The sequence below is a fragment of the Rousettus aegyptiacus genome, unplaced genomic scaffold, assembly GCF_014176215.1.
Source record: "Rousettus aegyptiacus isolate mRouAeg1 unplaced genomic scaffold, mRouAeg1.p scaffold_m13_p_7, whole genome shotgun sequence".
NCBI lineage: Eukaryota > Metazoa > Chordata > Mammalia > Chiroptera > Pteropodidae > Rousettus > Rousettus aegyptiacus.
In genome coordinates, this window is record NW_023416310.1 from 56,338,154 (window position 1) to 56,607,279 (window position 269,126).

General features: G+C 45.1%; 6 protein-coding genes, 1 long non-coding RNA gene and 1 other non-coding gene across 19 annotated transcripts; 5 read left to right on the plus strand and 3 right to left on the minus strand.

Annotated features, from left to right (window-relative positions):
• Window positions 1-1,527: 1,527 nt before the first annotated feature.
• On the plus strand, window positions 1,528-147,190 carry TCF7L1 (transcription factor 7 like 1). Its single transcript, XM_016136956.2, has 12 exons — window positions 1,528-1,761; window positions 1,844-1,907; window positions 2,097-2,224; window positions 124,428-124,511; window positions 140,147-140,279; window positions 141,348-141,450; window positions 141,731-141,814; window positions 142,542-142,685; window positions 143,394-143,553; window positions 143,640-143,747; window positions 144,438-144,513; window positions 145,756-147,190. Exons 1-12 carry the CDS (start codon window positions 1,543-1,545, stop codon window positions 146,187-146,189), a joined length of 1,737 nt encoding a protein of 578 aa, XP_015992442.2. The 5' UTR covers window positions 1,528-1,542; the 3' UTR covers window positions 146,190-147,190.
• On the minus strand, window positions 52,201-52,319 carry LOC118606257. The gene has a single exon (XR_004952319.1). It is a non-coding gene; the product is annotated as a 5S ribosomal RNA (ribosomal RNA).
• A 7,605-nt stretch (window positions 147,191-154,795) lies between the features above and the next one.
• TGOLN2 (trans-golgi network protein 2) lies at window positions 154,796-162,367 on the plus strand. Its single transcript, XM_036224012.1, has 4 exons — window positions 154,796-154,907; window positions 155,132-155,886; window positions 157,044-157,127; window positions 158,354-162,367. The coding sequence occupies exons 1-4, from the start codon at window positions 154,796-154,798 to the stop codon at window positions 158,357-158,359; spliced, it is 957 nt and encodes a 318-aa protein (XP_036079905.1). The 3' UTR covers window positions 158,360-162,367.
• Window positions 162,208-173,123, minus strand: RETSAT (retinol saturase). Of its 2 annotated transcripts, none has more exons than XM_016136837.2 (11): window positions 172,811-173,123; window positions 170,530-170,712; window positions 169,945-170,186; window positions 169,239-169,440; window positions 168,623-168,820; window positions 166,717-166,836; window positions 164,746-164,884; window positions 164,337-164,446; window positions 164,091-164,257; window positions 163,720-163,879; window positions 162,208-163,464 (listed from the first exon to the last, which is right to left on the minus strand). In XM_016136837.2, exons 1-11 carry the CDS (start codon window positions 172,890-172,892, stop codon window positions 163,328-163,330), a joined length of 1,740 nt encoding a protein of 579 aa, XP_015992323.2. In that variant the 5' UTR covers window positions 172,893-173,123; the 3' UTR covers window positions 162,208-163,327. The 2 variants fall into 2 exon arrangements, with proteins under 2 accessions (XP_015992323.2, XP_015992312.2); XM_016136826.2 differs by lacking the exon at window positions 172,811-173,123 and adding an exon at window positions 172,464-172,804.
• Window positions 173,124-175,184: 2,061 nt separating this feature from the next.
• On the plus strand, window positions 175,185-192,305 carry ELMOD3 (ELMO domain containing 3). Of its 3 annotated transcripts, XM_036224007.1 has the most exons (12): window positions 175,185-175,468; window positions 175,906-176,005; window positions 177,932-178,009; window positions 178,501-178,570; window positions 178,755-178,823; window positions 179,769-179,860; window positions 181,038-181,161; window positions 181,428-181,550; window positions 183,957-184,087; window positions 190,959-191,035; window positions 191,313-191,440; window positions 191,882-192,305. In XM_036224007.1, the coding sequence occupies exons 3-12, from the start codon at window positions 177,941-177,943 to the stop codon at window positions 192,082-192,084; spliced, it is 1,086 nt and encodes a 361-aa protein (XP_036079900.1). In that variant the 5' UTR covers window positions 175,185-175,468; window positions 175,906-176,005; window positions 177,932-177,940; the 3' UTR covers window positions 192,085-192,305. The 3 variants fall into 3 exon arrangements, with proteins under 3 accessions (XP_036079900.1, XP_015992337.1, XP_015992370.1); XM_016136851.2 differs by lacking the exon at window positions 175,906-176,005; XM_016136884.2 differs by lacking the exons at window positions 175,185-175,468; window positions 175,906-176,005; window positions 178,501-178,570.
• A 1,405-nt stretch (window positions 192,306-193,710) lies between these two features.
• Window positions 193,711-208,488, minus strand: CAPG (capping actin protein, gelsolin like). 8 transcript variants are annotated; one of them, XM_036224008.1, is made up of 11 exons: window positions 208,125-208,146; window positions 207,525-207,580; window positions 201,743-201,778; window positions 201,397-201,569; window positions 201,154-201,308; window positions 200,805-200,972; window positions 198,459-198,608; window positions 198,169-198,261; window positions 197,088-197,220; window positions 194,446-194,534; window positions 193,711-193,890 (listed from the first exon to the last, which is right to left on the minus strand). In XM_036224008.1, the coding sequence occupies exons 3-11, from the start codon at window positions 201,763-201,765 to the stop codon at window positions 193,825-193,827; spliced, it is 1,050 nt and encodes a 349-aa protein (XP_036079901.1). In that variant the 5' UTR covers window positions 201,766-201,778; window positions 207,525-207,580; window positions 208,125-208,146; the 3' UTR covers window positions 193,711-193,824. The 8 variants fall into 8 exon arrangements, with proteins under 8 accessions (XP_036079901.1, XP_015992405.1, XP_015992411.1 ...); XM_016136919.2 differs by lacking the exon at window positions 208,125-208,146 and adding an exon at window positions 207,943-208,034; XM_016136904.2 differs by lacking the exon at window positions 208,125-208,146 and adding an exon at window positions 208,388-208,461 and having other exon boundaries at window positions 193,712-193,890.
• A 67-nt stretch (window positions 208,489-208,555) lies between these two features.
• Window positions 208,556-212,460, plus strand: LOC118605006. The gene is made up of 2 exons (XR_004951836.1): window positions 208,556-208,693; window positions 210,172-212,460. It is a non-coding gene; the product is annotated as an uncharacterized LOC118605006 (long non-coding RNA).
• A 10,485-nt stretch (window positions 212,461-222,945) lies between these two features.
• SH2D6 (SH2 domain containing 6) lies at window positions 222,946-235,043 on the plus strand. 2 transcript variants are annotated; one of them, XM_016136819.2, is made up of 8 exons: window positions 222,946-223,051; window positions 223,803-223,903; window positions 225,879-225,939; window positions 226,300-226,378; window positions 226,624-226,654; window positions 227,564-227,647; window positions 227,821-227,979; window positions 228,645-228,814. In XM_016136819.2, exons 2-8 carry the CDS (start codon window positions 223,856-223,858, stop codon window positions 228,759-228,761), a joined length of 579 nt encoding a protein of 192 aa, XP_015992305.2. In that variant the 5' UTR covers window positions 222,946-223,051; window positions 223,803-223,855; the 3' UTR covers window positions 228,762-228,814. The 2 variants fall into 2 exon arrangements, with proteins under 2 accessions (XP_015992305.2, XP_036080748.1); XM_036224855.1 differs by lacking the exons at window positions 222,946-223,051; window positions 223,803-223,903; window positions 225,879-225,939; ... (1 more) ...; window positions 226,624-226,654; window positions 228,645-228,814 and adding exons at window positions 226,708-226,798; window positions 234,228-235,043.
• Window positions 235,044-269,126: the final 34,083 nt, after the last annotated feature.

Below are 269,126 nucleotides of genomic sequence, written 5' to 3' on the forward strand. Positions count from 1 at the left end.
AATTTCGTGTGCATCTTCTCAGACTTTCTATGCAGAAATAAATATATCTAATTTTTAAAAATGAAAGTGTTATGTATACTGTTTTTAAGGGTGTTTCTCCAAAATCATTCCAAATCCATATGTGCAGGGGCCTTATTCTGTTGAGCTGGTAAGACCCCAAACTCATTTTACAGACCTCCCTGCTGCTTTGAACTTTCTTGTATCTGTGACTTTGTCCGTATGTGGGGCGACAGCTGTGGAAAACTACCCTGTCAGTTATATTTAAAATAGTTTTAGATATTTCCATAGTGCCTTACAGTTTGCTTTAAAACGTATGCTCTCAACAGTAGTTCCCCACTGTGGATGACACAAGATTCACTTTTTCAAACTTTCCCAAACCGGTTCGAGAAGGATGTTATCTTAGTGTTATTACAACAGACATTTAAGTATGAGGCTGGTTGGGCATTTTTCATATATTCATTGGCTACGGAGACAGATTTGTGAATAGGCATTCTGGGCAGAGAATTTTCCTTCCAACGAACCAAATCCGAATTCTTTTTGAACCCAGGGCCGTGAGTCATTTGGTTAAAGACCTAGTGCGGAACCATGGGGCGAAAGTGGTCTTCGGGATTTCAGGTGACTCTGGACACCTGAACAGTCAAAACCCTGGACTTAGGGCATGGGGCACGTTGGAACCCCACAGGACAGAGGATCAGAGGGATTCCCAGCATATTCCAGGGTGCCGTAAATTTCCCTTATTCTCTGCCTTATGTATCCAGCGAATGCGACCAGGCTGGGCGGGATCCCGCGCTCTGAGCAACTCCAGGCAGTGAGCGTCGCCCGCCTGTCTGTGTCCGAAGTTTTCCCACAGGGGGCAGTACCGCCCGCCAGCGCGCCGCTATGGTGGGAAGGGGTATGGGATCGGTGCAGAGTTCTGGGGGTTCTTTGGAAGAAAGTTAGGGGCTGCCTAAGGGTGTGGGCGGGACTCCAGCGGTTCGCGGGCGGGTGGGGGAGGGCCGCCAGGGGTGTGAGGTGGGGCACAGGGGAGGGGGGCCAGGGCGAGTCTGGAGGTGAGGGCGGGGCGCGCTGTGGGGAGATGCAGCCCCCGGAAGGTGTGAGCGAGCGGTGTGCGAGTGTAAATGCGAGTGAGTGTGTGCGCGCCGGAGCTGGCAGGGCTCCGCGGGGCGCGCGGGTGTCAGTTTGCAGCCGGGCTCCTCCCTCCGGCCCCCCTGCCCAGCCCGGCGGGCCCTCCTTCCTGCCCCACTCGCCCCTCCCCGGCGGGCCAGGCGCTGGGACGCCCCGGCGGAGCAGGCGGCGGCGGCGAGTTGGGGAGCCCTGGGCTCGACGCTGCCGGAGGGGCCCCAGCCGAGCCGACCCCGCTCGGCCCGGCTGCGCCGACCCCGCTTCCCGCCGGGCCACGCCCTGTCAAACTTTGTTGCTGCGGCCGCCGCGGCCGCGAGCAGAGCAGCGGGGCGAGCGGGAGGGAGGGGCGCCGGGCCGGGCCCGGCCGGGCGCGGGCGGCGCGGGGCTCGGAGAGCGGCGGCCCCGGCCCGCGGCCCCACCATGCCCCAGCTCGGCGGCGGCGGCGGCGGCTCGGGCGCCGGAACGGCCGGAGGAGGGGACGACCTCGGGGCGAACGACGAGCTGATCCCCTTCCAGGACGAAGGGGGCGAGGAGCAGGAGCCGAGCAGCGACAGCGTCTCGGCGCAGCGGGACCTGGACGAGGTCAAGTCGTCCCTGGTCAACGAGTCGGAGAACCAGAGCAGCAGCTCGGACTCGGAGGTAAGGAGGCTCCGGCAGCCGACCCCGAGGACCCCGGCTCGGCGCCCGCTCACCCGCCCTCGCCTTTGTGTCTCCTCTGCAGGCGGAGAGGCGCCCGCAGCCTGCTCGGGACGCCTTCCAGAAGCCGCGGGACTATTTCGCCGAAGGTACGTGCCGGCCGGGACAGCCTCCGTTCCCGGTTCCCCCAGGCCGTGCCCCGGCCCTTTGCCGCTCTCGCCGGCAGCCGTCCTGGGGCGCGCGTGGGGGGCGCTCGGGTCCTGGGGCCCCTCCGGGGACCCCTGCAGCGGCGCCGTCGCGGGGGCCGGGTCTCACCTCAGCCTTGGTCTTGCCTGCAGTGAGAAGGCCCCAGGACGGCGCGTTCTTTAAGGGCCCTCCGTACCCAGGGTACCCCTTTCTGATGATCCCGGACCTGAGCAGCCCTTACCTCCCCAACGGACCCCTGTCTCCTGGAGGAGCGCGCACGGTGAGCGCCTGGCCGACCGCGCCGGGGCGAGTGGGAGGCCGGGCTGGCGTGTTGTGCCCCCGGGCTCGGTGACGGGGTGGGGGATGGGGCCGTCCCGGGAGGATCCCCGGCAGAACTTGTTTTCAGAGTTGAACGACTGTGTGTTGGCCGAATGTTAGGCTGCGCTGGCCGTTGCCTGGGTGGAAGTAACGTTCCTTTAAATTCTTCCCTTTTGCTGGGGAGAGGCTCTTGGGTCCACGTCTGGAGTCTTTCTTGGCTTCCAAAATTCTTTGCTCGCGCTACAGGAAAACTTGGATTTGTGCCGGCTTTGGGGGGCAGGGAGGGGTCTTGCTTTTCTTCCTGGAAGTGGGTCAACTTTCCCTGGCATTTGGGCAATGGGCCGGGAAATCCGTATTAACGATGTTGCCCCCCGACCTCGGTTTCACTGGGCGGCTGCGAGTGACTTGGTTCCCAAGAAATCCAGTATTTGTGGCGGGTTATCACACACCCCTCTCCCTACCCTCAGCCCTCGCGTGGGGGCCTCAATTTTTCTGTGGAGCTCGGGTTTTTAAACTCGCCGAGATGATTTCAGGGCAACCCGCGGCATTCTTCAAGTTGAGAAACTTGGCTTTTTTCCCCTTTGTTGCCTACTTTTCTCATTTAAAGCGAGCGCTGAGACACTTTAAACCTGTTAATGGTCGCGCATTGTGTGCTGCGCGCTGGCATTTAGAGCCGTGATTAAGCAAATTGACGGGGCCCCAGACGACGTGCAAATGAGGGCGGATTCCATCTTCCCCTCCCTGGCTCTGAACTCCTGCCCCCCGCATGGCAAGGGGCGCAGCCCGCGGCTGGCTAGGCTTTTGTATACCTCGAACCGCCACCCGACCTCAGGGTCCCCTGCCGATGTGCTAGGTCTGGTGGCAGATCTTGGGCGAGCGGCTTTTTACTACATGCCAGGCTGTAGCGTGCTGCCCCTTGGGCGCCGCGCGCACGGTAGTGGTTCTGTGTGCTTCCCGCTCAGCTTCCCAGTGCGGGTCAGTGCGTGCTTGATTCCGGGCGGGAAGTCTGGGCGCCTTAGGAACGGGGTCCGACGAATGCACATTATGCTTAAGCTATCTTTAAATAATGATCACAATTAAATGTATTACCTGAGAAACAGTCGATGCTGAATGGATGATACCCGCTGTCCTGGTCCGTGGAGAGCTGAGGTGCGCTCTTTTGGCTAGTTGAGATGAAGGAGTGGAGGTGGGGGCTCTGACCAACGGAAAGGGGAATGGGACCACACAGCCCTCACTGTTCAAGCTGGGAAGACCTACGGCTTTTGTTAGCCCTGCTTTGGAGCACCCCAGGAACTTCTGAACATAATAAGCTGGATGTGGGCCTCAGGCTGTTGCTTTTTTCTCATTCGTATTAAAGAAAAAAGGTGCAAGGAAAAGTTGATCAGTAAAAGCTGCAGCAACTTCGTTTAGGTTTTTACTGATTCCCTTACATGTCCACAGATATAGCTCAGTTCTGAAAACTTCAGTAGGGTTCCTGTAACCCGTGTGAGAGGGTTATGCTACTGAAGTCTCATTTTCCCATTTCGCATTGGCTGTCTGGAAAGAGAGCAGGCATTAACACTGGTGAGTGAGTACTGATCCAGGGCCTGGTGCAGATAGTCACCAGACATGTCACAAAATGACCAATTATTTCCCTCCAGTGGGGGTATTCCTTCCAGCTAGCCATTTCTCATTAGGGCATTTGGATTCTTCCTCTTTGAATAGTGACTCTGACAACTGTCTTCATCTGCTGCCCCCCCCCCCCCCCGGAAGAGCTCCAGTGGGACAGCTTTTGTTTGTGTAAGCCCCCTCCTCTCTTCCTTCTACCACCTTCTACCACTTTTCCTTCTTTCTACCATCTTACATGTTGTTTTGCTTAAAAACTACCCCAAGGTGGGTTCCTGCTGGTACTGAGGATTCCTATACTAAATGCAGCCCTGCGTGGGTTTCCCAGAGCCCTCCTTGGGCAAGCCGACCTTTCCCCTCTGCATGCCTCTGACTGCCTGCCGGTTCCTGCAGCTGTTCCCTGCCTTGGCCCATGCCACAATCCCTGTTTTAAGACTCTGAAGAACTTACCCTCTTTCTGTTCACACTTTATAAGTGACGAAGTATGTCCTGGCCTGTTTTCGTACCTGAATCTTGTCTCCCTGGTGAATCGCCCTTGCAGAAGTAAGTTCGGTTCCCTCATTGTTTTTGTGCCCCTTAAGAGCCTGCCTGCTTACAAAGTTCATTGATATAGGAGTGACCTTTCCTGCAGTTCAGGCAGCTCAGCTGCTTTTTGACTCTGCCTGTGGGCATCATGGGCTGTTAGGAAAGCAAGTGAGGAAACCCTTAAGTCATTGTCTGAGCTATAGGGTTGAGGTGGTGCTTTTTTCTGGATGTAGTCAACGTGATTTTTACTTTAGGCAAAATATAGGCCCTCTGTTTGTGTCCCGGCCTGGTAAAATGAATATAGATATGGGGCAGAGGGAGAGGGAAGTAGGTGGCTGAAATGGGAGAAGGGTGCCTCAAATATATAATCTGGTCTCTCTTTTGGCATCCTAGGTCTGTTTTCATGTTATCTCTAAATTTCACAGCCTTAGGCTTTGCTGCCCTAAGGCCTATAAGTGGTATAAAATTGGGTGAGCTCAGTTCTCTGCTGCTCTACCACTTTCTGGAAATATCAAGCCAGAAGCAAAAGTGCTGGTCGGCTCGAGTGTTTTCAGGGTGTTAATTGACCCTGGGAATAGCAAGCAGCAGGGCTGCAACACCCTCACCATTGGCATAATTCCTGCTGGGACGAGTGGGGGCTGGCCAGTCCTGCTGTGGGGCCATCTCCTCCTCCGGGCTTTACCTTTGCCCTACACTCTGGTTTGGCTGGAAGGCTGGGGAAGTGGCCTCTTTCTGAGGCTCTTTAGAGAAGAGGTCCCCTTAACCTGGGGTGTGTGCCAAGCCTTTGAGCTGTGAGTCATTCCCATCTGGAGCCCTGGGTACCCTGTGGCCTAGGAAGAGAGGAATAACTGTCACAAGCCATCTTTCACTCCTTCAAATAGTCACCCCAAAATGATACATTTATTCTTGAAAAGGCTTCGCAAGTTTGCTGAACCACCTTAGTGCTGTTGATGAGAATTTTGTTAGGAAAATGTAAGTCAACACTGAAGAAAGTGGATGTCAAGAATAGTTAGAGTAAAAAGAGCCAAAAAGAAAATTTCGACTGTGGTTCCGCGAGCTAGCTACAAAGTGATGGAGAGTAGTTTGACTGTGACCACAATTTGAGCACTAATGCCATTTTGAAAAGAGTACCACTTCTAAGTAGATTGCTGAGGAAATCTATAGTGTTTGTGTCCAGTTTATAAATTTAAGATCTACTCTTGCACAACTCAAGCACCATGGTACTCACACCTTTCTCAGACCATCTCAGCTCTTGTTTCTGTATGAAATTGTTTTGTTCTCCAAACGTGTGCTTGTTTTTATGTCCTTTGTTTCCCATTGCCTCCCACAGGCAGTCTTGCCGATATCCTGGGTGCTCCCGTTTTCTTTCTGACACAAAGAACCCAGGCAGAAATCCTTGTGTCCATGTAGAGAAGTTGTCTGTTTTTAGAGATTGTATGTAAAAGCTAAGTAAAACCTTTTCTTTTGGAAGATCAGTATAAAGATGCTGCTTTTGGTAAAATTCTTTTATGCTATTTCATCTAAATATAACTGCTGTTCCATTTTTTTCTAAATATAACTCAGAGTTTAATGAGGGCTTTTCACATGGAACAAACTTTGAGGGCCCTGCCTGTGTTGTTGAAGTTTTGGCGTTTGGATTGCTGGGGAGACAATTGCTGACAAACCCTGTGGAGGGACTCGAACCCTGACAGTCTTTTTTCTTTGAATGGATGGATCTGGCAGGGAATACCTGCTTGCTTTGTTATAATTTTAGAAAGTTATAGGTGGTCTCATTCTTCGCTGATCTCACTTCTATGGGCTTTCCAGGAGAAAATAGGATGGCATGTACACACACACACACACACACACACACACACACACACAGCCTTTACAGCGTGTGCAAAGTTAACAAAAAAGTTGGCAAAAAAAGAATTTAAATGATTAACTCATTGGAAAATCTATAATGCAAAGATCCTACTTATATTCCAATTTAGAGCTAACTTTTACTTGCTAAACTGGGGATATTTAGATTGGCATCCTTAAGATTAAACTGTAATTCCTCAACTTTATCTTATGTTTATTGAGGACCCATCATGGCCAATGGCTATGAGACTGTGAGAGATGGGTGAATTAGACCCAACTTTGCCCTAAAGGATTTAAAAATTGAGTTAGGAAGTAGTGTCAGCACAAACAACTATAATAGGAAGTCTATGTTAATAGTACATAAAGTCCACAGAAGAATTTTGAGAATAAAGAGAATAGAAAAATTGTTTTGGGCTGACATGTTCAAGGCAGGCAAGTAAAGGAAGTTTTTTTAAAACTAGTTCCTGAAACTCGGTCATTCTTTAATTCAGAGTAATTCTTGTTAATAAGAAGAAAAAATGTAAATAGTACAGAGAGATTTAGAGGGAAAAGTAGATGTTCTTCTTCATCCTCATCTTGAAGTTGAAGCCAGCACAGTAAGAGCAGAGGCATAGAGGGAGGAAGAAAGTTCAGGGCTATTTGGATAATGAAAGTTACTCCATTTACTTGGAAGGATAAGGGACCAGACAGACCTCAAATGCCAGTGAAGGAATCTGGTCTTATTCAGAAAGCAGTAGAGAACCATCGAAAGTTATGCTGGAAAGTGATGTGACTCATACTTATGCTTAGAAGGAGAGTAGTGATTGGAGGGAGAGGAACCTGGAAGGAGCTAAACTGGTAGGAGACTCATAGGAGTCCAGGAGTGATATGAAAAGGGCTTAAGATACTGAAATGGAAAGGATGGGAGAGACTGGAATGGTTGGTTGAATCTGTGCCAGAAGGGGCAGTGCTGGAGGCAGAAAGTGAGGTGACTGATGTCACAGTCAACTCGTGGTGTCTGAGCCCGGGTGACCTGGGGGAATGACTTGTAGGTGTGGCCCTGGCCTGCTGTCTTTGCCTCCCAAGTGCTGGACAGATGGCTCATTGACTACTTTGGCAATAACAAAGTCCATGTAGTCTGTGAGAGGCACTCTAACTTGGAGAAACTGCTAAGTTTCCTTGGAGACACATTGGGTTTGAGGGAATATTGAGGGAATAGTAGAAGCTACACCAACCGGGTGATGTAAGGGAGTAAGAGAAGAAAGGGACAGGATTCCCAGAGCAGAGAAAGAAGTCACTGAAGGAGGATGGAAAGGAGCACTTGCCAAAGCAGGAGGAGAGGTTAGCTACTATGACATCAAGGAAAGTGTAGCAGAATCTTCAGTGTCAGATGCTACAGAGGAGAGGGGAAGAAAAGATGGAGGAGTCAAGAGGAGCTTTGGGAATTCACTAGTTAGGAAGTTATTGGTTCCCACAGAGAGAAGTATTCCAGGCAGGTTGTGGTGATAAAGATATGGAGGCAGAGACACTATCTTAGGGCTTTCTAATCAGGTGCCAAGGCACTATGCCTTGGACTGGTCTTGGGTGTGGCCCATCTCTGACTCCTCAGCCAGAACCCCAGTCCAGACTCCCACAGTGGCAGGCAGCCTCCTCTGCCTTCCCTTGTGTACCTTATACATTTCACTTTCTGTTCGACTGTAACCTGGAAGATGTTGGAAAACCAGACTCGAGACTACCATTTAAGAACATTGGCTGTGGCATGAAGGGGGAAGGTAAGAGCTGCAGGCTTTGGAAAGTATATTTAGGATACTAGAGTGAGACTTGTAGGAGCAGCAGGACAGGGTGGAAGGTGAATCGGGGAGAAGGTAAGAAGAAGAGGAGATGAGACTGAGACTGGGGAAAAAAGCAGTCATCTGCCTTCATTGATGGAGGATGCTTGACAGTAAGTAGTGTTCTTCCAATTTTGTTGACTAGCTCAAGAGTTGAAGATGAGGATGTAGAAAAGTGCAGAGGTGGAGTTGTAGGAAATGAGGGGAGAGTGGACTGGACACCTAGATGGCTTTGAGATTCTCAGTAAAACCAAGAATTTGGAATTTTGCTGGCAGTAGGGAGACTACAGGCCTTTCTCTGTACCCCCATTATAAAGCCGAAAGTGTTGGGACTCTTTTAGCTACGTGTTAAATAATGAAACAATTGTGCATTGATTCAAAGATAGGACGTACTTGGGAGAATTACCTTCTTTTTATTGTCTGGAGCTGGCTAATTTTGCAGGGGGATAAAGATAGGAATCAAAATACAACTCCTTTGCAGTCAGGAAAGGATACTGGGATGTGATAAATACTTGGGGATGGGAAAGGACTGACTGCTCAAAAGCATGAATGTAGAAAACTGCCTCAAAATGGCTATTCTAATTATGGATTTTTGGAGGAGGTTTTTATATGTCCTGTGTTTTATTATCTTCTCTCAGAGTGGATTGAATTTAGGAAACAATGAAATAAATGCAGTGTTCCAAAACCGTGGCATTTGGGAATGTAGGGAACGTGAGGGAATAAGGGGACTTGCCTTTTCTTCTGTACTGTGTGTGCTGCCCAGTGAACACCTTTGGAGTACTTACTGTACAGCTTCGTTCTGAGACTCATAGGTGTTAGAGATGTTCTGAGTTACCTCGACTGGCAGATAACCTTTAAGGTTCTAAGATAAATTTCAGAATCCTAAATCTTTCCTTTTCATTGTCTGTATAGCCTACAGATTTTCGTGGACAAGTGAACATTTAGTTTAGAAATACACCTCAAAGTTTGAAAATTATGAAAAGGGTTTTCTAAACATGGCCTTTTCAAAAGTTTTTGTGAAAGTGATGAGGGGCGATAAACTTAGTTACCTGGAGTCCTCAGGACAGGAAATGAGCTCACAGTCATACTCTCAAACGATTATAGCATTTTAGAAATCTTTTTCATTTAAGAGGAGCAACAAGGCCCCAGGTATTCCCCCTAATTGTGGAAAATAAACAAAATAAATATAAACAAAAAATTCAGAAAAGAAGAAAATACAAATGACCACCAGATACGTGAAACTATGTTCAACCTCCCAGGTAGTCAAAAAACGCTAATAAAGACGAGCCATTTTTGGCCCACCAAATTCAAAATCTTATGAAGATTTTGTCTTCATAAGACTTTTCAGTGTTGGCAAATGTGTGATAAAGTGGGCGCTCTCACTTGCTGTTCCTGAAGGGGGTTAATAGCCCCACTCTGTTTGGAAAGCACTTGACAATGCCTGCTAAAACCTTAATATTTTTCATAGTTTCTGATCTCCTAGGAAGGAGGTGCTCGTTATTCCCATTTCACTGCCTTGCAGACAGACTTGTAGAGGTCAAGCATCTTGTTCAAGATCACACTACTGGTAATTGACAGCACAAAGATTTGCACTTGGTTGTGAGTCCAAAGTCTAGGTCTTACCCTTCCACTCTTGTGACTTTACACAAATGCCTGATAGAAGCAGCTCCTCCTCCTCTCCGGAGAAAGGCAGCTGACCTTTGTTTTCCAGTTTAGAAATCCTGATATGAGTTATCGGTTGGGGCTGGAGGGTGGGTAGATTTGTTCCGACTTTACAGAGTGGACCTGGGAATGTACTTGCCCAAATAAACAGTTGTATGAGTGAGCGAGTGGCTGTGGTTTAAGTCGTTTCTCCAGTACTGTACTCCAGAGGAGTGAAATGACCTTTAGTGGGTGGCCCCAGGAACGTCACCTCCACATTGCCCTCTTTCGGAGGAAAAAGTGGTTATCTACTAACATTTGAACTATTTTGAACTTGCAGACTGTTTTTCCTTGTTGAAATTGATGAGGGTTGGAAAAACACACAAATGTGTCTTTAGTGTGGAAGAAGGCGGGAGCAGTAAACTGGCTCACTACCCCTGCAATTAGGATTACAACATAGTTTGGTTAACAAACCAAGCTCCAGTGGACCAAGTGTGCAAACATTATTTCCTTATTGTTAATTTTACAAAATGATTTATTATTTGGTTGCTTTTTAAAATTTTCTAAGTTAAAAAACAGTCCCAGTCATCTGTAACTATTTCAGTAAATTGACTATTAAATAAATATTAAATGTTTACACAGAAAATTGTAGAGAATGTATGTCTCCCCCCTTTCTCTGTGTGTGTGTGTGTGTGTGTGTGTGTGTACAATGGTTTGAAATTAGGAAAAGAATCAAGTAATTCAGCGCTTTTTCTTTCACTTCCCAAATTTCCAGGTGGTCTCTTTCAGAAAACAGCATGGTGGGAAGATTAATAGGAGGACTTCTGAGTATGATTGAGGGGGTTGGGTTCTTAGCTAAGCCTTCCTGAAAATCTGGATATTGCAAGGCACTAAATGTTAGTGAGAAAAATGTCTTATACCTTATAAAGTAAAGGGGGCCATTATTTGTAGCAATGTCTATAGAAAATGTGTGGAAAAACAGAAAGGAGTAAATATGAGCATCGCTGTGATTAAGAAATAGATGGATCTGATGATAAGGGAGAAAATCAAAAGAAGTAGAAATGAGTGGTATGAAAAGCTGATCAATTTACAAATCCAGATTTGTTGGCAGTAGTGATTTCTGATGTTTGGAACAATACTCTTTTTTTCATAAATTCCAAGAAGAATATATCGTGGTCACTAAAATCAGTTGTATTTATAGCATATATCTTCTGGGGGTGGGTTGGGTGTTCCTTCCTGAGATTCTAATGCAAGGACCCGGTATGGTTCTCCCGTGTCCCCTAGAGCACAAGGGGCACCATCCAGCCCATCTTACTGGTGTGGAGCACAAGCTCAGGGAGATTGTGAACCTGCCCCAGATTGAACGGTCACGAATGATGGGAAGAGGACTAGAACCCAGCTGCACTCCCTGGAGCTTTAACGTCTGCACTACTTAGGGGGCTCCACAGCAAGCCCAGTAGAAAGCAGCGCTACAGAAAAAATACACCTCAACATACTTCCTTATTAAACCATAACACTTGACCCATGATAAGTGATTCATAGACTTTTGGTGAATGTTGACAGCATGAATATTTAAACATCACTATTTTTTAAAAAAACAGCCCTGTAGTCACCTGCAGTATTCCAGGGCATTCTATCACATCATTTATAACTGTTAGCACATTCAACACTTGCACATCTGAGATTATAATTTCTGTTTTATCCATGAGGAAGCTAAGACTAAGAGAGTAAGCGAGGGGCCTAGAGTTACCTCTCCAGAAGGTGGTAAAGCCATTATTCTAGCCGTAATGCTGCAATTTCCCTTCTACTGAAAGTTGACAGCCAAATTAACGTGAAGATGCCTTTTGGAGCAAGATACAAAGAAACGGTGTGTACAAGTGCAGTAAAAAATGAGTAATGAGTAACAGCTCTGTATTCTTTTTTTTTTTTTTGGCGGCATTTCCAGCCCTTTCACTTAGGGGGCACTTTTAATCCTTGCTTCTGCCTGGGGTAGAGTCAGACCCCTAATGGCTGGTCTCTTTACAGTATCAGAGACAGTGACCATTGTAGTTTAAATTTTCTTTGCTTTTCTGTACTCTGTAGCTCCATTTAATCTCCTTTTCCCCTCCAACTTCTCTATGTTTTTCTTCTGATATTAGATGGTAAACTTGGTTCTTTAAACCACCCCCCTTTTTAATTTCCCACCTCCCCCACCCAGCTTCCACCCCTGACCTGTGGATGTTGTCGTTTCCCCTTAAGAACTGGATCTCTAAAGGCGGAGCATCCTACATGCTTGTGGTGTACACCTGGGGCCTGGCACCCCTGGCACACCTGGGGTATGGTCCATGGCTCCACCTGGGGTGTGAACCCAGGACCTTTTGTGTGTAAAGCAGATGTGCTAACCACTACGCTATGGAGCCACTCCCCAGCTTGGTTCTTTAGATGCCATGATGTCTCACGTTGTTATGAGCAGCTGTTGACTTGGCCTGTTGCCTGCTTCCTACACCTGACCAGCTCCACTTTCTTATACGTGTATGAATATTATTTTACATGTAAATTGGATACGGTCATTGTTCATTAATTATCTTTTTATACTGTTTTCTAGGGTGGGATGCATAAAGGAGAGGTACAGGAGGAATATTAGAGATACGTGAGATAAAAACGCTTTATACTTTACAGCATAAGCTTTTCTGTTATAGAAGGTGTGTTAGAGAGACACTTGTGCTGAAGCTTTGGAATGGGAAAGAGGTCACCTTTACAAGGTGTTCCTAGGCCTTCTTAAAGAGTTAATTCAGGAAGGGCCTGGGATGATGAGTCTGGAGTTGTGGGGAGCCCTTAAGAGGTTCCTTTGACCTTGGCTTGAGGGATAGAGGAGCATCCTCCACCGACAACCCACCCCTTTTCCCTTGAGGTGCCAGTATGACTAAGGGGTCTGGGACTTGGGTTTGGGCACAGTCGGCCAGGCCTTGAGTCCGAGCGTAACCATGGTCTGACTCTGTGACCCTGTGCCCCAGGGCCCTCTTCAGCAAAATGGGGATAATGTTAGTATTTAAAGATTGCTGAATTAACATTTTGGCTGAATGGACTACATTTTAAAACCAGGATTTGTCCAAGTCTAAAACTAGATAGCACCATCATAGAACAAATCTCTAGGATATAAAAAGAAATGAGAAGTGTCATCAAAATAATGTACGATATTATTATAACTTTATTAAGGTGTTCAGTGGCCAAAAAAATTAACCAATATTTCAATAAATGGACTTTTTTTTTCAGTGTTTTAAACTATTTGTATAGGAAATGATTGAATGGTATTATATAGTCAGGGAAAACCAGAAATGTTGAACAAAAGTAATTAGTGCATCAACTTTTGTACTTGGTGTAGGTTTTGAATTTATGTGGGTATCAATTCCCTTTGTAAAGACTTACATAAAACTCTAACACATCTGCCAGTTTGTGAAAGTTCTTAATCAAAGGGCTATCAAGAGGATGATATAATATACAATTAATTCATATATGTGGAATTTATATACAGTTGGCCCTTGAACAGCACAGGAGTTAGGGGCGCTGATCCCCGCGCAGTCAAAACTCCAAGTATAACTTTTGACTCCCCACGAATTTACCCTCAGCCAGCCCTTGCAACTGCAGGCCAAAAGGTGAAAATATTGTTTTCAGTCTATAGTTGGTTGACTCCTCAGATGCAAAACCCACGGATACAAAGGGCTGGCTGTATTTATTTTTAAACATCTACCTATAAGTGGACATGTGCAATTCAAGCCCATGTTGTTCAAGGGTCAACTGTATATAAATTAAAATTAACTTCACTTTTTATTTTGGAATAATTTCAGACACAGAAGATGCAAAGTAGTATGAAAGATTCTCATGTAATTTTCTCTAGGCTTTCTAAAACGTTAACATTGACTACATTTCCTTTATCTTTTTGTCCTTCTATAACTTTTTTCTGAGGCATTTGAGAATAAGTTGCAGACACAATACTCTTTATTCGTAGATAACTTCATGTGTGTGTCCTAAAACCAGGGATCTTCACCACAGTATAGTTATCAAAATCAGGGAATTAACACAGACCTCATTCAGATTTTGTCAGTTGTCTTCCTAGTCTTCCTAATGTCTTTCGTAGCAAAAGAAAACATTAAAACTTTTTGGTCTGGGGTTGGTCCAGGGTGAGTCCAAAGTCATGTGTTATACTTAGTCTCCTTCAGTCTAGAACAGTTCTTCAGTCTGTCTGTGTCCCTTGTGTTCTTGACTTTTGAAATTTACAAACCATTTATTTTGTAGAAGGACCTTGAATTCTGCTTTTTTCAAATCTTTCTTCATGAGTAGGTTCAGGTTGTATATTTTGGCCAAGAACACTGCATAGTTGATGTGGTGTTGTGATGTCCTTCCCAGTGCTTCTTGTCAAAAGGCACCATCTATTTTCCCATTATAGGCGATGGGAAATTTCGATCACTTGGTTAAAATTATATGTCAAGTTTCTAAAAGAAAGTTACTATTTTTCTTCCTTTTCGTAATTAATAAGTATCTTGTGAGGAGATACTTTTTGACCATACAACTATCTCATTTCTCATCAGACTTTTACCCACTGGTTTTATTATCTATTGATGTTTCTTGCCAGAATAATTATTTCTGTGGTAGTGGCGAAATTAATGGTCATATTTTTAAAGTTTGACATTATAGCACAGGAACAGTAATGTCTCAGCTCTATAAGTTGCTAGATTGTTTTTCTGTGATGCTCTATTGTATGTTTGTGAATACTAAATGAGATGAAATAAAAATGAACAAGGTATTTTTGGTTCCACATATTTTAAAAAACAGTTTCTTCTCTTCATAGTTTTTATAGTCCTTGTTATGTCTGGGTCAAAGATGGTTTATCAAGAAATTATGGTACATGATTTTGAAATCCTGCTAAATATTGAGGTAGCAAGGTTGACATTCTGCTCTGCATTCTAAATAGGATGTAAAGAACGTCCTAATTAGGTTTTGAGTTTTTTTATCTGATGACTCCTGTGGAGTTTTTCACAGTCTGGGTTTTGTTAAATGCATCCCCATGATGTCTTTTAACATGTTTTCTGACCCCTGTAGTTCTTGAAAATTGTTAGCTGGTTTTAGACTTGATCAAGCTTTAAGGTTCTCTCTTTCTCCCTCCTTTTAATTTATTTTGCAAGATTCTTTTATATATGTTGTCCTTACATCATGAGACACTTAATATCTGGTTGTCTCTGTGACGTTAGCAGCTACTGATGATCATCACCTGCATCCATTACTTAATCAGCAATTTCAAAAATGGTAATAGTCTATTTGTATCACTTTTTTCATCTATCGGCTGTAATATTTTAAAAAAGAGCAACTACCCCTCATCGACTATTAGTTACCTTAGATTAGATGTCAGCAAACTAAGGTCCACAAGCTAAATCCAAACCACTACTTATTTTTGTAAATAAGGTTTTATTAGAACACAGCCATGTTCAGTCATTTGCATATTGTCTGTGGCTGCTTTTGGACTACAAGGCTGAGTTGAGTAGTTGTGACAAGGCCATACTTGGTCTACAGAGCTAAAAAGATCTGGCCGTGTATAGAAAAAAATTTCTGACCTCTACTTTAGACCGTATGGGAAAAGCAATTTAAATGCTTGATTCTTTCCCTTTATTTTCCAGTTTTCAGTTGATTTCCTATTAACCCTGCAAAAACAACCAACAAAGGTATTTTTTTAATATTATGATAAACTCATGGATTTAAATTTATTTGGTGTATTTCAATCCATTTATGATTATTAACCTGATGGATACTCAGATTGCCCTATCTTTTAGGAGCCTCTTCAGGTTGGCTTCTCAGTCCTTTTGACACAGTCCAAGTGGTCTTTGATGCTCCCCTGCTTGCTGGAATGGCTGGCAGGATGTTCCAGGCTCTTCTTGTACATTTCCTGTCTCTGACCTGGAGCCATCCATTTTGAGAAGGAGCTCGGATTCCTTTAATGAAATCTGTTAGTTAGAGACCATAGTCTGAACGCTAAATGTTATTCTGCTTATTGTTATAAGTGCCCCCAAGCAATTCTGTACAGTTTAAAAGTACAGTTGACCCTTGGACCACAACAAGTTTGAACTGCATGGGTCCACTTACATGTGGACCTGTGAATAAGTGGACCCACGCAGTTCAAACCTGTATCGCTCAAGAGAGTCAACTGTAGAATGTAATATACTTACTGTGATTTAAAAACATTTAATAAATCCTTGCTCTAAAAATATGTAATGTCCTTTTAAAGAATGTACTCTTAATATTAGTAACACTGTTAATCCTATTTATTTAATAATTGTAGTTGTATATTGCATTTGCTTTCTATGTAAAATTAATATCTTTCATTCTTATATTTTATTCTTTCAATAAAAATGTACACATATACTTCTGCCAACAGATAGCCTTTTACCAACTAAAGCTCATAAGGAGATTCCCACTTAAGTTAAATGTAAAATGTGTCCTTGTTTTTGAAAGGGCATATTTAGATAATGACAGCAAATCAAACGTGCTTCGTTTCCTTATTTCTCACGGTTACATTAATTAGATATGTCGTGGTCACCTCTGTGACCACATGTCATTGATCAGGCAGATGTTCAGGCCTTCTTCTCAAGATCCAAGCCATAGCTGAGGAACAGTTTTCCACTGAATGCTGAGTGCGAGGCCGTATTTTGATACATTCCTAGGTCCTGCTTCACTGTTGCAAAAGTTAGATAAGGTCGTGCACAAACACACACTAAGTGAGGGCTTTATCAAGGTAAATTCATTAATAGCTTTACTGGTCCTGGGTTTTCTGGACCGCCCTGGCCCCTATAAAATTTAGTCTCTACACTGTACCAACTCCTGGGCACTTACTTATATTCAGTTTTATATTTCTAGTTTTCTAGGATCCATATTTCTAAGAACCTTAGTTGTCATATTTTTCTTTTGCATACTGTCGCCCCTAGCACAGTGCCTTGTACTTAAAAATCTGCACACGTGTCAATACTTATTATTATTTATACACATTCCCCTCTTTTTTATGTGTAGTATGTAATAAACAGTAAAATCCAGTCTTCTTCCTGGACATTTTTAGGCTGACAAGGGAAATCATTTTTCACTTTTGGTATTTTTCAGGACGTAATCTTTCATAAGTTCATCATCGGTGGTTGATCATTTTTATTTTACTTTTTATAAAAGTTTTATCATTTCATTCTGGTATTGAGGCTTGTACGTCCTTTTACAAATAAAGCAAATGTCTGTGTTAAAGGTAGAACTTTCAATCTATCCTACTAGTTTGTAGCCGTGGACTTTATTTCATCTGTGATACTGGGAGATGTGGAAGCCATATGTTTTTATAGGCCTGTGCCAAGGAAAATACTTTAGAGTTACATTAGCAACTCTGAGGTATTTTGGCTGTTCTGAGAGGACACATGATAGTTTTCCAGTTATGTGAACAAGAGCTTTTGTTTTATGCAGAAGTTTCTTATGGGCTATGAGAACAATAGTGCCTCTATCAGCATTTCCCGGAGTAACATCCTTGTGATGTTAATAGGTGGGACATCCCGGGCTTCATTTCTGCATGGCTTCTTGGGCCTTTAACATGCCAGCATGTACCAGGAATCTCTTAGAGGGGAGTCATATTGTGCAAGATTCCTCCGACTCATTTGACCAAGGCTTTCCTTGTGTTTCGAATCCTCTCTCCCCACCCCATGCAGAAGTCTCACTTCACACTCCCTTTCTCCCAGTCTTAGAAACAGTTCTCTGCTGCAAATTCTCAGCTCCCTGTACATGAGCACATTTCACTGATGGTAAATATGTGACCTACTAATGATCTGATACACACTCTGTTCCCTCTGGATCCTGAACTCACTGAAGAAAGCAGGATGGAGGTCTGTTTTGTCCTGTCTTGTACCAGGCATGTAGAGGGTCCTCAACAAATATTTGTTGGGTGAGTGAAGGAACCCTAGAACCCTTTATTTCCAAGTAGCGTCTCCTGGGTTTAATGCTCTACAAATCTGCCTTGGGAACCATAGTTGGGTCTGTGGTACCATCCTATCCCTGGTACTTTGTTTTCGATGTGAATAATAAGAATTCTGTAGGTTTTCATAATTCTGCTTAATTTACTCAGTGCATGCAGCTGGCAGGCAACTGTCACTGTATTAAAGATGAGGCTCAATGCTTGAAATAACTTGTCTTAGAGGTCCACAGTGAATCAGCTGGTTTTAGAACCTTAATTTCCTGATACCTGTCTTAGGGTCATTACCCAGAGGCCCGGCTCTAACCTATTCTACATAAATAGGAACTAGTGTTTGAGACTCTTGGGGGAGGGGGAAATCAGACGCCCCTTTGTACACTCATTAACGCAGGCAGAACGAAAGGCCTGCTTGGTTTTCAAGTTCAAGTTTGGCTCATATGTGGGCCTCAGTGAAGATTATGATCTTGGATAAATGAAAAACAAATGTTAAAGAAGTCATAATGATGTAGAAAGGGAGTTCAGGATTCTTGTTTTTAGAAGCTCGGGGTAAACAGACCTCTTCTTAAAGCAAACATTCATCTCCTTTCCTCCACTTTACCTCTGAGTTCCATCTTTATGATTACTCTCCATTTTTACTTAAATTAGCAAGGTGGTTAGATATGTACCTGTGGTCTCACGACACTGTGCACAAGCCTCATTTGCCAAGCCACTAGCTCTTCCGAACTGGGAAAACAGAAGGTCAGTCAAATCTGCTCACACGTTTGGCAAAATGCCCTCCTCTTAGGAATGACCCCCAGTGGCCTGCTGCCCAAGGCTCTCCCTTTTCCTCGGTGTTTGAGTGCTGGGGAGGGAGCACACAGAACCCCACTGTGTCCTCCCCTGGGCTAAGTTCCCCAGCACATTCTCGAGTAGAGCTGGGAGCCTGGGGCCTGGCAGGTCTAGACACTAAATGGGACTCTGTATGTATAAGCCAAATTAAGTCTGCGGGCAGTCTTTACGAGCACAGTAACCGTTTTACAGATGTAAAGAAGCTCAAAGGTACTGTGCATGTTTGTAGTCTCAATTCCAGCAAAGTTTCCATGAGCACATTGCTGGGGCTCTGTACACAGAATTTTGTTTCTCTGTTCTCTCCCTGCTTACCTCTTCACTCTGTCAAAGTATGCAGCATATTATTTCATGTCTCTCTCTTTTTAAACAAGGGAGCTTAGAGATACTGGTTGGATTTTAGTTACAGTTGAAGAAACTGAGGCCTGGAGAGGTGAAGAGAGTTCCTACCGTCAGAGCTAGTGAGAAACACACCAGAACTGTTACCTGAGCTTCTCTTTTCTCTGAACAGCACCTTTAGCAGTGAAAATTTTATTTCTTTTGAGTGTTTCTCTGTGTCCCAGAGGAGTATTGCAGGCATTAACTCATTTAATCCTCAGAATGGCCCTGCGGGTGGGAACAGTGGTTATTCCTCCTTTATTCCAGAGGAAGTCTAAGTGCTGAGAGGTCAAGATCCTTGCCCGAGGCCACTCAGCAATCCAGGGCAAAGAACAGACATAGAACCCAGATTTGCCCAGCTCCTACCATGTGTGCCACCACCCCGTAGACCACGCTGATGGGTTGTGTGAGCTTGAAGGACATTATCTGTACAGGTGAAGATGCTGAACTGGGTGACCCAGGGGTTTCTTTCAGTGGCTGCATTCTAAGGCTCTATTTTGAAACTGGTTGATTATGCCTGAACTTTGTCTCTAAAAAGCCTAGGACTATAGGACCTACAGAGCTGCGACTCTCACTGCGCTTTGGGGGATCCAGAGGGTCCACAGCACCTTCTGAGGAGGCCTCTGGGTGGAGAATAGGAGCAGTGGTGGCAGATTGGTCTTCATGGACCCAGGGGGAGCTGGGTGGGGCAGGACGGGAGAGACCCTGACTGGCTTTCTTACCTTCCTTACCTACCTTCCTTTCCTACTTACAGGCGGTTTTGGGGTTAGTGAGAGGTGAGGGGCAATTAGTGATAATTACTCATAGTTTGTGCAGACAGCAGGCCTAGCTTCAGAGGTGCCTTCTGGGGCAGAAAGAGGCTGAGCACTCTAGTCAGAATGTCACATGGAGGACCCAGAAGAAAGCAAGGGTTCCATGGGAAGGAGGGAAGGTGCAGTTGTCTGTTAGGGAGGTCAGCTTTGGCTCCTCTCAATAATAAACGGGGAACCATTCGCACAGCTGGCCATGTGAGCAGAAGGCAGGGGCAGCGGCTAGGAGAGCTGGTGGGAAGTGGGGTATAGCCTATGACATCAGCCCAGAACTACTCCCAGCCTAGTCCAGGACTCTGGCTCCTGTGGCCAAACCCTAGGCACTGACCCCTTGCTCCCTCTGGCATAGGGACTTTACAACACAGATGGTCCCATTCCCTTAGTCTGGGACCCCTCTGTCCTTTTGGGTTTGGTGTCCAGGAGACCATTACACGAGTCTGTGTGCAGCCGAAACTTGTCCAGAGCTTTGAGGTCCCAACTTTTCTGTGGTCTGTTTTAGCACCTTTTAGATGTATTTTGTGGTGGGGAGCTAGGAGCCTGTTGAAAAATGTCTGACCAAACCTTTTGCTGAGAGAAGTGGGCAGAGAGAATGCCCATATTACAGGTCCTGAGAAAAATTGTTTGCCAAAACTGCCAAAATCACTATAGTTTAGGCTATATTAGTTTCAGGGGATAATAAAGTTTCCTGTCTTTTTTTGGAAAAAAAAATTCTGGGGTTTTTTACTCTGGTTGTATCTTTCATCTACATGTACTGCTTTGATAAAATGCTATTATGGCTCTCTTTAAGTGGATAATTGAGCAGAATAGCATGTTAATTTATCTCTCCGTCAGGTCAGGCCCTTGGTAAGGCCTACTTCTTTGGAAATGATCCCAAACCAAATAGCCACAGCTCACCTGCAGAAGGGCCTCCTGGCACTGGGCGGGGCCGGGCCGGAACCCCTGCCGTGCTTTTCCGACTGTCCTTAGAATTGGTCCCCACCTTAACAAAGGTCTCCGTTATTGAAGGTCCAGGCCTTCAAATCTGACTGTTTCCATCCCTGGTACAGATTGTCTTCCCTCAGGCAAGCTTCTGTCTCAGAGTTGGCTGTGAGGATATGGAAGCACAATCAGGCTTTGTGGTGCAGGAGGGCTTTGCGGTGCCCTGGAAGGTGGGGTTCAGCCTTGTATAAATAAATAGCAGCAGGCTCTAGCTTCAGGAAAAGGGGATTCCTGGAATGAGAGAGACTGGTGCTCAAGACGGGAAGCTCTTCCTGGCTTTTCTGCAGCCTCTGCAGCTTCTTCTAGCCCCACAGTCCTTTCGCATGGCCTACGGGCAGCCTGCTGTTCTCCTGGAGCTGCCCCGACTCCCAGAGCGCCTGGGACCAACCGCTGGCCCTCAGGAACCCGGCCGGCTCCCCTGCAATCGTCCACAGAGACGCACTTTGCTCCTTGTGAGGCTCATCCTGAGCTCGGTAGCTCTAGCTGTTGGCTGCTCCGGTCACTCAGCAACCAGTCAGGCAGACGCCCACCCCGCTTTGGTGTTTCTCTGCATCTGCGTGGTGATCATTGCTGCCCGGTGGCACCCTCTCCAGAGCAGACCTGGAGACCATGAGGGGCATCTGCAGCTGCCTGCACCCTGGAAGATCTGGCGAGGGGTGAAGGGAGAAGGCTGCGACCATTCCTACTGCTTTCCGTATGCCGCCTGCTCCTGGCTGTTTGGGGGTGTAGGCCTTTTGACATCAGACAGAGATGGGAGCGGCCCTGAAGAAATGAAAGACCAGATTCAGGCATTCTTGGCTCAAGGCCCATGGAAGACTTGATGAAGGGGATACTTAAGGCGAAGTGTGACATATGGTTTTTCAAGGCCCCCTCGTAGCCGGCCTGGTCTTAAACGAGCATCCTGCTGGTCTCACTGCCCTGGCAGTCTCCTCCTGCCGTGCCCGCCAGTTGCCTTCTGCCCCTCACAACGTCCTTCTTTGCTCACTCTCCCCATCTGCTTAGGGGGCCCCGCTTCCTCCCAAAGCTTCTCTGTTGTCTTGGCTCACTCGTCCCCAGCACTTTCACCGATGGTCACTTGGTTCTCTGGGTTTCGGAGCCTGCCGCGGCCAAGGAGAGCTTTGCCAAATGAGCCCGGGTGGAGCCCTGGGACACTGTCACATGAGTGAGGAAGGACGTTAGCCCCATGTCCTGTCTCCAGCCAGCACTTTTCTCCCTCTACCTAAAGACTTTCTTGTTGATTTTTTTCTTTTCAAACCTAAAAAAAAATAGCATACAGAAAAATTGTTGGAGTTCAGTTTTATAAGTTTTAACACAGATTCGTGTAACCACCGCTATAATTCCAAGTCCCTAAAACTCCTTGAGCCACACACCCCCCTGCCGCCGTGGTCATGGCCTACCTCCCACCTCTTTCCCCTGTCAGCCATGGCTCTGTGTCCCGCCGCTCCCCCACGATTTGTTGTCCACATTATGTGCATCTTCCCAGAAGTTTTATTGGTACCTATTAGTGTGAGATAAAAAGATAAAAATCACTCCTGAAAGCCTCCCGCCTTCCTTTGCCCCTTATTTCGTGCTGAGCTCCGACACCTACTTCAGAACCTCTTCACCGGCCGGTCAGCATTAACTCAGCATTCCCCCTCCCACCTCCTCAGCTGTGTGTACAGTTCAGTATTTTTTAATCTATTCTGTCCCTGTTTTCCTGCTCATAGCGAAAATGTTTCTCTCAGTTCAGTGCTTCAAAATTATGTGTTATAGGAAGAAGCAGATGAATTCTAAGTTTCAAGGAATGCTGTCTGTAATAATAACCCTAAGCTGGAGATTGCCCAAGGGAGAGAGAAGAGTTGAAAAATAGTGCGCAGGAAACTCTTGACAATGGATTTGAGCCCATCTTTTATTTTTTAAGCCTCGATTCATCTTTTTTTTTTTTAAGAAAAAAAAAAAGGTCGAGAGACTTAATTTTGTTCCAGAAGATCATTTGCAAACCTCAGTGAGAACGCACAAACCATTCCCGTTTAATTGGAGTAAGACAAGGGATGGTTGTTGAGGTCTGACGAGGCTCCCCTTGCTGATGTGGAAGAATTAGACCTGCAGACATGGGATCCATCAGTCCGCAGACGTATGAATGCCCTTACTGGGCTGGCTTTGGGACATGTGCCAGTGCTTGTCTGGCTAAGGATTTACCATCCACCTTCCCGGCCCACCTCCTCCTGCGTACCGTAACAGCTCAACTCAGGAGAGAAGCTTTTCTCATTTAATGAAGTGTTGACTCCGGAGTCTCCAGAATAAGTTGTAGTTGCCCAATTTCCTGGTAAATTCTCAGATTCTCTTGTGGTCTGAAGGTGTGAGTGAACTCAGGATATTTTTTAGGGTAAATAAGTCTATAAAGTGTGATTTGGGTGCTTGGTTTTCAGTGCCAGAACTTGGTTTTCAGTGATTGGCTCTTATGAGAGGGCAACAGAAGTCAGTCTGAAGGCTATAATTTTCTTGAAGGTGGAAAGCTGAGTTCTGAGCTGTGAGCAAAGGGAGCTGGGCATGGCGTTCTCCCTTGGGCCCAGCCCTTGCCCCTCCTGCCTCCTGGGAACAGATGGTTGACTTAGGAGGAAGGGGATGAAGATGCTGGCTGTGCGCAGAGGATGAATACTTCCCTGTGGTGGTGGTCTTCAGTCTAGGGGGCCAGGGTAATGGGTGAAGCTCGTGGGACATAAAAGAAATCTCTATTTGTACCCTTGTGCCTAGTCAATGCACATGAAAGGGTGAGTGAGAATGATTTTCCACACTGTGGGCTAAGCGTTTGTGATGATTAACTCATGGAGGGGCCTGCACTCTGAAGGCGGCCCTGTGGCCAGGTTGGTGCCAGGACCGTGGCCTGAGAGCAAAAGCCAGAGCTGGAAGGGGAGCTGGGCCTGGCTAGGTCCTTACAGGGAGAACTCATGCTCCTGGTGGTCAGCCTCCTAGGGTGGGAGCCAGGTGAACAGCCCCACATGGGGTGGTGGTGGTGGTGGTGGTGGTGGTGGGGTGGTGGTAATGGAGGCTGAGGGTCTGAGTAGGCCAGCCCAGCGAGGCCAGTCAGTGCTGGACCACAGACCTGGCAAACTGCCCTTAGGAACAGAGGTTTGGAGAGCAAAGCCAGGAGGTGCCCCAAAGGTTGAAAATGACTGGCCCGTGAGAATTCCCTGGACCCATGTGTTTTTTTTTTTAAGTACATATGCCTGACCCTTGTGCCTAGAATCTCTAGGTTGTATATTTATTAAACATATATTCATTAAAAGCTCCCTTTTAAAAGTTGGCACATAGCTAGGATTTAGACCCTCCCCCACTAACCCCCCTCCCCACCTCGGCCGCAGTGGGGTCTGGAGGCCGCATTGCAGATACTGGCAGAAGCCAGCCCCAGCTGGAAGATCAGAGCACCATGTCGGGCACTGCCTTACCCGAACCAGGCCACCCCTTGTTAACTGCCATATTCACAGAGCAGTGGTTCTCATGTTTTCTTCATCTCTACAGATGTATCATCTCCTCTCTTTCTAGCTGAACAAAATCTTTTCCACCTCTCATGGATCAAGCCTTCCCATATTCTTTTTTCACTCGTGGAAAACATTCTTGTTTCTCCTTTAAAATCACCTGAGTCACCTCCTGTTGCTTGTGGGGTGGTGACTTGATTCCCTTTCCTATATGTACCTCGGTTGTGGTACTTCTCACTTTAACAGCTGTCACCTTGTTTCTGGAATGAGACTGAGCTTCTGGAGGTCTAGCTAGTAGGTATTTTTTATGGTTCATCTCTGAGTTCCTGGAGCTTAGGAGCATTGTAATCAAAGCTTAGTGAATTGATGTTTTAATGAAAGGGTGACAGGCATTTTTAACTCTCTCTCCTCTTTGCCACCATCCCCCCCATTCATCGGAATTACTCTTCTGCTCATACCCAACATAGGCCGCTTGTAGCCTGGGCCTGGAAGAAATGAGACTGAGGCTGCGCCCAGCACGCTCCTGAGAACCACTAAGATAAACACAAAATGCACTCTCTCCGAATTCTGAGAAGGCAAGGCCCTCAGAGGTCATAGGGTTCAGTGTCTCTCAACCCTAGCTGTGCATTAGAATTATCTGGGGAGCTTTTAAAAAATGCTCATGCCCAGCCCCCACCTCCAGAGATTTTGATCCAGCTGGTCTGGGGTGGGGCTCAGGCTTGGGCGGAATTTTCTTAAAGCTCCCCAGGGGCTTCTGCATATGCAGCCAAGTTTGTGAACCACTGCTCTAGTCCAGAGCTCCTCATGAGTATTTGACTGAAAGGATTAACAAGATCCCTGCCTAGTGAAGTGATGACCCGCCAGTGGGACCATGGTCTGGTGGTTGAGTCACCAGCCATGCACCCTGGATGCTCTAAGACCCTCCTGCGGCCAGTCCTGTCATCTAACAGAATTGGCCTTTGCTTTACCCATCCCTCCTGCTCAGGAGGCCAGAAGCAGACTGAACAGAATCTAGTTTTAAACTGATTAGTGGCAAACATAAGGAGACAGGATGTGATAGGTTCTGAATTACAATCTTTTTATCAGGCCATATATTTGACTTTGAATATCGTATTAATTCGTTAGAGCTGCTGTAACAAAGTGCCACAAATTGGGTGGCTTAAACAACAGAAATTGTCTCACAGTCTGGAGACTGGAAGTCTGAAACCAAGGTGTCGGCGAGGTTGGTTCCTTCTTAGGGCTGTGAGAGAAGGGCCTGTTCCAGGTTTCTCTCCTTGGTGTGTAGATGCTGTTTTCTCCCTCTGTCCCTTCACATCTGCTTTCCTTTGTGTGCATCTGTGTCCAAGTTTCCCCCTTTTGTAAGGACACCAGTCATTGGATTAGGGCCTACTCTAATGATCTCTCTTAAACTTGATTCCCTCTGTAAAGACCTTATCTTTAAATAAGGTCAAATTTGAGGTACTGGGTGTTAGGACTTTAACTTATCTTTCAGGGGAGTACGCAATTCAGCCTTTTACTAATACCATCTAAGCTTCCCACCTTAACTATAGCTTTTAAAAATATTCTCTTTTTTTTCCTTTACATCTACTCTCACCATCAGATCACTCAGAATCTGGGGCCCAGGGCTGGCTGCTTATAGGCATGCGGCACTAACTTGCCACCAAGGCTGACATCTGTTCCCTGGCTATGGATAAACTTGGAGGATGATGGTTTACATTCAGGCTTCCCCAGAGATGGATATAATTGCCCTAATTTCTTCACAGTAGCAGGAGCAGTTAGTCAAGAGGCTGAAGGAAAAGGGGAGATAGAGATGGGCCTTCCCTGCCCAAAATAAAGGCCCGAGTCAGGTGCTAATGTTAAACATCTATTTGAGTGGATACGTGAAAACTGATGAGAACTGATGAGCGGGCTAGTACTGTGTGACGGCTTTTCTTTGGAATGTATGTAATCATTGGTAAACAGGTGAGGGGGAGACATGCTGTGGAGAGGAAGTGGTGTTTCATTCCTGTGAAGGTTGTGTACCAACTGCTCACTCCAGAGCTGCTTCATGAGTCAACCCACAGGCAGAATTCAGGGGAGAGCCAAAAACTTAGACGGAAAAACATTACATTTAATTTTCACTAACTGAAATTTTGCATGCTTTTGATTGTGAATGTAGACAACAAACCATACTGTATTAGCAATACCTGTGATGGCCACCACTAGGAAATGCTGAAAAAAAAATTTTTTTTTTTAAAATATGATAAGAGTCATAGATATCTCAAAGTATCGTTATCCTCATCACTACTTCAAAATTAAGGTGCTTATACCTCCAGGTCTTATGTAATATGTTAATTATATATTAACCATAGCAAAAATATTTTGATAACAGCATTTTATTGTAATTGGTTTTCTTTGCAATGCTATGTATTTACTTTGTGCATTTACTAGCATTCTGAGGAGGATCCATAAGCTTCCCGAGACTTCGGAGACTCTGGGCACTCAACAGGAGGCTTTGGTTTGTGTTTATAATAACCCCTTTCTGTCCCCATTGGGTGAGTAACTCCTATCAGTAAAGTCTAGATTGCAGTTTTGATAATCACTGACTTAGTTAATATTAGTAACTCATTTTTGGCTCTTTGGGGCTAAACTATGTGCGCGTATGTGTGTGTACATGTGTGTATGTGTTTGTGTATATATAGGTTTATGTGCATGTGCAATGTGTATGTGTATGTATGTCTGTGTGCATTTATGTGTATGCACATGCACTCACCTGGACTTGGACCCATCTTTTTTTCGAAGATGTCTGAGATTAGGTAGACATTTAAAAAGAAACCCAGGCTTAAATTTGCCATTCAGCCAAAGCTGGTCTCCATCTGACCAATCAGTCTCTAGTGAGTGGGGCTTCCAAGAGAGACTTTTGGCAAAATAACCACCTACTTCTCCCAGAGCCAGATGCACTGGGATGTGCTTCTCTTGGTCACTTTGGAAATGTGCAAGCCTGCGCTGGTGCCTGAGCCGCCTGTGTCAGAATTGAAAGCTAGGCTCGAAAGACCAGTTCCAGATGGCCTGAAAAAATGTATAATGCCACCAGCTCACAGGCCTTGGTAGGTATGAAAATGATCTGAATATAGATGATTAGGTTTATGGGTTTGGGTTTTGGGGGTGTTTTTTGGGTTTTGTTTACTTTTTACTTTTCTTTTGAAATAATTACTATCAGGCAGTTGCAAAAATAGTACATAAGAGTCCTGGGAACTCTTCCCACAGTTTCCCACAAGGCGATATGTCATAGAGCTCAAGCTCGCTATCAAAGCCAGGACATTGACACTGGTACATTACTGTTAACTGGATTACAGGCCTTATTCGGTACCCGCTGTTTTTCATATGCCTTCACTGTGCGTGTGTTTGTACACTTCTACACAGTTTTATTCCATACAGAGATTTGTGTGACCACCACCACAATCACAACACAGAACTGTTTACAGAACATATTTTTAAACTTGGTTGTGAGGCATGTAGTACAGTTAATTATTATCAGTTATTCTGTTAAACAGAGCACTGTCTGTCAGCCTCAGGGCTAGAAGAGGTGATTGCACATGTTCAGGGACCTGGGTGGAATTTGGATGTCAGTACTAGGTGTGATTGCCATTGACAAGATCCAGTCTGGACTTGGAGCCCTGCTGCAAGATCTTGTCTTAGGTGGCGATGTTGGTTGTACTCTGCAGGAAAGCATCCTGTGTCCTGGGCTTGGGATCAGAGTGTTTCTCTGGGCTAGGAAAGGAGAGTAAGGCAAGAGAGAGGCAAGAAACAAAGGCAGCAGCCAGCTCGGGTTCAGAGAGGAGCTCAAGGCCTCACAGGAGATGAGGGGACAGGTAGGGAATAGAGACACCTCGGCTGGACCTGAGAAGACATGGTGAGGGCTGTGGTGAAGGATGCCTAGGGGCCTTGCTTATCTCTCTCTGCACCCCTGAACTGAGTACCCACTCTGCTGGGCCTGGCTTCCAGACGCAAGATGGGAACAGTAGCTACCCCCTGCCCATGCTGTTGTGAGGCCCAATCTCCATGGTAGAAGGGAAGAAGATATGTGATACAAATCCCAGAACACACCTAAAACGAAGGTGGTGATTTTCCCCCAACTCCAGTCATGTGCTTACTGTGCCTTTGGCACCTCCTAGTTAGCCAGGACATCGGATTAAGTGGGACACTCCAGTCTACAGCCACAGGATAAGAGTGCTTTACCGTGCCTGGGTTTTATTCATTTGGGGATGTTGGCGCATATGTGTCTATTGTTATTTTTTGTTTGCTGGTTATTCTAGTTTCTTTGGTTAAGGTGTTCAGCAGGGTACTCAACCTTTATAGTCAGAGATAAATCCTTGCTCCATACCTGCAGCCATACCTCCCACTTCCCCCCTTTTTTTTGGACTCATTCCAGCAACATGGGGCTTCCTGGTGGGAAGAGCTAGTACGTGGTACAAGACCAGCTCCCAGGAGCAAGTGCTGGGACATAAGACCCTCTATGAGGAGGCTCCAGGGGGACTCCGTGAACCCAGGTCACAAACGAGGAGGCCCTCACAGTGCCAGAGAATTGGGGGAGCCTAGGTGTTGCCAGGTAGGAGCGCCACCAAATGATTGGCAAAGCTGGGGGTTAGACAGAGTCTAGGAGTTACAACCCTGGACAGGTTATCAGAGGAAAGCCTCGGATCCCTTTGGAAATACAATTTTTGAAACTAAACTTGTGGCAGGGGGCCAAGGCTGCCACCATCCCCAGGCAGAAATCTAATTGAGATAACATCCTGCCTCCGTTTCCTTTACTCAACTTGCCCTGCCCATGGGTATCAGTTCCCTGTTCCCAAAACACCATCGTCTTATAACTTCATTTTTAGGAAAGCAGCCATTGCTCCCTTTCACTTCACACACCAAGTCTAAACTTCCCTACCTACTACTCAAAGCCTCCCACATCTGGCCTCACTCAGCTGGATGGTTCCCATCATTCAGCAGGCTCTCGTCCAACCCCTTCCCCGTGCTAGCATGCGTCTGCTTCCCTCCCAGACTCCATCCCACAACATTCTGTCCCTTTTCTAACAGCACTGGCTTTGATGGCCCGAACTCCAGATTAGCCCGCTGTCACATTTTCTTCTACATACCTCACAATCAAACACAGTTGGTTTGTTATGTCACGGTATTGTCTTATAACTCCTATATGTTACTTCTCTATATGTGATTAATGAACAAGACAAAGCATATTGTGTTGCTCTCTGATTGTTTCTCTATATAGGGCCCCTGTGCTGTATATTTTGTCCACCCTGGGAGCCCAGTGTGGCCATGTTCATGTTCCATTGGTGCTGGCTGAGTGGTAGATTCCACCAACTCCCATCATAAAGTGCCAGACAGCTCTGGTTGGAGTCCTTATTTTGCAGACTCTTCCAAAGCAGATTGGAGTTTAAGCTACAGCCTTCTTGATTAATAGTCATTATCCTGGAATGCAAGAGGCTGGCAATCAAGATGTTTTAGCGAATAGTTAGGTTTTACTTTAGCAAATGGTTAGGTGTGAAGTAGTTAAACTCATTTTGAGATGACTGCGATAGGTCAGAATTAGAAAAAAAGGATAATATTTTCTTGTAATTAAAAGCTGAGGTAGCTGAAGTCTGCTTTTCTAGAGCATGACAAGGTAAGTTTGAAAGTACTATTTCAGAGCGCAGAAGATGAGATCCCAAAGGTCAACAGCATGCTGCCTCTCTGGAGGGGCTCCATCAGGCAGTGTGTGGAGACGTCTACACCACCTTCCCTTTGGTGTGGAGAGGGGAATTGACTTCACCGTCAGTCTTACGGTTGGGGCAGAGACCCTGTGTCCATAGGTAGCTCTCATTTTCAGAAACATCAAGTCTAGCCTTTTTAACAAAGTGAGCAACCTGACTATAAGATTAAGGCAATTGGGGCTGGGGGGAGTCATACATATTCCTCAAAAGAAAATTGAGCAACATAGAAAATTGAGATAGTAAAAAAAAAAAAAAAAAAATTAAGAAGCAGATAACTTCGTTCATGATTTTATTGCCAAATCATGGGTTGCTTCTGGCTGCCGTCAAACCCTGTTGTAAAACAAGCCAGGATTTCCACTAAGAGTCAGTAGCTCCTCCTTGCTCATTTTTGTCCCCGCCTTCCTGCTGCTCTTCAGACTTCCCTTGTAAATGAGAAAGCTCTCTCTGATTCTTCCTTCCTCTGTCTGTAATTGAAGCAGCTTCTCATACATATCTTAGTACTGTCTCTAGAAAGAAAAATGGTACCTGTTGTGGAGCCTTGAAATTTGCTTTTTTTTCCTGCCTGCAGGAAGGCAGCACACGGTAGGTGTGGAGGTAGCTCCTCTTCTGTGGTCGCTTCCCGACTGGAGCCTCAGCAGGGAACGTACGTGCAGGTGGCTTGTGGACAGAGAATTCCTTTGGACTTTTCCGCCTAGGAACACTTCAAAAAATACACACCTTGAAATTAGTTTCCACTTGCCAAAGGAATAGTGAAGGCAGTTAGATTTTCAGACCTTTGGGGCAGGATTGTGTCAGAGTGATGTGGGGGTAGTGGGCGGGCATCCTAGAATGCAGATTGCTGGCCTTCTGATCCAGAAAGGCCAGACTGGGAATCTGTAAGGACTCTTGGGATGGTTCTGACCACAGTTTTGCCAGACTCCGAAACTTTTGTTGTGTGCTCCCAACTCACAGGGCCTGACTTAATGAGAAGTTCTGCCTCCGGGGAGAACCTTCAGAGCATCTTTTGTGGGTAAATATTGAGAGTTTCAAGCCTCTCCATGTGGTCCTGCTGAAGCAGCCATTCTTGTAGTTCAGAAGTAGCTGCTGATCCAACAATTTCATGTGATCAGACCGATAGAAAGACGCATGAAGTGAGGCCAACCTGGGCTTGAAATCAAGCATCATCCATCTGCTAGCTTTATATCTTTAGCCAAGTCACTGGGCCTTTTCAAGTCTCCATCTTGTCACCTGTGGAATGGGAATTGTAACTTTACCTTTGCCAGATTGTCGTAAAACATGGAGATATCACACACATCGGGTGTCTCTGGTACTCGGTAACTGCTGTTTTTATCCTATTGGGGTAACATTTCCATTTCCCCCCACCTCACTCCTCACTCTAAAACATGTTCCTTATTACTACTTGAGTTCCAGTAGTTCTTTGGGGAGAACAGTTTCTCGGTCTTCATTGCTCCGGTGTGTTCTCTCGGACTATTCAGTGAGGTGGGCAGTGCCATCTCTCATAGCCTGCTTAAATCGTTGCCTTACTGTTGCCTCCAGAAGGCAGATGCTAGTCATGTGTCCACAAGGAGCCCCTCATGGTACCTCTTACCTCAGGTCACACTTAGTTGTGTGTCCAGCTAAGTGCACCCAACAGGGTTGCATGGCGGGCACCAGATAGTGATGTCCCAGTAGCAAGGTTACGTTGAAGTACCAATGAGGTAGTCGTCTTCTCACTCAGCGGAGAAGCCAGAGCTCTTCCTACCTGAGCTGACCTCCCCATGAACACTCTGGCCACCACTCTTTCGCCTGCTTTGCTCAATCCAGACCTCTTGTTCTCGGACACACTTGGCAGGCACTCTCTTGTCTTTACACGTGTTCTCTGCTCCCGTCACCTGGAGCATTCACCCCTATACTGCATGGCTTGTTCACGCCCCTCCTTTGGTTTGATTGCCATCTCAGCGAGCCCTTCCCTGACCACTCTATTTAAAATTGTAGTGCCCCTCCCCCAACCTTCTTTGATAACATAGTTGTCTTCTCCCCCTTTTTCTGCTCGGTCTCAGCAGAGGGGCCTCACCCAGGTGCCTGATTGACACAATTCGTTCTGAGCATTGCCACAAGCTCGGGCCTGGACTTGCACAGCTGAGGCGTGGGGGGAGGCAGCATCCCAGTCGCAGGTAGGTGTTGGCTGGCAGCCTGATAGTGAGCACAGGGGACAGAAACAAAAAAGGGGGCGCCATGCAGGGTATTCAGAAGCACTTCAGTGAGGGGCACATTATTTTAATTATAATCGGTGGTGCCCATTGACTGATAATTAAAATGATGACCCTTAATTATTAATATTCAGTTGAAACAGATATACCTTCTATAGGAAGATCGGGGCCTAGCAAACATATTTAGAAAAACTCCCATCAAACTAGTTTTTAAAATAACAGCTTTATTGGGATATAATTCTCATACCACAAAATTTATTCTTTTAAAGGTACAATTCAGTGGTTTTTAGTGTATTCACAGAGTTGTGCAACCATCACCACTATATAATTTGGTACATTTTTATCACCCTATAAGTAATCACTCTCCATTCTCTTCCCCCAGCCATTGGCAACAACTGATCACATTTCTTTCCATGTTCTGGATGTCCCATATAAATGGAATCATGCAACTTTGGTTGTCATGACTGGCTTCTTTCGTGTAATGTTTTCAAGGTTCACTCATGGTGTGATGTGGATCAGTACTTTATTCTTTTTTTTATGGCTGAATAATATTCCATTGTATGGCTATGCCATGATTTGTTTATCCATTCATCTATTGATGAACATTTGTGTTTCTTCTACTTTAGGGCTTCCACTGAGCCATTCTGAAATGTAACAGAAGGCTCAATGCTAATGGGGTTTCCTCCTTCCTGAAATGAAGGCGATGTTGCCACCTCCCAGGTGGGTGTCAGGATCTGCAAAGGTGCAGACATCTCTTCTAGCTGGTCGTTGTTCACTCTGAGAGTGGACCTCCCCATCTCCTGTGGCCTTTCTCCACCGGTGTACAATGTGCGACTTTATCAAAGTGTTCCTTTCCTCTGACCTGTGGGTCAAATCTGAACTTACTAGCCTCTCCCACTTCCCACTGTCTCCGCTCCTGCCCTACTGGTTTCTCCACAGTCTGCTTTAGCACCTCCAGCTTTCCCCAGCTTGATGTCCCTGCTGAGTGTCCTGGACTTCTATAGCCACTGCCAGTCCCTCCCCAAACCCACCTCCTCCTCAGGACCCTTCTGTTAGGGACTTTTGGACATTACAGTCTCAACTGTTACTTGTGTGTAAGTGTACATTTTTGTGCTTATGTGTGTGCTTCTGTTTCTTTGATTTTTTTGCCTTGTGGCCTCAACCAAAGCATACCTGCGACATGGCACAGACAATGTCTTCTTGATGTCCTTGTCCCTTGGCCCGCCCCATGCAGCACACAGTGGGCTCTCTATGACTGCTGCCTGGAGGTGTGTGGGAGTTGTGAGCCCTTTGCCATGTAACTGGAGAGGGTGGAATGTGTGAATGGAGGCACCTGCTCAGCTGTACAATGGTCTTCGGAGGGGGATCGGGTTAAATCATTTCAAATCCTGCTTTAACCTTCTATTGTTAATTCCTGAAAGTGCATAGCTAAACTGGCTGAGTTTTGATCAAAAATTAAACCCTGGATTTTCTTTCTGACTATTCACATCTGTATAAATTCCACAAAATAGCAACCAGTGCCTGGCCGCCTTTCAGTGGGGACCTTTGAGAACTCCCATTCTCTTCCCTACAGACCACAGACTTGAACCTTCTCGGTTAGGATTAGGGGTGGGCTGCGACTTGAGATAACCAAATCAATAGCAGTGAGGTACGCCCCATTCTTTGTTGGCCTGTCTTTCTCTGTCTTCCAGCCGGATCAGGTAATCGACATTAGCAGGTAACTTCGTTGAGTTTTTTCACCGCTTCTGTGTTGTCTGTGTTCATTGTGTGCTGAGATAATAGTGACCAGAGAAAGAAGAAAATTAAAATAGGAAGCTGGGAAAGGCAGGAAGAGAATCTGTAGGCCAGTAAACAAAAGTTGGCTGTAACAGGAGCCAGGATACGGAAGTGTGACCGAGTGCTTTTGACTATCTCAGTGCAGGCCTCTCAGCATTTCCATTTTGCTTGGCTCATCTCCCTGTCTTACTGTTAGCAAGCATGTTTAGGTCGGTCTGTTCTTTATTTTTTGGCTTTTTTGTTCCTGAAGAAAAAGAGATGATCAGATGGATTTCTGAGGTTCAGAGTTAAAGATTGGAAGGCTAGATGGAACAATTCCTATAAAGACAAACTTCCTTCTGATAAAATATTTACTAGCTTTGGTAGGAAGCTGTCTCTTCCTGTTTGCTGCATTGGGAGGCGCTCTCTACCTTTCCCCTTTGTGGCAAGGGTGCAAAATGATGATACCTGTAGGACATACAGGGGTGGGTGCAAGGCTGGAGGCAGCCCCCACAGCAGGCGCTGGGCTAGGGCCTCTGCACTGTCTTGGGCATACCCCAGCCCATTTTGAAGCCAAGAAGCACTGATTGGTTTGGAGACTCAGATGTTGTGGTCCAGGCCCTGGAAGGTCTGGGCTTGAGGCTTCCATTCTCCACTGACCACATGTTTACACTGCAGCCTGTGGTGTTAAGAGGTGAGATCTAGACGCACTTGAGCCCACCAGTTCCTGCAGGTAGATGACTGTTCAGTCCCTCCCTCCCCACACTTCTGCTTAGTCTGGACACTGGGGCTTGGCAGTTACTTCTGATGTTGGACAACTCCACTTGTGGGGAATTTCTTGCTTGTATTCAGCTCTTACCCTCTCTCTCTCTCCCTCTGGAGTCCCCCAGGGTAGGCTGCACTCTCTTCTCTGGTGTCTCAGGATAACTGGTCCTCACATGGCTGTGCCCTTCTTACCCGTCACCATCCTGGCAAAGTAATGGCTTCGGTGAATTACAATTTCCAAAGAAGATCAGTGGATCCTGGAAGCCTGCTATGTTTACTATATATATTTAAAATTTTAAAGTGTAAAGTCACTAATGAAAAATGAAAGATAATAACCCCATCACCTAACCAACCTGTTTTCATTCGCGTATCACCTATGTCTTTATTCTGATGCCTCCACATTATAGAGTTATAATCAAGAGTATATACACAAAATTTTGGTGATTTCTTCATTCACTATAAAACAATCTCTCCCCCAGTTCTAGGCATTATAAGTCGAAGACTAAAGAACACAAATATCTTAGAGCTACAGTAAGCACTGGGATGGCTGTGAACAGTTATAGACTCATTTTTAACTAGTGACACTGACTAGACAGATCAGTGATGTCGTGGTCCCCTACCCCTGAGAGAAACCAGGGAACCTTTGGGGGGAGGGGGAAGGAAGTCGCGTGAGGTTGGGCCACATTCTGTGCTCGTAGGAACATCTCCATATGTAGGACAGTGAGCTCTTCAGAAAAGAAAGGAATTTTTGAACCGTTTTAATCTTTCAGAAGGAAAAAGAAAACAGTATTCTTATATGCTTTTCAGAATTTCCTGTGTGTCACATTAGCTGGTTACTGTTCAGGTTTCCTTTCATGGTAGTAAACACTGTTTTGTTTAGCATTTCCTTCCCCCTCAAATACCATCACTGATCAATTCTGCCTTTGCCTGAGTTGGACATCCACAAGTCTCTCTCCTTTGCCTCTCTCCCCTAATTCACTCCATTTATTCAGCTCCTGCCGTGCACTCAAGATTCCAGAAGGGGATGTGGTCGGAGTTTGAGGGAGAAGGGTGTTAGAGGGCAGAGGGTGCCGGAATCCCAGCATCCAGATGCTTCTACCCCTCTCCCAGAGGATTCATCTTTCCAGGCCAGGAATTGATGACATTTCATGAATGCTTACTAGATAGTTATTTGTCCATTTTGTACATAGGGACATTGAGGCCTAGTTGAGTCGCTGGAATCAGAGGTCACCGTGGCCTCCACAGTCAAAGTCCAGGCTTTACTGTGTTTTCCATCTGTCCTGCCTGAGCTCTGAGAGCCGCGGAGACAGACGGTCGGTCAGTGCTGCGATTTTAAACACTTGTGTTAGGTGTCTTGAGTTAGGGGACACTGTGGGCGTTTGGCCAGCCCTTCTGAGGTTGGGTCTCCTGGCTGCAGCCTGTTGTGCGTGAGTGGAGTGTGGGTGGAGGAGCCAGCAAGATAGGTGGAGGAAGGGGCTGGCAAACCTATGGTTAGATAAAGTGGTCAGCCACTGGAGTGGGGCTTTCAGACCCCCCGCTAGGGAAGGCAGGGGTTGTGGAAGGCTGAGCTGCTAGTCTTCGGACACCTTTGAGCCGCGTTCCCTCCAAAGCCACCCATATGCTGCACGCATTGTCTTCTTTTCCTTCGGAATAGCAAAAAGACAGTAGTTGCCTCTACTGCCATGTTAAAATCAGTAGAGCTACTCACCTTGAACTCAAAATGATGCTGACCTTTCCAATATAATTGGGAACACCTGGAGTTTATTTCCTACCAACTAGGAACAGAACAATTTCTGGTTTTCGTTGGAGTGGAACAGAGCCTCAGTGCTGGAGTGAGTAATGGTTCTCAAATGCACCAGAATCACCTGCAGGGGCCGAGAGCACACTGCGGGGCTCTGAGAACTTGTACTTCTGTTAAGTTCTCAGTGATGCTGATGCTGCTGGTCCAGGGCCACACTTTGAGAACCTTTGTCCTAGGGCATCTTTCAGATTTGAGCCTTTGTTCCCATCTTCATCCCCATATCCAACACATTGAGTGTGGTAAGAAAAAGAAAATCCTCCAAAAGAGGATTTTTTTTTCTTTTAGTGTAGTCAAGAGAGTTTGGCTAAGTCCCAGAGAGGAACTGCCCCAGCCCTGCCACACACCCCCTGCCCCCGCTGGGCCCTTCCATTACCTGCCACCCAGTGTAGGGGTTAGAATGGGGCTGAGTGAGCTGCCCAAGTGCTGAGAGGCCGTGCTGCACTATTGGTTTAGCTCCTTTTCACATGCGGAATTTGACAAGCTAAGCTTTTCCATGGTAAGTGCATAAAAAGATTTCTTATCTTTTTTTGAAAAAGAAATATAACTTTTCTCTTGAATCATAACTATTATTAGATGCTGAATGAAAAAAAGACAGTTACCATTCTGTTCTTCTAAACAATTTTCTCTGACTTTCCTTAGCTCTAGAGGATCTACTGAGTTTGGAAAACTTAACTGGAGACAATAAATGGGCTTTTTAGTTTTGTTTCGATTAAGTATTCCTGGTGCTTGGGGCCCAGGATGCCATTTCGATAGAGGAAATAGAAGCTTCCCAAAGTCTCTCTTGCTCCTGAGAAGAAGAGAAGCCGAAACCAGGACAGAGGGGAGCAGAACTGGATCTGGGAGGGCTGCTGGAGGGGCCTCAGTGTCCTCCTGCCCATCAGATCACCTGGGGGATATTGGGTCAGACTTCAAAAGGGACCTAGACAACGGGAGCTTGTGGGAATGCGAGTGGTCAAGGTGCCATGGGGTCCTAAACCTTACCAGAGGAGATGACAGTTTGCTGAGCTCAGGAGAAAAGAGAGGAAGGGGACAACAGCTGTGCCTCTGATGGTCGAAGGGTGTCACAGAGTGCAGATTCGACTCTTAATAAGGAAGAACAACCCAAAAGTCTGATCTGTCCCAAGGCGGGATAATAACCCTCTGTCAATAATATCAAGCTGGTTTTTTTGTGGGGCACTTTACAGTTCACAAAGCACTTGCTTGGAAGGTGGTGAGCTCTCCTACTCTGGAGGGATTCAAGTTCACGAAGGCACGTTGAGATCGAGGGAGTTCAGGCCCTCTTGAGAATAGCATGGATCCAGATGGGTGTCTTCCAAACGTGTGTCAGAATTACATGCACTGCTTAGAAATACTTGGTGTTTTGGGGGGTTTGCCCAGACCTACTAAATCAGCAGTTCAGGGTCGGGGGGTGGGGGGCGGGGGTCAGGCAGCTGGTTTGCCCAGCACCCCTGGGAGGAACCCTGCCTAGCATGTTCACCACTGAGTCCCGCTGCATGCCACAGAGAGGTAGGAGCTCGACAAGTGTTTGCTGAGTCCACGTGCTGACATTTGCCAGCATAATTTTATGTCCTGATTTACTGCCTTCTTCCATGTCGTCTACAGTGCAGCCAGCCCAGGCTCTCTCCTGCTCTTTAAGCACTACTCCCCCCAGCCTTTGCTCACACTGTTTCCTCAGCCGGACCGCTTCTCTGCTTTTTCTGCTACCGAAGTCCCAAGTTTTTGTTGCACCCTGATGGTGTAGTGAGCTCTGTGCTAGATGCCGTAACCCTACTAGCCAGCCTGCCACATAGGCTGCCTCCTTCGAGGGTCTTCCTCGAAACTCTATCCCCTTTGTCCCCACAAGAGAAAGAAGTCCTCTGAGCTTCTCTCAGACTGTAACATTCTTTAGCATCTCGGTGCCCTTCCTGGTGCTTATCAGTGAAAGATATTTGCAAGCTCGAAAAAATATATGTATGAAAAAGATATGTATACACATACGTGTTTATGTGTATATACCCATGTATACATTTTTAAAAAATTAGTCTTCAAAATTGAAATGAATAAGTAATCACATCTAATGTGTAATTAAATGGCTTCTAACTGTGAAGTCATCATTGCCAGCTTAGTAAATTACCACTCTACCCAATTCCTGGATGAGAGATTCAAAAGGACTGAGCTCTGTCCAGCATCATAATTGTGAAGTTTTCCAGATGTTCTTCCATGGAGGTCAGGGTTCTGGAAGGTTCTGTGGCCATGAGCTCTCCTGTGGCCTTTGTCTTCTGGCCTACAATGGTCTCTCTACTCCTTGTCTTTCACATTCTTCAGAGGTTGGTGACCCCCCTAAAGGGAGGCTTGAGAAGTTAATAACCACAGCAAGAGTAAGAGCTGATCCCTGTGGAGTGTTCCCTGTGCACCAGTCACTGTCCCATGTGTCCGCGTTTACAGCAGCCCTAGGAGGCTAAGGTTTGTTAGTCCCATTTACAGGTGGAGAAACTGAGGTGCTGTGACGTTTTATAATTTGCTCAACAGAACATGGCCTGCAAATAACAAGTATCTAGACTGCAGGTGTGAAGCACATGATCCCCAGCTTGCTGGGGCTCCCAACAGGCGTGCACCTTACGCTGGCGTGCGGAATAGCTGCTCTCTGCTGCCTGACAGGCGGTCGTTGATTTCTCCTGACTGAAGGAGAGAAAGGGGAGGGTGGTGGTTTCAGGTTTCTTAAATCTTTGAGGCAGGCTACCATGTGGTCTCGACTGGCTTGGGGCTTATTTGGGGGGATTGGGGAAGAGATTTGCAAAAGATAGAGGAACAGTGAGGCGAGGCACCAGGTGAGCATACCTGCCTAACAGGAGTGGCCAGCATGCCTGGGGATGGAGGGAATTCGTTCCTTGTCCATTTTGGTGTATGGCCAAGAACCAAGTGTAAGTCAGCCACATCCTTTAAAACTGCTCAGGAGAAGGCCTCGCTTTGGAAGGTAGCGAGTATCGGAGGCTCACAGAGCTATGTGTACTTCTGTGCTGGGCCTGGGCCCTGCTTGCTGGGGACAGTAGCAAAGGGTATAAGTAAATAGCTCATAGGAAAAGGAATATGTGGTGGGGAGAGAGTTCAATACAGCAAGGGAGCCCCGAGTGGCTCTCAGAGCCAAGGGGACTTGTCCCTTTCGTGCTTGGATAATCATAGTGGGGAGCAAGAGCCGGCTGGAGGAGAGGAAAGAGAGCTCTGCTCGGAAGAGAAAGTCTGGGGCCAAAGTACGCCCCCAGGAAAGAAGACTGGTCTGTGTCTTAAATCTCAGTTTACTGGTCCTGCGGGTATATGTACAGTGTCATCAAGGTGCTCACCTGGGTGTTGCTGACCTTCCAAGTCCCTCATTAACCAGTCACTAAGCAAGCATTTAGTGAGCGTCAATTTAATTAGTGCCCTATGTCTGGTGCCAAGGTTAAGGGTATATGGAGGATGTGCAAAACACAGTCCTTAAGAACTATGTTTTAACGGGGAGGCACAGAACTTCATATAAAGCAGTTAACCTGAATGGTGTGGGTCCTGTGATGTCTGAGGCCACACTGAGTCTCAGACATTGAGTGCCTAAGGACACAGGAGAAGGGGGTGGTCAGTGGACTTGTGGGAGAGGCCAGATGTGTACATGTGTGGTGAGGGGTGCTTGAGAGAAAAGTGGGATTTCATTTGGAGAAGAAAGGGAAAGATGGCAAAGAGAGATAAGGCCCTCAAAACCGAACCTGTGTGTCACAGATGGAAAGGAAAGATGGACTTCCAACCCTCTCAGGACAGCCTGGGGCCTGGATTGTTTTGTTGCAGTAACTGCTGGCCTACGGGAGCTGCAGGCACAGGGTCCCTGATACTTTCTGTGACTTAGGGCCCAGATGCGGGTTCTGGACGCCCTTAACTGACAAGCAGGCAGGTGCTGGCCTGGGGTGCCATGAAGCCTGTGGCAAGCAAGAGTGCTGGAGGGAGGCAGGAATGTGTTAACACCAGCAGCTGGCTGCTATCTGATCCTGGCCCTGCAGTGACTTCCGCTTCCCCCATTGTTAACATACCAACCGGACTGTGAACGAATGAATGAGTGGGTAGAAAGGGTTGCTGTGCAGGCTGTCACAGCCAGGATAAAATAACCCCAGCTCACTGCTCTCCAGAGAGCTTGCCCTGCCAGCCTTTGACATTAGGAAACCCCAGGTGGGAAGTGCCCCCAGAGGGTAGAACAGACCTTAAGCCCAGTGTGATTATCCGTGGTTTAGTTGGGGCAGAGCACCTGCTTTACAAAATAACCCCCCAAATGGCTGAACACAGTACGAGTTTATTTCTGTCTCCAGTGTGGGTCTGTAGCACTGCTCCATTCATTTGGGGACCCAGAATTTTCTGTTGGGAGCTCTGCCATCTTCTGGAGCAGTGGGTCCCAGCTTTGAGTAGGTGTCCGAACCACCCAAGGGCTTATTCAAACACAGATCATGGGGCCCCCCTCCCTTAGCAGTGGGCCTGAGAATTTGCATTTCGAACAAGTTCCTGCTGCTGCTGCTGCTGCATCAGGGACCTAAAACCACTGTTCTAGGGCTTTCTCCATAGTTCTCCACAGGGCTTCTGCATCCATACTGGAGATGAGGGATGGCAGAGAGCATGTGTCAGTCACAGTGCAAGGGTACCTGAGAAATGTGGTCCTTTTGTGGGCTCAGGAGGAAAAGGAAGTGGCATTGTCTGTGCCATGATTAAAAAGAGCAGCCCAGATCCTGAGTGCACCTGATATTTGCCTGAAATACTCAATTTCAAAATGCATTTCAAACATGTAGAGCACGTCAACCAAGCATTTACTCATGGCACTAGTGTCTCTCATGAAGGCCGAACCTTGATGGAGCTCATTATTCAATTTCCAACTTGTCCCCCCGTGCTAGTACAGATGTGAGCCATTTGAAACTCATGTTGCTGTGATGGATGGTTTGTGGCATTTCTAGTCCAACGTTTATATCTCAGGGCTAGGGAAGAAGGCTGCAAACAGTAGTCACATAATTATTGTATGTAATGGACTTTGTTATGGATGTTCCCAGTTCCTTCTTGGTGTCTTTCTTTGCCTTTGTTGCCTGATGGCTCTCAGAGCCTATAACCCTGTTTGCTTACAGAGGGCAGGAATTTCAGAATTTAGTCAGAATTTCAGCCATGATGAATAGGCATGTCGTACAGTCAGGCCTGATTTGGGGCAAAAATCAATGGGTAAATGAATCAGCTGATAGTTGTATGCCTGCCAGTGCCCAGCACTCCAGAGGGTGCAGGCGAACATGGTTCGGGCCATTTTCAATGAGCTTATTTAGTCATAGAGATCAAAGCAACCCAAATATGGTAAGTGATGGCTCTAAGTGTATTGGGCAGTGGTTGGATATTAGAGCCCAGCTCAAGGTAGAGAACGGCCCAGACAACTCTGTACTGCTCCGCCCACTTCTGCAGTTTGAGGCTTAGCTCTGGGAGCTGCAGCTTCCACAGGCCTTAGACACATACGACACACGGATGGTAATGAGCAGTCTGTGGAGGGCCCTGGCCTGGAAGAGAGGTAGGTGATGGGGCTCCTTGGCCATCCTTGACCTCAGTGAAGCTGGGCTGTGGCCATGGGAGGAGGGTTGAGGTCATCTGTAATTTGAGACATGGGGGCGGGAGGGTGGTAAGAACTAGAGTTAAGTGGGAGTCAGACATAGTGAGGTGGATCTTTGACTTGGGGTGTGGCAGGAGAACTTTTGAACCGCTGTGGCGTTCTGAAAGCATAGTGCACTACTACTTTGCACAGCACCTGGACTTGGATTCCTTGTTAAGGCAATGTCTTTGGGAGAGAAGTTGGTCTAGAAGTCTCTATGTAGGCTAGAAGTCTGGAAGGACCTTTTCTGTGGAGCAGGTTTTCAGCCAAACTACCGAGGCCTGGTTGGACCTGGGTGGAAAGGAGGAGAGGGTTTCACAATATATACATGCATCAAATCATATAAACTTATTCAATGTTATATATGTCAGGTATAGCTTAGTGTAGCTGGGGGGAATAAAGAAGAAGGCATTCTAGTCAGCAGACAGGCACCGAGGGGTGGAGCACAGAGGAGAGGGCCTGAGGACTGGCCTGAGCACGCCTTGGCGGCCAAGAAGAGGACTAGGCCTGGCAGAGGCAGCGTTCTGGAAAGTGGAGTCTGGCTGAGGATTTTGGGATCTTCCAGGGTAAAGATGACCTGAAGGTGGTTTTAAAAGTTTGGTGGCATGTGCCCAGACTGAGTACTGGAGGAGAATGAATGGACAAGGGGCACATTTAATAGCCAGCTTGCAAGAAAAAAATCCTGCAACCATGAAGTCCTTTGTAGTTCTAGCATCTGTGTGATGATGATTATGAAGAGACCTCCCTGTAACTCCAGCCCTCCGAGTATGAAGATTGGAGGCCAGCTTTTTTACCTTGAGAGCCCAGTGGAAGCTCATCTCATCAGCCCACCCCTTTCTTGACCTGACCTGCTGGGTATAAGGACAAGGCTACAGCACTTGAACTCTCTCCTGGTGGATGCTGCCCTGCCCGGGCTGAAAGGGTGGCCCTGCTCATGTTCCCCGCCCTTGCGGATGGGTTGGGATGGGGTGAGGCAGGCCCAGCGACTGTGCTTGCTTCCGTTTGAATGCCAAGTCCTGTGCCGTTCTACCCAGACTGCCCATGTCAGGAAGCCAGGCCTTTGCTGTTGGATTTGGCCCATGAGTTCCTGTTATGACCTGGAATGCTTAGCTCTCAAGAGTCCTCCCTTCTGATCCTCCTGGCACTCCCGCGAGGTAAAGACTCTTACCATCTCACAGAGGTCAAGGGCCTGCCCCAAGGTGTCGCAGTGAAGTCGAGCGTCAGGTTCTGCCTGTGTCTCAGTTTTCTGACTCCACATCTGGAGCTCGTTCCAGCATACGAGATCTTTCGTAGCTCTGGATGAAGAATTTCACATTCCTTAAGAATGTGACTGCCTGGGTAGGGACTATCAGGAAATCAGTTTTAAGCAAGTGTGCACTGGGAGCGATGCTTGGAATCATAATAACAGCCCGTGCTGAGGGCTTGCTCATGAGTCTGTGTCACTGCATTTTACAGATGAGATGACTGAGGTACAGAAAGGCTCCGTGGGCTGCCCGATCCAAGCAGGAGTCAGGTGTTCGAAGTGCCTTCACACTTAACCTCGGGGTAGCTAGGGCACCCCACAAAAGGTGCGTGACTCAGAGTGGCCTCAGCTCTGGAGAGCACTGTCTTGTCACTGCTTCTAAGTTTTCTCAGGAGGGTGCCTTGAGTGAAAGAATGACTGTGCCTCAGCCTGAGGAGCCACACTGAACTAAGGCCATGGTGAGTTTCTGTGACGAGTTGGTAGAGAGGAAGACTGTGAGAACTGGGAGGGCCCTGTTGTAGGCGCAGCCCACCTTGGTTGAGGCCTTGCATCCTGGTCTCTATGCTCTGCAGCCTCATTTTAACTCTGAGTGGCCAGGCCAGGAGGTGAGGGTTTGGCTTCTAGTGGGGAGAGGATAAAGCAGAAATGTTTTTTAGGGCCCACTGAAAGTAACATGGAAAAGTTGAGGGCTCTCTCTGAGCTGCTGTGGGTCCTCCTTGCCCTTAGGGGACGCCGTGGAGACTTGACGCCTCTTCTGTGAACACTCCCCACTCCGATGAGAAAACCAAGCATAGATCTCATGGGACCACATGGGAACCACTTCCTTGATTTAAAATTCTCCTTCCTGTTGTTTCTAAGATGCTTATTCTTCAGATTATGTGACATAGATTTATGGTTTGGTAAATTTGATCACATGACCATGTGGTTTCCATTGTGCCTTCTGAATTAGCATAGATGAAGAATTCATTTCTGTAGTGTTTTAGGATTGAAAGCACTTGATTGTTTTTGATTCTTTGGGAGTTGGTAATATGCCCAACATACCTGTAACTAGAAGACTCCATTCCTCAACCATGCTGCACACAGAGTTAAAAACAAGTTCCCTGCAAAAAGGAATTTGAGTAGTTACATAAAACATCCACATAAAAGAAATAATAAATCCAGGAAGAAAAATACTAGATGTATAATAAATACATTTTCCTTACTTTTATTCTTTTTGGAACACACATTCTTTGTTTTGAGCTAGATATGGACGATACTAATGAGGAAAAATCAGCAATCTCCCATCTTCTTATACTTGTATACACACTCTACTGTGCACATGAGTTGGTGTACGGCTTGTATGACTGTCTGCTCTTGTTGGGTGTAGTTTGGTGAAACCCCATCACCGCCACCACCGAACCAGGTAGAGATTTTGGAAGAACTGATCTTAGCATTATCAAGTAGGTGGAACTTGTCAGAATGTTATATTTTTCCTCTTACTCCTTTTCACCCTCCTCAATTCTCCAAGTGCTTAGTATCTTTTTCATTTTACTTCCTTTCAGAACCTCCTCTCAGCTCTCAGCTGGAGAGGACTTGATACTCTGATTCACCCCAAGATTTAGAGCTTATATCTTATCTCTCCCAAAGAAATTTTCTGGACAAGACCCTAAGCCAAAGGTATGACTGTCTAATAGTGGAATTTCAGTCATTTGGGACAGACCAGAGGAGATGTGTTTAAAAGCTCTTCCTGATGTTCTGTGAATTGTAGAAGTCAGATATCTTCATATGTCCTATTTTTTTAAAGTTTTATAATTTTATGTTTTACATTTAAGTCTGTGATCCATTTTGACTTTTTGTATAAGGTATGAAATTGAGGTTGATGTTGATTTTTTTTCCTTGTGGTTGTACAGTTGGGTCAGCATTATTTGATCTGTTATCTATTCCTCTACCAATACCATGCTGTCAGAATAACTGTAGCTATATACTACTCTTTAACAATGGAAAGATTCCTTTATTGTTTTTCAAAATTACTTGGGCTCTTTTAGGGCTTTTCTCTAATGTTCACAAAGCAACTTATATATTAATGTTCGTAGCACCGTTACTCAGAATTGCCACAAACTGGAACTAACCAGATGTCCTTCAGCGGTGAATGGCTGAACAAACTGTCGTACGTTCATACCGTGGAATACTACTCAGCAATGAGAAGGAACAAATTATCAACACATGCAACAACACAACATAATAAAATTATAGAGATAGGGAACAGATGAGTAGTTGTCAGGGTTAAGGGGTTGGTGCCTCCATAAAAGGGTAGCATGAAGGAGTCCGGTGGGAAGAATACAGATTAGTATCTCGATTGTGGTGGTTACACAAAGCTACACATATGATAAAAATGCAGAGCCTACCCCCTCCCCCACCCCCACCCCCCCCACACACATAAAACTGGTAAAATCTGAATAAGCTCTGTGTCGAGATCCTAGGTTTTCATACTGTACTCTAGTTATTTCTGCAAAATGTTAACACTGAGGGGGAGGCTGGGTGAAAGCTGCATAGGACCTCCCTGTGCATTTCTCTTCAGTTTCCTGTGAATCTATAATTATTTCAAAATAAAAACTTAAAAAAATACAAAAAAAAAACAATATTATAGTCTGTTTATGTCGCATCAATAATGGCAGACGTATAAAAATACAGATAAGCGGTTGCCTCTGCAGGAGAGCAGTGGTTTCTTCTGGTTCCCTAACATCTTATTTCTTTAAAAAGAACAGGACCTGAAGCAAATATGACAAAATTTTAACATTTGCAAATTTGGGATGATGGATTTATTAGCACTTATATCTTTCTCTGTTCTTTTTTTTTTATATATTTGAATTATCTCATTATTTTAAAAATAAAATAAATGTAAACAAAACTAATAATCGTGCCAGGGTACATCTCTGTCTCCATGTTATCTTGATCTTTTCACAGAATTAGTCTGAACATTTAATATTTTCTTAGTAAGACTGCTACTCAGTCACAGACTTCTCCCCATGAATTACTAACTCTGGGTTGAGAAGCCAAAGAATGTAATCCATCTTTTTTATTATGACAAACTAATTTAATTTTAATTGCTCATTATAGTATTGCATTATGAGGAGGAACTATCTTTAATTATCTTTTGGGGGGTTGTTTCTAAAGTAATGTGATCTTGGAGCTGAGAAGCATCCTTTTCAAAGTAGCCACCTGACTCTGAGCTTGAAATATTTGTATGCAGCAGTGTAAATAGACTTCTCTGCTCTTCTGACCAGCAGAGCCTGCCCTTCCCTCGAAGCAGTTAAAACAATTCCAGGTGGGTGGTTCTCCCCTTCCTGGTTCTATTTAAAAATACAGATGTTTCAGAAAATTTTTTTCTTGGAAAACAGCAAGTGAGTGACATAAGAATGGGACCGTGTCTGCCCAATCCTTATTTAAATATTTGCTGTGTCCTTTCGAGATAATTTTTCTTGGTGACATGTTAAACAATCTCAGGTCAGTTGGAGTCCTTAAAGGTCACCATGGGTGTCAGGAATGTAGCCCTAACCGGGTACAAGTTAGGCACATGGAAGCGCCCATTGGCTCCTCGGCCCGGGGCCCCATCTTGCCATTAAGAAAAAAGGGTGTCTGTTTACGTGTCGTTTGTTGGATTTTAATTTCTGCCTGTAGCCCTCTCAGCCTTGTACATACAGTGCCAGCCTCTGCTGCTGTTACCCTTTGGGGTAGGGGGTGTTATGTAGTTGGCACCCAGAGGATGCCACTGAATATGGAGAGGTCTTCACAGTGTCCGTTCTGGTGGGACAGCCTCCCTTCCCGTGGGCAAACCCCAGGGCTGGAGCCCTCCCCGCTGCCCATTGGCTTTTGTGTGTGTGCAGCTTTCAGCTCCTGTCCATCAGCCTGAATGGGCCCATTCAGGGGCATTCATGCGCCTCGGAGACCCCGGCCGCCTGGACACAATCAGCTGAGAGGGGTGCTGTGGGCCCCGCACATGAGAATGTGCCTGCTCAGCCTGCCTCCAGAAGCCTCCGATTGTTCGACGGAGCCCGGGGCCCAGAAGTGAGCCCAGAGGGGTGACTCTGGATAGCCGTTTGGGGCTCATTCATTCTGTGTGCTTGGGAGCTCTGGAAGGGAGGGGTAGGAATACCTTTCAGGGTGGAAGGAATATGCAAGCTTGGGCCTGCACAAACTTGTCTTTGACTCTGACCTTCAGTTTTTACCTTTGTGTACCACCCATCTTATCCCTCCGCTTAAAAGACTGAGAGATCTTGCCTTTTATCTTCATAGTCCTACATACCTGAGGCACTCAATAAGTGCTCTTGACTGGATGAACTAAGTTGGTGCTCCTTCTGTTTAGGACGAGGGTACACTGATGTACTTTATTGTTCCTTTGAAGAGGCTTTAATGTACTCTGCCCCTCTGAGGGGTTCAGGCAGCCTACTGAAAGAATTGGGATCACCTCGCGTTTGGAAGGAGAGTAGATATGAGACCCTGAAGGGACAGAGGACATTTTCGAGGTGGGAAAAGACCATAAAGAACAAACAGCCTTTCAGAGGCCAGGAACCTACATCTAAGACCTGAAAGGCTGTGTAGGGAGTGCCCGAGGACTCTGCAGGCTCCACCTCCTGCATGCAGGGAGGACCAGTGCCTTGGGCCAACTTGAAACCAGTTGGTGGTAGATGTGGATTTGGGAGCATGGACTTAACCCCTGTGGCTTGTGCCATTTGGCAGCCAATTCCCTGGAAACCTCTGGTTCTCATCTCTGGCTTGTGTCCTCACTGTGGACAGGGACCCAAGGACCATGCTGAGAACGTGGGGAGAATGAGAGCCAGGCCAAAATGCCAAGGAGGCTTTCTGTTCCCCATTTTTACAAAATTGCGATTGACGATCGCAGCAGCAGCAGCAATTGTAGTTCTAGCTGAAGAAATAGTAGAATCTTTCATTTTGGGAACTTACTAGGCTAAATACTTTCAGGGCTGCTACAAGCATTACTCTGGTGCAGTGTTATAAATTCTACCTCAGTTTTAAGTGTTAAGAAAAAAAGAAAAGGAAACATCTTCCTTCTTTGGGGCCACGGCATTCAAAAAGTAGACATCTTAAGTCTTTAAGAGCCTCGCAGTTTAGTTGGAGAAATATAATGCACAAACAGAGAAGCTGTTCCCAAAACCTCCAGCAGCCAGAGTAGCGGCAGCATCTGTGCTGAGGAGAGAAGGCAAGAGCTTTTCCAGTGTCACATAACTTGAGGAGGTGGTCACGAACCTCTTGGGACACATACATGGCCTTTCCTTACGAGGTAGAATTTGATTTGCTCCATGGCTAATGGAGGAATGTGGGTCCGCTTAATGTGATGTTGGCTTCAAAGCATCTGGCCCCCACAGCTTCTCCTAGGGTGCTATATAAGCTGCAGGTGCTATATAAGGTCTCACAGACTTGATCTGGTGCCAGCTTGGCCCAGGGAAGGTCACGGAACCCAGTGGTGAAATGAGATGGCACCCATCAGAGGGTTAGTCAGCACTTGACACGTAGTGTGTGCTCAATACTCTGTAATAGTGCATTAGAGGTTGACTTCTTCACTGACTGTGGCCAACTTCCTACAGAGGACCAGACCATGTATACATCTCCATAGAAAAAAAGCTCTTCGTAAGGTGGGGATAAAAATTCAACTCCAGGCCACCAAAACAAAGTGTTTCACAGCATGAAACTTGGTGTAGTTTTGCTTTCACTGTGATCACAGAATCCATTTCTTCTCTCTACTAAGGAGACTGTGCCGAACATGACCAGAGCGTCCAGGGCCACGCAGCTCTCTGGGCCTTGTGCCTGGTGGCCACTGCAGCCTTAGTGGTCTCTGGAGCTTCTGCTTTCCTCTGATCCAGGGGCCTTATTTCAGCCTAGAGAGGGTTAGCTGGACTGTGAATGACAAGGCGTGTTTTCTACCCTCCTCATTTCTACTCCTGAATTTGAGCATTGGAGAGATTGTGAGCAAATTACATAACCCCTACAAACTCAGTTTCTTCATCTGCAAAATGGGATAATGGTGGAAATGTGAGGATTAGATGAGATGATGCATGTAAAACACATTGGGCTTTGACACCTAGTAATCACACAGTGAAATGAACTTCTCTGTTGCCTGGGGGAAGCTGAAGGTTGCCAGAGCAAGCTGTGACCCCACTGGCTGGTCATCTTCAATATATAGAGCAGTCGGGCTACAATACCCATGGCTTCTCTATCTTTTTATCCTCATGGGGTTGGAAAGTGGAGCCTAAAGAGAAAAGTGACTTGTTCGCTCAGGATGGTGTGTGTAATTGTCTATCCAGGGCTCTTTCCACAGATGGGATCAAAGATTTCAAACACATCTAGAAGGTGGCAAATTCAATCTAAGCAGTGTTCAGCCTGGATTGGATCCTGGGCTATTGGCAACATTTGAATAAAAGCTGTAGACTGGATGATATTATTGTATTAGTGTTAATTTCCTCATTAGATAATTAAACTGGTAATGTAAGAGAATGTCTCTTTTAGGAAATGCATACTGAAGTATTAGAGATAAAGGGGTATCTTGTGTGCAACATAGTCTCAAATGATTCAGAGAATAAAACGAGAGGGAGAGAGAAAAGAGAAGGATAAAGCAAATTAAGTTAAATGTAAATATTGGGGGTATTTAGGTGGAGGGAGTTCATTTTACTATTGCAACTTTTCTGTAGGTCTGAAACTATTTAAAAATAAAAAGACAAAAATCTTTGCGTGGCTAAGACTCATAAAAAAACAGCACTTGGTTGTCAGAGTTATTGCAGAATAAACTGGTAATCAAGGCAGTGTTTCTAGAAAAACTTGCCCCTGTGTGTGGTAGTGGCGGGTGACTATATAAGGATGGGAGTGAGGAGCCTAGGATTGTGGCCCTCAAGAGTAAAGAGATGACCGTCTGGGTAAAGAGAAGAAAGAGGATGAATAAACAGAAGTGGCCCCCGAAAAGCACATGGTACTTTTCTACCAACAAAGGAGGGATTACACTCAGGAAGTGATGTGGGCAGAGAATAGGAGAAACCAAGGTTGCCAGAAGAAATAGCTCTAATTTAGGTCTTGGAGACTGAAAATTGTCAGAGAACTGAGAGAACTAGGCAGGATGGATGGACAGGGCAGTGGATGGATAGATCAAGGCTGTGGCTGGAGCCACATGGTATTTTGAGGCCAAATTGGAGGAGTGTTATATAGAATTGGGGCTCCCAGGTGCCCTTGACCCCAGGGTAAATAATCACTTCTGTGATTTCCACGCCCACCTGTATGTGCCGCATTACAGTAGACACCCCAGGAGTGAATTTTGTCACAGGAGAACCAGGAGGAAACTCCAGGCATGAGCTTGCAGCTGAATCCTCAAGTCTTTCGAGGTGGGTGGAGGGTGGCAGCAGGAAACCAGGACAGGCTCAGTGTAAGGGCCTTTGGTTTGCAACCACTCTGGTCAGGTTTAATCCTACACAAACACAACCTTATCTGAAAGTAGCACATGAATGGTTCTTGTTGCAAACATTCCAAACGATATAGAAGGAACACATCAGAAGCCCCCTGCAGCCGTACCTCACAGTCCCATCCCAGAGATAACTGGTGTGGACAGTCTTCCTACAACCCGTTTTCAAAGTATTTTATTGTCCTATTTACATATAGCTGGGATTGTGAGTTCTGGGTTCATGAACCGTTTCCACTACCTATAGACTTAGTAACTTTGGGCAAATTATTTACCCTTTTCTATGCCTCCGTTTTCTCATCTGTAAAATGAGAATGATAGTACAGACTTAATAGGGTTGTTTTGGAAACTAAATGAGTTGGTACCTGAAAAGAGCTTAGAACAGCTTCTGCACATGTTAAGTGCTCAAGAAATGTTAGCTGTCATTATCTATTGGCATATAAGGGCCTATTTTCTTTTTTAAAAACCGGTCCTACTCTGAATATGTTTATCAGTAGGATTCTTAGTTGTAAGCAGTAGATGTCAACTGACATATCAGCAAAAAAAGAATTTCTCTAAGGGACATCAGGGTGGTTCCCAGACTCTCTTGGAAGGCTGTGTGTGGAAACAACTATGCCACAAGACCCAAATGGTGAGGATACTGCCGCTGTTGAAGTTGCTGGCATTTGCAGCTTCCAAGGTGGAGAGGTGGACTCTGCCTCCCACTAGGCCTCAAAAGAGGGCAGAGATTCCTTAATACGGGGAGTTCAGATGCCCTTGGGCCAAATTCTCTTTGAATAGTATATTACTCATTGGAGCTGGACAGACTATCTCACTCTTTTTCATGGTTGCATAGTCTTCCGAAGATGGACCTCATCTTGTTTAACCATACACCTAATGATGAGCTTTTAGGTTGTTTATGCTGTTTGTGCCATTACAACATGCCCCACTGAACATACTGCACAAATGTAGCATTTCTGTTGGATAGATTCTTAGGAGTGGAAGAGTGTAAACGTGTTCTTTTAATTACTTTTCAAGTTAACATTGTTTCTTATACAGGCATGCCTCCCTTCCTTTGCTTTTCACTTCACTGCTTCACAGATGCTGTGTTTTTTTACAAAGTGAAGGCAAGACCCTCCACTGGCAAAAAGATGACGTTTTGCTTTATGGCAGTACTTGCTTTATTGCTGTGGCTGGAACCAAAGCTGCAATAGCTCTGAGGTATGCCTATATTTTCTGGACATTGAAAGACATCTTGAATATAAGTAAACAGTACTTTAAGAGTTTTTAAAATTTTTATGGTAACATACACACAACACAAAACCTGCCGTTTTAACCATTCTTAAGTGTATACTTCGGTTAAGCACATTCACATGGTTATGTGACTTAACCACTATCCACATCCAGGACTTTACTTTCCTAAACTAAAATTCTGTGCGCATCCGCCTATAACGCTCCCTTCTCCCCTCTCCCCTGGGCAGCTCTCTTTCTACTTTGAGTCTCTATGAATTTGACTGTTCAGCAGATTTTATAGTTTTGTCAAAAGTTGCCTATACAAGAATGATGGTAGAGGGTTAAGAGATGATTTAAAAAAAAAAAAAATGTTTACAGCACCTGGTGTTCCTAGGTGGTCTCCCATCCAAGTACTAACCAGGCCTGACGCTGCTTAGCTTCCGAGATCAGACGGGATCGGGCACGTTCAGGGTGGCATGACCGTAGACTAAGAGATGATTTTGACTGGGGGCTTGAGCATTTTTGGACAGGTGGAAGGAAGGACTAATGGTAACACCTCGCCTTTTTTTTTTTTTTTTTAACATGTCCCTTGTTGCTGACGTTCTGCCCATGTTCTGCGACAGTGGTTGTTGCCACAGCTGGACGTTAGACTAACCTGAGGAGCTTTGACAAGCAGATTCCCAGACCTGGCAGTGAGACCCGCATGTCAGGTCAAGGTCAGGACCCACTGCGTCTAGAGTATCGCTGCGTTTAATCACCACCCCATCTGGGGTAGGGATTATGATTATTCCTAATTTACAGATAGGAAACCAGGTCACAGTGAGTGAGGCATTGTCACAGCCCAGGCCATACCCCTAACTGCAGTGATATCACTGCTGCCTCTCTAGATGTGGAGGGGAAGAAACAAGCCCCTCCAAGAAAGATGTCCCTCTCCCATGCCCCTCGCACTCCCGGCCTCAGCAGCTTGCTTTCAGGTGGCCCAGAGTCCTCCATCTCTGGTTCTCCTGCTTGGGATTTGCTCTGCCTAGAATGTTGTTAGCCTCACTCCTCACTCAGATGATTTCCACTCATTTACCCCACCCTAAATTGGGCTCCCTAATCCTTTTCCTTCCAAATGCTAGAAATAGCATGTGATTATGTGTTTAGCTGCTTTGATTCCCGTTGCTGGCACATAGTAGGCATTTAGTAAATAAGAGACGAATGGGTGGAATGAAAGTAACAATGACCAGAGCACATGTACAGGCAGAAAGTCAAGAGCACTCCCTTTTCTGAGAGTCTCGGCGAGAAAGAACAGACATAAAAGTGGCGTATTTTTCAGGTGCAAATGAGGGGATTGGACCAGCTGAGTACGACCTTGCTCAGAGTCGGGGTTATCTTCTCAAAATGGCGACGACAAATAGAACTAGAACTATAGCCCTCAAGCCTGCTGCACATCAGCCCAGGGAGCTTAAAAACTAGTGCTGCCTGGGTCTTTGGTGGTAGGTCAGAGGGGGCAGGTGTGGGATGCCACAGCAGGAGCCTGTCCCAGCTGTGGGAGCAGCATCCTTGGTCGGACTGGAGAGCCCCAGAAAGTCATTGGGTGATTCTCCACTAGGGGTCCAGGGCTTTGGGGTTTCTCAAATGTCGAACTTGATTTTTCTTTTAATTCTGTTTTTACCATGTAAACATGTGCAACCGAAATAAAACACGTCTGATTAAATATCTCACATTTCGACATACTGGAGACCACCGGTGCGCTAACTGGAGCTGCCAGGGTGGCTCACAGTGAGGAAGTCCCCTGCCTCTTTCTGTCAGTGTTGGAATTTCTTACAAATATGGTATTGGTTAGGAACCTCATTAAATATTCAGGCATGCATAGCTCATCCAGATGCTCATACATGCCCCTGGTGGGCCTGGCTTGGGGGGTCTTCACTGCTTAGTGGCCGGTTTGCTAACGTGTCACTTTGTGGAACTGTGTCACGATGAGTGGTTCCAGGCTTACTGCAAGTCAGGGTGCATCTTGCTTGATTTTTATTTTTGTGATAAGGAAGTGCGCAGTCGTTCAGTAGCGTTCAGCCCTGATTCCCAGCTCTGCCGTGTGTCACGTGTGTGGCCTTGGGCGAGTCATATAACTAACTTCTCTGTGCCTCATTTTCGTTATTAAGTGAGAATACTAATAGTACTGTGAGACTTATACAAGTAAGTAAAAGTAAAATGCTTAGGAAGATGTCTGGCACATAATGATTACTATTTAAGAATTTTCCATTGTTGTTTTTGGTATTATTATTTTAATGATTCTACTTTGAAACCAAACTTTTGTTTCAGTAATTTCAAGCTTTGGATCAATCAAACTCATGCATTCGCAGCTGGAGTGGTGTTGTCCCCAAGTGGGCGAAAACAGTCTAGCGGTGCCAGTCGTGTATAGGGGCCGCTGTGCATATACAGATATGCAGTTTATCTGTGGTATCAAGATTTCACAGACCAGGGAGAGCACAGTAAGGCAGACATGTCTAACAGGGTTCCTAAGGGAGGCAATAATGAAAGAAAGGCCAAGAAACACTGATTTAACTAAAGATCAAAAGGTGGTCTCCTGACAGCCTCTTAGCGTTTGCTACCACTTACCTGCGGAAATCAAGATTTTCTCAGAAATAAATTACCAGATGATGCGGCTGGTATAAGACAACTCTCAACCATAACCAAGGATTTCAGGATGCATGCAGTAAAACACCTTTTTCTTCTCGTCGATTTATCAGACTTTTATGTCAAGGATTTGCATGCCCATTGACAAAAAGGTTTCCTCCACTGAGAGTTTGAGCAGCTTCCTGAGTGCCCCGCCCTGTGACCCCAGGCTGGTTAGGTGGCAGGTATGTTACAGAGCTCTGTGAGGGAGCCTGCCTGTGGTAGGGGCAGCTGGTCACCCTGGCTCTTGCAGAGGCTGCCATTTTGATGAGCATTGCCTTGGGCAAGGTAGTAGCCGTAGGGAGTGCAAGCAGTGGTTCTGGAGCGTGGTGAGGCGGTCTGGCCAGCAGGACTCCTCAGGAAGGTTCAGGCCCATGTTCGCTGTGAAGAAAGACAACAAAGACCCTCCTTTATAGCCACAAAGACAGGTGGCACTGAAGCCCCCAGATGGTATACAAGCTTGAAAACCAAATCAAGTTGACCAACAACCTTAGGTTACAGTTGTCATGTGGCATCTCTGCTACTCCTGAATTTCCCGTGTGGGGTTTTACTAGCTTTTAGTCAAAGGCAACATTGTGAAGAAACCCAGATTAGAATTCAACTTATAAAACAGCTGAGTGAGAGGGAAAGCGGGGTGGAGGAGCCAGGGAACTGCATAGAAAATCTTTGAGAGATTACGCAACTAAACCAGAACCCAAACAACCGTTGTCTGTGTGTGTTCCTTTTAAGTACGGGGGAAGGAGCACTGTGCAGGAGTCAGGGGAAGTGTAGATAGTAAGTAGCTCCCTCGTCCCTGGTCTTTGGGGCCTGGTGTGTCCTCTGATCTGGGAAGAATTTCCCATGGGCAGTGCCTGGGTTGGGGCCCGGACAGCCTCCCACAAATACACTAATGAACAACATGCACTGGCCTTGACTTTACCAATTGGAAGCAGCTTTTGTGCTCCAAAATGAATGTGACTCCTCATGTAGACCCGACGTGGGTTTCACCAGTGTAGGAGAAAGTAGTGAATATCAGACAAGCAGTGTTCTAGATAAGTGACACTTTAGGGTAGCTTACCTGACAAGAGGAGATGAAATCAATGTGGGCTTCCCAGCCCTGTAAGGAAAACGGGCTTGTTATTTGGGGGTGGGAGCAAGTAGAAGGGTGATTCCATTTTACCAAATCAGAAGGTGAAGACAGTAGACGTGAGAGTTTGCAGTTTTCCCAGACTGAGGCTCTATCCAGCCTTTCTGCCTCTTGTGCCAGTAACGGCGCTGCCTGTTCCCACCACTGGTACCGAGTGGATGTTCCTAATGTTTCAACTGGAGTAACTAGAACGAGAAGTGAGTTAGGTTCCCAAGCACTAGATTGTAATTCAATCCTCACCCCAACTCACTCTGGTGACCTCAGGATGTGTCTTAGCCATTTTGTACTAAAGATTCTTTGTCTGCAACCTGCTGATGTTTTTTTAAAAAATGTTGAAGAAACAATAAAATAAAAACCCATATCTAACAACCAGAAACTGTCAGCCATTTAAAATTTTGTTTGTCTCATGTTTACGAGAAAGTATAAAATGACAGATATCTAAATCAACACCAGAGACTCTTTTAAAAGCCCCAGTTCTAGGGCGGCTGTTCTCATTTCTGGCTGCACATTAGCATCAGCTGGGGAACTTTTGAAAAACACGAGTCCCCAAGCCCCACCCCAGGCCAATTAAATCATAACCTCTGGGAAGGAGGTCCAAGCATCTGTGTGTTTTTAAAAATTCCCCGGGTGATTCTCTTGGGCAGCCAGGGTTGGAACCATCGTTCAAGGTATGTGAGTTGGATATCAAGATTCAGGCTTATTTCCAGAGATATTGTACAAGATCTTTTTTTCTTTCATTTTCTTAGTGGCTTAAAATATATCCTATTTATTTTATTGAGATATAATTTACATACCATAAAATTCACCCTTTTATTAATGTGTGAGCAAATCAGTGGTTTTAGTATATTCAGCATTGTGCAACCATCACCACTCTAAGTCATAAACATTTCATCACTCCAGAAAGAAACCCTTACCCATTAGCAGTCACTCCCTCCAACCTCCGGCAACAACTAATCTACTTTCTGTCTCTATGAAGTTGTCTATTCTGGACATTTCATATAAATGCAATCATACAACATATAGCCTTTTGCAACTGGCTGCCTTTACTTAGCATACTGTTTTCAAGGTTTAGTCATTGCACTGTGAATCAGTACACATTGCTTTTTATGGCTGAATAACATAATGTATGGATAAATCACATATTGTTTATCCGTTCATCAGTTGATGGACAATTGGGTTGTTCCCATTCTTTAGCTATCGTGAATAGTGCTGTTATGTACATTCTTACCCGAGTTTTTGTGTGCGCATATGTTTTCTGTTGTCTTGGGTATATAGTGAGGAGTGGAATTGCTGGGTCATGTGGTAACTCTGTGTTCAAATGTTTGAGGAACTGCTAGCCTATTTTCCAAAGTGGGTACACCATTTTACATTGCCACTAGCAGTGTGTGAAGATTCCAGTTTCTCTGCATCTTTGCCAACACTTATTGCCTGTTTTTTTGATTATAGCCATCCTATTGGGTGTGAAGTGGTATCTCCTTGTGGTTTTGATCTGCATTTTCCTGATAGCTAATGATTATCAACATCTTTTAATGTGCTTATTGGCCACTGGAATGTCTTCTTCAGAGAACTGTCCATTTAAATCTTTGACCTTTTAAAACGGGTTATTTATTTTTTATTGTTGAGCTGTAAGAGTTCTTTATGTATTCTGGACAGTGGATTTTTATCAGATCTATAATTTGTAGATATTTTCTCCCTTCCTGTCTTTTTACTTTCTTGATGGTATCCTTTGGTACAAAAATTTTTAATTACCTTTTCTTTTGTCTTTTTTGCTTTAGGTGTCATATCTATGAAACTGTTGCCCAATCTATGCTATAAAAATTTATGATTGTGCTTCCTTCCAAGAGTTTTATTAGTTCTAGTTCTTACATTTTAGATCTTTGGTCAGTTTTGAATTAATTTTTATATGTAGTATGAGGTAGATTTTATCATCTCCAAAAATTAGAGGCCCAACTTCATTCCGTGCAAAGTAATTTGATAATCTTATAATATTAGAGCAGAGACATGGAGGCTCCACCCCTCTTATTGTAATGGTGAGAAACTTGAGGTACTGCATGGTTTCAGTTGAGGGACAAATACTGACCTTAGCCTCTTATAGGAACCTAAACTACTTCTGACTCTTGTGAAAGATTAGAGTATACTCTCCATGGTGTCGGTGACTTTTAATAACATTTCTAATATTTGAAAGCTATAACTTATCTCTGAAGTACTGTGTGTATTTTAACACCAGTTCCACTAAAAGGACCAGAATACTGAATGTCCGTCCCTACCACAGATAAAATGCCAACTCAGTATCATCTCTTTAAAGATATTAAATTTTGAGCAGCTAGGTAGTTAGGAGTACTTGAAATGCAAGTTGAGATTATGCATACATCAGACTCAAACTAAATAGAAAATGATATCATGAAAGAAAATTAATTCCAAATGGACTCAAAAGTTAGGAAGGTAAAAAAATTAAAAGGCACTTTTAAAAGTTTTTTAAAAGATGCAAAAATGTCCTGTAAAACCACAGCGAGGATAACGATGCAGTAATAGACCAAAGGAACATAAGAGAGAATTCAAACAGGTTTAAGCAGAGATAGAGGAAAAGATGGTTTGGGAGAGGGTAATTAGGTCTTTACTTCATACCATATTCAAGTACATTCACTGGATTAAGGATTTTGTTTCACCTCTCATTTTACGCTTAGTAGAGAACTGCATGCTAATCGTAGCCGAACATTCAAACAATACAAGTACAATGAAGTTCTTTCTAGACTCTCCCTTCCCCCTCCCTGCCTAGGTCCACTCTACACTCTTAACTCTTCGGTGTGTGTCCTTCCAGACTGCTTTACATGTGTAAATATACAACTGCTGTGTATTATTTTATGTATTTATAACACAAAGAGGATCATATTATACATATTCTGTAACTCGTGGTTTGTTTGTTTTTTTTCTCCCATTTAATAGCATATTTCAGAAACCTTTCCAGACCAGCACACATGGGTCTACCTTATTCCTCTTGGCTGCTGTGTTGCATTCTGAGGTAGAGATTACCTTGGTAACCATTCTCATATTGATAGACATTTTTTAAAAAAAATCCTCGTACATGTCTCTTCGTGCCCACAAGTTCTTGTTTCTTTAGTGGAGATTCCTAACAGCAGAATAGCTGGGTCTACTAGTACGTGTGCTTTTTAAATTATAATAAGTTCTGTTAAAATAACGTCCCCCCAAAAAAAGGCTTTCTGTAAATGGATGTATAAATAGAAATTACACTTCCATTGACAGTACCCTCATTGACTTTTTTCTATTTAAACCAATCCAGTGGGCAAGATTTTCTTTGTCAGCAGAAAAATATCTTTAAAAAAAGATATTAGGTCTTTTTTTTTCCTCTTTAATCTCTGCAAAGAAAAACTAACTGGCAGTGGAATGGGATTATGAGAACTTTTCATTTCTAGATTTGAATAATGTTTTGAGTTGTTTTAAATTAATAAATATATATTGCTTTTTTAAATTGAAAAATAAAGGTTTTTAAAAAGAAAAACAAAACAAAAATCCCTGAGAGGTAGTTCACTATCTCTATTTCTCTCTCAGTACAGAGCTGACCTAGAGTAAGTTGTGTATTAAAAGCCTGCAGTGGCGACACTACACCTCTGTAGGACCTGTTGTCAACTAAGGGTCGAGTGTTGAAGTGATGGATTCGTGTGTAGATAGGTTGTTGTATACACCCTCACTCTAGGGCAATTAATATATTGATAGAAGACTCTGGGGGCAGCAGACAGGAATGCTTGTCAGCTCTTACCCTTTATTCTAGTTTGCTCATATAGTAATTTCCAAGTGGTTTTCTCCACTCCTGTACATTTCTAAAACAGTGGACATTATGGAAAAATTCAGTGTTATCTCTTTATTGGGTCCTGGGGGATTGATAAGGATTGTCATTTGCTTGGATGTTTTCTTTGGAACCTTATTTACCAAGGTCTGACTGGCAGTTCTTTTCTTGGTGTGGTTCACAGCCAGCCTTTTACCATTGACAAAGATAGTACTGAGACATTAACTCCTTCCTGCTGGGCTCTGCCTGGAGGTGTCACTGTTGGAGCCTATCGGAGTGATCGGAGTCGGTGTCAGAGTGGTGTCAGAGTTTGGTATTGGCCCAGTGTGGGGGAGAGAGAAGGTAATGATGGCACAGATGTGTAGTTAGCATTTGTCCTCGGTTCTTCCTCAAATGACCACAGTGAAGAATCACAGGTCATTGAGATTTAATAGTTTTATTTAATGTATATTTTAGAAAGACAAAGAATGCCCCAAGAAGGCACATGGTCCCAGGGCTGTAACCAACACAAAGGGGTCTAAATGGCTACAAAAGGGCAAAAAGGCCACAAAAGCCCACCAAAAAGAGAGCAGCCAGAAGGGCAAAAGGGGGAAGAGCCCACAAGGGCAAAAGGACCCGGAAGCGGGAATATCTGTCCTATATTTGGGCCGTGATGGGTGGTTCCAAAGGCATTCTTAGGTCATTGGCAAGTGAGGTCATTTTGATTGACACCTGGCTCTCACACAACTTTGTGTAGTGCACATGTGTGTGTACCTAGAATTCTGCTATCATTGGGGTGTTCTTTGGGTCTCTAGGCTGAGCCCCTATTCCTTTGTTCCCCTGTTGCTCATGTCTGACTAGCTACCTAACAGAGGGGCTTGGGGCAGTGGCCATGGTGGAAAATAAGGGCAGGTGGCCTGAGAGCAGTTCCCATGACTTACCTGCTGGGATTCTGTCCACCTTGTGGGGAAGTTGGTGACAGTTCTTCCACCCACACAACACTGACCTTGCCTTGTTACTCTTTATTCCTGAGACCTTTCATGTTGGTTTTTGAGCAGCCAGGCTCTGCAGTCCTCCTTGGCCCCATGGGGCTGTGTGACCACAGAATGGGTCAGTGGGTTAGTGGTTCTGTGCCAAGTTAAGATTCTGATAAAAGACAGTTCAGGTGATAATGCAAAAGCTACATGAATAATCGTGGTTCTGCTTGCATTTTTCGGGACAAAACAGTAATCCCTGCCACTACTGATTGACTGCCAAGTCCCAGGCTTCAGAATGGCTACTCTTCATAAATCACCATTTCATTTAATTTTCTGGAAAGTCAGTTCCAGAGCCTGTAATTCTACAGATAGCACATGGCAGACACTGGATTGAGAGCGGGCCCTGTGCTAAATAAACCAGACTAGCAAAATCTTTAAACTGAAGCCCTTTCATGTCTTTTAACTTGTTCAGAGGGTCTCTTATGGGCCAGGCGCAGCCCTCGGTACTGGGAATCCAGAGACAGTGCTGCTTTTCAAGGAGCTTAGAGTTCAATAAGGAGACCCTGATTGGACTTGAAATTGTTGTCTCTATTGTGATTTTAGAAAATAAATTCTAGGAAACAAACTTATTTATATGAGATAACTTGCTTTAGTAAATTCAGTCTCCTGAGGATTTTTCTCAAGGACGGTGTAAATTAAATACAGCCCCAGAACAGGAGCATGGATTCCACTCTGATCAAAATGTCCTTCTGAACTTCGATGCGAGGGGGGCTGTGTGGTACCCTGACACCAAAAAATGCTTTAGCTACATTTACCCTTACTAAGGTTTTCTCAGACATTTAAGAAACTTGGTACAGAAATAAATAGGGATTTCTACCCATCTTTTAATATTAGTACTCCTTTATAATTGGCGTAGGAGTAAACATTTCAAGTTTGTCTAGTCCTCAAGTCTATAAATCTTATAAACAAAGTTGCTGCTTGATTGTCACTGATTTAGTTCCAGTGTGCCTGCCATGTGCACAGCACCATGGCGAGGCCAGGTGTGGTCTGACTCCTTTTTGTCTGTTGTGCTACTTTCTCCTTCATTCACGACCACCAGGCTCTTCCCATCCTGGACCTTCCTGCTTGTTTCCTGTCCATGCCAGTCTTCATCTGGAAACCCGCTCTCAGCTTCCTGGTCTCAGCTTAAACATCACTTACTCAGATGAACTTCCTTGAGCCCCAAATCTTTAATAAGTCCCACCTTTTCCTTTCTCGGAGCATCTCTTCATTGTCCTTAGGCACTTACCTCAAACATAGCTTTGTATTTTGTGTACATATATCTGCCTGGTGTCTGTCTCTCCAAGAGCAAAAACCGTGTCTCTTGTCTTCCACCCATTTACAGAACATCCATCATGGTGTCTAGGTCATGGTCAGCATTTACTAAATGGTGGATAGATAGTTGGGTGGACAGATGGACTCCTAGACAGATGGGCAGGGAGATGTGTTCCTTCACTGAACAAATGCTTGAGTGCAGTGACATGGCAGGCACGGTACTGGGTATGTGGCCATGAATAAAATGTCAACTCTAAAGTTGCTTACCTTCTGGTTGGGGAGAGATAATGAGCAAATCGACAATGTGTCAGGTGGTAATGAAGAAAATCAATTGGAACAAGGCACGTAGAGAGGAAAGGTCAGGATACCATTGTATGTGGGTGTCAGGAAAGGCCTCATAGTTTGAGCAGAGACCTGAAGGACACAAGGGAGTGAGCCATACCTAATTCATGGCAGAAAAGCTAAATTCTTGACATTCCGTATTTTCAGACTGATATCTAGGTATGTGTTTATCTTGTCATGTATGCAGTTTTCGTTTTTGCCGCACGTCTAGAGCTGAATATTCAAAAGTCTAATGGGCACAGAGCCTCTGGAGTGATAGGAGCTGCCTATTTTTGTGGAAGAAACAATTCTAGGAGGAAAAAAATGATGTTACAGTTCACAGGTTTTCTATCTTCAGTTTTTATTGAGAAAAATAAAAAATCGAAATAATAAAAAATTGAAATTTTTACCAAGAGACACCCATGTCTCCAATGGAGGCCCTTCAAAGAAGGTGATTATAAAAAATTGAAAAAATTTTTTTCAATTTATAGAATTGAAATTTTTTTCTTCTCCTTGGGATTCAGTATGAAATTAATAAGAGCAAAGTTACTTTTCAGAATATTCTGGGCTAGGCAGGGTTAGCCCCCTTTGTATGTCATTGATATCCTTTTCCTCTGTATCTTTTCTAGAATTTTACATGTAGTAGTCATTGAATAACAGGGTCAGATATTTTTTCTGAATCTAAAAAGTGCCACATTAAAACAGGGGAGTACACATCCAGTTCAGATAGCAGACAAGCCACCCACGAAGGACCTACCTAGATCATGAATAAGGAAGTAAATCCCCAGGCAGCAGCCCAAAGGAGGAAATTGGGGATTGCAGTGAAGGGCCCCAGAAACCCAAGTGACATCACTCTCCTTCGCTCAGTGCTGCAAACAAATACAAAATACAATGGCCTCTCAAATGAGGCCATTGGCACTTGTCCTATTTGGGTACATAAATGAAACAGGAGGGCTCAGCTGGATGTTCTACAGCCCCTTCCATCCCCTGCAGTCTGGGGGTGGGGAGGATGCAGTACTAGGAGTTATTGGTAAGCCTGCTGCTTTTCCTGTGGCGGCCTATTGCCTGTGCTCCTAAAAGGAGCTGCTCAAGCCCTAGATGTCCAGAGGGGCTTTGAGTGTCAAAAGAGCGAGTGGGGAACTCCAGGGAGGATGCTTGGAAGCTTCAAACCCGCACAACCGTCAGAGTGGTGATTCTCAAAGAGTGGTCCACGGGACTGTGCTTCAGAATCTTCCCATGTGCTGTGAAAGTGCAGGTTCCTGGGTCATCCCAAGGAGCAGAAGATACAGCATTGAGACTGCAGGGCTGGCTCGCAGGGCCGGTTCCCAGGGCTGACACAGGGAGTGGGCCCAGCTAATGGGGAGAAACAAAAGAAACACCTTCGCTCAGAAACCTACTGCTGCAAATATTACACTTCCAAATTATGAGATGATCCATCTCCCGCCAAATATGTCCTATATGCCTGTTCCAAAGGAGTCTTAAGTTAATAGATGTAAGGTGATTCCAGACAGGGAAATTGGTTAGAATATTAATGAGTCAGAAAACTGTTCACCTTCTTTGAAGGGGCCTCCATTGGAGACATGAGTGTCTCTTGGTAAGAAAATCTGGCATTTGGATCTCCATGTACCTAAAGTCCTGGAGAAGGACCTAGAAGGGCTGTTCTAAGTTGTGCCCATGGGGGCAGGACATAATCTTCACAGGTCAGTGTTGATTCATCAATGCTTCTTGGATCCCAGCCCCGTGTCAGGACACTTGCAATGATATGACCATTGCCAGCTCTTTTTAGTGACCTCTTCTTCTCTGCCTCTCTCCTTGCCTCCTTTGAGGCCCTCTCTCCCACCTGCTCCCTTTTGCACAGGTGCTAGGAGTCACTTTCTAGCTTCTCCTGGGAGCCTCCTGCTCTGCTTGGGAGTCCTTGGGCCTTGCGCAGACACAGCCGCGTGCTGGAGCCCTACAGTTTCTCCCCTTGACAGTCATCTTTAGCGGTGTCTCAGGGTCATTGTCAGGTAGACAAGATGGATAGGCCTTCTCCTTTCAACAAACAACAAAGCTATGAAAGGGGACAAGGGGTTTGCCTTGGCTCAGTGGCCAAGACAATAAAGATTGGGAGAGGGAAAACAATCACCGTTTGCAGATTGTTTTCCTGGAAAACCCAAGAGGATGGGGTGAAAACCCACTGTAAACAGTGAGGATCCCGAGCCTCCTCCAGCACAGGAAGGGTTTTCACTAGGACACTGGGGAAAGCATCAAATGACCGTGTGGGGAGCTTTATTCATCCAGGTTGTTCCCAGTCCTGTGTCCTTGTCTGTTAGGGCCTCGCCCTTCCATGGGGGGCGACTAAGGAGTAGCACCTGGGGTTCTAAATGATAATACCACATCTAGAGTGCTTGCCATGTGCCAGACATGGCTCTAAATATGCATGTCAACCAATTAAATCCTCACATCAGCTGTGAGAGACAGTGATGCCCATTAATACTATCTTCATCTTTCCCATTTTCTAGGTAGAGACGCTCAAGTGTGGAAAAGCAAAGACACTGGCGCTAGGACCACACAGTTCATGAGTGGGAGAGCCCAGGAGTCCACGCTGGCTCATTCATGCTGTGCTGCCTCTTGTCGCCCCGCACGATGGGTCTGTTCCCCAGAGACGGCTTTGCTTTTTCACTCTGAGAATGAACCACCACGCGCGCCCCCTCCCCTTCCCGCTCCGAGCAGGGACTTAGTAAACCTCACTGAATAAGCCTTTATCTTTAGTGCAGTGCTCAGTCTTCAGCGCCGACGACATGGCCCTGAGAGCTCTGTGAATTTGGGTATCTAGGGATCCAAGTGCTTTATTATTTACTGAGAGCCTTTCAAACATAAACAGTTCCCTCATTAATTAATTGAAGAATTGATTTTCCTGACTGGAACCGCCAAGATAGAGCATACGGACAATCACTTATAGCTAGCTCCTCTGTGAACCGAAAGGAGCATGCGTGGTGCCGTCACTGAAGTCCGTGACTTCAAGTAAGAGACTTAACTCTTCTTAACCCTTCCCGATCTTAATTTGTTTAAAAAGAATAAACTAAGTCAACATCACTGACATCAGCAGGTAAGGAGAAGTAAATGAGTGGATTCAGGGAAAGGTCTAGGACAGCCCCGGCGCGTCGTGGGGTTTCCGTGGAGGTAAGTCTCTCCCCTGTCCTTCCCAGGAGACCAAGGGGCTGTGTCAGATTTCATGAAACATGGTGATTCTGAGACCTGCTCCCTGTCGTCCCTTAGCTTGTAATTTAGGTAAGAAAGGCTGTCTGAAACCATGAACATTTAAATCATAATTCCAGGCCACAGAAGGAGAGGCATCACTTAGTGGTGCCTGATCAGGGCATGAAGTACTGTTCATGGCAGGTGTGACTTGCGCCCACTGACCCAGGCCCCTTTCAAATGTGATTTGAGGCTGGAACAGTGATTTTACACAGTTAGAAAATGTCACATAAAAATCCAGACTTCCAGCTTCTTTTGAATAAATCAGAGGTGTCATAGGGCTGGGCTCAAATTCCTGCACAGTAACAGCAGTCCCCTCTGACGGGCTGTGCCCTCCCCTCCTGGAGAGCCACGCGGTGTAACGGGGCTGAGACTGGGGCTAGGTTCAAACCCTGGCCCCACCACTTAGCTGCCAGCATGACCTCGAGCAGGTTTTCCAACCTCTGTCTGTCTGGGCAGTGACAGTGCCTGTTGCATAGGTCTGCTGTGGGTGATTCTGTGTAAAGGCCTGGATACGGGGCCCGCCTCTGAGGAAGCACCAGTTATTATTGTGGCTGCCCTCACTGTGATGGGTGCTTCCTGCCTGGCCCTGGGAAGCATTCATGTGTTTTACTGTGGCACTCAGGAAGGAAGGTTCATCACAATCTGAGATCTTGTTCTTTTTTTCAGAGAGTTGTCTTTTGAATTGAGCCTGAACCAGGAGAGGGATGAGAGAGTGCCAGGAAGGGGGAGTAACAAAAATAAAGCTGGACGAGTAGGAGAGTGCGTGCTACTCTAAGTGGCTGTAAACGCTCTCAGTCTTTTTGTCACTGTTGACAGTTTTCTCACATGCTTCTGTGTGAGTTGCAGATAAGTTTGGGCCTAGATGCACACTGGTATTTTCAGCCCCTGAGGATGCTCGCTCAGAGCTTGGGCGTGCACAGTTCTCTGGACCGCAACACTAACTCACTGAGCAGGCTGTGGTCGCGATCACCGGGAGCTCCGGAGTCATGGGAAGGTCAGTTACAGGGTCAGAAAATAGGCCTTTCAGATGCCCCCATGACTCGAAGAGGACGACACTTACCCCCTGTTTGAATGGAGGAGCTCTGCAGGTTGGTGAGGTAAGCGCTAGGGTGAAAGGGAGGTGCACAGGGTGAGACTGGGGAAATGCGGTGACCTAAGAAAAGCCCAGAAGATGCCTTGAAGAAGAGAACATAGAGAAGGAGGGAGAAGCACCCAGTTTCCCTGTGTGCAAGAGCAGGAGCAGGCTTTCGGAATGGACCCCAGTTCCTGTTGGACCCTAGCGGCAGTGACGGGAGACTGACTGCATTGGGCTTCAGAATGCCGAACTTCGGAATAGCCTATGTCCATGTCAGTTTCCAGTTCTGAAATTTTCTAGCAGTCCTCATCACAGGTAATAAAACATAGCTCCACAAATCAAGAATATGCTGTAATTACACTATTTCCATATCCAAATGACACCTTTTATTATCTCTTACATCTAGAAGTAATATCCAGAAATATCCTTTGTGGAATCTCATGCCCTAATGTTTTATTTGGAAGGTAGGGTTACTGTATTTATGTGTCAGCCATAAATACTTAGATGAGAGTATGAATTCCTAAGGATCTACCACTTCCGGCTGGCAGCATTAGATCCTTTGGAGGTGTCCTGTGTCATAATACGCCAACAGATTTAGAATTTTAAAATAGTCGTGGAAACAAACAGGTGCCCAGTGCAGCTAAAAATAACCGCACTGGGAAATGAAATTGAGGTGGTGCCAAGGAGTTAAGGTGAAGATCACTGTGCTTTAGGAAGAGGTCAGGTCTGGGAGAAAGCCAAGAAAAGACCATTCTTCCCCTTCCGCTGTCAGGAGTGGATTTGCTTTTCTCGGAATCTCTTTCTCTTGTGCTAGCCTTTTTGCATCATCTCAGCTGAAACTTCTTGCAAACGCCCTCCCCACCCCATATACACACACCCCTCATGAAACTTTTCTGCCCAGATTTCTGAGTGAAAAGCCCAACCCAACAGGGGGTTCCACTGTGTGTGGGTGGGGTGTGGGTGGCTTCTTCTTGCCAGGATGGGGTGCTCCCACTGAGGACCTCCCGGGGTGGTGAGAGGTGTGAGGGATGGTAGGGGAGCACTTTGCCTCAGCGGCCTGAACCTGAACCTGAACCTGAGAGCACTTGGAGCCCAGACATTCCAGCCCGTTTAATCCTCCTCCTCCCACCAAGAGCCTCAGCCACATCCTCCATGCCCTGCTGCCCTTCCTGAGGAGTGAAAGATGGTGGCTGTCAGTGGGTAAAGGATGAAGGGTGAGAAGAGGTGTAAACACAACTTGTTACTATCAGATCCCATTACCGGGCAGTGCTCGAAGACATAAGGTCAGGGGCTTGTCCACCCCTTGAGGATAGGGCATCTTAGGCACCATGTGTAATACCACCTCTTGGGAATAGGAGTTAGGAGGGTCATGGAATAGGCTCCTGAAGCTGGCGTAGCAGACAGGACTAAATGTTTTATCTCATGTTTTTATTGTTGGTAGTTTTGATTCGGGGGTCTTGGTTTGACTTTGAGAATAACCACAACTGCACAAATATGTCATTACAGCAAATATACACTGTATGATTCCTTTTCCTCAAAAACAAGCAAAACTATCTGTGATGATAAAGGTTATAATAATGGCCACCTTGGGGACAGAGGAATATTGACTGGGAGGGGACATGCAAGATTTTTCTAGATCTTTTACAGGTTTATACGTATGTTAAATTTAATTGAGCTGTATATTTAAGAGGTGTGTTACTATATGTATGTCTCAGTAAATAAGTTAAAAAATAAAGAAAAACATACATAACGAGAAGGTCTGTGAAGAAAAACACATTGGCAATGTTTGACTAGCCTAGCTTTTACTACACTTTGGAGTTTGCCATTCTTGGTTCCGAGTCTTAGAAATCTAAGTTGGTTCAGTCCAGAAATTTAAAATACCAGCTACCTATGGAGAAATAAAATAACAAGTCTCTTCCCAGTTTGATAGTCACAGTAATTTGGAAACTACCAGCCCCACATCCTGAATCAGAGTTTCTCCAGCACTCCGTGGTTTAATTATTATGAGATTGTTGGGGCATTAAGGTCAAACTGACCGAGCTTTGAGTTACTCTGCCGATGACCCTCACTAGCCTTCTAGAAAACTTGCCCTCAGTTTCTTTGTCTGAGAATTGAGTAATCTCTTAGGAGTGCTCTGCAACCAGGGAGTAGCCTATAACAGTACTTGGCTCAGTGCTTAGTACTTCACAAGTGATCAACGAATATTAATGAATGTTTGTCACTGTCACCACTATCACTGAAGTGTGCCAGGTTCGAGGCAACCTAGGAGCCACAGTGCTCACCAGTGATAGTGCCTTGCACCTCTGCATGGCTCTAACAAACAGTTCCCACATGGCCTAACTTTTCCTACAGTTGGTCCGGCTCCAGGTTGCAGAAGCCCCCTCTGGCTTGGCAAGGATTCTTTGACTGGAGTCTCTGCTGGTTCTCAGAGTAGCAGCGTGGTCAAGTTGGACAACAGTGTACCCATGTTGAAGCAGCTGTGGTGAACATCTGGCTCTGATTATCTGGCTGGGAATGGCTGGGGGTGGGAGCTGCATGATTTATAGATTGCTCCTCTGGCTGTAAATCCCATCTGTAATTGTGACTTCTCTGTCCCTAATTGTTTGCAGAGAGGAGAGGAGCTCAATGGCTCACAATCCCTGGCTGGGCCAAGGCTGCCGAGGTGCGGGGGGGGCGGGGGGGGTGTTTGTTGCTAGGACACCACTATCTTTGTTTTGGTCCCTGCTCAGCAGTGTTTTTAAGGCCCTGTATACATTTCTCTGTATTGTTAATGTAATTTGTTCAGGCAGTGAACAGCCAAGTTCAGCTGAAGGAATCCGATACTCATAACAGAAACACCAGAGGCCAGGTTTTTGTGGTCAAATTAGGGTTTTGAGGCCTAGGAAGAGAATGAAATGTTTGAGCTGAGCAAGGGGGGCAAGCTCCCTCTCTCTCCTGTGCTTACTCCAGCCTGGGTGCAGCTGCCTTGCGGAGCTTGGCTTGGGGGCACCGAGCCTGCCACATTCAGGGGCACCGAGCCTGCCACATTCAGGACTGTTAGGTGAGGAGCCGGGCTGCCCTTCTCCGAGAAAAAGAATGCAGATTTTATTCAAAAGGGATGAAAGGAGGCTAACAAAGTATGAGCAAATTTGGGCCTTCTCTGCCCAGCCTTCCACTCACCCTGGCTCGAGGCACCTTTTATCTACCCCCACTCCCCCACCCCTGAACTATTTGACTGGTACAGAAATAATACTTGGGATCTGTTGAGAAGGTATGTGGCTATGAAAAATGCAATTTGCCCATTTCCGTTGCCCACGAAGACCAGACTGCCCAATTGCCGACTGAGAACCACGTGCCCTGCTGTGCTTAGAGTTTTCGGAAATGGGTGGATTCCAAACAACTTTCAGTGAATGGTTAGTGATGTTAACGTGGTTCATCCTACCCTCTTCATTTTGCCTCAGAAAATAAAACAAACATACCAGCCCACAAATATCTTCCATGCTTTTTTTGCTTCTAGAATGCGTACATGTTGTGAAATTAATCGGACAGACATTATCAACAGTCTGCCTCCCTGTCTGCCTTGGGAGAATGCCTGGTGTGCACGCATCTGTCCATCCATTTAACAATTACTGAACACCTTCTGTAGTTACCAAGTAGAATATGATAGGATCCTGGCCTCAGGAGCTTAAAATGCAGGGGAACAAATAGGAAAAGTAGTCCTTACAATACATGTGACAGGTGGCTGATAAAGCAGAACATCAGCTGGAATACCTGAGAAGTAGCAGCTCCAGGCCAGAGGAGGGAGGGGGGGCCCTTGCAAGGCGTTTGAGCAGATCCTTGCAAGGGAACATCACTAGCCTGCCTTCCATTCCAGTCACTGGAACCCCTGGAGAGGAGTGAGTTGCCTTCTTCTTAATGACCCTTTTATCCCAGATGTCTTCAGAGGCTACCATCTTCTGTTCAGAAGGTGAAGTGCATGTGTGTTGAGCATGATGCATAGCATAGACACCTTCCGCACTAACCACGTCCAGACATAGATATCTTGAACTTAGGACACGTTTTTGCATTGTGGGCATTTTCACTCAATGGTAAATGTTCATAAATGACTTGACCAAATAACCCCTGTACTTCCTGTTCTTGATCATGGTCAAATTATATACCTGTCCCCTCAACACCCTTCACTAGCATTAAATTAGCACCAGTGAATTTCTTTTTTGTCTCCTTTATTAGATCATGAATTCCTTGGGATCAGAAATGGTGTTCTTCTCTTCTCATGCCCAGAAGAGTACCTGAGAGGTATTCACTGTGTATTTATGGGGTAAAAAATTTCATGTATTATATATATTTTATCCCAAAAAAAATTTGATTTTCCAGACAATAAAGGCTCCCTTTTCCAAATGTTAAAATTAACATTAGCCATTTTTTTGATGGAAATGCTCCAAAACACAGCCTACGCTTTTCTAACTTCTTAAATAATGAAGATAGAGTCTTTTTGTGACATTTTGTTTTTGATGACTCACGATCAGCATTATGAACCGCAGTTTGTGTAGGGATGAAATAGAATGAATTTTTCACAGGCTTTTCTGGTATTATAGGACCATTAAATGTTTGATTTGGAAGAAAAAAAAATATCTATATCCATCAAGTTGATCTTTTTCCAAACCAGGAAAGTGAGCTGGAACCAACCAACAGCCAAGTCTGACTTCCAACTGGCTGTATTTCCCCTCATCGCAGGCCCTCTGCTCACCTCCTCTCTCTCTCCACCCCGTACCCCTCCTGAGTAATTGAAGTGAGGCTACTTTGTTTCAAATACCTGCAGTTGAACAGCTCAGGGCTCCAGGGCTGCAGGCCTTTTTGTCCAGGGAGGCAATGAGTTTGTGACCTTTGTCTTGTCCATGTTTAGCAGCTCCCAGACTTGTGAGTCTGTGCTACTTATCTAGATGTTGGCTTCAAACATCTATATTAAAATCAAGAACTAGAAACTGTTTAGTGAAATGGGTTTTTGTGACACTGAAAAATTGGTCCTTTATTAGAGTTCTTGCTTTATAGGAGGGGTCTCTGGGCCTTTACCAGGATTTACTGACTTCATCTAGGATACGTGGTTATTAGATTGCCTGGTCATCTGCAGATTAAATGGCAGCTGACCAGAACAGTGCTTTGTAATGGAGGGCTGTGACAACGACATGGGCTGTTCAGAAAAGGTTAAATGTGTTCTGCGCTTTCTGTTTAAAGAAAGAACAGGATCAGGGAGGGAAATGCTAATTAAAATAACAGTGAGATGACAAAAATTAAAGTCTAAGATACAGGAGTCAGCGAGGATATAGGTTAATAAACGGTGCTTAGTATTCCTACTTTGAGGAATGATTTAGCAAAATCTAGTAAAATTGAAGATGCACATGCGAATGACCCAGCAGATCTCTGATACACGGCACAGGGGACGTGAAGAGGAATAATTATTGCTGCATTGTGCGCAGTAGCATAAACTGGAACAACATGTGTCCCCATCAAATAAAATAAATAGATAAGTCAATATGATAATTCATTTCGGTCATGCAGGAGAATGTTTTGATGCATAGGTATCGGAAGGTAGGATGTCAGGATATCTACAAATTACTTTCAAATGGTTCAGCAAAACAAAAGTGTGTGTATGTATATGTGTACATATATAGGGAAGGGAGGTAAACATAAAGCAAACTTGGGAACATGTTAATGATGGTAAATCTGGTTGAAAGACAGATGGATTTTCATTGTTCTTACCCTACAACTTTCCAGTAAATTTGGAATTTTTAAAAATAAAAAGTTAAAACACCTAAATCAAGTCTGTAATTTGTGGATGATGCATATTTAATGAGAGTACGGAAACATGCAGAGGCATGATACACAGCATGTTTGGACAATAGTTACTTGTGGGGAAGGAAGTACATGGCTGATCTTGGGTACTTTAGCTGTGTCAATAGTACTCTTCCTTTTTGAAAAGAAGTCAGGAGAGAGCTCTGAGATCACTATGGGAAAATGTTAAATTATTCAATATGACTAATGGGTACAGGAGTATTTCCAATTATTTTCTCTACTTTTAAAAAATATGTATATAGTTTTATTTATAGATAGAGTTAGTTCCATGACTAAACATAATTTTTAAGAAACTACAGAAAGTAGAAAAATGATTTTAAATTAAAAGTTATTATTAGATAGTATTTTTGTTCTTAAAGAATTGTGCCCATCTCCTTCACTCTGATAGATACATGTTAGATGCCCACCTGGCGTCGTCTCACAGCATGCTGGGATTACAGAGGTTCCTGGAGCAAGATGGGAGTAAACAGAACTGCAGATAAACCAGTCAGCTTTAGGAACAGCCGTCCACCCAAATCACTGTCAAAAGGGCAAGGCACACTCAGGCTTTATACCAGCCCGGATCCACGCTTGTCTGAGCATGCAGGTTTCTAGAGGAGCAAAGTCTGTAGTCAGGTGTCTGCTGTGATTTGGGCTACCTTTCTGGTTTGCACCAGGTCCAGCTCTGGGTTGGAGCTGGCCACAAGCAGGCAGGATGTCACACCTCCAGCTAAAGGCTGAAAACGCTTAAATCCAAAGGACAGAACCAGACTGAAAATCAAGAGACCTAGACAGTACCGATTGTACAAATACAATTATTTGTATATCCATAGTAGGATATGACATAAGGACCAAGAGAAGTGCCCTCCCACCCCAAAATACTGTTTTCATTAACCATGTTAGTGATGGTGGTTGTGGTGTTCTGAGTCTGTTGTGTATGTATTATGAAGGGAGTAAATGAGTAATTATGTTATTGTCACAGAGAACAAGGATTTTCAATGTGGGAGAAAGAATATACAAATTGAAGATCAAGGAGGCTAAGAAAAAATCTTGTACTAGTCCTGAATGCAAATTGTAAGGACCAATATAAACTCACAACATATTTTTTGTATGTGGAGGAAAAGTACCTTTTCTAACTCTGTCCACTGAAAAGGCCTAAAAACAGTTATCATCTCGACAGCAGTGACCAACTTTAGTGCTCAGCTTGTGTTCTCTTTCTATCATTTCGTACTTAAAACAAGGCTCCTTTGAGGGATAGGTGATTTATTGGGCAAGACAAGCCCAGAGTATATCGTTATATAAGAAAGCATGAAAGCAATCCAGGACCACAGGAGACTTGGGGCTACTATCCAGAGACTCAGGTACGAGGACTGCTAGGTCTAAAGGACTCAAGCCAGCCTGAACAAGAGGGAAAAGATGAAATCATTTGAGCATCAATAACATCATATTTATTTAAACCTTCGAGTATACAATGCTATATAAACAAAACCAAACAAGCAACAACACTGGTCTCCTTTGGAGGACATCAGGGAGCTAAGTAATTATTTCATATTTGGTAAATACATGGAAAGGATCAGCCATTTGTCCTGCCTGAACTATATGCCGTCTGTTGCTGGACCACAAAATAGTCAGGAAAGTGTTTTTACAGAAGTATACCAGCTAATAAATGAGGAAGAAATAGTCTCGTTCTCTCTCCCGCATATGAAATAAAATAACGCCGAAGCTGGATTCGATCGAGCCTCTAGATCTGATTGATTTACAAAAAATAAACGGTTCAGAGGAACATGTTAAATGATACCATGAGGATGTGAGTAGAAAAATCCAGACTGTAGAAAACTCTACAGGACCAATAACCTGGTTTCTTCTATAAATAATACAGAGGGGCGGTGGGTGGGGGAGGAAGAAGAGGGTAAGTGAGAGACCCCTTAAAGATTAAGAGGCTGAAAAAAGAAAGAGAGATATGTTGGCCTATGCCAAAGTATGGGCCAGGGCCACATTTGGGGTTTGATTGAAATAAATCACGGAAGGGAAAAATCATAATATAGTCAGGAAAATATAAAAGCCTAACTATATATTTCATAATATTAGAGAATTGCTAAATTTCAAAAACAAGATAAGCATTTCATAGGAATTTTTTAAATTTCTGTGTTCTAGAGATACATACTAAAATGCTTACCAATGAAAGATACGCTTTCTGGGATTTGCTTCAAAGTGGGCAGAGTGATGGGCAGATAAGCAGAGTGTGGGTGAGGGGTTGATGAACCAAGATCGGTCATGACCTAGCTATGGAATCAGGCAAGGGCCTAACCAGGTTCATTATGTTATTCTCTCTACTTTTGTATATGTTAGAAATTTTTCAAAATAAAAAGTTTTAAATATTTTATTTTTTTTCACCTGGAAGAATCCAAGATGGGAGTTGAAGTGCTCGCCAAATAGTTGAGTATTTGAACAGCATGCACCAAGACCAGGGAGGGAGGGGCTGCTGGTGCCCATGGAAGAAGGCCTGGTCAGGAGAGTGGCAGGAAAAGGGTCTCTAAGAAGTGGGTGTGTGGGTGTGGCCTTCCTCAGGTAAAACTAGATTTAGGTATGCTGAGAATGAGGACAAAGGACCAAGAAGAGAGCAGAGCCCAGGGAGAAGTGCACCAGGGACCATCGAGGGTAAAATACGGGAGACTGTGTAATTCAGCACTGTATGGCACACACTTTCTAGGGCTTTACAGATAAGATTGATTTCATTCCTTAAAGAATCCCCCGATGAGGTGTGTGCTGGTCTTTAACCCTGTTTTACACTTGGTGAAACTGAGGTACAGATAAATTACTTGCCAGGAGTCACCTATAAGTAAATGGCAAGGTCAGGATTTGAACCTGGACAAACCTAGAGTCTGGGTTCTTTATCCTTTCGCTGTGCTACCCTTTATGTCAGTGCCGCTTCCATATTTTGGCGGAAATGGAAGACTATAAAAGCTTCTCCTTCCAACATCTCTGTTCTTACCATCCTTGCCATTCTCCTGATCACCTAAGGTCATTGTCTTCAGCTCTTCTTTTCCTCTCTTGCTCCATAATCATCACCTGATCCCCAGATCCTACTGATTCCCTGCGACTGTCCTTCAACCCCAGAGTCACCCTGAGAAGACACAGTCTGTAGACTTCAGGCCTGGCTCACTGTAAGAGTACTCCAACTATAGCTCTTCTTTTTTATCACCCACCCCCCCCCCTTTTTTAAACTTCCTAAAGCAACACTTTCTTTATATCACTGTCCTGCTTACAAACCTCCAAAACATCTTCACTGACCATACAATGAACACAGGATCTCGTTTCTATGACAGTGAGTAGGAAAGTTAAGGAGATGGTCCTCGGTTTGTATATACCACCTCTACCATGTTTTTCACCCTGAACCTAATGTATGGTGGCCTCTCCACAAAATGGGAGCTTTGAGATGGTCAGGGCATATATCAGATGCCCAGGATAAAACTAGCTTTGGGGCCTCAGAATTAATTAGTGCTTAATTTTCCCTCCTTAGCTGTTCTGCTTTTGCAGGATCTACCTTATAACAGCACTTTACAAAAAATCATCTAAGGACCTTTGGACTTCACAAGTTGTACATAAATTTAGCTTTAGAAACAATTTGCCTCCTTTTAGTCTTATTTCTACCATTTCGACGGGAACCACTGATGTGTACCACATCTTTGAATGTATATATATCTTACTTCTGATCCTCGTTATAAGCACTTTGGGTTCTTGGAATTTGTCTTTATCGAGAAATTTTTCATTAAATATTTGACCGGCTTAAAAACAGTCGTAAACAGTTTGGTGGTATTCGAGTATTTGTTTTTCATTCAACACATAATCATTGGGCAGCTGCTAGCAGCCTGGCAATGTCTTAGGGACTGAGATATAAAAAAGAATTGAGTCCCCATTCTGGCGAGACTGCATCAAGGGAGGGAGATGAGTTACTGTCCAGGTACAGCTAAGGACGCAGTGCTGGCGAAGGGCAGCCTAGCTCCCAGGGGACCCTGGAAGGAGCTGGGAGGAGTGGGTTGGGGCCTACTTCAAGGTAGGTAACTTGACTTGGAGTTCCCAAGGAGTTCACAATGGTTTGAATTTAGTCAGAGGAAGCAAGGAAGGAGACATTGAAATATGGGCTGTTGAGGTAACAGAAGAGGAAGAAGGAGGATAAGGAATGATGGGAGCAAAAGTTGTGAACATGCTCGTGTATGTGTGCAGATAGCTATACATTCTTGAAAGGAGATGGGGAGCATGGACGGGGAGCGATTTCCTTATGTTAATTGAGATACTAGGAAAGAGAAAGGAAGGGAGAAGTATGTTGATAAAAGAAAATTTGGAGATTGGAGGAAGATTTTTTTTTTTAATGTCGCTTAATAAGTCTGTCACCCAAATATAACCATTTCCATATGCTGGTCAAATGTCTACCAGACCTTTCTTGTGGTGTGTAAGTTGTGTACTTGTTTCTCTTTTCGGACAGCTTCTTCATCCTGAGATATAATTTGGTGTCTTGCTTTTTCACATAATATTTTTTCGTAATGTGTGCAGTTGACACTCAACTGTTTCCCTATTTTTTGAAACTGGTGCGCTTCTGATATTTTACTCTATGAACAATATTGCAAAGCATGTCTTTCATGTATAAAGCCTCTTCTAAATTTAGAATTATTACCCTCAAGTAGATTTCCAGACGTGGGCTCATTGAGTGCGAGGGACACTCAAGCTGTTCGTCATATGGCCACATTTCCTTGCAGTCGGCTGAAGTGGCTGATACCCATTTCTCCTGCATCCCTACAGGGCACTGTCTTTTCTGGGGGGCAGAATCAGTAGGAGTATAAGTCATTAAAAAAAAAAAAGCTTAAAGTCAAGTTTCTCCTGGGTCCTAGGTCTCACATGTATAGTTACATGTCAACTTAATTGTGTTGCTAGAGGAGAAGCCTGAGGGATGGGTGGCTATCTCCTTTTAATGCTGTTAGTTTGTCGGGAAGGAACAAAGTTTGTTCCTTTTGTCATAAGCTTTCCACAACTTAATCTAAGCTTAGATAGATCCCTGACTTTTAAAATCTTCCTTCAGGATTTATGCCCTATTTAGAGGTAAGAACATATAAATGTTCCCAGACACTCTATAAGGTACTTGAAAATCCTTTGAGTCATCTGCAGGACCCCGTTGATGGATGAGCTTGCTAAAGCTGGCCAAAAGGAGCAGCTCCTGCTGCTAGCTTGGATGGTCACCCACCAGTGGGAAATTGGGCCCGTTAGGGTGCCCCAGGCTGCAGGGTGCAGTCCTTTTCCAGCCACACAAGAATCTCTTTGCAGTTGTTGGACACTTCCTCCCAGCAGCCTTGTTTTGTTTCTCCTTTGAGTTGGACCTGTGCTATTCCAATCCCAAATTGTTCTCTGAGACCTGAGGACCACTTCACATCTGAGAATAATCCATCGTTGGCTGAGATCACAGAGCTATCTGGTCCAACAATTTGTTGTCTGGCCTCTGCCTGGACACCTGCAGTGATGGGGGCAGCAGAGCAAATTGAATTCCTCCTTGTCCACATGAATGCCTTTTGCTTTTCAGAAGACAGCCTTCTTGTGTTGTCTACTCTGGACCAGAACAGCATTCTTTAGTTGCCATGGAGGACGTCAGCCATTGAAGTAGCTTCCTTTTTCAGGCACCTAAGGGCAGAATTGACTTCCCAAAGTTATTGTCACTTGTGTCAGTTCAGCCAAATCCCCCCTTCCACACCCATTCCCACCCTTAGTGGTGGGATGTCTATCAGTGTAGGACTTTATCATCTCTGTTAACCTTGGTCTTCATGGGTTGATCCCATTTTTTAAAAACAGTATAGGAGTTATGCACGCAGACCCCAGGGTCAGAGTAGGTTCAGATTCTACTCTGGGCTAGTCTGGTAGCTTCCCTCTGTAAAATGGTGCTCTACCTGCCCCCCACTTTAGATGGCCCCAGTGAGGATTAAGTGAGTTAATGTTAGTTAAGTACTTAAACGGTGCCTGGACTTGGTAAGATAATAGAAATGTTAGCTATTATCTATCATTATTGTCCTTTTGAGATTCTCTGGGATCTTCATTGAGTTCTCTCCGGGTCTGACCAGGGAGCCTCCCAGATCAGCAGCCAACATGACCTAGAGGTTCAGGCTGAGCAGCTCAGGGTTGGAGAGTTAAGACTCCTATGCTGTTCGTTCTGGTCTCTGTGTCTTTTGCTTTGAGGGTTTATTTTGTGGAGTGTTTTGTGTTTTTGTTTTTTGCTTTATGTGTTTTTGGTTTTGTAATTGGTTTAAATGTCTCAGAGAACAGTTCATAATTCTCAGTTTGACCAAAGGATCTTTGTAAATCCTTCATGTATTTCTTCTCCATTTCTCATTAATCAGATATTCTTCTCTGAGTTTCTACCCTCGGACATATTCATTATTCAGCAAACACTGATTATGACCTCCTGTGGACCCCATATTGTTCTAGACACTGGGGCCACAGCAGTGATGTGAATGTCCTGGTGAAGCTGACATTCCAAAGATATGGGTAAATGTCTATTTTTCTCATCCTTCGCGTCCAGATGAGCTCTGTGAGGTCACATTGACCCTTTTCATGAATACCTTGAATTTGTTCAGCCCTCTTCAGCGTGTGGGCATTGAACCCACTTGGGACCGCAACTGTCATCTTTTCATCCTTCTTTCCACTATTTTCTCCCTTACTCATTGAGGAATGTCCCCTCCATCACTATTTTTTCTTCCCGTTGCATACTCAAGGAGAGCAAGGCCTCAAAAAATATAAATGTTTATGTTCTTCACCCATCCTGGTTGTCATCAGGGTAGTTATCATTATCTATCCAGTGCTTCAATTCTTGGAATACTCGTCTTTCCCTTAACTTGATTAGAGATCACCTCAACAGGGATTGAAAGGAGTGGGCTGCACTTAGAACTTGGCGGGTATAATTTAGGAGAACAAGTGGATTCTTTCTTGTTTTATTCTGGCCTGAAGAGTTAGCACATAATTTATTGCTTGTTCTCTAAATTCAGAGAATTTTTTTTTTGACATACCGTAAAACTCATTCTTTGTGGAGTACCGTTCCACGGTTTTTGACAAATCAAACCACCACAGTCAGGATATAGAATAAGTCTGTTTCCCTCCCCCCGGTTCCCCTTGTAGCCGTCAGCCATCCCCTGTAGTCAGTCTCAGACCCTGACAACCACTGATCTCCTCTCTGTTTCTGTAGTTTTGCCTTTTCTAGAATTATGTGTAAGTTAACTCTTACAGTATGTAAACTTTTGAATCTGGCTTCGTTCACTTAGTAAAATGCATTTGAGATTTATCTCTGTTGCTTTGTGGATTGGTACTCCCTTTCCATTACCCAATGGTGTTCTACTGAGTGTGTTAGCCAGTGTTTGCTGATCCGTCCACCTGTTGAAAGACGTTCAGATTGTTTCCACTTTGGGGTGGTTGTGTATAAAACATTCACTTAATGTTTTTGTGTGAGAATATAAACTTTTCACAAGGCTTTTTACTTTTTTAGTGTTCAATTCTATTGTTCCACTCTGATTTTAAAGGCTGGGAATTTTAGTAAAATCTGTCTGGTAAATTAAAGGTAGCAATGTTATTTTTAAGGAATGAGCCCATTTTTTCAGAAAAAGGGATTTCAAGAATTCCCAGACAAATGTCAAAGAATTTCTCACCTCAAAGGCTCTTGGTTTTGAACCATATTCTCCATCTCCTGGAATTTATTTTATGCCCAAAGTGGATTGCCTGCTTACATTTTCATTCTGTGTCTTTGGTTGAGATCTCTCTAAATACAAAAAATACAACAATGCTGAGCAAATGATGAAGATGCCAGAGGTCCAGGAATCTCAGAACGAGGGTTTGTTCTCTCGACTTTGGACTCTTGGGAAGGAAGGTGAGGTGAGCAAGAGCATGTCGATACTGGCATTATCCTAGTACAAGGGGGGAGTGTTGGGAATGTGATGAGACCTGGGGATTTAACTCGTTTCCGAAGGGCATTCCCAAATCCTGCTCTGGGATAATTCCCCCACTACCATTTAATCAGCTCCATTAAACTCTGCCCTGTCTAGTGCACTGTGCTCCAGACACAGCTCTCCTGGGCTCTCAGTAATAGCTCAATTGTGTGTAAGTGGCTGTGAAGAGGCTCTGTGTGCTGGATGAATAGGCCTCATCTCCATGGAAACCAGCACAGGCGGAAGGGCTGACCTTTGACCCACTTGTTTCCACCATACTGTTAACCACTGGTGCCTCTTGGGTGGAGAAAGAAAGCAAAGAAATGGCTGTCAAAGTTGTTTTCAGTTTCCCTTGGTTTAGGTCTGAATCCATACTAAATAGAAATAACACACCAATATTAATCCAAAGCACTTGGATATTATAAGTTTAATTTAATTATAGATGCTGCCTGTCCTCCCCCACTCTGTCCCAAGTCCTTTCCTTATTCTGTAATACAGAAATCAACCATGTGTGGCAGGATTGGTTTATCATCCCCCCCTCCAGAGGTGCCTGAGAGTGTGGTTCCTAAAGGGTGGTGTGGAGCGGGAGCAGGCCCCTGGACTGGGAGTCACTGTGTTGTGGCCATGGGCACATTTCCTCATCTGTACAGTGCTGCTCTATCTTCAACCCAAAACCGTTGTGAATCTCAGTGAGAAGATGTGTGTGGAGTGTTTTAACAGTGAGGCTCTCCACTAACCAATGCGCTAGCTTCCAGAGGGTAAGGGTAAACCATGCACCTTTTGGGCGATGATAAAAACTTGGCCATACAGCAACCTCACAGGTCGGCCACAACAGCTTCAGCACCCCTGAAGTGATTTCTCAGCTTGGACCCTGTCAGTATCAGCAAGAATTTTAGGCCCTGTGGTACTCTCTGCATACAGTTAGATTTTTTTTCTGCATTCCATCCTTTGCTCTGGGCTGACTTGTGTCCTCGTGGTTGTCCAGGACCCCATGAAGACATCACAGAGTCAGGTCTGTCATCCCCAGGTTTTCCTGCAGAGGGGCCCTGATCTGAGTCAGACCCTGGGGGCTCCACTTCTAGGTGTGTGGCTGGAGGTCTCTGGGATAGTGTAAACCCGCCGGTGTGTTCCCGGAGCCCAGAGGTAAGAGTGAATGCTTCAAGGGAAAGCTGACAGGCAGGTGTTGGGCTTGTCAGGTTTCTGGCAGGGGCCACCCCATGAGAAAAGTCAGGTAATCTCTTGGAATATTTTTCATTCCATTAGTAGAAAAAGAAAGTGACCCTTGGTTCCTGCAGTACTAAGATCTGTAGAGGCCAGAGGGAGGGGTGTTGTATGTGTTTTTCATTCCATTAGTGGAAAAAGAAAGTGACCCTTGGTTCCTGCAGTACTAAGATCTGTGGAGGCCAGAGGGAGGGGTGTTGTATGTGTTTATCATTCTGACAGTGTGTCATCTTGGGGGAGTGAGAACACAGAGGTAACAAGAACTCAGACTGAGTTCCTTGAAGAAAGTCAGAATACAGAAATAGTTCCTTTACAAACAGAAGCCTCAAAAGTGCCATGGCTTTCCAGGAATTGCAGAGTGAGGAGGACAGACAAGGAGGGACAGACTTGACTGCAGGGGACATTTGCACTGACTGAGATTTCCAAATGCTTTGTTCCCTAAACGTGCTGACTACCATGGGTGTGTAAGAGCACCTGCTTCAGCCTACATTGTATCCAGACAGGTCACTACCTTGAGTTCCTTGATGAGTACAGGTACCCTGATCCCACAGAATCCGCATTAGTTCAGATACCGCTGTTACCATCCTAGGCTAATACATGGTGCTTTCTGGAGATCTGGTTTGATTTTCCTGTCTGGCCTTGAGTGTAGTCAAAGAGGTGATTAATCATTTAGGGCACATTTTAACATTAGAGAGGCCAAAAATACTTTCAGGGTCTTCAGTTGTAAGGTATTTGTTAAAACTGGACGGTTTGTCTAGAGGGGATTTTTTTAATTTTAATTTTCTACAACTTGCCACAATATTTGGCAAGCCTTGGATTCTAGGATACTCAAATCAAGGATACCCATTGTGATTGTCCTTGGTTGGAACCCAGTCACCTGGAGGTTTGCATGTGACCGGCCACCTTTCAGTGCTTGCTTTGTGGCCCTTACATGCTGTGAATAGCTGCCCCTGTCTTGGGCTGCAGGACTCCGTGCAGCCTGTGGAGGTGGCCACAAGATCATTTACGGTAAGCAGTTCAACATGAGTTTCCAATCCCCAGAGAGTGCCATTATCAGCATAGGGACCGTTGACAGGAGATTGGGTTGGGGTAGCATTCCCATTGCCCCAAGTTGTGAGGAGCTGGAAATACACATATATTAACCCTGGGCTTGGGGAGGGTTATTCTGCAGCTGTGTAAACAATCCAGGGGGAGAAAGCCCGAAGCTAAGGAGAATGGGGGAGGAGGGGGGTGCTGTGTGCAGGGGCTGCCCAAACAAGGGGCCTCCATAGGGGCTCTCGGAGAGCGGTGGGGGAGGGGCGGGCAAGAGCGGGAGCCTTGGCCGGGGTGGGGGTGGGGGCGGGCGGACACAGGCTCCCAGGTTTTTCGCAAACGGAAGACACAGTTTCATGAAAGGAGTGATGCCGAGTGATGGAAAGTATAAACAATCTAGGTCTGACTGACTGACGGAAAACAGAATGAACGGAAGGTGATGCGGGAAGGCGGGGCGGGGAAGGTGGTGGCATTCCAGATGAGAGCTTCTTCCAGCCGGTACACCTTTGGGGCCAACGTGAGGAAAGGCTCTCCTTCCTGAATCGGTCGTTTGTTCAAGCAGCAAACGATTATTTGGCCCTGCTGTGTACCTGGAACAGTCTGCGCAGTGGCAGCGGCGAGGAGGCTGGAGACTCACTTGTGGGACTCGGCCCTATTCACGGAGTCCATCAGCCAGTGGGAAAGAAAAGACTCCTGTCCTCCCCTTCGTGTCCTGGGAGGGGTTTGAGGGGAAGGGGCGGAGCCGCGAAGTCGACGCAGCGGGAGCGGTGCAAAGGGAGGAGGCCTGAGGATCTTTCGCTGGGGCGTGTCTTCCAGATATTAGGGGAAGAGCTGGAGCAAAAAGTAAAATAAAAGCTAGACACAGTGATAATGGAGAGGGGAGCACTGCTTAGGGGCCAGATCCGAGTTTGAACCTCAGCCCTCACTAGGCACTGGCCTCCTCTTCCCTCCGAAATATAGCATCTCACCAAGTCCATTGCACCTGTGGTACGAACTCCAGCAACATGCACGGCCTGGGGCCACTCCTCGGGCTCCCTGCACTCATTCTTCAATCAGTAGTAGTTTATGGATTGCCTTCTGTGAGCTCGTCACTGTTTTAGGAGCCGAGGTCTGAGCAGAAAACCAGACAGACTAGCTCTCCGCCCCCAGGGACATCACCCTCTACTCGGGGAGACATGGAGCAAACAAATAAAACAGCACAATCCCGATGTGCTGGGCAGACAACTAAAACAGGTCGGCATGGTAGTATTCGAGGAGCTACTTTAAATTGGGTAACAAGGAGGCCGCTGAACAAAAGTTGAGATGGAGTGACAAGGAACCAGTGGTGAGGAGATCCCGGGTGAGGATGTTCTGGCACAGGAAACACTTAAAAGGACATGGGCTGGGGGCAGCATAGGAGATGGAATCAGAAAGGAGTGCAGAAGCCAGATCAAACTGTAGGGTTTGGATTTTATTCTAAGTGCAGAGGAATTGATTGGAGGATTTAAGGAAGGGGGTCTGACTTAATCTGACAGAAATTTTGAAACAGTTCTCCAGCTACTGTGTAGAAAAGGGATGGAAGAAAAAGACAGGAATTGTGTCTTATAAGTTGCCTGTTTTGGAGGTGGTGTATGTATTTATCCTCCTTTTTTTGCGGGACACAGCTGCCGGGCTGAGGTCCCGCTGCCACCCCAGTGCAGGCTGAGGTGCAACCCTGTGCAGGCTTCCCCTCCAAGCAGGCCGCCTCCCAGCTGCCCTGGGCTCCTTGTACCCTTTCCCCCGTGCCCCTGTGAGGATTGGAGCCCTGCTCTACTGTGGACACCGCTGGGCAGGGGGCACCCTTCGCCTCCTTTCTGGGCAGAGTGCAGACCATTTCTCATCCTTAAGCTTTGGGAAACTTTGTGCCCCCCAAATGCAGTAGGAGCAGTGGATTTAGCCCAGGTCCGCCGCCAGCCTGCTGGTTGACTTTGAGTTGACTCCTCTATAGCAACACTGTCCGATCCAAATGTAATGTAAGCCATAATTTTAAGTTATCTAGCAGCTAGCCACATTTAACAAAATCAAAAGGAAATAAGTAAATTAATTTTAATAATGTATTTTATGTAACCCAATTTATCAATGTTATTTCAACATATAATAAATATAAAAATTATTACCGAGGTGCTTCTTCTTATTTTTCCAAACAAAATTTTGGGTGTGTGTTTTACATGTGTCCGTTCAAGTGCTCAGAAACCACTTGTGACCAGTGATGCTCTGAGAACTTTGCCTTTCTCCTCCCTCCCTCCCTCCCGGGGCTGCTGTGAGTATACAGGAGAGGAAGTCCAAGGGCTACCTTGGAGATTTGGAGGTTATAAACCTCAGGCTCTTATCCCAGAAGGTGTGGTTGGGAGTAAAAGGGCTGATGTGGGAACTTCTCCCCTTAAGTCTAACAGTTACTGTGTTACAAGCGAGAGAGATAACTGAGAAGCTCACATTGACAATTAAAACCATAAGTTGCCTAAAATAGTGCATATACTTTTGGACTAAAGTATGCACGGGTAGAATTTAGTGTCCTACTGAAATTTGAAAAAGTAATCTTTCTGCAAAAAATTAAAAAGTATGTTTTTCTTAACCATGGTAACAGTGAAAGAGTGTGATGCTTTTTGTTAAGTTGTATTTTAATGGAAATATTAAATCTGTGGCTTTTGTTTTTGTTTTTAAGGAAATGGAGAAAGGAAGGAAGCTGGAGGGTTTTAATTCGTTATGCTAGCTTTGGATTCTGCAAAATCAGGAAATCAGAAAGTACAAATTCTCAGAGCAGTGACATTTAACTCAATTGGGAAGGGGCACACCCAAGGTCACCCTTTTAAAGGGTTTGTCTTCCTTTTCAACATTTTTACACAGCACATCTTTTGGAGCTCAGCATTTTTTTTTTTTTTTTTTTTTTTTGGTCTTTCTTTTCCAGTGTGGGAACAGAAGTCGGAACACTAGGGGTTTCTCTCTTGCCTCTGAGAGTGCCCTGTCCTTGGTGCCTTCTACATGGTAGCACTCAATAGAAGTTTGTCGATTGACTCACAGATCCTGCCTCGAGGAAGGGGAGCAGTAGGAAGGGTGCTCTTCCCTTTCTTTGGTATTGGATGCATTTTTCAGCAGTCTTTGTTCTTGTGAGATAATTCAGGCCCCAGGTATATATTTTATTTTATTGGCTCCATTAGAAACTTAAAAATAGATATACAGCCACTGTTTATTTTTAGTATTTTAACTAAACTCTCTGCGTTTTAGGACCTGGGCAACTGCATGGGTCCAAGAATAGCTTGTTTCTATTTCTCTGTAAATATTCCTTTCAGGTTTCTTTTTGCCTTTTTTTTTTTTTCCTGGCAAGGAAGGTTTTTTAATTACCTAGACTCTAAAAACATCTGCCTTTAAAAAGCTGATGAGAACTTCTTCCACTATGTGGATCACTTCAAATCAAACCAAACATTCACCTACGGGACCCTAGGAGAAGGGAGACTTAGATGCCATCCAGCAGGTCTTTTTCAGCCCTGACATTTGTGATTCCATAATTCTTCCATGGGTGCCATGAGGCTGGAAACCTTGTGGCAGCTGACTTCCCCAGGGCATTCCTGCCAGCCCTGGGCTGCTACCTGCCAGCACAGAGCCCATGTCAGAAGAACCAGCCTGGTAAAACACCAGCATCCGGCCAAACCTGCACTTGTCCTTTTGTGAACACGTGGCACTTAAGAATTTCTTTCCCTTCTTTTTCTGTGAGATGCCTCAAAGAATGGAAAGAATGGTCCTACCATGCCTTGAGTTTTTGTCAGCTTAACTTCCTCATCCAAGCCTGACCAAGGCCATTAAAACAATATGAGGACAACCACCATCTCTCTTGGCCTCAGAGATGCACTCTGCTCTGCGTCTAATTTTCCTCTAGGGAACAGTCGCTGAGGTTTGTCTCCAGCCATCCTCCTCCTCCTTGAATGGAGCTTAGCATTGCAGTTTGTAATGATGGTGTGCAGAGAGCAGGCGGGAGGGGAGACCAGCCCATTGCCCCAGGCTCATGCCTCTTGAAGACATTCTCCCTTGAGCCTCCTGCTTGCAGCACCCCTCTCTGCTCAGGCGTCCCTTCCATGCAGGATGTGTTGCTTCCTTCCATTTCGTAGCAAATCTCTAGTTTCTGTCTTCTTCAAGAAATCTCCCATGACACTTCTATCTTCCCTCTTTCTTTGTTTCCCTTTGGTTAGATGCGGCTATTTTGCCTCGAACTTTCCTGGTATGCTGCCGCATTTTTAACAGCCTGCGTGAAAGGGCATGTTTGTCTTCCCTTTCCCCATTTAGATTACTGACTTCTCAAAGGTGGAGCCTCCTACAAGTCTTAGAGGCTTCAACACAAAGTATCAGTGCACAGAAGTCATTCAACAATAAGTAACTTGAATTGGCTTCTAATTGAATTTCATGTGTCTTGGTTAACATGTGCAAAATTGATAGGCATTCGGCTCTGGTTTTTTCACCCTCAGTTTATTTTCACAGTTTGCATGCTCTTTCAGAAGAACTAATTCTACAACATGTCATAGCTATTCCTTGGCTGAGATCCCCTTTCTGTTTCTTTGTGTCTGGTAAAAGGGATCACAGTGGTGTCTCCAGCTATCACCCAGAGGCGGGACAGAAGATTTGGCTATTGTAACTTATCACCAGGAATGGTGAAGCCGAATGGAGGCTTTTCAGTAACTCGGATGGGGCTTCCGCACTTTGTCTTGAGTTCCTAAAGGGCCATGTTGTGCCTTACTCATGAGGAGGCATTATGTGACATAGTGATCACCTTTGTACCAGGTGTGAGGAGAAAGGTGTTGGGGACAGGCCCGGTGACTCTGCATGTGAAGCTGTGTTTACACGTTATTCACAGAGGGATCCAGTTGTTTGAAAGTGAATGGAGAAATAACCCATTTTTCCTGTGAAACCATTGTCTGTGTCTGAACAGCATAAGAAGTACTGGAAGCTCAGCAAGGAAGGGGGTGACTGAGACCTGGGAAAGGGCTGGGATGTGAGGTGGGGAGAGTAGAGCTACTCAGCCAAAGAGGCAAGCCTAAGGCATAGGTCTAGGGGTCTGAGAAGGCAGGATCCTTGTTCAGTGTGAAAGATGAGGCCATGTTTGGTTCACTCATTCGTTCGGTCGATAAATACTGAGCCACCCACTCTATGTGCTCTGCGCCGCACGAGGAGCCAAGTACATGTATTATGACATACGAGATACACATATTCCCTATTCTCAGGAAGCATACAGGCCACCAGAGTCAGCCTCAAGAGATAGACCCCTTTTAATCATGGACGACACTGTGAACAGCACCCCCTGGAGGTGTGAGATGTGGTGGCAGAGGGTTCAGGATCCATCCGTAGGGAAAGAACTAATGGGCCAGCAAACTGTGGAACCAGGCCGACCACTGAGGGCTCAGAGTAAAGCTGCCAGTTCATTCGTTCGTCCATTCATTTAACAAATATTTATTCTTGGCCTCACTGGGAGGTAACTTTTCAGTGTAGGCCAAAGGGAGCCAGCTGTCTAGACTCATGGGGGAAGAACATTCTAAGCAGAGGGAACAGCAAGTGCAAAGGTCTTTAGGCAGGATCCTGTCTAGCTTGTGCAAAGGAGCACGGGAACCAGTGTGGCTGGAGCGGAGTGGACAGGGTCAGTGGGGGAAGCATTGAAGGATGTGTAACAAGGAAGCCATTCACAGAGACCTTGCAGAGGAGGGCTCAGGTCTCCCTACTCCGAGGGCGATGGGGGCATTGAAGGGTTTGAGCAAAGAGGTGACATGACCTGATCTGTGTTTTAACAGCGCTCTAAGGCTGCTGTGATAAAAATGGACTGAAGTGGGGCAAGGGTAGAGAATTGGAGACAAGTGAGGGGGTCAGGGTGGTTTCGATGGGGGCAATAGAAAGGAGGGGTGGGAAGAGTTGTCAGATTCTGGAACTGGGTTGAAGGGGAGTGGCAGGATCTGCTGATGGGGTGCAAGAGGAAGAAGAGAGTCAGGAACAGGCATATCTCCTGAGCAGGCAGGATGGAAGTGACATGAACTGAAATGGGAGAGACTAGGGAGAAGCACCACTGGGGAGGGAATAACCAGGAGCTCTGTTAGGACATGTTGCCTTTGAGCTGCTTTGGGGGCATCCAGTGGGGATATGGGCACTGTGGTAATTGAGTCTAGATTTCAGGGAAGAGGTCTGGGCTGGAGAGATGGACTTTAGAGTCACCATCATTTAGATGGTACTGAAAGCCAGGAGGACCTTGAAGAAGCACCCCAGGGAATGAGCCCTGGGCACTGTGGCTTTCATACACTGGCTAGTGAGAAGAGCTGGAACTGGTCAAGGAGACTGAGAATCAGTGACCAGAGAGGCAGGAGGAGACCTGGAGGGTCTGGAGTCCCTGAAGCCAAGGAAACCAGCACGTGAAGGGAGGAATTACCTGAGTCAGAGGCTGCTGAAGGGCCAGGTGAGCTGAGGGTTTAGTAAATGAAGATCAATTGCCATAGAGTGCTAGGAACCACAGTGGGGAATCTTCGAGCTGCAGGACCACGCCTAAATGAACCCATGGCTGTCCGTACACTGAAGGTGTTTGTCAGGTGGAAGCTGTTGGAGGGCAGCCATGGCCCTCATAGGCAGTACAGTGCTAGCTTTGCTTTCGTCGAGTGACTGGCCAGGTGGCCTTCCCACAGAAAGTCCTCCACCTGAGTAGCAGTCAGGGGTTTCTTCTGACCAGTGGCTTAGGACAGGACCATCCAGCTGTTGATTTGACGCAATGGTGTTATTTGTTGCCACTGCTAGTGGTAGTGGCCGGCTTGGTTCTGGCCTCCAGATGTAATAAAGCCATCCAGGGAGCTTAAATCATGCATCGGGAAAAAATTGGTAATGGACATCTTGGCACAAGGGAGTGGGGTGGAGTTTCAGCTTCTAGTTACTCATAAGTCTCACGGGCTTAGAGGAACCTTAAGCTGCCCTCAAAGGAAAACTCAATTAGATCAAAATGGATTTAATTGCTTAACCATTTCTAAATGTGTTAAAATGTAAAGGCAAGCTTGTTTGGGGGCCTGGGAGGGAGAAGTACTGTGAGGAGTGTCACATGCCTTTTATGGTAAGTGAAGAAGGAAGCTCACCCCCAACACACACAGCCTCATCCACAGATGTCCCAGATTATATCATGTATACTTGGGTTACTGGCTGACTGACATACCTACAGACTCATATTCGTTATATCATTTGATCCCCAAAGTAGTTTTAAGAATTAAATGAAGCTGGTATAATCACTCCTATTTAATAATAGACAATGAGCTGAGGCTTATCGAAGTGACAGATTGGCCTCTGCCAGGTCCTCAACCCCGGTCTCCTGGTTTTCACATCTGGCCTTTGCCAGGAGGGGGCAGCGGGAGGAAGAGGAGAGGAAGTAGCAGGAAGTAGCCCTTTTGACAAGTCTATTCACAGATATCGCCACTGGCATTTATTAATAACAGATGAGCTGAGGTCTCTGCAGAATGGGAATCCTAAGGGCTTCCAAGCATTTGACTCAAGGTATTTTTTTATCTTGTGAAATCATGCTATTCTATTAACTAATACTTGCGTCCCCAAGAAGAGACCGCCCAGCGTCAGCATGTAAGATTGAGGTGACTAACAGCCTTCCTTCCCTCTTGGTCACTTGTTGGACTAGAACATTGCCCTGTGGCTGTTGTCTTCAGTTCTTTCTCTGTAAGGCGTGAATGCTGGTGTTCTCAGTGAGGTGTATGTTATTTGAGTTGGAGGATTTGGGTGTTGTTTCCTTCATAACTGAAACAATGGATTATACTAGTACCAAGTTCTGTTTGCTTGCCTCACTGGGTTTGCATCCCGTTCTTTCTGCGGATGTTTGAGCAAGTGCACATGCTGTGAGCAGTTCAACAAACTCCTTATTCCTGGAAAAACTAATAAAGTGAACAAAATTTCCCAGGACCTTGTTTCTCCAAAGATGTCCAAATTCACAAACTACCTATTGCTATTACAGCACATCACATAGAGTGTAGTATATGTAGTATATTATAGTACATTACTGTACTATTGGAATATGACCACTGTTAGGGATAGTCTCTTGTACATACACAGTCACTCTTATACATCCTATTTCAGAAGTTTTATCTTCTTAAAGGCTAATAAGCTTCTCACATTTTACTTTAATCACTGAAAAACAAGTATAGGAAGCCAGAAAGCAACAACTAAGCTAGAACCTAGTCCTTAAATTCCAGTGCTTAATTAGAAGAAATCCCTTCTGATTAGACAATTTTTTTCATTTTTTTTATTGTGTCAAGGTGAATATTTTGAGAACCTTTGCATTAAATCTATTCAGATATCTGTATTTAACTCGCGAAACTTAAACATGGACTTTATATATTTGCACCGTTTCAGGATTCACAGAAAAAAAATTCAGTCTCCTTAAGCAGCTAAATTTAAGTTTTAGTGAAAATTGTGAGGGTTTGAAAATCAGCTTTAAATTTAGAGCATGCCCATGGTGAGGTTGTTGTGTGTCCTATGATTCTGTGGAATTAAGCTTTAATGTTGCAGCTGGATTCTGTTCCTTTGTGAACATGCAAATTAACATCTTCAGTGGCTCCCTCCACCTGAAGACTTATATACAAGTCTCCAAATGTGTTGTTATTAAAATCACCATATTTATGTGTGGGGTTTTGCAGTGACTTCCCCAGGTGTGGTGACCCTAATTGTAACCATAGAAGTATTCAAACATACCTGGAAATTTAAAACAGAAGAGAATCTAGGCCAGGGTGCACTGTTGAGTGTAATGTACACTCACAGCCGGGTGCCTTGAGGCCAGTTGCGTTCAGTTCTGTTATGCTCCAAGAATGTATCATCCTATGTTGATGAAACAAATGTACACTTGATCTGGATCCTTCCAGGTGACTTATTTTTAAATCAAGAGTCATATTTACAAATATTTAAGCTTTACTAATATTTACTTTTTGTGAAAAGAAAATCTAGGGAGCTTGCTAACTGGCCCCCTACAATATAGAGGACAGGTGTTACCCAAATGTGACTTTGGGGTATCTGCAGGCTTTAATTACAAACTATTGCCCGGTTATCTGGACTGGTGCATCTCAAACTTGCATGTACTTAGGTGTAAGGACTGGACTGAAATGCAGATTCTGCTTCAGTAGGTCTGGGGTAGGGCCTGAGACTTTGCATTTCTTACATAATCCCAGGTGATGCTGATGCTGCTGTCCCATGGCGCAGCAAGGCCCTGGACCAAGTGAATCTGACCCAGTTTCCAAACTACAGGGGTCAGGCCCCCAAAAGACTGTTTCTGTCAGCCCTACATTTTCATAGCCTCTCTCTTCCAGCTCACACATATTTGCATTTGCAGAGGAAAAATTGTAAACATCTAACATTTGTTTGACTAATTTTGATTGTCGTGGGGCCCTTTGGGAGTTGGGGGAAGAAGAGCATCTCAGCCAACCACCAGTCCCCACCCCAGAACCATCAAGATTGTTGCATCGTGCTTGTATTTTCCCCAAACTATACATGATCATGGCTCATGGCAGTTCCACCCACTTTGGCCTCAAATTAACAGAGGCCGAGCAGGCCGAAGTTAACGATTGGTCCAGAATACCCTCGCACCCCCTCCCACCCCCTGGGATGGCAGTTAGTTCTTTACTGCCCTGTTTAGACCTGGCCTAAGGACTAATACTTCCTCTTACTGTCTCAAGTGAGAACTATCTTAGGCTTCTTCCAGCAACTTCCATCTCTTCCCAGACTGCAATCCTGTGGGCGCTCCATAAATACTTGTTGACTGACTTGACTTATTCCCTGGGCAGAAAGAAAAATGAGGGGGCGGGTGGGGGGAGCAGGAAGAAGTAGGGAAAAGGGGAGTGCATTTGGTTTTCTGTCTCTCCTAAATATAATAAGGCAAGGCTCAACCTAATATCTTGTTTGCAGGGTATGTCTACTTTCAGCGTATCTGAGGTAACATTAAGAAATTTAAGTTTTGTTATTCACTAACTGCAGTGTCGTGCTTTGGATGCTGAAGGCAGAAAGCAGTTCCCTCCAGAATTTCCAACTGGGAGCCCAGCAGGAACATCAGCTGCGGCTGCCACTGTGACTGCTGGGAAGAACTGGCCCTCGCTGTCCGGTGGTGGTGTGGGCCTCGTTTCTTGTGCAGCTGCCCTTGGGAGGGTGAGCAGACTTTCAGGGGGGAGTGTTTGCTCTGGCGACACCCAGGTTCTTGATGGTTTAAGGGTTGGGTTTTTTCCCGGTTGTTCAGCTGTGAGAATCTAAGGATGTGTTGTTCTCTCATAATTGGATACTGTGCCTCATTTTCTCTCCTCCAGAAGTAGAAAGGGCTTTCCCTGGCTTGACAAAGTATGCTGGGGCGGGGAGCAGGTATTACAAGAAGAAGCCTGTTGTATGTAAAAAACCCCTTTTCTCAAGCTGGCCTGAACTGTTACCCAGCTGCCTTTCCTGGGGTCTCTGGAACCTTCCTCAGAGCTTATATAATTTTTATCATTTCCAAGAACCCTTCCTGGCATAAGCCTCCATAAACTCGTTTGCTTTAGGATCTGAGCCCTGATGCCCCGGCCTTCAGGACAATAGAAAACCCATAGGCTCCTCAGTTTCCTCATCTGTGAAAAGGAGATCATAAAAGTTCCTTACCCACAATGTTGTGAGGATTAAGTGAGTTCGCATATGCAAAGACTTAGAGCAGTGCTAGACAGAATAAATTAACTGTTGATGTTTTTGTGAGGCATTATCATTATTTTCCTACTTTATGAGCTTTTTCAACTGGTCTTTATGTTCCAGTGTCTGTGTGCTCAATAAATGCTTCTTTTAAGTTAATGATGGAAAGGAAGGAGGGTGGTTTTAAGCAGTGATGTCGTGGTAAAGATTTAACAACCTACTCCTGGGGTGGAGGGCACCCTAATTCGTAGTGTTTGTCATTTTCATGGTATAAATACTCTCACTCTGACCAATTTCAAGCTACCAACATGGCAGCACTGAACACTGAGTTAAGAAGAGAAGCTGATAAACTGATGTCAGCTTGCTCAGTACATCCAGGGCAGGCATCTGTGACACAGGGAAGCTGTAAAGCTTCCCTGGCCTTCTCCCCCTACCACACACATGAATGGATAATTCGTCCTTTTAAACAAGCGCTCAATGCTTTTACACATGGCCTAATTCAAAAGTGGGATTTTTAATAAGCCTGCATAACTTTGTAGTGCACTATTTTGTGCTTTGTGTGTGTTAAAAGCCCCCAAGTTGTACTGTCCTCTCCAGCTGAAGCTCTGAATACAGGGACTTGAGCACATCTGGGCCGCAGATAAATAACCTTTGAGAGACCTTTCGAAGGCACTTATGAAAGGGAAAGCAGAAACTGGAGTCTCTGGAGGGTACTTATTGTTCAGTCCAAGCAGCAAAAGGTGGTAAAGAAGTCGTTAACAGCGTGAGTCTAAATAGCAGCGGCTGAGCGGTAGAGACCGTGGCCTGAGGCCGCCAGCAGGGGGCAAGAGCTTTACCAGCCCCTGTGCAGGAGTGAAACAGATGTTAGCATCGAGTTCCTACTTTGTATTTAGGAGGTTTGTGTGGTTTGTTTGTTTGGAAGTTTGGGTCTAATTTTACAAGTTAGTAGTGGAAAGAAAAATTAAGCAATTTATCATGCTGTCTGAATAATGTTTTGGAATAACCAAGAATAGGTTAGTGTAACAAGTGTGTAGGTCCTTGCCCCCCACTTAATGACCCACATCAAGATAGTATTTTTGTCTAGAGTGATAATCAGCACTCATTCTCATCATACACAAGGAGAGGCTTGTGGGGAAGAAAGAGAAAACCTCTGCCTTTAATCGTGCACTAAATGTAGTGTAAACAATGGGTGCTTAATACATGTGCATTTCAGTTAAGGCTTTTTCTAGCAGCTGTGCTCAGTGAGGGGAGGGCCCTGTCTAAGGTCACACTGCTGGTCCGGCACAGCCAACCAAACCCAAGTCTCCAGCCCTGGCCTCGTGCTATTCACTTATCGTAGGACCTCGTAAGGGACCAGCTGGACAGAAGAGCTAACAAGTGGGGCGGGGGAGTGGTCGGGTCAGACAACAGCCTTGTATTACATGCTTGCCCTTCATCTCTAGGGCTGCTTTTCAAGTCTCTGTTTCTTCATTGTTCCCCGTGACTGACATGCGATTCAGAAAGTGCCACAATAAGAAGCTGCATCCTACTTGCTCCTTAAACTAACTGACAGTTTCCCGTTCTAGTTCAGATTGCAGTTAAGAGAAACTCTAGAAGCTTTCCTGCTGGAGGTGCCGTGCTTGAGTGTTGCAGGGCGAGGGGAGTGACTGGGGGCTGGAAGGAGGCAGTGTGACAGAAGGGACTGCGTGATTGAGTGATCTCCCAGGAAGGAGGAAGCCCCTGGGTTGGTTTCCACCCCCAAGTTAGCCTACACCTCTGATTTCCAGCATGTTCCTTCTATTGATGCCATAGTCATGGGCCCGAATTGGCAGCTGCAGGGACTGGCTTCTGTGCAGTTACGGGACTCAAGATAATTCCCATCCACCATTGCAGGCAGTTACACCCTCGTTATAATATGCAGACAGCTTTCCAGACAGACAACACAAAATGAGTCCACTTCCTGTTACACCCTGATCCAAACTTCAGTGACCCCTTCAAAAGAGGTTCCTGCCCAACACAGCTCTTTCCTGGGAATTTGGGGGAGTCCCTGGCTCCAGGGAGGTTGTGGCAGAACAGCCAAGAGGGGGAAGAAAGAGGCCATGAAAGAGTGGTGTGTGTAATGGTGCTACTGTTGCTTGCAGCCCATTGCTGAAGAAGAGTTCCAGAAGCATCTGCGCACAAACAGTGTCATGTGAATAAACAGTGGTTCCCAGGCAACCCACACAAGCTCCCCAGAACCCTGGGCCTCCAACCATGCCCACCGCTGCCTGGAGAGCCCTACCCCAGCCCCCACTCAGCCCCATCCATCTCATGGGGAAGCTTTGCTCAGAGCTTAGTTCCACCCTACTAGGGGCCCAAAAGGGTAGGCCGAACCTTCTAGGCTGAATAGATGATAGTTCAAGGAAATAGAAGCACTTTCTGATTTTAAAACCTCAGAAAACCTAAAAACTTGATCCTTGTTGCCTACTATAAGAAATTAAGCCTGGGAAAAACAGCACAGTGGTTTCTCAGAAGGCCTAAAATTAGACCTATACTACCCCCAAAGAGGTTGTTACTGTCCAGCCAAAGCATGTCATGACCTGGAAGAAGGTGGTCCCTGACCTTATGACCCATTTCCGTAAAAACAAGGAAGGATGTATGGACAGTGCAGTAAGACTATTGAACAGTACACTCTGAGCTTGTGTCTCAGTGAATATAAATGTTAGGGATCCATGTTTATGAAGAAGAATCAGAAGGCCTCAAACTACAGCGGTTTGTGATAGTTCACAAGTGGCGGATATAGTTAGTGTTGATTTTTAAAAATAGGGTGTTGGTGGGAATTTTCATGAAGAGTTTGGTACTAGATGAGAAATGAAATTCCTATTTTACTGTTGTTCCTAAGGACAGAAACAGAACCCGCTTACAGTAGGTGAAAGGTCTGGTCTGCATGGCCACTGGACCCACCTGGTTATGGTGTCCATGTTTCTTTGTTGACTGGTTCATTCTGGAAAATCAGTGCAACAAATATCATGTTCCTACTGATTGCAAGCACTGAACTGAGCACGGCAGGAGGATCAAAGATGAGTAAAAGCATGACCTTGTACATGTGACCTTGTGCTGTCTATCAGGGCAACAAGACTAGTACCTGAATTGACCTCAATGCAGAGAAAGGTCATTGTCTCAAGAGAAGAGTGATGTGCTTTGTGGCCTCAAAGAATGGGTGGCATTCGACCATCTCCCTATCTTAAAAAAAAAAGTTCTTACTTTTTATTACTATTATAAGAGCTTACCTAGTCCAAGCCCTGTGCTTATAAACATTAACTCAATTAAACCTCAACACAATGTTACAAACTGAGTTATACTAATACCTTTATTAACAAATGGGAATTGAGGCTCAGAAAGGGCACCTTTAAAGCAAGGTAGCACAACCAATAAGGGTGCAGTCAGGATTAGTCCTAGCTTGGCCAGGCCCCTTCCTCTTTCCTGGGAGATCACTAAGACCTTGCAGGGAGCAGGGAGTGACAGCAGAAGCCCTTGGGTCTTTGGGATAGTTTAGCCTTTAGACGTTTTGGGCCCGTCTTACTGTGAGGTGAGCCTGGAGCAGGTGGAGGAGCAAAGCCCTGAGAGTACTTTAAGGTTGTTCTTACATCACTTCATTTGGAATTATGATTTGTAGACCTGCTGCCCCTGCAAATGTAAGCCCTACTCAGATTTCCTCTGTAGCAGTGACTATGAAGTGATTGTCCTGGCAGCACTTACTTTGAAATACAGTTCATTCAGATTTGGGGTGCATGTCACTATGACTTAGGGAGTCTTCTGAATTATAAAGTCTTTCCAAAGGAGCACAGGTTTATTGCATCTGACCTTCACCAGGAACTTGAGCCGGGCTGGCCAAGGGCCCGAAGCAAGGAAGGGCCTGTGTGAATCCATTGCAGGTCAGCAGTGCTCTTGCCTCGGGGGTTCAGAGGTTGTTTCACATCCTTTTAAATATCCCCATTACAGATTTGTTTGAAATTAATTTGTACTATCTGTAAAGAAATGGTTTGCCCAGTAACGATCACCTCTAGCACCCTGACCCACACTAATGAGTTTTGCCTGTGTAACCCATATTAATTGTGGTAGTTGCTTTCTAATTGTCCTTAAGTTCTTATATGTTAACTGCCCCAGGGCTGGAACCCTGGTTTCTATTTACATTTGGGAGCTCTATTCCTACCCTTTTCCCAATACCCTTGCCAGTCTGCAGCCCACCCCCACCCACCCCGCAACTGTTATTAGTACTATGAAAACAGAATGAGGATCAGAAAGATGGTCTCGTTGAAAGATGGCAGAGTAGGTAAATGCTGTGCTCGCCTCCTCCCATAACCACATCAGAATTATCACCAAACTACAGAACCATCATTGGGAATCGCTTGGAGTTTCCTCGAACAGAAGGATATACAGAAGAAGCCATGTGGAGACTGGTGGGAGGGACAGAGACATGGTACAGGCTGGTCCCACATCTACATGTGGTGGTTAAAAATCAGGAGGGATATCTCAGCTGCAGAGGTGCCCCCTAAGGAGCAAGGAGTCCCAACCTTACACCAGGCCCCCCAGTCTTCTAGGGTTCCAGTACCAGGAAAAGAAGTTCCCATAACTTCTGGCTATGAAACCAGCAGATTGTGGTTGAGTGAGACAGAGGGTGGTGGGAATCACAGACTTTTCTCTTAAAAGTTACCTCTTGAAGGACTTACTGGCAGACAGACTCACTCCCTCTGAGCTCCAGCACTGGGGCAGCAGCTCAAAAGTCTCTAGGAACATACGAGGAATAACTGAATGGTCTGGCTTTAGGGTGAGGGTTGGAGGGGCAGCTTTCTCCCAGACAGAAGTGTTGGCAGAAGCCATTGTTCCTTTGTTGAGCCCTTTCCCCACACAGCCTGCACTCACAGGTGGGTACCATATCTGAGTCTCCATCAACCTAGCTAACATCATTTGCCCTGCCCTGGTAAATCCCTGAGAGCCTACCCCACCCAACTTTTGGGCCCAACCGAGCCACTTCCTGTGGCTTTTTCATACAAATAGCCTGTCTTGGCTTATGCTGTGGACTTTCCTAAAATCTTTCAAAGGTTCACAAACCCCAGGCAAGCAGCATCTGGCCTTGATGTGCCCCAGCACCAGCTCCAAGCCTAGCACTAGTGATAGCAAACCTCAGTTCACAGCTTACCCTGTTTTAGACACCTCCAAGCCTAGCACAAGTGGCAACCATCTGTTGATCACTTTGTAGCTCATACCAAGTGGTCCCAGGCAGAACACAGGCAGCAGCTGACCACAGCCTGCAACAGAGCCTCAGGAGGCCCCAGAACCAACACGACCTAGTGACCAGCTTCAGACCACAACAGAGCACCACCCAACCACCTCCACAGATGACACGCCCAAAGGGCAGACTGAGCAGACACCAGAGCCCAGCTAAAGCCAATCCTTCTCTGTAGGGTCAGCCACTGCATAGTAGCTCTTCAACTGTAGTCCTCAAGACCAATCAGACTGGGGGTCGGTCCCTTCCATTGACATGCAAACAGCAACCAAGGCTCAACTACAACAAGAGGACATACAACACACACAGCGACACACCTGGAACACCTGGCTCAGGTGTGACCAGGAAGACTGTACCACTGGGCCCCACAGGATGCCTACTACATAAGACTACACTACTAAGATGGGAAGACATAGCAGCTCTACTTAATATGTAGAAACAAACACAGTGGCAGCCAAAATGGGGAGATAGGGAAACATGTCCCAAATGAAAGAATACAACAAAGCTCCAGAAAAAGAACTAAACAAAATGGAAACAAGCAATCTACCAGATGCAGAATTCAAAACACTGGTTAATAGGATGCTCAGTGATCTCAGTGAGAACTTCAACAAAGAGATAGAAAACATAAAAATGGAGATAGAAAACAACAACCAGTCAGAAATTAAAAATGCAGTTAACTGAAATAAAGAATACATTAGAGGGAATCAACAGTAGATTAGAGGAAGCAGAAGATTGAATCAGAGATTTGGAAGATGAGGTAGCAGAAAACAGTCAATCAGAACAGTAACAAGAAAAAAAGAGATCCAAAAAAAGTGAGAATAGTTGTGGGCCTCTGGGGCACCATCAAGCATCCCAACATCTGCATCATAGGGATACCAGAAGAAGAGAGAGAGCAAGGAATTGAAAACCTATTTGAAGAAATAGTGATGGAAAACTTCCCTAACCTGGTAAAGGAAATAGATGTACAAGCCCAAAAAGCACAGAGTCCCAAAGAGGATGAACTCAAAGAGGCCCACACCAAGACACGTCATAATTAAAATGCGAAAGGTTAAAGACAAAGAAAGAATCTTAAAAGCAGCAAGAGAAGAAGCAGTTCATCACCTACAAGGAAGCTCCCATAAGTATATTAGCTGATTTCTCAACAGAGACTTTGCAGGCCAGGAGACATTGGCATGAGATATTCAAATGATGAAAAGCGAGGACCTACAACCAAGATTACCCAGCAAAGCTATCATTTAGTAGCATCGAAGGACAGATAAAGAGCTTCCCAGACAAGACAAAGCTAAAGGAGTTCATCACCATCAAACCATTATTACAAGACATGTAAAGGGACTTCTTGAAGAAGAGAGGAAAAAAGAACAAAAGCACGAATAATGAAATGGCAATAACTACACAATCTATCAACAATTACTTAAAAGTAAGTGGATTAAATCAAAAGACAGGGTGGCTGAATGGATAAGAAAACAAGACCTTTACATGGTGCCTGTAAGAGACTGACTTCACACTGAAAGACTGAAAGTAAAGGGACAGAAAAAGATATTTCATGAAAATGGAAGTGGGGGAAAGAAGCGGGTAGCAATACTTATACTAGACAAAGGCTATAACAAGACCCCCCTGCCACCGCCCTCCCCCCCAAAAAAAAACACGAAAAAAACCCCAGTAATTCCACTTATGGGTATTTATCCAAAGAAACCCAAAACACTATGCATCCCTATTTTCATTGCAGCATTATTTACAATAGCCAAGATACAGAAGCAATCTAAGTGTCCATCGATAGACAATTCCATAAAGAAATGGTACTTATATACAATGGAATATTAGTCAGCTATTAATAAGAATGAAATCTCACCGTCTGCAACAACATGGATGGACTTAAGAAGGTGTTATACTAAGTGAAATAAGACAGAGAAAGACAAATACCATATGATTTCATTTATATGTGGAATCAAAAAAAAAGCATAATAAGTGAACAAACAGAAACAAACCCATAGATACAGAGAACATTTAGCTGGTTGCCCGATGGAAGGAGGTTAGAGGGGGTGGGTGGAAAAAGAGAAGGGATTAATAAATATAAATTGTAGTTACGAAATAGCCATGGGGATGTCAAGTACAGCATAGGGAATGTAGTCAATAATAACTATGTAAGATGTCAGGTGGGTACTAGACTTACTGGGTGCATCCCCTTGTAAGTTATGTAAATATCTAACCACTATGTTGTGCACCTGAAACATACAATATAATGTCGCACGTTAACTAATTTAAAAATTAAAAATTATTTTTAAATAAAAAATAAAAGCTGCCTCAAAATAAAAGAAGAAAAATGATCTCATTAGTGTAGACTAGAAGCCTCAGACACACAGAGAAAGCAGGCGCATAAGCCAAAAGGTTTTCTCATATGGGCCCAGAACTTCCAGGTCAAGAGAAGAGGAACTTTAGATTGTCATGGGAGTCGCCTCAGTATAAAGAAGGAAGGACTCCCCAACAGAGCTGAGCACAGCTGGGACTGGCTGCTTGGAGCTTGGGGAGGATTCAGCCCCCTGATGGCGGTGCTCGGCCTCAGTGCCTAGTAGACAAAGTAGTCCTCAGACAAGCTTTACCTGGCCCCAGCCTACTTAGCCAGAATCTGCATTTTAACAAGATCCCAGTCTGGTTCTTGTGAATTTTCTTTGCTTTGAGGCTCTGCTTTAGGACACCTACATACAAGAAAGTAAGAAAGCGGCATCGATGTGATGCCTGTGAGGGGCTTTGGTGGGGCTGTGGCTTTCCCTGGGAGCCTACGGGCATGGCCAGAGTAACCTGCTTCCTGCTGTATTCCTTGGAGACTAAGTGTTTCCAAAAGAAGGGGAAAAAGCTAAACATGGTCTAGCAGGCCTGCCCGAAGGCTCCCCATCTCAGCCCTTTAGTCCTGGTCCCTGCAGGCCTCTCCTCAGAGCTGGGGATTCCTTTGAGGCCTGAACTTGGTCACCACAAGGCCTGACCATCCAGATTGGATGTCCAGATTGGACTGGGCAGGTAGTTTCCCGGTTCTTCAGGCCCTTGGTAGGGAGAACACCCAGCCCTCACTAGTCCCTTGCGCTGTGGCTGCTTCACAGTGACTGACTGGGCCTGGAGTAGTGGAGCCTTTGTCGAGTCCACTGTCTGGTGAGTGTGTGTTAATCTGCAACCCCTGAGAAGCCAACGGGCAAGTGGGAGGGCAATGTGTAAACAGCAAGGACATTGTCAGCCTGGAAGCTGGACAGCAAGTAGGAGGGAAATAGTTAAAAAAAATCCTACTCATGGTCCAGGAGGAGGGAGGGGTGGGCTCAAGAGCAGGCGGGGCCTTGTGCTAATCTTGCTGGAATGTAACCAGTTTGGGCAGTTTCTAGTTTAGGCGTGCTCCCCCCACCCCACCCCTCCACCTGGTACAGGCCCAGCAGTCCAGGCGCCTGGAGGCAGCTCTTTGTTTGCAGCAGCCAAACTTTAGAGGGGTCCAAGTTAGCTCGCTTGAAGGTGAGAGGACAGGGAGAGCTGACTCCCCGTAACCCGGGTCCCAGGAGGATGCTTAGCGAGGTGCATGTGTGTGGGAGCCTACAGGCTCTCTTATCTGCTGCAGGAGTTGGATGGGGGTAGGGGTGGGCCTGAGAGAATGAATGTTCAGGAGGAAGATCCCAAACCTGTTTGGTCAGGCTGCTTCATTGCCTGAAGGCCTGGGAATTTGTAATGGGTGTGTGTGTGTGTGTGTGTGGTGGATGCTAGGAGGGAGGTCAAAGGGGAGGTCAGCTTATTTGTGCATTATCGCTTTACAAGGAGAATGTATTCATGTGTCACTTCTGCAGTTTACAATTGGTTTTTAAAATGTTCTCTGTCCTGCTCTAGGTACAATTCATTGAGTTGTACACAGGATTTGTGTACTTACCGATATACATTTTATGCCTTAGTTTAAAAGTTTTTAAAAAATCAATTTTAAAAGAAGAAAGAACAGATCTTCCTTCCCGACCGGCAAGGCCTTGCCTGGTTGCCACAGCTGCGGGGAGGGGGCGGGGTGCCGGCGGCTGCGGGCACCCCTGCGCGCCCACATGGGAGTGGTGGGAGCTCCCGCACTGGCACTTGGAAGCCACATGAAGTTTCACAGCGGCAGATCCCACCGCAGTGCCGCTCTACTCTCAGGATTTGGAGAAAGCATCAAAGGCGGCGGCTTTAGGGAAGGACTCCCAGGGCCTTGCTCAGAGAGGGCCATGAGGCCAGCTGCGGGCCACACATGCCTGCTGGGCTACCCTGGCTGCCTGCCCTGCCCCAGTGGCTTCCTGTACACTCCGAGGAGCCTGTGCCTACTGCACATCAGGGACCGCCCAGCTGGCAGGACCCTGGATTCCTCCTCTGCACTGCCCACTGGCAAATCCACATTGGGAGGGTTGGATGTAATGACTTCCATGGTTCATTTTGGCTCAGGATCAGGAAATGATTTTCTTCTGAATATTTTTAGGCCACGAGACTCCGTATAATGTTCAAATCCTAGCTGTGTGGCCTTGCTTAAATTAAAGTCTCTCTAATCTTAGTTTCCTCATATGTGAAATGGGAATAACAGCAATACCGAACTCAGGCTTGATGAGAGGATTAAGTGGAAACTAATGTTGTATTCATTGTCTGGGATAAAGGTTAGCCTCTGGCATCATCATAATCAAAACCACACGAACTGTGCATCACTGTCTGGTGAGTCAAATCCTTCTCTGTACAAAGTGTCACCCTGAGCAGGAGGGGCCACTGCATTGTGACCCCACTTTAAAGAGCCCACTCTGCCACCCTGTGACCCTGTCTCACCCACAGGGTAGAGCACCCATGGGGCCTAGGCAGCAGAGAATGGGGCTCTGAGACTTCTGGGCTGTGTCAGTCACTTTCTCAGAGCTGTTGTCCTGGGCATGGGCTGAGAGCCCCCTGGTGTGCACTCACGTAGTAGGCCAAGGGGACCCAGGAGCTTTTGGCTTGCCTGGGGCTGTTTCTGTGTGTGGTCTTGAGACCTCATGGTACAAGGATGGAACTGGGATGGAGGAGAAAGAGCAGCTCTGCCACCGCCAGCATATTCTGGTCCAGAAATCAAAAGTCTAGGAATTCTAAATTTGTACCCAGCCTTTTCGTATCATTGGGAAGGTATGAGAATGGAGCATGCATAACAGTTTCTTAGCTCAAGCTATAACTTTTATTTTTTAGTTTTACTTTTTTATTTTATTTTATTTTTTTGGTAAGGCAACCCTTGGTTGACCTCACAGATTGCAAGGTCCTCGTCAACTTTCCATCCCTTAATTTTTATTTTTTTTTACACCTACAGCACCTGGTCTTCCTAGGTGGTCTCCCATCCAAGTACTAACCAGGCCTGACCCTGCTTAGCTTCTGAGATCAAATGGGATCAGGCTCTTGTTTGTAACTTTTAAACATGTCACTATATGGGCTTGCATCTAGACTCGTCCTGGGCCCCACAGGTCTTGGGAGTGGACCTGCCTGTGCACCCCTCCTTCCCCTATCACAAGCACTGACCTCGGAGACCCTCTCCATCGTTGCCGCTAGGAAAACGTTATCCCAGATCCTTTTAGTTCAGAACTTTTACTTATTTATTAACACATTAGTATTAGAATAGAGCCCTACTCTGTGTAAACTGTCTAGGTGGCAGCCTGGACTCTCCATTCTTAGAAGTCTGGGTGAAATCCCATCTCTTAGCCTCACTACGCACTCACACACTCTATGGCATTTATCACTTGGGGCACTAGTCCTGTCTTCCCTCCCGGCTGAGGCCACCTCTCAAGCCACATTGTCTTTCTGTCCCCAACATCACTTCACGCGGTGCTTGAGCACGCTGGATGCACAGTGAGTATTTGTGGAATGAGAGGCCGTGTTCACTGCAGACTAATTAGTGTTCTCTAGGCCTGTGTTGATTTTCTCAAACTGCTGTGTCAGTAAGGCCCCCTCCATGTAAACATATTCAGACCCTAAAGAAAATCAGGCAGCCAGCCTTTAACAAGCCCAATAAACCCAGCCCTTATTTTTATTATCTTTGGGGTGGGTTTGCCCAGGGAATTTATCTGTAGAAAGTCTTAGTGTTCGCTGCTGTGAGGCAAATTTTTTGCATTCATTTATTCTTTCAGTGGTTTGGCCCTATAAAGCAGAGGGCCAGCCTGAGGGGAAATTGTGAAAGAATTTGAGTTTGTCTTTGGTGGTTAGAATTAAACAGTTTCTCTAGGCCTTGCCCTCAAACTTCAGCCTAGTTTACTATTGAAAATTGTATCTCAGGGGGTATAGAGATCCGTGGGATAATAGAGACTGAAAAAATTAGAGATTTAGCCATTTTGTTTTCTTTTTTCCTTAGAGAATAATCCTTTGGAAAATAGTTGGATAGAGACCCTTAAAACCACATAATTTTTTAAGTCTAAGTCAAGCCTTAAGTCATCAAACCTTGATTCATTTTTTCCTGAACAATGGACAATAATAAATGCTGGTGGAGAGATATGAAATGCCAGGATGTTGAATGAGGAAAAGGGGAGGGCAAGGTTGGCCACGAGTGTTCCTGAGCTCTGGCCAGGGACACCAGACGTTGTGTGCATGTGAGAGAGGGGCCTTACAGAGGGACAGGCACCCCGGCACACTTCTCAAGCTTGCACCAAACTGCAGGACTTTTTCGCTTCTCCACTTTCTGGGTGCAAATCGCAGCACCTGGAACTGAGACATCCCTGCAGGGCAGGCCTTACAAACTTGCCCTCGTTCACTAAGGCAACACTGTTCTGTCCAGGGTGTTTTAACGACGTCAACAAGGAGAATGATGATAATGGCTAATGGCTATTGAGTGCTGACAAGGAGCCAGCCCTTCATGTGTATTTCCTCATTTAACGCTTAGCACAGCCAGCCGTTTCAAAGGTAGGGAGGCTGGAATTTAAACTGAAGAAGAGATGTTGATGTTTCTGATTCATCGTTTAAAGAAACCTTGCATATGAAATTCATATTCAGGTCTGGCCATTCGTTAACACCTGTCAGAAAGATGTTTCAGTGGTCATTTAACAAACATGTATTGAGTACTGTGCTGTGATTTGTACCACAGATACGAAAGTAAAAAAGAAAAAAAGAAAATCCCTCTTGCCTTCAGGAAGCTCAGTATCACCTCAGCCCTATCTAGAAAGAACAAGTACATTCAAGTGACAAAACTCCAACACGGTGGTCCTTGACTCTAGGATATAGAAGTAGTTCTGCTGGGCTTTGGGGAGTTTATTACAATTACTAAGCATTCACTTATCCTTATCCGTCATCATATCGAGTTGAGATAGGCCCTGCACACATCTTCTGAGATCCTTCCCGCCAATAACCCTTCTGCTACTTTAAATTAGTATCTTTGTGGTTTAGAGTTACTGGATTGTAGTTGAATGTCTACTTAAGAGCATTGTTATATGTATAGAATTATTGCTGGTGTGTGTGTGTGTGTGTGTGGAAAGCATGCGCGCTTTCCAAAGCCAAAGCTATAAAGTTTACTTCTAATAATATTGGAATTATTTAAGCCCCTAAAACCCACTATAAAAGTTAATTATAATACCAGAAGGCCTGCAGGCCTGTATGTGGGGGCATTTGGATTCTTTTGGGATGCATCACACATACCACACCTGGACGCCCTGCTGCTGTGGCCACATTCAACACAGGCATTAAAGGAAAGGGCATTTTCAGTAGGATTGTGATTATGAAGCACAGGAGCTCAGGCCAGCGGAACCACCCTGCTGAAGGGTCTGCCGTCGACACCTCCTGATGGCGTGGGAGACGAAGGTGCCAGTCGAGGGCTGTGTATGATTCCACCACACTCATGGGTCTTGACAGAGATTGTAAGGACAAAAGGAAGCCTAAGCAATCAGGGCGAGTAGAAGTGGATGTTGTTGAAGCTAAAAAAGAATATGATGTGAGTTCAGGGCTTCCTGTCCTGAGGAAGTATCTTGGTTCCCCCGGGCCTCTGACAAGCCGAGTGGAGGAAGAGAGAAAGCAGGCTGCTGGGCTCGGAGACTGGCTTGGAAGAAATCATATGCCTCTAGTCCCCAGGAAAGATGTGGTGGTTCCAGGCACTGTCATCAAAGACTTGTTAAAAACCCAAGTTCAAAGTCTCCCAGAAAGATTTCCCTCCCCCCCCCCTCCAAAGATATTGCCAAGATGGAAAGAAAACTGTGCAGAAGAATGAATTATTACACACATGGGGATACCCAGCAGCTGTAGGTAGGGTGTCTTGGGAACCTTGGAAGCAATTGGAGAGCGAGGATATGCACTTTGTACCTGGAGTTGGTGCCTAGTGTTATCCTGGAGTCAGTCTTCCAGCAGATTCCCTTTGCCTTCTAATAACTACTATGGACCAGACCGAGGGAGCATTACGCTTGAAGGCAGGGAACTGGAGAGTAACACTAGGTATTTGCTACTGCTGTGGCTTCTTATAACCTGTCCTCACCCCTTACTTAGGACTCCAAAAATGATAGGCCACCAAGAGGCTTATCTTCTGTGTAAGAAGGGCCTCAGCCTCTCCCTCCTACCTCTGTACCCCCACCGCCTTCTCTCTCTCACACCCGCTCTCTCTTCCCTCCCCCGCCCTCACTTTGTAATGGCTGAACATCCTTCAAATGCAAATGAGAAGAGCTGAGGTCCCTTCCTGGCACTTGGGCCACTGACCGAAGAGGTGAGGAGGTGAGGTGCGTAGGGTCCAGCTCCTGGCAGAAGCATGACAGCTTTTTGCCAAAAAGTTAAAGGGCTTGGACAGTGAAATGCTCAGAGAACAGTAGTGTCGGGTGACTAGAACATGGATGGGGAGGGTGTTGTTGGAGTTGGGGACAGGTGGCTGGAGGTGGAAAGGGTAGTCTGGGGCCTTAATGCCCACTGAGCAGGAAAGTTTTGTTCTGCAAGCATTGGGGAGCTGCCAGCTCTCTGGGCAAGGCAATAACACAGCCAGTAGTGGCTGTGGAAGGACTGCAGGCAGGAGGTCAGTTAGGAGTCATTGCAGAAGTCCAGGACAGTAAGGAGGAGAATGGAAGAGGGGGAATGCGTTGAGAGACATTTCATAGTTAAAATGAGAGTCTTGGTCCTCCATCAGATGTAAGGGTGAGGGGAGGAAAAAAGAAACTAAATTTATCCTTAGGTTTGTACAGTTGTCAGGGTGACTGTATGTCCTGGTTCACATCGATTGTCTGGCGTATTAGTTAGGGTGCTCCAGAGAAAGAGACCCAATAGGGGTTTTGTGTGTATGGTGTGTGGTCTCTTTGTGTTGGTATGCACACAGTTATGGAGACTGGCATGTCTGTAAGCTGACTTAATTTGGAGAGCCAGTGGTTTGATCTTGGCTTTGATTTAGCCAAAGACCTGAGAACCAGGAGAGACAATGACATAGCTTCTGTCTAAAGGCCAACAGTCTCAATACACAGGAAGAGCTGATGTTTCGGATTAAGTCCAAAGACAGGAAAAAAGTTCATGTCTCAGTTCAAAGGTCAGGCAGGAAGAAATCTCTCTTACCTGGGAGAGGGTCAGCCTTTTTGTTCTATTCAGGCCTTCCACTTCCTGGAGGAAGCCCGCCTATGTTACGAGGGTAATCTGCTTTATTCTGTCTACAGATTCAAATGATGATCTCATCAAGAAACACCCAGAATAATGTTAACCAAATCTGAGCACCCCACACCGTGGTCCAGTCAAGTTGACACAAAATTAACCATCACATCCAGTATAATTGTTAAAAGTGTTCCCTTTTGCTTTCAAAAGAGTCCTGGTTTGTAGGATATTAGGAAACTGGATAGTGCTGGGGTTTGGTGAGTACACGTGAGATAGAGCTGCCTGTGGCAGGCTGTAGAGGAGGCAGTTAGAAGTGAGGCATGAGGGGTTCAGGGCAGAGGTTGGAGCCAGCCAGAGATGAGGGGGATCCGCACGTGGGTACTTACCAGCCTAGCGGTGGACAGGATTACTCAGGGAGGAGGATTAAGGCCAGCATTCGAGGGGTAGGCCAAGGCACTAAGGGGGTGTGGTTGGTGGAAAACCAGCTGGAAGGGGTGGCCCAGAAGCTGAGGCGCTTCTTGGGAAAGAGACCTGAAAGATGACGTTGCCTTTGGTTGTTAGGAGGTCAGCAGCACCTGGAACAGTGTCAGTCACGTGGAGGCCAGATTACAGTGGCCCAAGGCATCAAAAGGAAGAGGAGGGACAGCAGTGGTGTGTTTGGTGTTTGTCAAAAGACTATATAAGGGAGAGATGGCAGCAGCACAGGGGCCCATCCCACTGTGGGACTCTGGCCAACAGCACTGATGTTCTTTCTCTGTGGGCAGAAATGGAAATTAAAGAGGAAAACATTAATGACCCACTCCAACCATGAATTTGAATTCAATACGTGTTTGAGTGACTCCAAGTGAGCATCCCTGACCTCAAAGAATTGTTAAGTAGAGTGGGGCATTTAAGAATGCAACATAGAAAATCAAGGGGGGGGGGTCATATCAAGAGTTTGGTCAATGAACTTATAAAAACAGTGTTCAGATGAGCTGCACATACCCAGTGTGGCTCTGTGCACATCACAGATCTTGGGACGTAGAGATGAAGTTGCCACTCAATTTAGTGATCACCTTTCAGAGTCAGTGGATAGGAACCAGGGTCCCAGGAAGGAAGTGGAAGATACCTTGGGGTCATCAGACGCAGGCACTGAGCAAGACCTGATCACCTCCCAGTCCTGCTCCCCAAACAGCTGCTTGCGAAAGTTAAGTTCTGTGACCAGGCTCATGTGCAGGCTCTGCCTAAGCTGATACTGCTACCAGGCCACTTGGGAGATGACATGAGATTCAAGAAATGTTTTTAAGGCTTCTGTGTTCTGAAATGTACCCCCCGCCCTAACCCAATTAGCCTGGCCCAGATGCTTGAAATTCCACTAAGACCAAGCCCTGGAGTTGGTTGGAGGGGCTGATGCTTTGCAGCCCCTCTCCCAACCTGGAAATAGGGCACGTGACGAGCTGACGCCATTAGGAATGTTAAAGGACTGCTGGTTGTGGTGGTGAGTTTGCCCTGTAACACCAGCAGGAATTATGGTGCAGGCGTTTCCTCTCTCCCCTCCTGACGGTTTATTTATGAGACCCTACAAGCGTGGACCTCAGGTTGAGGATTCTCCACATTTATCAGAAACTTCTACTTTGAGCCTATCCAATCGTTCCTCTATAGTAAAGATAGTATTCTGGTCAAGGATTTAGGCAGGGACAAACCAACCCTGGTACTGGCAAACAACGACACTAAAAAATGTTCAATGAGCAGGTGGGTAGATGCTTGCTGTGGGTGAAAAGAGTGTAAAAGGGATAGGACCATGCGTCCTTGGAGGTCGTCTTTGAACAAGAAGCCCAAGCTGTGAGTAGAAACTACTTAAGTTATTGGGAGGATGGGTTGTTAGCATATGGGGTCAACTCTGAGCTCACGTTAGCATCACTTGGGGGGCATTTTTTAAAAAAAAGATGCTCAAGCCCTACCTTAGAACAGTCATAATGGGGAGGGGACTCAGGAATCAGTGAAGCTCCTGCAGCCATCTCTGATGCCCATTGAGATCTGAGCTCCAGCAACTGGGTTATCTCCATGACCCTTCTCCTCTAGTCAAAATGGCACCCAGACTTTCTCCATTTGGGGCACCCATCTGTGTTCTGTCAGGGAAGGAAAAGAGCTGGAGGAGGGTGTCAAAGGGCAGAGCCCCCTTCCTCAGCAGAGGAAGGGCCTGTGCAGCTGGTGGTCAGAGCACTACTGCCCAGGGACCACTGGATATTCCCAGGTGGCTGAAGTCACCTTTTTTTCCAGGGGCAAATGGAGATGGTTGGGGAAAGTTATCTGGGGACAAGACAGCTTTCAAGGGAAAACGGCCCTTAGAAGTTCAGAAATGAGAGAATAGAGATTTGAATATAGACTCTACTGATGATTTTTTTTTTTTTCCTGATTGGTTTCATCTGTCTGGAAATTTTCTGATTAAAAAGTGATTCCCGTTGCATGTATTCGTTTTTACATTTTAAAAGCAATATACGTTTTGCAAAAAGAAGAAAAAGAAAAGCACCCATAACCTTGTCATCCAGAGATAAGTTCAGCTTACCTCTTGTTGTGTATCCTTCCGGACCTCTCTTCAACACACATACGTGTAAAGATATGTATTTTACAAAAGTGGGACTCTAAACATGTTTTGTACCTTCTTTTTCACTTAATAGTATATAGCAAACACCTTCCCATGTCTCTTAATTATTCACCTACTTTATAAATTCACATATCCTAATTGTAGCATGATATACTTAATATCTTTTGGCTATTATAAATAGCTCTTTAGTGAGCATTCTTGCAGCTATATTTTGCTCACATCCTTAATTATGTCTTTAGGATCCATTCCAGGGATGGTAAGCCTTTGGAAGACCTGATACATACCTCCAAATTGTACAAGAAAGGTTTACTAATTTACTCTCCCACCAGCAGGGAATGAAAAAGTGCCATGGTAATTAAAAAGGAGAAAAGCCTTTGCCAATATGACAGACTGAAAGTATTTAACTCATTACTGAGTTTGTAACTTCTTTATCTTAAATTCTACAAACAAAAGGCAGTGGATCCCAGAGATTTTCCTTGAGCACTTGGGTAAGTGTCTGGCCCTAAAGTGTCTTTACTGTCTGACCCACTACATCACTGCCCTTAGGATATCTAAATCCCTGATGGATGTGGTTTTCAATATGACATACATCCTTATCCAGAGCCTTTGTTCCGAGGTCATTGATGCAGCCTGCTTCCCTTGTATGTGTGAGAACCACCAGGGGGCAGTGTGGAGCCACGGCCACACTTAGGTCCTCCAGTTTCCCTGTAAAGAAAACTTGAATAATACAATCCCTTGGTTGTGTGTTACATGAGTTGACGATTGACAGTCATAATACTGATTTGCTTAGAGTGACATTTCATCCCCTTCCAATTATTTTTATATTTTCCCCTATGGTTTATATGTCGGTTGTAAAAAATGACCCGATCCAACCTAGTTCTACAACTAAGGGCCAGGATGTTGTCAGTCCAGCTCTGCCAGTGGCCTGAGTGCCCATCTCTGAGAAATGCCAGGATGGGCTGGAGGAGTGGTGTGGTTTCTTTCTCTTCCAGCACTAGTATAATGAAAGGGTTACAAGTGTGGCCTTTGAGATGAATCAGGACTCGGGTGCATTACTTAACCTCTCTGAACCTTAGTCTCTTCATCTGTTCAATGCAGATAATAGCATCAATTTAATTAGGCCATGAGGGTTAATTGAAATAACACATGGCAATAGTTTGGTACAGTGTCTGGCACAAGGCGACTAACAAATCAGTAAACTTTATCTTTAAAGAAATCTGTTTATTCTATTTAGAGTTTGCTATCCTTGGCTTTCACACCTATTTATCTTCTTGCCTGAAATTATACCAATATCAGACAATGAATTTCGAAATGCTGTATCCCACAGCAGAGCTGAGCAGCACAATCCCAGCATCATGGCCTCAGCTACAGAAGAGCTAGGCTATATCAGGTTATTTTTTGTAATTAATATGTAAACTATAGGGGAAAATATAAAAATAGTTAGAACCAGATGTGCTTTCAGTGAACATTTGATTCTATCAGTCTTATTAAGTAAATGGAGTCTTTATTGGCAGGGGACATCCCATTCATTTTATCCATTGCCTTCCCAAAAGGCTCTGCTTATCACTGCTCTCACCCTAAGCCAACAAGATTAGGGTCTCTGGCAACAACCCCAAGAGCATGGCCACTGACTGCGTTTGGCCTTTGATATTTGGATACATTTCCACCTAGAGCTGACTGGGAGGGACACTTGTGCCTCTAATTCAGTGAACTCTAAAACACCCTGCAATAGTCATCAAGCACCTCTCACAAATGATGTGTCGTATCAAGGGCTCTGGGGACCCAGGGAACAAGTAAGATTTGGTTTCTGTGCCCAAGAATCTTAGGGTGAGATGGAAGGGACAGTCCACAAGTCTGGCTATGAGCAGGAAAGTCAGTGGGACAGCAGTGTGTGCAAGGAGAAGAGGGGTTAGGAAGCCCTTGCTAGGTCAGGGCTGGTGAGATGGAGAAAATATTGTGGCAGCCAGTAGACAGGCTAGTGTTGCTGACTAGGCAACAAACAGTGAGGAAGAGGGTAGAGGGAAAGATTTGAGCTTTTCACCTGGAGTTCACAAAAGGATGGCGGATCTTGGGAAGAAAATAATGGTGTGTCCTTGGACATGTTGACTTTGGATTTGTGTACAGAAGCTCTTCTGGGTCCTAGGGATACTCTCACCAGCAATTTTTTTTTGATGTAGCCTCTTGATGGCCATAAACATGGTTGTACAACGGTGTTCCTCAAATGTCACTTATTTACGTAATCTTTGCCACATCGCACCTATAATTTTTACTTAATATTTTCCTTTGAATTGACTCACTTTTTTCCCAGTTTTAAAAAATAGAACTTCATTGTAAGCCAGAAGTCAAAGTTCTCCATTTATACACACACACACACACACACACACACACACACACACACACGTATATATATTCCTATTATGATGGATAGTTTAAATACTAAAAAATAATTGTTATGTAGTAGAATTGAGATGGGAATTGGGAATATGGTGCAATACCTTTTCATGAAATGAGAAGAAAACATGATGGATTTGGGTATTGGGATAATGTATATAAATTATATACTTATAGCATATCCACAATAGATGTTAATTTCTCAGCCCTTCCACTATTCTATTCCAATTGCCTACGCCCTTACTTCAGTATGAATACAGAGCCCTTTTGTTGTTCCCTGTGATTATCCCACTTACGTACAGGCACTTGCACGCACACTAGAATAGGGTGCGGGAACCTATACTTTCGGCTCCTTTATCAGGAGGGATGGCCCTGTGTAGAGGTGGTGAGGTGGCTGGTGTGGCCTTATTCTCGGCGTCCTATCTCACCTGTGGGAGATCTCTCCCAAAATTGCCCATCTACTGAGGCATCTCCTCAGACATTTTCCATTTCCTGGTGCCCAGGAGTTGTTGACTTTGGCCAGCTGCTGGACGTGCAGGACCGCTGGAGAAAGGTTCTGGAGAGAGGCCCTTGTAGCTCTGTGCTCTGGAAAGCAGCTCCAGGCCGTCTGGCTGTTCTTTTGTGTATTTTACTGGCCCAAGATAAGCACTTCCTGTTCCCCATTGATTATACACAGATCCTGCTTCCTTTCTCCTCAATACCTGGGATGCTTTCCAGCTTCTCCTCCCACAGGGGAAAATCCGTACACTTCACTATTCCCAGGCCCGCTTTGGGTCAGTGGGCTTTCTGCAAATCATAACTGTTTTTGCTGTCTGGTCACATTCTTTGCAGCTCCTCACGTTTGTGTAGTCCTCATGTGTCAGCCAGAATAGAAGTGTTCCTGAGGTCTGCTCTCAGCCTCCTGCTCAACAGCTGGAACATCTGTATCTACCCTCAGACTCTAATCAGAGAGGATAAATAGACTGCACCTCACAGAGCAGTTTTAATCAACTGTCAGTGGCTCCTGGTGTCCTGGGTTGATTCTGAGGTCCAGCGTTCCTGGGGGAAGTATGCAGAGATCAGTTACCAATGTCTGTTTCGGGTACACAAGGGAGGTGTGGCAGCACTCGTGTCCCACATTTGCTATCCCAAGATTCCAAGATGAGATTGAAGCTTCTAGAAAACAAAGAGCAGTCCCTCATACCCTTTGAGTCATACCATAAAAGTCCAAAGGCCTGTATTCTAATGCCAGCCAGGCCATCAACTAGTTCATGACCTTGGGTAGATACAGGAGCTTCCAGCAGGCTCGGTTTCCCCATTTTTATAATGAAGATGACAGTAATAACTTTTATAGTTAGGAGTCAGTCACATCAAAAGAGATAATTAATATAAAATGCTTTAAAAAGTGAAATGACTGCAGAAGGGTATCGTGCCTGCGTGACCCAGCTCAGATGCTACCCCGCGTAAGGCATCTTTGGTTTTCCCCTGAGAATCCTCCCACTGTGATCCTTCCCTTCTCTGAACCTGTTGTTTGCTGACTTGCATTCTGCTTACTTATGCACTTAAAAAAAATATTTCCTGTGGCAAATTGTGCACATAAACAGCCATCTTATGTAGGAGGTGCCCATTAAACATTTATGGAGCGCTCTGCAGAGAGCGGTCACTGCCTCTTGATCAGTTCTGTGTATACGTAAGCAGTTCTGTAAGAATGGGAAGCCACCTGCTAAATAGCATAGTTTATGTTTTAGAAAGATATTTCTAGGGGCAAGTAGAGGGTGAACGGGAAAACATGGTGGGCGGCGGGGACAGGAGCAGTGGTGAGTGTGGAAGAGGCTTTGGGACCCCTTAATCTCCATCTACCACCCTGTTCTTTAATGTGGAGGACAGACACTTTGTCATTCCGAGGCAAGGTGGCCTATAGCCCACCACGCACCCACCTTTTTCAAACCAGGTAGCTACCCCCAAGTGCTTTCTGGATACAAAGTCTAGAGCCAGGAGACCAGATGCAGACAGACGGCTGCTGCAGTGGCCCAGCCATGAAGTAGGGAGGGCCTGGATCCCTGGGATCCAGAAAGATGCTGAGAGTCCCCGGAACTTGGTGCCCAGCAGGCTGTGGGGGAAGCAGCTAAAGACATTAAGGCCGATTTTGAGGCTTCTAGTTGGGTAAACTGAGCACGGATTGGGGGAATGACAGTAACTAACCTGCTGTTATTTTTAATAGCTTTGGTTACTATTGTGATGATATAATACGTGATCATTGTAGAAATTTCAGATGAACAAGGAACGCACAAAGAAAAATGTAAGAAAATTGCCCGAAATGCTAAAGCCCAATGAGAACATTTTGGTGACTGTCCTTCCAAATTCTGCAACTGGCGTGTCTCACTGAACAGTTTGCCTGAGACATTTATTTAAGTTAGTAAATGTAGATCAACCAGAGGGCAGACCGGAACCTGAAACCACAGGCGACGAGTTGGAGAGGGCTTCTGGGCTGGAAACGTGTTTCCCCAGACCTGCCGAATAAGGAGAAGCCTGAGAGATGCCCGCAGGATTTGGTGTCAATAAGAAGTCGAGTGCTTTTATTTTCTTTCTCAAGTCATCAGTAATGGAGCAATAGAGACAGGAGAGTGACTGGAATAAAAACCGGATTGTGAGGGCTGAGGAATGGATGGGAAGGTAGTGAGGAAGCGGAAGCAGCCCATGTAAAGGATGGGGACGGGAAGGATGCAGAGCCAAAAAGTGTGGCTGTGCGCCTGCTGCCCTGTCCACCCAGCCACATGCAGCGCTGCCTGGGCTCCTCGCTCGCTCATACGTGCCAGACTACGCCCTCCACGCCCCTCAGATCTGCTCTTCCATCTTAGTGGAGGTCAAATGCCATAGAGGTTACACAGGCCTTCGTCAGTTGTGAGGCGCCTCAGAGATCCCTCCCCTGTGTGTCTCACCCAAGCCTGCCCTACACCTGCAGATGTCATGCTCGTTCTCACCCTGTCCCCGCCCCCAGTAGGTTGAAAGCCCACTTCTTTGCCACACACGTCTTTCTTCTAGCTTTCAAATCAGAACCTGTATGTGTGACAATTTCCAGTCACTTGCAAAAAGAGAAAGGGGAACTGAAACTACAATAAATTACTGTTTATCACCTGTCAATTTGGCAAAGATCAATGAGTTTAATAACACTGTACAGACACAGGTATGGGGAATAGCTTCTTCATGTTGCTGGTAGCAGTGTAGACTGAGATATTTGGTAATATTCTCAAAACCTAAATGTACTTTGACCTAGTGATTCCCCTCACAGCTGGAAATGTATCCTATAACTACATTCATAAATGAATAAAATGATGAGCATTTAAGGGTATTTGCTGCAGCCAAAGACTGGGAAGCATCTGCATGTCCGTGGATGTATAGGACTGTTTAGTAGCTATGGCACCTGCATGCAGTGGGTACTGTGGAGCCAGCCGTTCCATAGAAAAGGCAACTCTGTACACTGATGTGGAATCAGCTCTAATGTGTTGCTAGGTGAACAAGATGGGGCGGGGGGAGGTATTTGTGCAGACCAGAGAACAGGGCAGAAGTCACACTGTGGAACCAAGGCAGATGGTCTCACCTGATGGGAGGCGTGCTGTCAGTATACACAAGACATGGCGATGACAAGGCCCAAGCTAAAGGGAGAGGAGGAAGTATCAGGCAGGGTTCAGTTCAGGGAAGGGACTAGGCAGTGATGGCCAGTTTCTATGAAGAAGCTTCTCTATGGTGTGTCCATTGTAGATCAGTGCACACAGAAAATGCCAGGAAGACATGCCTGGCTAAGTGTCCACCTCTGCATCAAGGTATTGGGCTCACTTCAGCCAAGGGCCATGTGAGTCAGTATTCCAAAGCCACCTGACAGAGCCAACAGTCCCAGCAGCGAGATCCAAGACCCACCTCAGCTCCTGTCCACAGGCAGAGCTGTGCCAGAGCCAGCTGCTGCTACCCAGCCAACCATTAGCATCTCTTCCCAGCACTGCCATCAGCTGCTCCCCGTGGTCGCTTGAAAGCAGCCATGATGGGAATAGTTACCCCGTGGATACCAGCACTTGCAGCAAAACGGTTTGTGTTTGTGTCTTTGCTTAGAGAGCCAGTTGTTAAACACTTAACGACACCACTGCACAGGACTGCTCATCACAAAGCATCCAGAGATGAGTAAGTGGCCAACCATATGTTAATCAGCTCTTCCCTATCCTGGGTAAAGTGCAGGCCATAGGCTTCTTGAATAAAAAAATAACTAAATTTTAGAGACCAAATAAGAGCTCACCACACGCACAGCACTCTGCTTAGTCCTCTCCCGAGTGGCTGATGTACTTGAGATAATTATCCTGCCAGGTGGTAGGTGCTGTTAGTCCCATGTTACAGGTGAGACACCAGAAGCTCTGTAAGGTGAGGTGACTTCCTCAGGTATACAGTTTTATGAAGGGATTAGCTAGGGCTCCTGATTCTGTATTTATTGAGCACCTCAACACGACCTCCACTCCCAGGAACCTGCCATGGTTTAAACAAACCAGCTGCATTTGATTTTTTCCCCCCATGGGAAACCATATGGTCCAGGTCCCTTCCTCCAGGCCAGTGAGTAAAATTAGCCCCATCTTAAAGGTGCGATGATCGAGTCCAGAGCCTGTAACCCTGGTCTCTTGCCTCCTGCGCTTTGTCGTTCTCCCACTAGAAATTGGCCTCTGGGGGTAGCCAATTTTTAAAAACAAACCCTTGATCAAGTCTGGTAGGCAAACTTGCCAGATTCTCTGAAATAGGAGGGGAAGAGAATACTTCGAGGCCATCCAGGAAAGAAAAGGAATTACTGGGGTAAAGGGAAGCAAATAGGTGTTTATCGGGAAACTGAAACCCATCTCACCCACTCTTATTTTTGAGTTTACTATTCAGTCACGAAATATTTTTATAGTCCCTGTGCTGCCAATGCACAGAGGGCCTCCAAAAATATTTGTTGACTAAATACTGTGATGGATGCTAGAGAGAAAAAAGTCGCTTCATTGGTTTAAAATACTACAAAAATGTGGTTCTAACTAACTTTTCCAAGGAAAATTATTTGTTGTATTAAATTTAAAAGTAGCTTATTTTAGGTCATTGTGGCCTTCTTCGTTGGATTGATTTGTAACAACACCCTGATCAACAAAACCTCAAGAAGGAGCCCAACCTTCTATACTTGTGTAAAACAAAACTAAGCAAATGCAGAAAGTACTCAGCTTTAGAATAAGTGATAGGCATGTAAAGCTTTCTTTTTATACTTTTGCTCCTGGAACTTGTCTAATTCATTATGTTTGGGAACCAGTTCTCCTAATACTTTCACTTTATCTTCTCCAGTGACTCCTGAAAACGAAATACTTGTTCCCACTTGGGAAAACTTTTCTCTCTCCTCGCTAATGAGTTCATTGCTCAATGTTGGTATATTTTCAAATTTAGATCAACTTTTGCCCATTTTGACAGAAGATAGAGGATCTTAAACAGGCCTCCAGGAACTGGCAGAGTAAGGGTTCACAGCCTCCAAGCTGCATTTACAAATTCTTGGCAACACTAAGCCAATTAATGTTAGAACCAATCACTTGAGAGTGAACGAGAGTGAACGGGGTTCCACTGTGTGTATTGCACATTTCTAAAGAATTCGAGAAGAGACTAGACAAACCAATGTCACAGATGTGGAAACTGGGGCTCATGGCAATAATATGTTGAAGCTCAAGGTAGGACAGGGTCTGGACACATGATTGCTGGCTTCTGGGTGAGGAATTGGATGCAATTCCTTGAGGAGCTCACAGTCCAAAGAACAGAATTTGCAAATGGATAACAACACCGCATGCTGAGTGCCGTGGGAACACCCAACAGAGCTGGGGCACAGAGGGGAGAGTGACTGACTCCTTGGAGGAGCTGGGGAAGGCTTGTCCAGCCAGGAAGGTGACCTTGGCGCTGGGTTTTGAAAAAGTTGTTAAAGTTTCCCACGAGTGAAGGATGCACCAGGCCAGGGACCGGCCAAGTAATATGGCCTGTTCAGAGTGCCGCAAAAACTGTAGGGCAGCCAGGGCTGGGAGCGGGGAGCCGCAAGTGTTGAAGTGGAGGGATAGGCTAGCCCGGTGGCTGGTGAACCCCTTGACCCAGCAGCCAGCCAGGCAAGCATTTTAAGCAGAGAAGAGATCTGATAGATTGGTTTTTAGAAGCCTAAACTCTTTTACAGAGTTTGAGAAAGCATTATAGTAGTCTTGGTGAGAAATGATTTCATCTGCAGTTGTGGCACAATGGAGAATTAGGAGAAACTGATACTTTGTTCACATTTTCCACTTATAATACAATTCTTGGTGTTAAAATTGCCTTTAAAAGGAGGTGGGTACATAGTCCTCATGGCTGTGGGGTGGACAGCCATCTGGCTGCGAGGTTGGGTTTCTAGCCTGTTTTCCTGAGTGGCTGGTGTATCATACAATTTCCTGAGAAAGAGGTCTGGGAAAGCCTCTCTTCTCTATTAAAGGGGTCCTGGCTCTGGGGTCCCAAAATCTGTTTACTCTTGGGGACCAGAGAGGCAAGCACAACTTGAGAGCTAGAAAAAAGGGCCCACCCTTTCTGCACCAGGCCTGTCCCTCCCACCAAGGAGAAGCAGCAGGGATTCTGTGGGGTGGGATGTTCTCACCTGGGGAGTTTTTGGGGATGACTTGTTGCCTTGCTTCCAACTGTTGTGTGCCCCTCCTGGGAGCATTGCTGTTGATTCTGTAACATGAAGCTTTGCTTCCTCTCCAGCCTGGGCCCTGCGTAAAGGGTTTTCTGTGAGAACGTGTGACTGGGGAGAATGTGGGCATCGCAAGTCCTGTCCACACCAAAGCAAGCTTGGGACGGGAGGCATGGCTGGGGAGGGGCTGGCCTTACCTTCTGGGGGGCGGGGGGCTAATCTCCATAGCTCATTGGCAGTTCTGCCTCTGTACAGGGCATGCCGGGATTTCCTCCCAGCTGTTTTACATCATGAAGATTTGTATGTTGGGGAAATTCCAGGGCACAGCTGCAATTAATCTGCTGCACAGTCTTCAAGCTCAGCCGGGATTCTGTAGGACCGAATCTCCGCCTCCCTGCAGGAAAAGGGGCTCTGGCTCCTGTGGAAGCACCCTTCAGAGGGGCCCTTCCCTCAGCCTGAGTCCAGCAGAAGCAACCCACCTGGACAAGCGATCACTCCAAAGAGGGCACTGGGGCCCCCCAGAAATGGACCCAGAACATTAAGTAAAAGAAGATGAGTACCCCTTATAAATAATAAAGCCAAAATAACATCAGTAGCAACAGTTGATAAAGACGTCACAAAGAAAAGAAAACCTTTGTTCAATCTTAGGAATGTAGAAGTAAAAATCTCAAAATACTCATGGTTAGCATTCCATAGTCTAGTACATAAACAAATAAGCCACCGTGACCAAATAGGGTTTACCTAGGAAACGCAAGGATACTTTAGTGTAAGAAAAGCCATCACTATGTCTACGTCTCATGACTGCATCAAATAAGTAATATGACTGTTTTAGTTGATACTGAGAGAATTCTACACTCTTCCAGTGAAAACAATTTAAAAATAAGAACGGAATCATCCTTCCTTAGCAAGGTCTAAACCACAGCCTCACTCTGCTTAACTGGGAACTACAATAGCGCAATTTCCTCAAGCGTGTTCCATGGAACCCGTTCCCCAAAAGAGTTTCCCAGGTTCAGTGAGATTGGGAAACCCTGTATCTGTTCTGTCAGAGAGAGTCACAACACACAGTAGCATATTAAACAGCATGTATAAATCAAGGATGCTATTACTCACCATTTAGGTAGGTCTGGTGTTTTTGTTTTTGAGTATCAGAGAGAGTACTTATCCCGCTGGCGGCATCCCGTAAGTGATGGCCATTGCTACTGCTTGGTCATCAGTTGCATTGACACCACACAGGTCCCATGTTTTACACTCCAAAGAACATCCCCCAGGTGGGAGGTGTAGCTGGACCACTTTTACCTTGTGCTGCAGTCTGGCCATGATACACTGGTCAGAGCCAGTCGTGGCCACTTGCTTGGATGGAGCCTAGACTGGTCTTGGAGAAACCAGTAGTTGTAATTTGCCCACGTGCCATTACTACATGAAGAATCTAGACTCAGCCTCCCGTCTCTTAATCCCCAAGGATGTGCACCCACCAATGAGCGATTCCCTGGGGGTGATTGTGGGGCTGATTCACATGAGAATTACAACCAAGAAGATCTTTATTTCCATGGAACATTGTGCGGGGCCTGCCCTAGGGATTCAGAACTTCCCAACCATCTCGAAGTTTCTGGTGCTGAGATGTGGGAGGGGAAAAAGGGGTGTTGCTGGCTCCTCTGCCCCAGTTCATGGTTCTGGGAAGCTCAGCTGTCCCTTTAGAATTCCCCTTTCTCTCAGAACTGCAATCCAGAGGCTTTCTGTGGCTAAACTGCAGGGGGGCTCCAACATTTTTGTCGGTCTCCCGCACCCTGAACTTCATCACTTGTTTTAAAATCTTAAAAATACAGAAAAGTAAAAAAGTAGATGTGACAGTCTTTCATTACCCTACCTCCCAGAATGCATTTCTCTCTGTACACATGCACCCCACACACACATCCTCACACAGACACACCCAGGATAGGATGGATCTGGGAACAGTGTACATCTGCCCACCTCTGACAGATCTATAAGGGACCAGACTGCAGTGGTGGACAAGGCTAAAACAGCTAAAGATTTCCACTCGTCTTCCAAGCTTCCAGGTCTCTGTTGAATCAGTGAGTGAGAGTGAACTGTAAAAGGAGAAGCCAATGTGGTCGTCTCCTCCCACCAGAAGTCCAGACATCTTGGAAGGCAGGCAAAGTGCCAAACACATGATAACCAAAACGATAGCTCCTACTGAAAGCCTTTATTCTGTGTGTGTGTGTGTGTGTGTGTGTGTGTGTGTGTGTGTGTGTATTATTGTATGTTTTTACCTCAAAAGCCCCAGTACCAAGGCGGACAGACAATCATGCAACTCATAACATATTAGGTACCAGCTCCTCAGCCATGAGAGCAGTGGTTCTCATCAGGGAAGAATTTTGCTCCTCTAGGAGACATTTGGCAAAGTCTGGAGACATTTTTGGTTATCACAAATAGATAGGAGAGTGGAGGCTACTAGCATTTAGAAGGTAAAAGCCAGGGATGCTGCTAAACCTCCTACAATGTGCACAAAACAGCTCCCACAACAAAGAATTGTCCAGCCCAAAATGTCAATAGTGCTGAGATTTAGAAACCCTGCACTAGAATTCTACAAGCCTCTATGCCTGACAACACATAAGGTCAGCTGATAAGACCCAGAACTCTAACATGTTCCAAACCAGGATTCAAATAGATTCTTTCGGGCCACCCCCATATGATGTAAGAACATCTTTGGCAAGCCAACAAGAATGAAGAGTGATCAGTGTTTATTTTTATGACTCTAAATAGGGAATCAGATGCTGGTAAAGCCGATGGATTTTAGAGCCCTCTATTGTGTTTCAAGGGGAGTGGATTGGTGACATTTTTCTTTAGCACCTGATTTTGTGATTGTAGTTCAACCTTAAAAAACAAACAGAAGCGTTTGGGTTGTTGCTTCTAGAGAAACGAGTGTGATCTTTAGCACTCAAGCGTAAGCTCTGGCCACCTCATATCCCTACAGGAGAACATTGATGTATACGTCTTTATTCAGCTGCTGAGTGGCCAGCTCTGTTCGAGGCAGAAAAGGAGAGAATAAAGCCCATCAAAGCAAAGAAAAGGCCAGGAGTGGGGGTGGTGTGTTTAAGAAGATGGTGTTATGAAAAGTTTTATGACTCGTGTTGTAGTGAAAAGTGTGGGATTTGAAGTTGAGAGACCTCGGCTTTGGCTCCAGCTCTCATAAAGTTAGGCAAGTCATTTACCCTGTATTTACCTCCATTAGTTCATCTGAAAATTTGAGACCGTCTTCCCTACTTATCATAGCAGGGTAACCATGAACATTAACCTGAGTTTTGTGTGTGAAGATGCTTTGAAAACTGCCAGTGTAGCACAAATGTTGTTATTCACTGAGGGAATTAGTTTTAACTAATGATACCAATATTTGTCAAGTACTTTTTTAATTTGCCAAAAGCTTTTAAATCGCATTTAGGCTCTGAGTAGAAAAAGAGATAGGTGGAGGTGGGAAGGGAAGAAGAAAATAGGATCATCAGAGGACAGGCACAGAGTTGAGACTCCATATAAGGGGGTGCAGGATACCAGAGGACCCCAAGTGGAAAGACTGTCCATATTCATGGGGCCCCTGATACCCTTTCATTCCCACCTCCCAGGTCTCCCGCAGCCAGGCCTGCTCAGCCCATCCCACCTCCTGTCTGTGCCTCTTGCTGGCCCTTCCTTGGTAGATGTGTCCTTGGGTTGCTCTTCTTGCTCGCGGATGCCTGTCTGAAAGCCCAGCCCCCGCCCTCTCAGTCAATTTTTATAGTTGATGAAAAGGAAAGGGACTTTCTGGCACAGAATCCCTCCTACTTTCCTGATCCTGTGCACGTAGCTCAAGGCCAAATCATGACTTTTTCCCCTGAAATTATATGACCAGAACAAGGAATGACTCAAAGACTTCTTTCTGTCTCTCTATATGAAACTCTTTGTATTAGATTTAATTTTTTCAAAATAGCCTCAAGGATTCTGCAGAGTCTGCATAGCTGGTCTGCTGCCCAGAAGCACCATATCAGTGTTGACACTAAGACAACATGTGTGCTTTTGTTCCTGGCCGAAACTAATGGCTTGCTTATGAAAATTATAGCTGTCGTTTATCAAACGTCTCTCACATGCAAAGCACCGTGTTCAGTACTTGACATTGTCCCTAATCCTTCTAACAACATGTAAAGTTAATGATAATAGCCTTGCCTTACAGATGAAGAAACTGAGACTCAGAGTTAAGATGCTTGTCTGGGGTCACAAGCCTACCCCGGCAGAATGAGAACCCGAACCCATAAGGGCTTAGGTCCAGAGCCCAGGCGGACCCTCCCAGCACCCTCACTGCCGTCCAGGCTCTTGCCAAAGACTGCCCTGCTGAAATTAAGAAGGAGCTTTTCATTTAAAGAAAGGTGTGTGTGTGTGTGTGTGTGTGTGTGTGTGTGTGTGTGTGAGACACTTACTGTTTGGTTTGGGTTTTCTATAGTAATACATGGGGAAAGGCAGGGTGTGTTGGATTATCTTTTCAAGGTTGAGAAACACTAATGAAGTAAAAGTTCAGCGCTCCTGAGTATAAACAGATATTACCCGTGACCCTGCGAGTGTCAGGCAGGTGGTTTTTATTCATTCATTCACCAGGTACTTCTGAAAAGGCTGTTTCTTAGGGAGCATCATGTGTGATGTGGTGAGAGATGCAAATGAATGGAGCGGGATCGCCATCTGGGAGCCTTTGCTCCCTTGATGACTCCTGCTTGTCCTGTTACTAGAGCGGACTTAACCCTCACCAATAGGTTCTCTAAATACTTTGGTCGCTTATTGGGTTGTGTGTGTTGCTCCAAAATGACGGAGGGGGCTGGTGGTGGTAGTGGTGATGATACACGTATGCTCTACGCCAGACGACTATCTGGGCGTGGCGCAATGAGGCGCGTGTGCCGTCAAAGGGAACCACGTCCCTAACTCTCCCGTAGCCCAGCTGCAGGGCTCCCCCTCTGTTCTCTCGGACGCACGAGGCCTCATCTCACCAGCTGCTTTGTGTTTTCTGTCCCCTGTACAGTACCTGCAGATGAAATGGCCCCTCCTCGATGTCCCCTCCAGCGCCACAGTCAAGGACACCCGGTCACCGTCCCCAGCACACTTGGTAAGTCTGTTTCTCCTTAAAGTGCTGAAGGGACACTGTTGCTCACCTTGTCCATGTCACCGTCTGTGCTCCGCCCTCCCGAGGCTGCTAGGGCCTAGTGGCATTGCTTCCACGTGTATGAGGATGCCGAGTGGGCAGGGGTGGAGCAATTAGATTGTGCACCCCCACACACACACACACACTCACACGCCTTCCACCTCAACACACACACACACACGTACCTCCTGGGATGTTGTGTGGTCGAAAGTACTGTGGGACCCCGGCTGGTAACCCTGGGTCTTCCTGCGCTGCTGGAGCCCATCTGCAGGCAGCGGTGTTGCCTCTCTCTCTCTCTCTCTGTCAGAGCTCGTTCGGCCTCCGCTTCTTCCTTGGAGCTGCAAGGCAACTGTTAGAGAGGCTCTTCTGTACAGGATGTTCTAGCAAAGAATGAATTGGAACATGTGCAGACAAAAACCTCGCAGGGCAGCCGAGGCTCTTCTGCCAAGCACTGCAGCACCACGGGCTGCCTAATAACGGGGAGTCCACATGGTCCTGGCGGGCAGGGGCAATGGGGCCCAAGCAGGTCTTCACACCACCTCAGGACTTGCAACGGACTGAAACTGAGAGTAAATAAGAGATGATCCTGAAACCTTGCATTTCCCTTTCCTAGACTTTTCTTAAGAGCTTGGGGCAGCCCTTGCCTTAGGACTATACACCCACCCCACAAGCTAACTGGTGCTACTCCATGTACAGTGAGTCTCAGAATCATAGGAGGTGCAGCTAGGAAGAGCCCAGCTGGCACAACCTATCCATTTACAGACAAGGAGACCTGTGAATGCGTGTTTTAAAAACTTTATTGTGGAAAATTTTACCTCTTCCCTCCACCCATACTCCCCCTCCCACCTGTTTTTAAAGCAGATCCCAGATGCATTATTTCATCGCATTCAGGACATTTTAAGATATCTTGATAGTACTCTTCGTTATAAGCTTAGAGTCTAGTTGAAGAGAAAACAGACGTAGAAAGATAAATAATGGTGTGGTGACCCCTTTTGATTTTCAGTGATCATGAGACCACTTATAGGAGCAGAGCCCTGGGCAGTTTACAAAGCAATGTCATGTGTAGTTATCAGATGACTGTCACAGCCACCTGTTGGGGAGACAGGAGGGGACTGCTATTTGACACAATCTGTGGGAGAGACCAGTGACTGCGAGTGGCAGGACCGGCCGTCCAGTGCAGGCTGCCCCTGAGAGGTTCTGTGGCTGGTCACTAATACGTGAGCACTCCATTGAACAAGCACCCCAGGAATAGACCCGGGTGGTGACTGTCCCTCCAGATTCTCATTTCCAGTGGCCAGACACGAGGTACAAATGCCCTCTAGTGGCATGAGTCTCTCATGGTGGAGAACATGGCATCCTACATCTACCTACCACAAACCTGGCTCATCTCCTCCCAGCATAGCTGTCTTTTAACTGTTTAAAATTTTTGCTGGCTCCCACCCATCCCGTGGCATCCTGTGGCATCCCCCAGCCCACTCCAGCAGACCCTGACATGGCAGGGCCCTCTCTCCTCTCTTCCCTCCACATACCATCTCTGTGCATATGGTCTAATTTCTCTATCTACTTTTAGAGGAAGTGAGGCCCCTTCAAAACTAGCACATGTATTACAAGAAATGTTAAAGGGACTTTTTGAAGAAGAGATCAAAAATACGAATAATAAAATGCCAATGACTACGTTCCTATCAATAATTATCTTAAATGTAAATGGTTTAAATGCTCCAATCCAAATATATATGGTGGCAGAATAGATAAGAAAACAAAACCCTTACATACGCTGCCTACAGGAGACCCATTTCAAATGGAAAGACACAGACTGGAAGTAAAGGGATGGAAAAGATATTTTATGAAAATGGAAACGAAAAAAAGCTGGAGTAGTAATACTTATATCAGACAATATAGATTTTAAAACAAAGGCTATGACAAGACAAAGTAGGACTCAGCAATTCTATTTCAGTGTATTTATCTGAAGAAACTAAAAGCACTAATTCGAAAAGACATAGACATCCCTATGTTCATTGAAGCATTGCTTACAATAGGCTAGATACAGAAGCAACCTAAGTGCCCATCAATAGACAAATGGATAAAGAAGTGGCACATATATGCAATGGAATATTACTTGGCCATAATAAAGAATGAAGTCTCACCATCTTCGACAACATAGATAGACCTAGATGGCATTATGCTTAGTGAAATAAGTCAGCTAGAGAAAGACAAATACCATATGATTTCACTTATATGTGGAATCTAAAAACAAACACAAAACGAAATAAATGAACAAACGGAACGGAAACAAACTCAGATATAGATGAGGGGAGGGGAGGGGATTTGGGGAGTGGGTGAAAAGGGGGAAGGGATTGAGATGTGCAAATTACTAATTATAGAAACAGTCATGGGGTGTAAAGTACAGCGTAGGGAATATAGTCAGTAGTATTGTAAAAACTATGTATGGTGTCAGATGGGTACTAGACTTGTTGGAGTGATCACTCCATAAATATAAACATCTAATCACTATGTTTTATACCTGAAACTAATATAATATTGTATGTCAACTATAATCGAAAAATTAAAAAGGTATTTTTAAAAAATTAGCACATATACTCTGAGTTTCCCATCCTTCCTGTTGCACAGAGAAACCCATCTCTCAAAAGTAAAATGAAAAGCCTGTGTCCGGCTTCATTTTCTTTCTACTCTTTTCCTCGATAAGCCAGCTACTCATCTTCACTTATTATCTGAGAGTGACACAAAAAAATATGAAATGCCTAAACTCTCAATGAGGTTCTGTACCCATAGATATACCTGCCAAACAAACTTCCAACCATTGCAGATGTGTGCTATACAGATCCTGTGATTCAGCACTGTGGTGGAGCAGGGCCTCCTTGTTTTGTCTGAGTGGAGAAGCCTGAACAGTTGATAAGTTCCATTGTAGATAACAAAATGGATAATTTTCTAGTAAATTGCAATTTATAGAATATTATGATATTCTGTATTCTAATATGGAAAAGCAGAATCAGTCCTAAAAAGCTTAAGGAACATTTATGGGAGAAAGCCTTACCATTAACTTGAAATTCTATAGGTTGGGAAAAGAACACCATTTTCAGTGTTCAAGTCTGAGCATCTCATTCCAACTTCTGAGATACATGTATGTATAGGAGCAAAACCTGAGACACCCAGGGGAGGGGTGGCGTGTGTGTTGAAGGATGTGGATTTGAATCCCAGCCCCACCTCTTTCTGTTTGTGCAGCTTCAGGCAAATTACTTCATCTCTCTTTGCCTCGGTTTCCTCATCTATAAAATGGGAAATTGAAGAGGACTTGACCTCATAGAGTTGTGTGAAAATGAGCCAGTGAATTGCAATGAGTTTAGAATTATGCCTAGAGGAAGGTAAGCCCTCAGTAACTATTCCCTTACTACTATCACCACTACCACCTAAAATACCATTATCAGACTAAGAGATGATGAGGTCCTGAATTAGGTGCCAGATTAAATGGACAGATTGCAAAGGTAACAGAGATAAAGAGCCTGTAAATTTAACATCTAACTCCCAAGGATACGATTTAATTGGTCTAGGGCGGGGCTGGAATCTTAGTGTTTGAAGCTCCCCAGGAGATTCTAAGGGATAGCCAGAGTTGAGAATCATCACCCTAATTGTAAACCAGAGGCAAAAGAGGAAGGAGTTCTAGAGATGAGCCCAGTGTGCTAGGCACTGATTTCTCTGGGCTGCAGGTAGAAGCAGGACCTGAAGGTTACTGAAGTAGTCACAGAGGTTTGGACACTGGCTTTGTTATTAGAAAAATGGAAATACTTGATTATGAAATTTCTTTTAGAATCATGAGCAAAATATTCAAAGAGAAAGTTTGCCCTGGGAGAAAGGCAGATGAAGGAAACAGCCCGCATACTTGCAGAGATTTAGTGAGTCAGGCCCAAGCTGCCTCTTAAGGAGATGTGTGTAAACAAGTCGTAATCGGGGCCAGGGTGGGGATGGAGTTAAGTGTCGTTACTACTTGGATTTTACGCCTTCAAAATAAACTGTAAAAGCTGAACAACAAAGACATTTTATATTTTATATATAACCCCTCACCATGGCCCCATGTGCCCAGCACCTGTCTGTCTCTCCACTCTCTCCCTGGAGCACTGTGCCCAGTCATGCAAAACAAATATACACACCTCCAGAATATAACCAACTCAAAGATAGGACTTACATCTGTTTTATTCACATTTGTTTTACCCAGCACCTGTCATAATGTCTGGCTCAGAGTAGATATGCAAGGAGCATTTGTTGAATAAATGGAAGAAAAAGTGGTCTTGGGAAAGGTTGATATACCACTTCTAAACCCACTCTCTACCCCTGGATCCAATCCCTCTTATCATTCGGGATTTTTTTTAATTAAATCTTTTTTAAATCATGAGAGTAATACATGTGCATGTAGAACACAAGAAAATGCCAAAGTGCACAGAAGAAGACCTATAACCCCACGACACACAAACATTTTGTTATATAGCATTTCCATCTTGTTTCTGTGTGTGCATGTGTGCTTGCGCCTGTAACTTGTTTTCTAGACAATGACCGAATCCATCCTTTTGATAACAGTAAGCACCCTGTTTCAACTTTAAGCTTTAAGCTTCACTCTCAGAAGCAAGTTGCAGAACTTCGTGCCCAATGAGCAATTGCCTTGAAATTTTCTTTCTCGAGGAAGGTTGTCTTGCTACTCCACCTTTGAGCTGAGAAGCCTGACTGCTTAGCATGCCACTTCTCAAGGAAAAACACTGATTGATATTTCCCTTTTAAAATTATAGTCATCATCTTCTCATCAGTATACCTGTATAGACCCAAAAACTTCCAAAACACATCACATAACTGTTACTGTTCTGTTCTACCTCCGATAATGATTTCAGTTCTTATACAGTATTGACTTTAATTTAGATAGCATTTTCAACCTCCAGGAAATTACAAGATTAATACAAGGAGCTCCCATGTGCATTTCATCCAGATTCAGAAATTTTGCCCCATACTTTGTTCTCTCTTTCTCTCTGTGCGCACTCTCTCTCTCTCCCTTTGTCACACACACACACACACACAGAGTTTTCTTTAAAACAATTTGAGAGTAAGTTGGAGACACTGTGCCACTTTACCCCTAAATACTTCAGATACATTTCCTAAAAAGAAAGACATTATCTTACAGTGACCACAGTACAGTTATCAAAATCAAGAAATTAACATTTCATATTATTATCTAACTCACAATATATATTCTAATTTCGGTAAATGTCCCATTAGCTGATCATCAGAGCCATGTGTTTTTCCCTGGTCCAGAGTTCAGTCCGAGATCACACATTGCATTTAGTTGCCGTGTCTCTTTAGCTTCCTTTAGTCTAGCAGAGTTTCCCTTGCCTTTGTCTTTTATGACCTTGACATTTTTTGAGAAGTACAGACCACTTATTTTGTAGAATGTCCCTCAGTTTGGGTTTATCTGATGTTTCCTCGTGGTTAGATTCAGGCCGTGTGTGTTTGGCCAGAACACCGCTGCACCGAGGTTGTGTGTCCTACTCTTTTCATCGCATCGGGAAGGCGGGCCTGTGGTGTTTGTTTGTTCTAGCGTTGGTGATGTTAGCTTTGATCATTTGGTTCAGGTGGTGTCTGCCATGTTTCTCCACTGTGAAGTTATTTTTTACCCTTTGTAATTAATAAGCGCTTTGTAGGGAGAGGCTTCGAAGATATGTTAATGTCCTCTTTCTCATCAAACTTTCACCTACTAGTTTTGCAAGACATTGTTGGTTATCTGCCTCCATCATTCCTTTGGTTAGTTTCTGCTATTGAGGTTTAGTTTTAGGGACTTCTTACTCATATCTCCCAGCTCATTAATCTTAGCATAGACCCGAATGGACATGGCGGCAAGTCACCACTCTACAAATAGTATTCCCGAAGAGACTAAAACAGGTGAAAATGAAAGAAGGCAATAAGAGATGACAGTTAAACTTGGCTTTAAGAACAGAAACTTGAATTTACAGAGCTCACCAGAATTCTACAAAGTAAATGAAAATTGACATTCACCTAGACACATCGTAGGTGTGATGGGCTCAGTTCAACTATTTGAACTGCAAGAGTTTAAAATTTTTTCCTACAAGTGTCATAGGGGCAAAAAAGAAAGGCCAGTGCCAAAAGAACAAAAATAACGCTAACCTCAGGGTTTTCTTCTGCCATCTTTAATGCCAGCAAACAGTGGAAAAGGGAGAGCTTTCATCAGGAAAGATTTATCCCAAGAATTTTCTGCCCAATCCAGTTTACAAAGTCCTCAGAAATATACCGCTGCTCAAAAGAGGAACCTGGCACATGCTCCAATCCCCTGGGCAATTTTTCTCTACTATTGCCCTAATGAAGAGACTCTTGATTTATCTTTGCATCTTTCATGGCCTCTAGCACACCACTCATCACATCTTAGGAGCTCAGAAAGTATTTGTTAATACAAATACTCATTTTCTTCTCTCTTTCTCAGTCACTGGCCTCCTTGTGGTTCCTCGAATGTGCCAAGCATACTGTCCACCTCCAAACCACTGCACCTGTGTTCCTTCTGCCAAAATGCTCTTCCCCCACATAGCTACACATTGAGCTCCCCACTTCCTTCAGGCATTTATTCAAAAGTCATTTCTCCTTGAAGCCTTCCCTGGTCAACCTGTGAGATTTATAACCCACTCCTCCTTCATTTCTTACCTGACGTAGTTTTTCTCCTTAGCATTTATCACTATTTAATATTTATTTATTTTGTTTATTGTCTGTCTCTCTGATTAGAATGTAAGTACCATGAGGACAGGTATTTTTATCTAAACAGACAAGTTTCTCTTGTGTATTCACATAATCTAAAACATTGCCTTACACATAGTAGGTACAACATAAATACTGTTCTTATTATTATCTGTATTTTTTTTTCTATTTTAAAAAAATTGTATTGAGGTATAATTGACATACAACGTTATTAGCTTCAGGTGTACAATGTAAGGGTTCAATATTTGTGTATGCTGCAAAATGATCACAGTAAGTCTGGTTAACGTCTGTCACTATACATACAGATGTTAAACAAAAACTTTCACAGCCTAAAGCTTTTCTGAAAGCAAGGGTTTATGGAGCCACATGCTAGCCAGAAAAGGACCAGGTCCTGGGGTATGCAGTCCAATCCCTCAGCAGCAGAACTAGATGGAGAAGACAAACCGGTCCACCATCCTGGGGTTGACAGGGCTCTTTTATATATTAAGTTTGGGGATGAGAGTTGTTTTCAAAGAATTTACACCTGCTGTAGATAAAAGAGGTGAGAGAAGGTGAAGCAGGGCTGATTCTGGGATAGGTACATAATCCATAAGCAGGAAGTGTTTGCTCCTTTGGATTGGTTGTTGGCAAAAGCCCAGAAAGTCCATGTGTAAGCAAAAGCAGAGGCTCGGTGGTCAGCTAGCTACTTGGCTAATCTCTCCAGATAATCGTGAAATAGCCACCTGGAAGTTAATTCAAAGTTTTAGCATACATTCAGAAATGTGTACAGTCTTTGTTGGTTTTGGCCTGCAGTTGTTAACTGATGATTAACTTTTTCTGTCTCTTCCTTCCATCCTCGGGCCTGTGTAATTTAACTTACGATGTCTCAGAATTTTTTTCTTGTCACATAGGTACAGAATTTTTTTTATAGTAATGAAACTCTTAAGATCTACTCTCTTAGCAACTTTTAAATACGCAAATATGTATATTCCGTGGGGCCCGGTACTTAAGCAGTTCAGCCATGTTATCCGAGACCCAGGTTCTTACTACGTCTGCTTTTGGTACCTGCGGTGTAGACAGTCTCCACATTTACCCAGTAAATGAAAGTGTGGATTTCCACTTCTCTCAGTAGAGGAAAATTCTGTATAGGAGACATGTGTTCAGATTTCCTTTCCTTAATAGGATGACAGCATCATTAAAGAGCTTATATTTTGCCTTTAAAGAGGTATTCATTTGAAAGTAGGGTGTAGAGGATGTGTGTGTGTGTGTGTGTGTGTGTGTGTGTGTGTGTGTGTGTGTGTACAGAGAGAGATTTGGGTGGTGTGTTTTTTTTTCAACTTCAGTTAAGTTCCTGTTCCCCTCTGTTTCAGTTTTTGTAAATCCTTTGACCTTATTTTCTACACCAGCCAACCAGCTAGCTCCCTCTGGAATATTCTGCTAATTTCCAGAGAGATATGAGGGGTAACTTGGAGACAGCTTTCCAGAAAAGAATGAGGAGTCTAGAAACTGTGGCATATGAGGAAAATAAAGAGAAGACCTCAGGAAACAAAATAGCTATCTTCCAATTCTTGATGAGTTCTCATTAGATAGTTTAATTATTAAAGTGATGTGCCAGTGTTTGGGGATAGGTAGGAAACATCTAAGGAATTTAAGTTTAAAGAATTTTCTAGGACCTAGAATGAAATACATGCAAATAAAGTTGTTATCTGTCCAAGAAGCTTGAGCAGTTAAACTGATTGATCACATCTAAAAAGGAGTGCAGGCACAAGATGTTCTATCAAGGTATGATGGGGAGGGGACACTGTCACTTATGTGTGTTAATCTAAAAACATTACGAAGAAATTAACTTTTACTGTATGGACCAGGAGGGGATCAATGATAAGAATTGAACTTATTTGTTGGCTTTCAGTGCGCTGCAGCATAGTTCAGCTTACCTGTGCCCAGCTACATGGATTTCACATTACTTAGTTTTACCTAAATTAACCCAAAAGGATATGTATAAGTAGTTTTTGAAAGATTCCTGCAACAAACCTTGGAATGAAAATACTGCTAATAACAGCACAGACCAAAAAGAACATGGCAAACTGACACTTTTTATTGGTTGAGTTGCATGATCAAAAAATCTAGAGACCCCTGGCCTCTCCGATTATCCATTCCAGATGTTAGAATCAGAGTTGCAGCTGGAGCCTGAAAGTCCTTGGAAATGCTCATTCTTTTATAGCTGAGCATTCTCAGCAAACATCCTAGCCTTGCAGGGACCAGGTTCCCTTCTGGCCCTTGACAACTTTAGATCCTACCCTTTTCCTATGGCTATTAAAATGCTGTGAGTGGGCTGATGTTTTAGGAACAATTCCAGTTTCCTTTTTTCCCCAAGCCTTGTGTTTAAGCGTAGTCCCTTGAAAACAGTTCTGATCGCCAAAAAAGAAGGTTGCCTTTATCGATAAATAAACAATTGAAGGCAGATAGAACAGATTTCTTAAATATATAAAATCAGAAGTAGTTAGCAATCCAATGAAACTCTGAGTATCTTTTCCTAGGCAGTCTGTTGGCTGCTTTGTGAGTGATGTCATAAAGTGAAGGCCCCTCTCTTCGCCTGAGCTACAAACCCTTATTCTGAACTCTGATTCTCTGAAGAAAATAGTATAGTAAGTGAACAATAGGAGCAAGGAGGCTTTGTGAAGGCCTCAAACTAGTAGCTGAGAGAAGCAGCTGGAGGCGAGCAACAAGGCCTTGCAGAGGGCAATTCGTGGAGAGGTAGCTGCTCGGTCCGTGGTGGAGCTTGAAAGCAAGTCCTAAACAGCGAGAGAGAGGATACATTGCTTCCTTGGGGATCAGAGTTTAAAGAACTTTGGATTGGATGAACTCTAGAAACAAACTGAAGTAGCTGAGAAACACTTGATCTAAGAAAGAGTTGGGTGGGCTTAACTGGACAGAAAGATTTAGGTCTAGGATGGCTCTGAGATGCTCTTCTTTGGTAAATCTGGACTCTACTGCCTTGCTGAGTGAACACTCGTGCCTTCGCTGGTGCACGCTGTTGGTACTGGGGTTGTTATTCATTGAGAGTGGTAGGGTGGTTCCCAGCATTCCTACCCTGGGCCTGAGATTATTCTGTGGACATATTGCCCCTGAAGACAGCCAAGGAGTAAAAGAGCAGGAATTTCTATTGGGGTGGTACCTTCCAAGGAGAGTCTTCCCCGAGTCAGCCCCAAAGAGCTGTTCTCGCCTATCAACCCAGGCCACATCTTCCCAGAGTGACTAAGGAAAAAGTTTACCTTCCTCTTTCTGTGAACCTGCCTCCCAGTTCATTTTCTGAACAATGATGCCACCTACTGGGAGCCAGTAATAACTCAAAGCATTTAAGTAAGGATACTTTCAAATATGACTCATTTTTTCCTGCTTTATACTTGACTCTGCCTTTTATTCAGTGCTGTTTACCACCTCCTGATGAGGCCAAACTCAACAGCACATAGGCAATTGAGATTTCGTAATACTATTAAGTGTTTTTAAATGAATATATACATATACCTTTGATATATGTATATATATCAAATCATCGCATTGTACACTTTAAATATATTAAAATTTTGTCAATTATGCCTCAATAGAGCTGAAAAAACCTTTTAATTAAAAAAAGATGGCTATAGTTCAGTCAAAATGGCAGAGAAGTTAACCGTTGTGCTTGCCTCCTCTCACAACCATGTCAGAATTACAACTAACCTACTGAAAAACCATCCTTGAGAGTCACCTAAAGTCTAGCTGAAGAGAAGTCCTATAACTAAGAACATAGAGAAGAAGCCACCTCGAGACTGGTAGAAGGGGCAGAGATGCAGAACTCACGTGTGCAAGTGAGAATGGGAGGGATATCTCGGCTCCCAAAGTCCCCCCTGAGGAGTGAAGCATCCCAGCCACACATTAGGTTCCTCAGCCCAGCGTTTCAGTGCCAGGAAGAGTGAGTGAGTGAGACGGAGGGCAGCGGGAATCTCAGGCGTTCCTCCTAAAGGACCCCGCACACAGACTTGCTCACTGACAGACTCATCGGCTCTGAGCTCCAGAGCTGGGGCAGCAGCCCAAAGAGTGCTGGGAACATATGGAGGGCAACTGAATCGTCTGGCTTCAGGGCAAGGGCTGGAGAGGCAACTATCTTCCAAACAAAAGTACTCGCAGAAACCACCATTCCTTTGTTGAGTCCTCCCCGCTCCCAGCAGGCAGACGCAATGGGTACCATAAGTGAGTCTCCACTAATATGGCTAACACCATTAGCCCACTGTGGTGATTCCCTGAGACCCTGTCCCGCCCAACTAGTGTACCCACCCAAGCTGCTTCTTCTGGTTTTTCCATACAAATGGCCTTAATTGGCACATGCTACAGACTTTCATAAAATCTCTCAAACGTTTGCAAACCCAGATACACAGCATTTGGCTCCCGTGTACCCTATACCTCTTGCTAAGCAGCCTCAAGCCCAGAACTAGTGGCAGCTGGCCTCGGTTCACAACTTAGCCTCTCCTAGGCACCTCCAAGTCCAGCACAAGTGGCAGCTATCTGTTGATCACTTTGTAACTCATACCAAGTGGCCCCAACCAGGACACAGCAGCACAGAGCCCCTCCCAAGGGGCCCCAGAACCAACACACCCGGTGGCCAGCTTCAGACCACACCAAAGTACCACCCAAGCATCTTCACAAAAGACACACCCAAAGGGCAGACTGGGCAGACACCAGAGCCCAGCTAAAGCCAATCCTGCTCCGTAGGGTCAGCCCCTGCACAACAGCTCCTCCACTGTAGTCATGGCCAGTCCTCAAAACCAGTCAGACTGAGAATCAGTCCCTTCCATTGACGTGCAAACATCAACCAAGACTCAGCTACAACAGGAGGGCACACACAACCCACACAAGTGAGCAGGGAAACTCCCATCGGCCCCACAGGACGCCTACTACATAAGACCACTCTACTAAGACTGGGAGACATAACAGCTCTACCTGCTACATAGAAACAAACACAGAGAGGCAGCCATAATGGGGAGAGTAGGAAACATGTCCCAAATGAAAGAATACAACAAAGTTCCAGAAAAAGAACTAAACAAAATGGAGACAAGCACTCTACCAGATATAGAGTTCAAAACACTGGTTATAAAGATGTGCAGTGATTTCAGTGAGAACTTCAACAAAGAGATAGAAAACATAAAAATAGAGATAGAAAATATATAAAAGAGCCAGTCAGAAATGAAGACTACAATAACTGAAATAAAGAATACATTAGAGGGAATCAATACCAGATTAGATGAAGCAGAGGATCGAATTAGCATTTTGAAGATAAGGTAGCAGAAAACATTCAATCAGAACAACAACAAGAAAAAAGAATCCAAAAAAATGAGAATAGTTGAAGGGGCTTCTGGGACATCAAGCATCCCAACATTTGCATAGGGATACCAGAAGACGAGGGAGAGCAAGGAATTGAAAACCTATTTGAAGAAATAGTGATGAAAAACTTTCCTAACCTGGCAAAGGAAATAGATGTATAAGCCCAGAAAGTGGTGAGTCCCAAACAAGATGGACACAAAGAGACCCACACCAAGACACATCATAATTAAAATGCAAAGGTTAAAGACAAAGAGAGAATTTTTAAAGCAGCAAGAGAAAAGCAGTTAGTTACCTACAAGGGAGCTCCCATAAAACTGTCGGCTAATTTCTCAACAGAAACTTTGCAGGTCAGAAGGGATTGGCATGAAATAGTCAAAGTGATAGCAAGGACCTGTGACCAAGATTACTCTACCTAGCAAAGCTATCACTTAAAGTTAAAAGACAGATAAAGAACTTCCAGACAAGAAAAAGCTAAAAGAGTTCATCACCACCAAACCAGTATTATGAGAAATGTTAAAGGGGCTTCTTTAAGACGAAGGAAAAAAATAAAAACATATGCATAATAAAATGGTAATAATTATGTATCTAGCAACAATTAATTTTAATGTAAATAGATTAAGTGCTCCAATCAAAAAACAACGTGGCCGAATGGATATGAAAACGAAACCCTTACATAGGCTGTCTACAAAAGACTCATTTCATATCAAAAAACATATTGGAAACAAACAAAAAAGCTAGGGTAGCAATACTTTTCCCAGACAAAATAGACTTTAAAACCAAGGCTAAAATAAGACAAAGAAGGACCCAGTAATCTCAATTCTAAAGAAACCCAAACACTACTTCAAAGGAACATGTGCATCCATATGTTCATTGCAGCATTATTTACAACAGCCAAGACATGGTGGCAACCTGGGTGTCCACCAGTGAATGGATGAATAATGAAGAAGTTGTACCTATATACAATGTAATATTTACATTGTATATAGAAAAGAATGAAATCTTGCAATAACATGGGTGGACCTAGAGGGTATTTTGCTGAGTGGAGTGAGACAAAGAAAGAATGACAAACGTCATACGATTTTGCTTATATGTGGAATCTAGAGAACAGGATAAATGAACAAACAAAACTGAAACAAGCTCATAGGCACAGAGGGCATTTTGATGTTTGCTGGATTGAGGGAAGGTGAGGAGATTAAGAGGTAAAAATTGGTGGTTACAAAATAGTCATGAGGATGTAAAGTGTAATGGGAAATATAGTCAGTAGTATTGTAATAACTATGTATGGTGTCAGGTGGGTACTGGATTTATGGGGGTGATTACTTTGAAGTTGTATAAATGTCTAATCACTGTGTTGTACACCTGAAACTAAGATAATATTGTATGTCAATTATAAGTGAAAAACATATTTGTTTAAATTGTTATAAATTATGTAACTAAATTAAATTAAAAACATGCACAAGACGTCTAAGTGAATGGAGATTTACCAAAATGATAAGTATGACTGGTTTAGGCTACTGTGATTGTTTTCTAAATGCTTTATAACATAGTTTTTATTTCTTTTTTAGAAAAATTGTGTTCATCATAAGTATATATTTTAAGAGACAGTAATTAAAGTTGGAAAATACAGAAATGGAGACAAAACAAAATCACCTATAGTTCCACCACTGAAACATACCTACTGAAGAGGTGGTACCTATATACAATGTAATATTTACATTGTATATAGGTACCACATTTTAGGATGCTGCTGCTATTAGTCTTTTTTTTTTTATCATGGAGTTTATGTGTTTTTTTAATTGTAATCATTCTTTGTAATTCTTTTATCATTTACTATCACTTTAGTAGTAACTCTTGCTTTTATAATACTAAAAATCACCCTTTAGACAAAGCTGTTTCCAGGAAACCCCAGTGTATCATTTAAATAAACCAAGTTCCTAAAAATCTGACCTTAAAATAATTTGTATGTTTTATTTGGGCTATATGTTCATGTACATGGAGACATTCAAAAGGGAACAGATGAAAACAATAAGAAAAGAAAATAACTTAGAATTATTTTATGCAACATCAAATGAGCCTATTGGAGGAGGTGATAGGAAGTTTTTCAAGGCAGGTACCCGCAGGGCCCAGCCGGGTGCCAGCGCCACCTAGTGGTTGTAGTTCAGAGCGGTTTGTGGTCTCCACCCCACATCTGTGGTGGGTCTGAGAGCAGAAGCCCAGGGTTCTGGGCCTTTCTCTGGGACTCTGCCTCTGCTTATGCTCCCGAAGATGTAACATGACTACATGATTACGGATCGGAGTTTGCATTATATGCACCGAATGGGCACCATCTGAGAGTCAAAAAGGGTTCATGGAATCTATAAAATGAAAAGTTCAAACTGTAAGATAGCATTTGGATTTCCAGCCCTTGGGCTGCCTCCAAATTATCACTCTTTTTACAAATCTCTTTGTTAAACAAATCTCTTCTCTATGTGTAATTCATTTAGCTTATTATTTAAAAAAAAAAAAAAATGTATGTTTATCCTTTCTCTCTGACCAAGATGTTTTGATCAAGTTCTTAGGAAGGCAGATTGTGCAAGAGAAAACAGTCTGGTTTGTTAGAGCCATAAAGGATGATATGAATCAGTTCTGCCACTCACCAGCTAAATCACTTAATCTCTCAGAGCTCAGTTTCCTCATCCCTCAGATGGCAATAATCATAGATAGTTTCTTTGCTAGGTGATAATAAGGACTAGACATGCCTAGCCCTGTGCTTGTAGTGTAGGTGGACAGTAAATTATAGCTATTTTTATAAGAGAGATCCTATTGTTAAGTTATATTAAGTTAAAACAATTTAAAAATTAATTCAGTTTACCAATTCTAGGACACACAGATTTTTCCCATTTTAACATTTCTGAAATCAGAATGTGTTGATGATATTCCAGTGTTTTTTCTTTCTCAATAGTTAGTTATATAAAATAATGGTACTCCTTACATTTGTTAGTGTTTTAAATGAAACGGGGTAATTAGGTCAGCAGAATGAAGTGTTCCAGGGAGAAGTGCTGTAAGTACTTTTGGGTTGTGTCTGTACAAATCCGAAAGTGATGTGTGGTCTCATGGTGATAATTCCCCCACTGCTGCGTTCCCAATCTCAGACTTGAACTTGTGAAAAGTACTATTTTTCTTAAGTTTATTTGGAAAGTGTATATTGAACCTTTTTAAATTCACTGAGATTACATAGAACACAGTTTATAATTCAGCAGCCTGTAGCATTCAGCACCACACAATATATATGAAGTGAATAACGGTGGATTGGTTTGAAAAGAGTATGTTGGAGGGTGGGTATAATTCTTCCTCTACTTCTGCTGGTTCTCTGCTGTGTAGACCACTACTTTCTCTCCAGGGCTATATGATGACTGAATGGGATGGTGCATGGAAAATACCTGGCACATATTCGACACAGTAAATAACAGCTGGTTTTACTCTCCATCTCCTTGGCAACTGTCCCTAGTCTTTTTCTCTCTGTCTTTCAGTCTAATAAAGTTCCCGTTGTTCAACACCCACATCACATGCACCCGTTGACGCCCCTCATCACCTACAGCAATGACCACTTCTCCCCTGGCTCTCCTCCCACACACCTCTCCCCAGAGATTGATCCAAAGACAGGTGAGTCTGCTGCTTCTTGGGCTGGACCACATGCAGAGCTGGGGAGTGGGAGGAGGGGGGAGTGGGCAGGCTTTTCTTCTCAGGGAGCATCCATTTGACCTGGATTTGAATCGTGTCTCCAACTCTGTCAGTCCAGGAGTTTCTGTATAGCCTTCCCCACCAATTTCAGTCTCTTCAGGATTTTCATCTGTGCCTTATCTGTACCTCCTATACCACAGGATGATTGTGGGAATGAAAGGAAATTAAATGAGATAATGCACAGGGCCTGGCTCTGTAGTGAGCATTTAGTGTTTTTCTGCCTCTTTCTTTTAATTTAGACTCTCTTAACACTTTGGGAGTGGAATGAGCTAGAAGGGGGTGGGGGAGCGGGACTCTTTTTTCATTAACTTTGAAGTCTAGCCCACTATGGGCTACACCTCCCTAAACCCAGGCCTTTTCCCTAAATTGAACATTTTCAAATAGAGTAATCAATCTAGCCAGGCTATACAACAGCAAGTCTGAGTTGGCTTTCTTTTTTAACTTGTTCACCAGACTGTCTATCTCAAGGAGCCATAGTTTTTGTAAAATTCCCACAGAGTTGCCGTGGCTCAAAGCATTTTGGGAGCCTATCTTTAGAGAAATCACAGTTACTCAAGATTACAGGTAATAGGGAATAGAAATATGGACTAGGAATCCAGTTTGTTTCTTCATGGATGAGATGGGTTTTCTAGAGAAGAGTTAGCTGATGACTCCAAGGATATCTTGGGTCTGTCAATCCAGGATTTCCTGTTCCTCTCTTGGATAATACTAACTCCTGCATAAGCAGCTGGAAGTTATTCCTGCCGACAGAAATGGGATCCACTAAGTTGGAGAAAAGCTGTATTAGTCCTGCCTTCCAAGAATATGTCCTTGACCAACAGGCCAGCAGAACTGAGGAGGTGACAAAAGGCAAGGATAATGAAAGAAAGGGCCTTCTAAGCTCCAGAACACCATGGGGACACACAGGACAAGGAACCTCCCGGATGATGTTATTTTAAGGTGTTATGGTAGGGCCAGGGAACAGTCTGACACATCTTTCTTTGGAAGCAGGAATTCCCCGGCCCCCTCACCCATCTGAGCTGTCTCCGTATTATCCACTGTCTCCTGGAGCTGTCGGACAAATCCCCCACCCCCTCGGCTGGCTCGTCCCACAGTAAGGAAACCTGCAGCCTTTCTTATTCTCTTTCCTTTCTTGTGCTGAGTTCTGCCTTCTGTCCTCCAGCCACCCCACCCCATAGGGGAGCCCTGTCGGCAAAGCCCAGAACTCAGACCTCCCTGCTCCCTCTCCTCCCTGCAGCTTCCTCCCAATCCTCGCTTCCTACTTCCTGCCATTTATTTCTCATCCTTTCTTCCTAACTCCTCTCCTTCCCTGTCCTAAACATTCCCATATTAGCCAAGATACTGACTAGATTTCCTTCTCTTGGCCCCTGCAGGCAAGGACAGCCCATGTACTCCCTTCCTCCTGGTGGTTTCCGGCACCCCTACCCTGCCCTCGCCATGAACGCCTCAATGTCCAGGTGAGTCTGGGGACAGGGGCTGAGAGCATGAAGTGGCAGTGTAGAAAATGGTTCTCTGCTAGTGCTCTTGCCATTTCTGACCATTAAACAGCTGTCTCTTGGCAGTAAGCGAGGAGGTACAGGCTCACCTTTCCTCCCACCTCCCATTGATAAGACTCCTGACCCATGGTGGGAAGGGCCCTCAAGTGACCCCACAGGGTCACTCTCAGTCTCTAAGAGAAGAATTTCAAAGCCCTGGCCCTCAGCCCTCTGGCCACATCCCGCCATGTGCTGGGCTTTGTGGCACCGAAGCATTTTAAGTATAATCATACCGAAGCCAGAGACTGGGAGATTAATTTTTCCTGAAATGCTATCAGGGGAAGGGACAGTAAAAGGGGATTTTTGCTACCAGTGTCAAAGGAAATGCAACCCACATAATCCCTTATCTTTCTGTTGTGTACCCTGGCCACTGACCCATGACACCTTCTGTGTTTTTCATCCTATATCTGCTTCCAAGACCAGATATAGAAACCCTATGTGTTTGTAGGGGAAGGAGAAGCGTGGTAGGTGTTTCCCAAACCTGGCTCTGTCCAGCAAGGTCAATAGCCTTCTGTTCCTCAAACTCTGCCATAGCAGAGGTATTTACATGCCTCTGCACTGAAGGCAGAGAGTCACCCACATCCTCTGCTGAGTGACAAACCTTCAGCCTAAATCCCTCTGTTGTCCTCTGTTTCCACCTGGTACACAGCCTGGTTTCCAGTCGGTTCTCCCCTCACATGGTGGCTCCGGCCCATCCTGGTCTGCCCACCTCAGGGATTCCCCACCCCGCCATCGTGTCCCCCATCGTCAAGCAGGAACCAGCACCCCCCAGCCTGAGCCCAGCCGTGAGCGCGTGAGTAACAGGCAGCTTAGACTGGGGATGGACAGTCTCTGAGCAGCAGTCGCCGTTTATTATTCTCCTGTGGCGTTTAGCAGGCAGCGCAGCCTCCCTCAGCCATGTCCTCTCCCCCTGGGAATTGTTCTCTTTAGCTCCCTGTGTGCCCATTCGCTCAGACATCTTTTCTCGCATTAAAAAAAGGATTTAGAGGCTGCAAGAGAATCTGAGAAAGCTTTTAGCTTCCGTCCCTGCATAATGCACATTAAAACGTGAGGCCCAGAAAGGAGAGTTTTCTCATAGTCACATCACTGACTTGTGACAGAGTTGAGACTAGCACCAAGGTCTACATTTTTCCCACTGTGCCATAAAGGGCAGGAAAGCCAGTCAGTGCCTCATGGCTGAGGAGAGCCCCGCCCCTCGTTTCTGCCCTCCCCCCATCACCTTTGGCCAATGCATCCCAGCTCTCACCACCACCCTCTGCTCCTTCATCAGGAAATTATCCTTTCATAGACTATGGCCTGGGGTGAGTCAGAGGCTTGGAACTACTAGTGGAAGGTGCTCAAGTGCTGAAAGCAACCGCGGGCCCCTTGAATCAGCCTCAGTGATGCAGCTTATCTACCCCCCACCGGAGGCCATGGGCTTGAAGTCGCAGTGAGAGAGGCAGGGATTGATGAGTTGGATAACAACTGACACATGCTAACCTACAGCTTTGCGACTTCTTAGGAAATCACCAGTCACAGTGAAAAAGGAGGAAGAAAAGAAACCCCACGTGAAGAAGCCTCTTAATGCCTTCATGTTATATATGAAGGAGATGAGGGCAAAGGTGGTGGCTGAGTGCACCCTGAAGGAAAGCGCAGCCATTAACCAAATCCTGGGAAGAAAGGTAAGATCTGCCCTTACCCTCCAGTCTGCATGGTCAGCGTCCCCTGCACTCACCGGTCCCTGTCATCTCTGACCCCGCTCCTACAGTGGCACAACCTGTCCCGAGAAGAACAGGCCAAGTACTACGAACTGGCCCGGAAGGAGCGGCAGCTTCACTCCCAGCTCTACCCGACCTGGTCGGCCCGGGACAACTACGTAAGTGCCCACTCAGATCCCAGAGCAGCGTCTGCAGGAGGAAGAGGGGAGAAGGAAGTTGCCAACATGTACGGAGGACTCTTCAGGCCAGGGAGAAGTCCATATATTCCCTAGAAATAAGGAAAGTGTTTCATATCTCGAGAGGTCAACAAGGACGTGGTTGTGGTGAACAGACTTAGATTTGTGCCCCTCATATTTGACTGGACTCAGCCTTTGCCTCCCTCCTTCATGGCCAGTGTAAGCTGTTTGGCAGCCCTGGTGGTAGACTGTCTCTAGCCAAGGCTCCCTAACCTGGGGCTCAGAGACCAATGCATGAGCCTCGGCCCACGTATCTGATAACTCCCTGAACGTAGGTGGATTTTTGGATGTATGGTCTTATTTTTTTTTTTTCTGGTAAGAGGATTCATAGATGTATTAGATTTTAAGTGGGACCTAGGACCCCTCAAAAAAAGGTCAAGAAATAGAAAAACGAGCCTAAAGTGCAGTGAAAGGGTGAGGCCTTCCAAAAGACCAGCACACCCGAGTGGGAGGGGAAGAATCGAATGGGGAAGGGAGGCGGCACCCCAGGAAGGCTCCCTCTGCCTCCTGTGGGGCATGTGATCTGAGCGGTCCCCCCTTCCTATCTGGGCAACCCCTGAAAAGCTGGTGGTTCTGTCCCTGTTACCTCTTCTTCTGGCCATATTTTTTTAGGGTAAGAAAAAGAAGAGGAAGAGAGAGAAGCAGCTGTCGCAGACACAGTCCCAGCAGCAAGTCCAAGAGGCAGAGGGTGAGTCTCAAGGAGGGCACTGCCTCTTTTCTTCACCTTTCCACTGTCACAGCTGCACCTGCCTGTGCGTTAAACCCGGGTCTGTGACGTACACAATGACAAGGCTGTATTATAGCAGCTGCCATCTTCGGGGGCTCCGCCTCATGGGAGCCTCATGCATACTCAAGTGGGTGTTGCTACTATCCTCTTTTTAGAGATGAACAATTGAGAGGCTCAGAGAAGTCAAGGGATTTTCCCAGTCACTCTGCTTATTAAATGGTGGCGGCAGGATTTGATCTCAGCACTTTCTCACTTCAAAGCCTAGGCTTTTTTCAGTTTGGTTAAGTTGCATCTTATTTGAGGGTTAGGTTCTAAAATCAATGTATAAGGTAGAAACTGAATATAGTTGAAATTGTCTTTGAAGTTCCCTTAGGAAGGTGGCACGTTAGAGACCGCCATTCTGCCTCTCAGTGAATCCAACAGAAGCAGGTTTGGTTGGTCGAACAGCAGAAGTAGTTTGCTCAAGTTTGGGGGGGCCGCTTCATGCCAAAAATTTTACAGCAGAATCACACCTAGCACAGAGATGTTCACACTGTGACAGGCGTTTAGGTCGCTCCTCTCATGCTCACTCCAGGACAAATGTAGAACCACTGCTACCATCTAAAGTGCTTTTGCTCCTTCTTTGCCTCTCTTCACCCCTTCCCCTTCCCGCCTCTCCCCTCCCCTCTTTCCTTTTTTTCCTTTGTTTCTTTGTTTCTTTCTCTTTTTCTCTTTCTCCCTCCCTCTCACCCTTCATTCCTAGTATCTATATAATTTGTGTATCCATCTACATATGAGCACACATAAATAAAACATGTATATGACGCAACATCCACTGTATACCGTGGGGATTAGCAGGTGCTACACTATCTCTGGTAGTACCATAAACCAAAGATTTTAAAGCAAACTGAGTGGATATTCCTCCCCAAAATGATAAGATTTAGGCAGGGAAAATCAGATGATGTGACAGACTGAGCTGTCTTCCCTGCAGTCAGCTACTGAGTAATTCTTTGTCATTTTGGCGTTGCCGCTTCTCTGTGCCCTAGGCATCCTTGAATGCATCTGCCTAGCCTTGGAATCCTTAGACAGAATTGCATGTCCTCGCTTCCCTCCCCAGAGGGGTTCTTTTGTTTCCAGAGTAGGTGTGTATAGCCAGCGTTCTTCTGCAGCCTCCATCTCACTAGAGCTACCAGCTGCTCACTCTTTCTTGTGTTTCTTCCCCAGGTGCTCTGGCCTCCAAAAGCAAGAAGCCATGTGTTCAGTACCTGCCCCCTGAGAAGCCCTGTGACAGCCCTGCCTCCTCCCATGGCAGCATGCTGGACTCCCCGGCTACCCCCTCTGCAGCCTTGGCCTCACCGGCTGCCCCTGCTGCAACCCACTCAGAGCAAGCCCAGCCCCTGTCCCTCACCACCAAGCCAGAGACCCGGGCCCAGCTGGCTCTCCACTCGGCTGCCTTCCTGTCAGCTAAGGCTGCAGCCACCTCCTCTGGCCAGATGGGCAGCCAGCCCCCACTCCTCTCCCGGCCCCTCCCCCTTGGGTCCGTTCCCACGGCTCTGCTGACTTCTCCCCCTTCCTTCCCAGCCACGCTTCATGCCCACCAGGCCCTCCCAGTACTCCAGGCCCAGCCTCTTTCCTTGGTCACCAAGTCTGCCCACTAAGATGCCTTGTGACCTATGCAGGCTGTCAGGTGACCCATCAAGTAGTAATGATACAGAAGAAAAAACAAAGGAAACTTTATTGGTCAATATTTGACCACTCTGGACTGTTCTGTAAAGTGACTGGTAACAGCAGCACTTTACATTTTGTAGATGTAACCAGTAGCCGACCTTAAGGCTTTTTTTAAAAAAAAAAAAACAAAAACAACAACAACAACAACAAAACAAAACCAACAAAAAAAAATCTTTAAAAGAAAGAGTACTGAAAAGTAGTGTGTCTTTCTTCCTGTATGTGCAGTGGTGGATGGACCTGGGCAGACGACCCTTTTCTCTCTACCTCTGGCACTTTCTGCCCTCCTCCCTCTTCTCGTCGGCTCCACATGCCCCAGCTCCCGCACCCAGTTTGCATGGTGGCTGGCCATTGCTGTGATTTCTAGCTTGTTGCTTCTTCGTCTAGATCCCATCCTGGACATTTCCTTTTATCTCACCCAAGTGTTTCTCTTTTGCTCAACTCCGTGAGTTCCTACCTTCATCTTCTTTGTCCCCTGCCCAGTGCTAAGGCTGTCGCCACATGAGAAGACACCTTTGACCGGTTTGTCTCCACCAGCATCACCTTTCCCTCAGTGGGCCCTAACCTGCCAGCCTCCATCTTCTGGTGGCAAAAGAGGCCTTCCGAAATGGTTCTCCCCCACATTTAAAGGGACTCAAGGTGTCTGCCACTTCCTTAGTGACGAAGTCTGTGTTCTGCCCCTTTACCAGTCAAGATCTCCTTTTCACAGTCCCAGCATGGCAGACAGGACCTGCTCCAAGGTCTGGTTTCTGTCACCTGGGTCAGTGCCAGCACAGTCTGCCAAAGTTCTAAAGACCCTCCTCCCTCCCCCATCACCTCACGTGCTTCTATGTGTATTTCTTTTTGTTTTTATGGGGTTTTTTGAAGCAATTTAAACTCCCGATAAGCTGTTTATTTTCACAAAAGAAAATAAAATTGCAGTTGCAAGACCTTTTCTGAGTGTTTTAATCCTTTTGTTGAATCAAGCCCTCTTCATACCAAGCCCTGTGCTAGATTTTTGCAGACATGTAAAGAGATTAGCACTTATTAATGGGGGATATAAAACATACCTGACACAATGAGACAAATCCAACCCAGCTTTCAGCCTCAAATGTACATCATTCAGTTGGTATTGATAACTGAGATCCAAAAGGAAGAACCCTATTGTTTTCATTTGTCTTCTTATAATTGCCAAGATGTGAGGGACATCCTTTGTCTGCTATGCATGGTATCCAGCACTGCAATCAATTTTTTTTGTAACATTTATTGAGATATAATTCATATAACATGTAATTCACTCATTTAAAGTGTACAATTCAATGGTTTTTAATATGTTCAGAGTTGTGAATCCATCATAGTCGATTTTAGAACATTTTCATCACCTCCAAAAGAAATCCCATACATACCCTTTAAAAGACACCCTCCATTTCTTCCAGCCCTAGGCAACAACTACTTTCTGTCTCTGGATTTGTCTATTCTGGGCATTTCATTTAAATGGAATAATACAATACGTGGTCCTTTCTCACTTCTTTCAGCTATTGACTTGTCAAGGTTCATCCATATTGTAGCACGTATCAGTAGTACTTCATTCTTTTTTTAAAATTGTAAATATATGTAACAAAATTTGCCATTTTAGCCTTTTTTAAGCATACAATTCAGTGGCATTACTTACATTCACAATATTGTGTAACTATCATCACAAACTACTTCCAAAACTTTCATCATCCCAAATGAAATCTCTATGACCATTTAAGCAATAACTCCCTAATTCCTCCTCCCCCAGCCCCTCTATTCTACTTTCTGTTTCTATGAATCTGCCTACTCTAAATATTTGGTATAACTGGAATTATAAGACATTTGTCCTTTTGCGCCTGGCTTATTTAACAGCATAATGTTTTCAAGCTTCATTCACATTGTAGAATGTATCAGAATTTCATTCGTTTAAGTCTTGATAAAATAGTCTTCCTTTTCTTTTTTATGAGTACTTGCGAGGTTTTTCACTCTACTCAGATATATATAGCTTGTTTTACTTGTTTTAATTGTAGTAAAATATATATAATATAAAATTCACCATTTAAACTTTTTAAGCAGACAGCTTAATGGTACATTTACGACACTATGCAACCATAACCACTATCAATCTCCAGAACTATTTCATCATCCCCAACAGAAACTCTGTGCTCATTAAGCAATAACTTTACATTCCCTCCTCCCCCCAGACCTTAGTAACTTTTAATCTACTTTCTGTTATGAATTCTAGGTACCTCATATGAATAGAATCATACAATGTTTGTCCTTTTGTATCTGGCTTATTTCGCTTTGCACAATGTTTTCATGGTTCATCCATATCGTAGTGTGTACCAGATTTACTCCTTTTGATAGATGAATAATAATCCATTGTACGTACATACCACATTTTGTTTATCCCTTCATCCTTTGATGAATGCACCTTTTGGCTATTGTGAGTAATACTGCTATAAACATTCACATACAAGTATAATGTTTGAGTCCCTGTTTTTAACTCTTTGGGTTATATACACCTAGGAGTGGAATTGCTGGGTCATATGGTAATCTTAATTTTTTGAGAAATTGCCAATCTTTTCCATAGCAGCTATGACATTTTATATTTCAACCAGCAATATGTAGGGGTGCCAATTTCTCTACACCCTCACCAACACATTATTTTATGTGTTTCTTTTGTTGTTATAGCCATCCCAGTAGGTGTAAAGTGGTATCTAGATGTGATTTTGATTTGCATTTACCTAATATACGATGTTGAGTATCTATTCATATGCTTATTAACCATTTGTCCTAGTGCCATTTGTTGAAAAGACTATTTCCCTCCTGTAACTATGTTGGCTCACTTGTCAAAAATCAACTGACCACAAATGTAGAGGCTTATTTCACCTACATGTCTTTATGCCAGTACCACACTGTCCTAATTACTGTAGTTTTCTAGCAAGTTTTAAAATTAGGAAGTGTGAGTCCTCCAACTTAGTTCTTTTTCAAGCCTATTTTGGCTATTCTGAGTTGCTTACATTTTCATATGGATTTTAAGATAAGCTTGTCAATTTCTGCAAAGAGGCCAGCTGGGAATTTAATAGGGATTGTGTTGGTAGATCAATTTGGGGAGTGTAGCCATCTTAACAAAATCGTCTTCCAATTCATGAATATCGGATGTCTTTTTTACTTATTTAGGTCTTTACTTTCTATCAATAATGTTTTATAGTCTTCAGAGTATACATTTTGCACTTCTTTCGTAAAATTTATTCCTAAGGATTTTATTCTTTTTGATACTATTGTAAATGAAATTACTTCTTTACATTTTCAGATGTCCATTACAAATGTACAGAAATGCAATTGATTTTTGTATATTGGTCTCACATTTTACAACCTTGCTCAACTCATTCTAATAAATTTTTAGAAAATTCTCAGGATTTTTTTTATACAAGATCATGTCATTTGCAAATATAGTTTTACTTCTTCCTTTCCCATCTAGATGCCTTTATTTCATTTTCTTGCCTGTGTCCCGACAACTTTCATTACAAAGGTGAACAGATGTGGTGAGAGTAGACATCATGGTCTGTTTCTTATCTTAAGGGGAAAGCATCCAGTCTCTTATCATTTATGTTAGTTGCAAGGTTTTTGTACCTGCCCCTTTTCAGGAAGTGCCTTTCTTTTTCTAGTTTGTTGTTTTATCATGAAGGAGTACAAGGAAATTTTAAGATTTGTTAAAATTACCTTCTACCACTCCCTTAAACCAAAATTGTTGTGAGCTAGCAGTTAGTGCTAAAATTTGCCTTTTCTACTGTTATTCCAGATAGAAGCATGGCCTGGAGAAAAACCACAATTGAAATAGGTGCCCCTATAGATTCATGGTACCTAATAACATCGGCCAGGCCGTCAATGCCACTCATGTATTACGCTTGTCATTTGTCAGCTCCCTTTCCTGATCCCCTCAACAACTCTTCACCACTCTCAAGCCCCCAATTTAATCCCCACCCTCTCACTCAGACTGCTTTGCCTCTTAGAATATCAAGAAATTGAGGCCAGCTTAAATACTCTATTTCGATCTCTCACATCCCTACCTAACTATATCACCCTCTAACCATTCTGCCTTCTCACAGGTCTCAAGGTCAAACCCTGGTTCACCCCAAGGTCAACTGCTCTACTGCCTCTAGACCCTAGTCCTTCATCTCTTTGTACCTTGTTCCACCAGTCATCATATCTGTCTTGTAATCTTGGTCACTCTGTCTAATTAGTTCTTACTCTCAGTCAGTAAAAAAGCTCAATCCTCTCCAATATTGGAAACCCTCTGTTTCACATCTAAACTTCCAGAAAAGGTAGTTTTGACTTACTTTCCACAACCTTCCACTACTTATATAACCACAACCAGGTTTTGTTCTCACCACCCTACTGAAATATGTAATTCTAAGTCCTTGTCTTACTCCAACTCTGTGCTGTATTTGATAGTGTCGATTTCACTTTCCTTCTAGAAATTGGGACAATTGGGATCCCTCAAAGGATGTTGAATAAAGAAACTGGAAACAAGGAGAAGATAGTGTCCTGGAAGACAAGCGACATGACTAGTTGTAGCACTAAAGCTACAAAAAAGCCTGCAATATAAGAATTGTATGAGTTTTACAACTTGCTTTATGTTCAGTTAAGCTATCATATGCACATGGATGCCTATAAAAAGGGGAGAATCAACAAACTATTCATGATAATAGCTCTGGATTACAAGATATTTTTATTTTCTTACTTTGGTTTTTCTTTACTTTTTAAATGTTTGTATGTATAATTGTTACCATTGTGGCTATTGGAGTTCTGGTAACACACAGGTCTCAGTCTTTATCACTGCTGAAGAAATGAATTTACACTCAGTTAATTATGAGAAGTGTTATTTATTAAAGGCACATTTTGAGGTATAAGATGGGTCAAGCCTAACGCTGGCTAGCCACGCGGAAATGAGGATACTAACTCTGGTGGAGGCGGGGCGGGGGTGAGCGGTGAAGCATTGGTTACAACCAGGGGAGACAGCTGTAATGGCGGCGCGGGGGTGGGGGGAGAGGTTGGGGGGGTTGGGTTGCGGAGTCTGCGTTATAGTAGGGCTGTGATGGGTAGTTACAAAAGGCGTTCTTAGGTGATTGGCACATGAGGTCATTTTGCTGGATACTTGGGTGCGATAGCATATTTTGCCTAGTGCGCATGCACTTACCCAGACTTCAGTCTGTTACAATTAGATTCCTGAATTTCCAGGCACAAACAGAGTATTATAATGATGGCATAATGAGGCTGAGGTTGTGGGCAGGTTAGGGTAGTACCTTCTGTGCAGGCCTCTGTGGCTGCATTAAACCAGCTAGAGATTATGGCCCTCCTGTCCTTGGTCTCTGGGGATACAGGAGGGATTCTCTAAGTACCAACAGGGTGTTTTTTGGGCAGTCTCTAGGCTAGGCCTCTATTCCTTTGTTCCCGATGCTCATGTCTGACTAGCTACCTAACATAATGAACGTATTAGTTATAATAATAATAACTTTTAGAAGACTTAAGTATATGCTACTGTGTTAAATATTCTGAATTATCTAATTCTCAACACTTTTATTCCCATTTCATAATGAAAAAATTGATACTTAAAGCAATTAAGTAATTTGCCCAAAATCACATGTATTATTTGTGCAATCAATTTTAAGAAAAATAGTTAGGGACTTTTTCTCCTATCAAATTGGGAGATTAAGATTACTCATTGCTATCAAAGGTTGAGTAAGATAATAATAGCATTACCTTAAGCAAGTTGCTTAATCTTTTTGAGGATCTGTCTCCTCTTAAAATGTACCTAACCAGTATCTGAAAATAAATGTTACTAACAGTAGAAAACTGAAAATAATTTGGATTTCTAATAATAAGGGAACTGTCACAAAATTATGATAGTCATAAATTACTTTTTATGAAACCATTAACAATTATGTTTTTTGAACATTATTTAAATTAGTTATAAAAACAGTTCTTATGTTTTACCTTTAAACTCTATGCTCCACATTTCCAACTACCTCCCTCATATCTCCACTTGACCATCTCACAGCATCTTAAATAAATGACCACAAGCAAATTCATTTTCTAGGCCCCATCCCCATCAAATCTGGTTCTCCGTATCTTCCTTGCCATCACCCCTCCTCACCATAAGCAATCCATCTCCAAGGCCTGTTGGTATCACCTCCCAAATTTATTAAGTCCTTCCACTTCTCTCCATTCTCACTGTTCCTGTACTAATCCTACTTGGACAATTACAACAGTGTCCTAACCGATTAACTCCTAAATCCACTCTTCTCTCCTTACCCCAAGACTAGATTCTTTACTCTACAATCATATTAACCTTCAAAAATTTCCATCTCTGATTATATCTTTTTCCCTGCTTAAATATCTTTGATGGCTTATTACCATTAAAATAAAATATAAAACCCTGGGCATGGCCCACAAACTGCAGGATTTAGACGCTTCTTTCATCTCCTGCCTAATAATGTGGACACGAGTTTAATAATTTGACATTCCCCTCTTTACACATACCCCCACTAAACCACTCTCCTCTAATGCTAGTGAAATATTTATGAGACTTGGAAAGAACTTCCTTTTAGACAGATTCATTTACCAATTCACTTCCGTTAGCCAAAGCAGTCATGATTCTAAAATAATTTAGTAAAAGATTTATCTTCTTTCTGATTCTTATTCTCTCCTCAGTAATGAGGATAGGTGAGAGATTTTATTGAAATGCAGAAACATTGAGAAGCATATTAAAGGGCTTTTAAATAACACAATACTTGTTCCTGAAAACCATATTTATGCCATCAACAGTCTTCAGAATTTCAAGTACTAGAAGTGAATGCAATGTAACCTAAATATTGTACTCAACGGACTACAGAGGAATGTTATTGCCCCTGGGGGCTGTGGTCCTTTTGGGCGGGATTACCTTTTGGCCTGAGTTAACTGGCACATTTTCTACTGTACTTTTGTGTCCCATAAAGATTTATGTTCTGGACAACTTCCACATCGTTTACTCTTTAACCTGGCTCTGTCCATTCTCATCCCCTGCCATCCTCCTTGTTCTCTGTTATCTGACATTCCTATCCTCATCTTTAGATATATACAAAATATCAGCTTCCCACTTGCCTCTCCAGGCCTTTGTACCTCCAGTACACTCAGCCAGGAAAGCTCATGCTCCCTACAGCCTTATCTGGAAAACACCTATACTCTTTGGTCCTCAGCTCAAAGGTCCTTTCTGAGAAAAGCATAGTTTCTGTACTTTTGTTTGTTGGCATTTCTAGGAACACACATACACGCACACACACTCGTGTAAATATTTGATTAATATTTGTGTGTCCTACTAGATTACATGTTCCATTAAGTTAGGGCTGATCATTTTTTAAATTACTGTCTACAAAGTACCTAGCCTGGCCAATGTTCACAAAACAATTTCAAGAAACATAACAGTAATTTTAAACAGTAAAAAGTAATTTTAATACAAAACTACTAACCCAATGATACCAATTTGGGAGAAAATGAATATGCATAGAAAAAGGACAGAGAAAGTATACTAAGGAGGGAAACATAAGTACACTTATATATATATATTTTTTAAACCCACTAGATGTAAACAATAAACTAATGTACATGGTAACCTGTGGAGGGGCGGGGAGCAAGAACTTTCTAATTTTTACTTTAAACAATCCCTTTGATTTTTAACCATTAAAATGTATTATCTAATCAAAAATATTAAATGCTTGCAAGACAGAAACACATACTGAAACATTAATAGTGATTATCCTGGAAGAGTGGGACGAAGATTTTGTTTCCTACTTCTATCCGTTCATTAAATTTTCTACAGTGAATACGAACAGCTTTTAAAATCAGAAAAGGAATATACTCTTTAAGAAAAAAAGAGCTTTGGCGACTTCGAGGGCAATTTCCATGGAATTGGAAGAGGGGAGCGGTGACGCGAAGGTTTCCGCTATAAAGGTGATGGAATGGATTCTAGGAGAGAGATGAGCACGGCACGTCTGTGCGCTGCGGGAAAAGGATCTCGAGAAAGGAGAAGTTAAAAATACGAGCAGAGGATGGGGAGAAGAGGCGCCAGGCCCTAGCGATGTCACTCCGGTGGAATAGTACACAGGCCGAGGAGCTCCTGTTCAGCGTGTATTGTCTTAGAAGTACTAAGGGAAGGAAGGATATGGGGAGTGACGGTCTGTTGCCGGGGCTACGGAACAAAGAAACGGAGAAAAGGTGGACACGCCTTCCACAATGGTGGTAAAGCGCAACCACTGAGAAAAGTTACCACAGCCGCACCGAGACAGCGTAACTGCGAACCTCTTCGCCTTTCCCCAAGCCCCTCCCCGCCTTTCCCCAAGCCCCTCCCCGCCCTTCCCCAAGCCCCTCCCCGCCCTTCCCCAAGCCCCTCCCCGCCCTTCCCCAAGCCCCTCCCCGCCCTTCCCCAAGCCCCTCCCCGCCCTTCCCCAAGCCCCGCCCCTTGTCCGGGCGGAGCTGCGGCGGGCGCACAGGAAGGGGCGGGGCTATGGATACTGAGTCCGTGCGCGGATCTCGCGACATCGGTAGATCGCGGAAGTGGAGTCTAAGCAGGATGCGGTTCTTGGTTGTGGTGGTCCTGTTGAGCGTTGCGGCAGCAGGTAAGACCTTCCCCATCTCCAAAAAGACTTTCACTCATGCGTCACAGCCCCCCTCACCGTGGCCGGTCGCCATCGGAGCTTGTTTCTTCCCTTCCCAACTCACCCCTCCCGTCGCCATCATCCCTACCGCCACTGTTTGCCGGTTGCCCGGTTCTCTTAAGACTTTGAGGATTCCTTTTATCCAGCCTGCCTCTCTTGATAGCCAACTAGTTTCTTTTTTTCAGGAGTCGTGCCGCCCAATCCTCCCTTATCTGCCACCAACAAACCCAGTCAGGGGACACCAGAGACTTCAGCAGGAAGCTCCAGCACGCCCACCTCAAGCCCGGAACATAATTCAGTGAAAGACGACCTTGCCGAGTTGAAGCCGCAGCACGAATCAACAGGAAATGAATCCACCGGAGACAACTCGGGCAAACCAAATCATGAGCTCCAGTCTGGGAACTATACTTCTGACAAGTCTGACCCGGAGTACCAATCCGCCAAAGTTACTTGTGACAAGTCGGACGCGGATCACCAGTCCGCCAAAGATACTTCTGACAAGTCGGACCCGGAGCGCCAGGCCGCCAAAGATGCTTCTGACAAGTCGGACCCGGAGCTCCAGGCCGCCAAAGATGCTTCTGACAAGTCGGACCCGGAGCGCCAGGCCGCCAAAGATGCTTCTGACAAGTCGGACCCGGAGCTCCAGGCCGCCAAAGATGCTTCTGACAAGTCGGACCCGGAGCGCCAGGCCGCCAAAGATGCTTCTGACAAGTCGGACCCGGAGTACCAGTCCTCCAAAGAAGAAAAAGAAATGCTTGGCCCCGCCTCTAGAGGGAATCATGAGGGGACACTTTTGGATTCCATGAGTAATGAGAAGGATGATCTTTATAAAGACCATCTTGGAAGTGCCAGTGCAGAGAGCAGCCATTTCTTTGCATACTTGGTGACTGCAGCCATTCTTGTTGCTGTCCTCTATATTGCCTATCACAACAAGCGGAAGGTAAGTCAAGAGTTACCTTAAGAGAAATAGGATATTCTCCACCCTGAAAACTTGGTATATAGGCCAGTACCTATCACTCATCTATCTGCCTGTGAACACTGGGGATTTTAAGACACATTTCAGTTTTTTTTCAGCCCCTGCTGGGCTCCACTCTTGTTTAGTAAATCATTTGTATTCATGTCTGTTTCCTCTGAGTGCCCTCTGCTGCTGCATTTGGTGCCAAGGTAGGACGTTTTTATGATCTGACCTGAATTGGGGTCTCCTTTCATAATCTCAGACTTAGATCCTAATTACAGTTTATAAGTAGTTAGAACACCTATCTTCCTGTTTCCACTCTCAAGACAGTGCATCATTTCTAGCTTCCTCCGTAAGCATTATTTTCCATCTGCAGTGGCAGAAAGAATGGTTACATAGTCTTCAAGATCAACAGAGAGAGCCCAGGGACTATCTTGTGCAGTTAGTTTAATTTTTAATTAGAAGAAAGACCAGAAATTGCGTGGATACACTGATCTTTTACTTGGTTTTGTGTGAAGTAATATCTGTGTCGCTTGGCAATCACTCCAATGACAAAATGATTGCATTTCTTATTGAACTCTAAGAATTTAGTAGTTTCTGTAGCCTGGTTAAAATTAGAGTTCAATTCATGATGGCTGTAAGGCCTGTGGCTCTAAAGAATGAGGGAAGACATTTAGTTAAAATGATGCATTCCTTATTCTACATCTAACATCAGAGAATAACGTTAGGTGTGAAATAAAAGAGGCAAGATTAAGATAAAGCAAAGTATGGAGTGAAAGAGTACATTTGTAGAAAAGAAATAATAATTGCTTTAAAAAAAAAAAAAAAAAGGAATGTCTTAGCCTGGAGCTCTCTAAGGGAGGAGTTGGCAAATCTTTGACTGTGTAGTCTTGAGTAAATCAACAAAATCCCACAAGCTAGAGACCAAACAGCCTTCCTCCATCTGCCATTTCCTATTTAGCAGTATTAAGGATTCTAATGGAACTAGGCCCTGTCCTCCCTAAAACTGTTATAATTTAAAAAGGCCTCTTCGTAGGTGTACTGCTCTTTTTACTGTCAGGGTTATTAACATATGTTCTACCGGGACTGAAATACGTCTTTATAGAGGCACTTGTTAATCATTTTCTTTTTCCTTTCCCCAGATTATTGCTTTTGTCCTGGAAGGAAAGAAATCCAAACTCACTCGGCGGCCAAAGGCCAGTGAGTACCAGCGTTTGGACCAGAAGGTAAGAAGACCCAGGTCTGTGCAAGGGATGTGCAGTCTCAGATGGGCCCAGCAGTGGGCTTCCATGGGCGTGGTAGCAGCTACCATCATTCCTGCCCTTTTCAGACACAGAGATATGTATACATGTACAACGTTAGCATTGGAGACCTTCAAGCACTCTACAGCAGCTCCCTCCCTTGATAGATGAGGAAACTCAGGCCCAAAAACATCATGAATTTTTTCCTCTAAGTTCTCACCTCAAATTCATGGCAAAATCAAGACCTGATGGCAATTCCCTAGGCTCCCATCCTGTTCTTTTTGTGCTATACCAGCTCTTCACAAATTTTAATAGGCATTTGATAGAAAGCAAAATCTGATTCTCTAGGTTTGGGGTGGAGGCTATGCTACATTTCTAGGAAGTTCCCATGTGGCTCCATATGCTGCTGGAACCACGCTTTAGGGAGCAAAGCACTAAACTACACTCCCTGAAAACAAGTCCAGGAACATATAGGCCTCCAACTTCCACATTAGCCCCGCTAAGCACTGTGGACTACATTTCCTTAGTGCAGCCTCTGCCAGAAGCAAAGCCAGCCTTCCACCCTGCAGCAGCAGGAGCTGAGTAACATTCTCCCAAGGGCAGCCTGGGTAAGCATGAACAGTGTACTCCCACTACCTTGCTGCCAGCATGCACCCTTCCTTTCTTCTGTGTAGCAACAGCGAGGGCAGGGGATTGGTAAAGAGTTGCAGGTGGCTTAACTGTGAGTTGTTCCCAGACTCTCTATAAGGAACACAGTTCTTGTGCACAGCTTGTACCAGCTATGGAATAAGCCACTCAGCTTTGAACATCTTTGCTAATAGCCCAATAGGTCAGCTTCACAGTATGCTACTGGCCTTGTACCTTCGCAGATACTTTAAGGATTTCTGCCCCCCCCCCATTATAATTTTTGTGATTAAAAATATGCACATATAAATAATTCAATATAGAATGGTATAAAATAGAAGCCAAGATTCTCATATTCCCTTCACCTAGTATCTTTCTACTGTTTTATTTCAAACTGACTTTTAAAGTAATTTTATGTGTTTCATTTCATCAATTGCTATTTGTATGGTGGAGAGTCAGTGTCTTACTTCTGAATTTTTGCCCTTAGCCACAACTCTTAGATCTTTTTCCCTTGAAATCATAGCCATCAGGTATATTTCTCTGGGGATAAAAAATGAATATTACCAATTATGTTTCTCTCATTTCAGATTTGATTTTTCTGTTTTTGAGAACTGTGTCCTTCCTGCTGATTTGTTTCTAAATCAAGAGAAATGAAGAGAAAAGTAATGTGACCCAAGAGACCCAAGAGACACCAAACCTCTAGGGTTTGGTGGCAAGTTTGGGCTGGCAGAGGTGGGGGGGGGGGGGGCGCGGAGAGGACTGCTTTGTTTTTTGCACCTGCACTTTGGTGACCCTGTACTCCTGTATCCCTGTTATTTACGCTGGTGTCTTCCATCCTTTCCCACTGAGTGTGAGGAGGAGCATGTGGGAACCCAACTGTGACCAAAGGAAGATCCAGCCCTAGGCAAGCTAGTGCTGCTGACCACTCTCCCTTGGACCTTGGCTCTGTAGTAAAGCTACCCCTTAAAAATAGCATTGCACTTGCCACTATTTATCTTCACAGACATAAGAGAAAACTCTGCAGGTTGAGGTGCTTTTCCACCAAGGTCTGTTTGGGAGATATACCCTACAAAGGATGTAGAAAGTGAATGCTGATGGGCAAAGGGCTACTTTGAACACATAATTCTCTTCAAAGGCTTCAGCAGCAAACCAGAACAGCTGCTTTTTTAAAAAAAAAGTACATTACTGCCTGCCGGTCCAACCTGTCTAGCATATGTTCCTCACATTTTTTTTGGTATTTTCATATTACTTAAGACAAAGTGAATCAACTTCCATTTGGTTGTACTGAGCATAAAACTGAACTTAGGGATTCTAGGAGTAACGCTCTAAAGCCACTGTTCCTGTCACAGATTTTTAAAAATATAGTTGTGATTATTGAAACACTGTGTTCTCCATACTCAAAACTGTTAACAGGAACTTTCTGAAATAGGGTAGGGTTGTGCTTGTGCAAGCAAAGATGTGGGAGGGTTTTGGCGAGTTTTGGTTTTGGTCTGCATTTTTTTCAAAGGCCTTTTATGAAATAGGTTGCCCACACTATTTTGCCTTTGTTGCCTAAAATAGACAAATACTTTTGTTTAGAAACTAACTATACTGTCTTTTACTTTAATCTAATTTAGTGACCTCTCATCTAATATAAAGTGCTAAGGGTAATTTAGTAAAACTTTTTATATCTCATTTGAGTTATTAAAATTTAAGAAATTCAGAGTTCTTTTAGGGTAACTGAGGGTAGTGTTTAAAGTTTTATTTAAATCTTCTGGTCATGCTACCCTATTATAGAGAGCTAAAGAGAGTTGTTTCTGAAAAGAAAAATACAATAACTGATCTCAGGGAAATACAAAGATTGTGGGAAGCAAGAGGGATGAATTCTGTGCTGTTGAAGAAGTAAGTCTAAAGAAGGGGTCATCCTGTGTCATATAACCTTCTACCTTAAAATAATTCATGGCTTTGAGTTGAGATTTTCATCCTCTGCACGTACCTATTTGTACAGCAGTCTTATGATACTTTCCTCCAATCCAAGGAGTCTTCTGTTAGGCTCTTCTAGCATTCCACAAAACTATGGTTATTTTATTCCCTTTTCTGTTTCCCTTTTCCCTTTCCTCCTCTAGTGCTATCTGTTCTTGCCCATCTACACTGGCACCTTTCCTCCAAACTTCATGCTTGCCCAGATTTCCCCCATGTCCATCCATTCTGTTTGTTATTCATTCTACTGTTCAACTTCTCCAATAAGTGTTGCTTCCATTACCTTGCCATTCACTTGGGTCCTTGTCTTTCTACTGTTTGTATGAAGGTTTAGATCACCAAATCCAGTGGCTTGTTCTCAAAACTTATTCTTGACCTCGATAGAATTAGATATTATTAACCAAGTAGACATTCCCCTCTTTTAGATTCTCCAATAGATATTATTAACCAAGTAGACATTCCCCTCTTTTAGATTCTCCAACAAACTGTCTCTGAGTCTAAGAACTCCTTTGCCTTATGCTGGTCCTCAAAGCCAGGTCTCTCTAATTCTTCATTTCCTCAGAAATTCATCCATTCTTCATCCTGAGTGAGTGACTCCCAAGTCTTTGTTCTTGGTCTAGTTCTGAAAGAAACCAGTCTTGCTGCGTGCTGAATACTTCAGCTTAGTTATCCACTTGTCACTAAAACTGAATTTCTCTCTTCTACCCATTATATTGCCCTTCATAACTGCTCAGTTTCTTTAATCCTCTCCAAACTATACTTTTACCATGTTTATCTGTCATAAAAGTCCTATACATTAAAAAAAAAAAAAAAAAAAAAGCTCCAGCTACAGTCTTTTTCCATTTTCTTTGCTTCCTTGGCCCATATTCCCACCCATTTCACCTCTCCTGGATTTTTTTTTCCCAGGAGCCACCTTAATGGTTCTCCTATCTTCTCTTGCATGCATTTAGAGACCAGATTGGTCTTCCTAAAATACCTGCCCTGATCTGAAGCTTCTGTCTTTCTTTTGGCTTAGAGAATCAAGTTTATAGGCTCTTTAGTATTAACTCTGCAGGTGGGCACTTTCCTGTCCATCTTTCTCTGCATCCTAGCCAGGCCCAAGGCTGCTGTTATGGGGTGCTAGTGTAGGCCTCTGTTTTTGTGCTTGCTGTGTCCTCTATTCCCTGACTTCTTATGGTTCTTTGGTTAGGTTGCTTCTCCTCTCTCTTCTTTCCCTTACCTCCTCAAAATATTTCTTTGGGGCCCAGCTCATTTTGCCATGTACCTAACTCCACTTTTGAACCTGATATAGGTATCACTTCTTGTACTGAAAGAATACAGTAGAATTTAAGTTTCACTTTAGAAATTGCACTGAAGGAAATCTCACACCAAAGGAAAACTTGTTTTCTGCGTAATTTTTTAAAGAGACTAAAGCATGTTTTCCTATAGATTGTCTGGATGAGCGTGAGCTGGCTGAGGCATCTCAAGACAGAGGTGGGCTGGGCAGGCAATGAAGTCCAGGGAGCCATGAGAGGCACCCCCCTCTAGACAGCTGAGTGCTTCCTTTCCTGCCCCCAGCTTTTGATTGAAGGGTGATTTCTATTAGGAATCAGTGCATCAGTCATGGATGTTAATAGAGGAGCTTGTTTTCCTGCTAGATTACTGAGCAGAATTATTTAGAGTTATTTTGGACTCTGGGGGAGTAGAACGCTAGTCTGTCTCAAAAGGCTAAGACCACTTGGAAAGACCTGACAACTAGCTATATATACTTTGGCATTTCTTTTTCCATGATGGCTTTTAATGAAATATTTGGCAATTCTAAACCTCTAAAATTCTCATTTTTCCAGTTCCTGTCATTTAAGTAAAGAAAAGGAAGCCTGCCCCTCGTTTTTACAGGGTAACTTGATACATCGTGCTGCATGTGATAAAAGGTGGCACGCTCTTTGCACATGTTCTGAAGTGCTGAATCATTTGAACAGGGAAGAGAGCATGTTACACACCAGACCTTGTAGTTCTGCCAGCTGTTTTCTGAAAACTTGCTGGGAAGGTTGTACGGCATGGCCTCTCTTGTGTAAGGATCCTGGGAAGAGATTTTCAGGTTTACTTTAACTGTGTATCTTGGTCAAAACTGAATCACAACTGAGCTAGTTCTATAAGCTACATGAATTTCCTATCGAAGTTTAGAAACTCCTCTGTAAAGGGTTGAGTCTGAGCTGTGAAATTTCAAGCTGCCAACCAAGCCAGCCTCTTCACACTCTGATAGATATTCCTTTAATTCAGAAGTTTACCGTGTTAAATGACTGCTTGTTGACATAGTTTCCTTTTTTGTTTACCCAGTTAATAGATTGCCACTGTTTTGTATTTTCAGCCTTTTGTAATTTAACTATAATTTTTTTAAAGCTTATTTGGTCTGGTAAGTATTTTTCAGTAACTAATGTTTTCTTGAGCTGCTTCTTGATGTAATTGTGTGTTGTTGCACAGAAACCAAAATAAGTTTCAAATATTAAAGCTATAAAACCATTAAATTTATTAATTACATTGAAATTGACTGAAATAAGGCCTAACATAAGTGAAAGGTCATTTTATTTTTTATTTTTAACCTTTAGTCTTCTTTCACCTTCCTAGCCAATCTCCATCGATGTACCAATAAACCGGAAATGCCATTCCCAGGCTTTATGCGTTCTGTAGCTTTCTGTGTTGTGGACATGACTAATTTCCAGCCCCACTCCTCCTCCCCACTGGGTAGCCCATGTTCTAGGTTTAGGAGGTAGCAGGATCCTTTGTCATTATTCATTCAGTTACCTCTTGGCCTGGAATGCTGCTGCCTGCTTCGACCCCAGTGAAGTCATTTTTCCAGTCTCGTGCCTGACTACTAATATCCCCCTTTGCTGTTTATCTTTGAAAGATAAGCTTTGAGGGTATCTCTGTGCTGCCATTTTGAGAACCTAGTGTCTCCCCAATCATCAGGAAGGCCAACCTGGGGCTTGTCTGCATATGAACTAGATATTCTAACATATACTATGCTAACTAGTGTATCTTGTCATTATCCCAGCCCCCACCACCATATTGAACCTTTCACAAGCATGTCTCTAACTTCTGCAAGAGCTACTGGACCCAGCAGAAACAGGATCTGGAGACCTTTGAATCTATGCACCTACAATCAGCACCATGCCCTGGTTTTTCACTGTTTAAACTCATTAGCACCCTTTTCCTCAACAGTGTAGAACTGCAAGACAGCACTGTGAGTGGATGACCAACACTTTCAACAGTTATGACCAAAAGAATATTCAGTTTTGATTGTTCAGAGTTAGGAAGTATGGGCATGAGACGTAGAGCACTGCTTTAAGAGACATTAGGGCTATCCAAATCAGTAGCCCACACTGGGCCCTTTAGAAGGGCTAGCATGTTACATAAGGTATGAAAGATCATCCCTTGGCCCATATGGAAGAGCTTCAGTTAAGGAACTGTGATCCGTATTAGACGTGTGTCAGACCTCCATGCAGAAATCAAAAACAAAAGAGAGTGCTGTATGTGAGCAGAAAATTAAACTGAAAGACATGATAGGTAAGTGAGGGGTTGTGTCATAGCACTGGCTCAATTCTTCTCACACATTCCTGATTGAATTAATTCTTCTTCTGTGCCTGGATCCTTGAATGAAGCTTCTTAAGGTCTACATACAAGTTCCGCTTCAGGACAGCACTGCTGCACAGCAGAGCCCCTTGCAGGGCCCCCATCAAGCCAGAGGTGAAAATATCCTGGCCTAGGAAATAAGAGCAGAGGCCCATGAGGAGCCCCCAAAGTGGGGAAGAGGGCAGGGGCTCTCATGTTTATCCCTCCATGCTAGGGCCACCCTGAGATGGCTTCAGATCAGGCCCAGAATCCACAACCTTCCAAGGCAGCCCAGCTAAGGGTGTGGGAGGCTGCAGGGGACAGCAGAACCCAAAGATAAGAACTGAAGACTATGGGTGATGGGGAGGTCTAGGGTCTCAGGTCATGGCAAAACAGGGCAGTGTACCTGTCAGGTAGAGGTTGGGGATGGGGCTTTGGGCCCTGATGGAGGCCATCACATATGGATGCAAGCGGCTCAGGTCATGGTCAGCCCCATAACAAGCACCCCGGGGAGCAGCCAGATAGAACTGATTGGTCAGCGGGGATCCTCCAGTCACACTTTCCACCTGAGGAGGAAAAAAGGCAGCCACAGGGTGGGACTGAGACTTTGTGAAACCCCCATCTCTTCCTCTTCTGTTCTTGAATGAGCTGATGCCTGTGTGGGCTATCTGCCTTCTCTCTGGAGCTCGGTTATCTCAGGGTTTAATTCTCCTGCCCCAAAGAAAAGAGAGAAATGGCACCAAGAAGTCTGTCACCACAACCACATGGTCTACCTACCTTTCCTTCTAGCTGTGGGAACAGCTTCATGACAACCAACAAACAGGCTTCAACAAAAGAGGTTTTGAGGGTCTCGTAGTCACTGCTTCGCTTTCCCTTTGGCTCTTCCTGCCACTCCTCAAACCACTCATAAGAGGAGGGTATCAACACGACCATGGTGGACCGGTCTAAGGATGCAGAGCCTGGGTCACTGCTGCCCAGTCACTTCTCGCCCCAACTCCCTCCCCAAAGGACTTTAAGCCCCACCTGGGAATCGGTCCTCCCAAGTAGGGTCCTTGGCTGATGAGGAAGCAATGAAGAAAAAAGGTATGTGTGCTGCAGCCTTTTCCCTGGGCATAGAGAAGTAGCGTTCCATCCTGGGGGTGAAACAAGTGTGACTGCCCAGCCTGAGGCCTCCGTCCTCAGCCACCACCACCACCCCAAGGACAGTTCATCTCCAGGCACACCTGTCTTCCTCCCACCCCATACCCCTAGGCCCCAGAGATGAAGCTGAGGCACAGCCTAGGTGTGAAAAAGCCCTTCTGGGAGTAAATCCTTGCCCACTTCCTTCCATTCTGTATCTTGATTCCCTAGTGTCCAGGGAGGAAGCAGGGGTCTGGTGGGCTGTGACCCACACTGACACACTCTCCCCACCACATACACACAAACGCCTTACGCCTTGTCCACGTCTGTGTCAAAATAAACATAGTAGTTGGTAGACTGCAGCCCCAAGTCCTTCCTGGTACCTCGTAGGCAAATGAAGACAGACACCATGCTCGAGCCAGGCCGCACCATCTTCAACTGCTGCCTCACACCTGCCAGAGAGAGAGCTGGTGAGGGCTGCTCACTGTGCCAGATATGGCCACTGCCTGTTCACAGTATTGGCAGCCTATCCTCAGCTGCCAGCCTACTGCCCTGGCCATTTTATGTTATTTCAACATTGACTTAGCAGGGGCCTACTCTCCTGTAAAGGACACAAGCCCAGACTCTTACTCTTCCATTTCCGCCCACTTCTGCTTTAAGCACCTTTAGAAGCAGCTAGCACCCAGCCTCCCTGGGTGGACTCACAACACCTGCAGGATAGCCTCAGGCCAACCCGCCTCTGTGCTGTGAAGACCAGATGTGAACAGTAGAATGTTGTAAGCTTTGATTTCAGTGTTAACTTAATAAAAGCTACCTAATGAATGAATATACATAATTCCTATGGTAAGCAATGCAGATAAACAAATGCAAACAGCATTCTGGACATTTGGCATTTCAAGATTCAGCTGGAGAGGAGGGAAGAACAGCACTGTGGTGTAAGACAACAGCCATCTGACATCCCCCCGACCTAAAGAGCTGAGCTTCCTCACCTCTCAACAAATCACTCCGGACCAGTTTTCCAAAAATTGCTCCCACAAATTCTTATCCTTTGTTCCATTCCCAGAACCATCTCCAGCACGATTCTGCTTGATTCATTTAGCAACTACTTGTTGAGGTCCTAAAATGTGCTGAACCATCTGCTAGGCGCTGGGGATGCTACGAGCAATCAGATAGATATGCTACCTGTCTGCTGGAAAAGAGACTTTCCTGAAAGACATTGGCTAACCTCAGAGGCTGCAAAGAAATGAGTAGTATGGGTAGTGTGACCATAGAATCTAACTTCCCAAACAGGCCATTTTCGAGAGCGAAAGGGGGTGTTATAATGCTTACAGTGGGCAAACAGGTGATTTACAGACACCGGCTGTAAGGATGAAAAGGGAACTGAGTTTCCACAGCCATAGCCAGGAGCAGTGGACTGCCCTGGAGCCACAGAAGCACTTTATCACCTGGGTCCAGCATCCAGCGGTAGTCACACTGCTGGCTACATCCTCTCTGGGTGGGGTGTGGTGAGCATGGAGAGAACCAGGGGCCCAGGAATGAAACCCCTAGGTCTTCAGAGGCCCCTTAGAATAGCAGCTACCTTCTCTGAGCTCCTGCTTTCCCTTTCCCCAACTAAAAGAGACCCAAGAACCATATACCTGGCAGAATATAACCTTGGGTCCCAAACAAGGCACAATTATACCAAGCCCTTCTTCTCCATGCCAGCCTTATCTTCCCTTGCTGATATTGTCAGACCAGTCTTTTCCACTCAAAAAATTTCCTCTCCAAACCATCTCCAGTCACCTCCTCAAGGCTCAGCAGTGGGATTTAACAAAGGCGCTCCCATTCCCAAAGGCCAGCAGATATCTGGTTCCCATCTCTGAGAGGCAGAACTATGAAAATCTCTACCCCCAAAGTGCTGGAAACAAAGGATCCCAGCACTGGAGTCTCAGTAAAGCATCATCCCTAAAGTTCTCAAGCTGGGATTCATCCGGGGCAGCACCCAACTCCACACCCAAAGGGGGACTCAGTCATTCAGCCAGGTGGGGGCTGGTGCCGTTAGACTGTTTTCAGGGCTGAGCTACATAAGAGCAGTGAAAACAGTAAACAGTAAGCATACAGTGAAGAAGGACAAGCTGAACAGGTAACATGGCTGCCTGGAGAGAAGTAGGCCCGGGTTGGACCCTGGGACCTCTCACAGGACAGTCCTCAGGGATCAGAGGTCCTGGCAGAGAGGGACGTAGAAAGCACCAAAGGCAAATTCTGTCGGTCGGTCCACCTAGCCCTGCCCCAGCAGGGTTTTTACCTGGCAAACAGCGGGCATTCTCTGGCAATAAGTACTGGTAGGTATTGAACAGTCCTGCATCAGAAATCACGATGGGGCAAGAGATGTTCACCTCCTCTTGACCCTTCTTCACACTGACACCTGCAAGCACAAGAGCTTGGCTGAGGTTCTGTGCACTCCAGGAGAAAGGCCCATATTGCGCATAGGTCTCTCCCAGCCTGTGCTTTGTTTTTTCACATCTGGGCATCCAGTCCACTTGGGCCAGGCAGGCAGGCCCCAGGGAAACTGCAAAGTGAGTTAAACATCCTTAAGCACTCTGAGTGTGTCCCACAAGTGCTCTGTGCTCACTTTCCCTAGCTCTCTCCCCATCCGGTGTGGGCTACCTTTAGCCAAATCCAAGAGCCTTCACACCAACCTCAACAAAGCTCAAGAGCAGAAGCCCTTCCACTGGAATCCCAGGCCCTTCACTGCTGCCATAATTCTATTTCTGACATATTCTCTTTAAAACTCTCCAATGACGCCTCAAGCTCTACAAGATAAACTCCAAAGTCTTCTATCAGTCTTCCATGATTTGGTCCCTGCCACGTGTCCATCTCATCTCTGACCACTCACTAAACTCTTAGGTACAATCATATGAAACAGCTATTGTCAATCATTTTTGACTGACTAAAAGATTACTTTCTGATTGTTCAACCTAATATTTTCAGGTGCCTAAAAATACTCAGCTCGTTCATACTTCTGTTCCCCTGCCTGGAATAACCTTGCCCAACCTCCGGCTGGCGAGCTTCAGACCTTTTACGACCTGGCTCAAGCACCTCTGCCTTCCCTCTGAGGCCTTCCCTGTTCCACCATCCTTTATTTCACCTCCAGTTTTAGTATGTGCCTCTTTGAGGCACTCAAATTATATTGCCGTGATTTTCCCCATGAGACTGGTAACTTCTTGAGTTAGGGATTAGGACTTATCTCTTTATTTCCATCTTTTATTGCCTACCACATAAAAATACAAATAAATATATTCTGAACTGAATTTAATTGAACTGATAAATCTACCTTGCTTCACGGGCCCCTTTAGGCTGGAAGGAGAATTTGCTCATGAATATGAGAGAAAATCTCACACTACTGACAGCCACCTCTCCCTTACCACCAGAAGCTTCCTAATCTCTTCTACAAACATGTTCTCAGAGATCACTGATAGCTTTTTTTTTTTTGGTGGGGGCGGGGGGGGGACGGGAGGGGGGGAGGGTAGGCACTGGGCCACCCATTCACTACCTTCTCTTTCAAAGATTTATCTGGTGAATTCACTATCATACCAGCCCTATTTTCTTCCAGCTTCTCTGTCTCCTTCTGAAGCACCCATGAGTCATGGATGGCCTGTTTACCAGAGCCCTTCCTTGCATAGACCATCTCCTCATACAGTTCTTCTACCGTGGGATTTTGACTCTCTGTGCAGGTAACCTGGGCGCCAAGATAATCAGATTCTAGGCCCCACTCTGCCATTTATAGGTTGAGGCATGATATCCTGCTGGCCTCCACTCTGCCGTAGGGAGTGCCCAGGTTATTTATTCATTCCATCAATCACTGAACAAACATTTATTGAGCCTCTATTACATGCTAAAATCTAGACATAAAGATTAAAAAGACAGCCCCTACACTCAAAGAGGTCATGGATTACTGGATAACTATTCTTATCTACCGAATAAAAGATTAAATACTGTTCCCTGGAAACCATGCCACCTTTTACCCTTCCTGCATGCTTTATATCTCCAGACCAATTGCTCTCCCCCCACTGCTTGGGCAGATTCCAGCCTTTATCCCCAATAAGGAAGTCAATTCTTCTACACCTTCTGCCTTTAGTGCTTTCTTTTCTCTGCACCCCAGGACTCTCCTGCTCCAGCACAGAACCCTTGAAGCATGATGCAGGACTCACCACAGGCTTTTCCAGCTGAGTCCAGCAACACACTCTGCACAGTGGCCCTTGTCAAGACAGCGCCTCCAGCCCGCTCAATCACAGGAATGGTGTGAAAGGCAATTTCACTGGGACCCCCTCGGGGATAAAAGGCCCCATTCAGGAAGTGGTTAACCAGCACAGCATGCATGGAAAAGGTGGTGTTGCTGGGGGTCTTGCCTACAGAAGGAAGGAAGGAGTGAGGAGGCAAGAGCAGATAGCAGCACCACTCAGAAAGGAATGTGGATTCCTCTTAGAAAATATGGGCTCAGGGCAGATAGAGGGCCAGTTTCCATGCAAATGTGGGGTTCATTACAGATCCCGGGGCCAGTGGGAATGTTCTCCCTGCAAACTGCCATGCTGCCAAGACCAGGGAGGACAATGCTGGTTGAAAGGAAAAGTCATTCAGGGTGTGGATGAAGGGAATTTTTACCAGAGAGTCTAGCAGGTAGGTGGGCAGACTTCTCATTCATAAGCTCCAGAGGGCCTGGGGTTTATATTGCTTCATTTCGGTCAGCCAAGCACATTTGGGAATAAAGACAAAGAGCCAGGAAGGCAGCACCTCCTCCTCCAGGAGCCACGCAAGGCCAGTACGCACCGTATGTGGGGAAGATGTAGCTGAGCACTGCCCGGAGCTCTGGGGAAGCTGGTAGCTGCCGCAAAGCCTCAGCTAGGCTCTGGGTGGATGCACGAAAGAACGGGGAGAAAGGTGTGAGCAGCCCACACTTGTTGAGGAAATGAGTCACGGGCAACGGAAGGATCTTCAACAAGATGGCATGAACGGCTCCCCTGGATACTAACTGGGAAAGACAATGAACAGGGAAAAACAGGTTTCATCTCTAGAATTGCTGAGACAGAATCACTATTCCAATAGCCTACACCAGCAGAGGGCCCAGCAACACTTACCCCTGGCTGAACTTGGCTGAATTTGGATTTTTAAAAATATGTACTCAGTGAATTTTTCCCATTCTATATTCATATGAGTTTTTTTGCTTTCAGTTGCCTGCCCAAATTCTTTTTGAAAAATCCCAATCTGGTGTCAGATGAATTAAAGAAAGAGTGGTGATCTGACCACACAGAAGCCAGCCTGGTCAAGGAGGAGAGCATGGTGCCCCTTAGAGGCCAGAGTGACAGTGGCAGCTGCTAAGGCCAGGCTCCAGAGGCACAGAGACCAACTAGGGTGGAGGCCGATTTCAGGATACACATGACTCTTCCTCCCTTCCTGCCTCCCTCACCAGTGGCTCTGCTAATGAGAAGGCCAACCTTGTCAGGAATAAACGGGATCCTAAGCATGTCCATGTTACCTTAACCAGCTTTATATACTTGTCAATGGCAGCTTCTTCCTGAGGAAACTTCTCCTTGAGACCCTGAATGTAGGCTTTCTCCCCACTGTACATGGGGAACTCCTTTCGGCCACTGGGACCTTCTAGTATCATGATATCAAAGGGAGAGGACAAGCCAACCCAGTTCAGCTGCCCTTCAGTGATCTGGTCTAAGATAAAACGGCAAAAGCTTCCTTCCTGCATATGTCCAATATAATGAATTCCTGTTGGGAGACAAACAAACAAGGTGTCTTAGGGATAAGGGAATTGAGCCCTGGAAAGGTGGACAAGAAAGCAAGGTGGGAGAGCTCTATTGTCCTGCATGGCTAAATCTACACCCAAAGAAAGCTACCCACCCTCGTTGTAGGGAGGAGTTAGAGCAGAAACCACCAAAGCCCTGCCCAGTTCAGTTCCCAGTGAATATGGCTGTCAGACAAGGAATGAGGTGCCCAGAAAGAAGACCGGGACTCCAAAACAACAGAAATGCCCAGTATCTTCCCACAACAGCTATTCCAAGCCTCCTGAAGATAGAACCATGCTCCCAACCCTTCTCCAAATAAACCTTACCTGTGTCAAATTCAAGACCATTTTTCCCAAAGGTATGACAACAGCCTCCCGCCTTGGTATGTTGTTCCAGAACCAGTACTCGCTTGCCGACTTTGGCCAGAATTGCAGCTGCAGCCAGGCCCCCAAAACCACTGCCAATCACCACCACATCCAGCTTCTCTGGCACTCGGCTGGCTGAGAAAGCTACAGCAGAGGGAAAAGATGGAGGGTGTGTGTCTCAAGTAGGGGCAGCAAAAGAGCAAAGATATGGAAACCAAGGAAGACTTCTCTAGCTTGTACAATGCCAGAAAACTCTAGAGCACAGAGCTTGTTACTAGAATATCTCAAACATTTTACTGGGGAAATGCTCAGGACCAGCCAGGCAGATTAAACGAAGTGATTTGGTTTGATCTAAACTGATTTAACCAAAGCTGCTAGTCATTTTTCCTACTTTAGAAGACAGTAGGAATCAGTAAATTATTATAGGAACAAAAACAGAAAGCTGACAACAATACAAATGTGGGGTCTGCAGGCACCAGTGGAGCGGCCTGGTGGTACAGTTCTTTTAAATCCTGAAGCAGTGGCTTGAGCTGCTCAAAGGCTGCTACTCTGAGAAATCACAGGACCCCCCCCACACACACACACACACACAGCAGGGACGTCTGGAAGCAGGACTGAGGGAGGCAGCACCTAAATAAGACAAAACTGGACAGTACGAGGTGCCATATGGGCACTTTCAACACAAAGTCTGTTCTTTAAAGATCACTCCCAAAGAATTGAAATTTGGAATTTTTCAAGCTGCAAGAGAACTTAGTAAATTTTTAACTTTTCAAACATTTTTACAAAGATCTATAATGAGAAATACATTTTGTCCCATAACCCAGAACATATTTAAGTATATAATAAAAACACTTGAAACAAGTTTCACAATACTTATCAGAATTATGTATGGCACACTCTGATATTATCTCTTCTACTGCATTGAAAATGCTAGTTGCAATCCACTAACTTGATTCTGTGACCCACTAATAGATTATCACGTGGTCTGAAAAAAGTTAAACTAGTCATCTCATTTTTAGGAATGATTTGCTAATGTTATGCAGTAAATTAGTGACAGAGTCCAAGCTAAAACTCTGATCTCAGAAGTTCAGACTAATATAATAGTCCTTCCACTTAAAACTGTGTAGCAAGACGAGTCCGACATTATTCTAAAATTTTAAAGTGAGACAGACTCTAGAGATCAAACAGGGGATCCAATTTTTTCTTAAAGCAGGGTTTGCTTTCAACTGTAGAAATAATCCAAAATATGTTGTAAAGCTGACAGTGGAGGTACTCTGGTTGACAGAAGAGAGTTCTGAAGATCTGGGCAGTGAGCTCACTTACAACATTGTTTATGTACCAGATTTTTTACACAAGCTATTTGGTCAGTCTGAACTTCAACCCTTACAAACGACAGGAGTTGCTATGTAGTAACACTGGGAAGGCCGGGAGTTGTCACGGGGGTGCCAACAGATTCGAACACTGTTACAAAAAGTCGGAGCTGCTAAGGGTACAAACAGTAACATTTGTTGAGCAAAAGGCAAGTAGAACAAGGTGCAAAAGAGCTCTGCAGCGAGCTACTACTGCATGCAGCAAGCACATCTACAGAAGCAGAACAAAAAAGCTGATTAACTTTTCATGAAAATCCTGAAATTTCCTCTGCCCCTGGCTTTGCCAAGGCCTTGGCACGCAAGGGAGGTGACTGCAACCACGAGTCCACTAATTCCCCCGCCTGCCCAGGCGAAGGCTCTCGTTGCCGGTGGACACTAAAGCGGAGAGCCTCCGCCTGCAGGCAGCCTCCCCATCACTTTACAAACGGGAAAACTAAGGCTCAGGTACGGCAGCGACTCGCGCTGCCAGAAAGGGAACACAAACACGGAGGATGCCCTGGCACAGCCTCGGTCCCTTCCGCCGACCTTGTCGGAGAACTTTCTTCCGGACATCTTTATCGGTCACCAGGGGCGCAGGTGGTCGTTTGACGTCCTCGGAGAAGGGGTTCGGGGAGCCGCTTGCGAACAGCCCCTGGTAAACTTTGTGGACGACGGCCAGCAGTAGGACGGCCAGCAGCACCAGCGTTAACCACATGGCGCCGGTCCGAGCCCTGGGTTCACGGCGTCGCCGCCCAACCTGATGGTCGTGGCTCTCCTCAGTTTATTCGTCCAGCCAGGAGGCGGAACCACCTCTGCCTATTGATCAGCCTTGGCCTTTTTGGCCAGAAGCCCAGACTCCAATGCACATTGACGCTCCACCTCTCACTACTTACTTGGAAGCCGCGCGGCGACTCTACGGCCTGCTGGGAGCTGCGCTCTTTGGCTGGAGCGGCTGCGCGGGAGGGCTCTGCGCATGCGCAGGGGCCGGCCCGAGCCCCAAAACCGCAGTGGGAAACCTTTGGGAACTCCGGGCGTGTCTGGCGAGCTCCGGGGTAGTGAGGAGGGGGAATGTTGCGGAGAAATGATGGCCCTGGAGCGAGGCAAGGCTGAGAGGACTGAGAGAGAACTCCGACCGGAAGGCCGGAGACCTGGGTTCCGGTTCGGGCTCGGCCGTGGACTCGCTGGACGACCTGAGGCAAGTTGCTTAGCTCAATTTTCCCCACCAGGCAGTGAGAACGTTTCCGTTTGGAACCCGCCCCCCTCCCTCCTCCCTCCTCCCCCCTCCCCCCTCCACAGCCTTGGCTCGCTGGCTGTCTTCTTGGATGGAGATCTCTCTGGAGATATGCGCAAGGCAGCTGGCGATCGCTCTCGACCCCGTGTCCCCCAAATTGGCCAGTAGTTTTGGCCACAACGTCCTCCTGGGATGGCGTTGCCTGCCATGGGGCTCTGCTGACACTCCCAGGTCTCTGGCTGGGTCTCCATGACACCTCCCTCTGTGGGAGCTGTGAGGGGACGGGGATCGGCCCAATGACAAGCTTGATGAAAGGATCAGAGAACTGTCATACTTAATGTGCTCATTTGTATTTAAGGTATGGACCCAGTGTCTAAACTTAATACCAACTCAGAGAGTTTAAGGTGCAGCAAGCAATTATAAAATTATACTCGATAATGAAACTCTTTACCTAAAGTGGATGCACCATAAATACTTAATTTGAAAAGGATCCATCTTCATATTTATAGGAAGACCATTTCCTCAGGTCCAGCTATAAGGAACTTGCCTAATATTGGTGGAAGTGACTTAACTTCAAATGCCTGCTCCTTTGACAGAGTATTTGCTCTTTTCTTTCTCTGATACAGATAGTATCAGTCCCTATTGAAGCCCCAAATAGCACTCCACCCAGAACGGAGGCACTAGTAGATGTATAAAGCTGCTCATGCTTCTACACTGCTTGATTCATTTTGTGCACAGTAACAGAAGGGCCTTCCTGAAATTACTGTTACCATACCTGCCTGTCACCTTCCCAAGGTTGGCTGATATGTGAGTGTTTTGTCATATGCTGTCAGGGAGGTCAAAGAGGAGAGGGGAAAAGGGAAGTAGATGCTGAGGACCCAGAGGACACAGAGAGAGCTTGTTCCTGAGGTGCTGTGACTAAGGGGCACTGCCCTCCCTTCTAAATTACAGGGAGCTACATTGGACATGGACAATAGACTAGTGGCTACCAGAGTGTGGGGGGCAGGTAGGGGGTAGATGGGATAAAAGGGGTCAAATACGTGGTGACAGAAAGAAATCTAACTATGGGCGGTGAACACAATTCAATATATATGCCTTACTGTCGATTGTACACCTGAAACTTACTGGATTTCATTAACCAATGTCACCGTAATTTTAAAAAATAATTAAAATAAAAAATAAAATAAATTACAGGGAGCCAAATGTCCAGCCTGAGAGCCAGGAGATGTTCTTGCTCTTGGTTTTAGGAATCAATGCATCTTACCCTGAACAAAGATTCCATGTCATCACTGGCAGCCAGTTCTTAGGAAATCCAGATCATAGTCTCACAGTGGAGGACTGACCTCATAGAAATACCACCATCCTTCTTTAGTCACCTGAATCTATGAAGTATGACTGTCAGTTGTGTGCAGACCATCTGCCCATTATGATCTGGATTTTTGTTGTGTGCATCCATGATGTCCATTTCCACCATGATGAAGTATGAGCCTGTCCAGCCCTCTTTCTAAGGGTAGGCTCATGGAATGAAAGACTGAGTTAGCCAAACTGACTGAGCAGCTGCAACATGTACAATTTTGGTGACAACTGAAGAAGGCTAGGCATTGTGTTGCACATTTAGTTTCTACCATCATAGAGGCCAGATCTCGTATAAGTCCACCAACCCAACCTATATCTGAGACCTAAGCAAAGCCTAAGCACTTCAGCTAAGACCACCCACCAAGGTGCCACCCATTAACCTCACCCCTTTGATAAACTGCCTCAGATCCCATTAACTTCATTGTCAGAAACAGACCCCACCACTTACAATGGTGCTGCTGCCTTCCGGATATTGAGAATTGAGCCCTCAGACTCCTGTGGGGTCCCCTTCTTTCCATCCAGTGTCACGGGTAATAAGAGGTAGGCATTTGGCTAAAGCAGCTTATTTATTCAGGGTAAATTTACAGGTGTCTAAAGGTTTTTAAAGTCTTCTCAACAGAGGCATAACTGAATGATGAAACTAGTCTTTGTTTGTTTGTTTGTTTGTTTGTTTTACAGGGCCGAAGCTTCAGAGACCTCAGGGACTTTTTTCAGTACTCACAGAAACTTCCTGCACCCTGGTGATGGCACATAGGGACTGTTTTCTTGCTCTAAGTCTGAATGACTGCCAAGAAGGAAGGCAGAGGTAGAGCAGTTGGATCTCTGGCTCTCCCCATAGTTTCTAATCTCAGAGCTTATTAATCTTTCTGAGCCCAAGGACAAAGCTACCTTGAACAAATGGTTTTGAGTCATGAATGAAAAATCTTGCTTTTTCTATAATGAGAAAGAATCGAGAGAAGAACAGGTAAGCAAACACTTCCATTTTGAAAAAATGGTGTTCGTTCCATGCATTTCATTAATAGTAATGAGACAGCATATATGAAGAGAACTTGGAACTTTATGTTTAAGAAAATATTTAGGAAAAACCCACATTAAAGTTCTCTTTGTTCTATTAGAAGCTTCTGTTCACCTCTGGATCAGTTGCCTTTCCTGAGAGCTTATTTTCTAAATGGGTTATGTGATTTGGGTTTGGATTTGCTTGGGTGGGAGGAGAACCTCAATGAGGAATTCTTCCAAAAATTTGTATTTCATCAATTGGGATTATTTATCTTACTGGCCTTTTATCTGTCAAACATTGCTTTGGCCTGATTATCCTCAGGAATCTTGGTTCACTGTGATCTGTCTTTGTGCATGCCTGGCAGCTAACCCCATGTTCCTTACCTTTCCCACTACCTTGCTCAGAAATGGTCTGAAATGGAACCTATAGGATTCAGTGGCTAGAGCTGGGACACAGCCTTTGCCTTGGGACTTCAGGAATGTTTTCTCCACTGTACTAAGACAGGTGAACTGTTTTTCCAGAGGGAAGTCTTTGGACACTGGAGGGGACTGAGCTGGAGAGGGAAAGGAAGGATGAAATGAATCCAGAGTACACAGACTGCTGGAGGAAGTTGTTCATGATGAATCACCAAATATTTGGGGGAATATACTTTGTGCCTAGTACTATGTGAATGAATATGGGAAATATTAAAGAAGTGTAAAAGAAGGTCCCTACACTCAACCCAGCAGAATCTGATTGGAGAGATAGGCCTTTGCATAGGAACTTATGCTACATACAGGAGGGCTATGGGACTTCAGAGAAGCAAGAAACCATTGTAGCCCCAGTTGGTAAGACAGGCCACCTTGAGGAGATGGAACTGATCTTGAAGGGAATAGAGAACTCAGAGAAGTAGGAGCCGGGTTTGTATTCTGGAGGAAAACCACATAACTCAAGGGATGGAGGTGAGAGGAACTGCGGGAAGTGTGTTCATTGGATTAAGATGGGAAATACTAGTGCTTAGGCACCATGAAGCCAGTTATGGAGGAGTTGGCTCAGGTATGGTGTGTTTGGTGTCCATTCTTGTGTCCCAGGCATAAAGAAATCAAAGTTTAAGAACTATTAATTGGCAAAAATGTATAGGAGGGATTAGAGTAATGAGATAATTAGGATTCCAGGGCCTTAACATAAGCAATGATTCCTTTATTAGTTATTTTCCTTTGATTAGTTTTTAAATATTTTATTTTACAGAAAATGATATATTCTCATCGTTCAAATCCCAAAAGTACAAAGGGTGTACACATAGTGAAAAAAAATTACCTTCTACCTTTGTCCGTTAGCCATCCAGTTTTCCTGTTGGAGGCAACGTTACTACTTCTTGGGTATAATTATGGAAATAATCTCTCAGAGACAAGCAAACATGTTTATGTTTCATTAAAAAAAAAAAAAAACAAATGGTAAAATAGTTTACATACTTTGCCCTTTGCTTTCCCACACAGTATATCATGAGACTGTTTCATATTGTCCATAAAACATTTTTTTATTCTTTATGGCTATATAGGATCTCATTGAGTGGATATACTTTCATTCGTTTAATTAGTTCATTAGTAGACATTTAGGGTTTTTCTGCCCTTTTGTGATTACAAACAGCGGCACTATGAATGACACTGTAAGCATTTTATTTTGCACATAGATGAGTATATCTGTTAGATGAATCCTAGAATGCAATTGTAGGCCCAAAATGTGCAGAGCAGGTGTGATGTTGTCAGGTGTTGTCAAGCGATAGAAGTGGTAACAATTTACTCTCTAACGTGCTACAAAACTTAACACTCTAGCCAACACAGTGTGTTATCAAACTTTTGGTCTTTGATAATATACTAAGTGAAAAATATTATCTCAGAGTAATTTTATTTGATATTTGTCTTATCAAGAGTAAGGTTAAGCATTTTTTCATATGTTTAAGAACTATTTGCGTTTCCTTTTGTGTAAACTGTCCATATCTATGCCCGTTTTTCAACTGGGTTATTTTTTTTCCTTACTGATTTGTAGGACTTTTTTTTTTTTAATATAATAAGAAAATTAGCCCTGTATCGGTGATAGGAGTTGCAAAAAGTTGGTCAGATGGGTTTTTTTATAAAGCTCTACTAAGGGAAAGATTTGGCTGAGCAGAAAGGCCAAGAGTGAGGAACCACTCTCCAAACTTTACTTACTCAGAGCCCTGAGACCTTTAACAGAGCCAGGAAATCTCTGTAAGATTTTTTGAGATAACATTAAGCTTTTTTCAGTTGTTCTTAAAACCAGATTAAACAGAAGTGTACCCTTATAGTATTCCTGTGGTTAACTTCTCAGGTCTTCCATTTTGTGTGTGTGATACTAGGAAAAGGTGTGACATTTGGGCTGTTGCCTTTGGAGACTGGCATGTGCCTGGGAGATTGACTCTGATTTGTCTTACAGGTTGAAAATATGTCTGCTGGGTACTCTTCACCTTATGGCAAGGACAGCGGTGCTCTTCTGGCTTTCAGAGGAATTCCTGTACGTGTTGCCCGCACCTTAGTATCTCCTGCCATTGCAGGCTTGTGTTGCATGCTGCCATGTGGTGCTAGGAACCATGACACAGGATGGCATAGACCCTGCCCTCCGAGAGCTCATTCTCAGGGGAAAGGGTGTGGGGCACAAACAAGCAAACAGCCTCTATCTATTAAGATGATTGCTGTAGTGAAGCAGAATATGAAGTGCAGCAGGAATACTAGAGGCACACCACAGTCTTAATTGAATTATGTGAATTTTTGTTTGTTTACTGTTCAAGGAGGACATAGGATGTGATCCCCACATCGCCCAACTTCTACATCATAGTTGGAGTTCTCCAGGTGCCCCTCTTTAAGATGGGCTTTAATCAACCCATCCAGGTAGAATAGATCCTTCTGAACTCCAGTTTCAAGGACATTCAGTACAGTGGTGGGACATGTTTGTGTTTATGGGGGACGTGGATTCTACTCTCAGACTAAAGATCACTGCTCCTACAGATCTCAGAGTTGAAGAACCACAGCATCCTCCAGGCCCTGACAACAGAAGCTAATGGATGGGTGCCAGGTGGTAAGGTCCCCTTCAGGGCCCTTGGAGCATGGGCGGAGCCCAAGTCAGAGCTCCCAGTAGAGCTCTGGCAGCTGTGCAAAATGGGTATCTGAGGCAACAAGACCCAAGGCAGGTAGATAAGGCTGGGGCTGGCAGTGATCCAGACACCTAGATCTCAGAGGGGCTCCTTTTCTCGCTTTTGCAGTTATGAGCACAGAGGTGCTCAGAGCCCAAGAAGAATGGGAAGCTGTGGACAACATCCAACCAGAGACAGGTAACTGCAAGAATGGCACTATCTCCTTACAACAAGCTGCTAGTATGACACCATCCACATGTGAGGCTAATGTTTCCCTGACTCTGGGATTAGGAGTGTTCTGATTTCAGCTGTGTGACGTAGAATAAAATTTCTCTTTCAGATCCAAAGATGGTGACAGTCTGAAGGAAATGGGAGTAAATGCCATGGGGAAAGGGCTGCCATCCACCCAGTCCTGAGAGAAGACAGGGAGGACATTGGTCAGGGTCGGCTTCTGTAGAGTGATGAGGTTAGGCAGAAGGATGGAGGCAGGCAGCCAGGGCCCCTGCATAAGGATGAGTAGGTTGTTTACTGTACAAAGAAATCCCTAAAAGTGAGAACTGAAGCCATCTGCTGGAAGCCCCTGAGGGCTTGGTAATAATCTCACATCCCTTTCTGAGAGTGGTGGGAAAGCAGAACTAGGACTCATATCTATCCTGAGCCCCGCTTGAGCTCCTGGAAAAATGTTCCAGTGGACTGTATCAGCTATCACCTGTATTGCTAACTGATAAGTTAATTCCCTATGGACTGTCACAAAGGATGGAGAGGGTATGAGAAAGGGCAAAGTAGAAATTCGGAAAGACCACTAGGCAAACCCATGGCATCCTCCTACATGGGTGCCTACTCTAGGCAATGACTTGCCCCCTCACAGATGAGTGGAATTTAAGGAGCCCCTTAGGGCCAGGTCTGTCCATACTCACTGCAGAGGTCAGTCAAGCAAACTTTTGAAAAGCCTGGTCTGAAAAGGGCGTTTGCCCAGCAGGTGATGCCAGTTCCTTGAAAGAGGATTGGTCGTAGTTTAGGGTGTCTGATGGTTACAGCTGGAAGCCAGTTCTGCTTGGAAGTGAGAAATGAAAAGGCCCTCGAGAAATGTTTGCTGACACAGTAACTACTGTTAATCCCAGGGTGTCTTCCTTCTTGCCACAGGGAACCAAGCCAGCTCAGACCAGTCTGTGCAGCTAATCTCCTTCAGTGAGGCGCTGCAGCATTTCCAGACTGTGGACCTCTCCTCCTTCAAGGTATGACAATAGGAAGGTTTGAGATCTCAAGCAAAGCACCTTCCCAGGAACCAGGTTTCTATCCCACCAGGGAAGGGCACTGGGCAAGCAAGATGGAAGCTTCCAGTTGAGGGCTCTATCTCACCTAAGAAATCTTGGGGCACAGAGTCATATGTAGTCAAAGACCCATGTGTTTGTGCAGGGCCCTGGTGGCCTTTCTGGGACTGTGCCCTACAGTTCTTGAAGCCCTATCATGTAGTCGTCTATGTAGCTGCTCTCTGCTCTTCTTTCTTAGGGATGGAAGGTCTGGAATCAAATGCTAAGTAGTTCTTTGGGGAAGCAAGGCAACCTTCCAGAGAGCAGAGCAATTCATGGCTAATTTGGGAATATCTTCCATTCCCTCAAGGTGCCAGAAGCTATCTGGGAATTTCAAAAATATGTAGGACTGGAAAAAAATAAATAAATATTGCAGAGAATAAACGCTAGTACCCTATTTGGGGCAGTATTAAGTTTCGAGGAATGTGATTTCACATCTTACACCTAAAACCTGGCTCAAGAGAGGCTGAAAAGACAGGAATCAGGTTGCCAGAAGCTACCCAAATCAGTATATTCTAAGACCTTGGGCAATGGCCTTGAGCAGTAAGAAGTCAGTATGGACGGGAGGCTCTAGCTACCCCACACAGCTGTCTAGCCCCCAAAAAGTCTCCATTAAACTTCCATCCCCACTGTCTTTCTTATCCTGGAAGTTGAGAGTGCTGCTAGCCTTTATAAATTACGTCCTTTACAGAAAGACAGACAGACATACGAAGGCTGCGTAGCAGCAGCCCTTCTGGGAAACCTGGTCTGGCATTTGTCAGACCACAAGGGGCAGTCCCCACACTCAGCCATCTCTAATCTCCTAGGCTCTCAGTGGAATAGGTAATAATGGAAAAGCCCGAGGGACCAAATATAGATAGGTGATGGATAATGCCTATGCTTGGGGACATCTTTCTCTTTACAAAAAACCTAGGAACTAGAAGAGCCTGCCTCCATAGATTCCACAGATGCTTCACAGCTTCCGCCCCCTTTTCCTTGCCCAGAGACCAGCCACTTAACTTGGGCAACTACTTTCTGTAAGAACAGTACCTGTACTGAGCCTGATCGTAAGTTCATTAAAGCAGGTGAACCCAGCATTCATTACCTGCATTTTTCTCCCAAGAAAAGAATCCAGCCCACAATTCGAAGAACTGGACTTGCTGCCCTCCGGCACTGCCTCTTCGGACCTCCAAAGCTTCACCGGGGACTCCGTGAAGAAAGGGACTTGGTCCTGACCATTGCTCAGTGTGAGTGCATGGTTGCCGGCACAAAGCAAGCACTGCGTATGAGGTCAGGCAGAGAGCACTGTTCACCCACCCTGTTACTAAGACTAACCCAAGGGTCTTGCATTTCCCATGTTGGGATAGGGAGTAGGAGCTGAGGGGTAAAATTATGGGGGAACAGGATGTCTTAAACACAGTCTGGATCTACCTTCACTGTACCATTCTCTAAGAGGCACTCAGTCCTCCCCTGAAGGGCAATCCAATAGAGAGCATGGTGTGTTTTGGGGCAGGTGGCCTGGATAGCCAAGACCCAGTGCATGGCCGAGTACTCCAGACCATCTACAAGAAGCTGACCGGCTCCAAGTTTGACTGTGCCCTCTACGGAGATCACTGGGAAGATCTGGGCTTTCAAGGTAAGAGGAATGGTTCTTCTTTCCCTGGACCTGATTCCATGGTAAGAGTGCCCAGATTCTCCTCTTTCTGTCATGCCAGAGCTATGAGACAGGATATCTGAGGAAAGGCATTTCAGGAAGAGAGAGTGGAGCATGTGCAAAGGCCCTGAAGTGAAGCATGCTTAACTCTTAGAAATAGTATAGCTGAGGTGGAGAAGAGAGCAAAAGGAAAACAGTTCATTTGTGGCCTTGCAGGCCATTGTAAAGCATTTACTCTAAGTGAGATGGAAAGCATTGGAGTGATGTGATTTGGAATCTAGTTTTTCTTTTTCCTCTTTTCCATTAATATGGATGAAAATTTTTTTATGTTTTATTTTTTGAGTGAAAATGATTACACTTGGTTTTGAATTGTGCTCTTTTTCAAAATTATATCAAGTTATATTTGTGTAGAATAATAAAATATTTTAATATAAAAAGGAAACTTCATATATCCATAATTGATAGTCTGTTGGTATGGACAATGTGCTTTAAGTCCCTTTACCTTCCCTCAGCTATATTATAATTGTCTTAAATATTTCCTCTATGTATATTGAAAATCACATGAGTGTTAGGATTTTTGTTTCAACCACTAAGCAATTTTTAAAGCTCAAGAGAAACAAAGTCTGTTGTGTTTACCCATGCATTTGCTCTTTCCATTGTTATGTCTTCCTTTCTGATATTCCAAGTTTCCTTCTTTCATCATTTTCTTCTGTTTTAAGAAATTCCTTTAGCTGTTTTCTAAGGTAGGTCTAGTGGTGATAAATTCTCTTAGTTTTCCTTTGTCTGAGAATGGCTTCATTCCCCTTTTATTTCTGATAGGTAATTTCTCTGGGTATACGATTCCCGGTTGGCAGTTCTTTTCTTTCAGCACTTGAAAAATATGCTATTTCCTTTCGGCCTCCATTGTTTCTTAGGAGAAAGCTGCTGTCATTTGAATTATTTCTCCCTGACAGTCACAGAGTTGTCTCTCTGTCTCTCTGTCTGTCTGTCTGTCTGTCTCTCATTCTCTCTCTCTCTTTCTCCCCCTCTTTCCCTCTTTCTGCTTTTAAGATTTTTTTTGGGGGGGGCAGGGGGATCATTTTATAGCTCATAGATTTCCAAGGCGCTGTACATTTTGTTTTATCTCAGTTGTTCAGATTGAGTCATTTATATTGTTCCATCTTCAAGTTCACTGATTTCTTTCCTGTTCTGCTATTGAGCCCTTCCAGTGAGTTTTTAATTTTAGTTAATATGTTTTTTAGTTCTAAAGTTTTTATTTGGTTCCTTATATCTGACATTTCTCTACCGAGACTTTATGTTTCTTTATTTTTTCTAAGTTTTTTGGTAATGGCTTATCAAAGACATTATCATGATGACAAATTGTTGCAACAAATTACCACAAGTTGAGTGGCTATAACAACACAAATTTATTATCTTCTAGTTCTATCATTCAGAAGTCTGAACTAGGTCTCACTGGGGTAAGATCAAGGTGGCAACAGGGCTGCATTCTTTTATGGAGGCTCTAGGACAGGATCAGTTTACTTACTTTTTTCACCTTCTGGAGGCTCCCTGCATTTCTCCTCCTCCTTAGCATCTTTCTGAGCCTGATTCTGTTTTCACATCTCTTTCTGACTCTCTGTTTCTGCCACTCTCTTTCAATTTTTATATGGGGTCCGCTCAGATAATCCAGGATAATTTTCCTATCTGCTTATTAATAACCTTAATTCTACCTGCAATCTTAATTCCCCCTTGGCATGCAACATTATGTAGTCATATGTTTTGGGAAAATCTTTGGAGAGGCCATTATTCTGCCTCCAACAGCTATTTTAAAATCCCTATCAGATAATTTCAATCTCGGTGTTGTCAGTGTTGCTATGTAGTAATTATCTTTTCTTATTCAAATTGACTTTCCTAGTACTTGGTGCAACAGTGACTGCCCAGGACATTTTGGAAATTACGCAATGACATTCTGGATCTTTTTAAAATCTTTTACTTAGCAAGCCTCCTCTAACATTGAGCCATCGGAGGAAGGGGAAGGTCACCCTATTACTGCCAGGTGGGGGTTGAAAACCTGGTATCCTACTTGACCTCCACTACTACCGCTGGCTGGGAGGGGCAGGGATGCCTCGTTACTGTTCTCATGTAGCCTCCACTGACAACCACTTTACCTTTACTGACACCACTAGAGATGACGGCCTTCTTATCACCAGAAAGGGAAAACAGTCCCAGCCCCCTACTTTTCTGACTTCTCTGACTTCCCTGACAGAGCCAAGGGGTACCTTATGACACTCAAGTGAAGTATAGCTTCTCCATTTGGCCTGTAACCAAGTTGTTGAAGCTCACAGGAGCAGGGATTTCATTACGTATTGTTACCTGTCACTCTCAGTTTCCTTACGGTTTCTGTTATAGGAGCAAATCCAGCAACAGACCTGAGAGGAGCAGGCTTCCTTGCCCTCCTGCATCTGTTGTACCTGGTGATGGACTCCAAAACCTTGCTGATGGCCCAGGAGATTTTCCGTCTGTCCCGTCACCATATCCAGGTGGGGCTTTGGTGGGAAGCCAGCAAAGAGGGCAGTGGAGCTAGGACCTGGGTACAGGGCTCTTCTGAGTGGCTAGGCGGGCCTCACGGGTATATAATCTGTAATGGCTGAAGTCTCTCAGGACAGCTGAGGCAAGTCAGGAATGGTCTTCCCCTGTCAGCACTGGAATCTGAGCTCCACTACTTATTAGCGTGTGTCTCAAGCATTGCCTCAACTCCTAAGGGCCTTGGTTTCCTCATCTATAGAATGGAAATTGTGGAAACTTGAAGCTGGATAGTTGGGAAAATTCATTGAGATTGTGTACACAAGCATCAGCTACAACTGTGGTGTTAGTGTTTCCCCTCACCACCCTCTCTGAGGAGGTCCCTGGCCCTAAAGGAGGAGAGTCAGCCTTCGTGTCACCCAAAGGGGAAGATGTGCCTCCGAGGGTCATGACATAGATTTACCGCTAGGCCAGAAGTGGCTTCTGTAGCCCTCAGTCTCTGGCCAGGCCTGCTCTCTGGGGTTGGCTTCGGTGGTTTTCCCAGGTAGTAAATGGTGGTAGTCCCTCCATTTTAGAAAACAAATTTGCCTGTCTCTTGACATTCATCTATCCCAGGTTCATGAGACCTGGAATCCATTCACTAAACAAATATTTATTCAGCATTCCCTGTGGTGCTTATTGTTCGGGGTACTTGAGATACATCAGTGAGCAAAACAAAGATCCTTCTAGCAGAGAAGACAAGACAGTAAGCATAATAGATATATAAATTATAGACTATGTTAGAAAGTGATAAGTGCTAAGGTAAAAGAACAAGTGGGGTAGGGTTAGGAAAATGTGGGGAGGGAGTTACAGTATTTATGGGTTGGGTCAAGGTAGCTCTCATGAGAGGGTGAGACTTAAACAAGGCCTTGAAGAGATAAAGATGTTAGCCAAGCTAATATCTGGGGGACGAGCATTCCATGCAGAGGGAGCAGCTACAGCACAGGTCCTGACAAGGACCTGTTTCTGGCAGGGAAGCCAGCTGGTGTACGAGGAGGATAGGAGGGCAGTAGGAAAAGAGGTCATAGAGTAATAGGACCAGATGGCATAGTGTCTGGTAGGCTACAATAAGGACTTTTGATTTTACTCCGAGTGAAATGATGGTTTTCAGCAGCCTGGAGTATGTGATCCAGCTTGAAATTTTTAAATGGATCCTACCAGCCACCAGGTTGAGAATAGTCTAGGGTTTTATTATCAAGTTAGAGATGATGGTGGTTTGGAGCAGGGTGTTTTCAGAGGAGATGGTATGATGAAGTGGTCAGATGCCGGATGTAGACTCTTGAGTATATGGGCTTAGGAGAGTAGAGCCAACATATTTTTCTAATGGGTTAGATATGGGTATAAGAAGGAGGAATCTATGATGATTTTTAGTCTGAGCAACTGGAAAGAGAATGGCCATCAAATGCAGTGGAAAGGAAAGAGCAAATTGAAGGATTCTGCTTGTCACATAAATGTTAGATTGAGGTTATGCATTTTTGGTCAGAACACAGAAATGATGTGCCCTTCTCTGTGCCTCATACCCAGAGCAGGTAATGTCAACATGGTGTGGCTAACCTTGAACAGTGGTTACGTGGTTATGGTGATGTCTGTTGGTTTCTCCACTGTAAAGTTACTATTTCTCCCTTTGCAATTAATAACTATCCTAAAGAAGATACTTTGAAACTATGTAAATATCCTGTTCCTTCTCAAACTTTGTTCCAATGGTGCTTTTCTGTTTTCCTCCTTCTTCCTACATTTATTAATTCTGTGAGAATTAATAAATTTTGTAAGAAAGAATAATCTGTTCTCTTGTTTTTATTTTTTAAGTTTTTATATCTGTATGGACTCATGGATATTTATTTTATTCTATGAGTTATAACCCAACACTATCATTATTTACTTTGTTGCTCAAATTGTTCCATCTTTGGCTATTTTAAGAATTCTTTCAGGGTGGCACTTGTGCCCTTTCAACATGCCCTATGCATTTTTTTGAGCACTTTTTAACTTTGTAAACACCATAAGATGATCTAGGCTCATTTTTATTTTTTAGCCCTGGACTCAACCACCTCTCTAAGGAGCTCTTGTTCCTTTAATTGGAGAATGATATTTAGAAACCAGGATCTGAGCACTCAGTGTTCTCACTGCTATTAGGATCTCACTGTGTCTAGGCCCTGTCAGTGGCCAGAACTTGTCATATATGCATATGTCACCGGTTCACTCCCAACTCTGATAGGAAGAGGTCTCAGTAGCCCTTCACAGAGAACAGGAAGGAGGGTGTGCTTTGATACTGCCTGAGAGGAGCCTGAGAATGAGTGGCTGTAGGTCCGATCTACAGCGTTTTCATCAGGTCTTTTTACCTTAGAGGGTTGGAGTTGGGCAAGCCTGAGTTGCAAAAACAGACTGTTGCAATAACAGTGGTGTTAGCCATGTTATATCCTTAATTCTCAGGACCTCAATTTCTTCCTCTGTAACATGCGAACACCATTCAACCCTATAGAATCACACTAAGTTGAAGATAAACTATGTAAAGAGCCAAGCACATTAGTTATTCAGTGAGTGTTAGTTATCAAAGTAACTTTTGATTTCTATAAGTAAAAATACATTTTATGTATCTTATATATAATACATCTTATATAAAATACATTTTATGTTTTTTAAATCAGTTAAATACATATTTGTGTGTGCTGTGCACACACACATACACACACACATTAATACAGTAGATCTCTTGAATCCAAAACTTCTTGAGTACAAAACAAATAATCTCATAGTTCCTGCCACCTGGGCAGTTTTTCATTTCTAACATTTACTGAATATCTCTATCTTTGGGGGGAAAACACTCATTAAATCTTAAGGCTTCACATATGCCTATCTATTCTAGGAAGCACTGGAGGAGGCAAGAATGGGATTTGATGAGTGTCTGGTCTTGAGATATATCAGGACTCCACAGGTTGAGACTAGGCATATTCTGTGGTCATTATGATTCAGGGTAGTATGTCTGGGTCAAGTTCAAGAACTGTACCAGTTAGCTTAAGTAACAATGCAGTTTCTTGAAGAAACACTGCTTTGTTGTAATTGACTCCCAGAGGTTGAGAACTAGTTCAGCAATCACTGATCCGGCCCTCATTTTAGAGATTGGGAAATGGAGACCCAGAGAGGAGAAATGGCTTGCCTAAGGTCTTGCAGCTAATGATTTCCTATAAATCATCTCCGATCTCAGTTTCTCCCTTTTTGTGATTTATGAAGACCTGTAAGACCTTCCTGAAGAAATATGCAAGCCAGGGTAGAGGGTTATTGCCAACTCAGAATCCCTCATCTGTTTTCAAGAACAGGCTTGAAGGAAGTGAGGGCACAAACCATGCAAATACCTGAGGAAGGAGTGTCCCAGGCAGAAGGAACAGCAAGATGAGGAAATTACAGGGGACTTGATCTTTGACCACTTTGACCAATCTGTTTCTTATCCCTTCAACTGCTGGCCTTGGTGGAATTTACTGGAGATTTATATTTACTTCACAATATGAATGTCAGAAAATATGAAGGAAGAGTAGCTTAGTAAAATAAGAGGGCTGATGTAGGTATCAGGAAGCTAGATGCTAGTTTCATCTGCAGTATTATTATTTATTTAGCTATGATCTGAGGCAAGTCTCTGGGCCTCAGTTTGCTCTTTCATGAAATAAGGAGTTTGGCCTAAATAATTCTAGTATCTCTTCCAGCTTTATAAATCCTTGAAGTATTAGTAATTTCAAGGTTTTAAAGTAAAACATGAACTCAAATGCTTATGAATCTTGAACACACAGTTTTCCAGGAGGCACGTATGAGATCAAAGTAATAGTTGGGGGACACAGTCTTGCCAGCAGCCAGCCCTGTTTCTCTCTAAAGAAGAGAGCTAAAGTTTCAGGTATCTGTTGTACATCCTGCTAAAGAGAAATTGGCCAAAAACTACAACCTCTAGAGGGACCCCAGGATGCCCATGAACCCTGGCAGGGTAGAACCACTTAGCCCACGCTGTCCTGAGGAGTGCTGCAGCCAAGAGAGGCAGGCTACATGAGGCTAACTGCTGGCAGGCACGGAAGTGCCTTATACTAATATTTACTCATGTACAACAATTTGTATAGCTTTCCATGCAGTTTCCATCCATTATTTCATTCCATCAACATGACAAGCCTGCAAAGAGGTAGGGCAGAGATGATCCTTATAAATCTCCTTTATACAGTGAAGGAATGAAAGGATCAGAGAGGTAAAGTGTTTCTGTGCAAAGCTGGGTGGCTAGTTAAGTGATGCCAGGCCTGGGACCCACATCTCCTGACAGCTAGCTAGTGGCAGGCTCTTTACAAGCAACACACTTCAGAGTCTCCTGGGGGCATGTGGATGCTCAGGACTGTCCCCTGAACAACTGAACTGAAATCTCTAGAGGTGGGGCCATGTTAGCAGCAGCCACCAAAGACAATCTGGTCTTCCTGCTTCAGTATTTGGAGGTATTTAAGCCCAAATATGAGGCCTGAAGAGAAATGAAATTTTAAATGAAAACTCAAAAATGTCCAGATCTTATTTCCTCTGCTTTTAGTCAGTTCCGTTAACACAGCCTCAGCGTAGTATTTTAGCTCAAAGGGACACTTTTCAAGTCCAAGGGAACTGCTGAAGGAAAGGAGACATTTAGATCTAAATTCTAGTTTTTTCACTGCTTTTTAATAAGTGGGCTTTATAAAAATGTTCCCAAGAGTGAATGAACACTAGGTTTAAATCCTCTGTTAATGATATTGCTACCATATTCTTGTTCCCATATTTATTTTTAGACTGAAAAAAATCAAAGGAAGGGGCCATATTATGTAGCTACATGTGATAATTAAATAGGCAATATGCGAAGATATAAATGCATTGGGGCTGACCTCAGCCGCATACACTGAGGCAAAGATAATAATTGTGAACGTTTGTTAGCACTTTTTAGGCTGACACCGTGCTTACCGTTTTGTATATGTGATCTAAATTACTCCTCAGAGCGACCCTGTGAGGTAGATATGGGATAACAGAAAATGTAAAGTATGGATAATAAAACCTATCTCATAGAGTTTCTGTAATGATTAGTGTCTGGACTGTGCCCAGCATGGCACACGAATCAGTGTCCCCAGAAACCCCCCAAGTTCTGTGATTCACTGAGAAGGCTAACGAGACTTGGCATATAGTCGTATAACTGTGATTTAGAACAGCCAAAGCAAAATCAGCTAAGGGAAGAAGTGCGGGGAACAAAATTCATAGGAAACCAGGTGCAAGCTTCCAAGAGTCCTCTCCCAGTGGAATCACACAGGACACACATAATTCATCCAGCATCAAATTGTGCAGCACGTGACATGGTGCCAACCAGGGGGCTCATTAGAGATTCAGTACCCGAGGTTTTTATTGCAGGCTGGTCATGCAGACCCCATGTGTCTAGCACATACCAAAATTCCAGAATCACTGAGGGAGAGCAGGTGTTCAGCATAAACCACATTATTTGCACAAAGGGTTTAGGCACAGTAAGTTATCCTGAGGGAATGGTGGGACTCCATAAGTCCCCAGATGCTCACCAAGGGCTAACCTTGTAAGCAGGGCGGCCGTCTCAGGCCTGTTGTGCTCACTCTTTTCTGCGCAGCACTCAAAGTTTATTTCCTTTTTACTTTCAACGAGAAGCTGAGTCTCATAGAATTTGGATTGCCTTACTAAGGACACACAGCTAGCAGGTGGCAAGGCCAACATCTAGAATCCAGGTGTCGTGTAAGACCTTGAGAAAAAGGCCCTCTACAGTTCATTGCTGTCAAATAGAACTTTCTCCAGTGGCCGAGATGTTTTAGACCTGCACTGCCCAATACAGTAGCTACTGAGCCCATGTGGCTATTGAGCACCTGAAATATTGTTAGGATGACTAGGGAGTTGAATTTTCAATTTTATTTACTTTTTAATTAAATTTAAATTGGTATGCAGCTAGTTGCTACCTTACTGGACAGCACAGGTCTACATCATAATGTAATAGAGCTTCCCTCTTCAGGCAAGAGCCCAACTTTGGCTCTTGTTTTAAACTAATAAGGAACGCATTCATCTGTGTGTCCCTGTCAGTGGGTGTCCTTGTGTATGTGCCACAGTGGAAATTAGCATATGATATTTGTAAACTCCCTGGAAAAAGCCTCTTTTCATTTGCTTGGTATTCTTTTTGTTATCAAATAGGAAGGAATTTGCTCCTCCAAAAGTAAAGCTTTGGTGTGGATCCCAGGGGGTTCTGAGGCCCATCCTGGTGAAGTGCCCCAGCTGGCCTCCATGTTGCCTCCTCTCGGGAGCTTGGCCTACACTGCCGGTTCTCAGGCTCCGTGTTGCTGAGAGGTGGGGTGTGCCAACAAGTTAAGGTGGACTTCCTGCCTACTTGCACCTTCTCTGCTTTGCGATGAAGTGCTTATGAGCAGTCAGATAACCAGAAAGGGAGTTCATTAGATAACTGGGCCTTATTTTCCTTGTGGTCATCCTAACCCCAAGGAGTGATGTGGTCCACGGGTGGCATACAGGTGAGTCTGATGAAGGCCAAGGGGAGCTAATGGGTCGGATGCTGAAGAGGCAAGAGAACTAGCATGAGTTATGCATACCAGTTTTGGAGTGAATTAACCTCTGCTGGAATCCTGGTTCCACTGCCTTAGGAAAGTTATTTAAGGTCACTGAGCTTCAGTGTCCTCATCTGTAGGATGGGAAAAAGATCACTGTGAAAATTAAGTGTAAGCATCCATAATATTGGCCGCTGCCTCTGGGCTATAGCTATTGTTGCCGCCTGCAGGTCAGGCTAGGTTGTAGAAGATGGGTAACACAAAAGGCAAGACCTGGGTTGCCACTGACCTGGTGCCACTTCCATTCCAGCAATTTCCCTTCTGTTTGATGTCTGTGAATATCACCCGCATCGCAATCCAGGCCTTAAGGGAGGAGTGTCTCTCCAGGTGAGTCCCCACACTGCTCACCCCACACTGAGTGGCCCAGCAAAGCCTGGTTCCGTCCCATCCCTGCCGCATTCTCCCCAGTTTTCATCCTCACCTGCTGGCTCCTGGGGAGCATAGGCAAAGTCCTCGTTCACCAGTCTCCCAACCCATCTCTCCTCCCCAACCCTGACCTCAGATGTGATGGCTGCCTGGGGAATGGCTTCCCTGGAGGAGTGGGGTGTCACCCAGGTGTCAACCTTTGTCCGCTGCTGAGCAGGTCACCTCCCTTGTCCTGCAGGGAGTGTAATCGGCAGCAGAAGGTGATCCCAGTGGTAAACAGCTTCTATGCTGCCACTTTCCTCCACCTCGCTCACATCTGGAGGACGCAGCAGAAGACCATCTCAGACTCAGGCTTCGTCCTCAAAGGTATGCTCTTTCTTCTGGGTAGGCCTAGCTCCTGAACTGGTGCTCTCAGGCTCAGGGACCTCAGGCTGGTTCCAGACTGGTTTGGGCTGCAGTTCCCTTCCCACCCAGCCTCTGGAGCCTGCTAGTCCCTTTCTCCGCCACCCCTCTCCTCCCTTTCTGGCATTATACCTATGGTGATATTGTTTTCTGAGTTGAAAGCCCAGTCCAGCAGTTGGGCTCTATTCAAAGTTGCAGCAGTCGTGGACAGGGTAAAGTGTAGGCTCCCTGTGGCTCTGTCTGGTTCTTTGATCTCCCTCTCTGGTGTGCTCTATATCTTAGAAGACTCCTTTACATTTGCTCCATAGGCCCTGGGTTGGGGGTACTTCCTAGAGCTGCTGAGCCCTGACTGTTCTGCATCCCAAAGCCCACTTGAGCCTTCTGTGCCCCGATGCTCTATTCCAGATGTGGAAGTGCTGGCCAAGAAGAGCCCACGGCGGCTGCTCAAGACCCTGGAGAGCTACTTGGCTGGAGTGTCAAAGGGGCAGGCCTCCTTACTGGGAGCACAGAAGTGCTATGGGCCACAGGCCCCTCACTCCAAGGATCTCACTTTCATAGGCGTGTGTGACCTGCCACCACAGTCTTCTGAAGGCACATGGCTGATCTGACCAACCCCAGGGACTGATGTAGGAAGACTTAAAGGCAGGGCGACCAGGGCTTTCAGAGGGCACACGGCCCACCCTGTCAGGAACACCCTGGCTGGGCCAAGCCCCTTCTTGCCTCAGCAGGATGTAGGAAGCTCCTGGGCCTGGTCAGGGGATCAGAGGATCCTCGTCCCCCTGAGACATCAGGTGCAGTTAGACTTGACCCCGCAGACCTGTCTCCAGAGAAGAACTTTGTTGTGACCTTAGTTGAGCTTACCAAGTTGGGTTCCAGGTCATCTCAATTGTGAGGTGGGACAGCCCCATCTGGGTGTCCCACATGTCCTCACAATGAAGGCTATTCCCAGGTAGAGACACCAGAGTTCTGACTCCTGGGCAGCAGGGCTTTCAGGGCTCTGATGGCATAGGACAGGGACCAGACATATATTATAGTAGTTAGAATCAGAAGGGAGAAGGCAGCAGTGGCAGCAGCCAACAGGGGGCAGCATGAACCAGAGCAAGATGCCCGAGGCTACATCTGCGCTGGCTTTAATCATCTACCAGGCCAGTACCAGGGCCCCTCTGGGGTTTCTGGCCTAGCACTTATTATGCTCTCTTCTCTCCCCATCCCTCCTCCCCAGTAAGATATAGATCAGGGCCTTCGGCTAGGTATCTCCATTGTTGCCCATCCTAACTGCCCACCAGCTGGACTCCCCCGTAGAGGCTGTGCAGTTCCCATCAGGGATGGTTTTCTAGCCTGGCTGAGGGAAGAAAATTCATATACCAGCAGTTTTTGAATAAAAGAATTGTTCTGAGTTAAAAGTCCCAAGTGTTTTCCTCCAAGACAAGCTTTGTACCTTCCTGGGGCCCTGTTTTTCCAGAATGGGCCACAGTCCTGCCAGGCTTCCAAGACTGTGGTCCAGGCTCACACAGCTCCCTCCTAGCTCTTGGCCCCCCACCCCTGGGTCATGCCCTCCAGAGTGGGACTGCATTGGGGCTACTCCATTTCCCCCTCTTTAGCTATCTAGCCTCTTTGACATTCCAGCCACATACCCATTACACAAAAGAATGAACTAAGTCCTAGACAAGGAAAAGCAACTTGCCCAGGATGAAATGGAAGCAGGGTAAGAACCAGACCCCATGACTACTCTTGACAGCAGTCCAGGCATTTCTGACAGCCCCATGGTGGCCCTGGGCTCCTCACCCTAATACATGATGCAGTGTGCCTACGAAGTGACAAGCCAGACTTCTGCACAGTAGTAGAAAGTTGTCCTTTTGCTTGGTGAGCATATGTCATGGGAAGCTGCCTTGCAATGGTGTATTAGGCCAGCTGAGGAAATACTGGCTTGACAGAGATGCACCCCCAGCCTCTTGCCACAACCCTGTCCCAGTTGGAAACTTGAGACTGAACTGAACCCCTGGCTGAAAGCGATCTTGAGGCCTGGCACTGTGCCATCTATCTACTGGGTTCACAGCAGTACCTGCCAGGCCCACCATGACTCCATACCCCTCTGTCTTAATCATGCAAAGCCAGTTCTGGCCCTTCAGAGTGGCAGAATTGTCACCTGTGTCCTCCTCTGCCCAGCATGGGAATGAGCCCAGGTGAGCTGGTGGGGCGGGGAGAATTAGCCCAGGGCAGGCAGTGTAGGCAGAGTGGGGAAAGCACTTGTCTCCTTTATTGAACACCAGCAGGCGCACTTGAGCACTGACCAGGCAGGAGGAGGAGGAGCGAGCAGGCAGAAGGTGGGCATAGGGAGATGCCCACTCTTACTTCCAGTCTTTGAAGAATTGCTTGAAGATGGGACTCTCGCGGCCCTGGGGCAGAATTTCCACCTGTAGGGACAGCAGGGGAGAAGTCCTGCTCACAAGGTTGCCCCCTCTGCCTCTGCCAGGGAGGACTGGAGTCTACATGCCATCCAGGCTGAGGGTGCTCCTCTAGATAACCCAAGAGATGAGAAAGATTACAGGGACGTGGGCTGGGGAAACTGATGTTTCAAGGACAGAGGTACACAGTTTGACAGATGCACCAATTACGGATGAGCCTTATCAGCATGCCTTGGAATGACTTGTGGAGTCACCATGCTGGCATGAGAAGAGGCAATACCAGCTAAGGACAATGCCCCAGAGAAGGTACACAAGCTGTCCAAAGGCACATTTGGCTCTCTGGGCTCCCAGGGGAGTGCTGCCCTGCATCGTCTCAGAAAATAATACATACTTTAAGATTTTAAAGGAATGAGAAGAGCTTCTCCACTGAGTGGGTCTGGTAGGGAGGCCTGACTATTCCTGCCTTTGCCTGAGGCTTTCCTGCCCTTCTTGTCCAGTATGAGGTGTAGGAGGCCATAGGAAGAGCCCGCAGAGGAGGGCTTGGGGCACGGGGTATCTCCTTACCTGAGTGTTTGGGGCGTACCGCATGCGGGAGATGAAATCCTCTGCCACTCGGAGGGCCGCCTGCCGCTCCTTCTCGTTAGCTTTTCGCCCTGGATCATTAAGGAGATTTTTAAAAAGAGCAAGGACCTTCTCTAGCCCACATCCCATTTATCTCAAGAAAAATTTAAGGGGGTCCATAGAATAGCAGGCAACTTTAAAATAAACAGACCAAGAGGTGCTAGGAATGCTGAAGAGCTTTTTGGAGGTATGAAGTCAAGCCCTCGAGACTTCTTCCAATGTGGTAGCTCCAAATCAGACAATAACTGCTGTCTGCTTGAATCATCAGAACCTTCTGCTCAGACTAGGGCCCCAGGGATATTCATAAGAACTAGTGTTCTCCTGACATCAGATGTTAGAGCCGTGGTCCCAGCCCAGGACCCCTCACCTCTCACGTCTGCCAACCATTCTGTTTATCAAGCTTTCTTTGTACAATTGAATAAGACAAAAGGTTGTGATTTACTCCAGTCTTACTCCCACAATGCCAGGTAGCTGATATCAGCCTAGCAGTTATGCCAAAGAGTTTATAAAAATGTATCTCAAATCATCCAATTCCTCTTGTAGGCATTCCCTTTTTACACAAAATGAACTCCAGCCTAAGGCATTTTTCCAAGGCAAGTGTTGTGAACTGTGGTTGGCTCTCCAGTGCTAAAACAAACAGACCCAAAATGGAGTCCCTTGTGGTAAGACCCACCAAGACTTAATACCTAACCTCACTACAGTTTCAGCCTCTCCCAGGAACAGAATTTTAAAACCAATTGGTCTAGAATTTCCTAGTCAGCACTAGTGAGGTCATTTGTCTGATAAGACCCCTGTAGTCCCCTAAGGGAGTGTGACCTTGTCTGAAATATTCAATTCTTTTCACTTCCTTGTCCCATTCTCTTTCTGCCTATAGAAAACTTCCATTTTGTACAGCTCCTCTGAGCTCCCTTCTGTTTACTAGATAGGATGCAGCCTGATTCACGAACTTTAAAGCTTTAAATTTACTCAGTTGAATTTTTGTTCATTAATGCTGTAGCCACAGAACCAGCTTTAAACTGGCCTTATCCTGTTCCTAACACGATACTGAGTTGTTTTCAGAGACAACAGAACAAAACCATTACGTCATGTAGCTAAAGCAGGCACAGAGAATTTTGCCTCTCAATAACATCAGGAATCAAAGTTTCATGCCCCTGTCCCCAACAAAACCAAAAAGCTTGGATTTGATAGGAACTCGTAAACCATTGTCCAGATCTGAAGCCTTCCAGCTGAAACCTTCCCACCAGCACTTCCACATACCAGCCCGTCCTCCCCTCACCCCTTAGGACAGATTTGAGTCTTGCCTCCTGTCTCCTTGCCAGTCGACTTCACAATGAAGTTTTTCCTTTTCTCAAAAGCCTGGGCCATAGCATTGGCTTCCATGCAAGAGAGGCCGCAAGCCCTTGCTGTAAAATCCAGTTAGCGACAATGTATCTCAAATTAGTGTGCTGCATCCTTCCTGTGATTTGACCAGCTACTAGCCAGATACTTCTCTTCCTGGCTCCCAAGTTTCCTATTTTTTCTCCTCTAGTTTCTTTCCAAAATGGTTTGGGTCTTTGCTTGGGGTTAAATACACTTCTGTGGGCATCTGAGAACCTCCCATGCTTGGCATGGGTTCCATGGGGAGGGTACCCTGTGGCAGGACAAAAAGGGCAGCCACAGCAGCACAACCGTCCCTACCACACACACGCACACGCACACGCACACGCACACGCACACGCACATGCACACGCACGCTCTTAACTTTTGGAAACCTGCAAGGCTGCTTGCTGCTCCAGGCCCTTTCCTGAAGCAAAAGTATTATTGCCTAGTAGCAAGCATCCTGTGAACAGCTAACACATCTCCATCTTCCTGACCAGGCTGGAGCTGTGAATTTCTCTTGGCCTTGGTTGACCCCACAGATATTTATTAAGCAAATGCTATACCATCAAGACGCATAGATACACTATGGCTTTTGCTTTCAAGGAGAAGGTAGGAAGCTCCCAGTATCACTCAGGACACTCAGTTTTCTTTCAACATTTCAGAGACAAACCAAGAAACAGGCTTCAGCACAACAGTGTTTCTATTTTCATCCAACACAATCTCTTGGAAAAACAAGTTCTACCAGTTTGCTACCCAGTGCTTAAAGTGAAATTTAATTTGTCTAAATTTGTCACATGACAAGGCAGAATGTCAGGATCAACAGTCTCAGCAGCCCAGGTGACCTAGGAGCGCTCTGTCAGTGTTCACAAATGTGGTCCCAGGACCTGCAGCAAGGCCTAAGAGCCAGTAACATATGTAAGTATTCCTCAGGCTCAACACCAGACCTAGTGAATCAGAATCTAGAGCAGGGCGTGGTCCCACTATCTGTTTTCAGAAGCCTTGGGCCCTCAGGTGATTCTGAGGCATGCTAAAGTTTCAGGAAGTTTGCCTAGAATTTAGAAGGTGGGAACAGCCAAGAGAAAACCCTCAGCCTGGAGGTCAGGTCTAGAGCACCCAGGCTCCCAGAGGCTGTCTTTTGAAAGAAGCCAGGTAGGCTTTCCAAGGGGAAGCCTGCCAGGGTCAGAGAAGGCAAAAGTCTCAGTCTGGAGTGGAGAAACTATATGTACCCTTCCAGATGTAGATCTTGCCACAGAGCCCGTTGTCCAGAACAAAACAGTCATCAGGTATCAGCAGCTCGAGGGCAAAGGGGCTAGAGTCAGCCACCTTGGTCAGGTTCATTTGTCCAGTGGCATCAGAGACCTGGGGGGAAGATGTGTCAAAATAATATAAACGCAGCTACTTTAAAATGGAGCTGGAGCAGCCATCCCAGAACTACCACCTTGCACATCTTATACCTCAAAACTTTGGAATGTCAAACAGGACAAAATAACCTTTGGACTGGGCCAAGCAACATTGTGTCCCAAAGAACTATTTGCAAAGATAACAAGAGAGCAAATATGATGATACCAGACAGAAAATTAAAAACATTCTTTAGAATTAGCATCATTTTGTTATCTGCACCAATAAAAATGCCTTCCTTCTATTGATGTAACTGTTCTCCTTCTATTTCTCATAAATACCCACTGTCTTTGTCTCCTAATCAGAACACTATTTGGGCTTCTGCCTGAATCAGTGAGTCCAGAAAAGCTATTCTTTTGATCTCAAATAAATGCTTGTTGCCTCTCACTTTGAAAGGCCTTTTCTATTTTTAAGTTAACACATGAGCAGTGCTGGATCACCCTTCTCCACCCAAAAACATAGCCCTAACCTCTGCCCAAGGAGTAGGCTGCCACCCTGCACCACTACCCCTACACGCCAATAGCCAAGGAGCAGACAGGGGACAGGGAAGGAAATGATGACTAACAGGCAGCCTCCCCACCTCACGTCACCCTCACCACTGCAACCCAAAGGCCCCAATTCCATTTGAAAATTAAGTAGTTCCAAATTACAAATAAATACAAAGAATTAAAAAGTAAAGCTCAACACCTTCTCCAAGAATGGGCTAGAAATAAAGTGCCATTCATCTCCTTAGGAGGGCCTGACATCCACCCACCTCCCCATCTTCCTCTCATTCCTAGCCCCAAGTAAACCACCCTGGTGCCCAGCCCAAACTTCCTACTGTGCTCTTCTCTCCCTTCAGCCCCCAGTGCCCCAGGCTCCCGGGCTCCCGCCCCCTGCCTGGTCCCAGAGCAGGCCCGGAGTGCCGACCTTATATAGAGCCGCAGCCTGGGCATTGGTCCGATCAGCTGTGAGGTCTTCCTCGGGGTTGCCCTCCTTCAGAGCGGGCTTGGGGCCCAGAACCTGCAGGGGTCAGGGCAGACCAAGTTTCCAGGGATTCCTGGGCACCTGTCCCAGACCTTCCCAACCTATCAGGCCTTCTGCAGTGCCCCAGGTGCCTTCAGCCCAATTCTCCAGTGACCACCCTCACGCTCCCAGCTGATCGCCATCTCTCTCGGTAGTTTCCAAGCAGAGGCCACCCACCCCAACATCCCCTCTACCTGGATCATCTCAGCAGGCTCCTCCCCATCGGTGACGATCTCCACCTGGGCCTTGCCCTGCCGCTCACTGTCCCGGATGGCCAGGGCCAGGTCCCGAGCCTTGTTGCGCTCCAGGATGTTGGACTTTCCACCACACCAAGCAAAGATATTCTAAAGGGAAGTGGGAAGCCCAAGTTAAAGGAGGTAGGAGTAGTAGCAAGGCTTCTTTGGGAATGGTGACGACAACACTTTAAGAGTGTTTCTCTGCCTGGTCTCCATCTCCTTCCTGCTTTATTTTTCTCATCATCATTTACTGGCATATATTTCAACGTCTTTATCTTGTTTATAATCTATCTCCCCTGACTAGAAAGTAAACTTTATTAGGGCATGAGTATTTTGTTTTGCTTTGCTTTGCTCACTGCTGTATGCCCAGTGCTAAAACAGAAACTGGTACATATTTAAGCACAAAATAAATATTTATCAATTGAATGAATGAATAAATGAATGAACAAATGGGTGAATGCTTTCCTTCAGCATCCTACCTGCAACCCAGCCCTCATCACTCCTCCAGAGCTGGCCCTCCTGCCTCTCTCATGGCTTCTAGTCCTCCCTTTAGACAGCTGGTGGGCTGATCTTCCTGCCCAAAGTCTTCAGCATAAGTCTTGCCATTAGAAGTGGACTCTTCAGTCAGTCTCCTCATGACCTGGCTCTCACCCTCAGCAATTTTCATTCCCATGGCTCTTGTTCCCACCCTGTCCCTGCTGTTGACATGTATTTCTGCACTCTTCCTCACAGTGGCCTCAGCTCACCTGTCCCTTTGCTTGGAATGGCATTTCCCATCTGTGAAGGTCTAGTCAAATGGCACCTTCCTGGGACAATGGCTTTGACTCAGGCTGGAGAGCCCCTCCCCACATTGCTGCCTCTCCTAAAGCCCTCAACACACCCTGCCATGGATTACAGCAAATGACAGACCAGATCCATCTTGATTGCCTCCTCAGGACAAGCAATTTGTGGTCCCCCTGCTGGCTCAGAGCGGGCATCACAGATTCACTGAGTGAACCAATGAAGGAACAGATTAACAAATGGTCTGGCAGGCAGCTAACTCAGGGTGACAATGGCTTTAAGAGAAGGAGCAGGTGGGCCCCAGTGTTAGAGTCAATGGCTGAGAAGCAGAGGGAGGTTTCTGTCCTTCTGAATGCAGGGATGCTTCTAATGGCTAGAGTGGTCCCACTTGGAATGGATGCTTCTCAGCTTCTCTCTCTCCCCAATGGCTGCCTGGTCCCTACCTATTTATTTATTTATTATTGTTTTATAAGTATGAAATATAACTTTCTTTTAATTTTCAAGTAATATGAGTAGATTCTCTTTATTTAAAAAATTAAAACATTACAAATAAAATCCCTTTTGAGTATTCCCCTATACCTATCCTCAAACCTTCCCCCTCCCAACTTCCCCCAACCACTTTTATTATCAGGTAGGTGAGGTTTCATCTACTCTTTTCTAAAGTGTTTGTTTACATGTCATCATAAAAAAAAAAAGTTTCTTTTAATGCTACATGTTTCAATATATTTCACATTAATATAATTGAGCCCTAAGTAAATAATATGATCAACATGTTCCTACTTAAGCCTCATTTCTTTAGGGGCCTGTTGAGTTGGTCAATCCCCAAGAGAAATGCAGTTCGTTAGTTTTGTTTGGTATTTTTAAGTGCTAGACAAATTCTAATCTGTGGCATGAAGGTGAGAATTGATAGTCACGGCCTATAATTACTATAATTAGAAGTCATCAGAAATTAATTAGTACATTAAAATGATAAATTATGAACTAAAATATTTTTATTGAGAGCAAGATCAATTCCCTAAATTTAAAGATTTATTTAAAAAACTCAAACTTGCTTCTTTCACAGCTTTTAATGTTCTCCGCCTCTCTTCTTAAATTAAGATTTCATATATAAGTTTCAAAATATTCTACCACCACTTTTCTATAACAGCAGACCAAGTCTAACTCAGAACAGTAATTTTATTAAGATGTTTTCTAGATTTAACTTATAACTATGTTTATAATGCTTTTTTATATGATAGTTCTTGAAGCTCAACAATTACCTTAGCATGTATATCATTAATTAAACTTTAATCAATTGAATTAATACGCTGAGTTGGAAAAGAATTAGCAGTTACCAAGAAATTGATTGTATCTATTTTAACATGGATGGTAAATGTAAGAATCCTAAACTAAAGATATCATTTTGCTCCACTCTTGCTTTCTTTATTTAAAAAATAAAATCTATAGTTTATGCATGTTCATAAAACCTGCCCTTTTAAAAGACAGTGCCAACACAGAGTGCTCAGTCTTACCCCGCCTACCTACCTGGCCCAGGTCCAGGATGAAGCAGTCCCCGGTGTTGAAGCTGTCCCAGCTCAGTGCTCGCTCAGTGGCACGGATGTTCTTCTTCCCCTTCACCTGGTAGAGTTTCCTGACGGCAGCTGGGGTGGCCCCTGGGGAGGTCTTGTGAAATGCTGACTCCACTCCACCTTCCTGCAGTCCAGATTGCCTGGCTGAGTGGGCTGGTGGGAGGCCCAGGGCCCTGCGTACCCCATCCCAGTGGGAGACAGGTGGAAAGGTGGGGAGGACCCAGCCCCAAGGGCACCTGGGCCTTTTGCAGGGTAAAAACCAGCTGGAAGTGGGGCGGCTGAGAGAAGCCACGTGCTAGGCTAACCTGGTACTTGAGGCCCCTCGGGAAGTAGCTCATGAAGAGGTCAGACTCGTTGCCCTGCACCTCTCGGTGCTGCACAGGCCTCTCCCCAAGCAGGGTGTTGAGGTGCACGGCCAACACAGCGCAGGCGCCCTGCTCATCCCTGGACGACTGCTGGCCTGGGGTGGTAGGAGGGGCCAGGACCGGGCCTGTGAGACCCATACCAGCCCTGGGGCCCCAGATACCTCCCTTCCCCCAGCCCCTTACCAATCCACAGGTGCAGATGGGAGAGCTCTTCAGGGCCATTGTGCAGCACTAGGTAGGAGTCCCCCGAGAAGAAGATGCCCTGGTTCTCACGGGCCACCGGCACCGGCTTCAGCTTTTCCACCCTCCACACATGCAGGCCAGGGTCCTGCACTGAGGCCGGGAACGGAGAGCCACTGCGGGAGGGGAGAAGGTTGGCAAAGGCCAGGGTCCCGGAGGAGTGGCCGCAAGCAGAGAGACCGGAGCACGCCTGGGGACTGTGGTGTGGGGCGGAGGGGGGCTGGGGTGAGGGGCAACCCCTGGAAATGAAGGAGAGGAGGGGTGAAATGGGATGAGGTATACAGCCTACCTCTGGGGGATAGGTGTGTACATGCTGTTTCTGGATCTGGAAAGACAGAAGAAGCCATTATTATGACAAAAGTCATGACAACCACCGTTCACATTGGTCTGGGGAGGCCCTTCCAGGTAGCTAAGTGTTTTCATGTTCATCAGCTACTTCATCTCCCAGAGCACCAAGAGGAGATTATCCCTGGTTCCATTACACTAACAAAGAAACCGAAGCTCGGAGAGTCTAAGTCCGAAGTCATACAGCTAGTGAGTGGCTAGGTAAAACCAGGTCTCTGGCTCCTGGGCCAGTATCTTCCCCTTGCTGTGACCTCTCAGCTACACTTCTATTCGGCTTCCAGACCCCTAACTCTGGACATTGCATGAGGCTAGAATACAGCTCTCTAAGCAATAACTGCTTATATTAGAAAAGTCTAAGATCAATGACTTAAATTTCTACCATAAAAAAAGGAAAAGCATAGTAAACCCAAAATAATCAGAACATAAATAATAAAAGTAAGAATAGAAATTAACAGAAAACCAAAAAAAAAGAGGAGAAAAATCACTGAAGCTGGTTTTCAGAAAAAAATGGTAAAACTGATGAACCTTTAGACAAACTGATTAGGAAAGAGAAAGGATACAAATTCCCAGAGAGATGACATCACTGCGGATTCTACAGATATAAAAAAAAAGGATAATGAGAATATTACAAAAACTTTATGATAATATATTCAACAACTTATATGAAAGAGGCAAATTCCTCGAAGGATACAAATTAGGAAAGTTCACTCGAGAAGAAACAGATTACACGAATAGTTCTAATATCTTTTAAAGAAATTGAATTTGTACTTAAAAAGCCCTAACCCCTCCCTGCAAAAAATTCCAAGACATAATACCAATTCTGTACAAATTCTTCCAGAAAATAGAAGAGAACACTTTCAATTTGTCTTATGCTGCCAGCATCATCCTCATATCAAACCAGATAAATATAAAAAAGAAAATTAGACCAATATCATTCATGAACACAGACACAAAAAATAGCAAGAAAATTGTAGCATATGGAATTCAATAATATTTAAAAAGGGTAAAACACATGACTAAATAAGGGTTTATCCCAGGAATACAGGTAGGTTTAACAGCTGAAAATCAATGTAATCCATCCTATTAACTATTTTGATCTCAGTAGATGCAGAAAAAGCATTTAAGCAAAATTCTACATCCATTCCTGATTTTTCAAAAAACTTTCAGCAAACTTCATTAACCTGATAAAAAGCATCTACCAAAAACAAAAAACTGACCAGCTAACATTAAACTTAGTACCTTCTCTAATTCTAAACCCCTTTCCCAGGGAATTTCACCCATTTCCAGGCATCAGCTATCATTTCTGTATACCCGGCTCCTCTCATATGCCAGGACGACGAACCTCACCTTTATTCTGCTGGTCAGCGACAGCAACATGTTCTGGACAAAAGTTACTCAGGGGGAACAATGCTAAAGGCACTTAAAATTCAGAGTTGACACCAGCAAGCACTGCAACACAATTCATGCACGGTGAATCCTTTTGTAAGGCCAATCCAGGCATTTTTGTAAGGTGAGCCCCAGTGATGCAGGATACGAGCCTCGGAATTTCAGACTGAAGAGGCAAACTGGCACCATTAGTGGACTCCTAGGGGCTAGGCAAGCAGGAAGGGCAAAGAAAAATCTTTGAGAGATGGGTGTTTTGAGTCTGAGAAGCAGGACTAGTGGTTGTAAGAAACAATGTGAATTATGACTTTCCTTTTCCATGCCTAACTTACAACACAGCTGAAGACATTTTTTGGAACCACACTTCCCCAAAGTGGGGAGGCAGTGAGGAGGAAGTTTGGGGGAGGGAAACTTTAACATTTCTCCAACCCACACAGGATCACATGCTGTGCCCACATCCCCTACCACAGGCAGCCCAGCCTGTGACTCAAGTCTGAAGTGGTGAGGTAGCTGACTCTAGCCCAAGAAAGTGGGGAGAGCTCGAAGGAAGAGAGATAATGTGAACAAAAGGGCCAACTGTCAGCTTTACTATTTGTCATTCTGTTACTGATCAGAGAGCTCAGACCCTAACCCAAAAGCAGGCAGCCCACATGGCGGGGCTCCAAGCAGATAAGAGCCACTGTAAGGTTTTGATGAAAGGGTTTTGGCTGCCTGCTCCGTCATCACTCTGGCGCTCTGCCCTGGCTCCTGTTATAATTACCTCATGATTTTATAAAAACAAGGATGCCCAAACCCCAGCCTGGAGATTTGGATTCCACAGGTCCAGAGTGGAGCCTGTATGTTCCAGATTCTGATGCTGCCAGTTAACTGTCCTGAACATGGTCTCATATTTGCCTGCACATTAATTAGTATCACCTGGGCAGCTGCAAAAAAAAAAAAAAAATCACAATGCCCAGGCTACATAGTTAAAATCACTCTGGAATGGAGCCTGGATATCAGTATTTGAGAAGTTCCAGGTGACTCCAATGCTTGGTGAGGGCTGACACTCCTGCTGCCCCATCAGATCCTTTCCCCTCAGCCTTCTGCTCCAGGCTCTCACAGGCAAGGATCCACCTGACATCCGGGCTTTCTCCCCTGTCCATCCCCCCATAACCTCTCTGCCCAAGCCCACAGCTGCTTGCGCCTCCTCAGTGTACACCTCCACCCTCAAGTCCATCGAAGCCCCTCCAGCCCTCCAGGACCATATCAAGTCCCAGCTGTTCGACCTACCAAGACATTCCATGGCCTCGGCCTTCTCTGCAAGTTCTCCCAGCCCTCTCACCTGGGAGCATACACTTCGGTCCCTGCTTGCAGGCTGCCTTATAGCAGGACCTGACAGCTTCATACCTCAACCAGAGAAGGGGACATGTCTGATATACTTGCATTCCTCAAGCAGCCCCTGACAGGGTCCATCCAATTCCATTCAAAGTCTATGCTGGAAACCTGGCACTGAACAGAATGGGGGTTGGGCACAGATATGAAGAACAACCTCATGGTCTGCATGGGGAGGGCCATGATGTAGGGAGTCATCACAATCAGTGAGACCGCAAACTTCCCCTGGGTGGGGGTTTTCACAAAATCACAGATGTCAACATTAGAAGGAGCCTTAATGCTTACCTAATCCTACTCTACCTCTGCCTCTCAACATACCCATACACGTGAAGCGCAGAAATCCCTCTGGTAGCAATCCTCTCCATCCTGTTTGAACACTTCTGGTGATGGGGAACTGATCTCACAAGGCAGCCTCCTCTTTACCTCCACATTACAGCCTTTGCTTTTTCCCACTCTGCCATAGTATGGTGGAGTTATAGGCCTGCCCATCTTCCCTACTAGACTATAAGTGCCTTTGGGGCAGGGACTATATTTTGCCTCTCTGAATCTAGTTGGAACCTCACACTATGCCTGTCACCCTGCAGGTGCTCAGAGAATGCATTTGATTAACTGGACTTGCTGGGCTCCAATTAGTAGGTCAGATGGAGTTTGAGAGACCAGAATTTCAACAGTCTGGAGCTAGAGCAGACAGGCGAGGGCAGCCCGAAGGCAGAAAGCAGATGGGGCTAGAAATCCAGTCAGTAGATGGAGGGGGCAGAGGAGGGGAAGTTGGGGGGAGTAGCATGCCCAGGAGCCTGTCTTTGAGGATTACTAGGGGCAGGGTTGGGGGGAACCCTGCTAACATGCATACCTTTAAGGCAATGCTTGAAGGCTGTTAAAATGGCAAAAATCTTCTGGTGGCATCTTAGCCCTCCTTAGACCCTGATTCCATTGATCCCTAACAAGCCCCTTCACCTCACAGTCCCTGTTTGTCCCTAGTTGTGAAATGAAAACAGCCCCTACCCCTCTCCCCAAAAAAGGTGGAAGGATGAGTGTCAACTATAGAAAGGGCACCAGATTCTGGAACACGGGCATCTAGAGAGCTGGGTCTGGAGGCCTCATCAGGGACTCTTTTCCCTGACACCAAGTCAGCCGCCTACCCTTCCCCTGTTCCACCTTCACCTCCCCATCCCAAGCATACCCCAGGCAGCTGGCCAGACCCTCAGCAAAGGTGTTGTTTAATGTGCAAAATAACAGACTGGAAATCAAATGCTAGGCATGCTCCGACCCCTCTCCCAACCACTTCAGCCCACCTATCTCCAGTCACATCACTGTCCTGTCTTAGGAATGTTTTTTCAAATCTGACTGCACTTCCAGGCTGGCTGAGGACCTTCAGGAGTCCAGGTGTGATAGCCTCTGTCAGGAGGTTGGGCTCCACCTCTCACATACCAGGACAAACCCCAACCCAGGAGCTTCTCGTCAATATCATGATGATAACCCCATCAATCCTGGGTGCTGCAAGGCTCCCATCAGAAAATGTACTCAGAGCCTGGAGGAGAGCTGCCAGGACAGTGGGCTGCCAGACTTGGTCCTGGACAAAACAGCTTCCAGAAATGTGAGTCTCTTTCCAGACCATGGCAGCCAGCCCTCATCTGCCCACCTAAAAGGGTACCAGACAGCCAGCACCAAGCCCACTCTCACCGTTACACAGCTCTGCCTCTGCTTCTGCGTCTGCTTTCCAGGCTCTGCTTTCCCCCAGCCTGCCCCACCCAGCCTCTTACTTCCCTCTGACTCCTCCCAGGGTGCCCCACCCACCTGCCTCACCCCTGCTCCATCCCCAGCCTGTGCTGAGGCCCAGCTGGTTCCTGAGAGGCACCCACAGGGGAGGCTGAAGGTCCACCCCAGCCCCCTCCTCCTACCTACTGGCCTTAGCCAGCTGCTGGCCCCTCCTCCAGAGCCAGCGTCTGAGTCTGCGACCTGTCTGCGAGGAGAGCCACACAAAGACAGAAAAGCTGCCACAGGCCCTGTTCCCCACTCACCACCAGCTTAGGGCAGGTGTGTCTGCCCAGCCCCAGCCCCTGCAGAGTTAGTCACTTTTCCTGGGTGGGGCCACTACTTCTTCAGTGACTTTTTCTTCCTTCTCAGACTTCTCTTTTTCCTTGCTCTGAATGCAGATATTTGATTTATTTGAAAGCTCAGTTCTGAGGGAGTCGCTGGGGTCCATCAAACATTCTGTATTGGTTCTGTACTGTGCCCTGCATGCCTGAGGCCTTTCAAGTCTAATCTTGGTCAGTTTCTCATCCATTCACCACACCTTTACTCTCAGTCTTTACTGTCACGCCCGGCCCTCCGGGGAAAGCAATAACTAAGTGTGGTTCTGGCTCAAACCATATTGCCTACATCACATCATAGGACCCTAGAGCTAGTCTGCTCCAACTTGCTTGCTCACTTTCCAGAGGAGGAAACTGAGACCCTGAGAGCACTAATGACTTGCCTGGTCTCACAGGGAGCAGGAGGCAGAGCAAGGGAGAAACTTCCATTCCCTTCTGAACCCATGAAGGGGGATGCAGTGGAGTCCATGTGGCTCCAGGAAAAAGTGAGCACCCAGTCATGATGCCTCCCTGCACCCTTCCCCCACACACATGTGGCTCTTTGGCCAAGACTGTCCCACTTGTCCTGGACACAGACCTGCCCTGGCCCAGTGCTGGTCAGCAGGTGAGTTAAAGATAAGATTCAGCCTCCTGGGTCAAGGCCCCACTCAGGGGGCAACAGTGTGCACAGTGGAACTAAATCAATCCATGTGTTAAAATTTCCGAACCAAAGAAAGATGAGAAATTAACGTTCTCTTCAAAAAATGCAAAATCTAGCTGGCATCTGAGTGTTTCCATAGACAAACTGCTGGCTTTAAAAATAGGGTAATCTGGGCTACAGCCCCAGCAGGTTGGGCAGATAAACTGATAGAGTGGAAAGAGTTGGACAATTTGGCTACTCACTGGCTGTGCTTCCTCTGATAAGTGACTTAACTTCCTGCAGCCTCCCTGTGCCCTATCTGTAAAACAAGCATAAAGATAAATGTGAAGATTAAATAAACCCGTACAATCAGCAAATAATAGATGCTTCTTTTCCCAACTCTGAGAATTTACTAAGGGGACCCCAGTAAATGGGCCCTGCATCTCTGGAAGCAAGGCTGCTGACCCGTCCTCCGGCTGGCAGTGCGGTGCAGGGGGGATGCAGTTAAAACTATCATCTCCCCTCCTCGCCCCGCCCTCACTCCCACCCCGGCAGGTTCAGCGACTCTGGTGTGCTCCGGAGCAGAACCTGGGTGGCTCTTAGGTCCCCGCCTCTGTGCACCCACCCCAGGGCACAAGGATGAATGGGAAGGAATCACTGTTCTCCACACTTAAGTCTCACCTGGCTAAAGGTAGCCCCGTTACCACAGGCGGTGGGGGGGGCGGGGGAGGTGTACAAATTAACAGCGAAACAGAGCCAGTCACTCAGCTTGGAAGTCTCCAGTACCTTGTAACTATAACAATGCACACGTTAACGACATTATCCGGTATCAAGATTCTAAAACTTGTTCTTACTAGACTTACATTTTTCCTCCCTATCCGATCTCCCCCAGCAGGAATGCTCAGAGTTTGTCCCAAACGAAGTAAAAGAAAGCTTTCTTTAGCACGGACCCGACTTCTCCCGCCCCTCCTTACAGTAAGCCAGAAGACGTGATTAGACACGCGGGACGCTCCAAAGAGGGGGGAGCTGGACGCCGGAAGGAGGCGGCTCTGGAGCATCCTAGCCTCTCCGACCCCCAAAGGGGCGCCCTGGCGTTGGGGTGGTCAGACCCCAAAGTGCTACTTGCCTGGCAACGTCTAGCAGGGTTGCTGCGGCCGCGTCTCTGCTGCCCGCCGCCCCCGACGTGAGCTACTGGATGCCCCGCGAGTGAGTCAGAGGGCGGGGCCGGCCGGCCCGGGCCGCCTGGGGGCGCCGCTGAAAACTGGCCAGCCAGTGTCTGCACTGGGAGGCCGAGCGTTCCGAAGTGAGTGGGACAGCAAATGATCCGCACTTCCACCCTGGCTCGGAAATGGGGAGAGCCAAGAGCAGCGGGCAAACCCCACAAGATGTCAGCTGACAAAAGGCATCAGGGCCCTGGCTCCCTGACACAGTGGTAAGAGGACGTTTTCCTTTCTTGGGAAGCAGCTTCAAAATTTCCAACCAGCATGAGTTTTTCCCACTAATAGATACTGGGGTAAGAGAAGGAATCCAAAACCTGGTTCTACCCTTTTCCATCTGGGTGACGCTGGGCAACCACAGTCCATGGAGGAATGCTTAGAGACCACCCTTCCTCCCCTTGTCTTCCCTCCTCTGACTAACTGCTCGCCTGCAAACCCAGCTTATATATAGATCCCTTCTATACAACCTACTGTGATCCTCAGTGCTCCCCGGATGCTCTGGGCATCAACAGACACTGGGCCATCTGGGCCTACAGCCTCCAGGGGAAAACCTGTCAGCCACACCCCACAAGCAAAGGTGGAATAGTATTCATGGGCTACCTAGTTGGCCCTACTTCCGTGACAGCTACTAAGACCTTACTAGGCTTATTCCTTTCAGAGCATTCCCATTTTCTACATTTTTTTAGGTAAAATTGACAGTAAAATGCATGAATTATAAGTGTACAATTGGATGTTTTGACATATGTAAACACCCATGTAACTGACATCCCTACCAAGATATAAAACACTTCTACCACCACCACTCCCGGAAAGTTCCCTGGCCACCACTTTTTACTGCCTGCGATATATGTGGCTCTTCACAGGGACCACATCAGGTCATCCTTGTGACCCCAGCACCAAGCAGAACACTCGACAGGTAAAAGACCATCTTCCTTCAAAAAAATTTTATTGCTGTTTTAACAGATTAGAGAGCAAAATCCCCACATTCCGCTACTGCTCTGGCCCCTGTCACCTTGGGAAACTTGCTTAAACAGGTGCCTTGCCCATGGAGTAAAGACAATATCCCTGCCCTGCTACCTTGGGGAATTATGGGGACCTAATGAGACAATCTATGGTAGGCTCTTTGAAAAAAGGCCTGGACACATGTAAGGTACTATTGATGCGGAACAGGGCAAATTCCCCAGAGAGGGGGAAACTGAAGACCTGCACTGAGAGAAAAAAAGGGTTCTTGGCTGAGTGCAGGAAAGAATTCAAACTCCATCAAAGTTAGTCAAAAGGAAAATGTATTAGTGAAGACTTTGTTCACCCCTTTTCCTCTGATGATACGGGCATACAGTGAGGAAGGATAAATGTGTAGCATGAAAAGGTAAGAATATGTGGTGTGAAAGGCCAGCTGGCAATTCCCAGCCTTTGATCCATAGGTCCCCCATGGGTTTGGTCATAATGAATGATTTTGTTTTGTGTATGGCAACCACTCAGAGACTCTGTTTTCCTGTTTTCACTTCACAGTGTGAGGAAATGGATTGTTAGCAATCCCAGCAGAAATCTTCCTTTGTTCTGCAGTTTTCCTCTTTGTCTGTAGGGCTGATCGGCATATTGCAATCTCTGAATATAGCTTGATTTAACATTTTAGTTCTCTTGCCTCCTCCGTACATCACTGTGACCACTATTATTAATAAACTCCTACTTCTAGGACAAACATCCGGCAGAAAGAAACCGGGAGAGAGAGAGGCATCAGACACTGACTTCCGGGTTTGGCTGCTTGGGCTCCAGCCAAGATCTGAGGACGCCTAAGATGGCTAGCTTTCTGCTTCTGTGTCCATGGACCTGGGCTATGCATTGATTTCCAGGGCTAAAAATTTCCTGAAATTGCAAAGGATTCTCCCTAAGTGAGTTCTCTAGCTGACTTCTAACTACCCTGCCACATAGCACTATCCAAGCCTCAGTTTCCCAGCAAAATGCAGACACCAGGCAAGGAAAGTCCCTTCTGATTCCTCTGACTCCAGTCTAGAGGCGCAGCTCAGGTAGAAGTGTCAAATTTCCTCAGCAATGGTACTACAGGGATCTATCACAATACCTAAAAAATTTCAACATCAGAATTTCCCAGAATATTTCTTTGAAGGCGTTAACTCATGTTTCTAACCTTTAAATCGGATCAGCAATGAATTTTTCTAGATCATTTCAGCCATTTCTGAGGAATGGCCAGGGGTCTGTGTAGCCATATTTCCTGCATAAATCTCAAGATTTGAAAGGTTTTTGTTTGTTTGTTGTTCTGTTCTGTTTTGTTTTGTTTTGTTTTGTTTTTAATCACTGCTGGGTACTCAGAGGCATTCTGGTAATGCAGGATTTCCCTGAGTCAGGAAGAGACCAAGAGAAGAAGAAGGCCCTTTGACAGAGAGTGTGGAAAGAATTCAACACACATGCCAAAGTTAGAGTCAAAGGGAAGTTTATTAGAAAGGGGTAACAGACAGATCGGGTCTCCTCTCACAGGCAGAGAGTGAGAAAGCCTAACAGAGATGAGGACAATGAGAGAGACAGAGTAAAGAGTACCGAGAGAAAGACAGTGAGAGGGACAGAGAGAAAGACATTGAGAGTAACTGAGAAAAACATTGAGAAGGACTCTGAGTGTTCGGGGAATTCAGTTTATATATCATTCTTTAGTTCTAGCGAGTTATAAAGACTTTGTTTACCCATTTCCTTAAATATGGACATACAGTGAGGAAGAAGGGGAAGAGTATGTAGGGAGAAAAAGTAACAATATATAGCTGTGAAAGGCCTGCTGACAGTTCCCAGCCTTTAATCCATAGGTTTGCTATAGTTTTAGCTATAGGGAGTGAATGATTTTATTTGCATAGAGCAGCCACTAAAAGACACTGTTTTTCCTGTTCCCCCACCCCCACCCCATCCCTTCAGAGTGTGGAGAATGGGTTAGCAATCCCAGTGGAAATCTTTCTTTGTTCTCCAAGTGTCTTCCTGGCCTGGCTACAGGGTGATCAGCATATTGCCGTCTCTGAATGTAGTTTGATTTAATATTTTAGTTCTCTTGCCTCCTCCCTATATTACTGGGCAGTGATAGTTTGGAATTCCTTGGTAACTTCTTGGAAAAGTGGGACTGTCCAGTACAGTATGAATGAGCAGGTCAGGAGCACAGGTGGAGCACTATGATGGTGGGGAAGGGTGCTGTGTCATTGGGGCGGGAGGGACTGGTCCCCAGGAAGGACACAAGAGGACAGGTTTACTTCTTAAAGCCAGGGTCACACTGAATCTTCATCACTACTGTAAGGTCATAAGAGCTAACACTATGGAGAGCTGGCACTATATGCCAGGCACTGTCCTTTATATAATTTTTTCCCATGTACCCTTTCAAGTAGATCATCTTATCGTTTTACAGATGAAGAGATGGAGGAAAGGTGAAGTCAAAACAACTTGCTCTGGGACCCCCTTAGAAGTGGCAGAGAATGGGTTAGGAGCCAGGAGGTGGAACACCATACCCCTTCCCCACCCCCAGCACTCACTTCCCACAGCTTTCTGCGGTGGAGCTGGGCTGAGATGGGCCCCTCCCCACTGCCAGGCTCTGCTCTTCCTTCTCCTCTCCCAAGGCCCACCCTGCTCTCAGTATTGAATACCAGTGCCAGCAGTGAGTCCTTTCTCATGTACCCCTGCTCAATCTCTAGATACCATGTGCTTTTTTTTAATATAGACTCAAAAGAAGTTACAAAAATAGTACGGAGTACTGATACATGCTACAACCTAGATGAATTTTTAAACATCACGTTGTGAAATAATCCAGTCACAAAATACATATATTATATGATTTCATTTATATGGAGGGGATGGGGGTACCTTGGAGGGGTGACTGCTAATGGATACAAGTTTCTTTTGGGGGTGACGAAAATTCGATTGTGTTCATGGTTGCATAATTCTGTGAATATACTAAAAACATTGCATTGTACACTCAATAAAGCTGTTAACAAACAAAAAACCTTTGCATGGCAAGGCCATCCTTGACTCATTTGCACCCCACTTAAAAAAAAAAAAAAACAGAGGTCCCATATCTCTATTACCCAGCTTCTCCTAATGGGAACATCCTACAAAGAAGTGTACTATCTCCTTGAAAGTGGAGCTCCTGAAGGCCCAGAGCCCCTTCTTTCTTCAGTGCTTCAGATTCAGATCCTGGCAATGGTACCACCTCGCACAAGCCCTGGGATTTACCATGTACAAAATACCCCCATTCCGCACCCCTCACACACAAACCCCATTTGATCCTCAAAGCAAACCTGTGGACGCAGTCGCTCCATTTCTTGGTTTTCTTGATCACAAGATACTTCCTTCCACCCTGGGCTACCTCTGCAGGGTTGCCAAATTTAGCAAATAAAAATTTTATCTGTCAATCTTATAAGGTAATTGGCTCTAATGTGCCAGCCAGTCCTGGACAGGTCTGTTCATTTTGACACAGCATTGATCACAGATTCTTAAGAACTGAAAAGGCTCGGGACTCTCCCCTAGCCCAGCGTTGCCCAGGAGACCTAAAAGCCTCAAGCGGGCCTTTTTCTCCCGCCTTTACACTCGGCTGGCTCCGCCCCTCTTCGTGCCTCAGTCTGCCCATCTGGAGTATGGTCCTGCATACACCGACAGATACATCACCGGGCGAAGAGCCGACGGAAAGGGAGCCAGGAGGGAGTCGGAAGCCCTGCGCTAGGCCGCCTTCCAGATCCAGGGCACGAGGAATAGGAATGGCACCACTCAGGCTCGGCTCTGGCGGACCTAACTACAAATTCCGGCAAGAGCGGGCCGCGGGACGGGGCTCAGGAGCTGCAGCCTAAGACTTCTGCGCCCACCCGAAGTCTAATGGACCACCGCGAGCGAGGTCGGGAGGGGCACACCACAGCGGACCTCGGGACTCACAGACACAAGCATGCGCCGGGCCTCCCCCCATAGACTACAAATCCCAGCAGGCAGTGCGCTGAGGGGGCAGGGCCTCCGGGAGGGGACTTTTGTGCCCAGAAGAGAGCGTTCTGCACGACGAGACCCTCGTCGTGGGGTGGGAGCGTCCCTGCTACGGCGATGGGGGACCTCTCACCCCGTAAGCCCGACTCCCCGCTCTTGCACACACTGCTTGGCCGTGGGGTCGCCAGCCCGAGCCCTCCTTCATGAACCTGAACCCCGCCCCGCCCCGCCCTCCCAGCAAGGCTGGGGCTGCCGGGGAAGGGCGTGGTGGGTGGGGGCTTGGGCTGGTCACCTGGGAGGGACGCAGAGGGCGCCGCCCTGACCTCTCTTCCGCCTTCTGGAGCGAACACCCTTTTCCTGAAAGGAGGAGCAGTCTCGATCCTGACTGAACCTGTTAAGGTCGCTGGGAGAAACCCTGGGAAAGCTTGGATCCTCCGTATCCGGGGTTGTAGGTCTGCCCGCTCTCAGCGCCCTGCGCCCAGGTATCAACTTTACATGGCAATGCCAAGTAAGGCTGAGGGGCTGCTAGGAAGTTATAACCAGGGCACTCTCATTCAGTATGCTCTCTCTTAAAGCGCTCTGCTCGCACCTAGAGTCAAATGCCAGAACTCTTGTCTTAACTTCCCAGGTTACCCAGAGATCCTCTGTGGCCTTACAGAAGGGACTTACCCAAACCCTTCAGTGCAAGTCAGGCACTTAGGGGTCCAGCCTGCTCCGTAGAATGAGCTGTGCTGAGGCCTCACTTCATTCACCCTCTGGGGCCAGGGCAAGCTCTCTCCAGAGGCTTCTTCTCAGCTGATTTCTGGCTCCCAGGTGGGGATTCAGGTTACACCTGTATTGAGAGCAGTGACACCACAGTGGCCAGCAACACGTTGAACTTTGTGCCTCCAGCCCCATTTTCAACTTTTACACTTTCTGATCTCATCATATACTGCTGCATCCTTGACCATCAAGGTTGACAAGAAAAAACCTAGTTTATGAAGGTATAACCAGAACCCTGTAATGTCCGTGAGATTTTATTCTCTAGTTAGGTCTCTAGTTAGTTCATTTGATCTTGGCACAGTTAGAAACAACTCCAAAAAGGATATTCCAAGTAGATTGCTCAGATTCCCTTGGTAGTGGGAGTGGGGGTCATATTAACTGGTCAGGTGGTCTCTAAGTATGCCTATCTTTGCCTAGGAAGTTCTCAAAGGCTTTCCAAGTATTTCTGTTAAGACAACTAGCCTTTTGTTGAGTATCCTCTGCCCCTGGACACGAAAGATATGTACCATAGAAACTTGGAGACAGCCATTGCCCCAGTGTCTGGACTCTTTAATAAGAGCCTATTCTCTCCTGCTACAGTGAGCTTTGGCATTCCAGGGCTTAGCACCAGATTCTTGAATCAGTAAGAGACTGTGTTACTTGCCCATGATGTGCCAGAAGCCATTTAATGCCTATCTCTGCCGCCTGAAGGTCCAGCCAGCAGGGTGCAGTTAAAATCACAGGGCAGTGTTATTAGGTCATTACAGGGAAAGTGGTTAAAGGTAAATTACACCTACCTTGGGAGCCACTCAGGAACAAACATATTCTGTACATGGAAGTACCTGCACCTACACTGGTTATACATTCTGATGCAACTGCAAGATTCCCATTTTATCAGAGACATCCTTAGCACATGAATATTTTCAATAAATGTGTTAAAACTAGCATTTAAAAATTCTAAACAGAAATTCATTGTTTTAATAACAGCTTCCATGTACAGTGGAATTATGGTTGAATTTTTGTCAATATTTGTATACATATATTTTAAATCTTGCATATTTATAGGACTGCACAGATTTCTGCCGATTTTCGAAGTAAAGCTTTGCATCAATAACAAGCGATAAACCTGTGCTGGTGGTCTTCCGGGCCACGCCTCTTCCTGTCTGCCTGTCCTTCCTGGAGGTGAAGGGCAGCCCGCCATGCTTCTCCTCACCATCAGGGGTCGCCCTTTCCCATGGAACCACTGCTCGGGTCCCTACGGAGGCCTGAACCCCAGAGATGGGACTGAGGTCTTTGGTCTTGTGTACATAGTTAGATGACCTTGGCCTGAGGCCCAACATTCATCTCCCCTTTAGTGTCAGCTTTTCCATTGGTAGAGGTGGGGAGAGTGCTCTCAGGGCCTTCCGTGCCCATCAAGGAAGGGTATGGGGATAGAGACACATTTGGGAGCAGCAGTACCTGCTCTTTTCTAAGGAGGAGGTAGAAGGTGAGGAGATTTTTTGGTCTCTCTCTGCTCACCAGTCTTAGGAGAAAGAAACAAGGATGCAGTGGAAACAGGAGGTACCTGGCTCCTGGGCTCTGAGCTTAAGGAAGGAGCCTAAGCAGGACCATATTACATGTGGCCGGGGAGTTAGGGGTTGGGGAAATGGGGAGGGGTAGAGTGCTATAGAGGGTAGGGGAGAAATACATGCCCCCTTCCACACTCGAAGGTAGAGGGTGTGGAAGGGGGCATGACCCATTAGGGGGAGGGCAAGATAGGTCAAAGTTACTCAGAAAAGAATTCTTGGTAATCCATCTGCATTTAGAGAAGGCGGTTGTTTGCGCATAACAGGGAAAGGGCCTCAGGTACTGTGCTCAGTCTTAAGTCTGGTGGTTGATGTCCAATGTGCAGGAAAGGAGCAAGCTATGAGCCTTCCAGAGGAGAGAGACCAAAGATGTTTGTAGAGAAGTTGGCTTTGAGTAAGATTTGAATATGCAGCTACAACAAATATTTTTTGGGAATTCTCTATGTGCCAAGCTGTGTGGGCTGGGCCCGTGGAATTTGGCTATGAACCAAACACAGTCACTGCCCATTTAGAGAGCTTACAGTCAAATGGGAATCTATAGTCTAGTCTGGAATTAAACCTGTAGATTTCACTGCGGTGATTGTGTGGGGTGATAAACTGCCCTGGTTGGGACCCCTGCTGAGGCTCACTTAAGCTGTGGCCTGAAGGAAGGAGTGCTGCAGCAAAATGGCAGGTGCAGAGTCCGGGGTTAAGAAAGGACCTGTTTGTGACCTGAAAGGGATGAAAGAAACCATGTAACAAAATGACGGTGTTTAATCATAGTCCTCAGTAAAAAAAAAAAAAAAGCTTCATACACACTATACACACATCTACATGGCTTTGGAAGATCTCAGTGCTCAGATGAGGGCTAGAGAAGATCTGGCACATGACAGGATCGAGGTATGTTGGGGCCTCCAGGGCCCTGGGTCTCCAGCAGGAAGCACCTCTCTCCCCAGGTGACTATGAACCTTCTGGCCTTGATTTTGGGGAACATTTCCAGGATCACCAACTGGGACACCTCCTGGGCTCTCTTCTGGGTAGAATCTGAGAAGAGAGATAATGAATCAAGTTTAAAAGCAACTAAAGAAGCTATGTTTATCTGCATAACTGAGGTGGAGGGGAGAGGGCTGGGACCTGGAGGAAGGAGAGTGTGCTTGTGAAGTAGGCATTGCCAGTTGCGGAAATAAGGAGAATCGATTTGGGAGGTGGGGGTGACAAACATATAAAAGAATGTTTTTTTTCCTGTTTTGCTATACATTAAGAGCACCCTCCCTTATTGTATACTCTAAGGACTGAGTAAAGATCTAAATTTCTTCCAAGTGAAATTTCCTTAAGTCAGTAGGGTACAGAATGGGCCACCTGGGGCTCCAATCATGTTAGAACCACAGAGAAAAGGTGAGTGTGAGTGAGTCCATGGGAAAAAATGGAGGAGCTGGGGCAGGAGAAGTGGGTAGGAGCCTGATCTTATGAGACAGTAAGAAGCATCTGGTTTTCATTTAAGGAGCCATGAGCAGTCACTCAAGGGTTTTAGGTGGAGCTGTGACATGACACCATCTACTGTGAACAAAGGTTCCAGAACAGCGAAGGGCAGGGTGTGTGGGACAAAGGCACATCACCCTGCAGGAGGAGCGCAGGGAAGCAGGGTGGTGCCAGCTCGTGCTCTTTACCCGAGAAGCCAGAGAAAGCCAACTCAACTTTCAGCCCCAACCCTAAAGGAAAGCTAGTGTGCTATTTTCCAGAAAAACAGAAACAAACTACACACTGAGTTTTGTATCCACTTTCAAGGGGAGATAGAGGGAGGGTCTGTCACAAACCTCTGAAACTGCAGCAATAAATGATTATGTACCAAGGAGGGGCGGACTAGAGACTGCACTTAGGACGCTTGTCTGCCTCTGTTTGTCAGCCCTCCATCGCACATCACAGCTGCCACCAGAATAAGCTGAGTCAATAAGCGTGGGAGGGTAGCAGGCTGAGCAGGAAGAAGGGTCACTGCCAGCTCATGCAAAACCAGCCCCGACCTTCCCCTTCATTCATCAGTCCAGGAGGGCCCCTTTTCTCCCTCTTGCCGGCCACCTTGCTTCAAGATTATCCCTGCTGTTAACTAACCCAACCAGAGACAGAGTTCAATGGGGCCTTGACCACCTGCTTGGGTTTCATTCTCCCTGACGCCTCACGAGGCCTCATTCTCAACTCCCAGCCTCCCTTCTCTAACCCCTCATGTTCAGGCCTGTCCCATGCCGCCCATTTGGCCCTAACCTCATACTCAGAGAGTTTTCCCTTCCCTCTTTCTATCCCTCCCCTTCCTCTTGCCCCTGTGGATTCTCATTCCCCTGGGAGAAGAATCTGTGTATTCTCAGTACCTTTCGCCCTACTTCCATGGCTGTCTGGTGGTGGCCTCATACCCCAGGTCCTCCTCTCAGTCTCAGCTCCCACCGACAGGGCCCCACTGGCCCCGAAGGCATCCTTCCCTCAGTGCCGCCTCATGTCTGAAATCCAGGTCACCCCTCCCTCCTTCTCTTCCTTCCTGTTTTTCTCTTTTTATCTGTATTGACTGATGTTTTAAATTAAAAAAGTTAGTGTTTGTCATTAAAAAAAAGTCTCCACAGTATAGAAATATAAAGCTATGACATTTCTACCTGGTCTCGGCTTCCCAGGAGACAAGCACACCTGGCTTCATGCTTTAGGCTTCTTGGTGTCCATGTGGTAATTCCAGTGATGCTGCACTGTCATCTCTAAATTAGAGCTCTTAACTGAAAATAAGAGAAGCCAACCTAGCTAGTTTAGGCCATTAAAAGAATTCTGTAGTTCACAGCATCTCCAGGAGGGCCAGAGAACTAGCCAGGAACAATGTCCCAAAGGTCACAGCCAAGCTGCCGTAGTGGAGGCACCTCTGAGCACAGACACCACCTTCTGCCAACACTGCTGTCCTAGGCCTCTGGAAACAGGGTATAGCTGTCATGCCTTTCCAGGGTGGATTCCTCTTGGTGCCTGCTTCAGATACAAAGTCTAGCATGGGGGCATCTGACTGGTAGAATGCTTGTACCCAGCTGCAAGGCAGGCTGGGACAGCATCATCAAGCTTCTGTGAATGGAAGCAAGATTCATAAGATGTAAAACACCTCAAATGTAGGAAGCGCTCAACAACGAGAAAGAATGGCTGATGTCCCCTTCAGTTCTCTAGGAATCTAGCTACCTTCATCTCTGCAGCTCCTGCTCTACACGCCACTCTCTCCCACCTCTGAGACCTCTGGCCACAGCCTGCTTACCTGTCCTCCTTCAGGTCCTCAGAAACCACTACCCCCTCCAGTACTTCCTATTGTGCTCACGTCAGGGATCCAAACTAGTCTTTACCACCTTCTCTGCAGACAATTACATCAGCTGTAGCATCACCACCTCAGGAAGAACTGACATTTATGATGTGCATACTGTTTCACATTTGGTCATCTCATTCCACCTTCAAACCCACCTCCCAGGGCCCCACCAGGGGAATTGCCTTATTAATATCCCCACTTACATGAGAGGAAAAGGGAACCTCGAGGAACTGAATGTCTCTTAGGGTTGGCCCTCTCCATCATTCATAGTGGCCCCTTGAGAGTAGGGGCTGTCATGTTCCTTCTCTGCTGAGGATCCCCGTGTTCCCCACAAGCTAAAAGCTGTATGTGATTCTAAAAGTGTCCTAGGAGTCACATCTCAGACCCCTACAGAACAGCACTTTTCAAACTTGACTGATCATAAGATTGATCTAAGATGCTTGTTAAAAATAATATAGATTCCCAGTTCTCCCCTGGAGCATCCAGTTCTCAAGCTTTCAGGAAGGTCAAGAATCTAAGACTTTTAACAAGCCCTCCAGTAATTCTTAAGATCATGCAAATGGAGGAAATACTACTCTAGGGAGCTGTTTGTTTCCTTAGGGTGAACTTAGACGGCTCTGGGCCTGTAAATTATGGCCTGCTGTCCTTAGAGATCAGCATCTGAGATCTGAAAAATGTGCGGAATCACTCAGTGCTTTGAAAGAACAGTAAAACAGGCACTCATGTGCTGCCAGACAATGGGGCACTGAAACCTTCAAAAGGTGTTTCCAGCAATTCCCCTTCTAGGAATTCATCCCGAGGGAATAGCGATGGCTCTGCACTAAGCAATTTTGTGCCAAAGATGGACAATGAGGATGTCCAAATCTGCCTGTGCAATTAGCAAGAATTATGATCCTGCAGGCCTGGCTGGGGTGAGACAAAGCCATGATGCAGGCTTCCTTTCTTTCCCTTCTCCCTGATCTGTCTGGGCCAGCGACCCACAGAGATGACCTGAGTTGCATCCTTTGCCTAGGGCTCTTTTACTCAACCAGGCCCTGATGTTTGCCTATGCAAAGCCCTGAACAGAGGGAGGGTGCGGCTGAGGCAAGGGCAGTACAGACTGGGAAACTCACTCAGTTTGGGATGTATAGTGGGGTGATATGTAAACCCTTCTGCTGATTTTGGCCTGTTGAATCTGGTCCCATAGGAGGTCCCCTTGGGTGAGGGAAGTGCTCCCCCCACACACACCTTATGGTCCAAAAGTGGAACAAAGGTCAGCTGGAAAGTAAGGTCAGGGAGGAGACCCCGTCCCTGCCTCCAGGCCTGAACCGTTTCTTTGTTTTCATTTTCTGTTTTTCCCACCGCACCAAATGGGCTCCCTGTTAAGCCGCCCCAAGGACTGTTCATGGCTTCATAAGTGTCCATTTAGCCTGCAGATCCCCAGAATCATCTGGTCTTCCTCTCCGAAGGCTGTGGCCAGCTCCAACCCTGGTGCTCTCTTCCCAGGACCCCCAGCACCAGGACGTCCGAAGATGCAAGCCCATGGCCTTCATTTCTCCCTTATGCCAACAGCCAGGACCTCACCAAAATAATAAACACAGGAAAGTTACAGTGCCCCAGAAAGTTCTTACATTCATGATCCTGGTCTGTGTTTCCTCATTCTTTGGTTTAAATAGAGTTAGACACCAGGCTCCGGCCCTGCTTTTTACCCCAACCTTTCTCAGAAGTGAAAGTTCCAAAATTCACTCAGGTGCTAGAACACCTAAAAGTCATGGGCAAACCTTGGACTGAATCTCACCTTCACCATTTACTAATTGTATGACCTTGGGAAAGCCACTCGACTCCTCAGAGTCTCAGTGCTATGGATTCAATTGTGTCTCCATAAAATCCATATGTTGGAGCCCTAACCCCCAATATGACTGTATTTGTAGACAGACTCTTTAGGGAGGTAATTAAGGTTAAACGAAGTCATAGGATGAGGCCCTGATTCTATAGGACTGGTGTTCTTATAAGAGGTAGTGATACCAGAGATCTCTCTCTTCATCTATGCACAGAGGAAAAGCCATGCGGGGACAGAGCAAGAAGTTGTCTGCAATCCAAAAAGAGAGCTCTCACCCGAAACCAACCCAGGTGGCACCTTAATCTCAGACTTCTAGCCTTGAGAACAGTGAAAAATAAATTTCTGTTTTTTAAACCACCCAGTCTGTGGTATTTCGTGATGGAAACCCGAGTTGACTCATACACTCAGTTTCCTCATCTGAAAAGCAGGGATAAAACTAGTCCTCTGCATTATGCAGCTATTGTGAGAATCCATTGAAGAAGTGCACGTGTAATGCCTGCCTGTTTGGTTTTCCTGCAGCATCTTTAGCACCTGGAACAGCGCCTGGTTTATTGTAGAAGTTCAGTAAATATCTACTGAATGAACAAATATATCCATCAAAAAAGGAAGCTGTCAAACTAAATAAAAGTGCCTATCTCTGAGCTTTTCACTAACCTCCATTTCCTTAGTCATTGACCACCACTCACCAGCAAATGACAGCAGGGATAAAGGGTTTAAGAAAAGTGTCTGCAAGGACAGTTTCCTGTTTTTAATTGGATCTACCCATTAAAGTCATGTCTTTTATGAATTGAGGAAGAGCTTGGTCTGGTTGATCTGGAGACAAGTTTTAGCTTCTGGCAGGAGAGGACATTGATCAGAGAGCTGAAGGAAGCCTATGAACCTTTGTCCAGCTTTGCAAGCCTGGGCATGGAGGGGAGAGAGCTCTTCCCCCCGAGGGCTGGAGGGGCTGGAGACCATAACCATGGAAGGCATTGTGAGGGGAGCTGGGGCTGGGTCCTGGGAGTGGCAAGGGGGAAGTTGGTCTGGGGTTGGAGGCCACAGCAGGCCCACCTTCCAGGTGCTAGTGAGATGCAAATGATGGGAACAATAGGGTCCCTGTCCCCAGGCCCTTTGTAGCGGAGGCTTGGCTCCAGGGAGGGATAGCTCCTTCACCTTGGCCATGGTGAGACTTGGTTCTGGGGCCACCCCAAGTTCACAGACCTGCTCACCCGTGGGGGCCCAGGATTACAGAGAGGGAGAGGCATCCGGCTGCACTGACTACCCCCTTACGCCCCTCCCTATCTCTTTCCAGGACAAGTTCCAGGGGAGCAAGCCCAGGTGAGTACTGGGCTTCTCTCTTTCCTTCTGCCTTCTTCTCTCGTCTCCACCTCGCCACCCCAGTCCTGGGCACAGCCATCCTTGGAGCTGTGCTGACTGTGCCTGGGCCCAGTCCGCACACCCAGTAAGACCATTCGTGTACCTCTGCCCTCTGTGAGCACTAGGGCTCCCCCACTACTGCTTCCCTGGGGCACCAACTCATCCAGCTGTGACCCATGGACACTAGCTCTGCCCCCAGAGTCTTTCTCTTGCTGCCCTGTCCCAGGGTGCTGACACAATTCCAGGGGGCTCCCTTCACATGAATGTGAACATCCTAGAGTTGTGCAGTGTCTGGCTGACACAAACTCAAGGGCCCCACTGAGCAGACTTGACTAGAGTCTGATTACAGGTTGGGTCCACCCCTTCCACCCCCCAGATGCGCAGGTAAGTGATACCGTAGGCAAGAGGGGCCCCCGAAAGTTGAGTCTCCCATCAGTGGCTCTAGAACCTCCTGCCCATCATAGCCCAGGACTGCTAAGTCACTGGGGCTTAGCTCTTCCACCTGTCTTGTTCAGAATTAGGGGTACATGAGGGTGAGGGTCTGGCATAGGTAAACAGGCAGCTAGCTGGGAGGCACCCTTGTTTCCAAAATGCCTACGTCATTGGCCCTGCTGCAGTGTCAGAAAGGCCCATCGTGAATGGTTCTTTTGAGCTGAATGAAGCACTGAGGGCCACTGTGGAAATGCAGATGGTTTTAGTACACTGTGGGGAGAGAGTAACTCATTGTGCTAGAGAGGGGGTGGGCTGGGAACAGATGAGGCCAGTCTCATCAGTCTCCTGTCCAGACTCCCCAGTTTGGAGAACAGATGCCCCCCGCCCCTGTCCTCCACCTGCTCCAGGGACCTGGAGACAAAGGGTAAGTCCAGGGGCTGAGCCTGGGGTGGGGGCAGGGGGAGGCAGATGCCACCGCCCATCTTGCACCTCTTCCATCCTCCATGTGCTCAGCAGCCATTCCCAGAGGTCCAGGAGGAGGAGGAGGAGGAAGAAGATAAATACGAGTTGCCCCCCTGTGAGGCTCTGCCCCTCAGTCGAGCCCCTGCCCCACTTCCTGGCACAGAGGAGGACTCTTTGTACCTGGGTGAGGGCTGGGAAGCAGAAGCAGAAAGGTTGGGTGGTCGGGTAAGGGTGCATGCCTGGCTTTTTCTCCATCTGTGCTGGGCAGCCTGGGGAGGCCTCAGCTGGCAGTCGCTGGTGCCTTTTGGCTGGGCAGAGAGGGAGAGAGAGAGAGAGGAATGGAGGAAAAGAGGGAGGTAGGAAAGGGAGAGGAGTCTGGAGGGGCAGTGTAACCAAGGCAACAGTGGGAAAGAAGGAGGCCCAACTTGGTCCCTGGGGCCTGGCGTCCCCTCTCTGCTATCCCAGCACATCTCAGAACAAGGGTAGGGGTACCAGGAGAGCCCGTTGGCATCCCACCCCCATGACTCCCCAGGCTGGGCCAGATGGGGGCAGGGAGGCTGGCCGCCTCTGGTTGCCATGGAGACGGGGCTGTCAGGAAACCAATGAGCTGGGAGTGGAAGGAGAAAGAAATAGAGGCTAAGTGGGGGCGGGAGGAAAATGGGAACCTAAGTGAGAGGAACCCAGTGACCCACAAACCTTGGGGTCTTTTCCAGATCGCTCTGCCCCTCTGGGTCCATCCAAGTCACTACTGCAGCCTCAGCCAGAGATGGTGAACAGCCTCCCAGCAAGCCCCACCCCAGGCTACCATTTCCCAGTGAGTAAATCTAAAAGGCATCTCATTTGCCAAGACTCACATCGGCACTCAAGAGGCCCCTGAAAAATTAGATGCAATAGAAACCAGAGTCCTGTGAACAGTCGCTTCTCCCACCTGTCTGGCCTGGTCCTTTTACCCTCCCAGTCAGCATCACCCAGGATTCACCCTTCCAGGCTGAGCTGGGAAGGTGAAGGGAAGAGAAACCAAACTAGCTTGGTGGCCCCTCTCGGGACCCTGAAGATGAGGCCCCCTCCCTGCCTAGAGAGTGAAGAAATCCCTTGGCTCAGCTGCCAGTTCTCATTCCAGCCAAGACCCTGCTTGGGGCTTTGAAATCTACCACTGTCATCATATACCATATTGGAATAAAAAGAAAAACAAGGAGAGATTCACAACAAAGAAAGAGCCACGGAAGCAAAGCAAAGGGAAGAGTCGCCTCCTTTATACTTTAACTCTTGTGTTGCAGTGTTTTTTGAAGCTGCACAGATATACATTGCCCTACCCATCTTTGCCCTCCCGATGACTCAGTTTCCCTTCCATACCCTGACCCTACCCAGTCAGTTCTCCCTCACACCCCTTGTGCCCACGGCTGAAGGCAGCCCTTTGCTTTCAGGGGGCCGTGAAGCAGGGCTGGCCCTCTGGGAGGTGAGGACATCTTCTCTGTCTAGGGCCCTCCCACTACCCTGCCCTGAGAAGGGGGATCTGGCCCCACAGGGTTCAGCTGAGCTGCCTTACATCGGCCTCCTGCCAAGCCTGATTACTATACTCCCCTAGCTGTTCCTCACTTTTACCTATGGGCCCCCTGCTAAGGCAGGCAGTTGAGGAGGAGGCTGAGGCCCCAGACACGAAATGCTTTGCCTGAGATCACACCAAAGCAGAGTTCACTGTGGTCTCTGGGTCAGGAGAGCAGTACCACAGGGCAGAGGCCTGAGGTTAGCCTGCTTTGCCTGGAAGGCCCTCACCAATGAGACACATCTGAGTGTTATCCTCCATTAAAGGGGCCCCTTCGGCCACTAGTCTCCGATTTCTTCCATGTCATTATTGCTACCACTTTCCAGAGACTGTCCCCCACGGTAAGTGCCTGAAGGCCTGTGACCCCAGAACCCTGGATGTGAGACCAACCCCAGCCAGCTTGTTTTTGTCTGAAAGCGGCCCCAGGAGCAGCAGCCTCCTCCTGCCCAAAGTCAGACAGCTAACTGGAGGCACATTTATTTTTACATGCTCAGTCATTGGTAACCCTTCATGAACTTGAGAGTAGTTTTGATTTTTGGAACAGCCCAAAGTCATTTAGAGCCAAGCCTAGCAAATCCGTCACAAGGTCAAATCAGGTAACACCCTGGAGTTGTGGGGTAAGGCAACACCGTTGAAGGCGGCTTTCTACCAGGGCCTCAGAGCTGCTCCAAGGATATTCTCAGATAAGTTCCAAGGAAGGAACTTCACTCTTCCAGCCTAAGTTTCATTCAGTTCCTTTCTCCCTGTGCTCATATCTGGTGAGCCTCTCCTTTTCCTTCCAGAGCTGACTGCACCAGCCCAAGTGGTGAGCAGCCCCACAATCCACAATCCCCCCTCACACGCTATGGTTCTGACTAGGAAGTTGGCAGGATTGGGACGGGGGACTTGGGAGGGCCAAGAAATGTCCCTGAAACTGAGGGAAAAGATCCAGAGCCAAATCCCTCCTTGTTTGACACAGGCCTCAGGCAAGGTAAACTCAGTTGTCCTCAGGGCTACTGAGAAGGGCTTTGTCTGGAGCTCCTGCTGGACACCCATGTTCTCTGGGGCCTGTGGACACCTCTGAAGGGGAAGGCGTTTTTGGGGTGCCCCCTTCTCAGCAAAGGAGCAATTTTAACCCTCCAGCTGGCTCCCAAAAGAGGTCCACCTTGTGAGGAGGTGTGAGGTGTCAAGAGCCCTCAGTGATGGCTCGCCCCTCCCTCCCACTCACTTGTCAACCCCTTGGTCCTACACCCCCTCCCTACCTTAGGTACCAGGTTCTCCAAAGAAACCTGATGAGGACATCTACCTGGAGTGTGAGCCCAGTCCAGGTGAACATCTCCCTCTGCCCCAGATCCATCCCATCCTGAGGCCCTCGGCTGCCCGGAGCACGACCCATTCTCCTGGCTCCATCTTCTTGCCTTGTCTTCTCTCACCACCAACACACATTTGCCTTCAGAAGCACACTTCCACCTTTGGTCCATTGACCCCCACAGTGCCAATGAGGGAGGGGACCTCTCAGATCAAGGGCTGTGTGGGGCCTCCCAGCCATTGCAGCCTGGTTAGAAGGACTCCCAGAAAGCCCAGGCAGCAGAGACTGCAGCAAGCTCTGCGGCTGTCCTCGGCCATTCCTGGCCTGTGTGGGTGTCCGTGCCTGGTTCCCCGCCCAGCCCAACCTGCCCCTGTTTCAGTCCCTGCCTTGCCTCAGACTCTGAGCTCCCAAGTCCTGATGCCTCCAGTCCCTCTGCCAAGGACATCAGCAGTGCCCAGGTGAGTGCCCCACCCCCACCATGGGCGCACACATGTGTGTCTGCATGTGTTTGTGTTTGTGTGTATGTGTGTGTGAGAGAGTGCGAGAGAGAGAGAGAGAGAGAGAGAGAGAGAGAGAGAGAGAGAGAGAGAGAGAGAGAGATGTGTGCACTCAGGCTTACCCAGCCCCTGGGACCTCTGGGTTCACTGGGCCTTTCTTTTGAGGGAATTAGACCCTGAGCCATTCCCCAATTTGTTCCCCACAGGCCCACAACAGCCCCCAAGGAACCTCGGAATGTAAGAGGCTGGTGGTGAAGGGGAAAGTGAGCTGGGTGGGAGGGAGGGAGTCTCAGGGTGCAGCTTCAGGCCCAGGGAAGCAGGCCTAGTCTCTTCTGACCAGATCTCCTGTGTCCCAGGGAGAAGCGAATGTCACCTCTAAAGGTGAGTACAGGCATCTTCAGCACGAACCAGGGCAGTTGTACCAGGGTCCACCCCAGCCACAGTCCTGTAGGCCACAGACTCCCTCCCTACCTCTCATGCCCTACTTTGCTGAGGGGGTGCCTGTAACTGTGCCTCCAGTTGAGAGCAGGCCTGAGGGGACCCTCTTGGGCATTTTCTAGGGTCTGCACCAAAGTGAGAAGCTCCTAGCTTATACCTCACAATCACCCCTCATTTGTAGGTCACATGTAGCCTAGCTGGTGGGTCCTAGCAGAGCCCAAGGCCAAGAGAGGAGGGGTGAAGCACCAGGTGCTCTGCTTTCAGTGTCTGGCCTGTGCACGCCCTGCCCCCAACCTCCCCTCCCCTCCCCTGCAGCTGGGCCCCAGGCCTCCTTGTCTAATCCCCTCCCAGTTCCAGCTCTATAATCTGCTTCTTCCAGCAGGAGGGAGAGCCTCTCTTTCCTCTGTAGCCCCCACTGGGAGCAACTCAGCTGCTGAGGTGAGGAGGGGCCGAGAGAGGACTGGGGGCAGAGGCCTGTGGGGAAGCCTCCTGGGCTGGTGTCCACCACTGCAAGGAGTATGCATCAAATGTGTGTGGCACCGTGCTGGGCACCAGTCACAGACACATCTTTGTTCTTGTACAGATTCAGTCTGAGGAAGGCAGCTGTGAACAACAATAACCTTACCCTGGGTTCTCTGTTCCCCATCCCCCACCCAGTGCCCCAGCACGCACATCTCTAAGCACCTGTGTGTGTGTGTATACGTACAGGACAGCAGTCTGCCATGTCAGCCATGGTACTCGGAGAACTGTGACCGTCATGCTGTTGAGAGTGCCCTGCTTGGATGCCAAAAGGTGGGCAACCACGGAGCCTCTAGACCTTCTTGGAAACCCTTCTGCTTATGGGCTGTGGCTGGCTGAGCAGGCAGGGGTAGCACGGCAAGGGTCGGGGAGCATCTGGCTATCGAGGGTCAGGGCTGTGGGAGGACAGTTGGAAGATGAGGTTCATGGATGGGTCTCCACCACAGGATGGAGCCTACACTGTGCGCCCCAGCTCAGGACCTCACGGCTCCCAGCCCTTCACCCTGGCAGTGCTTCTCCACAGCCGGGTCTTCAACATTCCCATCCGGCAGCTGGATGGTGGGCGCCTCTACGCCCTGGGCCGGGAGGGCAGGAACCACGAGGAGGTGGGTGCTGGAGGAGGTAGGGGACTAGGGGGAACAAAGACAGCAGAGCAGTACCCTGGGCCCAGCCAGGAGTATTTGCCTAGGGAAAAACTGTGCTTGCTTTGGCAGCGCATATATTAAAATTGCATAGGGAAAAACCCACATTCCATAGTTTTCTGGAGTGGGTGGAAATGATAGTGGACAGAGACCTGAGTCCCTTCCCAGAGGTCCGCATTTCTCTGCGAGAGGCACTTCCTTCTGCATGGCTCATTTCTCACAGCACCCAGGTGTATGTGTAATGAACCGGTGGGAGGAGGGCAGGGCCCTGATAGTCCAGACTCCTGTCTGTGCCAGGATTCAATATGCTCCAGCACTTGCTGGGCTGCAGACCAGAGATGGTCACCCATGCTGGAGGACAGGGGCAGAGGTACATCCCTAGAGTTTTTTCCATCTGGCCTTGGAAAGATGAGTCTGGCAACAATATGTATATAGATGAAGTGACAGGAAAGGTGCACAATGCCCGGAATTAGGGAGCAAAATGGCAATGGAACCTCATGGGACAAACAGGAAGGAAAATATATACAAAAATAGCAACAAGCCCCTTATTAGAAGCCTGGAGTTCCCTTAGGAAGTTTCTGTCCGCATGAGGCTTCAGGGACTCATAGATATCCTGCCTCTCTGCCCAGCGTTTCTCTTCCGTGACTGCCATGGTCCAGCACTACATGCAGCAACCTTTGACTCTTGTGGACAGACACAATGGCAGCCGGCAACTAACCTGTCTGCTCTTCCCCACCAAGCCCTGACACCCCGGGCGGATGTCCACACCCACCTCTGGCCCCATCAGTTGCTTCTTGCCCCATCCACCTTGGGCTGTCTCCCTGTTTCCTCTCCCAGGACTCCACCCCTTCACACCCTCCCCATCCCTTGCCCAAGTCCCTGCAGGCCTAGATGAGAGGCATAGAGAAAGAATGGTTGCCCAGAGACAGAAAGGGTCCCCAAGACCCCATCCCATGCTCACCCAGAACCTGGCCCTACACTCCCTGCAGTATCTCCAAGGCTGGGAAGGGAGAGCCCCCCACTCCCAGCCCCAGAAATAGCTGTGTCCACTGTTACTAGGGCCTCCCAGGCTGCTCTGGATGAAGGCCTCCTCCGAGAAGCTGAACCTCTCAGGGACAGCATGGGCTCTGCTGGGACACAAAGAGAATCCTCTCACATTCTCTAGGGGGTGAACACAAGGCTGGCACCTGGAAGGGACTTGGCTACCCTGCAGGTAGTTTGCTTTCAATAAATATTTGAATTTTTGAATTTGCTGAATGAAGCAGAGGTGTCATCCGTGAGGCTCCAAGGTTAAGTGTCCCAGGGCACAGACTAAGCCAGAGGGTGATAAGAGCCCTGGTGGCCAGGCCAGGGTAGGAAGGGCCAGCCCCATTCCTGCCAGTGACTGGGGCTTTTGCCCTTAGGTGGTCTGTGTTGAGGAGGAGGGAGGCCAGCCCCAGGGTCGCTGGGGTTTTCTTTTTGCTTTGTTGGGATGGGGGCAGGGAAAGCGAGAAGGTCAGTACTGTCTCTGCCATCCGTTACTGATGAGAATGGATTTAAGTACTTGTCCACGACCTGTTTACCGCAGTGTCGCCTCCTCCCTATCCCCTCGGGAGGGAGGTGCCTGATTTTGCTCACTTGGAGTGGTCTAGAGCAGGGGAGACAGGCGGATCCCAGGAAACACTGGATGTTGGGCGCACCAGAGCTGGAAGGAAGGCTCAGCGTGGGCGCTCCAGAGGACGAAAATCGGTCGCGGCGCGACGCCTGCAGGGTACGGCCCGCGAGGCCCAGAAGGTGGCACGGCTCAAGACCCGAGACCGGCGGCGGGCGGGGCCGAGGGCGGGGCGTCCAGGCCCGCACAGCGCCCGGAACATCAGGCGCCGGAAGCGCCATGTCCCGTGACTCTGCAGAAACAAAGGGCGGCTCTGCCGCCTCCTGTGGCTCTGGCTGGCATCGAGGGCGTACAGCCCTTACTCGCGCCTGCCCCTGGCCCTGCCTCCTGCAGGAGTCCGGGCTCTGGCCGGGCGGAAGGTAGCGGATCACAACCAGGCTGGCGGCACGGGAGCCCCAGGGAGACGGGGAGGGAACGGCCCCAGGACCCTGCGGAATACAAGTGCGAGGCAGGGGGTCGGGGGCGATCTCGGGTCCAGGGGTTGAAGTTAGCTGCTGCTCTGGCAAATTACCCTCCCTGAATCTTGATTTCTGTTACAAGATGAAGATGATCGTTTCTACGCAGTTTTCCTAGGGTCAGGAGACTTAAGTGAGGCGTTCCGCCTCAAGCGGTCAGGCTGTTCAGGGCCTGACGCGCTGTACTCCAGCTCTTTTCTCCCAAATAATAAGTATGTGCATGGGGGTCAATGAACTGCCACTTTCAAGTCACGGCAGGGTTTGAAAGGGAGAGGAGCAGGATGGGGCAAGCTGGCAAAGAACTGAATGAGGGTTGGCCCTGCTGTGTATGTATTTGTGGAGGGAATTAGCAGCGAGGGACTGTAGCAGAGACGGTGGGGGCTGGGGGGGGGGAGGGCTGTGGAGCGACATGAGACCCCAAGATAGCCTCCTTCAGCTCTGTTAGCCAGCTCTAGCTCCCTCAGGCCCTTGGATGGGAGTATCCTTTCTCTGCACTTTTCCCAGCCTGACCTGGGTGGAGAGGCCCGCACAAGGACTGTTGGCTTTGTCCCATCTAGGGGACTAACTTCAAGGAACTAGCCTCTATTCCTTTCCTCCCTGGGGAAAAAAAAGAGAAGGAGCAGTCAGAGCAGTGGGGAGAACCTGTAATAAGGGACCATGAATGCTAAAAAGACCATGGTCTGGAGAGGGACTCAGCCTGCAGTTAAGCACTTAGATGTCCCCTTCTCCAGGGAGCTTCCCCAGCCTGAGCTTAGGCACTTAGGACACCCCTTAGCAATGGACTTTCACTCTCAGGAAGGACCAACTGTTCCTACTGCCCACTATTAGGTACCCAGGGCCTGGAATGTAGTAGATGCCAAGTATTTGTTGAGCCATCAAATGAGTTAAGTCAACCCTGGATAGGCTGATAATTCCTTGATCAGGGCTTCCTCTGTAAGAGATAAGTCCAAGCCAGTGCTGTCTTATAGAAGTTTCTGTGATAATAGTAACATTTTGTACCCACATTGCCCAATACAGTAGCCACTAGCCACAAGAGGGTGTCAAGCACTTGAAATGTGACTAGTGTGACTAAGGAACTGAATTTTTAATAATTTATTTTAGTTAATGAAAATAATCATATATAGTTCATACGATCCTATTATTTCAAGTCTCTTGCCTTACCAGATGTGAGGGGCAGTGGTGAGAGAGAAAGCTGGAGAGGTTGTAGGGGGTGGGTTGGTCTGGAGGAGCCGAGGAGGCCACCATAATGAACATGGGAAAAGGAGGGCTTTTGAGGATCTGAGCAGGGGTGGCTGCAGGAGGAATGGTATTTTAGGAGGATTACTCTAGCTGTGCAGTGCTGAATAGGTTGAGGGCAGCTAGAGGCAGGGAGACCAGTTACTTCTCATTCAGGTGAGAGATGAAACCATTGTTTTTTATTTTGTATTGTGTTTTTTTTTACCATGCCAGTGTACCTCCAAACACCCCATTCCCATTTCTTCTCACCGAGGAGGCAAGATTCTAGAAAGTTCCAGGCAGGGTCACCAACTGGGGGATCACATCTTAGAGAAATGCCATTTGGTGAAGAAGCTCATATGTTACTGAGAGGGATTGCCTGTCTCTGTTGGCTGGGAAGGGTCTGTAGGACTGGGGAAGCTGAGAAAGTGTGTAATGGGAAGGGCATGAAAGCCATGGTTACGGCTTTGGACTCGTAAGACCACACCTGCTGGGGTCAGAGTGTGCTTTCTGGGCTTGATGCAACCATCTAGCGAGTTTTCAGCTTTGGTTTCTAAAGAGGCCTGACCTTGGAAACACATGCACTCTGGAGTCCAAGGGACCCAAGTTTGAATCTAGCTCGGTTACTCACTGCCCGCATGAACTTAACCTCTGTCTCTTCACTTTTAAAATGAGGCTGATAATACCTACTTCTTAGGGTGTTTATGAGAATGAGAAATGATATATATGTATGAATTATACTTAGCCTAACACAGAGCCTGACATATAATGGAGCCAAATGATTTGTACCTGATAATAATCCTAACCGTGAATAGACCCAGCCTGGTTCTGATCTCACCTGCGTGCACCATGTTCAGGGCCTTCTGGTGACTTGGACTTCCTCAACACACACACATACACCTGTGACCTTTCAGTATTACAGGTTCTGTGATTGTTGTTTGCCCACCCGGCTTTCCCATTCCCCTTCTACTGGTACCTCCACCCACGTCTCACATCATGGGACTAGACATGTGACTGAGGTCTGGCTAGGACCAAAGCAAGGCCAATCAAAGTCTCCTCTGAGATGGATCTATTGTTGAGAGAGAAGTCCCTATTTCAAACTTGAATTTGGACTGCAAATGGCCAACTTCCCTGCCACATAGATGGAACCTGTCTGCAGAAGTCAGGCAAAGATGAGAAAAATAGCCTTGGAGGGATTCGGTCCTGCCCTAAGGTCCCCGCTTTTGCTGTCATGCCTGTCCCAGCTGTGTGAGCTAGAAATTTCTTTTTTGGTTTAAACTAGTGGGAGTATGGCTTCTGATATTCATAAAGAAGATTTCTGCTTGGTACAGGCACTTGTGTCCTTGAAGTTTGGGGTGATTAAAGCAGAGTTAGCAGTAGAACCAGAAATCAGACTTTCTGGGTGGCTCTAGATCCACCATAAACTATACCACACACCACAAGTATTTATTGAGTGCATCCTCTGTGCCAGGCACCAAACCAGCATCTCATTCCTTTTTCACACCTACCAAAGGGCCCCCTTCCCACCTTCACCCCCACTCTCTAAGGACCTTTGAGTCAGGGGACATAAAAAACAGCCCTTTACCAGGGTAGAGACCAGCACACTCGCTGTCTTCCCAGAATCCTTGTGTCAAGGACATGAGAAGAGCCAGCTTTCCGTCTGCCTGCCTGCCTGCCTGCCTACCTGCCTACCTACCTACTTACCTACTTACCTACCTCAGTCTGCTCGGCAGAGAGTATGTCCTAGCTCTGACCTAGAAGCCCCTGGTAGAGGTCCTGCCTGCACCCCACAGTGAGCGACTGTGATCCTGCTGCCTTGATGGCCACAGTGACTGCTTATGGAGATCCTGAGGTCATTTAAAAATCTCATTGGATATAAATTATGTTCTCTTTTTCTGCTTTGCAAATCTAGTTGAGGAGAGAAAGGAGTGTAGCCAGTAGGGCTTTGGGATAGTAGTTTCCAAATCTGTCTTCAGAACAACCATGGCCCATCGCGATTATGTCACCGGTCTGACAGAAAAATACAACTTGTGGAGCAAGATTTTTCTGAAACAAAGGACCATCCTTTAAAGGAAAATCAATATTTTCCTTCTTTTTTGGTATTATACTTTCAGGTCTTGATTTCGCTAGACTTCATCTTTAAAATGGGGTGGGATGGCCAGGGCGGTTGGTTCTCAGAGGGCCTTTCCAGCTCCAATACTTCAAGGTCCTCAGGGCCTGGGGCCAAGCACACTGCTGCCTGAGATTGTCTGTCACAGCCTGGCCTGCCTCCCCCCCAGTCTCTATCCGCACCCCACCAGACTCCCTGCTCAGCCCCACAAGGTTGGCACCTCTCTGCTGAGCTCTCTCATGTTTTCCTTGGGGCGAAGAGACCCCTCTGCAGTGCACTCTGGATTAAATGATAACCCGAAAGCTATAGTTTATAAAGGCAAAAGCTGGCTTTGAATAGCCTGGTGTTTGTCAGGTGTTAATGAGTAGATTCCAACCTCACTGCAGGCCTGGAAGTTAGAAGGACAGAGGCCAGAGACCAGGGGCAAAAACCCAAGAACATACACTACTAAGGGGGCTAGGTAGGGAGTGAGCGTCGAAGGTTCTGGCCGAAGAATGGTGTCACAGACTTAAAACCTGAGCCGAGAGCCATCGGCCATCTTGTCATGTCTCCTCATATTACAAAGGAGGAAAGTAAGGCCCAGAGAAGGAAGAAGAGTCTATAATGGGGTGGGGATATGTACATTTTTTTTTCTCTAGTACCACCTTGGCTGGGGGTCAGGCCTGCAGGAGTAAAGAAATTGAGAGAGATTTGGAAACCAAGTCCAAGAGAGGCCACCCACACTTGGGGCTGACCTATGTCACCACCCCCAGCCTGCTCGCTCTGCTCTGGCCCCTTTCAGGTCTCCTTACTTTGCCACGGCCCTCAGCTCAGCTCTCAGGACATCATGGACAGCGGGCCCAGTGGCCTTGGAGCACAAGGCCAGCAGAAGAGCACTGGCCAGAGAGTGAGTAGGACTGATGGGCATCCTCCAAGGTGCCTGGAAACTGCACGCGCCCTTGTTGAGAAGCTCTGGGAAGAGGGGAGATGGAGGGGAATTGTCACTGAACCTACACTTGGAAGAGACGACTCTACCCCATGCACTTACACCTTTGTACTCCAAGGGGATCTAGGGACAGACAGAGTGCCTGGCAGCTCTCATGGATGTTGTCAAACCCGAAACACTGGGGCCGGGCTCCGCCAAAAGCAACAGAACCAGGAGTCCTTCTGTGAACCTCCTGTTACATTCAACCCTGAGATGAATCAATCATTAAATCAAATGTGGGATGAAAGGCCACATTGGAAGTCTCCAGGGTATACTTCCTATGCATGTCTGTAGCACCTTCAGCTGTTGGTAGAGGGTCTTTTTTTTTTTTTTTTTTTTTTACGACTGAGACTTTTATATCGTTCATTGCTTCTAACATGCTTTTAACAACAATAAAAATGCAACATAACTATTCTTAGGGTGAGTCTAACCACAATACTGTACAGTGCTGGGATCAGGCGGCGGGGCACATGTACCATTAAAACCAGATAACAAAACCCCACAGTGAAAGAAAACCAGCCAGAAATTAGCCCCCATGAGTTTGTTTTTACACACACAAACACACACAAACACACACACAATATTCTGCAAACCCCAGTTTGAACAATAACAAAAAAAGACAGATAGGCTTTATATTTAAAATGTCCGTGTTCTTTTCTGTTACTTCTAAAGCAGCTTGGAGGATCTCGCCATGTGGAGTGTACTGCAAACCAACTCCATTAACGTGATCTTGGCAGGACAGCAGCACAGGATTTGATATTCCAAATTCATCACTTTTGACAATGTAGATCTTTCAATGTAAAACAAGTAATATTTGTTTTAAAAATCAGAATTGTTCTGAGGTCTGATCTTTCCATTCCCTGAGGCCCACAGCGAGGGGGGGGGGCCCAGGGGGCAGGGGGGGGGGAAGTTGGGCGGGGCGGGGGAGGGGTTGGCTTTATATCATGGAGTTTCCTGCTCTCGGTGTGGGTGTAAGTGCCATTGCATTGCAGGAAGAACCTGAAGGGCAGCCATGGAAAAGGGCTCTGTGGAAAGAGGACAGGAGAGCTCTAGATAGGTCTACAGTAGAGGGTCATTTTTAAGGCGGTAACGTCAGAGGACAGAGAAAAACCAGCCCTGAGGTCCCCAGATACCTGGGAGACACCATCAACTTTAGGAAGGCTTCTAGCAAGGCGCCCCTGAATGGGCTGTGATTTCCTAGGGCCCTCGGTTGTGCCTGCCCTTGATCACACCTGCCGTTCGCCTCCTGGGAAGCTGGAAGATGGAAGCTGGAGCTGGAAATGGGAGGGCCTGAGGACCCCCAGGCTTGACTGCTTCGCCTTGTCACCCTCTTTCTGAGAGCAAGAGGCGAGACCAGGAGGCTCCTGGGATTCTCTTGCCTAATTCCCAGGGCCTGGCAGCCAGCACTGCAGCTGATGCAAGGCTGGGGTGCGTGAGCTCAGCCTTTCTCCAGCACATAGTTTCTTGCACCCCACTGCATTCTAGAAAATACATTTGTTCATTCCTCTCTGCCTCGGCCTGCCTAGTTCTCTAGCACTGTTCCTTCTGGAAGCAGAACAGAGCCACCTAAATTTCTGAGAGCAGATGCTGCTTGGAGCTGGGGTGGCACTGAGCATTTCTAAGTCAACTCTGCCTTCCTACACAGGCAGCCTGTGAGCAGTGCTGAGACTTGGAGCTCTGCCTCCAGGGGACCTGTCCAGTGGAAATGGATGGCCTGGGCACCCCTTGGCCCTCAGGCTTTGTCCATGCCAGCCCACTTCCTCTTCAGGAAGAAGTCAGATGGCCCTGGGAAGTCTTTTATCCCATTAGAAAGGGAGACCTTCCTCTCCTATCATCACCTCTCACTCTCGATGCCTCAATGCCCAGGCCCAAGGTGGGAATGCCAGGGCCCTACCACCTTCTCAAGGACCCCCAAAGTATCATCAGCTCAGGATGAGGATCCATCCAACTTCTATTTACTAAAATAGATAATAATAACGTAACATGGATAACACATGTGCCTCCTTTTACAAAGTGCTTTCCTGATTAATTAGTGCTTCAGGTGATCCTAGTTACAACACTGTGACGTTGGGAGGCCCTAGATGAAGAAGCTGAGGCCCAAAGTTAAATGTCAGAACCAGGAGTCATGCTCACATAGTCTTCCCACAGCCCCATGCTGCCTCAGTCCTGTCTCACAGGCAGCCATCGAACAGGAAGGAGGCTTCCAGAGGCAGGCTTGCTTGTCACTGGAGATCCAGTTTAGACAGAGGATCTTTTCTCAGGGAAAAGGGAGAGAAGGTGGAGGAGGATGAGAGAATAGGACTTATGGTTCAAGGTAGAGGCTTGGAGGCCAAGACTGCCCAGGAAGGCCTGGAGATGTTCTGGGGAACATTGAGATCTGAGGGGAGGTACTCAAAGCTTTAGAGTTGCAGCGCCCATGCCTCGGCTGCTCACTCAGACAAAGCCTCCTTGGTCATTTTGACCTTGGGCTAGCACCAACTGGGTTGGGGCTGCTGCCTGGGACCGAGGCAGGCTTCAGGACTGGGCCTAGGACCAGTGGCAGTGCTGTCACTGGCTTCCCTGTTGATACCAAGGTTGAATGAGGCCTTCGTCATTTTCTGCCCTATTCTAGCTTGGGCCTTCCCTTTTCTCTCAACTATGCCTGACCCTATTGGGTGGCCATATACACAGCTTCATGACCCTTGCCCACATTCCCAGCTGTTTTTGTTGCTGACATAAATTCTGAAGTGGTGAGCTCAGGCTCCCAGGCTTACAGGCAGGTGAGCATACAGTGTCCTGTGCTGGAAGCTACAGCCTGTGCCAACTGCATCTGCCCCTTCCTGACCTGGGCTCTCAGGCCTGGCAGGAAAGCCTATGGCAGAGCTGGAGACAAGGAAAGAGGCAGGTATGCCCTTCTCACTGGAAAGACACAGAGATGAGACACCTAGCTCCAGGGGCCACACAAGGGCCAGCTTGCAGGGCACTCCAAACCTGTTCGTCAACTCTCCTATCTTTTCACCAAAGGGGGATCTAAAGGAGAAAACCCAATGTAAAGCCAGGTCCTGGCTCTGCCCCAACTTTGAACCAATCCCTAAAACCACTAGAATCATTTCTAAGTTTGAAGTATATTTGTTTTTCATTAGATATTATGATCACATGGTATTAAATTTAAAAGGTATAAAAGAGCATAAGACAGAGAAAAACCAATGTCTCTTCTACACCTTTTGTTCAGCTGCCCTGTTCTCCTCCCCAGATAAAAGCAGTGTTACCAGTTTCTTGTATATCTTTCCAGAGATACACTAGATTAACCACTGGGTTTTTATTATCAGAACTTATATAGCAAGGTCACATCTTAACTTTTCTGCTTGGGATGAGGAAGGAGAAACTCCCCTGCTTTGAACAGTCCTTGGGAATGGACAGGAAGTGACCAGAGATAAACTTCCCGCAGCAGGCCCACGTTCCAGTTCTCTCTCCCCTTCACTACCCCTCTGACTTCACTGGATGCCCGAGGCAGAAGTGGACAAGATAGATGACATTGGCTTCTTTTCTTCTATAGAAAAACTGAGGAGCCAAAGTGTTAAGGAGACTCAAGGATACATAGGAAGCTGGGACACCCTGGTTTTCCCATACCACCACCCTACCTCCCTAATATCTTCTCTTCACTTCTAAATGACCTTAAGTTCTTAAATGTCTCTTGGTCACAACTAGACTATGGACATCTCAAGGACAGGGTCAAGGATACTTCTTCTGATGTCTGCTCTGGATTGGACTCTGAGCTGGAACCTGTCCAGCCCCTCAGCAGTGGTCAATAATGTGGCCTAATCAAGTGAGAAAAGCAGGGGTCATGCTGTTCTTCCAGAAGCATCCCAAGGTCTTGAAGTTTGCTAGCTGGACAAAGACACATCCCTGGCCAACAAAATCACTACCTACAAGCCTGCCCCTCATTAGTTGTTCTCTTGCACAGTTGGCTCAGTTGATGCCCTTGCTCAGAAGGGCAAGGTCGTGGGTTGGCTCCTCGGGGCAGAATCATTCTTAAGGGAAACATTCTGTTCCTTGCCCATGAACTCTTCAGTGTTGCAAATTACAACTGGATGACAAAAAGAGACTGTCTCTCTGTGAAATGCAAAGTACACAGTACTCTAGCGTAAGGCAGTGACTTCCTTTGTCATCCTCTCCTTCCAATTCCTCCCCACCCCCACCTCTATGATCCTTGGGGTTTCTCTGGGGTAAGCCCTGCTCCATCTTTCCATTCTGTCTTTTATATAAAGGGTCCCTTCAGCAAAGCAGGTCTCTCTCTAAAGGCCATAGAGTTCCCAGAATGATTAGGTCCTCAGAAAATAGGGTAATAAGAAGGGACAGTGGCTTCAGAAGGTATGAGCAGTGCCTGTTCAGTGAGGCAGAAGGAACAAGTGGGAGATGATTTACTTCAGAGAACAGGAAGTATTTGCCATGGTTGGCCTGTGAATTCAGGCTCCATTCTGTGGTGGGTGTTAGGACATCAGTGAGGTGAGGGACTCTGGAAGGGTGGGGCTGGCAGAGAGGCCTGTGGACCAGAGAGGCTACTGACTTGAGAGGCTTGGAAGTCCCGGCTGCTAGAGGGGGAACAGGTGGAAGTAGGGAGACAGTTTGTGTTCATGGAAATAAAACAAAAACCAAAGGCACTGAACAAATGTCAGATATCACCATCTATCTCATGTGTTGCTGCCAGGATAAAAGTGATAAAATACACAAAAGGCCCTAGCAAGAGTGCAATAAAGCTTAGCTGCTCCCACTCCAGCAGCTCCATACATAACAGTCTGATAACAAGTGAAGAAACTGCTAAAAAAAACCATTCCCAAATTCTAGGCAAAGGATCACTCTGAGCTGGGGTGAAGACAGGAGGACAGAAAGGAGGGAAATGCATTAGGGGCACACAGTTCTACAAGCCTGGGCCTTCTCACAGAGAACCCACCCCCAACCCAGGCAAGCAAAACTTTGTCCCTAGAAGCCAGTCAGGGCTCTCATGCTGTCCTAAGAGTCCCCACCAACTCAGCTCCTGGGGCTGCTCTTGGCTCGTGACTCCAATTCTTGCACTCGTTCTGCTTGTCTGACCCCTTTTCCCCTAGGAATCTGGCACAGACCTTAACAATATCTCTTCATTGCCTTCTGTTGCCTTTGACCTTGTCCTATCATCCCATCACCACCGTTAGGCATCACTTCAGATGTTTGTAAGGGACGCCCATGCTGACGCCAGCCAGTTCCAGCTGGGGTTTTATTCTGCCTGATCTGTGTGACAGATTGTACACCCACTGTCATCTCACAGCCAGCTACAATGGATGAATGCGAAAGCCATTGCCAGCAGCGGTGACTATGCCATGGTGACTAACTGGTACCTGTGCCAAGGGAGAGGCAGGAATTGAAAATAATCCCCAGGTTTAAAGCCTGGGATGTGACAGAAGGATGAAGTCAATTTGGAACAGTGAGCTTTAGGGCCAGCATTGGTTAGACAGCAAAGTGGAACTTTACCTCAGGGAGGTGGAAGTGTGGGACTAGGGTTATGAGAGTTGAAGCAAGAGTGAGGGAGTTAGAGACACCCATATAGATGTAATCACTGAATCTGCAGAGAGAGAAAAGAACAGAACATTGATGATTAGACATTTGAGAACATCTCTGTCAACCCAGGAAGACAAAATAAATTCTCAGGAGAGGGTCATTCTGACCAGATTCTTAGATTGTGTTTTCTCTCAGGCCCTAAATGGCTTCTACCCAGGCCCTACATTGTGGGGGACTACAGGGACGCAGGCAGGAGAACAAATGAGCCTGGGCTCTTTTACAACAGGGACTCAAGTCAGGGTTTCTCCCTGGCCTTCCATTTCGGTGTCCTCTTCGAGACATCCCCAGTGTCCCTCAGCCTGCACCAGCTTGCGTGTGTGTGTGAACATCTTCTTCGTCATCTAATTCAGTAGCAGAAGAGATTCAGAAGTTTTCTGTGGACATCTCACTCCTACTACAGGAGCTGCGAGGGGCCCCATTTCTCCTCTTGTCTCCTCCTCAGTTCTGCCTTCATTATGACTGACCAACAAGATGGGGGAAAACAAAAAGAGCCCCAGATTTCAATCTTTTATTTCAAGCTATAGTAGATCCTAGGGGACCATCCTTCTAAAGCCTTTTACTAAAGACTGTCCTTCCCCATTCTTTGTGACCTGGGGAGCTTCCAAGTTAGTAAAATATGACTCCGCCCCACCCCCCACCGCCACTCTATTGGTCCTGGTTGAGACAGGGGTCTACTCCCAGACCAATCACGATGCTTTACTCTCTTTACCAAAATTAACTGGTCTAGGAGCCATTCCTGACTCAAACTGGAGGAATGCTCCCATCTCCAGGGTTTTTGGACTACGGTTTGAGAGAGGCAAATGTATTTCTCTACATAAAATTTAAAAAAACAAAAAGTCAGCAGAAATCATTATTTCTCTCCTGAAAACAGGAGGACTGATTAAATGTCTATTTAAGGAGCAATTAGACCCCTAGTTCTTCCCCCACTGTCCTTAATGAGTGACTGTTTCTCCTCCACCCCAGCAAAAGACACTAGAGACTTCTACCAAGAAAGGATAAAACAGGTTTGCCGGACTAGGAGACATCAACTACAGTGAAGGGCATAGGTGTCCCATTGGAAACAGGGTATTTGAGTAGGGTCAGCCTACATACTAAATAAGGAGACCACCATCTCTCTTTTCCCATTCTGCAGCCAGAACACTGGCAGGCAGACTTATTCCTTCTACGCAAGAGACAGGAATAAACGTTTCTGGGAAATCTGACCAAACCAAGAAAAAGACCTACGGATACTGACATTAGAGGTTTTCCAATAAATTGGCCCAGCACGATCACTCTGCAGTGCAGTTCCCAGTTGAACTGCCCCCCATATGCACATGGGGTTTCCAATGAACTTTTCCATGCCCCACTCTTAGATATGTGTGCAGAAAAGAGTTCCCTGGATAATGGCAATGACCACCCTATATAGCAGGCCTAGAGAGCAGTCCCTATCAACTGGATCAAGTCAGAGGCACTGGGAGAGATTTCTTCAAGATGATGAAACTGATGGAACATTCACTGCCTTTGAATACATTGAGAGATTTATACCACTCTGTGGGGGAGGGGAGAGTTTGGGACTGAATTAGCAGTACTTATAAGGAAGGCAAATGAAAAATGAGACATTTAGTAACTCTGGGGATAATAGAATTGTGTAGAAAAGGGAACATCATCTATTGAGAAAACTAGAAGCCGGGGTAGGGAGTGGGGTAACAGGGTGTGGTCTGTGAGAAGTCCGTCCTCACTTTCCATATTAAGAAGCTGATATATATCACCGGGAACTCTTCCATAGGTGCCACAGGCAACACCATTAGCTTTCTAAATAAATTCTCCCCTTTTTTGCCTAAGCTCATCAGAGTTATCTTCTATTGCTTGAAATTGAAAGAACCAAAGCTAAAACATTAGCCACGTGATCTTTGGTTATTGACTTCCCATCCCTCAGTCTAGTACTTCCTACCCATATAACAAGCCTCTATTCTTTAATTTTATACCTTTCTCACCTCCTCTCTCCCCTACTCAGCCTTCCCACCAGTATCTGCTATACTCATTTACCAAAACTCAATTTCCTTTGGGGGTCTGTGCTTGGCCGTATTGTTCATAGGAAAAAGATGTTCAGAAACCCTGAATGAAAGAAGCCTGCATTCCCTGGGGTGAAGGCTGGAGGAAAACAGAGCTAAGTTTCCAGTATTTAGGTGTGATTCTACTGCTCTCCAATCGTAGACTTTTGGCTTTGATTGTCTACACCTTAAATAGTAAGTTGATTTATTTATAATTTATCCCACCTATATCTTGACAAATTTGAATTAACTTTATAAAATTAATAAAATATAGGTAAAGTCAATTAAAGATGGACCAAAACTCAAGTAAAAAGGTCAAATAAAAGTTTCAAGGAACCTGTGATGATAAATTGATATAACGAAGTAGTAAATCTTGTTCCAATTTTGTTGGTAGGTAAGAAAAAAATAGGAATCACAGAATGTCGGAGTCTCTTCACATTCAAAAATCAAATCATTTATTGACTACTGAATCAGTCTGGATTATATTTGGCTGCATATAATAGAAAAAAAGCTAGTAATAGTATGTTTCTTTTGAGGATAAAAGAAGTCTGGCAGTAGAGAAACCAGAGTTAGTACGGCGCCTTTCTAGTCAACAGGGACACAAGATCCTTTATTGTTCAATACACCTTTTTAAGCTACAGCAACACATTTGCATTCTAGGTAGAAGTAGAGATGAAGAGTGAGAAAAGTATTGCCTTTCTATTTTAAGGAGACTTCCAGGATGTCCTATATAATACTTCCAGGTACATTTTAATGTTCTAAACTTAATCATGTAAACATACAAAGCTGCAAAAGAATCTAGGAAATGTTGTCTTTTAAGTGAGTGCATTGATACTCCAAATGGGATCATGAATGAAAGCAACTAGCAATTTCTGCTACAAACACTCACTATGTGGCAGGTGCTTCTGGGCCCAAGGAAAACAAAGATGAAGATGACACAGTCCCTGCCCTTAAGGAATTCACGAATGTTAGGAAGGCATTAATAATCAACTGAAAATAATACCATTAGAAAAAAGATTTGTGAAGATGTCAACAAGGAGTTGTGGGAGGAGAAATAAGGTAGAAATGAGTTTTGTCTAGAGAGATAGGGAAAGATTCATAGAAAAGGGGAGCATATCCTTAAATGGCATAGAAATTCAGAGCAGAGGTGAAAGCATTCCAGGTGCAAGAAGGAGCATGGACAAAGAGAAGCATTGAAACAGGTAGATTCTTTGAGGGTAATTTTCATGAGTTTTGTATGCCTTTAAAATAGGGTGTCAGAGTCTGGTAAAAGACAAGGCCAAAATAACATGGTAAAGAGCCCAAAAAACTCCACTGAAAGAAGTTGGTAATTCTGGAGGGAACGGGAAGCCTTTAAGGTTTATAAGCAGGGATATCATGTTCAAAAGAGAGCCATGGAATGAGAGAAATAATGAATTAAGGCAGGGGGACATAGGAAGCAAAGTAACCAGCCAACAGGTCAGCTAATTATTCAAGTGATATGTGTTAAGGACCTGAATTAGGCAGGGGAACCTATGGGATGGGGAGGAGGGAATGGTTGTGAGAGACAAAAATTGGCTGATCACAGGTTGGATGTGGAGAGTGAAGAAAAGGCAGAAACAACAAGAGGCTCTAAGATGTCTAGTTAACTCCTCAGTGGCTTCTGAGTCTCATTCTCTTCTAACCCTTCTTTAAACAAAGTGTTCCCACGTGCCTGGCACTGTTCTTGGCACTGGTGGACAAGAAAGATGTGCTTCCTGTCCCCATGAAGCTCATGTCTGGAAAGAAGGGGTACAGATTAACTGAGCCATTTAAATACAACAGCGGTCTGGTATAGGCATTCCCTACGTAGAGGCAACTTCAAGAAGCAGTCTGGGGAAAATCGGAGATGAGTGGCAAAGCAAAGCAGGGGAATGTGTTCTTTTGGGTATAGCCACCTGGGCTCCAGGGTGCACCAAAGCTTCTTTAGAAAGCCCAAGCACCGCCTCCACCAGCCAGACTCTGGGTTATACATTACAGCCTAAGTCTTTAGTTAGCGAGGGCATTTCTTCAGGCACCTGAGAAGAATGATCAGAGTTCACCTGGCCTTGAATAACACTCTGTGATAGTGAGTGTGCGGGGGAGGCAAGAACTTTCTTTCCTGAACTGTAGGTGGGAATGTACAACTGGCTCAGCCTTTCTGGAAGGCAACTTGAGAATAAATGTAAAACACCTTGGAAATAGACATTCCCTTGACACAGTGAATCTTCTAAAACTCTATCTCACAGAAATAATTAAGGATGTAAGCAAACTGGTTATATCAGCAAAAATTAGCAATGACCTTATTGTCTAACAATTGAGAATTTGCCAAGTAAATTCACGCGATGGAATTCCATTCAGCCATTAACATCCTTTTAAGGTATATTTTGAATGGCTATGTGAATAAGTAAATTTTCTTTTTATAATGGAGTAAACTGTTTTGGTTAAGTTTTGAACAGTGTAGAAATTTAAGTTAAATGATTATGCATACTGTGAATGCTCTTGATAATAAAAGGAAATTTCTGTTTAAGTTATAAACAGTGGTTTTTCTGAATTTTTAATAAATATTTTATAACTTTTTTATAAATATACCTTCATTCTGCACATAAATCTTCTGCAAGGAATTATTTCACTTTTCAAATCAATTCCACACAAGTAATACATGTACTTCAATAATCTGAATTACAATCTGCACTGTACATTCTATTTTCAAGTATCAAATTAGTGTATTTTCACTAACACCAATTATATTTGGAATTTAATTGAATTAGAGTATACTATCTTAGTATATAGGTTACTTAAATCATTGTTTTCTTAAGGCAAAGAGCAAATTAATGAAGTACATTTACAAAATACATTTGTGAAAGTAAGGTACCTTGGAAAGCAATAGACTAATACCAAGAAAGTTTAATAATCTAGAACATCTAATAATCTTTCATGTTCCAAGTCCGAAGTATGCTTGGTTATTGAACTTTTATGAAGTATGCCAAAAATTGTCAAGAAGGAAAGTAAAAAACAAAGATAAAGTCGATCCCAATTCCATCACTCAGAGACAATTAGAGACAGTATTGATGGCACAAACTAAGACCTCCATTCTTCATTTCGTTCAGAGAAAATAGCTTAGCTTTGTGTGTGGGCCATGCACTCTACGTGAATGTCTATTCACAGAGGCTACCTTGGGTGTTGTGTGAGTAGGTGTTTTGTCTAGTCTGTTATAAATTAGATGGTCTTGACCTTGGGGGCCTGGGCCTGCACTCTGCTTCCTATGAGGAGAGTCCAGGTTTGGTGTCACAAGGCTAACTCCCCTTTCTAGTTTCTATGACATAAAGACAGGTTTGTTGCTATGGGCCTACGACTCCACTCGACATTCATTCAGGGAGGACAGGCTTAGAACCATGGGCCCAGGCCACTACTTCAATTCACTGTTAACATTTGGAAATGATCGTTCCAGATGTTTCTATATGCAAGTATACAGAAAACGATGAGAATGAAAGAAAGCGTGTTTTGTGTGTGTAGGTGAGAAAGAGAAATTATTTTACAGAGAATGGAAATGGCCATGAATAACATTACAAAAACGGGGCTCACCTTTTTCTTTTAAACTAAAGCATGACATTTATCAGGAGGAAAAACTAGAAGAAATTCTTGAACTTCAGAAAATATTTTTTGACACCAAGAAGTACAGCTTCCTAAAAATAGCTCTTTAAATTAAGAAAAAGGATAACATTAGAAAATTTGGGTCATTTTTAAAAAACAATATGTTTCGACTTTAGACAATATATAATAACTTCCAGCCAAGAAACATGAGGAAATTACAGACCTGCACTTTCTCCAATTTCCTCTCCCCTTGCCTCCTCCTACTTTTGTTGGTTGTATACTTATACTTTTCACATAGGAAAAGTTAATAATATTTACATTCCTTTATTTTGCAACAATTGCCACAGTTGTCTGTGTGGTTCTTTTTTAAATAGATCTGGTACTCATTATTATCGTTGTTGTTGTTGTTTTACCATGACTTCATTCCTATTTTTAGAGCTTTCCTTTATTGGTAGGATTTTGTCATCAAGTAGGCTTCAGGGAAGCCTAAGGCTAACTGGCATTTACTCCTTTATATGACTTGCTGCTTCCGCCTGGACACGCTAAAAATTCTTTGTTTATCTCTGAAATTCAGCAACTTCACTAAAACTACCTTAATCACTGTATTATTTAGGATACAAATTCAGATAGTAACCCCCCAAAATGATGGCTTTAAAATAGATATGTGTTTGTTTTTCATTTAAGGATATAAATTGATAGAGCAGCAATACTCTAATAAAGTTGTCAGGGTTCAGACTCATTCTATTTTGTTTTTTACCATCCCTAGGATGTTATCCTTGTTCACATAGACCAAGAAGCATTTGCTAGCCAATAGGAAGGAGGAAAGAGAAAGAGAAGCACAGTTCATTCCTTCCCTTTAGGTATATACCCAGAAATTGCATATATTAATCTTTGGCTCACATGCCATTGGACAGAACTTGGTCATATCATCCTATCTAATTGCAAGGCAAACCGGGAAATATACTCTTCATTCTGAGCTAAAAATACTCTACTGTTATGGAAGAAGGGAGAATGAATATGGAGAAAAACTATCAATCCTTGCTGTGATCAATTTGTATTGTTTTTTTCCCCCTAGAATATGGTCTATCCTTTTAATCTGTAGATTCAAGTATTTCAGGAGAGTTTTTTTTCTATAACACTTGCGAATATTATTTTTTGTTCCATTTATTGTGAATCCTATTTTAGGAATGCCAAGTATACACTTTTTGTACTTCTATATGTCTTTTTTATTTTAATCTTTGTATCTGTATTTGCATTCTTTGTACATATCTTCCATATTGATTATCTTTCCTAGAAATATTTTTACAATGCTTTTTTTCTGTTTCATTTTGTTTTGTGTTCTTAATTGTACTTATTCAGAACACTTTTTCAGTTGTATTTATTGCAGTTTTTATTGCTTCTGATTGGGTATTTATTCTGTAACATTACTATTTTTTCCTTCCTTTCTTTTTGAACTAGGTCAGCCTGCTTGGTGTCTCCTTTCGTGGCCTTGAATCTCTTCTTTGCACTCTTGGATCTTTTCTTTGAGCCCTTTGTTAAAGAGAGATTATTTCATCTTACATTCTTTGAGATCATGGAGAATCATTTGCTGGACTCTCTGTTCCCTGAAGTAATCCATCTTCTGATGTATATTTTTCATCTGCTTTTTGCTTATGTGTCTGTCCTTTTTTGGGGAGGTGAGGGCCACTTATGATCTAGGAGCAGGGTGAAAGAAGGGGAACAAACATTCAGGAAACAGACTCACTCTTTTCTTTCTTTTTTTTTGCTCCATGGTTAACATTTTGGTATGTGTACTTTGAGACAGATACATACATAATTTTTCCTTACAAAATGAAATGACAGTATACATACTATTTTTTCAATCTGTTTTCTTCATATCGCATATTATAAAATGTTCTTATGTCATTAAATATATTTCTCCCACATTATTTAAGTAACTTCATTGCATTTCATTGGCATGATATATCATATATTTTTTAACCCAATGTCTATTGGTAGACATTTTTATTGTTTTTAAATAATAAAACAATAATTTAAAATCTCTTATTTTGACTCTCTAGACTTAAAGCTAAAGTTGTAGAAGATCCCACCCCCCCTCTCTCAGATATAATCCACATACCATTAAATCTACCATTTTAAAGTGTACAACTCAGTGGTTTTAGTATATTCACAGACTTGTGCAACCATCACTATTTCCAGAATATTTTCATTACCCCTAAAAGAAATCCCATATCCATTAGCAGTCACTCCCCATGACCCTCTCCTTCTAGTGCCTGACAACCATTAATCTACTTTATGTCTCTGAATTTGTCAGTTTTGGACATTTCATATAAATGGAATTACATAATAAGTGGTCCTTTGCAACTGTTTACTTTCATTTACCATAATGCTCTCAAGGTTCACCTATGTTGTAGCATGTATAAGTACTTCATTCCTTTTTATGGCCAAATAATATTTAATTGTTTGAATATGCCTCATTTTGTTCATCCATTCATCAGCTGATGGACATTTGGGTTTTTCTCACCTTTTGGTAATTATGAAAAAGCTGCTATGAACATTTGTGTACAAGTTTTCGTATGGACATGTTTTTTATTCTCTTGGGTATATACCTAGTAGTGGAGTTTCTGGGTCATATGATAGGGCAGATATACTTTTTTTTTTTTTTTTTTTAAGGGCAGACTTACTCTTAAACCCTGTGTTTCTAATTCCACGTGATATCATCACCTAACTCCTTTGGGGTCTGTGTCTCCAAGTAAAGAGCCTATCAAATTTAGTTTCTACAGAGACCGAATCAATAGTTTCCTGCTTGGGCTGGTGTTTTTCTTTCTTTAAGGAGTGCAGAAAGGGTTCTATGATCTAATATTTAGCTGTTTTCACCCTATGCCTCACCTCCCCCCCCCTTATACAATATCTGGTGCTTTCATGATATCTACAGACATTTGAGTCATATCTTCCTTCAGTTTGCTAATTTAGTTGCCTCTTGTTATGGCATCCTCTTTCTGTCTTTCAAAAATGTGTTGAAATCTGTCACCTATTGATGTATCTTGACTCTTGTTGGAGTTAAGCCCTTTTATATGCCTTCACTGTCATTTTAGTAGGGTTTTGGGGAGGGAAGGATATATATATATCAGCTTGTTTAACTCGAAGTTTCACTAATTACACATACGTCTTTCTGAGCATTGCTCATCTTTGAAATAGACCAGTAATTTGTTAAAAATTAATTTAAAGAAAGATGAAGCAAGTGAGCAAGTGACCTGGACAGACCACAGTTTTAAATCAACTTTTTTCTTCAAATATTTTATCACCAAATCTGTTTTCTTCTCTGTCTAGGGTCATATCTCCTCAGTTTTCAGGATATAGGAAGTCAGTGTGGCAACACTCCCTAAGACAAGCTTTGTTTTAATCTGTTTGAGCTGCTATAAATAAAATACTATACATTGGGTGGCTTAAACAACAAACGTTTATTTCTCACAGTTTTGGATGCTGAAAAGTTCAAGATGAATGCATCAGATAATTAGGTGTCTGGAGAGAGCCTGCTTCCTGGTTCACAGACCGCTGTTTTCTTGCTATGTCCACACATGGCAGAAGTGATGAGAGCACTCTCTGGGATGGCTTTTATAAGGGCACTAATCCCATTTATGAGGGCTCTACCCTTGTGACCTAATGACCTCTTAAAGATCCCACCTCCAAATATTATCACGTTGGGGATTAGAGTTCAACATATGAATTTTGGAGGACACGTTCAAGTGTATTGCAGCCTTTCTGATCATTACTGTTCCCTTATTTCCCCTCCATCGTCCCCCATACCCTTGGAAGTTTCTCTCAGCTAGGAAGCAGTAACATAGACAATTAACTTGGTACCTATATATGGCTTATTCGTTACTTCCACCTCATCACTCCCTACAGCCGCCAGGAGGGAGCCACTTCTCTGGAGTCATTCTAGCTGCTCACCTTATGGTTCCAAACATGGATCATTAAGACGGGCCTTCTAGAACAGTGCCCTTATTTCACTTGGCACTGTATAGCTTCCTTGCATCGCTGAAGCTGAAGACAGGTACAAGAACATTCAGCACTGTCCGTAATAACAAAAAACTGAAAACATACAAATGACTGCTACCAGGGGAATGGGTAAATACTGTGTCATATATGCATACAATGGAACACAATTCATCAATAAAAATGAGTGAACCATGTCTGCATACAGGAGTATAATGGATCTTAAAAACATGTGGTTGAGTGAAAAAAGGCAGTCACAGAAGACTATATACTTTATGATTTCAATAAAATGCAAAAACTCCCCCAAATTAAAATATATTGTGTAAGAAAATATATATGAAGAGTAAAACTTGAACGAAAAGAAAGCAATGATTAAGTAAAAATTCAGGATAGTAGATACTGTCTGGAGGGAGAGAAAAGGGTGTGACTGGGGAAATTAACACAGGACCTTCTAAGGCACTAGATAAATTAGATTTTTAAAAGCTGGTTAGTAGGTACATGTGTTTATTTTATTGTTATTAGTTAAAGTGTACATATATATTATGTACATTCTTTTGTTAGTATGATTCTTTCATAATAAAAATGGGGCGATTGCTCTATTTTTCCCTTTTTTAAAAATGGAGTTACTTCTTTTTCTTTCTTTGGAGGGTTTTAAGGATGGGGAGAAGAGTAAAAATACCCCCTTTCCCATCTCCATTAATGACTCCCTAGAGATTTGAATAATTTGAATGCATAGTACATAAAGGCATGGGGCATCATGAAGCTTGAGTTTCCATATAACATTAAAGAAAGAGCCATGGAAAACTGACATTGAGAAGTTTTGTGACTTCCAAAAATGTTTATTTTTTAAACCCTTGAAAGGAAAACGACTATCAATCAGAAAATGGCTCATGCACTTCTTTGAAGGGACGCAGTGAGGCATGATTTATTCAACAGTAACAGAGAAAGAAGGCTAAGGGGACCTCACCTCTGCCTAGGCCTGGATGACTCCAAGAGGAAAGGGCGAGAGAGAGAGAGAGAGAGAGAGAGAGAGAGAGAGAGAGAGAGAGAGAGAGAGAGAGAGAGAGAGAGAGAGAGAGAGAGAGAGAGAGAGAGAGAGAGAGAGAGAGAGAGAGAGAGAGAGAGAGAGAGAACACCACTTGGCATGCTTAAGAAAGAGTGTTTTGTTATCCAGACTACCTGGCATCCATTATCCAGACCACTGGACCTCCATCCTGAGCAAATCTGTAGGCTACAAATTCAGGAGGAACTTGTCACAAATGTGTGCTTTTTACTATAAAAACTCTCAAACTTTTCTTTCTTCTTCAAAACACTCTGGTAGTGTTTTTGATTTGCAAATCTCAAAACCCATGAATAAACCTTTGTTGTTTATTTCTAGCCAAAGCTTCCTGACTGTTTTGAGCTCTTTGACAATATCTTTCTGTACACAGGAGCTCTAGAGCTATTCATGCCAGAACAAGTATTGAGTTGAGTGCTGAGGGCTCTAAACCATGGCCTAGGAAAGACTTCATGTTAGAGCTTGGTGGATAGACAGGGGTGGGATGGCAGATGCCAAGAAAAATCAGCAGAATCTTGTGCTGCCTGAGAGAGAATTTAGACTTTATTCTAAGCAGTGAGGAGCTGTTAAAGGTTCAACCCAGAAAGAGTTAGAATAAGATTTTATTGAGAAAAATGTAATGAAAGAAATGTTAGTAAGACTTTGTTAATTCATTTAAAAGAATCTATACTGCATTAATCGCATCAGCATCTACATAGAGTACAGTAATGACCATATGTGGGCAAATTATGTATTCATTCTATGAACAATACTTTGTGTATATCAGGATTCAGAGACCTTTCACAGGACTTTGTGCCCACATCTCTCCACTCCCCTGGGGCTGAGGCCTCAGAGTTTAGGCAGGAGGGTCTAGTTAATGTTAATCCTGACAGCAATTAGCAACAAGTTCAGCCTCTTTCTTTAGTTGGGAAGACCATAAGGAGAAATGTTTGTCTTTCCATTTGCTAAAAGTGACACACACCTAAGTCACACGACAGTTGTTACTTCTAACCATTTAAATACATTTGATCCTTGAACAACATGGGGGTTAGGGGTTTTGACCCCCTACTCAGTTGAAAACCTGTGTATAACTTTTGACTTGGCCGAAATTTAACTACTAATAGCCTCTTGTTATCAGAAGCCTTACCAATAACATAAACAGTTGATTAACACATATTTTGTATGTTATATGCATTATATACTGTATTCTTATAATAAAGTAAGCTAGAGAAAATGTTATTAAGGAAATCATAAGGAATAGAAAATACATTTACTTTACTGTACACATTCATTGAAAAATATCTGTGTACTAAGTAGACTCATGTTGTTCAAGGCTCAACTGTATTATAAAAAATTAGGAAGAACTAATACCCAACACATATTCGTTCCAATTAGGACTGTTAGCAAAACTAATAAATCATATTTTGACACCAGTTTTTAATTTGCCTGACTCTTTTAATCCTCACAACATCTGCCAAGGTAGATGTTATTATTGCAATTGGAACTAACTACTTAATTATGCAATCTTTTGTTTAGTATCCACACCTTGTGATAAGTTCAATCAGCAAAGAGCATCTCTTTCTTGTTTACCCTTGTGCTCCTAGTGTCTAGAACAATGCTTAGCGTATGGTAAACATTCAAAATGTATTTGTCAAATGAATTCTAAGGACACCAAAGCTTAGAGATGTTAAATAGCTTACCAACTATTAGGTCACCAGCTAATCCACACTTGCATCTGTTAGACTTCATCTTCTTACTGGTGCCCAAATAGTCTAAAGTTTTATAAGGATCACATAGCTTGGTCAAGTTCCTAGCTGTTAAATAGAAAGCTAATGAAAGATTAATTAACACCTAAAAAATCTTAACCATTTCAAGAACATAAAACAGAATTCGGAGGTGAGAAGTAGTAGAATGGTTGTGTTTAAACTCGCCATCGTTAATAAAGATAATACATTGAGAAATTCACAAGGCATTTGAGAACAAAAGGTGGCATAGAACTTGGAGTAACTATTGTTAAGAATTTGCCCAACTAAATCATCCTAAGCTTATTATCAATAAAGAGACTGTTTTCGTTAAAATCAAAATCATTATGGTTTTGTAGCTCTTTCTCCTCAACTGGAATCAGGAAAGGGCTCTAGTTTTCACAAGCCACCTGGCATTCATCATCCTTACCTTGCTTGCTTGAAATGGCCAAGGAAGACTGGGTGGTGATTCCTTCCCCTTTCCCACACTCAGCCTGACCTGGGTACAAATTCCCTTAGAAATACTTAATACTCCAGGGCCTCTGGAAGAAGCATGGAAAAATAAGATTACCATTTTCCATAGGAAGGATATTGTGCAAGCTACTGATGGTGAGAGGGGGAAGTTAAGTCCCTAAGATAGGGCTCCATTGGGAGTAAATAACAGGTCTTGGGCTATTCCCATTTCATCCCATATCTAGGCAGGAGTCTAGCCAAGCTGCCAGGCAGGCCCTCAGCCAGACAATGCAAGAGCAATGATGTGTGGACATACAGATACTACATTAATCAAGAATCGAGCCCAGACCTTATCTTTTCTTCAGGTTCCATTTCTGGGACTAGAAGGGGAAATGCAAAATATGAGCTGATGATGTCATAATTTCTTCAGTGCAGTGTAGATAGAGGTCAGGGTGCAAAGGTCGTAGATATTTGAATTCCCTATAATTTTAGAAACCAACATTGGCATAGATTTTGATGGTCTCTGAGCCATCTCTGAGGTACGTGTGTTTTAACACGCACCTTTCCACAGGTAGATAGATCAGTGCTATTATTCCTAAATGATAGACAGAGAGATTACATTACTCATCAAAAGTCATGCTAATCTCCTCAAATTCAGCCTTCTGGTGAACTGTTTCTCAGTCACGGTGTTTGGCTTTTCTCTCTCTTCCAGTCAATCATATATTACTTTCATGTCACCAGTTCTCGACCTTTGGTGAATCACTTAGAAATCTAATGAACACTTTGGATTCTCTTCCTCCAAAAAGTATATCTATTCACCAACATACACACATGCTTGTGCACACACACACAAACACACAATTGTATATTAGCAATGAGACTATCAGAGATCTCCTGAAGACCATGGACATAGGCTGAGAATCTTTCTTTTAGAAGTGTGTGAGACTAAAGGGATATAATAACCAAATGGAATGTATGAATCATATTTTCTAGTTTAGAAATCCAGTCATAGAACACATTTAGGTATTGCCAGAGAAATTTTAATTTGGAAATATATATATTAGATTTTATTAGGGAATTTTCTTAAGTGATACTAATTTTCATAGATGTAATAACGGTGTTTACTTATGGAGAAGAATAGTGAACCCCAAATTGATTTTTAGGAGATGCTCAAATACTTAAAGTGGAATATCGGAAGTTTGCAACATATTTTCAAGTGGTTCAGAAAAAAATGTAGAAAGATATAAGATTGAACCATATGACATTTGTCAATATTATATGATTTTTAACCTATGGAAACAGCAACTGCATTTGATTTAACCTAATTTAAAACTAAATATAGCTAACTATCAATAGTTTAATCTAGGTTGTGATATATGGATGTCCGTTGAAAGGTTCTTTCAACTTTTCTATACATAGGAAATTTTCATAATAAAATGTTTGGGAGAAAAAGTAGTTTCTGTTTATGATATCTCTCAAATCTGCTCCTCTATTAGTTTCCTATTGCTATGAAACAAATTACTACCAAATTTAGTGGCTTAAAATGACAAACATTTCTTTTGGGTATATACCCAAAAGAATTGAAATCAGAGATTTAATTAAAGAGATCATAGCAACATGATCATAGCAGCATTATTTCTAATAGCCAAAAAGTAGAAACTACCCAAATGTCCATCAGTGGATGAATGGGTAAATAAGATGTGGAATATACATACAATGGAATATTATTTGGCCTTAAAAAGGAAGGAAATTTTGACACATACTACAACATGAATGACCCTTGAAGACATCTTGCTAAGTGAACCCCAGAGTTTTGTTTATGCGGATTATATCTATTAATTTTTATTGCATTAAAATTAAATTTGGGAAATTTAAAAATATTTATTAAATCATTTTTTAAAAATTACAGGTTCAAACATCAGAATGATGATGTTATCACATGTCATGCAGCCTCTGGAAAATTCCACTGAATACTCAGGACAGCATGAGAATAAAGAAGGCAGATAACATCTTAGTATTGTTATAAAAATAGTTTTGACCTCACAGACTCTGAAAGGGTCTTTGGGACCCCTGTTGGTCTCTGAACCACACTTTGGGGACTGCCATCTAGATCATTCTCTTCAAAACAACAGCTCCCCCCATCCCCTCAGAATTAAGTCTCTATCCATTGCCTTCCTTACCTACTTTCTCTACAGTTTCCACATACCCCTCTCGGACTCCGACCCTAGCGATCGTCCCCACGCTTCCTGGAGGCCTTTATTGTTTTTTCCCCTCATACTCCTCTTGCCTGGAAGGTCCTCATCCTCTTTTTCTACCCATTTCATGGCTCAGTGGTCATTCTCACCACCAGCCTCCCATCTTCTCCATGACCAGATGAGGCTGGGGTCATGAGGCACCTTGGATTCTCTGTGCCTTGCTGGCTTTGTTTACATTTTTTTTTTTTTATTGGACTAAAACATTACATAGTAACATGTATTTCTTGAAGAAAAAATAATACAGAAATGCATAAGGTAAAAAGTAAGTCTTTCATTCCCACTCCCCAGAGGATAACTGCTGTGGACCACTTGTCAGATTCCCTTTTAATACACATATATACATATCATGTGTAAGTTTCTTTTCACTTTTTAAATTTTTACAAAGAGAATACCATATTTATGCATGTCTTGGATTTTTTTTTTGTTTAGTAAAAGCATCGTAGATATTCTTTAGATACATCTACCTTCTTTTTCAATTTCTCCCCCCCCAAAAAAAGAGTTTTATTTCCTCAGAAATAAAAATCTAGTTTTATTTATTTGAATGGTTAAAATTAAATAAGTTCACAAAGGTAACAATCCTTGGGACAAAGCACATTTGGACAAAAAGTTCAGGGTTCTGAGTTGGGCCAAAATGTCCAATTAGCAATTGAACCAGAAACCTCTAATACTTGAATTTATTTTACTTTTTGCTGTATATATTTAAAGAAGTTAACCAAAAAAACTCTAATTCAGAAAAAATTAATGTGGAAAAAAACAGTCAAACTAGAAACAAAATAATTTAAACAGCTTAGGGACCATTCTTTACCATAAGAGAAAAATGAGTAAGGACATTCTATGCTAAAGTTTCTGTAAGAGGAAAATCCTCACGTTAATTAACATAAGCTAATTGAGAACTGTGTCTGTTTGACTGTCCTGCTCTGGGCGATGCCTGCTCTCTCACACTGCTTTAGATGCTCACTTTTCAGTTATTCAGAACTTTCTTTGTTCTATCCTCCTTGCCCTCTCCCAAGCGACTATGAGCAAATAAGTATACCAAGCGCATGAATTTCCTTAAAAGGTGTACAGAATTCCTGTCCTCTTCATCTCCACTTTTCAAATACCTTTGGCTTGAGCTTATCTCATTTTTGTAGTTTAAAGACTAAACTAAAAGCTGCCCATGAGGGAGCAGGCAGGACCTCCCCACTTTTGTGAGGTGGCTCCTTGTGACTTGAGCTGAGTGAAGGGCTAGAAAGGTACAATTTCTCCATCCAAGGAACAAGAAGAGCAACCAAGAAATTGAGTCCGAGCTTCCCTCCCTATTTTGAAAGCACTGCGGAGAGCCCAAACAAAGCCAATTAGGCAGTAAGTTAATTAGAGCTTTGAGTTCTTTCCCATATCAAAATTTTAAATTGTTATATAAAGTGTAAACCTGTCAGCTTTATCCTTTAATGATTTTTGTATTGTTAGTCTTGCTTCAAAAGAACTTTCTTAATCCCAAGATTTAAGGGGAAAAAAGTTCTGTACTTATTTTTGGTATTTTCACATGGTTTAGCTCCTCGATCTATCTGAAATTTATTTTATTTTTTGCCAAATTGATGAGTCAGTTAATCCCTTTAGTAGCATTTCCCTATTTATTTGAAATGCCCCCTTTACAAGTAAAATATTTTTTTATTCCTATAGCTGTTTATGGATTATATTCGGTTTCATTGATTTGTTCCACTGATTCTGTGTATGCACCACATTGTTTTTATTACTATAGATTCAAGGCATGTTTTGCTATCTAAAAGGACAGCCTCTCATTTTCTTTATTTTCCCAATTTTTCTTGGCTCTTTTTTGTACTTCGTTAGTTTTACAACCTAGAGTAAATCTGAGTCTGTTTCTTCATCTGAAAAGATAAAGACTAAGTCTTTTAAGGAGAGGGGATTTGGTGACATGAGACAGGGCTATAAAGCCTAATGCAAGAACAGAAAGCTATTCTACTGGGGGAGCCAACAGGAGGAGGAGGTAATGTTGTTAAAGTCCAGAGAGGGCGTCAGGTGGGGGGATCTAGAACCCCACAAATGCTGCCTGATGGAAGCTAGGATCATGAAGTGAGGGCCTGTAGAGCAGACACCAGAACCACGTAGAAGTAGCTTTTATCAGAGACACCACAGGACAGTGAGGGGGGGGGGAGGGACTAAAGGACAGAGGAAGAAAGAGGCACCACAGATACTCCCCTCCCCCTTCCTCTCTCTCTCTCCCCATCCTGTGATGTCTCTGGTCCTATGGCTTCCCACCTCCTCTCTCCAAGCTTTCACTAGTGGTTTCCATTGGCTGATCAACCTGGAAGCCAGAGAGCACAGGAGCCGGGAAATATAGTCCTCTATGATATACCACAGACATAGGAAAGGCAAGGAACTAATCTGAGCAAAAAGTCAGTTGGCCACAACTACTTACTAGTAACCTTGGGAAAATTACTTAACTTCAGTTTGCCTCAGTTTCCTCCTCCAAAAAGTAGAGATAAATAACAATCGTACTTACCTTACAAAGTGGTTGTGAGGATTAACCACATTAACACATGTTAAATACTTTTAAGCATTTAACAAGTGTTATTTTTTATTATTATTCTGTAAAATGATGATAACCATACCTATCTTGCAGAGTTATAATCAACAATAAAGTGAGGTAATGATTGTAAAATGTTTGTATGGTATTGTGTACATGGGACTGGATACTTCATAAATGTTAATTCTCCTTGTGGGCCCCATGCCTCATTCTTGGTACATACACATTAATGTCTACGGATGACAATAATGATGACCTCGACCTGGGGAGAAGGTGGCCCTCTGAGAGTTGAGAGGGACATTCTTGCTCTGCTGGAGAGCTAAGAAGACTCTGGGGGCTGGGGCTTCAGGGTTCTGTACAGTGCATAGCCCTACATCAACTAATACACCTACACATGGAGATGAATTTGAATAATATCTTGCCTCCTTTTCAGGGGTTTCTTCTCCTGCTCCCATTGGTGCCCTTTCTTGGATTTTAGTTTGTTCTTCTTGGTTCATGCTGATAACTGTATTTCTGTGTTCACATACACGGTGTGAACATTCATGAGGGTACAATGCCCTGTGTGTGTTGAGTACTTTACTATTTAAAGACATTGCCCCATCTGATTCTCCCTTTAAGCCCTCTAAAGCACATTGGGGAAGCTTCGCTATCCCTGCTGAACAGCAGTAGAGGCCGAGACTTCAAGAAGACGAGTGGCAGACCCAAAGGTCCACAGTGACTTGAGACGAAGCCATCTCACTCTATTTCAAAATTCTTCCTAGTAATAACCCATGATGCCTCCCATAAGCATGTGTGAATTAATGTACACACACACACACATACACACACACGTGTGTGTGTGTGCACCCCACCAAACACACACATACAATAGACTCAATATCTCTGAAGAAAAGTCCAGGCCTTATCCATCTTAGTATTCCCTACAACAGATAAAGAGCCTGGCAGCTAGAAAATAAGTTATTGTGGAATTGAGTTGACTTAGACTCCTGAAATTGACCATCTCGGAGGAGGGAGAGGGGGCAGATAGATGAGAATCACTGCCAGAGCCAGAATTCAAGTCTAACTTGACTGAACTCTGACAGTGGTCTAGCCCTGGATTCTGGCTCTACCCAAACCCATCTTGGGCCACCCCCAGAGCAGAGAGGCCTGGTTACTAGGATAGGTTTACATGTCCGGGAAAGTGTATCTGCCTACCTGGCTCTGCCCAAGGCATGTAACAGCTTATTCTGGGGGTGGGGAGTGGGGCAGAGCTTGCTCTAAAACTATAGCATTAATCAACCAACTGCCTCAGCTGCCCACCCAGGGCCTGGCATCCACACTGGTCCCTGGAAAACCAGTCAGAGCAGAGACCTCATTCATGTGGGTGTGAAGCACTGGCAGGAAGCATGAGACACTGAAAATTATAAGCCCAAGTTAACAAAATGGATCACCATTAGGGCGTCACTGTTTGCTGGGCACTTCTACATAAATATATCTGGTTTTACTCTTCACTCAGCCAAGGCAGAGGTGCTGCTGAACTCTGACCCTGCCCTTTGCACTGGCTTCAGCTATGAACTTGCTCTCGTCTAGTATTTTGCAGATTCTACATACTCAACTGATGTGGCTTGGCTTTACATCTATGCCCTCACTCCTTATTCTGAAATGGGACGCCAGTATGTCCTGTCAGCCTGAAACACTTCTGGAACAGGCATCTGCCTACACCATGTGCTTTGGAGAGGCCTATTGGCTGCTGCATTCTCCCTTCTGCCCAAAGAAGTCCCAGGGGCCTTGAGAGTCAACAGGAAGAGGCAGGGTTATGAATTAGACTATAGGCTTTGCAACAGACTCTGAGACCCCTGAATCAGCCCCATTATCTTTCAGGCCCCATTTCCTCTTTCTCTCCTCTCACATCCCTTTTTTTTGTTTCTGGAACATGCCAGGCTTACCGCTGCCACTGGATTCTTGCACCACTCAGCACCCAGAAGCCCCATGCTCCCTCCTGCTTCCTATTCAGCACTTTGATCTGTCATGTTCTTACCGAGGTCTTCCTTGACCACCCTCTCTACAACCGAAAGCCCTCATCCTCTCCCTACTCCCATTGCTTTTTCCTTGGTACCTCTCGCGATCCACCTTACTTTGACTCTTAGTATTCCCATCTCAGCACTTTTGTCTATTTGCTCACTGCTGTATCTCCAGCACTGAAACAGCTCCTGACCCATAGGACACACTCAGTAATATTTGTTAAATTTTTGCATGAATGAGGCTGGACTCTGAGATGATACCAGGAAGCCATGTGGTTTTAATTAGCCCTGCTCCTTTCAGGCCTAAGTTCATCTGTCTAATGACAAGAGCACAGTTGCTGTTGTGTAAGCTACCTTCCAGCAGTAATAATTGATAGGTCCAGGAAATATCCTCTTACTACCCCAAAGAAGCCCAAACACAAGGCAACAAGACAGTAGAGGCAGGAAGCAGCTGCCAGATGACCAATTGGGATCTCAAATCATCCACTCCAAGTGCCAATCCTTATAGGCCTCAGGCTTGAGACTCACATGGCCTCCCAGCCCAAACTGGCCCTAAATGACCATGAAGTGCACTTGAAAAAATAACTCCATCATAGGGAAGTGACACTGAGGCCTGGAGAATAGAGATTTGCTGAACTTTGTACAGAAATTTTGCAAAATTAGATTTGACCCGGCTCTCATTTAACAAGTAGTTACAAGGACTCCCTCTTCACCAGGCACTGCTGAAGGCAGGAACAGAGCAGTGAACGAGAGGGGCAAGGTCCAGACTTGATCTGTGTGTTTAATGTGAGTCCTGGTGTGCCATCCCTTCCCAAGGCCCAGGTCTGCTTCCCTTTGACCTTCTTCTGCCCAGCATCTTAAATCTCCCTGACCTACTGGCCACATATAGATGGATAGATCCCCTCATCTCAAAAACAAAACAACAGCAACAACAACCTGTCCCCACCTGCAAGACCAATGAGACTCTGCACGGATTTCGTCATACACCCCTCCTGCCTCCCAGTCACATTAACTTTGTAGTTTTGTTCAGCTTTCAGGAAACTCCTAATCTTTTCCTTATTCTCACCACTTTCCTATATTTGGTGCTATCATTTTCTAAAAAATTCACCTTCTGTATTTGTGGGGTTAATTGCCTCAGGGGCCCTCAAAATAATTGTATGTTACCCATATTCAGCACCTTCATCCAATTTTCCCTATCTGAACAGTCTCTCCTTTCCCTCCACTCTGTCTCTTCAAAGCTGTTCATTGTGGCTCTCTCATCTTCAAGGAGAGGCAGACTTTCTCAGTTCCCATGCCCATGATAAACTCTCCACTACCTAGAATGCCTGCTTACCATGGATGCGTTGTTATTTGTATGAACATCTTTCCATGTAATTATTGGTTGCCAAGGCTGTAAGTCTTATCTCTTCATGAGGCTGTAAACTACTCCAGGGCAGGGACCACTTTCATCTTTCTGTATCTTATACAGCAAAGTACCCACTCATTGGGCAATCAGTGATCGATTTGACCTGGATTTACTGAAATGTGATATTTGAGATGAATATATTTAGGGAAATGTGTATTTGTTTATAGATATAAAGAGGAAAATGTAGAATGCAAGGTTGTAGTATGGTCTGATCACCACAATGTAAACTATGTATCCATATTAAAACTGAAAAGCAAATGGTAAAAATAGTTATTTTAGGGTTGTTAGATTTATGAGTGATTTGCTTCACAAATCTATGAACATTGTTCATGCACTTTGTCAACATAAAAACATGCAAACCTGTAGAAATTTTTTTACGAGTTTCTTTGATGACACGCCAGGAAGTAAGGTCTCAAATGCTCCAAGAAAATAACAGTTTTGCAGTTCCCTTTATACATTGGAATTAAAGAGGGAACTAAGGAAGATTACATGAAAGTGGAAGAAAGCAAGGCAGGGAAATCTCTGCTTAAGGGACAAGATAGTTACCAAGAGTATGTGCTCCCTTGAGGGTGGTTACCCTCTTCAGGGGTCTGTAAAAGCATTACTCTGGCATTTCAAAGGTGTTAATCTGGATGCACAGGAACAATGAACAGGGCTTGCTTAAAGCAAAGATAAACCTTTTACAGGTCTGGGGCTCGACTATTCACCAGAAGCCTGTTAGGGATTTAGGATCATATGGGCCTGTGAGGTTACTTTCAGTTAGATTTATTACAGAGCCCACAATTGTTTATGCATTTGAAAATATTTTTTAAAAAATACATGGAAGGAGGGCTTTAAGCGTCATCAAAACATTCCACTCGTGTGTAAACTCATTCAGTCTTTCTTAGCAAATAAGAGAGAAGGCAAGTGGAGTGGGCAGGATAGTCCTTTGCAGACTTTACTCAAATCATATTTATATACAAATATCTGAGTAAAGAGGGAAAAAACACAAAGTCCAATTTTTGCTTGCAAATGTTATTTAACTATGGATGAGACAGAAAAATAAAGTTTAAAATAACCAAATGAAATCACGTGAGCTGTAAGCATTTTTTTCTCTCAACAAGAATGGAAAGTGTATGCATTCTCCTTGAGTTTCTTTGTGTTTCATGCTCTGAATCTCCAGCAACGTGGAGTGGAGCTAGGAGAGGGAGAGGTTGGGTACATCTGCCTACTCATGCAAGAACTACACTGAGCATGGGCTTCTTTTGAGTCCTTAACCTTTATTATATGTTTATTTTGTCCATTTTAGATGTGGGCTCTCAAAGATGAGGACTGTACTCTTTCTGCCAAAGAGATGGCCCTACAGCACACCTACAGGAACCTGAGAGGTCATTGGTCCAACCCCCTCATCAGACACATGAGGACCAGGCTAAGAGAATAAGTGCATGCCAAGGCTGTGCAGCCAGGAATTCTTCGGGGGCCTGGTTTTAGAGACCTCTGCAGTGCTCAAGACTAGCCCTTACACTGTCACTACTTTACATGAATATTTAGAACATCCCTTTGGTTAAGTGTGTGTTGAGCATATATCCTCTGGGCCAGAAAGATGGCAAAATGCCAACAATAGACAAACCCTGCTCCCTAACATTATGGACTTAGAATTCAGAGGGAGAGATGGGGCAAGTTCATAGATGGTCAGAACACAAAGCGGAAAGGAAGGAGGATTCCAAGAAGCATGCACAAAGGAGAAAGGAGCCCTCTACCAAGGTGGGTCAAAAAAGGCTCTGTCGGCATTAAGCTAGGCCTTGAAAGGGTTCAGGAAAATGCAAATGAGGTCATAGGCACCAAACCAGTTGTATTGATTTAACAAATACTGATCACCAACTACCATGTGCCAAGCAAGGTTCTAGGTACTTGGGAAGCAAGTCTCTACCCCCATAGAGCTTACAGTCAAGTAAGAGTGGGAAGAGACACTACAAAAAATATACAAATAAAGTAGATAGAGAGGCAGGTGAGAATATGAAATTGTGCAGCTACCGTGGAAAAGAAAATAGCAGTACCTCAAAATATTACACATGGATGTTTCATGGATTTACTTCATGCAGAAATCTGGTGTAAGAGTGGTCCAAACAGAGGGATTAGCAAGTACAAAAGCCCAGAGGCAGAAACAGCATGGAGGCCACTGTGCCAGAGCCACTGCATGAGAATCCATTGGTTTAGCTCTGTGCCTCTTGGGCCCATTCCAATAGTAGGAGGGAAATTGCTTAAGGATAAAGCTTGGAAAAACTTTCCTCACACCAGGAGGGAAAAGCACAGTGCATAGGGCTTTATTTGGGTGAAGAGTAAGAAGAGCAACTTGGCCTTATTAAACTTGTAGCAAAGTCACTGTACACATTAGCAGTTATGCTTCTTTTGGGAACATGACCACTCAGACCATAAGAGCAGCATGTGACCATAACTTCAGTTCTCTGGAAACAATTCTGCTAAGACAGGAACTGAGAATTCTTTCTCCATGACCTCTGGGTGAGTTCCCTTCTATGAGAACATTGGGTTTCGCATTCCTCATTAACTGCCCTCATAGTTCCTGGGTGTAACTGGCGGCTGTTGTTAAACTCTTTTATGACTTTCGCCTCCATGGAACCAAGAATAAAGGTGAGTAAAGAACTCAGCCAAGGTAGAATATTCCAATGCTGGAGATGATTCCTTTTCATAAGCCTGGAGTTTCATGCCAGGGATAGTATATAAATACAAAGCCAGAGTAGTCAAGTGTAAATTATATCTTTGTAGACAGTGATGGGAGTCTTTCTTTCAAGATACTTTGCCAAATGCTAAAGATAGTAGATTCTTTTCTTCTTGAAACTTTGACAGCCTTGTGGCTAACACCCACTGTAGCTGCATTAAAGGCTCTAGAACATCTCTGCCAAGAGCCAGTGAAGGCTTCAGTGCAAGGTTTCTCAACCTGCCAGCCCTGCCATCCTGCCTGGGCCTACATGCCAGCTGCCTGATTCAGTCTGATTTGCAGCTCTCATAGATTGTTAGTGTGTCCTTAAGTAGAGGCTGATACAGTAACTTTTTTTTAAGAAACTAGCCTAATGTTTAATGCTGAAAGATGTGTGAGCTTAAAGGTGATCTCTGGAGGGATCCTCTCTAGACTTCTTTGCTAGAACTCTGCATATCTAAGCCACAGTGTTCTGGGAAGAGCTTGGGAAAGAACAGAAGACAGAAAGTCTGAGGTTTAACCATGGGTCATGTCTGTACTGGATATCTTTAAGTTGCTTAACCCACCTCAGAGCCACTCCTTACTCTTGTCAATCCTGTTCTGTGCTCAAGGACGGTGACCTGTACGGATCTCAACAAACTCCCTGGCTTCATTGAGGCCATTGAGGATGTCCCACAGGGACAGACGGGTTGCATATTAATTCCCTTGATTTCCTCAGGTTCCTCTTAGATGTTACTTGTGCTGTGGGGCCATCTCTTTGGCAAGAAGAGTACATTCCTCATCTTGGAGAGCCCACATCTAATATGGACAAAATAAACTGGAAAGAAGTGGAATTGTCTGCCTTTAGGGTGAAGGCTGGAGGAGCCCTCTGTGCCACTGTTCCTTTGCTGAGCCCTCTCCCAATCCAGCCTGCAGGTGCAGGTGGGCACCAAATCTGAGTCTCTATCAAACTGGCCCAATCCTGGTGATTCCCTGAGAACTTGCCCTCAACCAATTCTTGCACAGTGCTGGAACCTCTTTCAGTGGCTATTATAGGTGGCCAGCCTTGGCCTGGCTGTGGACTCCACTAAAATCTCTGAGAGATCCACAAACTCCAAACTAGCAGCAGCTGGCCTCAGCATGCCCTGTACCTCTTGCTAAGCAGCCCCTAACCTGGCCCTAGTGGCAGCCGGCCGCTCTTCAAAGCATAGCCTCTCCTAGACACATTCAAACCCACCAACTGCAGATTACTTTGTAGCACAGGCAGTGGCTGACCTGGGCCTACACTGGAGCCCCTCCCAAGGGGCCCCAAAACCCAAACACAGGGTGGCCAGCTTTAGTTCACAGCAGAGCACCACCCAATTCGCTCCACAAACAATACACCCAAAGGATGGATCCAGTAAGCACCAGAGCCCTGCTAAAACTAATATCACTCCATGGGGTCAGCCCCCACACAACAGCTTGACTGCTTTCGCCATGGACAGTTCTCACGGCCAGTCAACCTGAGGGTCAATCCCACCCACTGATGCACCAAAAGCAATCAAGGCTCAACTACAACAGGAGGGCATACACAATCCACCACAAGGAATACATCTGTAGGATTCAGCTCAGGTGATCTGGGAGACTGTGCCACTGGGCCCCACAGAACATCTACTACAAAGGGCTACCTTCCCAAGACTGGGAGATACAGCAGATCTATCTAATATGTAGAAACAAACACAGAGAGGCAGCCAAAATGAGAAGACAATGAAATACATCCCAAATGAAAGAACATGACAAAACTCCAGAAAAAGAACTAAATGAAATAGAGGCAAATAATCTACCAGATACAACGTTCAAAATACCAGGTATAAAAATGCTCATTTGGTCTAATGTATCATTTAAGATCACTGTTTCCTTGTTGATTTTCTATCTGGATGATCCATCTATTGATGCCAAAGGAGTGTTAAAATCCCTTACTATGATTTTATTACTTTCAATCTCTCCCTTTATGTCAGTCAATATTTGCTTTATATACTTAGGTGCTCCTGTGTTGGGTTGTGTCCTCTTATTGGCTTAATCTCTTTACCATTATGTAATGTCCTTCTTTGTCTTTTGTTATAGCTTTCCTTGATATCAATAGATAGATCATCCAGGTAGAAAATCAACAAGGAAACAGTGGTCTTAAATGACACATTAGACCAAATGAATTTAATTGATTTTTTTTTTTTGGAACATTTCATCCCATAGTAGCAGTATATACATTCTTTTCAAGCACACATGGAACATTCTCCAGGAGTGACCAGATATTAGGCCACAAAATAAGTCTCAATAAATTTAAGAAGACTGAAATCATACTAAACATCTTCTTTGATCACAATGGTATGAAACTAGAAATCAACAAGAAAAACACACAAACATGGAGGCTAAATAACATGCTACTAAACAATAAGTGGGTTAACAACAAGGTCAAGAAAAAAATCAAAAGATACCTTGAGATAAAGGATAACGAAAACACAATGACCCTTGGGCTATGGTATATAGCCCAAGCAGTTCTAAGAGGGAAATTCATAGCAATACAGGCCCACATTAAAAACAAGAAAAATCTCAAATCAACAATCTAAACTGACACCTAAAGGAACTAGAAAAAGAAGAACAAACAAAACCCTAAGTGAGTATAAGAAAGGAAATAATATTCAGAGTGGAAAAAATGAAGTAGAGTCTAAAAAAAAAAATACAAAATCAAGATCCGGTTTTTTGAAAAGATATATAAAATTGATAAACCTTTAACAAGACTCATCAAGAAAAAAAGAGAGAAGACCCAAATAAATAAAATCAGAAATGAAAGAGGAGAAGTGGCAACTGACACCACGGAAATATAAAGAATTATAAGAAAATGCTATGAACAATTAATTATATGTCAACAAATTGGATAACCTGGAAGAAATGGAAAATTCCTAGAAACATACAATCTTCCAAGACTGAATCAAGAAGAAACATAAAATCTGAACAGACTGATAACTACTAACAAAATCAAATCCTTAATAAAAAAAATAAAACAAATAAAAGTTCTGGACTAGATTACTTTACAGGTGAATTTTACCAAACATTCGAAGAAGAATTAATGCCTATCCTTCTTGAGTTGTTCCAAAAACCCCAAGAGAAGGGAGGGCTCATAAGATCATTTTATGAAACTACCATTACCCTGATTCTAAAACCAGAGAAAGACATTATAAAAAAAGAAAATTATAGGCCAATACCCCTAATGAACATAGATGTGAAAATCTTCAACAAAATATTAGCAAACCTCATTCAGCAATATATTAATAAAATCATACACCATGATCAAGTTGTATTTATTCCTGGGATGCAAAGTTGCTTCAATATCTGCAAATCAATTAACATGATACACCACATAAACCAAATGAAGGATAAAAATCATATGATCATATCAATAAATATAGAAAAAGTGTTTGACAAAATCCAGCATCCATTTATGATAAAAACTCAGCAAAGTGAGACTAGAAGCTGTCCATTTCAACCATTTCTATTCAGCATAATATTGGAAGTCCTAGCCACAGAAATCAGACAAGGAAAAGAAATAAAAGGCATACAAATCAGAGAGGAATAAGTAAAACTGTCATTATTCACAGATGACATGATACTATACAGAGAGAACCCTACAGAGTCCACCAAAAAACTGCTAGAACTGATAAATGAATTCAGCAAAGTGGCAGAATACAAAATTAATATTCAGAAATCAGTTGTATTTTTATACGCCAATAATGAACTCTCAGAAAGAGAAATTAAGAAAATAACCCCATTTATAATTGCATTAAAAAGATAAAATACCTAGGAATAAATTTAACCAAGGAGGTAAAAGACCTACACTATAAAACATTGGAGAAAAAAGTTGAAGAAGATATAAATAAATGGAAGCATATACCGTGTTCATGGATAGGTAGAATTAACATCATTATAATATCCATACTACTCAAAGTAATCTACAGATTCAATGCAATCTCTATCAAAATACCAGTGGCATTTTTCAGAGAACTAGAACAGATAATCCTAGAATTTATATGGAACCACAAAAGATTCCAAATAGCCAAAAGCAACCTTGAGAAAGAAAAACAAAGTTGAGAGTACCACACTATTTGATATTAAACTATAGTACAAGTCTATAATAATCAAAACAGCATGGTGTTGGCATAAAAACAGACATATAGATCAATGGAATAGAATAGAGAGCCCAGAAATACACCCATGCCTATATAGTCAATTAATCTATGACAAAGGAGTCAAGAATATACAATGGGGTAAAGGCAGTCTCCTCCATAAATGGTGTTGGGAAAACTGGACAGATATAGGCAAAAAATAAAATAAATAAATAAATAAATAAATAAATAGATAAATAAATAAATAAATAAAATTAAATCAGACTGCTTTCTTACACCATATACGAGAATAAATTCAGAATGGATTAAAGACTTAAATGTAAGACCTGAAACCATAAAACTCCTAGAAGAAAACATAGGCAGCAAACTCACTGATATTGTTCTTAGTAATAATTTTTTTGGATATGACTCCTCAGGCAAGGGAAACAAACAAAATAAATAAACAAATGGGACTGCATAAAACTAAAAAGCTTTTGCATAGCAAAGGAAACCATCAAAAAAATGAAAAGATAACCTACTGAATGGAAGAAGATATATGTCAATGACACATCTGATAAGGGGTTAATATCCAAAATATATAAGGAACTCAAAAACTCAACACCAAAAATACAATCTGATTAAAAAATGGGCAGAGGACCTAAATAGATATTTCTCCAAAGAGAACATACAGATGGCAAATAGACACAACGAGATGTTTAATGTCACTAAACATCAGAAAATTAAAAACACAATAATATTACCTCACACCTGTCAACCTAAATGCCCATCAACAGACAAGTGGCTAAAGAAGTCATGGTGCATATATACAATGGAATATGACTCAGCCCTAAAAAATAAAACAAAACTGAAATCCTACCATTTGCAACAACATGAATGAACCTAGAGATTATTATGCTGTGTGAAACAAATCACACAGAGAAAGATAAACATCATATGATTTCACTTATATATGGAATTTAAGAAACAAAAGGAACAAACTAAATGAAAACAGACTCACAGATACAGAGAACAATCTGGTGACTGCTAGAGAGGAGGGGGGTTAGGGGACTGGGAGAAAAAAAAGTGAAGAGATGAAGAAGTACAAATTAGTAGTTACAAAATAGTCACGGAGATGTAGACTACAGCAGGGGTCCCCAACCCAGAATAGAATAGAGGTCCGTGGCCTGTTAGGAACCAGGCTGCACAGCAGGAGGTGAGCGATGGGGAAGGGAGTAAAGCTTCATCTGTATTTGCAGCTGCTCCTCAGCACTAGCATCCCTACCTCAGCTCCACCTCAGATCAT

Excerpts from the sequence above, each read along its gene's own strand:
- CAPG (XM_016136925.2), bottom strand. The coding sequence starts at position 201,765 with ATGTACACACCTATCCCCCAGAG. Across the intron at positions 200,973-201,153 it reads CGAGGGGCCTCAAGTACCAG|GAAGGTGGAGTGGAGTCAGC; the intron begins GTTAGCCTAGCA and ends TCTGGACTGCAG. Across the intron at positions 194,535-197,087 it reads CAAGATCTACATCTGGAAGG|GGCGAAAAGCTAACGAGAAG; the intron begins GTACATATAGTT and ends TTAATGATCCAG.
- RETSAT (XM_016136826.2), bottom strand. The coding sequence starts at position 172,632 with ATGTGGTTAACGCTGGTGCTGCTGGCCGTCCTACTGCTGGCCGTCGTC. Across the intron at positions 170,187-170,529 it reads TGGTCTTGAATTTGACACAG|GAATTCATTATATTGGACAT; the intron begins GTAAGGTTTATT and ends GTCTCCCAACAG. Across the intron at positions 169,441-169,944 it reads AGTATATAAAGCTGGTTAAG|TTAGTATCCAGGGGAGCCGT; the intron begins GTAACATGGACA and ends TGTCTTTCCCAG.
- ELMOD3 (XM_016136851.2), top strand. The coding sequence starts at position 175,415 with ATGAATGAAAAATCTTGCTTTTTCTATAATGAGAAAGAATCGAGAGAA. Across the intron at positions 178,824-179,768 it reads CAACATCCAACCAGAGACAG|GGAACCAAGCCAGCTCAGAC; the intron begins GTAACTGCAAGA and ends TTCTTGCCACAG. Across the intron at positions 191,036-191,312 it reads AGGGAGGAGTGTCTCTCCAG|GGAGTGTAATCGGCAGCAGA; the intron begins GTGAGTCCCCAC and ends CTTGTCCTGCAG.
- SH2D6 (XM_036224855.1), top strand. Across the intron at positions 227,648-227,820 it reads CCCTGCTTGGATGCCAAAAG|GATGGAGCCTACACTGTGCG; the intron begins GTGGGCAACCAC and ends TCTCCACCACAG. Across the intron at positions 227,980-234,227 it reads AGGGCAGGAACCACGAGGAG|GTCTCCTTACTTTGCCACGG; the intron begins GTGGGTGCTGGA and ends GGCCCCTTTCAG.
- TGOLN2 (XM_036224012.1), top strand. The coding sequence starts at position 154,796 with ATGGATACTGAGTCCGTGCGCGGATCTCGCGACATCGGTAGATCGCGG. Across the intron at positions 154,908-155,131 it reads GTTGAGCGTTGCGGCAGCAG|GAGTCGTGCCGCCCAATCCT; the intron begins GTAAGACCTTCC and ends TCTTTTTTTCAG. Across the intron at positions 155,887-157,043 it reads CCTATCACAACAAGCGGAAG|ATTATTGCTTTTGTCCTGGA; the intron begins GTAAGTCAAGAG and ends TCCTTTCCCCAG.
- TCF7L1 (XM_016136956.2), top strand. The coding sequence starts at position 1,543 with ATGCCCCAGCTCGGCGGCGGCGGCGGCGGCTCGGGCGCCGGAACGGCC. Across the intron at positions 1,762-1,843 it reads GCAGCAGCTCGGACTCGGAG|GCGGAGAGGCGCCCGCAGCC; the intron begins GTAAGGAGGCTC and ends TCTCCTCTGCAG. Across the intron at positions 2,225-124,427 it reads CTCCTGGAGGAGCGCGCACG|TACCTGCAGATGAAATGGCC; the intron begins GTGAGCGCCTGG and ends TCCCCTGTACAG.